This window comes from Schistocerca nitens, chromosome 1, assembly GCF_023898315.1.
Source record: "Schistocerca nitens isolate TAMUIC-IGC-003100 chromosome 1, iqSchNite1.1, whole genome shotgun sequence".
NCBI lineage: Eukaryota > Metazoa > Arthropoda > Insecta > Orthoptera > Acrididae > Schistocerca > Schistocerca nitens.
The window spans coordinates 264,435,173-264,674,697 of NC_064614.1; the positions used below are offsets into that span (position 1 = coordinate 264,435,173).

A 239,525-nucleotide genomic window follows, 5' to 3' on the forward strand; every position below is an offset into this window, starting at 1 on the left:
AGTTGCTCTGTCGTCTTGGAACTCAGCATCACCACAGAGGACAAACATAGCAACATGGGACGAACACGACCAGCCAAGATGTTCACATAACCCTTGGTAGTAATGCAACCTTGCAGAGTAACTGTGGGGCCCGAACCCTCGCCGTATTTCACTCTTTGGACCTAAACTAGGCCAGAAGTTGGAAATAAGCCCCAAAGACCAAGTTTTTATTTGGCTTCGACACCACAGTTTTCTCCTTGGGCCATTTGCATCACTGATGAGTGGTTTTGGTTCCAGTTCGCTCTACACTTCCCTCTTCGCAGAGCTCAGTTCGTGTTGTTTTGATGCTGGCGGAGTTCATGAGTGCGACAATCAGTTCTGCAATGACTTTTGCAGTTGTAGTCCTCTTATTTTTTGTCACAATCCTCTTGAGTGATAACACACACCTGCGCCCGCATTGTAACTTATCAAATGATGTTTTTCCTCCTCTGTATGTAGATAAACCTTCGATACTGGACCTCTTGGAACACCAAACACTTGGGCTGCCTTGGTTACGAGTATCAACAAATCACTTCGCTCTGATATGTCACTCACAGCTACACAGAACACTTGTGACAAAGACTGACTCTTGCAATATTGAGGACACTGCACAGATGTCTTTTGTATTTGAATACAACAGCGCACCTTACAGGCTCGGCTAGCATCTGCATTTAAGTTCAAGCCTGCGTTTCTCGAGCTGTTTTCACGATTTTGTCCAACCGCTGTACTGAAGAGTGTCCCGTTCACGAGTGGAACTGCACTGACAATGCAATTGTACTTCAACCTCCATTACGTAGATGGCTGTAAGTACCGAGTTCTTTCCTGTGGAGAAAAAATTATTGAGAAAGAGGTTTCCAAACAAAAACAACAACAATAACAACAACAAAAACTTATACAAGTCATGAACGTGGGGTAAACTCGTTTTCAGTAATTATTACCATTTATTGCCAGGTCTTCGTCGTTCACCAGCCATGGCTGGAAAGACTGCGTCAAAGTTACAATCAAGTGATTTACAATATAATGAATTACAGAATAACATCTAAACTTTATACAGGTAACGTATATAGACTGTCATGTTCACTGTGTCTGTTCGCTTTCTTCACAGTCAAAGAATTCTTGGACCGACTAAAGTGATTCAAATGGCTATAAGCACTATGGGACTTGACATCTGAGGTCATCAGTCCCCTAGACTTAGAGATACTTACACCTAACTAACCTAAGGACATCACACACGTCCATGCCCGAGGCAGGATTCGAACCTGCGACCTTAGCAGCTCTGCGGTTCCGGACTGAAGCGCCTAGAACCGACTAAAGTGGGCATTGTTTTAGGCCTTCAGCAATTTGTTTCTCGAAGCTGTCCAGCGGCTGGGTCTGCAATTCAACAGATAGCTTGTTGAACATCCTCACAGCGATCACCGGAAAACTGTCTCTTGAAACTTCCTGGCAGATTAAAACTGTGTGCCGGGCCGAGACTCGAACTCGGGACCTTTGCCTAAGTAAGGCTGTGAGGAGGGGGCGTGAGTTGTGCATAGGTAGCTCAGTTGCCGGCACGGTAGCTCAGCGTGTTCGGTCAGAGAGCTGGTTGTCCTCTGTAATAAAAAAACTGAGTAAAAGGATCAACAACGAACTATAACAGATGTCATGTGACGTCCGCAACGACCAAACACAACGATCAACAACGAACAAAACGCAAAAAAAAAAAAAAGAAGTTGGTGGAGTACTTGCCCGCAAAAGGCAAAGGTCCCGAGTTCGAGTCTCGGTCCGGCACACAGTTTTAATCTGCCAGGAAGTTTCATATCAGCGCACACTCCGCTGCAGAGTGAAAAATCTCATTCTGGAAACTGTCTCTTCTTTTGGACAGTCGGCAGGTTGGTAGACTTATGTCTTCTTTGCTGCGGGTATTATGTTTATGGATGTTATGCCTCTTGCTGTGGGTCTCCAGGTTTTCCCTTATGTGGATGAGAAATAATAGTACATAGTGGCTACATACAGTCAAATGTTCTGAATAACAGTGTGCAGTGTTCCTGGCTGCAGCTCGATGTAATAATTCTTATTGCCTTCTTTTGCCGTAGCAGCACATCCTTGCAGCCTGCCGAATGACCCCATAGCTGTATTCCATACAAAATGTGGCTATGGAACAAAGGGTAGTAGACAGTTATCAGACACTGGTCTGTAATGACTTTTTTTAATCTTCGTAGGAGGTATATTAGACGAGAGAGTTTCTTGCATACATCCACAGTGTGTCCTTTCGATGAGAGTTTGTGATCTATTGTGAAGCCTAACAGTTTCACAAATCCTATATGGTCGGAGTATGTGTTTTTTCTAAAGCTGCATACCATACATTGGGTTTTTTCTTCGTTTACTTTAATATTCTTGGCGATGAACCATTTTGTAGCGTTTTCGAACCGTACATCAGACTTCATGACTGCTTGGACAGAATTTTCCCCTTTGGCAATAAGAGTGGTGTCGTCCACAAATTGTAGTGTCTCACCAACTTCACTTAGATCACTTACAAAAATGAGGAAGAGGACTGGGGCTATGACCGAACCTTGTGGCACGCCGTGTTCTACCTTCTGGTCCTGCGATGTTGCTCCTTGGATTGAAATAATTTGCCTTCTTTTTAAGACTGAAGTGCAGCGAGTGCTGTACCTCCCACACCATAGCATTGTAGTTCTTTGAGCAAGATCTTGTGGGGGCTGCAGTCGAAAGCTTTGCTTACATCGCACAGTGTGAGCGCCACAAACTCTCTCTCCTCGAATGCCTGCATTACTTTTCTTAATAATTCTAATGTTGCAGTGGTACAGGACTTTCCCTTCCAGGACCCGAGTTTTACATCTTTGAAGAGATTGTTTTCTTCAAAATAAATTATGATCTGATCTTTCATGATGGATTCAATCACTTTTGCTAGTATAGGAATAATTGATATTGGCCTAAAACTTGACACATTATCTGGGTTTCTTTTTTTGTAAACTGGTACTGTCCTTGCAAGTTTCAAGAAATCTGGGAAAACTCCTGCAGATAGGCAGTTGTTTATACAGTTGTTTATAGCTGTTGCTAATGGCTGTGATATTTCTCCAATAATTTTCTTTAGGACAGTACAGGACATCCCATAGATATCTTGACTCTCCGAAGTTTTGTAAGATTTTACTATTTTTACTATGTCATTTACATGTAATTTTTCCACGTTTCAAATTTACTGTGAGTTTTATTTGGTAAGTAAACAGCAGCATCTATAACCGAGTCTGGGATTTCAGCAACAGTCTTTTCTATAACTTTGATAAAGTAGTCATTAAAGTCATCAGGACTGCAGACATTGGAAGAGGAAGTAAGCTTCTTCCTATGTTCATTTACTAGAGTCCAGGCTGCTTTGTCGGGTTATAGGCTTTATAGGCTTTTCTTAAGAATCTATCATTCCCCCTCCTTTTAGCTTCTTCTACTTTTTCTCTGTGAAGTCTCTTGGCCTCTAAGTAATTGCTGTGTAACAATTGTTTATTATTTGGATCTGTGGCTGCTTTTGCACAGTCATTCCACATTAGGACAATGTTTTTTAGATTGGCTAGCTCAGGTGTGTACCATGTTTTTGCATTTACTATTTTATGTTTTCCTTGTGCTTCACCTGTGTGGCTTTTCTTTGGTATCAGTGGGAACATTTCATCAGATTTGCTTTTTAGTGTCTGGAAAAGATCACTTAATGCGTCATTGGGTTTTGCTTCTGTAATTAATTGCTGCCAGTTTATACAGTACAGTGAGGCATTGAAAGTGTCTAGTTTTTCTTTTGGCACTACTCTTCTGTGAAACACATAATTTCATTGCCATATATCTGTCTGTTGTTTACCCAGCGTCTTCGTTTGTAGTTTCATGACTAATGCACTGTGGTCTGCTATCATTGCATCAACTACATTTATTTTGTAACTTCAGGTGTCTAAATTTGTAATTACTTGCATATTTGCCCGGCAGAGTACTCCTCGGCCATTGTCAAGTGGCGGAAGCATAAGGACTCGATGAAGCTTGCGCTTTTACCGTTTGTCTTAGTAACAGGAAAAATTAGTTGGCTCCTAACGAGGCACAATATTGCTTCGGTCTTCAGGGCTCCAACAAAAATTCGGCAACTCGTGAGGCCTGTGAAAGACTGTGTGGGCCGCAGAACCTCAGGAGGATGTAAAATACAGTGAGGATGTGAACAGTTTTATGTCGGGCAGACTGTGCGTACTACTGAACAGCTCACTGGACAATACGAGACATGTTTTAGCCTTTGGTATCCTGAAAAATCAGTGCTACAGCGTTCTATGAGACATCTGTCATTACATGGACTATTAGTTTCTGGAGTGGCGTAACAAAAGAAGCGATTGAGATAAAAATTTCTGACAACACCTACAATAAAGACCGTGACCGGCAGCTAAACAGCACGTGGGACCGGGCCATCGGAAGGTTGAAGAGGGCGCCGCGGGCGCGCAACAACAACATTATCTTCTGTGGCGCTGGTGCGAGCACCAGTGACGTCACAGAAGGCAGCGCGGCTATATAATCACGGTAGGAGCAAGGGTGGTAACATTAAGAGTGCAACGGGAATTCCAGTGTTAAATGTAGAGGAGAGAGCAGATAGGTGGAAACAATATATTGAAAGCCCCCTATGAAGGGGAAGATTTGTCCTATGTGATAGAAGAAGAAACAGAAGTCGATTTAGAAGAGATAGGGGATCCAGTATTAGACTCAGAATATAAAAGAGCTTTATAGGACTTAAGATCAAATAAGGCAGAAGGGATAGATAACATTCCATCAGAATTTCTAAAATCATTGGCGGAAGTGGCAACAAAACGACTATTCACGTTGGTGTGTAGAATGTATGAGTCTGACGACATCCCTTTGAAATATTACTGTATCTCATTGCTACCTATCAGATAAACACTAGTCCTAATTGTCCAATTGTAAAGTGACCTGTTTCCAAATTACATACAAAAATAACCACTATTTTAGAATACATATAATTCGAAAACGATGCTTTGCTGAAACCATATGTGTAAAAGCCACCGAGTGTAATTTGAATGTGCCAAAAGCATTTAACATTGTTTTTATGTGAGAAACACAATATAAATGTGAAATTAATACTGTAACTAATCGAAAGAAATAGAGTACATGGTCAGGATGTACCAGTAAACCTATCATTATAAAATTACTACAGCAAGTTAAATAGAACGTATAAATAAAGCTCGTTAATTGAATCTCCGATATATGTTAGCACTAAAATTCAGGCACTAGTTGATTTGTTATAAACAAATTTAGAAATGTAATTGTTACCTGTAACACAATTGGTCAGAAAATGTTATATTAACTCGTAACTAAGTTGAAAATAGGTTCACCTTGTTCAGCACTGAGATTGTAAATTTTTAGCAGTGTGTATCTCATATTCGGTTTAACTTTTAATTGTGATTTTACATAAAATTGTAATTTTCATTGTTTGTAATTGTTAACAAAAGTATAAATAGAGGTCACGCAGGCGCCTTGAGGCACTCGGATTTTGGCTAGGGCTGCGAGCAAATGTATTGTAGGCTCACTCGTTTGTTGACTGTTGTGAACTCTGTGTCGTTTGATGTCAACTTCGGGTACATATGATGTAACCGGTACAGTTCACCAGGCTCGGACACCAGAGTCCTGGAAATATATTGGTATTAAAACTGCACTGTACTTTGGAATTTATTTGGGAGTCTTCTGCAATCCTTTTCATAGGCTGCACAGCGACGAGACATGAATCCAGGAATTTTACAAAACTCCGAGAACTAAAGAACTCTCGATGTTGGTAGAATTGACGTGAAAACAACAGCGCATCCACTGGGCATTTCACTCAAAACATTTGCAACGCGGAGGTGGGAAAATATAAACATCTCACCATCTGACTTTCCGAAAAATATCATCCACACAATTCCGAAGACTGCAAGAGCTGACAAGTGCGAGAATTATCGCACAATCAGTTAACATCTCATGCACCCAAGCTGCTGACAAGAATAATATACAGAAGACTGGAAAAGAAAATTGAGGATATGCTGGATGACCTTCAGTCTGGCAAAGGCACCAGAGAGGCAATTCTGACTTTGCGGTTGATAATGGAAACAAGACTAAAGAAAAATCAAGATATATTCATAGGATTTGTCGACCTCGAAAAAACATTCAACAATGTAAAATGGTGCAAAATGTCTGAAATTCTGAGAAAAATAGGGATAAGGTATTGCGAGAGACGGGTACTATACAATATGTACAAGAGCCAAGAGGGAATAGTAAGAGTGGACGAGTAAGAACGTAGTGCTCGGATTCAAAAGGTGTAAGGCAGAGATGTAGTCCTTCGCCCCTACTGTTCAATCTGTACATCGAAGAAGCACTGATGGAAATAAAAGAAAGGTTCTGAAGTGGAATTAAAATTCAAGCTTAAAGGATATCAGTGATCCGATTCGCTGATGACATTGCTATCCTGAGTGAAAGTGAAGAAGAATTACACAATCTGCTGCATGGAATGAACAATCTAATGAGTACAGAATATGGATAAAGGTTCAATCGAAGGAAGATGCAAGTGGTGAGAAGAAGTAGACTCGAGAACGTCGAGAAACTTAACATCAGGATTGATGGCCACGAAACAGATGAAGTTAAGGAATTCTGCTACCTAGGCAGCAAAATAACCAATGACGGGCGGAGCAAGGAGGACGCCAAAAGCAGACTAGCAATGCAAAAAGGGCATTACTGGCCAACAGAAGATTACCAAACATAGGCCTTAATTTGAGGAAGAAATTTCTGAGAACGTTCGCCAGGAGTACAGCATTGTATGGTAGTGAAACATGAACTGCGGGAAAACCGGAACAGAAGAGAATCGAAGCACTTGAGATATGGTGCTAACGGCGAATGTTGAAAATTAGGTAGACTGATAAGGTAAGAAATGAGGTGGTTCTGTGAAGAATCTGAGAGGAAAGGAATATGTGGGAAACATGACAAGGAGAAGGGACAGGATGATAGGACATCGGTTGAGACATCAGGGAATGACTTCCATGGTACTACAGGAACCTGTAGAGGGCAAAAACTGTAGAGGAAAGCAGAGATTGGAATACATCCAGCAAATAGTTGAGAAGGTAGGTTCCAAGTGCTACTCGGAGACGAAGAGGTTGGCACAGGAGAGGAATTCGTGGCGGGCCGCATTGAACCAGTCAGAAGACTGATGACCCCCCCCCCCACCCCTCCCCCTCCCCCCCTAACAAAATAAAAGTAAGCAGCCACCAACCACTTGACGCGGCCGGAAAAGCTCGTGAGAACTTTATCACTATAGAGCGAAGAAACGATTAGAGAATCTTCTGCTTTACTTATTAACTTTACGCACTATTGTTACAACCTAAGCAAGATCTAGCTCAGTCTTCAACAGCCATCCAAGGATTCTTCCGCCAATTCCTCGTTTTCCTCATTTGCTGCTTCGAAGTCTCGGTCTGCTTTACTGTCATCCATTCACGTATTGTTTTCTTCAAGAAAATCTTCGTCTTCACTAAATTCTCTATTGTCCACGGGTAGTGTCAAAATCAAACTCAGTCCATCCATACTGTGGAGCAGAAGACGAGATTAGCACTGAAGAGCGCCGATGTGACATAAGCTAACATTTATAATTGTGAATGCTTGATATTTCACCCAAGATACCACACTAAGACAAATTCTAAGCGATAAAACATATATGTCGAATATTAGAAAGCAGGCCCGCCGTTATTAATATTTGTAATATTTACTACAAGGGCACCAGTGTCTGCAAACCACTGGGGTCAGGCAGTAGATAATTCAGCCATTAATTAAATTTCACTGTGCAGCGGATTGTACGCTGATTTGAAACTTCCTAGCAGATTAAAACTGTGTGCCGGACCGAGACTCGAATTCGGGACCTTTGCCTTTCGCGGGCAAGTACTCTACCAACTGAGCTACCCAACCACGACTCACGAGCCGTCCCCACAGCTTCAATTCTGCCAGTACCTCGTCTTCTGGCTGCAAAGTAAAAATTTCATTCTGGAAACATCTCCTAGGCTGTGGCTAATCCATGTCTCCGTAATATCCTTTCTTCCGGGAGTGCTAGTTTTCAAGGTTCGCAGGAAAGCTTCTGTGAAGTTTGGAAGGTAGGAGACGAGGTACTGGCAGAATTGAAGCTGTGGGGAGGGGTCGTGAGTCGTGTTTGGGTAACTCACTTGGTAGAGCACTTGCACCCGAAAGGCAAAGGTCCCGATTTCGAGTCTCGGTCTGGCACACAGTTTTAATCTGTCAGGAAGTTTCAATTCAGTCATTGTTAACTACACTGTTTGCCATGAAGGTGTTCGCTCATGGGTCCACGATGGCGGGAACAAGGATGAGATACCAACTGCGGTCTGAAATTTTACTTGGGCTTGTACTCTAGTATTAACAAAATGAGTCTATCCAGATTCGAAATCTGGACCTCCCGCGTGTAATCGCTAGACACGTGTGATCGTTTCCTTATACCACCCTAAGTCAAAGTCATCACCTTATCCACTTCGAGCTCATTATTGAAAACTATTCAATTTACTATTTGCTCCACGATCATGTAAAAATGTCGGAAACTTCCTAGTTAACAAAGCGAAAAGAAATACAAATAATTATTAATAGAGCCCAATAATGGAGTGTGGCATCATCTCTGTATTAATTTGTACCGTTGTTCACTTTACATCCCTGATAATTTTTTTCGTGTTTTAGGGAACTGTCATGTATAAATGAGCTTCAAATTTTTGATTACTTCACAAATGAGTTAATGTGTCCAATAGATGACGTTAAACAAAAAAGTTTAGAAAATGTTTCAAGCAATGTTTAAAGTTTGTTGAAAGTTACTAAGTGCAATCAAAATCAAACAATGAATGAGAGTAGTCTGGCTAATATGCATTCCGTTTCAACCTAAACTGTTATTTGACGCATCATAATGTTTATAGCGTCATATATCCTGAACCATTTATCACACAGTGACATAATGCAGGTACATTTAGTAGAATATGTGGACACTGTCAGCGGAATGTGTTGCCAATGAAGTTACAAGTAAAGTAGTAGTATATTAAATCTTCATACCTGATGCAAGAGTTATAGTGCATGAACAGCACAAAGGTAGTAAGCGATAAACTTTTCCCTCTCGTCATTCTGCGGGAGGTGTCAGGGAGAAAAAGTTTGAAATTATTTGTAAAGTTTGCTGGAAGTCGCCAATTGTTATCATTCGTAAATGCTGAATGAATGTAGTCTGGATGCTTGCACGCTGTGGTTAAGCTGTCGAGATATATACACAGTTTATACCTGTAATACTTGTCTTAGTGGGTACTATTATATCTCTTAATGACTATATCAGTGGTTCCCAACCTTTCTCAAACCATTACCCCTGAGTGCAATCAGACATTGACTACAACACCTGCTCTCCCTCTCCCTCCTCTTCTCCCCCCCCCCCTCGTCCCTTTGCCGTCCGCACACCCACATTACCACCAACTTTACCACGTAAATAAACTGTAGAATGAAAGTCTTTCATTGGAAATCTTTTGTTCTTAAAATGATGAAAGATGAACGATATTTAGTTTTGTCTGTGTGTGTGTGTATTTGTGCGGTGTGTGTGTGTGTGTGTGTGTTTTAGAGCTACCCACATCTAACTATCCACAGTGAAGGTAGACATACTTCTCCTACATTTCTCCTCTCTATTTCTGCACTTGTTTGAGCTGCACACTGCAATCCCATTTTAAAATCAACTAAATTAAAATGTGTGCACTATACTTACTATTCGTAAATCACTTGATTGCTGCTCTCATTACTTCTGACCTGGCAAAAATTGAAAGACTTCAGGCTATTTATGTTTTCTTTCTGACTACAGCCACTAATAGTAATAGTAATAATAATAATAATAATAATGTGTACAGCACTACAGTAGCCCTTATGTAGTGACTGCTGTGCTGTGCTGTCAATTAATTCATTTATCTGTTTCGAAGCGAGTAATGAAGCAACTTCTGGACTACTGCAGGTACTGTATACAACTTGGAGAACACATTTTCTCGAGATATTTAGGATTTGTTACGTATATGTCTCACTTTTATCATCAGCGATGTACAGGACAAAGCACAACATATGTGTGTAGTGGGTGGACTATGTGAGGAATGTGTAACCTCCTCCACATTAATGCTACTAATTGAGAAAAATATTAATAATAACATACATATTCAGTATTAGGGTCTTACAAAACTGTGATAATAGTAGTGATCTTTCGAAAATAATTTAGTGTTAAACAGAATAGAATCGTTTAGTTTTTACTTCTCGGAAAATTTCGTTTTATCCCCCACTGGGTAGTTACCCTCAGGTTGGCAAACCACTCGACTAGATTACGACAGCATTTTGAATTTTTAAATTCGCTCAAAAGTCATACGAAATATTCAAAATCAAATTTCTGTCGCACCTGGAAATGGCAACTTGCAACTGTAGTAGCGTGCCATGAACCGAGTCAGCAACTTAGTATTACAGATATTTGTGAGTGAAACAGTAAATATTAAGTAAAGCTCCACATCTGCTATCTGCTTTCTGCGATCAACTAAAATTGTTTTCTATACGTATAACCTAGTCTATAATGTATCAGCACCATTTTTAATCGGATGTCACGCAATGCAAGTCGATCACTAAGCTGTACTTAGAAAAACTAGTGGTGCACGCTCACCCAGTAACCTCACTGCACTCACGACACTTAAATAGTAGTGGTTGTGGGATACGAGCAGTGGCGCCAGTGTTGTGATGGCGGTGACCTCGGTAACTAATTGTGTCTCACAGCATGGGTTCTATTTAAAAACTGACGCTACGTCAGTGCTCCCGCCCACTAGAGATATCTGTGGTGCGTTCCGTGAACTAACGCGGTACCCCGTCTGCGCGTAATCAACTGCAACGGTCGGTTGAAGGAAGGCTGCATTGAACGGCACTGCCTTCCGCATGCGCACATCGGCTGGCCGCTCCTGTGCCATCTTCTGACAGTCAGCTGTTAGGCGCGCATGCTCGCAGCACTTCGTGTGCTGCGATGGAACAACAGTCCCTTGTTTGACAGATCAGCTGACTGGTGGGGTCAACGGACAGCTACGGCCTTGACTCTGATCTGACCGCTTCGAGGGGTAAGTAAGATGCAACTGTTGTGCTACATCTTGTTGTAGTTGCTATTGGGAGAAGAGGATGTGGCGTACTGCGCCGCTATTTTCGAAGTGACGCGAACTGGACGGCAGCCAGGTTATTGTTTCTTTCTGCGTGATTTGTTGTTGCGCCAAAGTACTTCTGCTTTTCGTGTAGCTGTTAACTTATCACGCGTAGGGTTAGAGCCTGAAGTGGCGCGGGATACAGGCTGTGAATGAAGAAGCTGACCTGAATGATCTTGCTGCTATAAAACGACGTATACTACGGCACTGTATTGTATAGTTTCGTTCAGTTGTGAGTCATTGACGAAGTGATGGGTTGTGTGGTGAACAACTGGATAGTAGATTGGAAGTGTGTTACTGTCGTTAACAATGCGCACCAGTGAACTAGACTTCGGTCTGCCTTGCTGGAAGCATTTTTGTTATTCAGAATGAATTTGTACACTTCAGCGGAGTGAGGGCTCGTTTGAAACTTCCTGACAGATTAAAACTGTTTGCCGGACGAGGACTCTAACATGGAACTTTTGTCTTCCTTGGACAAATGCTTTGCCGACTGAGCTATCCATATTATTGTCAGACTAATCTTTGATTTCATCGTACTCAAATAATTTGTATGGAAACTACACATATTTCACAGTTCTTTTTCTTGTTTTATTTGCCAATATCAGACGTTTGTTCTTCGCGAACTTGACAAGGCATCGGTTTAACAAACGTATAAACATGATAGTGATGCCTTATTTGTTGCTTACGTTCGTCTATAATGGGGACGGTGACTGATGGAGGTGTAGAAACCCCTTGAATGAGAATAGATCCTAACAGGAATAGCTGTATCACAGCAGGAGGCGAGGGGTGGACAGGATTGTGTGCTGGTCTTTTTGAAGAACTTGCTGCGTATTGTTACTTAATGTATAAAGCTGTTCGTAGCACAGCACAGGACTGAAACAGGAAACTCTGGGTCCGCAAAATTCAGAACTCACCTTAGGATTAGCTAAGGTGATAGGATTTTTTTCGTCCAGTTAAGTCAGTTAGGTAAGCACTATGTTACTTCGTTATTCGCTTTCGTTGCGTGAGGCAGGTGGAAATGGAAATTTCCCACGTATTTGTACGGAGAGTTGTAATGCTTTGGCAGACCTTTTGCAACTCCTTGCCTTCTTTATCAAATTACGTGTCTTGCAATTTGCCAAAGTGGCAACATTGAGCTTTAAACATTGATCTGTAATACCATGTATACAATGGCCTATGTCAAATGAGGATGTAGACCTTACTTTAAGTTACTGTTAAGGTAGATGTAAAAGATTTGAAGGCAAATGAAAAGAGGGCAATTTAAATTCTTGAGCTCTGTCGCAGTGTATGAGGGTAATGCACAGTCCCCTGAAATTTGGTGATACCATCAACTGGCCAGTGTTTTGTATGTTGAGATTGTGTTATCTTAAGGTAAACACTTGAACAAGCCGCAACTCCTGACAGCTGAGTGGAAACGGAAGACCAAGCTGAACAACATCTCTTTACTCAAAGCACTGGATAAGCGTTTATTCACCACTTAAGGACTAGAGAATATCGAGCAACAAATGGGACCATTCGAAATTTCCTTGCTGCATCCCTTATCAGGCTCTGAGGATTATGGGACTTAACATCTGAGGTCATCAGTCCCCTAGAACTTAGAACTACTTAAACCTAACTAACCTAAGGACATCACACACATCCATGCCCGAGGCGGGATTCGAACCTGCGACCGTAGCGGTCGCGCGGTTCCAGACTGCAGCGCCTAGAACCGCTCGGCCCTTATCAGGCTGCAAAAGTTAAAGATTTATCACGGATGACACCTAGAAATCGTAGTCTCTTCCATCATAGATATCCCGATTTCCTGTATACCCATCTTCAGTAACCCAGAAGTTCATAATTTTTTACCAACGGATCCAATTCTGCGTAAGTAAAATTTTGGTCATACGGGCGAGACTGTGGCATCAAAATTCGCCGAGGCAGGCAGCAGATAAGATGCCAAAAGCCTCAGTGACATTGTGATAAACTGGCTCTTACGAAGGTGTGATACGCTATCAGACAGCTATTGGATGAGTGGCAAACACCACCATGTTGCTGGAACCACACCGAAACGGTAAGAGAGTTACTTGTTCTAAATGCGTCAGGGCATAGCAGAAACGTTGTAGCTGTAACCGAGATTCGAGTATTGATATGCAAGATGAAGATGACATCATACGTTTACTAAATAGCAGCACTTTCCATTATAAGTGAATAGGTAACGTATAGTTTGACATTTGTGAAATTCCGAGGATTTTTCTGCAAGTAAGATCCATTTTTTCGCAAATGACGACAATTCTGTTGTTTGCTTGACGTTTAACAGCTGAATGATTCACTTGCAACCGGTGATCTCTATACTAAGCAGAGACAACTGTTCGCAGTACTATTATGAACGTAGGCTTTAAAACGGCTGCGTCCTCTCTAAATCTCGTCGAATGTGATATTTGGGCTCTGACCTGTTTGCTGCGCACAAAAACAAACTCTAGTTTGTTCCTATTTGTGGACAAAATTTCCGATATTGTTAAAGAATACAGGTACTTTGTGATTATTTTGGTATAAGGGATCGGTTGTCTCTGATGGCTCGTAACAGATAGCTACATCTCGTTTGATTTCTTACCCCTCACATCTTCGTCTCTGTACCGCATTGAAAATATCGACACAACAGTGCAAATGTCGACGATATGCCCCGCGTGTCTACTTCCATTCACTCGCGGTATCTTCTGCTGATAATTGTAACGCCCACTTCACTCTTCGCCCTCAGACTTGATTCAGTACTGCAATTTCCTCACTCTGGTTAATTTATCCTGTAATTTTATTTTACGTTAACAATGACACACATCTGTATGGACAGGTTTTCTGATGAAAAGTTGTACGAAGTCCACTTCGTGTGTTGATTCACGGTATGCAGAACAGACAAAAACGCAATGCCGAGTTGTTCCCGTGGTGACGGCACCCAAATCTCAGTACTTGAGCGTTGAGAGTTGTTGCATTGATCAATGTTCTGTGCTGTACATTTTACTGATTGCGTATTACATTGTTGTGGAAGTATTTTTACAGAAACAAAGATATTTGTGGTAACAAACTAAATTACTCATAATTACTTTACTACTCTACAGCGAACCTTTGGAACATCACTTGTCTCAGACACAAAAAAAAAAAAAAAAAAAATCTCTGGACGAACTACGAAATTCCCCCCAGGGGGTCCACAACTCTTTTGTGGATACGTGCGTAGCGAGCACGGGACCCCTAGCTAATGTGGCCCTCCTTCCTTTCCGGGCTGCATACCTTCCTTTTCCGCATCCTTCCATCTTCGCCCCTCCTCCCCTCACCTCTGGCTCTATCCTTCCCTTTCTCCCCCTCTGGGAGTATGGTTTGTGCCTACGTTCGGAGACGGACGCTCGTAAATGTACCGCATTCTTCGCCTTCTCTGCTTGTATGTCTCCATCCTTCCTTTGTCCTTCTCTTTTCCTTACCTCTTCTCTTTACCCTTTTCTCCACTGCGGCGTTTGAGACCTCTCCTCTTTCCTTTCTCTTTCTTTGTTTTTCCCTTTCTCTTTCTTCCTCCCTGTGTGTGTCTGAAGGCCGACCCACGCATTTTTGTGCGTAGCCGGTGACGGGGTAACGCGTAATTCCCCGCCCCGGGTAGACAGGTAGGACACGTACGTACCCCCTGGTAACGGCCAGGCCCAGGGAGGGGTGATTACCCAAGCTGATACCTTCCGAAAGTGCCGATTGGTCCCTCCGTCCGTTTGTCGGGAGGTGTGACCTGAGGTGTGAACAATCACCTAAGGCGGGAGTGCCCTCAGAGAGGGCCCCCACAAGGGAGGAGCGCGCCATCGGAAACGCCGGTAATCATGGGGGATTCTTCCGCAATGGTTTCCTCATCTTCCACTATGTCTGCTCACAAGCGTAAGTTCACTGAGTCTCAGCCACAGACAGTTCTTCCATCGTTGCCACAGTTCCTTGTTGTTTCTCGGTCTGACGAAGGTCACGACTTCTCCACGGTCAACCCTTTCATTATTCAGAAAGGTGTCAACGCAATTGCAGGTCCTGTAAAGTCTTGTTCCAGATTACAGAATGGCACCTTGTTGTTAGAAACAGTCAGTGCCCTCCAGGCACAAAAATTGCTGCTTACTTCACTGCTCCACACCTTCCCTGTCCGGGTTGAAGCGCACCACACTTTAAATTCCTCGCGTGGAGTCGTTTGTACACGCTCCCTCGATGGATTGTCTGATGAAGAAATTCAGCACTACCTGTCTGACAAGGGCGTAACGGCTGTTCATAGAGTTATGAAAAGGGTTGACATGAACATCATTCCAACCTGCACTGTCTTCTTGACATTTGAATAAGTTCAACTCCCATCGAAAATCAAAGCCGGCTATGGGATAATTTCCGTTCGCCCATACGTCCCAAACCCTATGTGTTGCTATCGGTGTCAGCGGTTCAATCACACCAGCCAGTCCTGTTCCAATCCGGCCAAATGTGTTACGTGTGGCAAGGATGCCCATGAGGGTGCTTGTCCACCTCCATCCCCTCGCTGCATCAACTGTATGGGTGACCACGCTGCTTCCTCTCGTGATTGCCCCATTTTTAAGGACGAAAAGCTCATCCAGGAAATCAGGGTGAAGGAAAAGGTGTCGACCTTTGCTGCTCGAAAATTATTCGCCAGTCGACAGCCCACCGTGCCTCAGACAGGAAAATACAGCACTGTCCTTGCTTCTCCTTGGCCAACCAAGGAGGCGGCCACGCAGACTTGCGACCTCACCTTTAGTGCCACGGTCGTCAGATCGGCCAGCGCAAAGATCGCCCGTTCAACCTCACCACTTTCGCCTGCCCACTCTATGGCTCACCCTTCATCGGGTTCTGCTAAATCTCGAGCCCAAAAGTCAGACACCAAGACTTCGAGAAAAGAGCATACTCGTGAAGATTTTTTACGTACCCCAACTTCACAACCATCGGTTCCTCCTTCTTCTAAACATCATATTTCCAAGAAGGCTACAAAGAAACCCAGTTCATCTCCTTCTCCGCCAAGGCGTGTCCCATCTACAGCACCACCTGGCGGAAATCGCCCTCGGCCGTCTTCTGTGTCGCCGAGGCGCACTGCTGGTGGCCGATCATCCGGCCGATCGCTGGTGGCAGGAGCTGCTCCTGAACAACCTATGGATCAGGATCTTCTGCCTTCGGCTGAATGCCATTATATGCTGACGGTCGCAAGCTCTGAGCAGTCGTTGAGTTGACAGCAACTTTGGTCACATTCCTCCATTTTCTGTTCACCCTATGTCCATTATCCACTGGAATATCCGCGGCATTCGAGCCAATAGGGATGAATTGTCGATCCTCTTACGATCCTACTCGCCGGTCATCTTCTGTCTTCAGGAAACAAAGCTGCGTTCCCATGACCGCTTTGTTCTCCCTCATTTTCAGTCCGTCCGATATGATCTCCCCTCTGTTGAAGACACTCCAGCCCATGGAGGACTCATGATTCTTCTCCATGATACTCTCCATTATCACCCAATCCACTTAAACACTTCCTTCCAAGCTGTCGCCGTCCGTCTTGACCTTCTGGATACACGGTCTCTCTTTGTACTGTATACATTCCATCGTCCACACCAATGGCACGAGCTGATCTCCTTCATCTTCTTGGTCAGCTTCCACCCCCCTATTTGCTGGTTGGGGACTTCAATGCCCACCACCCGCTTTGGGGATCTCCACATCCTTGTCCACGTGGCTCACTATTGCTAGACGTCTTCCACCAAGCGCATCTAGTTTGCCTCAACACTGGGGTCCCCACATTTTTGTCTGCCTCCACGACAAATTTATCTCATTTGGACCTTGCGGTCGGTACTGTTCCGCTAGCTCGGCGCTTCGAATGGTTCGCCCTTGATGATACACACTCGAGTGACCACTTTCCATGTGTCCTTCGACTGCAGCCTCAACTGCCATATATGGGCCCGCGACGCTGGAAGTTTGCCCAAGCCGATTGGACAATTTTTTCGTCTCTAGCGACATTCGATGACCGTCACTTTCCCAGCGTCGACGATGAGGTCACACATATTACCGACGTTATTCTTACAGCTGCGGAACGTTCAGTACCAAGGACCTCCGAATTGCCCCGGCGCCCCCCAGTTCCTTGGTGGAACGAGGCATGCCGTGACGCAATACGTGAGCGGCGACGTGCTCTTCGCGTTTTCCGCCACCATCCTACTTTGGCCAACTGTTTCCGCTATAAGCAGTTCCGTGCGCGATGCCGTCGTGTCATCCGCGATAGCAAGAAGGCAAGCTGGACATTCTTTATTAGCTCATTTAACACCTTCACTCTCTCCTCGTAAGTTTGGAGTCGGCTTCGACGGTTCTCAGGCGCGCCTAGTTTCTCCCCGGTCTCTGGGCTCACTGTCGCGCATGATACATTAGTGGACCCCGTCGCAATTTCTAACTCATTGGGTCAGCACTTTGCTGAGATTTCGAGCTCTTCAAATTACCCGCCAGCGTTTCTCCCGAAGAAACGTGCAGCGAAAGTGCGACATCTTGCTTTCTCCTCTCAAAATCGCGAAAGCTACAATACTGTTTTCTCTATGCGGGAACTCCAACATGCACTCTCTTCTTCTCGCTCCTCCACCCCAGGACCGGATGGTATCCACGTCAGAATGTTGCTGCATTTATCAACCCATAGTCTGCGTTACCTCCTTCGCCTTTATAATCGAATTTGGACCGACAGTACTTTTCCCAGACGATGGCGGGAAGCTATCGTCGTTCCTGTTCCGAAAACTGGAAAGGACAAACATCTCCCCTCTAGCTATCACCCCATTTCTCTCACGAGTAGTGTCTGTAAGGTTTTGGAGCGTATGGTGAATTACCGTTTAGCTTGGTGGCTGGAATCCCGCAGTCTTTTAACACCTGCCCAATGCGGATTCCGAAAGCATCGTTCTGCAGTTGACCATCTTGTTGCTCTCTCCACTTATATCATGAACAATTTTCTCCGGAAACGCCAAACGGTAGCAATATTTTTTGATCTGGAGAGAGCATACGATACCTGTTGGAAGACAGGCATCCTCCGCACACTGTTCTCTTGGGGCTTTCGAGGCCGGCTGCCCCTTTCGCGAATTTATGGCAGAGCGCACATTTAGGGTGCGGGTGAACACTACTCTCTCCCGTACCTTCTCCCAAGAAAACGGGGTACCCCAGGGCTCCGTGCTGAGTGTTGTACTGTTTGCCATTGCCATAAATCCAATTATGGATTGTCTCCTTCCTGATGTCTCGGGCTCCCTCTTTGTGGACGATTTTGCGATCTACTACAGCTCTCAACGGACCAGCCTTCTTGAACGACGTCTTCAAGGATGTCTCGATCGCCTCGACTCTTGGAGCATCGAAACCGGCTTCCGTTTTTCTCCCAGTAAGACCGTTTGTGTTAATTTTTGGCGACGTAAGGAGTTTCTTCCACTCTCCTTACATCTAGGACCTGTCAACCTTCCGTTTTCAGATGTCGCAAAATTCTTGGGTCTTATGTTTGACAGAAAACTGTGCTGGTCTTCCCACGTTTCCTATCTTTCGGCTCGCTGTCTGCGATCCCTCAACACCCTCCGTGTCCTGAATGGTACCTCCTGCGGAGCGGACCGAGTGGTCCTTCTCCGCCGCTATCGCGCCTTAGTGCGCTCGAAATTGGACTATGGAAGCATAGTCTACTCCTCTGCTCGGCCGTCTATTCTTCGGCGTCTCGACTCTATCCACCACCGTGGATTACGTTTAGTGTCTGGAGCTTTTTAAACCAGCCCTGTGGAAAGCCTTTATGCTGAGACTGCTGAACCTCCGCTGTCCAATCGGCGAGCAGTCCTTCTGAGTCGTTATGCTAGCCATCTGTCTTCCATGCCTGCTAATCCGGCCCTTGACATTTTTTTCGACGCCTCCTTGGATGTAGGGTATGCAGGCCACCCTTCCTCCCTACTACCACCGGGAGTCCGCTTCCGTCAACTGCTCCATTCTCTTTCCTTCCGCTTTCCTAAAACCTTCTTGACAACTTGGGGTACAGCACCGCCTTGGCTCCGTCCCCGGATCTGCCTGCTCCGTGACCTTTGTCGATTTCCCAAGGATGGTACCCCTGCACTTGTTTATCGTCGGGCATTTGCTGCTCTATGTGCACAAATGACGGAAGCCACATTTATTTACAAATGGTTCAAATGGCTCTGAGCACTATGGGACTTAACATCTGTGGTCATCAGTCCCCTAGAACTTAGAACTACTTAAACCTAACTAACCTAAGGACATCACACACATCCATGCCCGAGGCAGGATTCGAACCTGCGACTGTAGCAGTCGCCCGGTTCCGGACTGAGCGCCTAGAACCGCTAGATTTATTTACACCGATGGCTCGAAAACATCGTTAGGTGTAGGGAGTGCCTATATTGTTGGCGACACCCAAAATCACTTTCAGCTTCCCGACCAGTGTTCGGTTTATACTGCGGAGCTTTACGCTGTTCTCCAGGCTGTCCACTACATCCGCCGCCATCAGCGGATACAGTACGTTATCTGCTCGGATTCTCTCAGCTCTCTCCTCAGTCTCCAAGCTCTTTACCCTGTGCACCCTCTGGTCCACCGGATTCAGGACGGTCTGCGCTTGCTCCACCTGGGGGGCGTCTCGGTGGCGTTCCTCTGGCTCCCGGGACACGTTGGTATCTGTGGAAATGAGGCGGCCGATATAGCAGCCAAGGCTGCCGTCTCTCTTCTTCGGCCAGCTATTCAATCGATTCCCTTCGCCGATCTACGGAGCGTTTTATGTCGTCGTGTTGGTTTTTTATAGCACGCACATTGGTCGACACTTCCCCATAATAAATTGCGGGACGTGAAAGCTCTTCCTTGTGCTTGGATCTCTTCCTTCCAAACGCGTCGTCGGGAGGAGGTAATTTTAACTAGACTCCGGATAGGGCACTGTCTTTTTAGCCATCGACACCTTTTAAGCGGCGATCCTCCCCCACTCTGTCCCCACTGCTCTCAGCTGTGGACGGTAAGACACCTTTTAATTTAGTGCCCCTATTTTACTCCGTTACGCGCCCGTTTACAGCTGTCGCCTGATATATCGTCCATTTTAGCAGATGACACGCGCTCGGCCGATCGCGTTCTCGAGTTTATTAGTGCCAGTGAAATGACGTCAGTCATTTGAAGCTTTTTTTGGGGACAACCAACCCCTTTCTGTAGTGGATTTTTAAGCCTTCCTTCTGCTTTTAGTTTCTCCAATTTTATGACTTTCGTTCCCATTGCTGCTGGGTTCCATTTTCGGTTTTTTACTGTTTCCTAAGTCACGGACCGGGCGCTAATGACCATAGCAGTTTTGCGCCCTAAAACCAAAACAAAAAAAAAAAAAAAAAAGAACTACGAAATTTTGCCGGTTAACTCCAGGTTCACGTTGCCTATATGCCAAATGTGGCGAAGTGTTACACATTTTAATAGAGCAGGCGTGAAGTTCATGATGAAACGAGTGGAAGTTTTATGTATAGAGATTGAAGGCGCAAGTGAAAATTTTACCAAGGCGGGTTCGATGATCGACCTTGGTATAAATCTGCACTCGCCGCTTCAGTCTACATACATAAATCATGTCTCTATGAGACCAGTTAAGTCTCTGAACTGGTGTCATTTCATCTGAGTGTAAATTTATCCGTAATCAGCTGAGTAACTTCACGAATATTTTCCAGAAATGGAAAGGACGGTTCTTCTTGAAACTATAAATTTAGACTGGATTGTCGCAAAAGTTAGGTGCCAAAAAATATGAGCTAAGTTTCACGAACGAAACAGACTTGTTACGAGAGACGTTCTTGTGCATCATGAAAACCAGAAACGATGAGAATCGAAGTGTTTGAAATTTAGTTTTATAGAAGAGTTTTGAAAATGAAGTAGACGTCAGGTACGAGGAGGTATTCATCTCCATACATACTCTGCAAGTCACCGTATGGTGTATGGCGAAGGTTGCCTTTTACCGCTACTGCTCTTTTAATTTGCTGTTTCTTTCGCAAATGGAGCGAGGGAAAGACGACTGTCTATATGCATCAGTACTAGCTCTAATTTCTCTCGTTTTCGCGGTCCTTTGCGAGAAATGAATTTGGGCGGCAGTAGAATCTTTGTGCGGTCAGCTAAAAATGCCATTTCTCTAAATTTTCTCAATAGTATTTCACAGAAAAAGCGTTTTCTTCTCTCCAGCGATTCCCTTTTAGGTTCACGAAGCATCTCCGTAACACTTGTGTGTTGATCGAATCTGCCGGTAACAAATCAGCACGCCTCTGAACTGCTTCGATGTCTTTAATCGGACCCGGTTGGGATCCCAAACACTCGAAGAGTACTCAGGAATGGGTCATAGTTTAACAGGTTCAGAATAAGGAAGTACTGAGTGACAGGACAGGACAGCTAACGTAGCGACAACGAATCAGAACACGGGTTAGTTCACCCTCTCAGTCCTGTGTGCAGTTGTCATATCGCTCTGCTTGTGGACAACTGTTTCGTACAACAATTGTGATTTCTTTTTTCCTTTTTTGTGCGGTATGTTTCTTACGGGGTGTGTGAAGCTGAGAAGTCCTTACGAGAGTTATAAAATAGCTATGAACCTGCAAATTCAACTCAGAATAGCACATATAATAAGTTATTACGTCTCTGAAATACATAGAAAAAGTACTGCACGTTAAAGGGAACGTACTCAGTAAGGAACTGCCCAACTGCTGCTGCCAGAGCCATATTTTGCTTGCGCGTCACAGCAAACCGCAACATTCCCTCTTTCCGTGCGCAACTGTCAATCGCTTTGTTATTCTCATCCGGGTGTAGTGTTTCGTGAGAGGTCTCCTTTATAGATGAGCTAAAGTTCTCACAAGAAACCTAAGAAGACCATTCGCCTTCCCTTCTACCATTCTTGCTTGCTCGTTCTGTTTCATATCAATTTGCAACGTTACGCTTATATATAAAGCTGTGACATACGTCACGTGAGGCTATCGACCGTTCTAATAAATGTGCCTAGATCTGTAATTAAGCTGGCTACATCGCATAAAAAGTCTTACAGCGGATGAAGAACAATTTTATTGATCACAAAGTATGCGTGACTTTGTACTTGGATTGGTTGGCTGATTTGGGGGAATGAACCGATCGGTTAGGTCATCGGTCCCATCGGGTTAGGAAAGCATAGGGAAGGAAGTCGGATGTGCCCTTTCAAAGGAACCATCCCGACATTTGCCTGAAGCGATTTAGGAAAATCACGAAGAACCTAAATCAGGATGGCCGGACTCGGCTTTGAACAGTCGTCCTCCCAAATGCGAGTCCAGTGTGCTAACCACTGCGCCACCTCGCTCGGTGTTGGATTTCTGAAGGTACCAATAATTCCGAAACGCCTCATGGATACTCAGAGACCGTGCGACTGCTACGGTCGCAGGTTCGAATCCTGCCTCGGGCATGGATGTTTGTGATGTCCTTAGGTTAGTTAGGTTTAAGTAGTTCTAAGTTCTAGGGGACTAATGACCACAGCAGTTGAGTCCAAGAGTGCTCAGAGCCATTTGAGCCCATTTGATACTCAGAGTTCAAAATCAATCATACTTTGTGATCCTAAAAGTAATTCTTCGTGACTTTTTATGCGATCCAACCAGCTTAACTACAGATCTACCCATAGTTACGCCTAGATATTTAATCCATCTGACTGTGTCAAGCAGCATACCACGAATACTGTATTCGAACATTGCAGAATGCTTTTTTTAGTCATCTGGATTAACACTTTTTTTTTCTACGTCTAGAGCAAGCTGCCATTTATGCACCAGGTATAAATTCTGTCAGTCATTCTGCATCCTTGTGCAGTTACCTAGTGTCAGAGCATTCATGTATATAGAGAATAAGGGAGGTCGTATCACAGTTCCCTGGGCCACTTCAGACGATACCGTCTGCTCGATCAATAAGGAAAGAGGTATGTGGAAAACATTGAGTAGGGGAAGTGACAGGATGATAAGACATATGTTAAGACATCAGGGAATAGCCCCTATGGTACTAGAAGGTGAAAACTGTAGAGGAATACAGATGTTGCAATATATGCAACAAATAATTGAGGACGTTGCTTACAAATGATAATCTGAGATGAAAAAATTTGCTCAGAAAAGGAAGTCGTGGTGGATCGCATGAAACGAGTCGGGAGACCGGTGACCAAAAATGCATACCACGCTACATGGTACTCGTCGTCTATTCTAAACAGCTCAGAGTGTTCACTATAACGTTTAATGCCATTATTAGCGTGTTCTTGAGGCAAAAACTCGTTAAATGGTAGGGCTTCTCTTTGCTCTTAGAAATCTGTTTTTATTTTGTTGTTGTTGTTGTTGTTGTTCTTGTTGTGGTCTTCAGTCCTGAGACTGGTTTGATGCAGCTCTCATGCTACCCTATCCTGTGCAAGCTTCTTCATCTCCCAGTACCTACTGCAGCCTACATCCTTCTGAATCTGCTTAGTGTATTCATCTCTTGGTCTCCCTCTACGATTTTTACTCTCCACGCCGCCCTCCAATGCTAAATTTGTGATCCCTTGATGCCTCACAACATGTCCTACTAACCGGTCCCTTCTTTTTGTCAAGTTGTGCCACATACTCCTCTTCTCCCCAATTCTATTCAATACTTCATCATTAGTTATGTGGTCTACCCATCTAATATTCAGCATTCTTCTGTAGCACCACATTTCGAAAGCTTCTATTCTCTTCCTGTCCAAACTATTTATCGTCCATGTTTCACTTCCATACATGGCTACACTCCATACAAATACTTTCAGAAACGACTTCCTGACACTTAAATCTATACTCGATGTTAACAAATTTCTCTTCTTCAGAAACGCTTTCCTTGCCATTGCCAGTCTACATTTTATATCTTCTCTACTTCGACCATCATCAGTTATTTTGCTCCTCAAATAGCAAAACTCCTTTACTACTTTAAGTGTCTCATTTCCTAATCTAATTCCCTCAGCATCACCCGACTTAATTCGACTACATTCCATTATCCTCGTTTTGCTTTTGTTGATGTTCATCTTATATCCTCCTTTCAAGACTCTGTCCATTCCATTCAATTGCTCTTCCAAGTCCTTTGCTGTCTCTGATAGAATTACAATGTCATCGGCGAACCTCAAAGTTTGTATTTCTTCTCCATAGATTTTAATACCTACTCCTAATTTTTCTTTTGTTTCCATCACTGCTTGCTCAATATACAGATTGAATAACATCGGGGATAGGCTACAACCCTGTCTCACTCCCTTCCCAACCACTGCTTCCCTTTCATGCCCCTCGACTCTTATAACTGCCATCTGCTTCCTGTACAAATTGTAAAAAGCGTTTTGCTCCCAGTATTTTACCTCTGCCACCTTCAGAATTTGAAAGAGAGTATTTCATTCAACATCGTCAAAAGCTTTCTCTAAGTCTACAAATGCTAGAAACGTAGGTTTGCCTTTCCTTAATCTTTCTTCTAAGATTAGTCGTAGGGTCAGTATTGCCTCACGTGTTCCAACATTTCTACGGAATCCAAACTGATCTTCCCCGAGGTCCGCTTCTACCAGTTTTTCCATTCGTCTGTAAGTAATTCGTGTTAGTATTTTGCAGCTGTGACGTATTAAACTGATGGTTCGGTAATTTTCACATCTGTCAACACCTGCTTTCTTTGGGATTGGAATTATTATATTCTTCTTGAAGTCTGAGGGTATTTCGCCTGTCTCATATTTTTTTATATTATTGGGTGTAAATTAGAAATAAAGGACGATTCAAAATTCCCATTACAGACTTGCAGGAGTAGTAGTTTTGGTAAGTAGCCCATGTCCGGAAATTTAGCATTTGGACACAAAATAAGTTTGGCGATCGGATCACTTTCGGGTCTCCCTCTTCATGGTACGCACATAAGCTGAGAGGAGGGTGCCGTCTCAGCCCTGTTGTAATTGTGACGCCACAACACCGTTCAGCTACGACAGCGGCTGCGAGAAATTGGTACGTTCGAGACTAGGAGAGTTGGCTGTGTTGCTCCATGCACGCGCCGGAGCGTCGATTATAGAGGACGTTCTTCGTCACGTAGAAGAGGACCCGAGGATGAGTTCTCGAAACATTGCCCTTGCCATGTGCTCCGCGGCACACAGGTCAGAGCTCATTGTCTGCGCTGTGTGTGGTCCATGAAGCAGGAGATTTGAAGGTGATCCGATACTCAGATTGTTTTACGGGGTGACATTTATTGAACTATATGAAATAAAATCGTCATAACTTCTGAACGTTTGGGTTAGGACGTTCAAACTGCACGGTTAGCCGCGGGGCATGATGGGAATTAGTATGCGCATGCATGCGACGAAGCTCACTTTCATTCGGATGGGCTCGTCAGTAAGCAAAATGGGTGCATTTGGTCGGCCGAGATTCCGCATTTCGCGATCGAGAAGTCTCTTTGCCCTCAAAGGATGACTGTGTGGTGTGCAATGTGCAGTCACGGAATAAGCGTGCGATATTCCTTGATGACACGATGACTACCGAACGGTACGTGAAGGTTTTGAAAGTCGATTTCATTCCTATTACCCAAAGTGACCCTGATTTCGACAAAAAGACGGAGCTCAACCCCATCGAAGCAGGAGTGTGATGTCCTGGAGGAGCACAATGGGGACACCATTCTGGCTCTGGAGTACCCAGAGGCCGCTGGCATGGGGCTCTATTGGCCGCCACATTCTCCGGATCTGAACACATGCGACTCCTTTTTGTGGGGCTAGATTAAAGACAAGGTGTACAGCAATAACCCCAAAAGCATTGCTGAGCTGATACCAGCAACTCAGGAGGTCATTGACAGCATCGATGTTCCGACACTTCAGCAAGTCACGCAGAATTTCGCTATTCGTCTGCGCCATATCATCGCTAACGATGGCAGGCATATCGAACATGTCATACCCTAAATCCGAATATCTGTAGTGACATTTACATGTTGAATAAAGTGTTTGTATGCCGTAGTTTGTAACTACTTTTCGTTTTCCTCATACAAATGGTACATTCCCGGACATGGATTCCCGATCAAAAAGTTATCTACTAATTCCCCTCTACAATCCCCAGAAGCCTGTAATAGGAATTTTGAATCAACTTGTAAAGAACACTTTTGTTTACGGAGACTGATAAGATGGCAGTCCATTTTACTATTGTGCGTGTGGTGAGCTACGCCTGCTACAGTGCAGTCCATTTTATCATCTTCTTCCGCCACAGTACAAAGTTCGCACTTGACTGGTTTTGGATCCCGCATGGCCTATTTCAACTCATCATTTGGGCCTAAAAGATCTCAGTGGGGTCACATTCGAATCGTGGAGAGTTAAACAGACAACGGAGGAACAGCTGTGCCCACAACAATGGGAAAAAGGTTAAAAAATGTTTCAAATGGCTCTGAGCACTATGGGGCCTAACATCGGAGGTCATCAGTCCCCTAGAACTACTTAAACCTAACTAACCTAAGGACATCATAAAGGCGGAAAAAGGTCACTTCCATGTTAGTAGACTTAAGCATTAACACTGCGAGTAGAGCTACAGTCAGTCGTAAGTCCTGCCCAACATTTGCTAAGGGATACAGCACTCCTGCTGCCCTCTTTACGCAGAGATCAGCGTCTTCCTGTAATTGAAAGTATAGCCCCTTAAACAATCAAAGGCAGTTTTCCGCTCCGATTAATAAAGAATGCGAGTAGTCCACGATCAGGAAGGGAGATACGGGCAGTCTAGACTTCAGCCTCGCTGACTGTTGACTATTTGGTGCGGCCGTGGACGAGCAGTGGGAGCCAGACGAGCCAATATTTGAACAGCAGGCGTCATGCTCGTGTTGGCGCATCTGACACCGCGACACACATCTCCCCTCTCGCTCACTAGCACAGCCCCCTCGGCATGACGTTAGCACTCGAGTGTTCATTAAACACAGCAATGAGTCCTCGTTACTCTCGAAAATTTGACGGTGTATCATACAACTCTAAGCGAGGCCGTGATTACAGTTGACACACATTAGTAAGCAGGGTTGTAGTAAGATGACGTAAAATTTTCGATTGGACCATAGTTATGTTTATTATTTATTGGTTGCTGCTTTTAACCCCCCCGGGTAGCCGTGCGTGTTAATGCGCCGTTTTCGGCATGGGAAGTGCGCCGGCTACGGATCGAGTCCGCCCGGCGTATTAATGGCGAGGGTCTGTTTGCTGGCCAGTTGGGATGTGGTTTTCAGGCGGTTTCCCACATCCCATGAGGTGAATGCCGGGCTGGTACCGAAGTCCCGCCTCAGTTAACAGATCTGAAAACATTTACAAAACTTACTCAGATGGCGACAGGAAGGGCATCTGGCAACTCCTTAAAGCAGCAGTTGTCAAACTTTTTAGCTCAAGTGCCAATACCGACATTGTTTGGGAGCACCTCGAGCTGCAGATGCACCCATCTTTTCATTAATTAGGTTATTATGACCTGCCAATAGACTTCTTGTAGAAATGGCGCGAGTAGTTGGTCGCCAGTACCCAAATCGGTGCCGTTCGGAACGCTTTATGTCGACTGTTTTATGTTTCAGATTGGTGCAATTCTCAGTGTTGTGTTGTCTGTGTGACCGAATGATTAATCGATTAATAAATATATTGTGCAATAAGAGACAAGATCACAAGTGTTTACTTAATTTAATTTCATATTCCCTGCTGCAACTGTGTACCGCATCTGAAGATGACTGTCTCTGGATTCATGTGAAATTTTTGCCTTAGTAGCTGATCATTAAGAGATACACGCCTATGAGTTGTCAGCGCTGGAAGACACACCCCCAATCCCACAAGGTTAAATCCATCTGACCCTGCACCTAGCTTCGACCCTTAGGTGATGCGCAAATTTTCGCTCGCCTCCAACTCCTTCAGTATATTTCTGATTAGATGCGTGAGTTAGGTACAGCCAACAGTCGCAAACTAGGTTTATTCTTGAACGGTTTCAGTTATACATGAGTTATCCTTCTTCCAAAGCCAGTAAACATCAACACCTGTTACAAATGGAGAGGTATGTTCGAAACCTGTAGAAAATAAACACGCATTCGTCGAATAAAAGTATTGGGCAGTTGATTACAATGGTTAGCTAGTTTTAGAACATTAAAATCCTGCAATATCGGGAATAATAATTTTAAATTGCTGCTTTATTTATCCCTCTCCCCCTTTCTGTAACCGGCCAGTTTTACATAGCTCATAGCGGAATTCACCAACGTTAATTAGAATTAAGCACATGTTAAAATATTACTTTCTGTATAACTATTTTTGTTTATCATTGAGCAAGAAAACTACTCTAAAGAGGCTCTCAACCTTAGTTGACATTTTTGAGTCGGCCGTTAAGCGCTAAACCCATGTTGTTACGAAATACGACTGAGAACCGCTCATTGCACAAATAATTGATTTGAGGCGCAGTTTGACAACCACTGCCTTAAATTAACCATACCACATCCTTTTATAGCCATGCCGACCCTACGCCGATGCGGAATAACGTCAAAGGAAAAGGAAGCAGCTTGGTTTCTGTTTTTACGTCTAATATGGACTCTAGAAGCTAATGCAGGCAATATTTCACAAGGATTTTTTTTTTTAAAGACCAACTCTTACCGATATTTGTATGAAAGTGATGTGAACAACAAGGGAAGAAAGTTACAGGAGAAAAAATAACAATAAGGCCGGTACAGAGTGTGTGTTATATTTTACATAATTACGCAGATTTAAATAAGTCATTGATGCTAAAAGTTAATGAATAGCCTTTATTAATGAGAGCGGAAATCTGAATATTAATTTTGAGTGTTTAGAGAACGACCTAGAAATGTTTATGATAATGAGTATTTTTCCTTATTTTTGTGAGTCGATACATAAAGGCCTTAATACCCAAAAAATTATCAGTAAGGTGGCGGTTTCCATTAAAGCTAAGTCTCCATGTGATAAAAGACTGCCTTCACGAGCAGCGTTACACCTCCAAGGTGAGGGTTGCGGTAAAAGTTCCCCAGAACCTGGCAACCTAAGGTCGCGGCCTTGTCATTGCTACAGAGACCCAGTCATGTTGGTCATGAAGAAAAGCGACGACACTCTTTTTCAGGAGCAGAGCCTCTGAACAGGGTCCGAGAAGAACACGCAGCATAACTTTTTAGCTTGTTTTCTAGGGAATACCAGGCGCATCCGCTGCTGGTTTTATCAGCCTTCAAACCGCATAAAGCTGCAGTTTAGACGTCATATCTCGAGAAGTTTGCTTGGACGCTTAAGGAAGGCTACTGATTTTCGACAAGCGTTGACGACCATCTTGTTGCTCACTAACGGCGATACCCAACGCCGATAAAACAACGATGGTAATTCGAAAATACGATCGTCACCAAGGCGCAAGGTCATTTAACTTGCCGTTCAGGTAACACTAAATGATCTACTGCCATTTTATTGTTATCTGTCGACATTTCTCTCGCTCGCCTGTGTCTTGCTTTACGTCCTGTGATTTGTATTCTCCAGTCAACCGATATATTACCGCCAGATTTATTCTTTGGTATGTTCAACAACTTAAAATACTCTTTGCTACTTACGTCAGCGAGATTACAATTTTCAAACATGGGTCTATTTTGTACATGTATATTTGAGTCCGAATATGACCCTTATTTGTGTAGGGTTGTAAGCTCCTTCCAGCTTGCCCTTTTTTTTCTAATAGCAAGTCTAATCACGTCAGTCGTGATTTAGCAAAAGTCTACGGCTAATTTCGCCTAAAAGAAGGAAATGAATGCCTACGGCTAAGTGACGGTGAGGAAAGGTGCTATCGGACAGTTATCAGTTTATTTTGTAAATAAAACTCCTTGACCGCTCAGTATGTTTCTTTATTTTAGCGCATTACTATGTTGCGGTTAGTGCCATCATCAGATCAAAATTTAAAACTTGTAAAACAAGTCTGTCATTATGAAAAGCATGAACCTTGTTTTACAAGTTCTGATTTGACGACGTAATAAATAAATATATTAAATCGTCTACAGGGTCTTATTCACAAAATATTTATAGTGATTGCGGACTAGTGTGCTAAATTTATTCCCTTCATTAAAAATTTCCCAGTTCAGCGCGACCAGAAAGTATAATGGAAAGAATACCAGCGTTTAGCAACCACAGCAAACCGCATTTTTTATCATAAATGGACTATAAATATGTACTGAATAATGAAAACAAACTACCAATAGCAATGAAAAACAAATTCGCATGACAAGTCATTATTCTCTCGTACTATTATCTGCACATAATAAAAGGGCAGTCCATCAGTCGCAGTCCACGACTCCCAGGGTCGTGTAGATAAAATATTTTTCTCTGTAACTTATAAAATAGTAAGTGAAAAGAATATTTATTTAGGTACGTAAATGCAAAAAACGGTACTCTTTCCGGAAAGAAAACAGTTCATCTAGCTGATCCATTAAATTTCGGGCGTGCAGCCGCATAAATTCGACTTTTAATATTTCGGCTGAATACGGTCTAGCCATCTTTCAGGGTGAGCCGAGGTGACTAGCGCTCCATTGACGCGGCTGCACGCCGGAAATTTTTGCATTACTCTTTGCGCCGCCAAAATATGAAGTTCATCTAGTTATTTTCCAGAAACTTCAACGTTGAGTTATAATTTTTTCAATAGAACATAATTTTTCTATAATGTTACTGATATATTTCAATCAACTGTGTACAAATGTTTGAATCAAATTTCTATCAGTTTTAGTTATGGAGCCAGAAACTTTCGAAGTTTCCCGGGGTGGATGCGAAATGCTGTACATAGTCGGTTGCGTACAGCTGGACGTTCTGGAGGAGGACTGTCTACGTAAGTGAACTGTGCTACTGAGAGCCCACTCCTCTGAATGCGCAACTGAGTACGGCTTCCAAATGACCTGCGGACGAGATGTGAAGTCGCTATTGGCTCGGAGCGACCAGCTTTCTCGACGCAGTATTCGAAGTCATCTGGGGTTGGGGGGGGGGGGGGGGTTCGGTGATAAATAGGATTCCTTAGATATCCCCGCAAAAATAAATCTACCGTGGATAAACCGGGCGACCGTGCTGATATTCAGCATATTTTACTTTTTGTTCATTACGACAAAAATGTTGTAATAGTGTAACGTCCCCTTAGAAAAATTAATGAATTACTGTGCTGATAAACCTCTTACATTATTTGATTTTCAAACAGCTGAGCAGAACTGAACGTACTCAGACATTCCGCTCTTTACCTATTCTGATCAACACTAAACTGACACACAATATTTTTAGCGCAAGGCAATCTGACTTTCAATAATCCCTAAAAAAGAATGGCCCTGACTAACATTAACCTATACCTTTCACAAATCACTTACCTCACCAAAAACCTTCGTTACTCGAACTACTGCAATACAGCGAGCGCCACTACTGCCAGCTAAATAAAAGATCCAAACTACTGAAGGCACTAACTACTGATAGGCATAGTTGGCAAATGAAAGATTTTGATAGAGAACAAACAATGTATTTACCTTAATAGTGTTCAAAAGTCATAATATATACAATCAGTTCATGACATCCAGTCTTACAAATTTACTGTCTCTGTCCAGATCATCCGCTCTCAAAACTCCGCCACCTCACTCCCCACATCCACCACTGCTGGCGGCTCACCTCCAACTGCGCAACGCTACGCGCTGTTAGCATCCAGCTGCCCAACACTAAAATAGCAAACAACAATGCAAACCAGCCACAGACTGCACACAGCGCAGCCAGTGATTTTCAAACAGAGCGCTACGTGGCGTTACCAATATAAAAACCTAAACAGCCTACTTACAAAAGGTCTTACATACACAGTGCGACATGTAGAAATGACCTAACTAGTGGAACAGTAGCAGCTACAGCAGAAAAAAAACGGAGTTTCCATTCATGCTGGGAACGTAGAACGACAAAAACAAATTACAGGCAAGTAGATTAAAACTAGGGGGACGGGCAGCACTGAAGAAGAGGTCAGAGAGGATGAGGAAGACGAACGTAATAAAACACAAGTAACTAAAATAGGTGGAAAGAAGTAGCGTCACTGGTTGAGAAATGAAAAGAGTCAGTCTTTACTGTTTGACAGACACGAACAGACCATGTACGCTAATTTTGTAGTGTGACGTTATGAGGTTGATAAAAGGAAGTGCTAGAATTTTTTCTTATATGAAGCAGGGCACTGTATTGTTCGCACAGCAGAGTAGCTTGTTCCACAGGCGGACAGCAGCAAAGTAGCGGAGCTACTATTGTGACTACGACGTAACCAACCAAACTGGGAGCGTGAAACAGTGTTCTGAAACAGACGATGTCGTAGACGGAACGTACACAATCACTCACGGTTTATTCTAACCGTCAATCACTCGCATAGTGTTGGATGCATCGCAGTAGTGGAGATTCGATAGAGTGAATGAGTGCAAAAGTTCTCGTTTCGCATTCTTTGAAAATGTGTTCCGAAACTGTTGGAGGACATACACACTTTCGAAAGTCTTCCTGCACGTAGCGTCAGTATTTTCTATTTAGCTGAGGTGCTCGTCCGACGTTACACCCAGATTATTAACTGTTCTCTGTAATGTTTTCACGAAGAGTAGCAAGAAATTACTCACGAAACCGGAACCAATCAGTTTCTGATGGGATATTAAAGTTACCTGGGACTTTTCGCATTTAGTTCCCAGGTTTTGTGACCGTCTGGGCACTGAAAACAGACTGTCAATCGTCTGGGCGATGGCAGAGTAGATGTTTTCAGGTCTTGGGCACTTAAATAAAATTGAAAGTCGTCGGCATAGAGAAAATATAGGACAGAACTTGTGATGCGACTGACACGCGAGAACGATAGAACTGGTCCCCGTGGTAATCCCGAGGGAACGTGCTTCCAGAATGACTTTTGATTGCCACACACAACAGGCTGCTGTAAGTTATTCAAGTTCTGTTGGCTATAATAGAGCTTCACGTTCTCTTCTCGCTGAAGATTCAGATTTTTTGTAACATTTTTCTCGAATAAATACCTGATATTTAGGACATTGCTGATTTTATCGTCACGTATTGTTTAGTGTAAACTACGACCTCTTAAACAGACCATCTCTTCATCTGCTGTGACCCTACGGTCGAAACACAATCACTACGTGTTCAGGCGTTCAGGTGCTTACACAAATGACCCACATGAATCTTCCTCCCTTGAACTTGGGCTGTAATGGTACGAGGGCGTGCTGACAAGTAATGCCATCGAATGTTTTATGTGAAAACTCTTAAAGCTTTTTCAATACAACAAATTTTATTAACATTTTGCATCTTCTTTATGTCTATATTTATTTCTCAACGTAGTCACCCTGGCGAACGAACACATTTCTCCCGAGAGACCAGCTTCTTGATACCATCACTGTAGAATCTTTGGCTCTGTTAACGGAGCCAAAACCTTACCTCTGCTTCCACAGCTTCATCACTATCAAAGCTACGTCCTTGAAGTTGTTGTTTAAGTGAAACCAAGGCGTCAGATTGTTGTTGATGTCGCAGCATACTCGTGTGGGGTCAGCATTGTCGAATTCTTCGAATTCGTGCTTTCAGTTTTCTCACACACTGATGTAGTTACGTTGCACACCGTCATGTTACATGCTACAATTCGGAGCCCTCTGACGGCGGTAGTTGCAACTTGCGTCAGCGAAGCGGGAAAGTCGACCGAGTGATATTCATGACATGTAGTACCTCAGCCGATATTGAGAACAGAAAAAAAAATTCGGAGGTATTACTTTTCAGATCGCCCTCGTAGTTAGAATCTTGTTCTTGCTGTGACGAGTTGTGCGTTTAAGAACCAGTCGCGCTAAGCACCGTCAGGTCGACAGCACCCGTCCCTACACCCTCTCTTCGCCCCCCCCCCCAGCACCACCACCCCCACCACCCACGCCGCCCTCGACAACGACAAAAAACAGGCCACCGCTCTGCGCCCTAATCCCTGACTTCACCAACGCCCGAAGAACCAGCACGCATTCATGAGCAGCCGCCAACGTTACACAGGTATGTTGCATCTGAATATTGCACGTACGGCCAAACCGTGTTCTTCACAACCTGGGGGTGGTTACCCCCTTAAGGGTAATAATAAATTTTTCAAATGGTTTCCACTGAGTTTCGGGCACGAAACTAAATTATTTTTAAAAGAACTTTGCTATTATATCTATTCAGTAAGATTTTTTTTGAATCACTAGTGTTCTTCTGGTCCGACGCTGCTCGCCACGAATTCCTCTCCTGTGCCAGTCTTTACATCTCAGAGTAGCACTTAGGACTTACGTTCTCAATTATTTGCTGAATGTATTCCAATCTCCTTCTTCCTCTACAAAGTTTACCGTCTACAGCTCCCTCTAGTACCATAGAAGTCATCTCCTGATGTATTAAAAGATGTCCTACCATCCTGTCCCTTCCTCTTCCCAATCTTTTCCATATATTCCTTTCCTCGCCGATTCTGTAGAGAACCTCCTCATTCCCTATCATATTTGCCCACCTAATTTTCAGCATTCTCTGTAGCATCACAACTTAAATGCTTAGATTCTTTTCTGTTGTGGTGTTCCCACAGCCCATGTTTCAATATCATACAATGATGTGCCCCAAACGTACGTTCTCAGAAATTTCTTCTTCAAAGTAAGGCCGATATTTGATATTAGTAGAGTTCTCTTGGCCAGGAATGTCCTTTTTGCCAGTGCTAGTCTGCTTTTTATGTTCTCCTTGCTCCGCTCTTTGTGGTTTTTTTTTTTTTGCTGAATAGGTAGCAGAATTTCTTAACTTCGTCTATTTCGTAATCCCCAACTCTGATGTGAATTTCTCGCTGTTCTCTTTACCGCTGCTTCCCACCACTTTCGTCTTTCTTTGATTTCCTCTCAATCGATATTCCGTACACATCAGACTGTTCATTCCAATCATCACATTCTGTAATACTTCTTCACTTTCACTGCGGATAGCAATGTCATCAGCGAATCTTATCATTGATATCTTTTGGTTTTGAAGTTACCAGTAACTGCAGCTACCGGAATTAATACATGATTCAGGTTCGCGCTGGATAGAGCTGTACACATAGCCCTCCCAGTGCACACGCACTTTCTGCTTTGTAAAACTGGGATAAATACGTATCACGTATTCTTAAATATCCCATGGAAATGCCTTCTCCTGCTTCTAGGTAGTTCCTGCAGTGAACCAGAAATTACTTTATACTTCATTATTCACATCGCAACGTACAAACGAAATTTATAGTACAACACAACAGTAGCTTTGTAGCCGGCCGGTGTAGCCGAGCGGTTCTAGGCGCTTCGGTCTGGAACCGCACGACCGCTGCGGTCGCAGGTTCGAATCCTGCCACGGGCATGGGTGTTTGTGATGTCCTTAGGGTAGTTAGGTTTAAGTAGTTCTAAGTTCTAGGGGACTGATGACCACAGCACTTAAGTCCTATAGTGCCCAGAACCATTTGAAGTAGCTTTGTATTGGCTACTACATTGCTGTAGGTCTTACACAGTATTATTATTATTCTTTCCTTTCTCAGACGTTATGTCTGGTTAAAAATGGAAAGTGACGCGGACCTTGATCAGGCGTGACTTCCTTTTAACTGTACGGTATATGTTACATTGCATTTAGGAACTTTCGGGTAATTGAACAAGTATCAATAATTACAGATTTCTGTAGTTGTATATATAAGTTTGGATGTAGCTGTATTGCGTTGATGTACTGGTGGATATTGTGTGGTATGACGCCTGTAGTTAACAGTATAATTGGTATAATGTCAACTTTATCCTGATGCCACATGTCCTTGACTTCCTCAGCCAGTTGGATGTATTTTCAATTTTTTTCTCCTGTTTTCCTCTGTATATTTGTTGTATTGGGTATCGATATTTCGATTAGTTGTGTTAATTTCTTCTTTTTATTGGTGAGTATGATGTCAGGTTTGTTATGTGGTGTTGTTTTATCTGTTATAATGGTTCTGTTCCAGTATAATTTGTATTCATCACTCTCCAGTACATTTTGTGGTGCATACTTGTATGTGGGAACGTGTTGTTTTAGTAGTTTATGTTGTATGGCAAGTTGTTGATGTATTATTTTTGCTACATTGTCATGTCTTCTGGTGTATTCTGTATTTGCTAGTATTGTACATCCGCTTGTGATGTGATCTACTGTTTCTATTTGTTGTTTGCAAAGTCTGCATTTATCTGTTGTGGTATTGGAATATTATTATTATTATTATTATTAGTGGCAGTGATCAAACACGAAGCTTTGGCAGCATGAGGTCTGCCAGTTCAGAAGTATAGCGCATGCATTTTTAACTCGGTTGAAGCAAGTGTCGCTACGGAGAGAAGTGGTACAGAAGGAACATGTTCTGTAGGAAGGTCTACACTCAGTGTGGACAGTTAGCTTTCTCTACTGAGAAGGAATTGTCGATAACACTCGCGATACACTGAGAATTGATTCATCATTCTGTTAATAAAGGTTGTTAGAAAGAAGCAGTACCAATAGTCTCATCCAGTCACTTCGTAATGTTTTAACAAAACGTCTACAAACACTTACCTTTCGTCATTTCAAAAATAAGTTTTGGAAGAAAACGATTTTTCGTTCTGTTGTTTAGTTAGGCGCTAACGTTGATGACGGTGAGGACATGGAGGAGAAGAGGGGTACCAGCTAATAAGTCAGCATTCAGGGGTAATGGTCTCAGAAACATTGGGAATCACTGGTGTAGTCCATACTGCTGAGCTTCTGGCTTTCTTAGCTGTAGTTCAAATAGTCCCGACGTAGATAAATGTTACCAAAGGCCGACACCGTTACAATGCTTCCTCGCTGCTAGATTTCACGTGTTGTCGAAGAGGGGGAAGCAGTGATGAATACTGCAAGCAAGTGCCCAGCTTACTGCTTTTTTGAGACCCATGATGAAGTAAAATAGTCCTTCCAACTTCTTATTAATGTTTATCAGTTGGCTAGCGCACAAGAATTCAGGTCTGCGTACTATACAAACAGCTAATAATTAGATTGCCCAGTAATACTTTGACACATATTTGCTTCATCGTTGGATACTTTTATGCCGGCCGCTGTGGCTGAGCGGTTCTAGGCGCTTCAGTCTGGAACCGCGCGACCGCTACGGTCGCAGGTTACAATCCTGCCGCGGGCATGGATGTGTGTGATGTCCTTAGGTTAGTTAGGTTTAAGTAATTCCAAGTTCTAGGGGGCTGATGACCTCAGATGTTAAATCCCATAATGCTTAGAGCCATTTGAACCATTTTTCATACTTCTATTTTGCAGTTTTATTTGGCTGTTTTGTCCTGCTTATAAAGCACATCACTTTTCTGTTGCAAAAATAGCATTAGCTTGGACGCAACAACGTGTTCAGCGTACCGGCCAATGGTTACTTTACTCTGCGGAAACACCAAATGTGACTGCGAGTTGTTAATAATGCACCCCCCTCCTCCCTCCACACACACACACACACACACACACACACACACACACACATGCGCGCATGTGTGTGTTTTAAGGTCTGAAGCGGATTTGCTAGCGCAGTTAAATACGGCACTTGAAAAACAGCTGTTACAGTTTCTTATTCACTCAGCACAATCACGATTTCTTTTCATTTAGACGAGCTGTAAACAGTTTCACTCTAATAGTTCTACTTACCCTTCACTGTATAAAAAGCCGCTCCGTCTATCTTAGCCAAAATTTTTTAAAAACAAGATGAAACCTGACGGGCCAAGCAAGTTTCAAAACTGGTCGCGTTTACATGGGAGAGAAAATGGATTGGAATTGCGAAACGCAACTAGAAGCGGATTTCCAGAATCGGTTTTCAAATGTTTACATGACCACCCAGCAGCAGTACTAGGAAATCGGTTTACGAAATCCGGTTTTGGGAGCCCCATGTAAACGCGGTTACAAGAGCATCAAAGATCATAAATTAAAATAATTTACTGTCTTATTAGAATACCGTCAAATCCGCTGTTTCTCATGTATGGGAGTCATTCACGTTTTAACAAGAAACCACTAGATTGCAGCATTGAGATGTAACGTTACTATTGTTTTAAAAATTATTTCTTATTGCGGAAACAACACCAGCTCAGAAATTGGCCGAGTAGTTTGTTTACTGCGAGCGTTTAAGCTAGAGGTAGTATGCCTGGTCCCTAACGCCCTCTATGGTCGTTCCACCATTATTGGTGGGTGGTATACGGTAAGGATTTAAAAACATCTTCATTATGTTCTCATGAAATTTCTGCCTTAAGTTTTTGCTAAGTAGTATATCTCACCATTCTCTAATTCGGCTTTATAAAATTTGTAAAGTTAATTCCCTGCTTTATAAATTACCGTTTCTGTGGAAACGGTGGGCGTTCAGGAAATTTACTAACAGAAATACAAAATGAAGGCACTGGGCAAAAACGGTTCAGTAACCCTGGTCTAATCTAACAACGCCGTGGAAAAAAGCTCGTCAATGATGCCTGGAATTGCTCCGCACAGCTATTGTCAGTCAACTGCAGAAAATGTTGTATGCAGTTGTTGATTGCAGAAATCCGCCGGGGTCGTGCTTAATGAAATAGATTAATTTTGTGACGGTCAACGAAAATTGGTTGTTTCAAAAAGCAACTGCGTGTGACTTTCAATGATACAGAAGCATCTTTTGGCTACATTCCATTGATGAACTCGGGAAAAACAGCCCAAAACATGGGTCACGTTTTATTGTACGACCAGGATCTCTCGAGTGCTCGAGGACTCTTTAAGACGTGTCCTAATACGAGGTGCGGCTAGAAAAAAACCGGACTGATGCTGGAAAAAACATTTATTTACAATTTCATGTTATCTCCTTCAATGTACTCTCCTCCTCGGTCTCTACACCGCTCCATACGAATTTTCCACTGTTCATAGCAATGCTGCAGATCATTTTCGGTAAGTCCATACATTACTTCCGTCGCTTTTTCTTTTACTGCTTCAACAGTCTCAAATCTAGTTCCTTTCAAAGCTGACTTGACTTTAGGGAAAAGAAAAAAGTCACAGGGGGCCAAATCAGGTGAGTAGGGTGGATGATCTAAGATGGGAATGTCGTGTTTTGCCAAAAACGTCTTCACTGACAACGCACTGTGAGCTGGGGCATTGTCTTGGTGAAGGACCCATGACTTTTTTCTTCACAAATCGTTCCGTTTTCTCCGTACTCGCTCACGTAGGGTAGCCAGTACGCTAATGTAGTAATGCTGATTCACTGTTTGTCCCTCTGGTACCCAATCAATGTGCATAATCCCTTTGATGTCAAAAAAAAACAATCATCATTGCCTTGAATTTCGATTTTGACATTCGTGCTTTTTTTGTCGTGGAGAACCAGGAGTTTTCCAATGCATCGATTGGCGTTTAGTTTCGGGATCGTAAGTAAAAAACCACGATTCATCGCAAGTAATAACATTTTGTAAGAAGGTGGGATCATTTTCAATGTTTTCCAGGATGTCAGAACAAATCATTCTTCGGCGTTCCTTCTGTTCAATTGTGAGACACTTTGGAACCATTTTTGAACACACTTTGTTCATGTTGAAACTTTCATGAAGAATCTGCCTAACACTTTCCTTGTCAACTCCTGTTAGACACTGCTCTGATTGTTAAACGGCGATCTTGTCGAACAAGTTTACCGATTTTTTCAATGTTTGCATCAGTTTTTGCTGACAATGGTCTGCCAGTGCGAGTGTCATCACTGGTGTCTTCGCGGCCATCTTTAAATCGTTTAAACCACTAAAACACTTGTGTTCGCGATAAACAATCATCGCCGTACACTTGTTGTAACATTACAAACGTTTCACTTGCAGATTTTCCTAGTTTGAAACAAAATTTGATGTTAACACGCTGTTCTTTCTGTACACTCAACATTTTCCGACGCACAGACAAAACGTCAACTACTTAAAACAGACGCCACGGGCAGACTGAGTGCAGGAGGCAGATGAAACTCGAGCAGTAGGCGGAGCGAGAGTCACGTGACAGGCCACGCGACTTTCAGCCTTATTGCATTCGTTTTATTGTTTCACCAGTACTAGTCCGGTTTTTTTCTAGCCACACCTCGTATACTGGAGCCGAAACGGCATCGTCGAATGCTAAACACAAAATCAGCGCCACCATTGTGAAATGTATATAAATAATGGTATATACAAGAATCATCTTGTCAACAGCACTACTGTTCAAAGCAAACAGATCTAAAGATAGTCATTATAGACCGAAACCGGTAATCTGATGACAAAAAATTTGTGACCATAGACATGAAGTAAGGAAATTTATGCTGTATTTGGGTCACTTATCAATTCGCGACCATGTCGCAGCTTGTGAAAGATTCACAAGCTATTGTCAAGGCCGAGACTATAGATGTCCGCTAAATGTCTTTGCTTCCTACAAGTGTACACTGACATACGGCGGTGTGTAGTTTGGCTCCACCCGTATTTCTCATACAAGTTGCTTCACATACGCCCGTGACCCAACGGTCCTGTGGCCGGTTTGGTTACTGATCGCAGAAAAAATAGGCATGCGGAAGTTTTTGCCGTTCACAACATGTTTTAGCAAACTAAAACGAACCAAATAAAGATGCCTACGTTCCATTCGTTATATTAGCTGAGGAGGCATTTCGACTTAAAGCTCACGGGAGCGTGCGAGGGCGACATTACAAAACTCTTTCGACGTTATCACTAAAATATTTAGACTTACCAGTAGGAGGTTTCAGACTTTTCCAGAACACGCCGACTGCATGATTTTTGCCATTTGTTTACTGTGCAATTTTATTAAAAATAATTATAACTACATAACGTAGCAACTGCATTTTTGGACGGGGGTTAAACGTTAGAAAATCTGTATTTGCTAGGAGAGAGCCCAGTGGCAGTTCCGTTTCATGTAAGAGAGGGTATTTACTGAATGATTAAATTTCGATGCTGTGTCTACCTCGTTAACGGGATACTTAGTTATAAGGAAATATAAGTTTAAAATACAATGTGTGCAACAGAGGTGCAAACTTTAAAAAAATGGTTTATAATCGATGTTCATAAGGTGTTGTTAATACCCATGTAATAATAACCAATAAACATCAATTTCGTTCTGTTTGTTTCCACTTCAGTTTTACTACAGATAGGTACAGTAGAAGATGAATGGGCAGCTTTGAGAGATGAAATAGTGAAGGCAGCAGAGACTCAAATAGGTGAAAAGACAGGACCTAGTATAAATCCTTGGATAACACAGGAGATAATGAATTTAACTGATGAGAGGAGAAAATCTAAAAATGCAATAAATGAAGCCGGCGAAAGTGAATATAAACAATTAAAAATTGAGACTGACAGAAAGCGCAAAATGGCTAAACAGGAATGGCTAGAGGACAAATGTTAGGATTTCGAAGCGCATTTCAATAGGGAAATGAGAGATATCCCCTGAAGTAAAATTCAAGAGGCCTTTGGAGAAACAGCAACAGCTGTATGAATATCAAGTCCCAAGCAAAGAATGGAAAGCTGAAAACTAAAGGTGTATGTAGAGGGTCCATACAGGGGAGATGTACTTTAGGTCAATATTATAGAAATGGAAGAAGATATAGATGTAGATAATATGGGAGATATGATACCGCGAGAAGATTTTTATAGAGCACTTAGTCTAAAGAAACTCAAGCAGTAAACGAAGTTGTGTCGGAACTACTGATAGCCGTGGGAGAGCCATCCGTGCTATTCCATCTGAGTGCAAGATGTACTGTATGAGATAGGTGAAACAGTCTGACTTCAAGAAAACTATAATTATTCTAATTCCAAAGAAATCAGGTGCTGACAGGTGTGAATATTACAGAATTAAAAGTTTAATAAGTCGTGGTTGCAAAATACTGACACGAATTCTTTGTAGAAGAATGTAAAAACTGGCAGAAGTCGACCTCGGGAAAGATGAGTTTCGATTGCGGACACGCGAGGCAATAATGACCATACGACTTCTCTTAGAAGGTATGTTAAGGGAAGGCTAACCTACGTTTATGATATTTGTAGTTTGAGTAAGCTTTTGATGATGATGACTGGGATACTGTCTTTGAAATTCTGAAAGTATCAGGCGTAAAATACAGGAAGCGAAAGGCTATTTATGAGTTATACAGAAACCATACGGCCTTTATGAGTGTCCAGATGCATGAAAGGGAAACAGCGGTTGAGAAAGGAGTGAGAAGGGGTTTTGATCTATCGCTGATGTCATTCAATCTGTGCAATGAGCAAGCAGCAAAGGAAATCAAGAAAAATTTGAAATACTAATTGAAGTACAGGGAGAAGAAATAAAAACTTTCAGGTTTGTCAGATGACTCTGTACTTCTGTCAGAGACAACAAAGAATTTAGAAGAGCAGATAAACAGCATGGACTGTCTTGAAAGGAGGATATAAGATGAACATCAACAAAGGCAAGACAAGTATATAATGGAACGTAGCGGAACTAAATCAGGTGATGCTGACGGAGTTACATTACGAAATGAAACACTTAAAGCAGTAGATGCATTTTTCTGTTTGGGCAGCAAGATAACTGATGATGGCTGAAGTAGAGAGGATTTAAAATGTAGACTGGCAGTGGCAACAAAAACATTCCTGAAGAAAAGGAGTTTGTTAACATCAAATTTAGATTTAAATATTAGCAAGTCTTTTCTGATGGTATTTGAATGGTGTGTAACCATGTATGGAAATGAAACATGGTCGGTAAATTGAAATATGATGCTACAGGAGAATGCTGAAGATTAAGTGGTAGATCACGTAAGTAATGAACAGGTACTGAAAAGAACTGGGGAGAAAAGATATTTGTGGTACAGCCTGGCTAGAAGAGGGGTAGGTTGATAGGACACATTCGGAGAAATCAAGAGATCACCAGTTTAGTATTGTAGGGGAGTGTGGTGGGTAAAAATCGTTGAGGGAAACAAAGAGATGAATACAGTAAGCAGATTCAGAAGGGTGTAGGTTGCAGTAGTTACTTGGAGATGAAGAGGCATGGACAGGATAGAGCTGCCTCGAGAGCTGCATCAAACCAGTCTTAGGACTGAAGACCACAAGAGCAACAAAATTCTTGAAGCCTTCATTGATGTATTTTTGAATTGCAAAGTTCATGCAACACGGGATACTGCGCACTAAGGTATTCGTCACTCATGTTTCTGATTGTAAATGGACTGCAAAATGAAACACAGAAACCTCCAACTCTCCAGAGTTGCTGTAACCCGACGACCTCGCTACGGTGGCAACGACAGCACTGTTGCACCGGCAGGGTCGCACGCCTGTGGAGTACAAACGCACCCAGTCAGGTTCTCTGGAGGATAATTTTAACTCTGTCGGAAGCCGCACGGACAGGCCACTGCACTGTCACGTTACGAGCGGATGTGAATCTACCGTAATGGTACGATGGACGGTAAACATCTCACGCCAGTGTCTCATCACTGTGAAGGAATGTCGAAGGCACTAATGCGGTTACACAAAGAAGGAAAGCAGCATCCTGTCGACGGCGTGGTGACTAGAGGTGGAGTAGCAGATGACAGGGACAATCAAGGGGACGGAAATGAGTCAAGCTGCGTTTAGAGGAAGCTTGGTGTCATTTGTCTGAAGTGATAAGGGAAGATGACAGAAAACCTAAATTCAGATATCCGGACGGGGAGTTAAACTGTGGAATTTGACACTAGCGCCTTCATCTTGTTCTGTTTAACATCATGGTTCGGTCTGATGATTCCGAACAGCGTAGATGCAAGAGTTACTAGTATCAGAAACAATTTTGCAAGAGAACAAAAGATTCATGGGTTGCTTCACTGAATGAGCTGTTCCCTATAGTTCATCCACGGTATATGAAGCTGTTCGGTTTCTCAGAATAGAAGTATCACCCCCTAAGTCCACCCTCTTTGTTCATCTCGTTTCCCAGCTCTGTTGTTGCGCGTTATTGACTAAAAGGCAAGATTGAGGACTAGTTCGTTGACTAGCATCGTTCTGTATGGCAAAACGTGGAGTCTATGCGGTAAAACCAACCAGTATAAGTCGGCCGCTGTGGCCGAGCGGTTCTAGGCGCTTTAGTCCGGAACCTCGCTGCTGCTTTCGTCGCAGGTTCGAATCCTGCCTCGGGCATGGATGTGTGTGATGTCCTTAGGTTAGTTAGGTTTAAGTAGTTCTAAGTTCTAGGGGACTGATGACCTCAGAAGTTAAGTCCCATGGTGCTCACAAGGGAACCTCCCCATCGCACCCCCCTCAGATTTAGTTATAAATTGGCACAGTGGATAGGCCTTGAAAAACTGAACACAGATCAATCGAGAAAACAGGAAGAAGTTGTGTGGAACTATGAAAAAAGTAAGCAAAATATACGAACTGAGTAGTCCATGTGCAAGATAGGCAACATCAAGGACAGTGGGAGCTCAGGAGCGCCGTGGTCCCGTGGTTAGCGTGAGCAGCTGCGAAACCGGAGGTCTTTGGTTCAAGTCTTCCCTCGACTGAAAATTTTAATTTTTTGTTTTCAGACAATTATTATCTGTCCATCTATCCGTCCGATGCGATCACTTTTTTGGGAGTGATAATCACATCCACAAGAAAACCTAAATCGGGAAAGGTAGAAGAATCTTTTTACCCATTCGCCAAGTGTACAAGTTAGCTGGGTCGACAGCATATTCCTTTCACGTGACGGACATGTCGTCACCAGTGTCGTACAGAATATATCAGACGTGTTTCCCTGTGGAGGAATCGGTTGACCTATGACCTTGCGATCAAATGTTTTCGGTTCCCATTGTCGAGGCACGTCCTTTCGTCTACTAATCGCACGGTTTTGCGGTGCGGTCGCAAAATACAGACACTAAACTTATTACAGTGAACAGAGACGTCAATGACCGAACGGACAGATCATAACTTTGCGAAAATAAAGAAAGTAAAAATTTCACTCGAGGGAAGGCTTGAACCAAGGACCTCTCGTTCCGCAGCTGCTCACGCTAACCACGGGACCACGGCACTCCTGAGCTCACATTATCCTTGATGTTGCATATGTTACGCATGGACTACTCAGTTTGTATATTTTGCGTATTTTTTTCATAGTTCCACACAACTTCTTCCTGTTTTCTCGATTGATCTGTGTTCAGTTTTTCAAGGCCTATCCACTGTGCCAACTTCTAATTAAATCTGAGGGGGGTGCGATGGGGAGGTTCCCTTGTCAGAGCCATTTGAACCAACCATTTGATTGTCATGAAGAAGGAAATGCATGACAATTACGTCGTGTGGGCTGCATGAAATCGGGCGAAATCTCTCACAGGCACTCATATTTGGCATGACACACCGTTTTCCAGGCTTCTTTACGAGCCCACTGAGCGATCAGAATTGAAAAGAGCAACGTGATGCGATCGGTGGTCATACTAGACTGTCGAACACATCTATGCGAAGCTTCATCGGATTTTCACTGTGGTTTCCACTCCGCGATCGATCGGACCGTACTTTCTGAGTAGCCCTCGTACAAACGGCACCCTACGCGTGGGGCGGTAATCTCTAGTCCGGCTGCTTCTGGTCTCTGTCCAATAATGCACGATGACACAGAATGTTGGAGGGAGTGCTTTACTTGTTTTCAGTTGCCAAGTGCAGGTGTGAGGATGTTCGATGTTCTTTATGCACAATAGAGTGATTCTCCCATCTGATGGTCAGACGTGGTTGAAAGCAACCTTGACTATTATGCCTACCTTCACGTTACCAAGCAGACAAAGGTCGAGCCACCGTCACATCTGAATGTCCCACAAATCTGGATATAGCACTATTCGATCAGCCGGATAAATGGAGAACGCAAATGAGGCTCCCTTTCAAACTGTCAGGTACCAATAACGCTGTCTCAGACGCTTATGCACCATCTTTGTGATCACTCAACAACAGACGCTGTTCACGCCCCTTATATACGCTACCAGGCCCGACAACAACACTAAACACGAACAAAATTAACGCGCTGTGGTTGCCTTACTACACGTCACAGAGAACTGCAACTCTAATAATACTCAACGATGGTTTGTGCTTGTACATAGTTGCAACGACATCCGACCACGTCTTCAGTGTGCTTCAGCACTTACAAAAATAAAATAACTAAGATTAGAATAAGTAATTCACATTGACATAAACATGAATACTAAAAAGTCAATAATAATAAAATTCTTAAACTTTTGAATATTCCAGCACAGACTCACGAATTAAAATATTTCTTTGTAGTTTAAGTTTGTGTATTTATAGCTCAGATAAAAAAGAAACTTAGTGTCTACAATGACGCCGAATTAAGCACAGCTGTATCGATTGTAATCACATTTTGTTCCTCGATAAGAGGGTCATTTTCGATATTGTTGTAAAGGTAATTAATTGCATTCTTGAGGTAATGATTCAAGTTACATCTGCAAAGCACTACTGTCTTTTTGTAAACGAAATACTAAGAGCCGGTCGTTACAGTGTGTCATCTTATGGACTCGAATTCTCACCATTATGATCAGCATCTCACGTAATTGCATTCTTACGGTCCTATCGGCATTTAGTTTCTCGTCAAGCAATTGCCCCTTTATTACCTTAACTCTAGATTTATTTATTATAATTTCGTGTACTCTAATTTTTCTACGTATATATGAATAGTTTACGAACAATAATGACAAAAGATTCTCCAGTCATAACCCATTATCATAATTATTTTTAATTCAAGAATAAGTTACATATCTGAAAACATTTCGTTGGAAACAAAACTTCCGCTGCGCTGGTCACACCTAGATGGCGTTGTGTGTGTCTTCTAAACTGCTCTGAGCTGGAAAACGCGATTCACCACACAGGTACTAAATACATGGAAAAAAACTGTAATGTTAAATACGCAATCCTACACCGTTCCGTCACTCCAAGATAGTAATTGATGTCAAGGATACAAGAACATTGTTAACTTCGCACGAGAATCCTATGACGGTATTTGTGAAACAGTAGCAGTAACTGAACTTTAAGAATGAAAACAAAATTATTAGGACATCAGTTAAAGTAAAACCTCACACCTCTACCTTAAACTCAACTAACTACCCATAAGCTGAAAACACAGTAATCTTACTGTCGTATCCTTACAAAATCTAAAGAGCTGTATGTAATATTGTAAGTTACGTCATAGCATTGTTTAAGCTGGTTCACGGGTATGTGTTGCAGACAAACAGCTTAATTCCAAAACTGCTGAAAGTACTATCTAGATTTTACTCCTTTTTTAAAAAAAAAAATCAAGAGTGGGCCATATCACCAGTGTCATTCCTTTTCATAATAGAACCTCTTTGGTTGTCATCTACCGCTTCCTCACAGCAGACCGGTACGTCGACGATATTCTATGTCCCGTTTTATTGCTCTTCGCGGCAAGTTATCCTGAACTTAACATTCCAGCAATATAATACGCGCCCGTACACGGCGAGAATATCTACGGCTTGTCTTTCCTAGCCAGCAAGGTCATCGGATTTCTCCCCAGTTGAGACCGGTCGGAGCAATGTGCGCAGGGCCCTTAAACCAGTTCGGGATTTTGATGCAGTGTGCCCGATTTCGCGACATACAAACGCAAAATTCTACATTTTTTGTGTGCCATGGTTCTTTAGCTTCCGACGAGCAGGTTCTTTGTCCTTGAATGAAGAACTCGCATTTTATTAAGTGTAGCATGTAAAACAGTTCATTATCCCTTCCCATAACAATGAGGATACGGAGAAAATTTAAACAAACATAAGCCCCATCGCCAGATAGTCACTTATATTACTAAATGGGGTCACCCGGGCACGGTCCTAGTTACACGTTGCCAATGGGTCCCAGGTACAACAAAGTACAGGGTGTACATAAGTGCGGGAACACTTTAAATTATTTATTGCAGAAGCAGTAAACATTGTACAGATGTCATACATACTGCATTTTGAAGAGAAACTCTTAGTTTTTTTTTACAAACATTCGATATGCGAACCATGAGTGACCCGGCAGACGTCAATACGGTAATCGAATACGCTACACATTCACTCCACTCACACTGGGAGCCGGCCGAAGTGGCCGTGCGGTTAAAGGCGCTGCAGTCTGGAACCGCAAGACCGCTCCGGTCGCAGGTTCGAATCCTGCCTCGGGCATGGATGTTTGTGATGTTCTTAGGTTAGTTAGGTTTAACTAGTTCTAAGTTCTAGGGGACTAATGACCTCAGCAGTTGAGTCCCATAGTGCTCAGAGCCATTTGAACCATCACACTGGGACGTCAGCTTCTCTTTGCCGTCGTAACGAATTTGTTGCGCCATGGGTAAATGGTCTCCCTTGTTGGTGGCTTCTTACCGTACTTGGTTCTAAACATCCGTTGAACAGCTGTAGCACACTTGTTTTTGTCGAACTCCAACACAAAGACAGCTCGCTCCGCACCTCAACTCGCTATTTTGCGACTACCGCTGACTACCGGCAAATTACCATACTACACTGTGGCGGTATACATGAAAAACAAACAAAAAAACGTTCAGGGTTTCTCTTCAAAACGACATATGTATGATATCTGTACAATGTTTGGTTCTTGTGCAATAAATAATTGAAAGATTTCCCGGACTTTATGTACACCCTGTATAGTTTTCAGTACTGAATGCGTTTATTGACAGAATATAAACATTTTAAATGCTGTCATAACTTACTCATTAAGGATTATAATCTTATGGTAAAGTTTTAACACAATAAGTCAAGTCTGCTGCCGAGCTGTTCTAGGCGCTTCAGTCCGGAACCGTACTGCTGCTATGGTCGCAGGTTCGAATCCTGCCTCGGGCGTGGATGTGTGTGATGTCCTTAGGTTAGTTAGATTTAAGTAGTTCTAAGTCTAGGAGGCTGATGACCTCAGATGTTAAGTCCCATAGTGCTTAGAGCCAAGTCTAGTATTGCTGGTACAAACTCTGTATAATTTTCTGTACAGAATGCGTCTTGAGACAGTGCAACTCACGGCACGCAAGTTACCAGACTGTATTCATCCGAAGTTTGAAAATGAGAGCACTCTGCGACTTCCACTACGCTTTATACGTAATTTCAAACCTTTACGGAACTTTTTCTCGCTAGGAAAGAAATTTATCACTTACTACATGTTCGCTGTTTATGCAGTAAAACTGCAGCATCAACTACTACTAACAGCTCGGTTCGCAAGACATTTTGCAGGCGATATCCAGGTATACCACTGAATGAATGTACCTGAAAGGTTATATCGTTGTACTACACATAGTTCGGGAGGTACGACGTTTTATATCTAGAAGTGCGGTTCTTTAAGGAGTCGGGGATGATGGGTTTACTGGTTACAGTCTAAGTAATGTAAAGAAAATATTAAATGTAGTCACTATAAGGATACCATTAGAATTTATTCTAAAACATTTTCTGCAATAAAAAGTGTGAAACCTGTCCTTTGATTTTACAATACCCTGTACAGAAGACAAGTTAGTGTCAAACGGTAGTGTTTCTTACTACAGACACGTGTCGCTAATTACGGCAACCGGCAGCTCGTTTCAGCAGCAGTAATAATATTACGCCCTTATCACTTAGGATGAGTGCAGACGCTCATGACAACAGGCCGTGACAGTTGATCCCAGCATTAAGTAGGGCGTCTCGCTGCTCTGCATGTACTGCGTGTCCTTGTGTGATTCTACAAGCAGACGTGAATAAGAGCAGACGGCCAAGAGCGCGTACTTCAGGAGTATTCCGGCCACAGAAACCTGTCAAGCGCGGCAGACAGCTGTGTGGAAGGAGAATCCTGTGCACAGAGTCTCTAGGTGATAAACTGCTGGCCGTTAAAGCTGCCGCACCAGGGAGCACAGCACATACCGAAATTTTACTTATGGTGCGTATACAGGACAGTGTCCCCATAAAAGAATATCCCAGTTTCAATGGTATAACAGTTACAGTTAGACTATTTACAACAAATCACACATCAGATTCAAAGTAAACCAACCTAGTTTTTCTCACTGCTGTTCAATACGTGCATCTTTAGTTACACGGCACACATCCAACCTGAACTACAACACCTTTTCTAAATTTCTTTTTGGTCTCCTTTATTGCTTGGTGAACACATACATTGAATAATAAAGATAGTCTGCAGCCCGTCTCACCCCCATCTCGACCACTGCTTCCCATTCATGTCCTTCGAATCTCATGATAGCAGTCTTGTTTTAGTAGTCTGGAGTACTGAAAGTAATAACCTATTCAGTTCTGTGTCTCCACTCTGGCAAATCATTAGGTAGTAGTGGAACGTACACACGATCTTTTATAAAGCCCCAAAGGAAAAATTCGCGTGGCATGTGGACAGGTGAACGTGGAGGCTAGCGGAAAAGAGCTGTGTCGTATTGACCATTAAGAGCAACCCAGTGGACAGGGGCTTCCACGTTCGACCGCTCTCTTATAAAGAGCTGCCAATGTGGAGAGCTCGATCTTGTTGCCAAATAAAGTATTCAGGTACACCTTCTAACTGGGGAAAGATCCAGTCTTCCAACATATCCGGATAAGCGATCCGTGTTACGGTAACTTCACCTAAAAAAAAAAAAAAAATAATAGATACACGAGTTACGAAGGAATTATCCGAATAGGGCGGAAATCGGAAGATGTGGTGTACATGCACAGACAACAAGTGATTACAATTTCAGAAAACTCGGATGAGTTAAGACAAAGAGTTCCACAAACTGAGCAAGTCAATAATGCTTTTACCCAATTCTGGTCCTTATTCATGCAGTTATTCGGCTTGTCATTGGCTGACAGAATTGTTGGACGCCCTCCTGAGGGATGTCGTGCCTAATTCTGTCCAATCGATGCGTTAGAACGTCAAAATCCCGAGATGGTTGGAGCGTCCTACCCATAATGCTCCAAACTTTCTCAACTGGGGAGAGATCTTCACTTGTCATCGGAGCTCAGCCAGATGCGGAATTCGTCACTGAAGACAATTCTACGCCATTCAGTGAGATTCCAGGCCGAAGACACTTCTGAGGAAGCCCACCACAGCGGTGGGATTCCAACCTGACTGTCGTTCGCCATATAACCCGACAACCAGGAGTCCTGGTCTGGGGTGCCATTTCTTTTTGCCTTTGGTTTCATCCGCTTTGCGCTTCTAGCACAGTGGTATGTAGACAATATTGTACCCTCCGTTCTGTTGCTCTTTGTGGTAAGGCATTCTGGGCTTACATCTTAGCAAGATAATTCCCGCCCACACATGGTGATAGTTTCTACTGCTTGTCTTTGTGGTTGCCAAACCCTACCTTGGCCAACAAGGTCGCCCAGTCGCACCCCAATTTAGAAAATTTGGACCATTATAGGCAGGGTCCTCCAACGAGCCCAGGATTTTGACTGTCTAACGCGACAGTTAGACATAATTCGACGAGATGTCCCTCAGGAGGGCATCCAACAACGCTGTCAATCAATGCCAAGCCGAAATAACTGCTTGCTGCATGATGCCATCGCCAAACCTTGAAGCTTTTATTTTCTCTCTCTGAACTATAAGGCTTTTCTAAATGTTCTTCTGCTGTCCTTTATTGCTTGCTCAATGTAGACATTGAATAACGTGAGGGGTAGTCTACAACCCCGCTTCACTCCCATCTCAACCACTGCTACCCTTTCATGTTCTTAGACTCCCATAACAGCAGTCTTGTTTTTAATACATACTGTAAGAACCTTTCGCTCCCTGTATTTGAACCCTGCTACCTACAAAATTTCAGAGGGTCTTGTCCACCAACATTGTCAAAAGCTTTCTCTGAATCTGCACGTGGTATAAGCATAGGTTTGCCTTTCTTCAGCCTATCGTCCAGGATAAGTCGTAGGGTATTGCCTCTCGTCTTCCTACATTTGTTTGGAACCCAAATTGATTTTCCCTGAGGTCGGCTTCTACCGGTACTTCCATTCTTCTGTAAATAATTCGTGCCATTATTTTATAACCATGATTCAATAAACTAATGGTTCGATACTACGCCCAGCTGTGAGTACCTGCCATTTTTGGAAGTGAAATTATTACAGTCTTCCTGAATTCTCAAGGTAGGTTCCCTGTCTCTTACATCTTGGACACCTGGTGAAATAGTTTAGCAATGCCTGGGTCTTCCAAGGATCTCAATAATTCTGAGGGAATCTCCAAAGGTTCAAATGGTTCAAATGGCTCTGAGCACTATGGGACTTAACAGCTGAGGTCATCAGTCCCCTAGAACTTGGAACTACGTAAACCTAACTAACCTAAGGACATCACACACATCCATGCCATATTTCCGCAACGTGCATTTGTCTTCCATAAAATGACCAACAAGGAGAAAAAACCGGATAGTATCCGATTACAAGTTTAGTGGTGAACATATGGGCACGTCACATCGTATAAGTGTTTACAAAACAAAATCAAAGTAATGAAAAACGTAGATTTCTTGGACGTGTACTGGAGGAGTTCGGAGCATCTGTAAAGGAAATCGGATACAAGACGTTAGTTCGACCAACTCGGGAGTACTGTTCCAGCGTTTAGTCGCTTGCTTAGTAGGGATCACAAAATAGGTATGCGTTGCTATGGTAGTAACTGGTTGGTGAGCCATAAGAAAGCGTAACTGAAATTCTCGGGTAACTTAAATAGAGATCCTTGGAAGAAAGACAGCGCGAAACCCTGTCTTATAAATTTGGAGAACCAGTATTCGATACCGACTGTGAGAACATAATGTTGCCAGCATCGTGTATTTCGTGTAGGAATCGTGAAATTGTCAGATTATCGCGCAAGCAGAGGCCTTTATGCAGTCATTCTCCTGTCGCTTAATATTACGAAAAATCGGTAATATTGGTACGAAGTACCCTCTTCCACAGCCGCTTGCGGAGTATACGCCCTATATGTAAGCAGTTATTGATCTTCCACAACCAGTTACACACTGTAAACAATGATCTCCACAACGGATACGTCACATACTATTGTTTGTCTATTTTCCAAGGGAACACCACCAAAGTCAATGTGACAGGCAGTTGTTTGCTACATACACAGAGCACAGGAACGTGCCTCACACGCATTGCTATTTCAATCCTCGTACCCCCGAAATATTCAGAATATTGTTTTGAATCCGAATCTCTAGAGCAGGTTTGAGACATCCTATGTTCATAAGAATAAATGTGTGTGAAATCTTATAGGACTTAACTACTAAGGTCATCAGTCCCTAAGTTTACACACTACTTAACCTAAATTATCCTAAGGACAAACACACACACACCCATGCCCGAGGGAGGACTCGAACCTCCGCCGGGACCAGCCGCACAGTCCATGACCAGAGCCCCCTAGACCGCTCAGCTAATCCCGCGCGGCTTCATAAGAATATAGGATCCTCTTTTTATCATAGAGATCATCTCCCGAAGGTTGTTAAAAATACTTAGAAACGTCCGCTCATGCCTACAACAGGTAGGCTGGAAATACTCAGTTGGCGTACGTAACGGATCATTCGACCGTGTGCAGACAGACACCTAAAACGTCTCAGTAATGCCACTTCGCCACGAGTGTCCTGAAACGCTAAGCGCCCCACGGCTTTTATCGGCGCAGGCCAGCGTGCGCGACACAGCATTTGTAAATGACGAGATGCAAAGCGAGAGTTCATGAATAAACACAAGCGTGTCCTCAGCTGAGACAGTGACCTCTGTGCAAGTATTGTCCGCCCACGGCGTAACACCAGTCAGTTATGCTAACGGACTGAAATGATGGATTCGTTCCTAAATAAAGACTAGACATTGCTCTGGGTCTACTTTCTTTCCGGGCGACGGCCGTCACAGTCTACCTTTATTTACTGTCGAGTCGTTATTATGGCCACATCCTAAGTGGACGTGTGGAGTAACTGTCTCACGAGAAATGTCACGTGACTTACATAGAAGTATACTGCATGAGAAAAAAGGTGCAGCACCAAGAAGACGTGGTCGGATTTCAACGCAACTTCGTACACGTACACACCATCGGAGGGTATGTGAGTGATTAGTCACAATTCTCTGTTACAAGTAGACTGGCTACTAGAGTTCATTCGTTTTGTTCGTGTTTAATGTTACCAGGCCTTGTAGGGCATATAAGGGTGAGTGGACGGCGTCAATCTTGAGTAATCACTGTTAAGAACATGGCTATGCCGAGTCGCACATGAGACAGCGTTATGAACACATGACAGAATTTGAAAAAGGCCTCAATCCTGGTCTGCATTTGGCCAGCTGGTCGAATCGTTCAATGTAGAGATTGATGGGGGCATTCGGATATGAGAGTGGCCCAATGTTGGACTACATGAGAACATGGGGGAAGGCATACCGGTCTCGCCGTCAAAGTTACGGTCACCACATTTGGCCACCAGAAGACAGGGTCGCCATATTTTGAACCAAGCACATTGTAACCCGTTCACATCTGCAAGTAATGGGCACCACCAACATTCTGTCTTACCCTGCACAATTGGCAGAGATTGGCAGCAGCCAGATAAGGGAATTATTGTCCAATGCATAGGCTGCCGTTAACACCTCAACATAAACAGCTGCCTTTGGAGTGGTGCTGGGACTGGGAAGCATGGAATGCTATGAATGGCGTCGCATTGTGTTCAGCGATGAATTGTGGTTCTGCATTACCCAGGATGAGAACCGTCGGTGAGTATAGTGGCAACCTCGGGAGAGAGGTCATTCTTCCAGCATTCTGGAGAAGTGCAGCGGTAGTATTCACGGCGGCATGATATGCGGAATCATGGCTAGTAGTGACTGAGGGAACTCTGATGGCCCGATGGTATGCTATGGACCTCCTGCGTCCTACTGTGTCACTTCCCATGCGATAATACCGTGGTGTCGCCTTTCAAAAGGACAGAGCTTGTCCACACATGGCACATGCCCCTGTGAACTGTCTCTTGCTGTTGAGTGATTCCCATGGCCAGCAAGATCCAAAACCTGTCCCCAATAAAGCATATGCGGGATCAATTTGGATGTCAATTCCGTTGCAGTGCCAGTATGTGGGACATAAAGGACTGGTTAAAGTAACTGTGGGTCTGCTTGCCTCAGGAGGGAGAACAACGGCTTTATGAAACTCTTCTCAAAGTAATCAGTGCATGCACAGAGGACAGAGGGCTGCAACGTCATAATGATAAACGGGCTCATACGGTCAGCTTCTTTATTTATTTGACTCGATTTTGTAATCGTTGCAATAACATCACATGCCCTCTCAACCCGTGAAGTTTCATTTTGCCCCTTCCTCCCCTTCGGAGTGCTTCCCTTATTTTGTCTGGCAGTGTAACTGAAACTACTGCTGACAAATTGCTTAAAAGTCTACTTACGGTGTTTAACATGACAACGGGTCCTTTCAGTTCCTCAGCCGACATAAAAATGCGGCATCGACAACACTCAAAGAGTATGTTTTTAGCGTTATATTTTACAGAGGGGCGTTTTATACCAGGAGAGAGAGAGAGAGTTACAGTCGTGTGATCGCAGTATTTGCATGCAGTAAGCGCCCTTTCATTATTAATAAAAAAAAACTGTACACACTGTGTATTAAAATTGTTTGAAATAACAGTATTAATACGACCAATTACACTCGTTATTGCTGCATAAAATATACCGTGCTTTTGTTAAAATGCTTCTACGTTAGTAGTGCAAGTGGTCGTTCATGTTTATTAGTGTGGATGGTAGCCTAATTAAAAATAGAATAACGTCTTTTTTTTCTACTGTGGTGTCTGAAGAGTGCATGATGCCTGGCACTCGCTCGACACGTGCTCCCACAGTTGAAGATCGCATCTCTTGTCTGTGAGACGATGTGATTTCAACACGGCCGTACGCCAGTCCACGTAAAATATTAATGTTCGTGACCACATAAACGACAGATACGCTCATCGATGGGATGGATCTCGCTGCTATGGACTTCTTTTCCGATGGGATGACAAAATTTATTTGTGTATGAAACTGTAGTAAAATGAAGGTGAAACTGATTGGTAAAGTCCTAGCTACTTAATATTCAGACGTCAACGGAGACATTTGAGATTGTGCGGCAAAATTTTATGCTAATTAGTAATACGCGCAGTGAATCGGCGGTGCCATGTGATCACCGTACATGGTTCAAATTATTACAAAACGCCCACAATTTTCAAACTATCTCACGACAGTTTAGATTTCCATCTACATCTACCTTCCGCAATCCATCTTACGATGTGTGGCTGGGTAACTCCTGAAAACATCTTTTCACCCCTTTCCTATTCCATTCACGAATGGCGCGTGGGAAGAACGAGTGTCGGGAAAGCTTCTTATCACTCAGACTTCTCTCACTTTTGTCGTTGTCATTTTCTTGCGAGAGGTACTTGGGGGGAAGTAATATATTTCCCAAGTAATATTGGAACATACTCTCGAAATTCCAACAATAAATTGCTCCGTGATGGAAAAACGTCCCTAACGCCCTCAAGCCTAATAAACGATACGGTGACGAAACGCACCGCTCTTCGTACTACTACTTGGCAAAGGTTCAAACTAATGCACAATACTAAAGTCGTTCGAACGACTTTTATGCAAGCCACGTCTTTCGTGGCTGTATTTCATTTCTTTAAGATTCTTCCAATGTATCTCAGGCTGGTATCTGCTTTCCCAATAATTTGTTTCATGTGTTTCATTACACTTACGGTCGCTCCGTATGGTTAGTCCTATGTATTTTATACTAATTACTGTTTCCAGTGATTCATTACCAAAAGTGTAATCGAACAGTAATGGATCTTTTTGTCTTTGTGCACAATACGTGATATTTATTTATTTATTTACGTGCAGTGTCAACTGTCAGTTCCTGCCCTAATCTTCTATCCTCTGCAGATTTTCTTGTATTTTGTTACTGTCTTCAAGGGGGTTGCTACTTCCTATACATCTCACAATGGACCGTTAATAACCTCACGGGGCGTCCAACGTTTTCCACTAGATGTCCTATATGAACTATAACTATAACGGACAGTCAAATGAAATTGAGACATATGGGGAAAAAAGTAAGTGTACTGTTTATTATTTCAAAATTAGTCGCCTTAGCTCTTAATACATTGCCTGTGGAATTACGATGAAACCCAGTCGTGCACCTCTTCGTCAGAAACAAATCGACGGCGACGAGAGTCTTTCTTCAGGACTCCAAAAGATGGAAATCGCATGAGAGAGACCATTAGACTGTATGTGTGAGGGCTTCCCAGCGGAACTTCTGCAGCCTTGTCGAAACAACATTGGCAACGTGTGGGCCCGCCACATGTTTAGAGTACGCTGCACAAGTTTCGCTTGAAAACCCTCACACGTCCTCCATGCAGTCCCGATCTCTGCAAACGCAAACATTTTCCCACGAAGGCACTGACCGTCGTGGCTGATAATGAGATAAATGTATTAACAGATATGACGGTTATTTTTGAGATAATGAACAGTTTGCTTAATGTATTCCCTAACTGTATCGCTTTCATTTCATTGTCCTCTTATATGAGCGTCCCTATAACACTCCCTTGGGGCACTCCCGAAATTGTCTCTACATTTGTCAACTCTGTTCCGTTAAGAGCGTCGTTTTGGGATCTATCTGCAGGCAAGTCCTGTATCGAACCACAAATGTGGTCCGATACTCGGTAGGCTCGTATTTCGTTGACTTAACTATAGTGCGTAACTGTGGCAAACGCAATGCAGAAGTGAAAGGTCATGGCATCAATCTGGGCGCCGTTGTCTACGGCCTTCTGGGTATCATTGTTTCGCGAGATCTCTGTTTGCAGAATCCATTTTGATTTTTATAGACGGGATTTTCGTCCTCCAAAACGTCATACTGCCTGAGGATGAAACATGTTCCATAATTCTACAACACAGCGTTGTAGGCTTACTATGCGCGTCTGTCCGATGATCCTTCTTGAAAATGGAAATGACCTGCGCTACTTTTTCGATCGTTAGGCACCCTTCGTTGTCCCAGTGACCTATGTCTTTTCGCATAATCTCTGTCATCATTTGTATCTCATACGCCTTCAGCAGTTTTAGTTGCATTTCTATTCCGGAACCGCTTATCTCGATATCTGGCATTTCAGCGTTCGTGCTGATCGGCCAGTCGGAGCAACTGATAGTGTCGCAGCTGTAGCTGCGTCGCTTCCTGCGTCACGTGACACGGCTTTCTCTGCCTGGGCCGCCTCCTCTGTATGCCGGGCCTGTACCGCTGCACTGCCGACGGCTCTGCGCACTCATGGCAGACGCATTGTTCTTGCGTCACCGATACACACATCTGCTGACTCATGCCCCTGTGTTGTGCTCCGTGTGCTTAGATTTTGTACTGTACACCTCTTGGAGTAGAATAAGATCAGCCATTATCATTATCATCATTATCATCATCATTATTATCATTATCATCATCATTATCATCATTATCATCATTATCATCATTATCATCATCATCATCATCCCCCATCATCATCATCATCATCCAGCCAGCCAGCCGCAACCACTTGATCTCCACAGCTGGACAAAGGTCTCCTATACTTTTCCACGTATTATGGTCACAGCCCTGCGCATCCACACAGTCCTTGGATGCTTTCAACTGATGTGGAACTCACTCAGTACTACCTACCTTTCTAACGTCTTGCTCCAAATTGTTTGAAAAAGTAATTTTCTCGAGAGTAGTCTGATATTTAAGTAGAAAAAATTAGCTTAGCATATCGTAGTTTGCGTTCCAAAAGGATTGTTTGGCAGACAACATTATTTGTACATAGTCTCACCAAATATTACAGATCTTAAAGAATTACAAATCGCCAGTTGGTATTTTTTATGACTTTTGCAAGCCATTTGATTGCCTAGGTCATGTTACTCTCTTAGAAAAACTTAAGTTTTATAGAGCTGATGGTGTTATAAACAACTAGTTTGAATCATACTTAACGGTAAATGATGACCGCCAAAAGTGTTGCAGGATAAAGATTTATTAAAATTCTTGACCACGGTTTCGGCATATTGTTTTATGAATCTCCATTGCAGGATGTGATTTTAGTGTATTTTACTTCTGGTGAAGGTATATTTAGAATTTACCGTGAAGAATTTCAACAGTTGCTGTTTCAGCCATGTTTAAAATCTTGAATCCCTCTTAACACACAGAATGCCAAAAGTTATGCTAAAAAATTCGAACTATGTTGGAAGGATAAAAAAAATTTAGCGACTGGGGCAAATCACGGAATCCCGCATGGTTCAGTTTTGGGTCCACTCCTTATATATTTGAGAAACCTTCCACTTAATATTAATCAAGCGGCATTGATACTCTTCGCAGACGGTACTGCAAGGGGGCAATTAGTATGTTTCAGTTCTCCTCCTGCTTGAACAAGTCCATGACTGCCCTGATGCACATCCTCATCCGACAGGAATCGCCGACCCATCGAGGCCTTTTTTACAGCACCGAAGGCGTGATAATCGCATTTGAAGAGATCGGGATTGGAGGACGGGTGCTCGAGTGTGTCCCACTTTGCTTAAGTTCTGCGTCACATTTGCAACATGGGGAGGTTCGTTACCATGAAGCACCAGCATCCCTTGTCGCAACTTCCCCGTACGTTTCACCTTAATTGCGCTCCCCAATTTCTCCAGCGTTGCTCAGTACCGTTCTCTAGTGACGGAGATAACGGGTTCCTTGAATGGATGAGGCTGGGCTCCTAGATCAGTCGGCGTCTTGTGTGGAACCGCGACTAGTACGGAACTTGGCACACCGTTCCATGATGGTCGTTTTCGAGCCGCCCAACATACATACATTCTTCATTCTCCGATGGACATCTACCAGTGTTTTTCCTACAGCAGCCGAGAAAAGAATAACAGCAGACCGGTCCTGTTTGGACACATTTAGTAATAACGTCGCCATGGTTCGCGTTTCTGCACTTACGCACGCATGTTGGAAAGAGAAGAATGTGACGCAGATTCCTTACTTACGTTTCGGTGCTTATATACCCGCATCGGAATTGCGCTACGTTGAATATAAGCTGTAGCATCGTCTCCAGAAGAAAACTTTTTGATCGCTCGTTATAGTTGTATTATCAGTCGCATTACAGAGAACGCTACATAAAAGAATATTAAAGATGTTTTTTTCAGTGAAATGCTTTTCTGAAAATACTCATCCTTAATTCTGAGAAGCGTCCCTATGCTCAGTTCCGTGTACAGAAAAATTGTCATGTCAACGAGTGATGTACCACATGAACAGGAGTCAGTAACAGGGTAGAATGTTCCTAATTTTTCGGTGTACGTACTGATGAAACCTTCAGCTGGAAGAAACATATTAATGAGCTGTTCAGGCAGTTAAGTTTACCTACTTTTGCCCTTCGTATAATTGGTAGTCACGGAAACAAAAGAATCCACCTCCTAACATAATTTGCACATTTTCACTAGATGATATGTTATGGAATAATTTCCTGGGGTAGCTCCTCACTCTGGGGTAACAGTGGTTGAATGCATAGTACGTTTATGCTCCATGGAGTGAAGTACACTTCCTATGATCTTTGTTCTGTTGCACTTAAAGATGCGAAAGAATCACGCCTTGTAAGAAAACAAAGTGCAACGCGAGATACTGAAGCAAGGGGGAAAAATATTATCTTTTGATACGGGTGATGAGAGCGTTTTCTTAACAAATGGTGTACACTGACAAAACACATTTATCTGTAACGTAGGAGAAGACATATTACTTCTTACCGTAAAGAAGACACGTCAAGTTACAGACAGGCATAATTAAGACAGTTGCAGAAAGCTGTGGCCGAAAGCTTTATGCAAGTGCCTTTTAATTGCGCCTGTCCGTAACTTGACGTGTCTCCTTTATTGTATGTAGCAATCTGTCTTTTCCTATATTGTTGACATTCCTTGATCTTCTTATCAAAAGTAAAGTCGTACGTTTGAAGGTTTGGGACCCAAAGGGCAGGTTCAGTTAGCTAACTGGATAGGTTTTCCCTATCCTTAAGACCCGCAGGTACCATTATTCCGCTAAGTGTGACACTATGTGCTAAGTGTATCTCCTAAGTGTGTGTGTTTTTGTATGTATATATATATATATATATATATATATATGTGTGTGTGTGTGTGTGTGTGTGTGTGTGTGTGTGTGTGTGTGTGTGTGTGTGTGTGTGTTGGAGATGATGATAGAAGGGAGAGGATGAGAGGATGAAACCTGGTGCCGGCACATAGCCCCCTCCTCTCGAAGAGCACGAAAGTGGCTGCCGGGCTTAACGTCCCCATTCGAAGGATGTTGTATGTCCTCACTTCATGAGGCACTGCGGAGAGGCTTGGAATTTAATCCAGAACATTGGCGCAAAGACTAGTGATCAGATTCTTCAGCCCCCTCCCCCCTGACCCCTCTGCCATGAAGGCAAAGGGAAAACTGTCAACAGCTCCCGGATTGACACCCATCCAAATACTTAGCAACTTCGGGACCTGACGACAATCAGTCTCGGCACAGTCGTTGACGTCTCGTTATTTACTTTGGGCGAACGAAGTGCCTTCTGGCCTTTTCTTGCAAGGGACTATACTGGAATGGTATTAAGGAAGATGTTTCTAAAATTGTGCTTTTGGATTACATCTTCGGATCAAAGTGGAATGTGCACTGCTGGAAAATCAGAGAAGAATAATTTAGAAGCTCCTTAAAATGTTTTATGTTGTGCGACAGCAGAAAGTAAAAAATTAAGCGAAAGAATGAGTGAAGAAAGAAATATTTGGCAAGTAGCAAAAGACGGGACGCAAGAGTGGGTTATTTACAACGGTCTATGGCATCAAAGAAAACGTGTCTTTGCGCTGAAAGAGACATTTGTGGGACATAATCGTAGAATCATGTGGTCGAGAGCCTTGGTTATATAGCTTTAAAAAGAGCTTAAGAGAGGAAGATATGTAAAGTGGCATCACACCAGGCCAAATATTGACAATTTGAAAAAAAAAAAAGACTTATGTACCGTACTTGCAATGTGTGATGAAGGTGTAGCTGCAGCATATGATGACACAACTACAGTGGAATAAACAACTCGAGCATTAGCAGCGGTATCAAGTTGCGAGTAAATCTCGGGATTATACTCGGAAAGATACGGTAGGAGACCGCAGTAGTGACAGCCTTCCTCCAAATGTGTTACATTGTAACTCAACTGTTTGCCAGGTTCCTTCAAAGCGTCTCCAACCTAAAGGTTACCATGTGTGCAAGACAGTCTCTGAAGGCCATTTTATCAGGCAAACGTGTTTAACAAAATCTCTGCTAAGTCTTTACAAGGCTTCAAGTCAGATAGCGTAACTCGTTGTCTGCAGCCCAACGGAGAGTAAAAACTGATGTCTAAACGCACCTTTGTTCACACATTCCAAAGGCAATTTGACGTTCACGAACCAACTTTTTGCAAAGCTTCATTACTTGCATAGTCCTCTTCCGTAGAACGATTCCGATAAATGCAGCATACTGTACTCTCACCATTAAATACTATGAATTTTGAATGAAGCGCAATTTATACCGTACTGCAAAACAACCACAGTAACAGGATTATTTTTTCAAAAAGTTATTTGAAAGCCAGAAGATGATAAACTACAGAACACATCGAGCGAATCACCGACTGCACTACATTACACACACTGATGTACATCTGCACATTAGGCCTTCATATTTTCGTTTCCGACAATTTTGTTCCAGTAAAACATTTAAAACAGCTTCAGTCCTATATTTCAACAAGTTGTCGGGAGTCGCAAATATTCGGTATCGGGGATTTCCACAGCCCGATTCGCTTCTCCGTAGGATTTTTTTGAAAAGAACCGAGGATTCTATAGTCGTCTATACTATAGCGATAATAACAATCGAATGGAAACAATCCATTCAGTAAGTAACAGGCTTACGTATCGGTTAGATTAATTGTTATACAATCATTTCTTTCGAGTGAAACTAGTTTTTGGGAGTAACCGAATGAACACAGTCTACACATTTTGTTGTAGTTCCATAGTTACATAGTTATTGTTGAGTCCACACTGTTGTTGCCTGCAGCAGGGATGTCCAACTCGCTGCCCGCGGGCCACATGCGTCCAAAAGCAAGTATCAATGTTGCCCAAGAAATGAGCATCTATCACACGAGAGCTAATTAAAAAAAAATAGGAATCCCATAAAATGCCGTTTATGTAAAATTATAATAAACGGAATATTTTCAGTTTCAGACTTCAGATTCGGTGACTTATGTTCACTGTACTTTCTTTCCTTCTTTCTTTCATCATCATCATCTTCTTCTTCTTCGTTTTTTTTTCAGTGGTTATCGCTAGCGTTAAGTATATTCAGTGCGGACCAAAAATACTATTTTTCTTCCTGTGGCCCAGCTAAGGTAAAAGGCCGGACACCCCTCACCTCCAGTAACTGTTATTGTCTTTCCGCTATTTGGTCGTTACTGAGTGCCAATAAGCAGCTTTCAGTGCGGTTTTTCGTCCATATTTACGACTAGCTGTTTACTTAATTGCGTAGTAATGGACGAAATCGTATGACTGGAAAGAAAGGATCCTCAAGACCGATTCTATGAGATATAGAGTATCTGCAAGTGTGATTCAGATTCTGAGACTACATGAATTAAAGACATTCAAAGAAAATTAATATTTCTAGCAAAAAAATTACTTGTGACAAGTGACAGCAGATGTTCAAAAACAGTCACCAAACAATAAAACAAATTGTATATTATACGCTTTCTGTTCACGTTACCTGAGCATTTACCGAGAGTGAGTTACGACAGTGCGTGCAAACCAGCAAGAAGAGAGAGACAGAGCTTCAATAAATTTAAATAAAAAAGTAATTGTTCATTTATATAAATGTAGCAGTTATGTGAACGAAACATCCATATTTAATGCCATAAGTACGAAAAAATCGTATTTAAGTTAATAAATATATGAATGTTGAAAACACTTCAACTTTAGAAATACACTTTTTATTCACCTCTCCTTGAGAAAGGTGCGTCATTTGTCGCTAAAAAAGTAGTCAGCCTTAGTCATGGTAAGTACAGTCATGGAGGACATATTGAGCAGCACTCCTTACCAGTTGGCTACAGCGTTTTCACCGCAGAGTTGGCGGCCATATCTCGTGCTCTTGAGTACATCTGCTCATGCCCTGGCGAGTCATTTCTCCTGTGTACTGACTCATTGAGCAGCCTACAAGCTATCGACCACTGCTACCCTCGCCACACTCTGGTAGCGTCCATTCAGGAGTCCCTCTATGCCCTGGAACAGTCCCGCCGTTCCGTGGTGTTTGTGTGGACCCCAGGACACGACGGAATCCCCGGCAACGAACTTGCCGACAGGCTGGCGAAACAGGCTACGCGGAAACCGCTTCTGGATATAGGCATCTCCGAAGCTGACCTGCGTTCTGTCTTGCACCGCAGGGTTTTCGGCTTTGGGAGACGGAATGACATAAAGGCACGCACAACAAACTGCGTGTCATTAAGGAGACTATGAATGTGTGGAAGTCTTCCATGCAGGCCTCTCGCAGGGAATCAGTTGTCCTCTGCCGGCTCCGCGTTGGCCATACGTGGCTAACGCATAGTTACCTACTCCGTCGCGAGGATCCACCTCAGTGTCGCTGTGGCTCCCAAATGACATTTGTCCACCTCTTGTTGGACTGCCCACTTTTAACGGCTCTGCCTTCGGTGTTGGGCGACAATGCCTCCACAGCAGCTTTAGTTTTACGTTTTATCCGTGAGAGTGGGTTTTACACTTTTATGTAGCTTTTAGCGCATGTCCTTTGTCCCTCTGTGTTCTCCACCCTAGTGCTTTTAGGGTGGAGGTTTTAATGTATTGCAGAGTGGCTGGCTTTCCCTTTTTCATTCTCGTGGTTGGCCAGCCACTGTAATCTGCTTTCATGTTTAATCTCTTCTGTTTCTAGCGTATCTCTGTTGTTTTCTTGTCCTCTTTTGTTCCTTTCAGTGTTCGTTACCTTCCCTTCGTTCTTGTGGCTTTTCCTTTCTTTCCGTTTTGTATTATGTCTCGTCCGTTTTATTTTCACACTTGTGGCATTGTTTTATTAGGAACAAGGGACCGATGACCTCGTAGTTTGGTCCCTTCTCCGGCCTTTAAACCAACCAACCTACAGGAAAAAGCTCAGATAGTATGTTAGTGAAATCACTCAGACCAGAGACTGTGTGAAAACATTCGTATAACTGACATAATTATCAGATGTGTCATTCAGTTTTCTCATATTAAGCGAAACCGTTCAAACCCGTGAAGTGAGTTAAAACACTCATATAGCTGGCGTGGCAGCTGAGACTTTCGTTCATTTATTTTATTCGACTGAAAAAACCGACTGAATGGAAAAAAAATCACTGGCTTGTCAGTTTGTTAAGACCAGCTGGTTGTCCCTTCAGGGTGGTATCTTGATCACTTGAGTAGAGAATGAAAGATGGAAATGCGGACAATGTGCCTCCTAAGAGTCGTTAGGTTGTCTTCTCGTTACAAACAAAATGTTTTTAAGCAATGGAATAACATGCACATTCGATATATCAGCCCGAAATTAGTCTACTGAAATATTCGGTTTAACGATATACACTCCTGGAAATGGAAAAAAGAACACATTGACACCGATGTGTCAGACCCACCATACTTGCTCCGGACACTGCGAGAGGGCTGTACAAGCAATGATCACACGCACGGCACAGCGGACACACCAGGAACCGCGGTGTTGGCCGTCGAATGGCGCTAGCTGCGCAGCATTTGTGCACCGCCGCCGTCAGTGTCAGCCAGTTTGCCGTGGCATACGGAGCTCCATCGCAGTCTTTAACACTGGTAGCATGCCGCGACAGCGTGGACGTGAACCGTATGTGCAGTTGACGGACTTTGAGCGAGGGCGTATAGTGGGCATGCGGGAGGCCGGGTGGACGTACCGCCGAATTGCTCAACACGTGCGGCGTGAGGTCTCCACAGTACATCGATGTTGTCGCCAATGGTCGGCGGAAGGTGCACGTGCCCGTCGACCTGGGACCGGACCGCAGCGACGCACGGATGCACGCCAAGACCGTAGGATCCTACGCTGTGCCGTAGGAGACCGCACCGCCACTTCCCAGCAAATTAGGGACACTGTTGCTCCTGGGGTATCGGCGAGGACCATTCGCAACCGTCTCCATGAAGCTGGGCTACGGTCCCGCACACCGTTAGGCCGTCTTCCGCTCACGCCCCAACATCGTGCAGCCCGCCTCCAGTGGTGTCGCGACAGGCGTGAATGGAGGGACGAATGGAGACGTGTCGTCTTCAGCGATGAGAGTCGCTTCTGCGTTGGTGCCAATGATGGTCGTATGCGAGTTTGGCGCCGTGCAGGTGAGCGCCACAATCAGGACTGCATACGACCGAGGCACACAGGGCCAACACCCGGCATCATGGTGTGGGGAGCGATCTCCTACACTGGCCGTGCACCACTGGTGATCGTCGAGGGGACACTGAATAGTGCACGGTACATCCAAACCGTCATCGAACCCATCGTTCTACCAGTCCTAGACCGGCAAGGGAACTTGCTGTTCCAACAGGACAATGCACGTCCGCATGTATCCCGTGCCACCCAACGTGCTCTAGAAGGTGTAAGTCAACTACCCTGGCCAGCAAGATCTCCGCATCTGTCCCCCATTGAGCATGTTTGGGACTGGATGAAGCGTCGTCTCACGCGGTCTGCACGTCCAGCACGAACGCTGGTCCAACTGAGGCGCCAGGTGGAAATGGCATGGCAAGCCGTTCCACAGGACTACATCCAGCATCTCTACGATCGTCTCCATGGGAGAATAGCAGCCTGCATTGCTGCGAAAGGTGGATATACACTGTACTAGTGCCGACATTGTGCATGCTCTGTTGCCTGTGTCTATGTGCCTGTGGTTCTGTCAGTGTGATCATGTGATTTATCTGACCCCAGGAATGTGTCAATAAAGTTTCCCCTTCCTGGGACAATGAATTCACGGTGTTCTTATTTCAATTTCCAGGAGTGTATATTAACAGGGACGTAAAACGGGACAGTAAAATACGAAGATGGCTCAAATGATTCAAATAGCTCTCAGTACTATGCGACTTAACTTCTGAGGTCATCAGTCGCCTAGAACTTAGAACTAATTAAACCTAACTAACCTAATGAAATCACACACATCCATGCCCGAGGCAAGATTCGAACCTGCGACCGTAGCGGCCGCTCGGCTCCGGACTGTAGCGCCTAGAACCTCACAGCCACTACGGTCGGCAAATACGAAGAATAAACAGTAAGTCCAACAAGTGACTGAGCAGCGCTGCTGCTTGGCGTTAGAAGGCAGACCGCGTGTTGCAAATTGAGTCACGAGCAAGGGCAAGTCGGGTAAGAGCGAAATGACGAGTTATAAAAGACCCTGGAACTGATTCTTTCTTTTTTTGTCCAAAGCATAGTAAAAAAAAAAAACATTAGATATTATCGAGGATACGAAGACTGAAACACTAAGCCGCTCTGTTGAAACGTCCTGAGAAAGGCATTGTACAGGGTTGTTGTATTGGCACAGTGGCTACACGGCTTGCCGTAGATAAGCCGATAACGTCAACAGACATCGAAACATTTTTAAAAAATTATTCGTCACGCCTTTCTTTCCTCCTCTCAAGGCGCCCATTACGCCCGCTACCGCCATGTCACGTTTTCGACAAAAGGCGTATTGTTATGTCCCGGCGTCTGGAAACGATGATCTTGGAAACAGAGAAGCTAGTCGTCTGTTCGCGTGTTGCTATCGCGAACATGTGTGAAAAGTAGTTGAAGGATGGTTAAACCAGCAATAGACGACATGGTTTTGGACGTCCAAGCCCCATCACACAGTGGAAGCCGTAGGCTTGCCTTCCTGTGAAGCAAGGTAGTCGGCGATCTGTGGCACATTGTGCAAGCATAACTGTTTCGGAGCACGGGCCTCAGGGCACACTGTTGAACATGGAGCTCCACGGAAGATAACCGTTACGTGATCCCATGTGGACCTAACGACATACTCAGTCACAACTGCAGTGTGTGCGAGATCATAGAAGAGACTGGCCCGTGGCTCAAAGGAACATGTCGCCTGGCAGGATTAGTCACCTTCCTTGTTAAGCCAGATCGGTGGTTGTGTCCGGATACAGTAAAAGCTGCAAATTCAACCTTTATGTATTGCCATTAGGCGTGTAGTAAAGGAAATAATGCGCAACCTATGGCTGCTTCAGTATCTGTGCTGTGGCCCATGTGCTTGTGACGCCTTTGTTTACTAAGAGTTAAAGGGTGTTGGGTGTACGCATAAACTGTTTGCTGTAGCTCTGCATACTGATTCTGCGAGGAGTCTGAGCCGCCTTGATCCCCGTCACTTGAGTCGGGACATGTCCTCTTATCACAAGGCCGTGACTTCCTAACTGCGCGCACTTTGTGCAACCAGCGGAACGTAGCGCCAGTGTCTCAGCTGGAGGCAACAGACACAATCGTTCCCCATCAAGCCACATTGCTGATTTTCGTGGCTCCACACTCTCAATCGCTTGTTATGGCCCTGGTACCAAGCGATGAATGTCTTTATAGGTGCTTGTTAACGTTAACCATTGACCTATCTGATTATCCGGTAATTTACCCCTATGCGGCCCCATTCTCTCTAGAAGTTCAAGGGCATTGGTATTCGCTCTTCGGACCCACTTCCACACATCCCTCACTGTTCTAATGCCAGTCGGTACGATTTCCTCATTCCTTTCGACTTTCGGTTTGACTATATCAATTGGCGAAGGCATTTTCCTTCCATACATCACCTCATATAACAAAAATGGTTCAAATGGCTCTGAGCACTATCGGAATTAACTGCTGTGGTCATCAGTCCCCTAGAACTTAGAACTACTTAAACCTAACTAACCTAAGGACAGCACACACATCCATGCCCGAGGCAGGATAGGAACCGTAGCGGTCGCGCGGCTCCAGACTGTAGCGCCTAGAACCGCTCGGCCACTCCGGCCGGCCCTCATATAACAAAAGACCAGTGCTATCATGTATATTCGTATTATGTGCTACTACCACATATGACAAGTAAATATCCCAGTCATTATGGTGACTATTGTCGTAATAGGTCATCGTGTTATCTACACTCCTGGAAATGGAAAAAAGAACACATTGACACCGGTGTGTCAGACCCACCATACTTGCTCCGGACACTGCGAGAGGGCTGTACAAGCAATGACCACACGCACGGCACAGCGGACACACCAGGAACCGCGGTGTTGGCCGTCGAATGGCGCTAGCTGCGCAGCATTTGTGCACCGCCGCCGTCAGTGTCAGCCAGTTTGCCGTGGCATACGGAGCTCCATCGCAGTCTTTAACACTGGTAGCATGTCGCGACAGCGTGGACGTGAACCGTATGTGCAGTTGACGGACTTTGAGCGAGGGCGTATAGTGGGCATGCGGGAGGCCGGGTGGACGTACCGCCGAATTGCTCAACACGTGGGGCGTGAGGTCTCCACAGTACATCGATGTTGTCGCCAATGGTCGGCGGAAGGTGCACGTGCCCGTCGACCTGGGACCGGACCGCAGCGACGCACGGATGCACGCCAAGACCGTAGGATCCTATGCAGTGCCGTAGGGGACCGCACCGCCACTTCCCAGCAAATTAGGGACACTGTTGCTCCTGGGGTATCGGTGAGGACCATTCGCAACCGTCTCCATGAAGCTGGGCTACGGTCCCGCACACCGTTAGGCCGTCTTCCGCTCACGCCCCAACATCGTGCAGCCCGCCTCCAGTGGTGTCGCGACAGGCGTGAATGGAGGGACGAATGGAGACGTGTCGTCTTCAGCCATGAGAGTCGCTTCTGCCTTGGTGCCAATGATGGTCGTATGCGTGTTTGGCGCCGTGCAGGTGAGCGCCACAATCAGGACTGCATACGACCGAGGCACACAGGGCCAACACCCGGCATCATGGTGTGGGGAGCGATCTCCTACACTGGCCGTACACCACTGGTGATCGTCGAGGGGACACTGAATAGTGCACGGTACATCCAAACCGTCATCGAACCCATCGTTCTACCATTCCTAGACCGGCAAGGGAACTTGCTGTTCCAACAGGACAATGCACGTCCGCATGTATCCCGTGCCACCCAACGTGCTCTAGAAGGTGTAAGTCAACTACCCTGGCCAGCAAGATCTCCGGATCTGTCCCCCATTGAGCATGTTTGGGACTGGATGAAGCGTCGTCTCACGCGGTCTGCACGTCCAGCACGAACGCTGGTCCAACTGAGGCGCCAGGTGGAAATGGCATGGCATGCCGTTCCACAGGACTACATCCAGCATCTCTACGATCGTCTCCATGGGAGAATAGCAGCCTGCATTGCTGCGAAAGGTGGATATACACTGTACTAGTGCCGACATTGTGCATGCTCTGTTGCCTATGTCTATGTGCCTGTGGTTCTGTCAGTGTGATCATGTGATGTATCTGACCCCAGGAATGTGTCAATAAAGTTTCCCCTTCCTGGGACAATGAATTCACGGTGTTCTTATTTCAATTTCCAGGAGTGTATGAATGCGTTCTGTCATCCTGTTAGCTTATGGATGTAAAGTCCTAACTCTTAATTTATAAATATTAACAAGTGACACAACTGTTTCATAAGCTCTGACACGAATTGGTACCTAGGCCCGTGACCATCATCTAAGGGTCATCAATCTTACACAGCCAATTAGATACCATCGCATATGCTTTTGTGTACACCTGTTGATTTGGAATGCTGATCATCACAAAATGACTTGAGAAATGATCGCTGTTAGAACACAGTGGTTTTCCGCTGGTGTCTGGTTATACAGCCCTAAAATATACAGGTTGCAGTGAGTTGACACTTCTTGACGTGGGATGTGGCCAGTTACAGTGAGTTGATACTTCCTTATTGTACAACAACTTTTGACGGTTTCGATAATCTATTTTCAAAAAAGAGACACTTAAGTTTTTCGAAAAGCTTTTGAAGTATTTAAATGTCTACTTATAAAACAGACAATAATGTATTGTCTTTGCAAATGAATATTCGCCGTGCGAGAGAGTTCTTTCAGGAATGATCCAAGGCACTAGGCACTATTTCCTGTGTTCTCGCTAAACATTATTTTATGTTGATGGCCACCAGATCTAAGAACATGAACTCTTAATATTTTGAGCGTGAATTGAGACTTGTAGCCAGGACTAAACCATCAATTTTTTATTTTTGCTAATGCTTAATTTAACTTCACTATCATCGTACATTGTATGAGCAGGAACGAACACTTTCTCTTTAAAATGATAATGCACTTGTCTTGATCTCCAGAATAACTTTATCATCTAAATGGTTCAAATGGCTCTGCGCACTATGGGACTTAACATCTATGGTCATCAGTCCCCTATAACCTAGAACTACTTAAACCTAACTAACCTAAGGACATCACGCAACACCCAGTCATCACGAGGCAGAGAAAATCCCTGACCCCGCCGGGAATACTTTATCATCTCATTAGGCGCTTCAGTAGAATCCCACCATCAGATCTGTAGCATGAAAAATGCAAGACTTCAAAAGGAATAGATTCCACAACGAAGTGAAGTTGATAAATGTATCTATTAAAACCAGTACAAAACCTCTGGTGCTTTCTGCTCCATTCCATACGTGTCCAAGCTAAGACAGGCAGTTCGGCATGATACAAGGCAAATGATTTCGCTAGTAGTTTATCTTCAGTAATGCCTGTGATGTCTGGCATAATTGTAGCGGCAACGCTTATTGAAAAAGTACGCATTATCTTTGTACAAGCCCTACTGCCACATGCTGGGTGTTGTGTGCTGTCCTTAGGTTAGTTAGGTTTAAGTAGTTCTAAGTTCTAGGGGACTGATGACCATAGATGTTAAGTCCCATAGTGCTCAGAGCCATTTGAACCATTTGAATCTACTACCACATGCTCGTCGTGTCTTCCGGGCAACGCATGGCAAACAATGGGTGTGCGGTATATAGCAGACGGAAGGGGGCGAGAGGCGAGTTCCCGGCGCCTTAAAACTGGAACATATCAGGTAAGTGCACAAACCGCTACAGAAAGTTCTGGTCCTCCAGGTTGCGATTAAGGCGTTAGGCTAGTAATCCATCACTTGGAAGACGATAAATCCCCACAAAAAATCTGAGTACTAAGACACGGAAACAGGACGGATTTCTTGATAAACAAGCCAGGCAAAAGAAAAGGAAACAGTTTGATACATTTCGCTAAAACGAGGTCTCTACAAATGACTGGATTTAAAGAATTTTGTACGATTTTTTTATTATTTATCCATTCCCCACTGTAACATTCTGTTGCCTGCGAAGCTAACAAATAACTGAAATTTGCTTGGATAATAAAAATGTGTATATTAATTATTTATACCTGGTTCTAGCAAACATGTCGAGAAAAAAATGATAACACTTAAGAAACTCAATATTACAATAAAGAAATCGAAAAGGAAAAAAACTTCTGCCACTAAATAATTACTGTACACTCCTTAACCAATTATCTAACTGCTAATACTACTGTTCCTACTCTAGATTTTATGGGTAAAGTCGGTAACTTCTGCTTTTATTAATTTATTACGTTACGTCTAAAGTGTAGAAGGTTGTTTTCGCTACTGTCTATCTGCCATCAAACTACCCCGATCGACAGCCACACATAATTTTACATAACATTTTCGGAAAACAGCAATATTATTGTGGTAAAATTATGTAAAAGCAGTCTTGATCTCAGCCGATGCTATACTTCTGACCGGTTTCGGCCTTTTAATTACGGGCCATCACCAGAGTTGGCACCGTCTGGATGATGGCGCTAGATTCCTTCAGCATAGGGCAGGACATCAACAGCGTTTCTACTGGAACAGTCGACTCCACGACAAACTGTAACGTCTTAGCGTCCACATTTTCGTAATCAGCTGCACCAGCGCGGCAAGAAGTATTTCAAAACCGTTTTATTTAGTGGTCTACGTTACTCCTCTACATCTGCGGAGAAAGTTGTGTCGCTGGTATGGTAGCGTGGTAACGTGTGGTTGAATACAAGTCGTCCTTGTTCTTCCTGGCTACTGCGGCTGCAGGATCCTCTTACATGCGCTACGTCGATTCGTTTCTCAGTCTGCTTCGGGATCCATCATAACATACTTTACCTACATACTGGCATTTTACCCACAGCTTCGCTCGCATACATGAACAGCACATAAATTGCAAACAATCCTCCTCCACTCTCTCTCTGACCTTCTCCTCCTCTACCTTTCCTCTGACCTTTTACTGTGATTTTATTATTTCCCCATGTCTTTGCATCTCCCCCTCCCCTTCCCCCTCCCCTTCCTCCTCTCCTTCCCCATCTATCTCTTCTTCCACCCTCCCTCTACCTTTTCCTTCCCATTCTTCCTCCTCTTCCTCTCTCTGTCCATCTCCTCTTCCACGTTGTCCCTCTCCTCCTTCCCTCTCTTCCTTTTCCACCTACTCATTAACTCCATCTTCCACCTGCCTCCTACCCCTCCTCCCTCTCCCTCCTCCCTCCTCCCTCTCCGTCTCTCCGCCTCCGTCTCTCCGCCTCCGCCTCTCCGCCTCCGCCTCTCCGCCTCCGCCTCTCTCTGCTCAGCTATGTCAACTCACACATACCCCTGGAACACATTCCGTTACTGCCTGCGTAACATATGTCACATTGGACAAACCAGATGCCAGGGCATACCAACGCTTTTCATACCATTCCACCTCCATGGCAGTTGCGTGGCTCTTATTCTGGAAGTACTTCTTCTCACGTAATAAGGAGTATGTGTACCAAATTGTGTTATGCAAGCCCATGACTGGACAATCGGCTTGGCTGGAAGGTAGAATGCAGCACTTCTATCTGCGACAGCCCTAGTATGAGAAGGGGTGGCGAGTCCCTCGCTGTGTCTGCCTTTTACCTCTGGGAAGGAATCCCGGTATTCATTCTGACTGCAGTTTGAGTTTGCCTGCACCCATCCTGGAGGGACTGACACAAGGGAAAATCCCCAACACCACCTAGGCTGAAATTCAGTACTTTACTCATTAGACTGCCATGTCAATCACCTGAAACTTGCACCGCTAATATTGCGGAAATGGAAAGTACTACTGATATGCGGTTTTCACAGAACGCATAGGTAGGCAGGGGTTCGTATTGTTAGTCAATGAACAGATTGTAAAAATACTTGTAAAGTGTGTTTTTTGGGCAAACATGCACGTTTTAAATGGAATAATGCCTATTGGCATTAACAGTCTAAAAGTAAATTAGAATGCCAGTGGCGTTTGTTACAGGATTCTAGTGTGAGTCGTTAACGAGTTATCGTATTGTGCAAAGTGCCCATACCGACACTTGTTTGCGCCATTCGACCAGCCTAGTTGCTAGGTGTAATGTTATGATGACTTAGTGTTCTTGTATGTTCCTTTTTTTCCATTTTGTTCGTTATTGATCGTTGTGTTTGGTCGTTGCGGACGTAGCAAGACATCCTGTTTAAGTTCGGTGGTTGATCCTTCCACTCAGTTTTTTTTATTACACAGGCCAACCGGCTCTCTGACCGAACACGCTGAGCTACCATGCCGGCCTCCTTGAGTGCACTGCGACTTGCTAGTCAGTTAGTGTGTGACAGTCTAAGCAACAGGGCGTGAGTGGATAATGGAATTTATCAACATAGAAAAAGCCGACATGCTCAAGTGTATGGAGGGTGTAGGAAGAAAGCAGTTGGTTTTTGCACGGTGTATTTGGCATGATCGCCCAATAGACGTAAACCATTTCGGCAACTATTTGTGAACCACTTCAAACAGTTTCGTGAAAGTGGTGGTGTTGCATCTAGAGAACGTAACGGAAGGAAAACAATGACGACAGAGGAGGTGGAAATTAATGTTCTTGCTGCTGTTGCAGTTGATCCGCGTGTTAGCTCCTGCACAGTCTCACGAGGAAGTGGCACACCTCTCTCCATTAAGAGTTGCATGGAACGTCTGCACATGGGCATTAAGGCGGTATATTCCAAATGTATCATGTGTCTTGTTTAGTGATAAAGCCACGTTTACGAATCATAGCCAGGTAAATCACCGAAGTATGCACTATTGGTCTGCTGACAATCCCCTTTTTCTTCAGGTGGAACATCAGCATACATGGAGTGCAAACGTGTTATGTGAGATAGTGAACCATCAGCTCACAGGTCCGTTTTTCATGGACGGAACACTGAACGCGCACAACTACCAGAGCTTTCTAACAGACCACCTTCCACGAATGCTAGTAGACCTTCCTCTGAAGGCTAGGAGAAACCTGTGCTACCAACAAGATGGCTGTCCCGCCTGTAGCGCACGATGTACTACAGCGTGTCTTCACGAATCGTTTCCAAATCATAGGATTGGACGCAGAGGACCTTTCCTCTGGCCGGCCTGTTCCGCGGATTTGACGACTGTAGACTTTTTACTGTGGGGATAGCTGGAAGACGTTGTCTACAAAGATATACCAACCATACTCGATGCATCCTGCTCGGACACATCCGCAGAAATGCTAGCACGTGTGCAGCAGTCGTTCCATACCAGACTCGAAGCTTGTATTGCCGTCGCCGGAGGTCATTTTGAATGAAACCTGTGACAGTCACTTTTCCCGTTACTGCTCAGAATCCACCGAACTTGTGTATGCACTTGTACTGCTCTAGGCGCTACAGTCTGGAACCGCGCGGCGGCTACGGTCGCAGGTTCGAATCCTGCCTCGGGCACGGATGTGTGTGATGTCGTTAGGTTAGTTAGGTTTAGGTAGTCCTGAGTTCTATGGGACTGATGACCTCAGATGTTACGTCCCATAGTGCTCAGAGCCATTTGAACCATTTTGTACTGTTCTACACCACACTGTACAAGTACTCATCAGTCATTCATGCGACTCAAATACACACTTCATAACAGCTCAGAGAGAGGCATCGGCACACGACTTGCTCTATAATACTGCCCCAGTAGCGGTAGCGATCTTGCGCCTGCTTCCCCTACGCTCATTCCCTGAGTGTGGGAACACATGTATTCACTGATGGAAAAAAATTGCAACACCAAAAAATAATGTAAAGAAACTTTTTCTAGGTAACTTAGGTAAGTGACTAATATTGGACGGTCACGGCTTAATGTAAGCGTGAGATAAGCCATTGCCAACGTGAAATGCTGGTACATTAATAACCGCTGTAATCGCCAGAATGGTGAATACAAGCATGCAAACATGCTTGTATTATTTTGTACAGGATCCGGACGTCAATTTTTGCGATGGAGTTCCATGTCTGCTGTATTTGGTCGGTCAATAGAGGGACGGTTAATACTGTTTATGGATGACGCTGGGTTATCGTCCGATGATGTCCCAAATGTGCTCGATTGGAGACAGATCTGGTGATCGTGTAGGCTAAAGCAACATGTCGACACTCGGAAGACATGTCGACACTCCTTCAGCCGGCCGGAGTGGCCGAGCGGTTCTAGGCTCTACAGTCTGGAACCGCGCGACCGCTACGGTCGCAGTTTCGAATCCTGCCTCGGGCATGGATGTGTGTGATGTCCTTAGGTTAGTTAGGTTTAAGTAGTTCTAAGTTCTAGGGGACTGATGACCTCAGATGTTGAGTCCCATAGTGCTCAGCTCAATTTGAACCACTTGAACCAACACTCCTTCGAATGCTGTTCATGAATGTCAGCACAACAGCTCGAGTTACCAGATTGAAGTATAAATTTGCGGTCATGATGAGTGGGATAACCACGGGAGTGGCTTGCTGTCACACGATATCGCACAACAGATCTTGACTCCAGGTATGGGTCCAATGTGTCTAGCACAACCAACACACAGCCATCCTTGGCACAGAGGCAGAAGCAGCTTGTATCAGAAAACACAACAGACCTCCACCCTGCCCTCCAGTGAGCTCTCGCTTGAAACTACGAAGTCGCAAGTGGCGGTGGGTTGGGGTTATTGGAATGCACACTACAGGACATCTGGCTCGAAGCTGTCCTTGAAGTAACCTATTTGTAACAGCGTGTGTCACTGTGGCGTCAACTGGTGCTCAGTTTGGTGCTGCAGATGCGGTACGATGCGCCAGAGCCATACACTGAACACGACGGTCTTCCCTCTCGGTATTGCCATGTGGTCGTCCGGAGCCCAGTCTTCTTGCGATCCCACCTTCGCATGACCATTGCTGACAGCAGTCATGTGCAGTGACTAAATTCTTGCCATGTCTTTATGTAATAACGCAGAAGGAACATCCAGCTTCTCGTATTCCTATTTCATGTCCACATAGTTGATAATGGCATCCTCGTCACTTTAAAGGCATTCTTGACCGACATCAACTCACCACGTCCAATCTCAAAGATAACTAACGCTCACAACCGTTACAGCGTGTATTTAAAGCAAACCTGATTTGCGTCCTCATGTGGCACTATCACCACTCTTATGATACTGGCTCGAAATCTGAATGGACGAAATCTTTCAGATGCAGAAATTTTTAGCAACTTTCGTTTATGTCGCACAACTGCTTCTTTGTGCTGAGATCTTTTTTCCGTCTGTGCATAGGTACATCTGCAGCTTTCGTATCAGTCAATCAGCATTCACTGATGTTTTTGATGACATATCATAAAAATAATAAATAATTTCTGGTAAGACTACAGAGGTCCCTCAAGTCCTAATATTATCGGACGAAATAAACGCATGAAAAAATAATTTTTGAGTGCTTCTGTCGTCATGAAGACGTACCACTGATTAAGAAAATCGTCCCGTACACTGAATCGAATCTCCTATAAGAGCTGTGTGAAAAATATTGGAAACAGTCAGTGTGAACATCTGTAGAAATCGTCGCCTTCACCCTAGAATAGCGTGCCCGAAAACTGTGCGAAACTTCAGCCTAGCTATTTTTTTCTGCCTCACACATCTGTCGACAGTTACGAACCTGTGTACATCACTATCAGTAGCACTTCTGTGAACGAAGCAAGCAGATGAGCTATCATCGGTTTCGTCGAATGTTTAGTCATCCTAAGGGGTTCAGGAAAAACACCTGATACTGCACTGCAGCTACCCAGCGCAGATAGGTTCTACAACGGACCTTCAAACGTAAACAGACACCACTCCCTGTAATCATATAGTCCCCGGAATGATTATTTCTTTCTTCCTTTGGTAATCGTTTTCCATTTATGCCTTGCGGCATCAAGCGTGTCTTCTTGGACCGTACTTGAAGCTTAGGTATCAAGGATCACTGTCGTAATTTGGTTAGCTTAGCAGAAACGGCAGGGTGCGGATTGGGAAGTGGTTTAGAGCTGAATCCAATGAGAATTGCAAAAGAAACCCGTCAAATAACATTTAACACTTTTTCAGATCCGCTGTGCGACATGGAAAGTCAGAAAATATTCTATTAGAAACAAAACAAACACAGCCTTTAATAAATGCAATCCTCACTCAATTAAAAGGTAAGACCTTTACATCTGCAATAAACTCTATTAAGAAATATCCAGAATTAATATTCTAACGGAAAAAAACCGCAACACCGAAAAGTTGGTGAGCGTGTTTCTACATCTACAAGATGATGTCTCTTCAAATTTCACGCCAGTCACATAAGGGTGGCGCTGGTAGCACCACTATGAGGATGCAAATCAGGTTTGCTTTAAATACACGTTTTAAGGGTCGTCGGCGTTAATTACCTTACAGACTGGACGTGGTGAGCTGATATTAGTTAAGAATGTCTTTAAGGCAACAAATACAGCATTATCAACACTTCACTGATCTGGAACGAAATCATGTAATAGGGCTACGTGAAGCTGGATGTTCCCTCTGCGATACTGCAGAAAGATTTGGCAGGAATGTAGGCAATGTTCATGATTGCTGGCAGCAGTGGTTACGAGTGTGTGTACGGTTGCAAGAAGATCGAGCTTCAAACGGCTACGTGGCACCGCTGAGAGGGAAGACCATCGCGTTCGGCAGATGATCATGATGATGATATGTTGATGATGATATGTTGGTGATGATATGTTGATGATGATATGTTGATGATGATGATGAGTTGATGATGATGAGAACAGAAACACCCAGTCCCCGGGGGCGTATGACTCTAGTGCATTGTACTGTATCCGCAGCACTAATCTCAGCAGCAATTGGCAGAAGGAAATGTTAAAAACCGATTGTTTCAAGTACAGCTCCAAGCCAGACGCCCTATAGAGTGCATTTCACTGACCCCACACCACCGTCATTTGTGACTTGAGTGGTGTCAAGCGAGAGCTCATTTGAGGGCAGGGTGGAAGTCTGTGGTGTTTTCTGATGAAAGTTGGTTCTGCCTCAATGCCAGTGATGGACATGTGTTGGTTAGGAGAAGGCCAGTTCAGGACCCTCAACCAAACTCCCTGCGTGCTAAATGCTGCGTGCTAAACGCACACGATTTACACCCGGATTTATAGTCTGGGGTGCTATTTCCTATTAGAGCAAGTGCACTCTCGTGGTTATCCCGCACATCGTGACTGCAAATTTGTACGTCAGTTTGGTGATCCGACCTGATGTGCTGCCATTCATGAACAGCGTTCCAAGGGGTGTTTCCCAAAAGGCTAAGGCTCGTCCACTTGTTGTAACCCAATATGCTCTTACGCGTGTCGACATGTTGCCTTGGCCTACTCTATCACAGATTTGTCTCCAATCGAGCACATGTGGGACATCATCGGACGACAACTCCAGTGTCATCGACAATTTGCATTAACCATTCCTGCATTAAGCGACCAAATGCAACAGGAATGGAACTACATCCAACAGACTGACAGCCGGTACCTGTGCAACACAATGCAAGCACGCTTGCATGCTTGCATTCAACATTACATCGATTATTAATGTTCCAGCCTTTCACATTTGCACTGGCTTATCTCGCGCTGTGATCTTGCAATGTCAGTCACTTCAATATGTTATCTAGACAAATGTACGAGTGTTCACGTAATTTCATCACTCTCCGTTAATTATTTTATGGTGTTGCTATTGTTTTATTACGGGATACAGGCATTTCTAGCTCATACTGACATTCACGGACTCCCAAAGCTTTATGTAGAAATTTCAAATTGCAAAATTCTACAGAGAAATTAAGAGATAAGTTTTGGATATGTGAGTGATAGTAAAGTCGACCACCTAGCAAAGAGGAGCATTACTGACAGATAAATCCGTCTAACATCAATCGCTCATATTGACTTCAATCCTACGATCAAGAGAACTGCTTACCATGCACGTAACCGTGAATGGCATGTATCTCAGCAACATAACGGCAAACATCTAGGGGCCATGCAACCGGACACGGTCGAAGGACCGTAGATAAAGTATGTACAAATCTGTAAACGTCATGTGACATCTACCATTCGTATGAGGCTGGAGCGTGAATGTTACCCGCACATTTACATCGAATAAAAGGTCTAGTTTCTGCATCCTGAGATCAAGATCAAACTGACATAGCTGATCTGAATCATCTTACTTGTGTGCAGTAACGAAGAGAACATAGCAAGTAGCATAACCAGATTTCCCAGAAACTTCTGATTGGAAGAGGAGCCAAATAAGCGAATACTTTTCTCGGCTTATCCGTAGATACTCGACCATTCCTGAGAAAACGACCGTCACTCTTTTCCGAAGTACTTCAGATACCTTTTACTGCGTGATGAGTTCGGACCACGTGGTAACATTGTGACTAGCGGCGTGGCCTCTCACTTTTTGCGTCCCGTGTTCGAAACACGATTACTGTATCACGTTCCGCGCGGCTCCCCCCCCCCCCCACCCCCCCCCCCCGCCCCAGGGAGGTTCGAGTCCTCCCACGGGCGCGTGTGTGTGTGTGGTGTGTGTGTGTGTGTGTGTGCGTGTGTGTTGTCCTTAGCGTAAGTTAGTCTAAGTTAGGTTAAGTAGTACATAAGCTTAGCGACCGCTGACCTCAGCAGTTTGGTCCGATAAGATCTTACCACAAATTTCCAAATTTGCAGAGACTGGTTTGATGCAGCTCTCCATGCTGCTCTATGCTGTGCAAGCCTCGTCATCTCTGAATAACAACTGCAACCCAATCCTTATGAATCTGCTTATGTTTTCATCTCTTGGTCGCCCTCTATGATTTTTACACCTCCACGCTTCCCTTCAATACTACATTGATGATTCCTTGATGTCTCAGAACGTGTCCTGCCAACCGATCCCTTCTTCTAGTCAAGTCGTGCCACAAATTCCCCTTCTCCCCAGTTCTATTCAGTACCTCCTCATTAGTTCCGTCATCTACCCATCAAATCTTCAGCATTCTTCTGTAGCATCACATTTCGAAAACTTCTGTTCTCTTCTTGTCTAAACTGGTTATCGCCCATGTTTCACTTTCCAAATTAATATGGTGCACAACTGTTCTTATTTTACTCCTTAATTTGTCTATAACTTTATGCAACTTCCTGTACTGGTTGGAACTGTAATGTTAGTACATGTTACCACTGCATGTGAGACTTGTACCACACCCATTTTTGGTTATCTATTTCATACTGGTACCATTGTTATCTATACACATGGCCTGAAGATGGCGTAGTAAATCGGCGAAACTGGTAGTCAAGCAAAGTAAGTTTGGAAACTGGACGGCTGAAAGGTGTTTAATTTGACATCCCGTATCGAACAGCCAAGTCTCGCAACCATCTATGTAAAGATGGACATACAGAGACCTAACACTAATGGCTGCCTTAGGATACTGAGCGCTTAACACCTTTGGTTGTCTCAGAAATGTACGTAAGCCGTCAGCTAAGACCATTTTCCGTTCCTGGCCGCCCTAGTAATAACGACTGATGGTGTGCGTGAAGCGACAGCCTTAATGTGAAGTGACGCTGAGCGATTCGCCTCTTGCGACAGGAGCGACCGTCGTGACCGCCGTTGCATCAGCAGGAAACGCTGAAAGGCCGCCTTCTGCCAATTGAATTCCGCCAGAGGTTGAATGGAGGCGGCGGAGCTGCGGCTGTTCGTAGCCGCGCGCCAGTCCACCGCATTCGCCGCCGCCGGCATCCGGGACCGCACAGTGGATTCGGTCAGCTCGACCAACCTCTGATCACTCGGCCAATTTTGGTCTGCGTGGAGGGCAGCGACCCATTGTGGTGACCGCAGCGTCCAGTGAAAGATCTGTAGTTAATATACAGGCTTGTTTGGACCTGGACTTGAGTTTAAACACGAGTAGCAGATGTTTCGAGCAAGCTAGATGCTTGTGTGTTAGGTACACCGGTTGTGATCTGTTTATGTTTAGCACGTTCTCCCTGGCATCTCGTGTCCTTACCTTTGCTATTCGTACACCGTCCAGCTGCCAGTGTAAAGCGCACATTACGCCGCAACAGACATTTTTATTGAAACGCTGAGATCTGAACTGTGAGAGAGGCACGCAGGTAAGGACTCGGGTATCATCACTTACCACTGCAGTACTACATGTAAAAAGTTCCTATGCTGTTCTTGTCTAAACTCTTTATCGTCCATCTTTCACTTCCATAAATAGCTACGCTCCATACAAATACACTGCTGGCCACCGTAAATGCAACACCAAGAAAGACAAGAGGTAGCACAACAAAATTTATTTTGTAGATAACACGTTGACCAAGTATCAAATGATTACGTTTACAGACGTCTGTGACATGTGGTTCCTGCCAGAATCAGTAGCCAGAGTAGCCGCCATTGTTGGAGATCACCGCTGCCACACGTCTCGGCATTGAGTCAAAGAGACGTTGGATGTGTTCCTGGGGTACAGCAGCCCAAGCAGCTTCCACACGTTGCCAAAGATCATCTGGTGTGGCAGCTGGGGATGTAATCTGGGTCACTCGTTGAGCAACCATGGACCACATGTTTTCTATCAGCGAAAGATCCGGAGAGCGAGCCGGCCAGGGAAGCAATTCAATCTGGTTATTGACGAAGAACCTTTGGACAATGCGTGCCACGTGTGGCCGCGCATTATCCTGTTGAAATATGGCTGTGGCCGAGCCCTGACGGTAAGGAAGGACAACTGGTTCCAGCACCTCGGATATGTAGCGCCGGCTATTTAAAGTACCGGCAATGCGTACTAGAGGCGTGCGAGAGTAATATCCAATACCGCCCCATACCATAATACCTGGTACAAGACCAGTGTGTCGGTGCATAATGCAGCTGTCCAGCATCCTCTCTTCACGGTGTCTCCACACTAGAAACCGACCATCGTGGTGCTGCAGACAGAAGCGTGCCTCGTCAGTAAAGACAACGTCATTCCATTCTGCCGTCCACATCCGTCTGTCATCACACCATTGGCGACGGAGACGTCTGTGGTTCTGCGTCAATGGTAGACGAAGCAATGGACGTCTTGCGGACAGACCACTCTGCTGTAAACGGAGTCGAATGGTACGCGCAGACACTGGATGATGCGTTACAGACGCAATGTGCTGTGCTCTGGTTCGGGATGTCACTGAGCGATCCGTCACTGCCATGCGCACAATTTGCCTGTCAGCACGTGCAGTGGTGCACCGAGGTGAATGCGATCGACCACGTCGGTCCGTCGTACCCTCCTGCATCCAACGGTCACATATCCGCATTACAGTTGTTTGGTTTCGTCCAACACGACTAGCGATTTCTCTGTATGATAATCCACAATCTCGGTAAGCCACTATCCTTCCTCTGTCGAACTCGGATACTTGATCAAAAGATGTTCGCTGTTGTCTACGAGGCATAACTGATCGTCTTGTGAAACAACCACAAGGTAAACACACGTGCCGAACTTACACTCGTCGAAATCGCCAAGCCTTAAATGGCGCTATGAGGTGGCGCCACAGGCGCGCGTGATGTGCGTCTGCGCTGAAATTCTAATCAGTTGCATATCTCATCGCTGCAAACCCATGGTGTAAATTTCACTTGATTCGGATGCTTCCTTCAGGGTGTTGCATTTACGGTGGCCAGCAGTGTACTTAAAAAAGACTTTCTCACGTTTAAATCTATATACGCCTTTAACAAATTTCTCGTCTTCAGAAACGCTTTTCTTGCCATTGCCAGTCTACATTTTATATCTTCTGTACTTCGGCAGCCGGCCAGTATGGCCGAGCGGTTCTAGGCGCTTCAGTCTGGAGCCGCGCGACCGCATCGGTCGCAGGTTTGAACCCTGCCTCGGGCATGGATGTGTGTGATCTCCTTAGGTTAGTTAGGTTTAAGTAGTTCTAAGTTCTAGGGGACTGATGACCTCAGATGTTAAGTCCCATAGTGCTCAGAGCCATTTGAACCATTTTTGTACTTCGGCTATCATCAGTTATTTTGCTGCCCAAACAGCAAAACTCATCTACTACTTTAAGTATCTCGTTTTCTATTATACTTCCCCCAGCAACTCCTGATTTTAATTCGACCACATTCCAATATGTTTTGCTTTTGTTAACGTTAATCTTACATTTTCATTTCAAGTCACTGTCCATTCCATTCAAGTGCTCTTCCAAGTTCTTTTCTGTTTCTGACAGAATTCCAATGTCATCGGCAAACCTCGAAGTTTTTATTTCTTCTCCTTGAACTTTCATTCCTACTCGAAATTTTTCTTTCGTTTCCTGTACTGTTTGTTCAATGTACAGATAGGCTACAACCCTGTCTCACTCCCTTCTCAACCACTGATTCCCTTTCATGCCGCTCAACTCTTATAATTGCCATCTGATTCCTGTACAAGCTAAAAATAGCCTTTCGCTCTGTATTTTCCCCCTGCTACCTTCGGAATTTCAAAGAGAGTACTCCAGTCAACATTGTCAAAAGCTTTTTCTAAGTTCCATAATCGCAGGTTTGCTTTTGCTTATACTTTCTTCTAAGATGAGTCGTAGGATCAATATTGCTTCGTGTGTTCCCACATTTCTCCGGAATCCAAACTGATCTTCCCCGAGGTTGGCTTTTGCCAGTTTTTACGTTCTTCCACAAAGGATTCGTGTTCGTATCTTGCAACTATGACTTGTTAAACTGATAGTTCGGAAATATTCACACCTATCAGAACAGTTATGAGCGAATATTAGAGATAAGGCTAGGATCACACTCAGAGTTGTTGTTTCTAATGTCTAGTGAAAAACAACCCCTCCCTTTATAACTTAATACGTCTATGCCTATGTTTTCGGCTCAAGCAGAAAGATTCCGTACATGGTTTGGAGGATCGATGTTGTTTAATAGAAAACGTCGTGAGTACTCGGCTTTTGACTGTGCGGCTGGTCCCGGCGGAGGTTCGAGTCCTCCCTCGGGCATGGGTGTGTGTATTTGTCCTTAGGATAATTTAGGTTAAGTAGTGTATAAGCTTAGGGACTGATGACCTTGGCAGTTACGTCCCATAAGATCTCTCACACATTTGAACATTTTTTTTTTTACTCGGCTTTCGGATTCTAATAAATAAATAAATGTCGTGTAGTGCCACGGCCTGGTGCGTCTTTCAATTGGACGCCACTCCGACGACTTGAGTTTCCTAATGAACGGGCACTTGGGAAATGTAAGATCTAACGTTCCGTTGACGACGAGATCAGAGACAGTGCACTATCATGGATTTGGAAAGAACAGTGAAGCATCCCATACCGCTATCTCGCAGCAGAGATAGCAGACTCGAGATCTCTGTGCTAGGACAACGGCAGCACTTGAAGGCGTCGCGTTGGTGAACATTTTAGAAATTATGTGTTTTGTTTGGCGCGGCAAGATACAACTAGAACAACAAAAAAAGTAAAAGAGAGATAATGGCGGAACTAAAGCTGTGAGAGGTGGTCGTAAGTCGTGCCAAAGGTCACATGTTAGATTACCAGTCCAGGACACTGGTTTGGTCTGTCAGGAAGTTTCAACTATCGTGGCACTTTGAAAATTCAATACTTAACGGAATAATGTAGATAGAAAGATAAAAATTGACACACATGCATGAAATTGCATCGGATTTTATTCAAACCAAAGAAAGCGTACAAAATGAGCGACAGATGGCGCTTCATATGATACAAATGCAATAATTGGCATAATAATTGATTTTTAGTAAAGGCGTTGTTCTTTAACAAATGCTCAACATGACGGTTGTCATTCATCAAAAATACCATTAGTCGAGCGAAAGTGTTGTGAACAGCACTGTGCAACATAATTATGAGCAGGTATGGTGCGAAACTACCGTCTGATGTTTTTTATCAACCCTAATCTGGTCGGACGATCGCGATAGACTTGAGACTTCAGGTAACCCACAATGAATAGCCACATGGGTTGAGATCTGAGAACCTGGGATGCCAAGAATGACGAAGTGTCGGCTCAGCACGCGATCCTCACAAGATGGTGTGCGCAAGAGATCTTGCACTCATTTAGCAACATAGGGTGGAACGCCATCTTGCATGAAAGCAGGTGCTTTATCAGCCAGGCTAGGGATGACGCGGTTCTGTAACATATCGGCTTATCTCGCACCCGTCACGTTTCTCACGCGGCTGGACTGACGTGTTGCTGTTCATCGCCATCTGTTGGCCGGTTTTTGCACCCTTTTTTGTTTCAATAAAACTCCATGTCATTTCAGGATTGTGTGTCAAATTTTACCGCTGTTACCTATATTATTTGGTGAATTAGTGCATTTTCAAATATTAACGAACTTTTGCCTCATTCTGTGTAACAGGCGCCAACCAATTCACTTGCAAGTTACGCGCCACGGTCAGTGCAGAGGCCGAACAGTTAGGTTGAATGGATTACAATGCACTACTAAGATTGCAACTATTGGAACAATATAGAGTATTACTGAATTCAGGAAAGTGTAATTTGGTTTGTGAAATGTTAACAGTACTTGTTACTTTGAAAGTGAGAAAGCATTACATTTGAAGACCAAGAATGATTAGTAACTTTGTGCGTGATTCTTGTAGGTGTACGCATTACCACACTACATTATTTTGCTATTTATTATTTCGTCTGACGAAATATGCGTAGTAAAAAATAAGTAGCATCCCTATAAACTTCAGCATTAATTATCTCCGAAAGACAAAGACTTTACCTGTTACTTGGTAAAATGGCTCTAAGCACTATGGGACTTAACATCTGAGGTAATCAGTCCCCTAAACTTAGAACTACTTAAACCTAACTAACCTAAGGACATCACACACATCCATGCCCGAGGCAGCATTCGAACCTGCGAACGTAGCGGTCGCACGGTTACAAATTGAAGCGCCTAGAACCGCTCGGTCACACTGACCGGCTGTTTCTTAGTAGTTTCATCGAAGTCGCCCCTGCGGGTTCGGGGATTAGAATAGGCCCGCGGTATTCCTGCCTGTCGTAAGAGGCGACTAAAAGGAGTTTCAACCGTTTCGGCCTTCCATGTGATGGTCCCCCTTGGGGTTTGACCTCCATTTTTCAAAATTCTACAGAAGTACGAGCCTTTTGGGGAAGGACGCCTTACGTGGTGTACCACTGGTCCTCAGTGCACTAAGACCTTGGCACTCAGCATTGTACCGGCGTTGTAACCATACCCATTATTCCTCAAATTGGGCCTAAACGCCTGATGGGTTGTACAAGTTACGCCCATAGTGCGTCCCCATCTGCACCTATGATCATGATGGACTTTCCATGGCACCAGAAATCCAGCACGGTAGCCAGCCCGTTGTGGTGGGGTCGTCATGTACCCTCTAGGTTGTAGCCCCCTGACAACACAGGGATCGTACTGCCGATACCTGAGCTGCACCCTCCCCACGTCGGCCAAGGAGTAGATGCCCGTCTCCTTGGGGCATCAGGACTCCCGGCAACGGTCATCCTGCCAGGTGGCCCTTGCTGAGGCTGGGTGGCGCCCGTGGGGAGAGCCCCTGGTCGGAGTGGGTGGTATCGGGGCGGACGTTTCGCAGATGAAACGTCAACACGTATCAGGTCGCTCTGCGGCCGAGTCTTTCAAAAGGAAAGGTACTGTTTCTAGTTCTGGTTCTCCTGCCCTTTCCCCCTTGGCCACTCCCTGGGAGGAGGGACAGGCCCGCCGGCTTGGGGCGAAGTACTTCCCCCGCTATTTGGTCTGTTCTCGAACCGATGGGGGGACGTTCGCCACCTCCAAGCCCATGTTCTTCGTTCAGCACATTGAGGACATCTTCGGGGAAATCGAGGCTCTCAGTAAGATGCGTTCGGGGTCCGTTCTTATAAAGACCACCTCCGCCACACAGTCGGCGGCGCTCCAGGCGTGCGACCGCCTAGGGGACATCCCAGTGTCCATTGTCCCGCATCTGGCACTAAATAGGACGCAGGGGGTTATTTTTCATCGGGACCTCCTGCTGCAATCTGATGAGGAGCTCAGGGCCAACCTGGAGCGCCGAGGCGTGCATTTCGTCCGGCGAGTCCAGCGCTGCCCCAAAGACCGTCGCATCGACACCGGGGCCTTTATCCTCGCCTTCGAGGGGGACGTTCTCCCGGAGAAGGTAAAGGTGATGTGCTACCGGTGCGACGTGCGACCTTACGTCCCGCCTCCTATGCGCTGTTTTCGGTGTTTGCGCTTTGGGCACATGTCGTCACAGTGTGAGGCTGAGCCCCTTTGTGGCGATTGTGGACGTCCTCTTCGTGAGGAGCATACATGCACCCCACCACCTCGGTGCGTTAATTGTCCTGGCATCCACTCACCTCGATCCTCAGACTGCCCCGCATATCAGAAGGAGAAGAAGATACAAGAACTCAAAACTTTGGATCGTCTCTCTTATTCTGAGGCCAGGAAGAACGCCTCCATCCCGTGCCGTTGACCACTTCGTTTGCCTCAGTTGTGTCCACTCCTTCCGCGGTATCCTCACCCCTATCCTGTCCCCCCTCCGCCTCCTCCCCCCATCCGGGGTCTCTGCCTCCGCCTCCCAAATCCCTCCCTTCCAAATCCTCCTCTCCCGTGGCCCCCGCCCCCTCTGCCCCAGGGGCCACCCTTCCTCCTCCTCCTCCCCCCCCCCCCGCCGCCTGAGAAGCAATCCTCTTCTCAGGCGTCCATCGGGGAAACGTTCCGGACCCCAGCTTCCTAGGTCCAGCGTTCCAAAACGGACCCCGCGCGTGAGGACCTTCTTCGGGTCCAGCCCACCATCCCTGCGCCTTCTCGGACTTCCAAGAAGGCCTCCAAGAAGAAGTCTCTATCCCCCTCTCCACCCCGGCGCGTTTCGTCTGACGCTCCATCCGTGAGTCGCTGCTCCCGGCCGTCCTCAGTTTCGCCGGGACACTCTGCTGCCGGGCGCTCAGCTGGCCTCTCGTCGGCGAATGATGCTGCCCCTCCTACACAACCAGGGACAGCGGCCGCAGCTGGCGACGACTCGATGGAACAGGATCCGCCTCTCGCCGGTTGTAGCGTTGTTCCCTCGAAACCTGGCCCTCCGCGGCCGTCGAGGTGACCAGCTCTTCCCCCGTCTCGTTCCCCCTCTTTTTTGACTAGCGATGGCCTTGTTACATTGGAACATAAGAGGTATTCGATCTAATCGGGAGGAATTACAACTGCTCCTCCGCCTGCACTGTCCGCTCGTCCTTGGTCTCCAGGAAACCAATTTGCCCCCGACTGACAGTATTGCCTTTACCCACTATACCTCGGAGCGGTATGACCTCACCCCTGTGGACGGTATCCCAGCTCATGGCGGGGTCATGTTGCTCGTTCGGGACGATGTCTATTACCATCCCATCCCATTGACCACCCCACTCCAAGCAATAGCTGTCTGTATTACTCTTTCTGCTTTTACTTTTCAGTTTGTACCATCTACACTCCATCGTCATCTGCTGTTAGTTGGGCTGACATGATGCACCTGATCGTTCAGCTTTCCCCGCCGTTTTTATTGTTTGGCGACTTCAATGCCCATCATCCACTTTGGGGCTCTCCTGCATCCTGTCAAAGAGGCTCACTCTTGGGGGATGTCTTCAACCATCTCAATCTTGTCTGCCTCAATACTGGCGCCCCGACTTTCCTCTCGGACTCTACTCATACCTACTCTCACGTGGACCTCTCGATCTGTTCTACCACTCTTGCCCGTCGGTTCGAGTGGTATGTCCTTTCTGACACCTATTCGAGCGACCACTTCCCCTGTGTCGTTCGTCTCCTGCACCACACCCCATCCCCACGTCCTTCGAGCTGGAACATACCGAAAGCTGACTGGGGACTTTACTCCTCCCTGGCGACCTTTCCGGACCACGATTTTCTCAGTTGTGACAGTCAGGTCGAATACCTCACGGCTGTTATCATCAATGCTGCCGAACGTTCCATTCCTCGTACTACCTCTTCTTCACGTCGCATTTCCGTCCCCTGGTGGAACGAGGCTTGTAGAGACGCTATCCGTGCTCGACGACGTGCTTTACGCACCTTTCGCCGCCATCCTACGTTGGCGAATTGTATTGGATACAAACGACTCCGAGCGCAATGCCGTAGAGTCATCAAAGACAGCAAAAAAGCTTGTTGGGCCTCTTTCACCAGCTCCTTTAAAAGTTTTACTCCCTCTTCTGTCGTATGGGGTGGCCTGCGCCGGCTGTCGGGCATTAAGGCCCACTCCTCGGTACCTGGCCTGACCTCGGGTAATTAGGTCCTCGTTGATCCTGTGGCTGTCTCCAACGCCTTTCGGCCGGGTTTTTCGAGGAGGTTTCAAGCTCCGCCCATTACCACCCTGCCTTCCTTCCCAGGAAAGAGGCAGAAGAGGCTCGGCGACCTTCCTTCCACTCGCTGAATCTGGAAACTTATAATGCCCCCTTTACTATGCGGGAACTCGAACGTGCACTTGCACTGTCCCGGTCCTCTGCTCTGGGGCCAGATGCCATTCACGTTCAGATGCTGGCACACCTTTCTCTGGCGGGCAAAAGCTTCCTTCGTCGTACCTACAATCGCGTCTGGACCGAAGGTCAGGTCCCCATGCGTTGGCGTGACGCCGTCGTTGTTCCTATACCCAAACCTGGGAAGGATAGACACCTTCCTTCTAGTTACCGCCCCATTTCTCTTACAAGCTGTGTCTGTAAGGTGATGGAGCGCATGGTTAATGCTCGGTTAGTTTGGATTCTTGAATCTCGACGGCTACTTACCAATGTCCAATGCGGTTTTCGTCGCCGCCGCTCCGCTGTTGACCACCTTGTGACCTTGTCGACATTCATCATGAACAACTTTTTGCGAAGGCGCCAAACGGTAGCGGTGTTCTTCGATTTGGAGAAGGCTTATGATACCTGTTGGAGAGGAGGTATCCTCCGCACTATGCACAGGTGGGGCCTACGCGGTCGCCTGCCCCTTTTTATTGATTCCTTTTTAACGGATCGAAAGTTTAGGGTATGTGTGGGTTCCGTATTGTCCGACGTCTTCCTCCAGGAGAACGGAGTGCCTCAGGGCTCCGTCTTGAGCGTAGCCCTTTTTGCCATCGCGATCAATCCAATTATGGATTGCATTCCACCTAATGTCTCAGGCTCTCTCTTTGTCGATGACTTCGCGATCTACTGCAGTGCCCAGACAACATGCCTCCTGGAGCGCTGCCTTCAGCGTTGTCTAGACAGCCTATACTCATGGAGCGTGGCAAATGGCTTCCGGTTCTCTGAAGAGAAGACTGTTTGTATCAACTTTTGGCGATATAAAGCGTTCCTTCCGCCATCCTTACATCTCGGTCCCGTTGTTCTCCCATTCGTGGAAACAACTAAGTTTCTAGGGCTCACATTGGACAGGAAACTTTGTTGGTCTCTGCACGTCTCTTATTTGGCGGCCCGTTGTACACGTTCCCTTAATGTCCTCAGAGTTCTTAGTGGTTCATCTTGGGGAGCGGATCGCACTGTCCTGCTTCGCTTGTATCGGTCCATACTCCGATCGAAGCTGGATTATGGGAGCTTCGTCTACTCGTCTGCTCGGCCACCTCTTACGCCGTCTCAACTCCATCCACCATCGGGGGTTACGTCTTGCGACCGAAGCCTTCTACACTAGTCCTGTCGAGAGTCTTTATGCTGAAGCTGCCCAATTACCATTGACCTACCGGCGCGACGTACTGCTGTGTCGGTATGCCTGCCGGCTGTTGTCTATGCCCGACCACCCCTCTTACGAGTCCTTCTTCGCCGATTCTCTCGACCGTCAGTACGGGTTGTATGTGTCTGCCCTGCTGCCCCCCGGAGTCCGCTTCCGTCGCCTGCTTCGACAATTGGATTTTGCCCTCCCTACCACCTTCAGAGAGGGTGAGAGCCCGACACCACCTTGGCTCCAGGCTCCGGTTCATGTTTATCTCGACCTCAGCTCACTCCCGAAGGAGGGTACTCCGGCTGCAGTGTATTGCTCACGGTTTGTCGAACTTCGTGCTCGACTTGCCGGTCACACCTTTATTTACACCGATGGCTCCAAAACTGACGATGGTGTCGGCTGTGCGTTTGTCGTCGGGGCCGCCACCTTTAAATACCGGCTCCTCGACCAATGTTCGAGCTTTACGGCCGGGCTTTTTGCTCTCCATCAGGCCGTTCAGTATGCCCGCCGCCACCGCCATTCATCGTATGTACTCTGCTCTGACTCACTCAGTGCTCTTCAGAGCCTTGGAGCTCCCGATCCGGTCCATCCCTTGGCTCAACGGATACAGCAGTCCCTCCATTCTTTCGCTGATAATGGTTCTCCTGTCAGCTTTCTGTGGGTTCCCGGACATGTAGGAGTGCATGGGAATGAGGCTGCGGATGCTGCAGCCAAGGCTGCAGTCCTCCTGCCTCAGCCAGCCTCCCATTGTGTCCCGTCATCTGACGTTCGTGGGGATGTTTGTAAGAGGCTTGTGTCGTTGTGGTGGGATGCTTGGTCATCCCTCCAAGGAAACAAGCTCCGGGCAGTAAAACCGCTCCCAACTGCTTGGACAACCTCCTCCCGACCATCTCGGCGAGAGGAAGTCCTTCTGACCAGGTTGCAGATTGGGCATTGCCGGTTTAGCCACCGCTACCTGCTCTCCGGTGACCCAGCCCCGCAGTGCCCTTGTGGTCAGGCATTAACAGTGCGCCATGTTTTATTGTCGTGTCCCCGCTTTAGTCAATCTCGTGTTGTCCTGTCCCTGCCATCTACTTTACCGGACATTTTAGCTGATGACGCTCGAGCAGCTGCTCGTGTTCTGCGTTTTATAACTTTGACTGGCTTGTCCAAAGACATCTAACCTTTTTACTTATTTTATCTACATCTTTGTTAGGTCTTTCTGATGTCCCCCCCCTCCCCTTGAGTTTTACTAGATTCCCTGTGCTCTAACAACAGTGACTGGGCGCTAATGACCTCAGTAGTTGAGCGCCCTTAAACCCCACAAAAAAAAATCATCGAAGTCTCACAGCAGAGATAGCAGACTCGAGGTCTTTGTGCTGGGACAACGGCAGCACTTGAAGGCGCCGCGCTGGTGAACATTTTAGAAATTATATGTTTTGCTTTGGCGCGGCAAGACACAACTAGGACGCTTACACGTGCTGCTACTCCAGTACAAGTGAAGACACTTACGTGCCATCTGTGGCAACACAGAGGACTCTCACTCGCACTGATGACTGACTGACGCCATATACGAGGGTAATCCCAAAAGTAGGGTCTCCTATTTTTTTCATAAGTACATAGACCTGTTTATTTCTACAGTGGTTTACATCAGTTCACAGCTTGAACATTTAGCTAATTTTCGATATAATCACCATTTCTGTCGATGCATTTTTGTACACGCTGTGGCAGTTTTTGTATGCCCATGTCATACCAGCTAGCCGCCATGCTGTTCAGAAAGTTATGTACTTCTTCTTTCACCTCGTCGTCGAAGCTGAATCGCTTTCCGGCCAAATGTTCTTTTAACCTATGGAACAGGCGATAGTCACTGGGCGCCAAATCAGGGCTATAGGGTGAGTGGGTGATTACGTTCCACTAAAACTGTTGCAGGAGAGCAACGGTTTGCCGAGTGATGTGTGGGCGAGCGTTGTCATGGAGAATGTGTACGCCCTTGCTCAACATTCCTCTTCTCCGGTTCTGAATTGCCCGTTTGAGTTTTTTCCGAGTCTCACAGTACCTGTCAGCGTTAATTGTGATCCCAGAGATTCAGCTCCGACGACGAAGTGAAAGAAGAGGCGTGGCGGCGAGCTGGTATGACATGGGCATACAAAAACGGCCACAGCGTCTACAAAAATGCATCGACAGAAATGGTGATTATGTCGAAAAATAGCTAAATGTTCAAGCTGTAAACTGATATAAAACATTTTAGAAATAAATAGGTATATTACTTATAAAAAAATAGGAGACCTTACTTTTGGGATTACCCTCGTACAGTCCCGATTGTAATTTGTGTGTGTGTGTGTGTGTGTGTGTGTGTGTGTGTGTGTGTGTGTGTGTGTGTGTGTGTGTGTTGCGAGGGTCGCCGCAACTCGCATTCCGGAAGGCAACGGTTCAAATCCCCGTTCGGTCACCGACATTTAGGTTTCCCGTGATTTCCCTTCATCGCTTTTGTAAATTCCATATGCATCATTTGAAAACAACAGGTTCGACTTCCTTCACCGTTCGTGCTTGTGCCCCATCTTCATTGTCCACGCTAAACCTGTATTTCCGTTGTTACTGCAGACACCTGTTATCATCGTATGTAAGCAAACGCTTCCACTAGAATGGCAAAACAGTTTTTCCGTAAGTTTCGAATGTAATTTGAGTCTCTAATAAAATTATACAAACCCAAAGAGGGCACTCTTGTGTTCCATCGTCAACACTTGTGAATTTTATATCTTTAGCTGGTGGTGGCATAGCTTGATTTCTACAGCGTTAGTACAGAACCCTGTCGCTGAGTCTTTATCTACCATGATCTGCATACACTGAGGTAACTCACCAGAACGGGTAATTTTCTACGTATGTAAATGGCAAGTCAGATACATCTACATCTGCGTGACTACTCTGCAATTCGCGCTTAAGTGACTGGCAGGGATTTCAACGTGCCATTTTCGCCTTATTTCTCTACCGTTTCGCTCTCGAACAGTGCGCAGATAAAACAAAACACTTAAATTTCTCCGTGCGAGCACTGATTCCTCTTATTTTATAAGGATGAGCATTTCTCCCTATATAGGTGGACGTCAACACAATAGTCTCTCATTCGAAGGAGACAGTTGGCAACTGAAATTTCGAGAAAAGATCTCGCCGCAACAAAAAACTTCTATGTTTTAATGACTGACACCGCAACTCGCCTATCTCTTCCGTGATTCTCTCTCCCCTATTGCACAATGATACAACAGGATTTGCCCGTCTTTGAACTTGTCCACCTTCAATCGTATCTGTTAAGGATCCCATACCGCGCAACAATAATCCAGAAGAGGACGTACAAGAGTAGTATAGGCAGTCTATTCAGTGTATCAATTGATTGTCGGAAATAATGTGTCGCTCTCATTCTGAACCATGCGAGGCTAGAGGTTTTTGTTACATTTTGCTACAGAAATACTCCCACAAAAGCGGTCCTCCACTTGGGAACGTTAACTGTCTCTTAAATGGTACTTTCCTGTCATCACGAGAGCAATTTGCCGACCTATGTACCGAGTGAGTCTTTCCCAGGTTCTGGCACTGTAGCCTAAACTGGACACAACTTACTAGCTACCAAAGTGGGAATCAGTCCAATGCCAATTTAGAGACTGCCTCCATTACACTGGATTATTAAATTTCTGCACCATATGTTATTGGTTTCCCAAACCTCATGGGCTTCCTTCTTGCTTAGCGGCTAAGCGCCAGAGGTTAGATTTAATTTTGCGTATGCTGTCACCAAAGATCAAATGTCATGGGGACTGAACATTTACTTTTCACCCTTTAATAACTGAACAATTCTACTCATACATAAAAAAGTAGATATTTCAAAGATATCCGTTTACAGCCTTCAAAGCTATCACTATTTGCATACCTGATCGTCGGTGGCATATTTTCAGGAATCTGGTCGGTTGAATGCTTATCTCGCAGTACGGATTAAGCCCAGTCAGCTAGTATGAGCCCTTTGCTCACTGCACCTGTCATGTGAAAATATCCCGTCTTAAAAGTAAAGCTGATCTCAGCCCGAAACTTCGTTCTGAATACCACACAGAGCACTGGATAAAATATTCTCGGTAAAGTTCGGTAAAATACCGGGTTTTCGATGACTACCTCCATTATCGTCTTCATCGGCTGTGCCTGACCGTCGTGAAAGCGTCTGGATGTCTGTTACATTTACCTCAAAGCTCCACAGGGCTGGATGTGCCCGTCTCACTTCTGATGCGAATTTGGATGTTTGGGATGGCGGTTTTGAGATCAAAATATATGATTTGAAGGATTATCTTCTCGTTATCTGTCGATAATGTTCTGGCGTCCTAGACAGAGCTAGCAATTCGGTAGGCCTGGTTTACGGTTTGGAAAAGTGACGGCCAGACAGGTTTGGATGGGGAGCCTACTTATCACCATAGTTCGACCTTGAACGGGAAGAGGACGAGGCACCTCAGCTTGCGCTGGATGGCTGCTGCTCGGTTCCCCCACTCTTGTAGAGAGAGGGATTGAAATCTTCAGTTGACCTCCTAGTGCAGTTCTTTGATCTCTTGCAACTCCAAAACTGGAGAAGCTCCCAGTTTTATACACCGATGACATTATATGATTGCCTGGATGACGCCACAGAGATGGCCGCGTCTGCGCCCATAGATTATGTCTGAGCTTGCAGCGCCGTCACTCGTGTCAAGTAGTAAACTACGGGAAACTTTCCTTTTTGGCTTTCTTTATCAAGTGCACTCTTCCAAGCCTTGCTAAGGGCATAGACGGTGTCTCTGCCGAGGTTTTTATCGCACAACATATTTTCTACTGCTTCTCTAATCACCGCATCCCAGTAGTTGGAAGCATGAACTGGAATTATCGTATGTTCAAAAATAATCTTATGCTTATTTAACTGACTGCCCTCAGTCACCGCTGATTTTTCAAAATTCCTCTACTTCACTTGATTTTGAGGCTCCTCACAGCAGTCTGCAACAGTTCTATAGACTGGTCTTATAAATCCCTGGCGCTCTCAGGCCAAGATTAACAAGTCGCAACTTTTCCTTAATGTTCCTGGAGGGCGCAACATCGGTCTGATTCCTTGCCTGTTAGGCTCCTACCTATTTTATTATCTGTTGCACCTCAGAATGGAAGCTGCGCTGTGTGCTGAGGCTTGTGGCTTTGTTGAACGGCATCGGACCTAGGTTTTCTCGACAGCGTTGGTCTAATAACGTGGACAGAATATCCGTGCCTTCTAGGCACCGTCATCACATTATCCATCTCGGAGCCGAGGTGCTCCTTGTCCGAAATAGTCCCGGCTCTGTGGATTTGGGTGTTCAGCATAGCTCTCCGTTGAACTGGATGGTGAACGCTCCGCCAGTTGAGATGCAGCTCTGTGTGGGTCAGTTTGCTCACAGTTTAAATGTGTGCATCTTGGTATTAAACAAATGCCCCTCTGATTTCAGATCTCTGAAGAGCACATATTCACAGATGTTCTTCCCCATATACCCCAGTGGGAGCTTGTATAAGGGGCAGTCAAATGAGAATGAGACAAAAATGGTTCAAATGGCTCTAAGCGCTATGGGACTTAAGATGTGAGGTCATCAGTCCTCTAGACTTAGAACTACTTAAACCTAACGAACCTAAGGACATCACACACATCCATGCCCGAGGCAGGATTCGAACCTGCGACCGTAGCAGCAGCGCGATTTCGGACAGAAGCGCCTAGAAACGCTCGGCCACAGCGGCCGGCAGAACGAGACAGATGGGGGGGAAAATTAAGTAAACTGTTTATTATTTCAAAAATAATCGCCATAACTATTAAAACATTTATCCCACTGTGACACAAGTCGGATTCTACCCAGGTGTGGACGTCTTCTTCCGAACCAGATCGACAATCACGAATGTCTTTCTTCACCGCTGCAAAAATATGGAAATCGCATAGGGAGAGACAGGGACGTGTTGAGGAGAATGTGTAAGGGCTTCCCGGTCCGTCCACATGTTGCCAAAGTTGTTTTTGACTATGCTACAGAAGTTTCGCTGGGAAGCCTATACACATTCTCATACAGGCCCGACGTCTCCCTATGTAATTCCCATATTTTGGATAGCTGAAGAAAGATATTCGTGCCGTCAGTTTGCTTCGAATGAACAAGTGCACGCCTGGGTACAATCATGTTCCCGTATGCATCGGTAAACATTTTTCCCTGAACGCATTGACCGTCTTGTCTCACAGTGGGATAAATTTATTATTTCGAAAGTAATCGTCATAACTGTTAATAAAAAATTTAATAAAGTTTAATAAAATAAAAAGTATCCATCTGTCTCATTTTCGTTCGCTCGCCCCTTATACTTACTGGGTCCTAACTGTCCAAATTCTCGCAGCACATCACTGGGTTCAAACCGATAACGAATGCAGCTTTGAGTGGAAACACAGTTGTCGGTAAAGCAATCGTCTTGTGCACTGTAAGGTTATTGACTGAGATAGGAGCGGATAACTACTGATATTATTTCTTGACGAAATACATTTAATAATATTTCCTTATTAACACTTCGATCTTTTTTGATATTAAGAAAATCACAAGATGTTACTTGCCTGCACCAATGTCACTACTCGTTTCTATTTTCTTTTGCGGTTTTAACAACCCAGCGAGGCTGCTGGTGAACTGCTCCTGTTGTGCGTGTACACTGACGAGCCAAAACACTGTGACCAACTGCTTAAATAACTTGTTGGTTCATCTCTGGAACTTAATACAGCACCGATTCTGCATATCATAGATTCTACAATTTGTTGGTTGGTTTGTGGAGGTGTCTGGCATCAGATGTCTACACACAAGTCACGTAATTCCTGTAAATAACGGACCATTGATTTGGGTACGTGGTGATGGCGCCCAATAGCGACCCAGAAGAGTTCCATCCGCTTCACATCAGGCGAATCTGGTGGCCAAGATATCAAAGTGATTTCACTATCATGCTCTTCCAACCATTGCAGCACGATTCTAGCTTCGAAAGACGGACATATGCTGCTGACGGACATATGCTGCTGAAAGATGACATCAAGCATGAAGGGAATCAGGTGGTCCGCAGCTGAACTGATGTCTTCGATTACTACCACAGGTCCCTTGCAATCGCAGTAGAATGTCTCCCACAGCATAATACTGCTCCCACCAGCCTGCATCCATGGCGTGGTGCACGTTTGGAGCCACCGTTCGCCTTGATGACGTCGTTTGTGGAGACGACCATCGACTTGATGTAGCAAGAAACATGATGCTTCCCAAGAGCCGACCATCGACTTGATGTAGCAAGAAACATGATGCTTTCCAAGAGCCGACACGTTTCCAATGATCCACGGTCGAATCCCGATGGTGGCGTGCCCACTGCAATCGTAATTGTCGACGTCGTTGGGTCAATATGTGAACGCATGGGGATGGTCTGCTGTGAAGTTCCATGTTCGACAATGTAAGATGAGCGGTGTTCTCCGAAACACTTGCGCGTCCAACAACACTTTGCTCTTTCGGCAGAGACACCACAGATCACCATCTATCCTGCTTTACAGAACAGACAAGCCTCCATACCTCACGTTCTGTGAAGAGTCCTGAACGTCTAACCACTTGGCGCCTAATGGTAGCTTCACTGTCCTTTTATACACTACTGGCCATTAAAACTGCTACACCACGAAGATGACGTGCTACAGATACGAAATTTAACTGACAGGAAGAAGATGCTGTGATATGCAAATGATTAGCTTTTCAGAGCATTCACACAAGGTTGGCGCCGGTGGCGACACCTACAACGTGCTGACATGAGGAAAGTTTCCAACCGGTTGCTCATAAACAAACAGCAGTTCACCGGCGTTGCCTGGTAAAACGTTGTTGTGATGCCTCGTATAAGTAGCTGAAAAGCGCACCATCACGTTTCCGACTTTGATAAAGGTCGGATTGTAGCCTATCGCGATTGCGGTTTATCGTATCGCGACATTCCTGCTCGCGTTGGTCGAAATCCAATGACTGTGAGCAGAATGTGGATTCGGTGGGTTCAGGAGGGTAATACGGATGGCCGTGCTGTATCCGAACGGCCTCGTATCACTAGCAGTCGAGAAAACAGGCATCTTATCCACATGGCTGTAACGGATCGTGCAGCCACGTATCGATCCCTGAGTCAACAGATGGGGACGTTTGCACGACAACAACCATCTGCACGAACAGTTCGACGACGTTTGCAGCAGCAGGGAATATCAGCTCGGAGACCATGGCTGCGGTTACCTTGACGCTGCATCACAGACAGGAGCGCCTGCGATGGTGTACTCAACGACGAAGCTGGGTGCAAGAATGGCAAAAGTCATTTTTTCGGATGAATCCAGGTTCTGTTTACAGCATCATGATGGTCGCAACCGTGTTTGGCGGCATCGCGGTGAACGCACATTGGAAGCGTGTATTCGTCATCGCCATACTGGCGTAGCACCCGGCGTGATGGTATGGGGTGCCATTGGTTACACGTCTCGGTCACCTCTTGTTCGCATTGACGGCAATTTGAACAGTGGACGTTACATTTCAGATGTGTTACGACCCGTTTCTCTATCCTTCATTCGATCCCTGCGAAACCCTACATTTCATCAGGATAATGCACGACCGATGATGCAGGTCCTGTACGGGCCTTTCTGGATACAGAAAATGTTCGACTGCTGCCCTGGCCAGCACATTCTCCAGATCTCTCACCAGTTGAAAACGTCTGGTCAATGGTGGCCGAGCAAATGGCTCGTCACAGTACGCCAGCCACTACTCTTGATGAACTGTGGTATCGTGTTGAAGGTGCAAGGGCAGCTGTACCTGTACACGCCATCCAAGCTCTGTTTGACTCAATGCCCAGGCGTATCAAGGGCGTTATTACGGCCAGAGGTGGTTGTTCTGGGTACTGATTTCTCAGGATCTATGCACCCAAATTACGCGAAAATGTAATCACATGTCAGTTCTAGTGTAATATATTTGTCCCATGAACACCCGTTTATCATCTGCATTTCTTCTTGGTGTTGCAATTTCAATGGCCAGTAGTGTATCTTTGCGTAGACTCTCAAGACAGCAGCAAGTGAACATTCGTCCAGCTCCACCGTTTTGGAGATACTCATTCATAGGCTTTGCGTAATAGTAATCTGCACTTTGTCAAAGTCGCTTATTTTCAATGGACTTTTACCATTTGCAGCCCACATCTTCATCAGAGTGATCACACATCCGTCTCTGCTCCGCTTATATGTTTTTCTTGCTGTATAGCTTGCCCGCAACGCCACCAGGTGGCATCCAACGTCGCGATGAGCAGTGGTCATAATGTTTTGGCTGTTCAGTATACGTCCGCAAGCAGTATATTGGGGTAGGTGGCAAGAAGGGACATTTCCCCCCCCTTCTCCCCCCCCCCCCCCCCATGCCTGGAATCTGGAGTAAAGAGTTTTTATTCATTAGAGAATTCTCATACATTCCTAGAAGTGATTCCCCCACGAATCTATTGAGCATTACGTGGCTGATCTCAGTAAGACAATGTTATGGCTTTAGCAATTGTTGTATAACTTTTCATTCCATGGCAGTTTGTCGTGCACGTCGCCCCCCCCCCCACCCCCCACCCCGCCTCGCCTCCTAGATCAGTTTCTGCAGAAGAGGCATGTTATTGCGAGCAATTAGTGAATTTAAACCCAGTGAACCCAAATTTAACGTGTATGACAGTTAAAACTATAATTACTGAAAAAATGCTAAATAAGATAATAGTTTGCGCTGGTTGGGGGTTGGGTTGTTTTGGGGAAGGAGACCAGACAGCGAGGTCATCGGTCTCATCGGATTAGGGAAGGACGGGGAAGGAAGTCGGCCGTGCCCTTTGAAAAGAATCATCCCGGCATTTGCCTGGAGCGATTTAGGGAAATCACGGAAAACCTAAATCAGGATGGCCGGACGCGGGATTGAACCGTCGTCCTCCCGAGTTTGCGCTGGTAGAAATCTTATTATCGTGGTGATAATTTTTACTCTGCATATGGTACCACAGTAGCTATGCCAGCCGAACTGAAATAATCTAAATATGGATTTTTTTTTAATTTAAAGAATATTCAAACTTAATACCTGTCTTTTGCTTGAATTCATTTTTCTCACTTGTATTTCATACAAGTAATATTAACGTATGAACTGTCATTAAGCAATTTTTCTTTTAAATCTCAACTGTGTCGAGCACGCCAGCTTTCAATGCATTTTACCGCACATACATTCTAATTAAAATGACTTTTCAAAAATGGTTCAAATGGCTCTGAGCACTATGGGACTTAACTTCTGAGGTCATCAGTCCCCTAGAACTTAGAACTACTTAAACGTAACTAACCTAAGGACATCACAGACATCCATGCCCGAGGCAGGATTCGAACCTGTGACCGCAGCGGTCGCGCGGTTCCAGACTGTAGCGCCTAGAACTGCCTGGCCACTCCGGCCGGCAAAATTACTTTTAGGTACTACTCTACTACTATGTAGCCCTCCACGTTCATTTAAAATAACATACAAAAATGTATTCACTACACTCATGGAGTAACGTATTGAGCTTATGAAGTCTACTTCCCCAGTTCCCTCTGCCTTTGTCTCGTCATTTCCCAAGAAATGAATAATAAAAAAGTACTTTTTAGTCAAAGGCACCTTTTTTGCCTACCAAACAAAACGAATACTTCTCATCCAATCAGGGTGCGATATGTTTGCGCCAACACTTCCCGTTATTTCTAGTCATACAAATTACAATTACAAATGCAGATGCTCAGTAGTTAGCCACACAAAACACAGAACAGAAAAAGCACTGTTGGTCGCCTGTACTTCACTGCAATATAGCATTAGGGCCCACTTACCAACAAAGACGTCTGGCCAGGATCGTACACGCTCAGCTTCTACCAGTTCGTTCAGTTTGGAAAAAAGAACAGTGCTTGTCGCTTGTCTCTCTTTCCAATAATGATCAGTATTTTTGCATGACCTTTTATCAGAATTTTAACGACGAGTAATAATTATTTTTCAGTGACATTTAGGTTCTCCGTTTTTTGAGTTCCCTACCATGTGTCTCGTCCTGCAGTTTCATTGCTGCTGGTGGGTGCCTCAGCTTATTCAGACGTCTGCTTTTGTTTTGGACAGCTCATGATCAAACAACCATGTGACATAATAAAATAAAAATCATTGTAAATATAAAAAAGGATTTCATCACATTACCACTTTTCATAACTTTAGTTTCGATGCCGGGTAACCACGGGTGCATACAGAAAGAAAGCGGGTTACCTGCGCAAGAGGGGCCAGTCGCAGTCGGCTTGAGCCAGCGCGTAAAGTATCACCTTGTTATCTGCGGCAGCCGGGTGGTGGCCCCGAGCCAGCCGGCGAGCTGGAATGAGCGAGACATTCTTCGCACTCTTTCGGCGTAACCCCTGCAGCCTTACTCAAACGATTTTGCATAAAATAATACATAAAAAAATAAAATCTTGATTTTCAAATTATTTATAGTTTTGTGTCAGCCTCATGGTGAAGTGCATTTATCGCGAATCTCTTGCTCAACGTCAAGAGCCGAGCGACTGGAAAAAACGCAGGTGACGCCTGTATATAAGAAGGGTAGGAGGAGGATCCTCGAAATTACAGACCAATATCCTTAACATAGGTTTATTGCAGGATTCTCGAACATATTCTCAGTTCGAATATAATGAATTTCCTTGAGGCAGAGAAGTTGCTGTCCATTATCAGCACGGCTTTAGAAAGCATCTCTCCTACGAAACGTAACTCGCCCTTTTTTCACGTGATATCTTGCGAACCATATTCCTTGACTTCCGGAAAGCGTTTGACCCGGTGCCCCACTGCAGACTCATAACTAAGGTATGAGCATATGGGATTGGTTCCCAAATATGTGAGTGGCTCGAAGACTTCTTGAGTAATAGAACCCAGTACGTTGTCCTCGATGGTGAGTGTTCATCGGAGGTGAGGGTATCATCTGGAGTGCCCCAGGGAAGTGTTGTAGGTCCGCTGTTGTTTTCTGTCTACATAAATGATCTTTTGGATAGGGTGGAAAGCAATGTGCGGCTGTTTGCTGGTGATGCTGTGGTGTACGGGAAGGTGTCGTCGTTGAGTGACTGTAGGAGGATACAAGATGACTTGGACAGGATTTGTCATTGGTGTAAAGAATGGCAGCTAACTCTAAATATAGATAAATGTAAATTAATGCAGATGAATAGGAAAAAGAATCCCGTAATGTTTGAATACTCCATTAGTAGTGTAGCGCTTGACACAGTCACGTCGATTAAATATTTGGGCGTAACATTGCAGAGCGATATGAAGTGGGACAAGCACGTAATGGCAGTTGTGGGAAGGCGGATAGACGTCTTCGGTTCATTGTTAGAATTTTGGGAAGATGTGGTTCATATGTAAAGGAGACCGCTTATAAAACACTAATACGAACTATTCTTGAGTACTGATCGAGTGTTTGGGATCCCTATCAGGTCGGATTGAGGGGGGACATAGAAGCAGTTCAGAGGCGCGCTGCTAGATTTGTTACTGGTAGGTTTGATCATCGCGCGAGAGTTACGGAAATGCTTCAGGAACTCGGATGGGAGTCTCTGGAGGAAAGGAGGCGTTCTTTCGTGAATCGCTACTGAGGAAATTTAGAGAACCAGCATTTGAGGTTGACTGCAGTACAGTCTTACTGCCGCTAACTTACATTTCGCGGAAAGACCACAAAGATAAGAGAGATTAGGGCTCGTACAGAGGCATATAGGCAGTCATTTATCCCTCGTTCTGTTTGGGAGTGGAACAGGGAGAGAAGATGCTAGTCGTGGTACGAGGTACCCTCCGCCACGCACCGTATGGTGGATTGCGGAGTATGTACAGGGTGTTTCAAAAATGACCGGTATATTTGAAACGGCAATAAAAACTAAACGAGCAGCGATAGAAATACACCGTTTGTTGCAATATGCTTGGGACAACAGTACATTTTCAGGCGGACAAACTTTCGAAATTACAGTAGTTACAATTTTCAACAACAGATGGCGCTGCAAGTGATGTGAAAGATACAGAAGACAACGCAGTCTGTGGGTGCGCCATTCTGTACGTCGTCTTTCTGCTGTAACCGTGTGCTGTTCACAACGTGCAAGTGTGCTGTAGACAACATGGTTTATTCCTTAGAACAGAGGATTTTTCTGGTGTTGGAATTTCACCGCCTAGAACACAGCGTTGTTGCAACAAGACGAAGTTTTCAACGGAGGTTTAATGTAACCAAAGGACCGAAAAGCGATACAATAAAGGATCTGTTTGAAAAATTTCAACAGACTGGGAACGTGACGGATGAACGTGCTGGAAAGGTAGGGCGACCGCGTACGGCAACCACAGAGGGCAACGCGCAGCTAGTGCAGCAGGTGATCCAACAGCGGCCTCGGGTTTCCGTTCGCCGTGTTGCAGCTGCGGTCCAAATGACGCCAACGTCCACGTATCGTCTCATGCGCCAGAGTTTACACCTCTATCCATACAAAATTCAAACGCGGCAACATCTCAGCGCCGCTACCATTGCTGCACGAGAGACATTCGCTAACGATATAGTGCACAGGATTGATGACGGCGATATGCATGTGGGCAGCATTTGGTTTACTGACGAAGCTTATTTTTACCTGGACGGCTTCGTCAATAAACAGAACTGGCGCATATGGGGAACCGAAAAGCCCCATGTTGCAGTCCCATCGTCCCTGCATCCTCAAAAAGTACTGGTCTGGGCAGCCATTTCTTCCAAAGGAATCATTGGCCCATTTTTCAGATCCGAAACGATTACTGCATCACGCTATCTGGACATTCTTCGTGAATTTGTGGCGGTACAAACTGCCTTAGACGACACTGCGAACACCTCGTGGTTTATGCAAGATGGTGCCCGGCCACATCGCACGGCCGACGTCTTTAATTTCCTGAATGAATATTTCGATGATCGTGTGATTGCTTTGGGCTATCCGAAACATACAGGAGGCGGCGTGGATTGGCCTCCCTATTCGCCAGACATGAACCCCTGTGACTTCTTTCTGTGGGGACACTTGAAAGACCAGGTGTACCGCCAGAATCCAGAAACAATTGAACAGCTGAAGCAGTACATCTCATCTGCATGTGAAGCCATTCCGCCAGACACGTTGTCAAAGGTTTCGGGTAATTTCATTCAGAGACTACGCCATATTATTGCTACGCATGGTGGATATGTGGAAAATATCGTACTATAGAGTTTCCCAGACCGCAGCGCCATCTGTTGTTGAAAATTGTAACTACTGTAATTTCGAAAGTTTGTCTGCCTGAAAATGTAGTGTTGTCCCAAGCATATTGCAACAAAAGGTGTATTTCTATCGCTGCTCGTTTAGTATTTATTGCCGTTTCAAATATACCGGTCATTTTTGAAACACCCTGTATGTGACACACATTTCGATAATGGTCATACTTAACGTGATATTTGCATTTAAGCATGGGGCTGCGTGAAATTTGATAAGTTTGCAGTGAAAATAGTTGTCGCTATGATTTTGCGTCGTTTCGTGCTTATACTCCACACGTTGCTGCGAATTACATTTAGCTGGGATATTGAATTTTTGTTAAGGCTCGGGAGAAAGCTTCTATCTGTCTCCAATTATGAGAGAATGCAGTTTATGTAGAACATTCACTTTCGACTGCATATGCACGAGAATGAAATATTTATAACATTCCTCATGTAAATTAAGCAGTTCAAGATATCTATATGAGATTTTGGTAAGTGATAGCGCGCAGAGGGAGAATATTTTGCCATACCGTTATCTATGCTGATACAGCAGAAGCTATGATTTTTAATCCAGTACTTCATTTTTTTAAAATAATCCTCGACAGCTATTGAAAAGAGACTTTGCTGGTATGAAAATAAATATGAAATACCTTCTCTTATGTTACTGCAAACTGAAACAATGACGTTTTCCATAAGATGTTGCCTTCTATGGTCGCCAGTTGCTTGTTTAATATGTCGTTGTTTCAGAATTACGTCACAATAGCATGAGAAAAATCGGGCCATTAGCGCCTGCGAGTATGTTGAGCGAATTGAATTGGAAGGTGAGGAATTTCTGAGCTCTTTTGCGACTGGAGATGAAACGTGGTAAGTCATTATACGCCTGAGACAGAAAAATACAGTAGCGTCAGACCAATTCGCAATCTGCCAAAAAAATTAAAAACGGCAATTACGGGCAAAAAAAGTCATAGTCTCAGTGGTTCGGGACCGATAAGGCATCATTATGGTCGAATTTCTGCCTCAGGGGAGACCATCCATAGGTAATGATATTGTGAGACCCTAAAAAACTCAAAAGGAGCATTCAGAACAAAAGCAGGGATTACTGAAGAGGGGTGCGTGCCTGTAGCAAGACAACGGCCGTCCTCACACAGTCCTAGCCACCAAGCCGCTCTTGGACTCATTTGGTTGGGATGTCTTGAACCCGCTCCCCCATATTTCTGATCTCTGATCTGGCGCTTTCGCGATATATTTTCACCTCCTTGAAGGCATACACGAATGGAACTAAATTTTCAGATTTTCATCCGACGAGCAGATCAGAAAGAGCTTCTGGAGTGAGTGAAGGAACTGCCGAGTGTTCTCCCAGGAGGACATAAAGAATCTTATTCCACTTCTTCCACGACTCGCGACATGGATTTAACGGGGTGGTGACTACGTGGAAAAACAGTCAACTACACTTACTTTCTGAACATGCTTGTTACATGCGAATCTCATCGCCGCCCAGCCCAGAATAACACAGTTCTCCGATCGCTGACCACTCGCATAAGGCATCTAAGTGATGCTGAAAGCGTATCATTTGAGCTTAAAAGGCCAATGACTACAATACAAGATTGCTATTCACAACCATGGCAGCCAATGAAGAACGCAACATAGGCAAACATAATGAACTGCAGCCAACAGATTGCTCACCTTTTGCGAAAATTTGAAAATTTGTGACAAGTTCCTATGAGGCCAAAGTGCTGAAGTCATCGGTCCTTAGGCTTACACACTACTTAATCCAACTTAACGTAACTTACGCTAGGGACCACACACACACTCACACACACACACACACACACACACACACACACACACACACACAAATGCCCGAGGGAGTACTCGAACCTCCGACGGGAGAAACAGCGCGAACCGTAGCAAGGCGCCCAAGACCACGCGGCACACATTATGTGAAGCGTGTCAGTGACGGAACGGGTAAACGTCATCGTTGGGTTGGTATGCAGACGCTCTTCTACAGCAACAATAAGCTGTAGTGCGTGTCAGCCTCCACCAAGGACAAAATATGCAGTAGGACCTCGCTAATCCGTCTGCTACGGGACAGGAAGTATGGTCGGAACGTAGAAAGGTCGGATTTTCAGAGGAACCCTTTCAATGGCCCATGAAATGACATAATCGTATGGCATTGTTGGACGGGATGTCCCAGTCGGGTTCGGCCGCCAAGTGCAAGTCTATTTCCGTCGGCGCCATATTGGGCGACTTGCGGCCGATGATGAGGATGAAATAATGATGATGATGAGCGAAGAAAAGGAATCGGACCAGGGTCCAGTGCGTGGGAGGCAAGCACGTTACCACCCAGCTAAGCAGGCGGGCTATTGGCCCATAACATCGCAGTATAGTACAACTTTAATTTTGAACGACAAATACAATCTGAAATATTGTTCCATATCAAAACAGCAATAAAACGAAAATAAAACCCCAGATCTTACGAGATCTGGGGTAAAACGGTAACACACTGATAGATCTTACACCAAAAAGTAATGCACAGTAGTGCCTGTACTATAAAATGCCTGTATCGCTCTGTAAGACGTTACTGTTAGTGAAAGCTTAACATCTGTGCATAGCTTATTACAGTACTGCACTGAACACAACTGATTTGCATTTAACTGTTTAAAACCTGAGAAATCACACGGTAAAAAATACTCTTTTCTTAAGTAAGACGAAAAAAGTCTGTAATGTTCTTTTGCTTAGCAGAAGACAGCCTGGTTTTTGTCGCGATGTTCCGCCATTTCCTAATCCATAAAGTGTCTATTGGAGTGGACGTAGAGTATTGTTCGATATACTGAAGAGCTACTTGTATATCAAAGGCACTTCCAATGTCTGTGTGTGATACTCGAGTCGTAGGTTCATTGGCTTAGATGTAGTCATCGTCTTCCTCGTTCCCATCTGTTCTTTGAATCACATTTGACGACGTTCTACTGTGTGCTCCACACACTGTGGAAGTTTGCAGGGCAGATTGTGAATGTGGGAAAGTACATATCGGCGAAACCAGCAGACCAGTAGCGACACGCATGCGGGAGCGTGAACGCTACATTAGACTTGGACAGCATAAGAATTCTGCGGTGGCCGAACACGAGAAGGTCTGCAGCAAGAGAATAAAATTGAACGCAACTTGCTCACTTGTCAGGCAGCCAGGGACGGTGTAGGACAAAATCAGGGTGCCCACTCACAACTTGAATAGAGAGGATCCACTACCCTGGCTGCAAGCCATCAGACCCCGACAGGCCGCACAAATAAACTTGACACGCGAGCGGCGAGTGAACGCCCTATTCGCCGGTGACTCGTACTTTGAGGCAACAGATAACAGCAGAGCCCCTCTTCTTGCACCACAGGGAATCAATCTAATGGAGTTCAACAATCCTTCCACCGTATAACACTACCGTCTGCTACTGCTATATCATAACCTCGAAACTGGAGGCAGTTTGCAAAACAGAATTATATTGTTAGATTAATTATGGTATAAAGCAACAGAGCAGTGTTACCCTCTGAGAGGAATTTTTTTATGTTGACCGTATTGTACCTAATGAAAGTGGCTTATCGGAAGTGAAAGTCAAAATTACGTAAACATTTAAACAGTAACAAATAATATTTTATTTAGCTATACTTTTTAGAGAGTAAAGAAAACTGTCGCCAGCCTAATTAGGCAAGAGAATGATTAACATTCTTGTTTAAGAAATTAGGTGTGAGTAACTTTGACGGATAACACAACCTATAATTTACCACACGCGAGTGCAATGAACTCTGACACCTGTCTATGTTAACGTTAAGGTTGGAACTAACAACTAGAGCAGCACAAACTATTTGCAAAAATATAACAGATACCGAAACACACTATTGCTTTCAAGGCTTATTCAAACTGAATGGTCTTTGTAACATTACTATTAATATTCACTGCAAAATTATAAGCTGGTAACAGGTTGAGTCTCTCAGTTAAATGCTTTACTATTTAAAATGAAAGTTAATTGGAATTCACTAACAGGTTGCTTCTCACTGTCTTTTGAATAAAGATATTATTATTTTCATAAATAGTGGTTAAGGATAACCTGTGGATCTTATTACACTAATAATATGCACTTTCAATACCCGAAAGAAATAAGTGCTTAGCAAGCCAATGTAACTTTCCACAAATGCAATTCAAGACTTTTGCTGCAGTGAGACACTATGTTGACAAATTTACAACAAACTGAATCACCTTTTAACATTTACTACAGACAGCACTATAATCATTAACTATGCAAAACTTTATAAGCCTCAGTTTTATGAACTTTTAATCTTTAAAATAAACAGCCACAGTCTTCTACTTGCAAGTAAATGATTAAATAGATGACTTTGAAACTCCACAAAACTATTAATTGTACTATTTCCATTCACAAAGCTACATTTACTACCTCCCACAATTTCATGAAATCCACAGTAAACCTGAATACTCTCTTATTACCAAAGATCAAACAACATCATTTAATGTTTTGAGGCTTTCATTTTTTCCACAAACTAGGACACTCGGTAATCATAGTTCAAATGGAGAGGAACCTGAGAGGTGTTGTAATAGGGAAAATATCAAGGTAGGTACATGAATTCAGTTATAAGTTACCTTATATTTGTGCCCACTAAAACATCCACTAAGCTGATCCTTCACTGTACATTATTATAGCATTCCGATACAGTGATTGCGCAATGTGGTGGCAATTGCATGTTGGTAGGCGGATTTTCAGACAGAATTGCTGGACTCTGGCCCTTCTTGGTGGCAATGATGAATACCAATTCCAGAATCGTTCCAGCTATTTATCCATCCATCCGAGGCATTGGAAAGTAGCAGAAAGAACCTCTCTCGGAACCAGCACAATATGCAACTTTTACACGGCAGTGCACAGTTTGGTAGCTCGTCCCCGACTGACCCTTGGTTCCACCTTTTCTACCTAGGCCAACCACAATTTGCGCGTGCTACACAGTTCCGTTCCCGAGGGGAACCACTACACCTTTTACATACAAACTAACTAAGAACCCTAAGTGAGGATCAGCAGTTTACATAACAGCAAACAGTCATTTTAAACAAAACAGAACATTTGCACATATTGACATTTCTACAAAAAAATTATTCACACAGAAATTACTATTATACACTCCTGGAAATTGAAATAAGAACACCGTGAATTCATTGTCCCAGGAAGGGGAAACTTTATTGACACATTCCTGGGGTCAGATACATCACATGATCACACTGACAGAACCACAGGCACATAGACACAGGCAACAGAGCATGCACAATGTCGGCACTAGTACAGTGTATATCCACCTTTCGCAGCAATGCAGGCTGCTATTCTCCCATGGAGACGATCGTAGAGATGCTGGATGTAGTCCTGTGGAACGGCTTGCCATGCCATTTCCACCTGGCGCCTCAGTTGGACCAGCGTTCGTGCTGGACGTGCAGACCTCGACGATCACCAGTGGTGTACGGCCAGTGTAGGAGATCGCTCCCCACACCATGATGCCGGGTGTTGGCCCTGTGTGCCTCGGTCGTATGCAGTCCTGATTGTGGCGCACACCTGCACGGCGCCAAACACGCATACGACCATCATTGGCACCAAGGCAGAAGCGACTCTCATCGCTGAAGACGACACGTCTCCATTCGTCCCTCCATTCACGCCTGTCGCGACACCACTGGAGGCGGGCTGCACGGTGTTGGGGCGTGAGCGGAAGACGGCCTAACGGTGTGCGGGACCGTAGCCCAGCTTCATGGAGACGGTTGCGAATGATCCTCGCCGATACCCCAGGAGCAACAGTGTCCCTAATTTGCTGGGAAGTGGCGGTGCGGTCCCCTACGGCACTGCGTAGGATCCTACGGTCTTGGCGTGCATCCGTGCGTCGCTGCGGTCCGGTCCCAGGTCGACGGGCACGTGCACCTTCCGCCGACCACTGGCGACAACATCGATGTACTGTGGAGACCTCACGCCCCACGTGTTGAGCAATTCGGCGGTACGTCCACCCGGCCTCCCGCATGCCCACTATACGCCTTCGCTCAAAGTCCGTCAACTGCACATACGGTTCACGTCCACGCTGTCGCGGCATGCTACCCGTGTTAAAGACTGCGATGGAGCTCCGTATGGCACGGCAAACTGGCTGACACTGACGGCGGCGGTGCACAAATGCTGCGCAGCTAGCGCCATTCGACGGCCAACACCGCGGTTCCTGGTGTGTCCGCTGTGCCGTGCGTGTGATCATTGCTTGTACAGCCCTCTCGCAGTGTCCGGAGCAAGTGTGGTGGGTCTGACACACCGGTGTCAATGTGTTCTTTTTTCCATTTCCATGAGTGTATATAGTAAGTCTTGTTCCCTCCAAATGGGACAAACAATTTAAATGACAAATATGCTACACTGTATAGAATCAAGCCACGACATCAAAGTTTTAAACAAAGAAAGGAGTATACAATTTTGTGTTGTTGATTCAATCCAACGACATTTACAGATGCTCAATGATGTAACATTAAATGAAACAAAAGCAAAATAAATCCGTACAGCATTAGAGCTATGGTGTTACAACCGCAAGAGACTAATAACATTAACGGATTTTAAAATTGTGAAGGAGTGTCACGTTCTGTAGACGAGTCATGACGAAATATAATGGCCGCTGGACAACAAAGTACACCCTGTGAAACGTCCCCTTTGGAAAATTGTGAATAACTGTGCTAGTAGACTTCTATGTTATTTGATTTTCAAACAGCTGAGCAAAACTGAACGTACTAAGACATTTCTCTCTTTACTTACTCTAGTCATCACTAAACTGACACGATATTTTTTAGCGCAACGCAGTCTTTCAATAATCCCTACAAAAGAATGGCCCTAATTAACATTAGCCTATACCTTTCATGAATCACGTACCTCACAAAAGTCTTCGTTATTCGAACTACTGCAATACAGCGAGCGCCAATACCGCCAGCTACATAAGATTCCAACTACTGAAGGCACTAACTGTTAACTACTGATAGGCATAGTTAGCAAATGAAGGATTTCGATAGAAAACAAACAATGTATTTACCTTAATAGTGTTCAAAAGTCATATATATATCTCAATTCATGACATCCATCTTTACAAATTTCCTTTTTCTGGCGGACACACGTCCAGTTAGTCCGCTTATAGCAACCTCTCAAACTCTGGCATCTCTCTCTGCACATCCACCACTGCTGGCGGCTCACCTCAAAGGCTCAAACTGCCCAACGCTACGTGCTGTCCAAATCCAACTGTCCAACACTACACTAGCGCATATTCCAACAATGAGTCCAACCAGCCACAGAATGCACACAGCACAGTCAGCGATTTTCATACAGAGCGCTACATTGCGCTACCAACTTAAATACCTAAACAGCGTACTTACACTTGCTCTTTCCAATGCCAATGCAGAGAGAGAGAGAGAGAGAGAGAGAGAGAGAGAGAGAGAGAGAGAGAGAGATAAAATTAATTATGAAAATATGATTACAGATTCACATTGCTGGCGAGATGACAAGTTGAATGATACCGAGAAAGAAACTTATCAGGTGACTAATTAACAATTTGTACAATTAAATGGTTCATTCTGAGAATCAAAGCTAATTTTCTCCAACCAACAAGCACATCGATGTCACGCCTGCAAGGTGGACGATTGGCAAACATTCTGGTGTTCGCCGTTTAATACTAACAGAGAAAGCCGGCTTTGCTCGGGTGTCACTTATACAGGGTGTTACAAAAAGGTACGGCCAAACTTTCAGGAAACATTCCTCACACACAAAGAAAGAAAATATGTTATGTGGACATGTGTCCGGAAACGCTTACTTTCCACGTTAGAGCTCATTTTATTACTTCTCTTCAAATCACGTTAATCATGGAATGGAAACACACAGCAACAGAACACACCAGCGTGACTTCAAGCACTTTGTTACAGGAAATGTTCAAAATGTCCTCCGTTAGCGAGGATACATGCATCCACCCTCCGTCGCACGGAATCCCTGATGCGCTGATGCAGCCCTGGAGAATGGCGTATTGTATCACAGTCGTCCACAATACGAGCACGAAGAGTCTCTACATTTGGTACCGGGACTGCGTAGACAAGAGCTTTCAAATGCCCCCATAAATGAAAGTCAAGAGCGTTGAGGTCAGGAGAGCGTTGGAAGCCATGGAATTGGTCCGCCTCTACCAATCCATCGGTCGCCGAATCTGTTGTTGAGAAGCGTACGAACACTTCGACTGAAATGTGCAGGAGCTCCATCGTGCATGAAACACATGTTGTGTCGTACTCGTAAAGGCACATTTTCTAGCAGCACAAGTAGAGTATCCCGTATGAAATCATGATAACGTTCTCCATTGAGCGTAGGTGGAAGAACATGGGGCCCCATCAAGACATCATTAACAATGCCTTCCCAAACGTTCACAGAAAATCTGTGTTGATGAAGTGATTGCACAATTGCGTGCGGATTCTCGTCAGCCCACACATGTTGATCGTGAAAATTTACAATTTGATGACGTTGGAATGAAGCCTCATCCGTAAAGAGAACATTTGCACTGAAATGAGGACTGACATATTGTTGGATGAACCATTCGCAGAAGTGTACCCGTGGAGGCCAATCAGCTGCTGATAGTACCTGCACACGCTGTAAATGGTACGGAAACAACTGGTTCTCCCGTAGCACTCTCCATACAGTGACGTGGTCAACGTTACCTTGTACAGCAGCATTCTCTGACGCTGACATTAGGGTTATCGTCAACTGCGCGAAGAATTGCCTCGTCCATTGCAGGTGTCCTCGTCGTTCTAGGTCTTCCCCAGTCGCGAGTCATAGGCTGGAATGTTCCGTGCTCCCTAAGACTAAAATGAGCTCTAACATGGAAATTAAGCGTTTCCGGACACATGTCCACATAACCTTTTCTTTATTTGTGTGTGAGGAATGTTTCCTGAAAGTTTGGCCGTACCTTTTTGTAACACCCTGTATATAGAGGTATATGACCACGCCCGTAACACGCAGCGCCTGGCCTTGCGCTTAGTGTTTATGACGTGATATCTCCTGAATTGTATATCGTACAGTGATATAATTTTGTAGGTACATTCAGCGATACATGCGGATACTGCCTGAAAAATGTGTTGTGAACAGAGTTCGTAACAACGAAATAATAAATGTAAACGTCATGAACGATGCGGCAGTTTTTCTCGCATGACTTCTTATCCTCTGAAGTATATTTCTTACAATATATATTACTTACAATGTAGGTACATACATATGCAATATGTACAATATATATTACTTACAATGTAGGTACATTCAATATGTTGATACTGTCTACGAAATTTATTGCGAATAGAGTACGTAGCAAAGAAATAAAAAATTAAAACAACATGCATGATGCGGCAGTTTTTCACGCATTACATTGTTTATGACGTCATATCTCCTGAACTGCGTGTCTTACAATCATACAATTTTGCATTTACATTCAGTGCTATATGTGCATACTGTCAGCAAAATGTATCGTGAATAGAGTTGGTAGCAAAGAAGTAATCAATTATAACGTCATGCCTCATGCGGTACTTTACTGCATTGTTGTTGTTGTTGTCTTCAGTCCTGAGACTGGTTTGATGCAGCACTCCATGCTCCTCTATCCTGTGCAAGCTTCTTCATCTCCCAGTACTTACTGCAACCTACATCCTCCTGAATCTGCTTAGTGTATTCATCTCTTGGTCTCCCTCTACGATTTTTACCCTCCACGCTGCCCTCCAATGTGATCCCTTGATGCCTCACAACATGTCCTACCAACCGGTCCCTTCTTCTTGTCAAGTTGTGCCACAAACACCTCTTCTCCCCAATTCTATTCAATACCACCTCATTAGTTATGTCATCTACCCATCTAATTTTCAGCATTCTTCTGTAGCACCACATTTCGAAAGCTTCTATTCTTTTCGTTTCTAAACTATTTATCGTCCATGTTTCACTTCCATACATGGCTACACTCCATACAAATACTTTCAGAAACGACTTCCTAACACTTAAATCTATACTCGATGTTAACAAATTTCTCTTCTTCAGAAACGCTTTCCTTGCCATTGCCAGTCTACATTTTATATCTTCTCTACTTCGACCATCATCAGTTATTTTGATCCCCAAATAGCAAAACTCCTTCTCTACTGTAAGTGTCTCATTTCCTAATCTAAATCCCTCAGCATCACCCGACTTAATTCGACTACATTCCATTATCCTCGTTTTGCTTGATGTTCATCTTATATCCTCCTTTCAAGACACTGTCCATTCCGTTCAACAGCTCTTCCAAGTCCTTTGGTGTCTCTGACAGAATTACAATGTCATCGGCGAACCTCAAAGTTTGTATTTCTTCTCCATGGATTTTAATACATACTCCTAATTTTTCTTTTGTTTCCATCACTGCTTGCTCAATATACAGATTGAATAACATCGGGGACAGGCTACAACCCTGTCTCACTTCCTTCCCAACCACTGCTTCCCTTTCATGTCCCTCGACTTTTATAACTGCCATCTGGTTTCTGTACAAATTGTAAATAGCTTTTCGCTCCCTGTATTTTACCCCTGCCACCTTCAGAATTTGAAAGAGAGTATTCCAGTTAACATTGTCAAAAGCTTTCTCTAAGTCTACAAACGCTAGAAATTTAGGTTTGCCTTTCCTTAATCTATTTTCTAAGGTAAGTCTTAGGGTCAGTATTGCCTCACGTGTTCCAACATTTCTGCGGAATCCAAACTGCTCTTCGCCGAGGTCGGCTTCTACCTGTTTTACCATTCGTCTGTGAAGAATTTGCGTTAGTATTTTGCAGCTGTGACTTATTAAACTGATAGTTTGGTAATTTTCACATCTGTCAACACCTGCTTTCTTTGGGATTGGAATTATTATATTCTTCTTGGAGTCTGAGGGTATTTCGCCTGTCTCATACAGCTTGCTCACCAGATGGTAGAGTTTTGTCAGGACTGGCTCTCCCAAGGCCGTCACTAGTTTTTGCTGCATGAACAGTGGAAAAGCAGAAAACGATAAACTGTTTTCCTTTCATCATTCTGTAGGGGTTGTCAGTGAGGAAAAAGTTTCTTAAATGCTTGAAATCAAGTGTAAAGTTTGTTGCAAGTCGCTAAGTGCTTTTATCCTGAAATATTGGATTGAAAGAAGTCCGGGAATTCACGCATCGCGTGCTACGTTGCTACCCCAACCCCAGCCCTTTGATAAGTAGGTGGTTCTTAACGACACAGCAATTGTTGCGTGACCGTAAGGTATATGTGTACCAAATTTGGTTGAAATCGGTCCAATGGTTTAGGAGCAGATGTAGAAAACAAAAGCACACACGCGCGCAAGCGGCACTCTTTAATAATACGTATGGATTACAATACCTCAAGATAATGGGGATATAAAATGTAGACTGGCAAGGAAAGCGTTTCTGAAGAAGACAAATTTGTTAACATCGAGTACTGATTTAAGTGTCAGGAAGTAGTTTCTGAAAGTATTTGTAAGGAGTGTAGCCATGTATGGAAGTGAAACGTGGACGATAAATAGTTCAGACAAAAAGTCGCCTCCACTTAGCTCAAATCTGTCTTTCCATCGCTCAGGAAGCAGTCTCGTTTAACATCCTGTTGTTATCGAGTGTCACAATTACCGACCGGCAGCTTACAGTAACTCCGGTGATTGCTCACACACCGGTATGCGAAATGCCACGCGCGCGTCCAGTTCAAGGAGTCCGTCAGTAGTCGTGTAGTAAGCTGTAACGCGCCTCCCTTGTTTCTGCTTTCGCATCTAAACTCCTGTGGTTTGCTATTACTACGTCTGACGTAACACTCTCGTAATCACTCATACTCTCTCTCTCTCTCTCTCTCTCTCTCTCTCTCTCTCTCTCTCTCTGGCGATTAGTTCTTTATTTTATTGTGTCACGAAACTTCTGATGTGTTTGACTTGTATAGTAACTGGCTTGCAGCAGGATGGGAGCTGACCATTTACGCTATTATTTGCGATTGAACCATATTAACCCTTATAACAGGGCTACTTCAATTTATGTCCTCTTTTGGTTATTTTCAAGCTAACCTCTCAAAATGCCTTCCGCTGACTGCAGCTTTCCCCCGTCCTCTTTTTATTAATTCTATTAACCTGCTAATGGAAGAAGAATCCGTCTCACTGTACCCATTATTAGGGTTTTTTCCCATTCCATTCACCTATCGAGCGCGGGACGAATGATTATTCAAACGCCTCACGACCCCTACGGAAGTGATAGGTAGGGCCGGCCGGAGTGGCCGAGCGGTTCTAGGCGCTTCAGTTTGGAACCGCGCGAGCGCTACGGGACTGTTGACCTCAGATGTGAAGTCCCATAGTGCTCAGAGCCATTTGAACCATTTTTTTGATAGGTAGGGCGTTGCAGTGTATTCCTAGATACATCATCCAAAGCCGTAGTGACTGTATACCACTGTGATCGAAATGCAGTGGCTGGAGAACTCTGTGTGAAAGGAGGCCTTCCCGCGGCCTCGTCGTGTCTGCGCGGCAGCTACACAGCTCTCGTGTACAGGGAGAGGCGTAGCTGGTGGCCACGGGTGGCGAGCAGCCAAACAGGTTCGGACGGCTGCCTGACCTCACCTCGGCTCAGTCCGTCAACAAACACATCTCAGTCGCAGCACGGCTGGTACGCCACGCTGAGCAATTGCTCCAGAACGAACGGCGCTCGCCCTGTGCTCTTCTGACCTCATGTTACCCGGTAATGAGGAGGCAGACGGTGAACGGTATGCCTTCTGGAGTGTTCCTCTTGTCTCTTGTAAATCCATCAGTGGCTTCGCTAGCAGCGAACTAGACCATCGACGTTCTTCAGAGGTGAAGAGGCAGAAGACCGAAAACCGTTCGGCATTTCTCGCCTTCCGCTACTGAAAGTAAGTAGATGAACCTGAAATAGTTCTCTCTGTCTACTCTTAATTACGAGAGTTACGGTACGCGGAAACACTGGGGATAAACAAATGAATATATTTCTGGATTATTGCCCCTCCATATTACTTTAACTTACGTATTACCGTCAAACTGTGAAATCAGCCATTTTATGGAATAACCAAGCATTATAGAGTACTAAAAAGCATTAGACGGGGTATGAGATCATCTTATTTAATACTTCACTTAGGCATTTTAATAGAGTGTTGACTACGTTTAGCCGGCCGTTGTGACCGAGCGGTTCTAGGCGCTTCAGTCTGGAACCGCACTGTTGCTACGGTCGCAGATTCGAATCCTGCCTCGGGCATGGATGTGTGTGCTGTCCTTAAGTTAGTTAGGTTTAAGTAGTTCTAAGTCTAGGGGACTGATGACCTCAGATGTTAAGTCCCATAGTGCTTAGAGCCATTTGAACCTCTTTTTTTTTTGGGGGGGGGGGGGGGGGAAAGATAATTTAAATATTTTGACAGATACGAGATCCACAGGCATCATCGTTGTAGCGATGTTCAAACTAGAAATTTATATATTTATTGAAAGTTAAATTAAAATACGAAAAATATTGCGATTGTCTGAAAATTGCCTTATTCTGAAGTAGATGCACTTTATACCTTTTTTAAAAATCACTAAAATGTAATAAACAAATAATTTTTAGCACTTATAACAGAGTTATTATAAACAATAACTGTGTCTAAAATTTCAGATTTTATGTGTATCGAAATTGTACTATATTTGTTGAAACAAGGAGAACTGAAATGAGATTTTAGTAATCTTTGAGAACATGTCTCTCTGGAGTACAGCGGTTTATTTATTACTTAAAAATGAATATGAAATCACAACCGCAATAAATAATATTCATTTGTAAATGAGATTTTAATTGTAAATAACTTTTGTTTTTACTCACAAACACCTCAGGAAGCTTTGGCATTTATTTTGCTCATGCACTTCATAAATCTTTGTTAAAAAAAAAAAAGTGGTTCAAATAGCTCCTAGCACTATGGGACTTAACTTTTGAGGGGGGTTCCCAGTGCGAGTACCTCATTGGGACCCCTTGCGCTCCCCTGCTCCAGGCGGTTCCCCCGTTCTCAAATGAACGAAATGTTGCCTACACCTCTTCCTTAGATGACATTCGCAACTGCAGTTAGTGATGACACAAGCGACTAGTCTTACCAACAGATTATTGGGCAGTCGATCGTTTCTTTTTTTAGTCGGTTCCTTCATCCGAATGAAAAAGATCAGAAGAAACTTTTTCTGCGGCCACATAATTTATATGAAGTTTTCACTCAGTCTTTGGGTTTGAGTGGTTTCACTCAATGTGTGAGAATCGATTAATCGACACAAGTCTCTAAGGCTGTGTTCACAGTGCCACCTACCCGGCCGACTCAGTTGCCGGAGGTCGCCCAATAACATCGACGGACAGCTTCGTCACATTATGTCCGATCGTCGTCTATTTTTGGCGGGATGAAGGAGGTTAGGTTAGAATATGTTCTATTTATGAAGTAGGTTACATTTTAACCTCCTTAGGTAGGGTGGATACCACGAAGCCTCTGTGCTTGGGAGACGGGTACTGCGTGCGCTTTTTGCTTTTTAAAAGACGCCAAATGCGTGTGATTAAGCTAGATCTACGTCGAAGAGAACGTGACGAGTAACGTACACTGTCATGTTATCAATATAACCAGACAAGTTTTACGAATATATGACATGAAGGTGGAAAAATTGTTACACACTCGAAATGATTCGTGGTAAAACTGAATAGCAAGATTAGAAACACTATGATTCGCTATATTTGTTTGAAATTGTGCATCCATACGTCACTTAACCTTCAATGACTGTCATTCAGCGTAGGTGTAAAAGAATTAAGCATAAAGTTTAGAATAAGATACTCTGAACACACAAACCACTGAAAAGTAGAAACACACACACATTTGCAAACCACTTTATACTCGAGAATCACAACCAAGCTGGCAAATAAAAAAACAAAAAAACAAACAAAAAAAGCAAGAAGTAACGATAATTTCTAGTCAGCTAATGCCCACCTACCAGAGCTCAAAAAAGATCCTCTGCAGTATAAACATAAGATACGCCAGCCTCCTCACTTGAACAAATTATTATTCTTAATGTTTTGTTGTGGTCTTCAGTCCTGAGACTGGTTTGATGCAGCTCTCCATGCTACTCTACCCTGTGCAAGCCTATTCATCTCCGACTAACTATTGCAACCTACATTCTTCTTAATCTGCTTACTGTATTCATCTGTTGGTCTCCGTCTACGATTTTTATCCCCCACGGGTCCCTCCAGTATTAAACAGGTGATCCCTTGATGCCTCAGACTGTGTACTACCAATCGATCCCTTCTTCTAGTCAAGTTCTGCCATAAATTTCTCTTCTCCCCAATTCTGTTCAGTACCTCTTAATTAGTTACATGATCTACCCATCTAATCTTCAGCATTCTTCTATAGCACCACATCTCCAAAGCTTCTATTCTCTTCTTGTCTAAAATGTTTATCGTACACGGCTACACTCCGTGCTAATACTTTCAGAAAGGACTTCCTGACTCTTAAATCTATACTGGATGTTAACAAACTTCTCTTCTTAAGAAACGCTTTCCTTGCAGTCCCCAATCTACATTTTACATCCTCTCTCATTCGACCATCATTAGTTATTTTGCTACCCAAATAGCTCATCTACTACTTTGTGTCTCATTTTCTAATCTAATTCCCTCAGCATCACCCGATTTAATTCGACTACATCCCTTTATCCTAGATTTGCTTTTGTTGATGTTCATCTTATACCCTGCTTTCAGGACACCGTTCATTCCGTTCAGTTGTTCTTCCAAGTCCTATGCTGCCTCTGACAGAATTACATCAGCAAACCTCAAAGTTTTTATTTCTTCTCCCTGGATTTTAATTCCTACTCCAAATTTTTCTTTTGTTTCCTTTACTGCCTGCTCAATATACAGATTGAATAACGTCGAGGATAGGCTACAACCTGTCTCACTCCCTTCTCAACCAATGCTTCCCTTTTGTGTCCCGTAACTCTTGTAACTGCCATCTGGTTTCTGTACAAATTATAAATAGCGTTTCGCTCACTGTATTTTACGTCTCCCACCTTCAGAATTTGAGAAAGACTATTCCAGTCAACACTGTCAAAAACTTTCTACAAGTGCTATAAACGTAGGTTTGCCAATCCTTAACCTATCTTGTATGAGAAGTCGTAGTGTCAGAATTTCCTCGAGTTTTCCTACATTTCTCCGGGATCCAAACTGATTTTCCGCAAGATCGGCTTCTACAAGTTTTTCCATTCGTCTGTAAAGAATTCGTGTTAGTATTTTGAAACGTAACGTATCAAATTGAAGCTTCGGTAATTTTCACACCTGTCAGCACTTGCTCTCTCTGGAATTGGAAGTACTATAATATATTCTAAGAACTATATGCCGAGTACGACATTTTTCATCCTTAGAATGCCACTAAACCACACTGTCTTGGGCTCAAGTGACCAGCTACTCACAGGCTATACGTAGTGTGCGAGGAAGTCGGTCGATTTGACCGAAGAAAACAGATTGATCTGAATTTCAACGATTGTCATCGGGCGACGAGATCGGCTACAGTGAGGCAGGCGCACTGCTTCGAATAGATCGTCGTCGGTATCCACCGGTGCCACTGCGACCGTAGCCTAACGGTTACTCAGTCAGTCTTCGTGTTCGAGTGCTTTCACTTAACACTCCGGGGGCGGGTGACGCCCTTGGGGCAGGGCACGTGGCGCCGCCGCCGACAGCCTCCGAGAGCCAGGGATACAGCCGGTGCCAGGAGGTGGCCGGGTCGCCTGCCGCCGGCGCAGTGCAGTGTTGTGCGGGGATCCATGCCACCTCCTCGCGTCGGCTGCATCCTGGCCGCCGCAACGGCAGCAGGAGGCTGACGTGGAGCGCGCGTAACGGACGATTGATTCACCACATCTTTTTTTCTGTAACTAACTGAATAAAAAACGTTTCAAAAGAGTGGTTTCAGTTGAAAGCATGAGTAAAATACATGCATGGTTCAACAGTCAGAAAAACTGCAGATCGGTTTCACTTGAAAAGAATAAATGGAAAAAACTGTGTTGGTTCATTTCTTTCGGTTGCTCCCCACAGATTGCTTTCATTCGAAAGAAATGAACATCCAACCGCTACGTAAAACTGCAACCGACGGAATCAATTATCAAATATTATTGTTGAGGGTATTTTTGTTCTGTCGTTGCAACTACAAAAATGCGTAATTTTTTTTTTTTTCACCGGGCGCGTTTCGCTTTATTGAGGTAGTCATCAGTGGTCTGTAAATTAAGTTTACATTTTGATTTGGTTTTAGATCGAAAAACAGTTCCTTAAGAATAAGTTGATTTGTACTTACGGTGATTTTCGGTCGATTTCTCGCTTATATCGGGAAATGCCGTCTGCTAGCACATCGTTGTTTTTCTGCCTTAGACACTGATAATTTGTCTATTTTTTAGTTATTTGCAGCGCTAATGCATTTCTTATGTTTTTCACAACACACTTTTATGCACACTACTGTATTGTTTGTTTTTGTACTTCTAAGTATTTGTTATGGTTTATCAAATATTAGTTTGGTCAGATAGACTGGTTTCACTGAAAAGCTACAAAGGAATGAATCGACTATTTTCCAACAACAGACAAAATCGATTGTTTTCATTCAGTTGTCCCCATCACTTACTTGAACGTCCTAATATTCAAAGTTTACGAGCTTTCATGCTCTAGTACATTACTTGGAATTACTAAAAGACTAACAAAGCTCTAGGATGTAATCATATTTTAACACCGATCGCTACACGTTATCACATATCTTACTTTAAAAGGACAACAAAGTCCTACAAAACAATTTTCTTTCGAAAGCTATTGCTACAGTTCGTTCATAACATTTCTTACCCGTAAGAATTAAGTTTATCAGAGTAAGAAGAGGGTCAACAAATCTTTAAGTGCATTGGTGGCATCGTATTGTTCCAGGCTAATGCTTTAGTTTTAGTGGCTTTACCTCGAAAGAATCACAGCTGAAGTTTCTGAATCATGTTAGGGAAGCACGCTGTAGCCTAAGAAGTTGTAAACGCTCTCAGCGTTTCCTGTTCATAACCAAAACTCAGGTATCACTGAGCTACGCGCGTTTCCTTTTCCGAATAAAACTGTTCGCATGTGTTTAACCTACTGTAGTATCCGCTTGTGGTTTCCAAGGCCCGAGGCTTATCAGACAGAATTTTGTGGCTTCCGCTGCAAGGCGTGACCCCGTTGTACCTTATGTATTTCCTCCACCGACAGTTGCCTTCACACTCCTCTGTTCATTTTTCCACTGTTCTCATTGATTTTTTTTTTCTTCAAGTAAGTCATCAGAATATCTTAGGTCAGTTGAGAATGCGCGCCAATCATTAGAAGCAGTTCAGTTTATAATTTAGTTAGCTCTAGGCAGGTGGACGTGTGTACTGCGGAGGGAACGACAGAAGACGAATTTTAATTTTTCCTCGTTTTTTTTCCCCCCCCCCCCCTCATTTCTTTGATTTTCCTGCCGGAGGCCGCGGGGCACTGCCGCGACCGTTCCGCTTCATCACGCCCCTGGATGCGACATAAAAATTTCCAGATCCTGGGTACAAGCTTCTTAATTCTAACGTCGTACAACTGCACCGGCTTTTCTGTCACGTAATCGTACCCTCTTTAGCATCGGTATCTTAGGCTAAGGCTACACGTGAGCTTCTTAACGTAACTTTTGTGCCATAAATAACGCTAGAAATACCCACGAAGTGTTGCATAAGACGTGGCTACACAGTACGGAAATTAACGGCAGGCGCGTTGTCAAGATCGTACAGCAGACGGATGGGGTCGTGGTCATTTTCTTGAGACAGAAGGCGCAAATGGTAGCGGCTACACGTACATCAAATAACGCAATGTTGCGGCCAGCGGCTACCGCTGGCCTATTTTTCAGACCTTGCTGGTGACCAGAATTGTTGAGGGTTGCTCTACATTCAACCTTATTACGGGGGGGGGGGGGGGGGGGGTGCCCGACACTCACAGTGGGTTTTATTGACGGTGAAGTGCTTATAATGAGGATTGAAAAGCTCAAATACGAGGGTTGCCCAAAAAGTAATGCACTGCTTTTTTTTTTTTTTTCTCAGCCGAAAGCAATGCTACGAATGCGAAACATTACGTACGCGCTATTTGAAAATGTAAGCGTCAGCGGCCGGGAGTTCCCAGGCGGGAAGTGTAAGACTTATTGAGTGCGACGCCACACTGGGCGACTTGGATGAAATGATGATGACAACACAACACCCAGTCCCTGAGGGGAGAAAATCTCCCACCCCAGCCGGGAATCGAACCCGGGCCCCCGTGCGCGACATTCCAACGCTCTGACCGTTCAGCTATTGGGGCAGACTACTATTTCAAGTCTACTGAGTGAGCGCGCCAAGTTTCAGTCGCTTCCGACAGATAACGTAGCTGGAGAGCAGTTTCAAAATGGCGTCTGTAGGTGATGCATGTTACAAGCAACGTGCCGTCGTTGAATTTCTCACTGCAGAGAAAGAAACAATGGGGAATATTCACAAAAGGTTGTGCATAGTCTGCGATCGGGGAGACCATCCACGGCTGTCACACCTGGAATACAATATAAGAACGATGAGGTGGTGATCCACACAGTGAAGCACTGGCTTCGCCACCAGCACAAGGATTGGTACCGACAGCGCTTACACGCCCTTGTTTCGCACTGGAGGAAGGCCATAGAACGCGATGCAGATTACGTGGAAAAATGGGGTGTGTAGATAAAGCATCATTCTTTTGTGTGTGTAGTTCTCAATTATGTTCAATAAAGAATTGTTGAAGAAAAAAAATGCTGTGCATTACTTTCTGGGCAAACCTCGTATTTATTACATGAATGCGTAGTGTCTGTCCTTTCGGACAAGTCCAAAGGCACAGTCACTAAACATTCATATAATTGATTCTCCTCGATGGGCAACGAATCCATCTCCACCAGTGCGGATGCTTAATTACGTCCGACCTCTTGCGGGAATCCCCAGGTAGCGACCATAGAGGGCATGGACAGGGACTGCTGATAGGTGGCGCTGGATGGGAATGTGGGTTTGTGAATGGCGTGCCGAGATAGTTCGCGCAGTTGCGAGAAACGCTGTGTCCGGGTGACGCAACTGTCAATACTCCGTTCATCATAAGAATAAACCTCATGTAAACGTTACATCATGTATTCTTCAAAGTCTGCTGGAACCTCATTGGATTTAGTTTCATGAGGAGCGAAAGCCAAGCGCTCTCTCTCTCTCACACTCTACTATAACACAGCTCTACAAAATAAATTTTTTTTTTCGTTGCCAGGGAAGTTTGAACGAAAATGGGATATTGTTATGATACTCATTCCGAGTATATTTGTACTTTTTCCAAATTGGCTCTGGTTTTTGAGATATAGGTTATTTGTGGAAATGAGAGTTTCATGTGGATAATATCGACTGCAGGGTCCATATATGGTGTAATGTATTTGCTACCTGTTTTTTAATTAGTGATATTGTACTATCTTTATTAAACAATTGTGCTCAGGGAGTGCATCTGTGTGGTTGAGGATTACATCATGCAAACATCACACTGTCAGCATGTGTTCAGTCCTGTTGTGCGGTGCGTGTGTTGAAGATATTGAGGGTTGTGCAGATTTGAATTCGGCGGTACTCGACATTCATTTGTTGGCCGAGGTAATCCCCGCAACAGCCGATAGGTAGCGTTCAGTGTAAACAAGAAAACTGGCGATGGTCGAAAGTCACACACATGTGCAGTGCAGCTTCAAGGAGATAGAACCTTTTCATCGTGACGTAGCAAATAAGAGGTGAGTATTCATTCACACAAAACAATTAATGATGTTTGTTGGATGTGATTGACATGCAAATACAAGAAAGTTCTGCATAATATGTAGTATTTGTGCAATTTTGTTTTAGGAAAACATGAGTTCTTCACGCCGTCTTTGCGTGAACCATCCAGATGAGTTCTGCTACATTTGTGGTGAATACGTTCTTCAAAAGAACAGGAAGAATATCACTCCTTTTGTGAAGGAAGCGTATCTGGCATATTTCAGAATTAAACTTGGAGATCAAGACAAGGCGTGGGCACCCCATAAAGTTTGTAAATGCTGTGTGGAGTGCTTACGGCAGTGGACAAAACGAAAAAGGAAAAGCTTAAACTTCGGAGTGCCTATGGTATGGCGAGAGCAGAAGAACCATACAGATGATTGCTATTTTTGCATTGTTAATGTGAAAGGTTTTAATAGGTTCAAAAAACGAAAGTGGGAATATCCCGATTTGGAGTCAGCAAGAAGACCGGTGGTGCACAGCAACGATGTTCCTGTACCAACCTTCACAACATTACCCACGCTAACATCATCAGATGACGATGTGCACGGCGAGGAATGTACAAGTAGTGGTTCGGAATACGAAGGACGTGAGACACAACCCCAGCAGTTCGACCAGAAGGAGCTCAGTGACTTGATACGAGAACTCAATCTTTCAAAGCAAGCATCAGAACTCTTAGCATCCAGGCTTAAGGAAAAGAACTGTCTTCATCCAAGTGTTAAAATAACAGCTTACCGGACGAGAGAAGAAAACCTTCTTCCATACTTCAACCAAGAAGAGGTTATAGTGTATTGCAGCAATATACCTGGACTTTTACTTGAATTGGGGCTGCCAGAATATAGACCAGAGGACTGGCGTCTCTTCATAGACAGTTCCACTAGAAGTTTAAAATGTGTTCTCCTACACAATGGCAATCGTTACGCATCTATTCCAATTGCCCACTCAACAAAACTTTGTGAAGCATATGCTAACATCAAGATGGTTCTGCAGAAAATTCAGTATATGCAGCACCAGTGGTTGATTTGTGTTGATTTGAAAATGGTGAACTTCTTGCTTGGACAACAAAGTGGATACACAAAGCACCCATGTTTTATCTGCATGTGGGATAGTAGGGCAAAGCACGAACATTGGAAGCAGAAAACATGGCCTCCAAGGGAACATATGGCTGTTGGTGAAGCAAACATCATTAATGAACCTCTGGTTAGTAGGGACAAGATTGTTCTTCCACCATTACATATTAAGTTAGGACTAATGAAGCAATTCACCAAAGCTTTAGACAGAAATGGTAATTGCTTCACATACATCTGCAATACGTTCCCTGGACTCAGTAGTGAAAAACTTAAGGCAGGAATATTTGATGGTCCTCAAATTCGCAGGCTCATCAACGATACCAATTTTACAAGTGTCATGACTGTCACTGAAGCATCGGCCTGGAACAGTTTTGTCGCTGTTGTAAAATGTTTTTTGGGCAATCATAAAGCTCCCAATTACGAGGAACTGGTCAAAAACATGCTCACTAACTTTCAAAACTTAGGAGCTAACATGAGCATAAAATTGCACTTCCTTCACAGCCACTTGGATCGATTTCCTCGTAATCTAGGTGATTTCAGTGAGGAACAAGGAGAGCGGTTCCATCAAGATATGAAAGGAATAGAGGAAAGATATAAAGGAAGATGGGACAGGCATATGATGGCAGATTATTGCTGGAATCTGCAACGTGACTGTTCTGAAGAGACCTATAAAAGGAAAGCGTGCAGAAAGCGGTTCGTCATGGACGGAAAATGATATACTTATAGAGAAACTTTTCAATTATGTTTTATACGTGGACAAATGCCTATCAGGTTTTCATAGAAGCTATTTATAAAGATTATTTTCTTTTTTCATTGTAGTTTGTAGCGCTCGAGTTCAGTATTAGCAATTTTTTCTAATTTTTTGAATAAATCATGCATTATCTCAAAAACTAGAGCCAAACTGCATAAATGGTTGCTATATTCGTCCTCAGCACCACTAACCCATCCTAAAGCCACTCAAATATCCTTGGCAAGAAAATGAGTGTTGACCAGTGTAATAAATTACGACACTGAGGATACGTTTTATGCTGTGCGTTACCCGTACCTGGAGTCAGCGAGGATATGGGGCAATAACTTTACCGGCGCTTTTAATTTGGATAGCGCTGGCCAGGCAAGTGATCCAGCTGACCTGCAGTGATGTGAACAGTTGGGGCAAAGACGTAAAAAGAGACGAGCAGAGAACAACATAGTTGTGAACGTCATTTAATTTTTAAACAGAAGGAGATTTTATATGGCATAACTCAGGCGATACGCTTCTTAGGTGACCTGACTGAAAACATAACGTGCCCTCGATCCTAACTTACATAGTTCTGCAATTAAAAACAAGAGTGATGAAAATTCCTCACTTTAAAAAAGGGTAATTTTTCTGCATGAGCTATGCGTGGCGTATTACCGCATAGCAGATTTCCCATGTATTTAAAGCCACTGAAGGTATTACAGTCAGTGTCTGGTAATCTCTGAACTCTTTTCATATCGATCTCTGCGGAATACATTTCAGTACTGCTACGTTGATAACGAGACGAGCAGCAACAGAATCCCAAGCCAGCAAAAAGTCTACATTTCCTCCTCCTCTTCCTCTTTTATGACGTGCTGTCCTGGATTTCGCCGTCGTTCGGCGTTGACATGTGACAAAAGTTCGTGAATTAGTTCCAGAACGTTTGGCAGCTTAAATGTCTCGTTATTTCTTGCGACAAATCCCGTAACTTGGCTGTAGATCAGTTCTATTGGATTCAGATAGCAGTGGTAAGGTACAACTGTAAAAATGCAGCATTTGTACAGTGCGCTTGTCGCTGTGAAAATCGTTTTCCATGTTTCTACGACGCTTATCACTCTGGCTGGTGTGAGACCACATCTGTCCTACAAATCAATGTGCACATTCAAATAGAGTATTTGACTTTTTCTCCAAAAAATGATTTTGTGATGTTTTCTTAACTTCAGCCACCTTTAACCATCTTTTATAAAGTATCGATACTTAATAATTTATATTTGCAATGAAAACTAGAAATATGCGTGCGATATGTAATTAGAAACTACAAGACATGTGTTTTTCTTGAAAAACGATGGTTAAGTATGATTTAATTAACATATATTTGATGAATTTCGTATTTAAATGATCGAAGTATTCAAACCGAAAAAATTATAGATCAGAACCAGATTCGTACTGCCGCTTCCCCATTTATTATACAGTGTATCTCGAAAAAATGTGAGAGCTAATTTTTCTCGGTAAGGTTGTGAAAAACATTAAGAACAACTTGTTTCTCGCCATTAACGGTATTCCGCGCGCATGTTTAACTACGAAGCTCGAAGCAGTGTCATCCATTTTCACAGTACGTATTAACAGCAAGACAATCAGAGCACTAGTAGCATTTACGGAGGCTGTGACTGTACACAATTTTTGAAATAAACATTACGTAGCTGAAGCGTGATTAAGAAAAACGTTGACGGCTGTTAATACGTCAAAATGTCTTAAAGTTTCATTTACAGTGACATGGGAATAAGATATCTAATAAGTTGGATCTACTTACAAAAGCGGAACAACGCCACTTTACGAGAGTCGCAGCTGCTGACCAATCATCGCGCTTGTGCTTGTTTACATCAGGTATATTCTTATGATGAGCGAAGTACAGTAAGCAGATCATCCTGCTTTCGAATCCCGATCCGGTACACATTTTCACTCGTCGCAGCTGATTCCACGTAAAGTTTCGATGCCGCTAACATCAATGATCCCTTTCCTTTCTCGTCCCTCCACATATATAAACATTTGTATGTAAACTTATGTTCGCAACACTGATTATAAAAATCGTTATAAGAAACAAGTTCCATGGACGAGTGTATGCGAAGCAATTTCCGGACACCGACTGTAAAATAAGGAAACCGGAGAAAGAAGTAAAATAGGTCACCTTTTGTAGTATTACTTAGTTCTTGAAATGGTGCGGCAATAATAACTTCATAAGCACACTGATGCTATCTCAGTTCCACTAGATACTAGAGTGGCTATATGAAGTACGTTTGACTAGTAATTAGGTGTATAACTAAAACAGTATTAACAGTCTTAAGACTTTTAGCTACATCTCATTTTGTGTGGAAAGTAGTTTAGTTCCAGCAGCTATAAGCACTCATTTCGCCAGGGAAGTAGTCCGTGACTTGAAGTAAAAGATGCCGCAATATTTTGTCTTACTTAGAGACCCCTAGTTCCACACAAGGTGATACACTTTCTAAAGAACAGAATAGCGTGTCTTTAGACTCAAATCCATCCATTTTTCTGACGAAATTGAGTAAGAAGCAATATGTTTTGATTATGGAATTTGCAAATTCAGCATGAACATAAAGAGGACAGTGAGAAATGCGCCACTTACTGGCTACTATTACAGATGCACTTTCCACAAAGCTTCAGGTTCTACTGAGTTGATAACTGAAGAGTTTTTTCGAGTGTTAGAATTGTTTTTAATACGGCCGCATTACTTTTTGACAAAGTGCAAAAGCTTCAAAGACATACAAATTTGTTTGGGGTCCTTTTTGAAGTGGTTATGGTAAAGATAAATTGAAGATGGCTGCGTAGATTTTCTGATCAATGTAACTTGCAAACGTTCCGGCATCACTGTACGCGAAACAGTACATTTTGTAATTAAGAAAAGTCACTGCCACTGAGCGATGGGTGAATTATTTCAGACTTTCGTGTTCATTATGATCTTCCCAATGCCAGGCCGTTCTACATTACTAGACGTATTCACCACCTTATCTGTTTCTTCTGATATCGTCGTCTGATAACCAATAACGAAATAATCACTTTTGATGCCACCCTCAGTTCTGTGATCGCACTTCTCAGTTCTCGATAGGCATACTTCGTTCCAGTCGGTGGCAATGGACCGTGCCACAAAGGAAACTGCGATGGCAACACATCGTGTACCTAGTGCGCTCCCAATCCTGCGTCATCTACGCATAAAACGTTGCGTTATTTAACACGTGGTACAGCCATGGGTCTGCGGTAAGGAAACGTTGCCGTAAATTCCGTGAAACTGTTGCGTTCAAAATCGCCCGTGTTGCCTTAGCCTTAGAAAGTCCCCCTCCCCTCCAAATGTTGCGTGGGCGTTTGTGAAACAAAATTTGGTGCAGTATTTGGACTGTACGGAAAATGGTCGAAAACTCCTTTTCCAGAGGGCTGAAGCAGTTGGTTTGCTATACGCAGCGTGAAAGTCTAAAACAATTTTTCAAGGGTCTTGCAGCAGACGACGCTGTCGGTGACGTGCACGCGCTACAGTAGAACCACGCGTTGTTTTCAGCATCCACGACGACTGGTGTTAGTTATCGTAGGACATGACTGCTTTTGAAAACTTCCTTTGGTGAGTATTTGAGGCACCATTCTATTGACTTTGATCTGATTTCAATTGTGTGGTGAATTTTAAAACGAGTTTCCTGTAACTCTAAGGCGTGCAAAAACGGATCACACCACGAACTTTGCAATTACCTAAATTTCGGAATAGATAAGGCATTTTAGCAAAACTTCACCTCGGCTGGCGCTAAATTACAGAAAACAACTTTTGCTTAGTTTTTGTTTGTCCTGCCTTTCTTTTCTACGTAAGTCATAAACAGATCGGTCATTTAAATGTACACTAGAAGTTTCGTATTGACTACTTTTGTCTCCCGTAAGACTGGTGCATAACGTTTCTCTGGTCAACAAGAAAATTTCTCACAAACAAACAAAAGCCTCTAAGGATGGCTCAAATGGCTCTGAGCACTATGGGACTTAACATCTATGGTCATCAGTCCCCTAGAACTTACAACTACTTAAACCTAACTAACCTAAGGACAGCACACAACACCCAGTCATCACGAGGCAGAGAAAATCCGTGACCCCGCCGGGAATCGAACCCGGCCTCTAAGGAGACCTGTATTGTCACTCAATGGCAAAACAGTATCTCCGAGGTAACGATGCAGTGGAGATTTTCCCGTACGACCATTTCACAAGTGTACACCGTGAATATCAGGAATTCGGTAAAACATCAGATCTTAGACATCACTGCGGCCGAAAATAGATCCTAGAAGAACGGGACGCCATGTCACGGACTGCGCGGCCCCTCCCGCCGAAGGTTCGAGTCCTCCCTCGGGCACGGGTGTGTGTGTGTGTGTGTGTGTGTGTGTGTGTGTGTGTGTGTGTGTGTGTGTGTGTGTGTGTTGTTCTTAGCTTAAGTTAGTTTAAGATAGTTTAAGTGGTGTGTAACTATAGGGACCGAAAACCTCAGCAGTTTGGTCCCCTAGGAATTCACACACGTTTCAACGTTTTTTTGAATAAGACCAAATTGTCCAGGACCCTTATATAACCATTCAGAGACGTCTGGAAGCTGTTTTGAACCGCAACGGTTTTGCTAGACCATGTTAACCATGGCAATAAGTTGTGCTTTTGGTGTTGCCAATTTTTCCCATGTCCTGTATAATGAAATTCGTATTCGCCAGAACTAGGTAAAAGGCTGCTGCTGATAAATGTTCAGTAACTGATATGTTGGTAATTTTGTCTCGTCACATCTTTCTTATATTTGTCCCGAACTGCCTTTTATTCTCATCTCTCTCTCATTGTAATAGGAGATGTAAACTATCCTCTCTGTAATAGCGAGGACCTATTATCAGGAATCATCGGCATTCTTCAAGAAGCAAAATAACGGTTCCACCAAATTACGTCATTTTTTCAGAGCCAACGTCTTATTGTCTATTAAGCGTTAATAAAATATTCTCCAGATCCCCATTTGTCTTGTTATACGGTTACCAGAACTGAGGCGCTGGAGTACTTTTAGTTAACGATTGGGTGTTCCATAATTCTTAATCAGTGGCAATTGTCCTATCCAATGATTGTCACGTCTGTCATGTGTGTTCTACCACAAGTGGAGACCGACGAAATTACTAACAAGGTACGTTTGTCTTAAGAACTGGAATAGCACTTCAGAATTAGAAGCCTGGTAATATATGACGACTTTGGTCGCTTGGTAGTTTTCTGTTAAGGTGAAATACTAGGCCGAGTTGTACTGGTAGTTGACTGCGAGCAACATCGCTCGCCGATACGTAATATAACCGGGTGAGCGCTCGGGCCGACAGGATCACCACATCGAACTAATAGCGCTGTGGCTGCCGCTCGCTGACCAGTATCAACAAGTAGTGTTCCAGAGCGAGGTCACGGTCAGCGCCAGGACTCCATTACCTGCCACCGCAAAGTAAAAGGTATTACGTTGAGCAGCAAGCTCGCGGATCGGCGCAGTGACACTGGCATCACACAGAGTTCCTCATACTGAAATACACATAGCTTAGAGAAATATATAAAAAATAGGCTTATTTGAAATATAAAACACGCAGAGACTCATAGATCTCGTAATGAGACAAAATCACTGGTGAATCGTTTGAAGAAGAAACACTGGCAAATATTTTTTTCAAATGTTGGAAATGTCTTCCATGGGCAGCAGAAACAAATTTTGAGAATGATACAACAGACGAAAGAAATAAATGAAATTGTGGAAGTGAACGATATAAATAGAAATCGTAGGTTATGTGGTTAATGGAGCTGTTTAAAGAAAAAATATCAGTTGTTTAAAGGTATAAAAACTACCAAAAACGGGAAGATATCAAGAGATCAACATAAAAGTAAACGGTGATGTAACAGTTTCGCATACAGAGATAGAAAACGCTGTAAGTCTGCTAAAAAAAAAATGTGAAATCTTCAGGGAAAAAAGTAATTCCCAATGAATTACTGAAGTATCGAGGATATTCACTAACTATATAGTTAGCCAAACTGGGTAACCATGTTATAACCCTTAATAAAATTCAAAGTTTATGGAGAACTAGTATCACTGTTCTCAAGTACAGAAACGAGACAATAAAGACCCGTCCAATCACAGAGGGATAAATCTATTCAGTTCAGTTCTTAAACTCGTAACAAAAATAATAGGGAAAAAACTGAAAAGCTTTAAATCCTTGCAGATGATCCGGCAGGTCATGCACAGATACAGTATTCATTCTTAGACAGTCTGTTGAGTCCAACAGATCAGCTTATTTTTGTTTTATTGACTGAGAGAAGGTTTGCAATATGATTCAGTTAACAGTTGTGGAAAACCTGCTCTACAGTCGGTGAATTCCTTCAATCTTAAGAAAAACGGTTGAAGATATTTATTCCAACAACTACAGCCAGATGAAAATTGGTTCCAGGCTAACTAGCTGTATGGCAGTTCCAGTACTAGACAAGGTGACTCTTTGAACCCATTGCTATTTAATATAGTCGTGGGCGAGGTGATGAGAAATATGTTGGTCGTAGTGATTATAGAATGGGGGACGAAGAAATAGAAATGATTGGTCACGGTGAAGCAGCAGTTCTGCAGGCAAATAGTGAAGATAACCCGCAGAAACTTTTACATATACGTAACGTGGTAGCCAGAAATCTAAACCTGGTCATATCCACTCAAAGAAACGAATGTATGACCACATCTATGGATCGAATTAGATGCAAACTGAACTGGTAAAAGTAATATAGGCATCCAAGGAAAAGATGGAGTGACAACCTCAAGTAGACTGGAGAGAAAACGCTTTAGCCTAGGAACGAAGATACAAGGAGGAGGAGGAAAAAGAAATACCCTGTGTTTGTAGTCGCGTAGTAATATGCGCTGAGCATATTTGTTGCAATGTATTTCACATAACAAACTGAATAAAAAAAATTCAGAAGATTAGGATTAAATCTGGGTAATTTTCTGTGCTCTCTTGCTAAGAATAAAGCAAAAAATACTTTCATTTTGTCGCGAGATAAGATCTAAACCGAAAAGGCGACTGGCGGAGATGAAGGAGCCAGTCGGATGGCGACATGTGGTGGACAGTGCTGGTAGCCGTCTTTGGGATTATCTTCCATCCGAACTTCCAGAAGGCCCTTCCGAGGAACGAGTAATTTCTTATCACCTTGCTACTGAAGGATTGCTCGCATGTGAACGTGAATAAAGTATTTGTTACTTGGACGAAAATTTGGAGACACTCTGCCCGTCCCTGCTCTTCGTTGATCACGTTTCATATCCCAGTTGTTCTTCCAGCGTTGGAAGGCAGCCTCTGACGAATGCTGGGCCCATCCCAAAGCGAGCTGTTGGGAGTTCCGTAGTGTTCTCGGTGAGAAATTCTCGTGTTTGGAAACAAATCATACAGCACAAAAACAAGATGAGCAAACCTACAAGCTAAGACGTTTCCAGTAAAAATGTTTATTATTTTCCATGCAATCACAAACGTATTTTCAGACTGCTGATTTGGGTCGTCTCGAATGAACGTCTCAGTCGGTCGAAGTCGGTAACCTGTGATAGTCTAGGGGAAAAAATTAAGTATTTTAGAAATCACGGTCATCTACAGACGTTATCTAAAAATTGTCGTACTTGTTACGTCGTTTCTGCACAAAAGTGTGTCGCTCACCGCTATAGCTTCTTGTGCGCTTCACATACTAAGCCTTTGTCTACTAAGATACCAATCTCTGGGCCTTGACAGATTTCTTCGACCTAGTGGATTTCTTTGTCACAATTCATTCTGTCGTAATTTTCCCTCCATTTTGTGGTTTTGTTATCAATTTTGTCTCTTGCGCTAAATAGTTTACGTCCTCCCTAATTTCGTTGTTTATTAATCTGTCTGCTCTGGTAGAAGCTTTCACAGCCCTAAGAAGACTCACCTCAGCTCCCAGACTCTTACCTACTGTTTGCTAATGAGCTACGACTCACTTCGTAGTGTGCGGTCGGGCTTTGCTTCTCAAAACTTCATTCCCGTGGCTTTAGGATTCACTAACTCAACCTGTAAAAACTGAACACTCATAGGATCACTTTGTTGTCTGTGTCTGTCTGTGTACCTATCTATCTATCTATCTATCTGTTAAGGCCCCATTTTTTTTCCAGGAACAGATAGAGGTACCAAGTTGAAATTTATGTCCAATGCTAAGGTCAACGGTCCCTCGGCGGCGCAAAAAAATTTAAGCTTCTGTGTCAATACAGTATTTATGTCACATATTCTGACACTCGCAAACCCACTCATCAATGTAGAGTAGGCCTAAAATCATGAAATTTGGAAAGCAGCAACGTTTAACAGTGCACGTAAAGGAAACAAATCCGGAAAGTGTTAATTTGTTAATAAATAACACGAAAAATCTTTTTGTCATATTTCATCCCACTTCAAACTTAAGACGTTCTCGAAAGTCTTGGAATTCCCGGTACCGATGACGGGCCATTATCAATATAGATAACAGACAGGAATCGTAGACTTTCTCGATTTCCGGGATAGATAATCTATGTACATAAATAAGTTTGTACGGAACGCTCACAGTGCGAGTCCTACTGACACTTTGCCAATTTCCTTTTTGAAATGTCTGTCCATTGTACCGCACATATTTCCAAAATTTGTATTTTTTTGTCATGAGGACGGCATGCTACAAACGTCAAATTCGTATAAAGTTTACTAGCATTTCAGCGCAACCGCACAAAGTAGCAGGACTTAGACCACATACATTCTATACGTAAAGGGAGATTATGCAAAGTAGCTCTCATTCAGAAGTTATATCTGAATGCTAATTGTTTCTGATACGATCATGTTGTGAAACGGCTTTTTTCGCTCAGAGGTCCAACAGGAACCTCGTCACAAGACGACTAACGAACGTCCTACACAAAAGACAGAAGGGCCGAGAAATGACGTGACTCCGAACAGCGAAAAGACTCAAGCTGTAATGTTTATACACAGGAAAGGAAAGGGGCTACCACGTCGTCGCCCACACCTCACCCTTTGTCTCCACAGACGCAACATTGTGCGACGGCCTGATGTAAAATACCTCGGAGTGACTTAGATCAGCGCCTCTTATGGCAAAGGCACACGGAAGTCCTGAGGGTAAAAGCAAGTCAAACGCTCCACGCACTCTACGCCTTACTAAGGAGAGAAAGCAGCATAACAGCGAGCATTGCGGCAAGAGTGTACTGCAGTGTAGTACGCCCCATCCTGGTATTTGCCTGCCGTGTATGGGGCTACGCTGCAAAAAACTCACGTTAAAATACTATACGCAATCAAAAACAGAGCTCTGAAACGAACCTCTAGGCGCTCAGTCCGGAACCGCGCGACTGCTACGGTCGCAGTTTCGAATCCTGCCTCGGGCATGGATGTGTGTGATGTCCTTAGGTTAGTTAGGTTTAAGTAGTTCTAAGTTCTAGGGGACTGATGACCACAGATGTTAAGTCCCATAGTGCTCAGAGCCATCTGAAACGAACCATACGAGGTCTGTTCAAAAAAATTCCGGAATATTCGTAGTTTCGCGCCAATGGTGTGATGGAGAGAAATGCGGTTGGCGTTCCTGCACACGTCTGTCTTTGGTGTGTAACTGTCGGAAGTTCCATTGTTGTATGTCTGTTACTTATTGTTCAGTTTTACATTGAGTAGAACGTCTCCCACAGTTTGCCAATTTCGAGGTGGCAGAATAAGAGGAGCAATACATCTGCGTTAAAGTTTGCCTGAAACTCAAGAAAACCTTTAGAGACACACCAAATAATGCAGGAAGCCTGTAGTGATGAGTGCTTAAGCCGCATTCGGCGTTACACATGGTTCACACTGTTGAAAAATGGCAGGACGGAAGTTAAAGATGACTCTCGTTCAGGACGCCCATCGACGCTCGTTTCAGGAATGTCAAGGGAACTGTGCGTGCCAATCGAAGACTGACTGACCGAGAGATTGCAGAAGAATGTAACATTTCAATTGGAACGTGTCATGACCGAGGATCTTGGAATGCTTCGTGTTGCCGGCAAGTTCATCCCACGACTCATGAGTCAAGACCAGCAAGACCTTCGCCTCACAACCTCTGAAGAGCCCTTGGATCGCACAAATAAAAATGAGATACTCCTTAAGGGAATCGTAACTGGTGTAGAGATGTGGGTCTACAGTTGTAAGTTGAGTCCAAGATCCAATCTTCACATAACGTCGGGAAACATTCACCAAGACCAAAAAAAAGCTCGTCAGGTCAGATCAAATGTCAAAACCATGCTGACAGTTTTCTTTGACTTTGAAGGATTAGTTCATCATGAATTCGTGCCACAGGGACAAACTGTTAATCGATGGTACTACCGGGACGTGTTGCGACGCCTTCGAGAAAATGTGAGAAGGAAACGGCCTGAAATGTGGTGAGACAATTCATGGCTCTTGCATCACGATAACTCACCCGCACATTCATCCCTTTTGGTGCGCGACTGTCGCACAAGAAACATCACTGTGCTGCCTCATCCTCCGTTATCTCCAGACCTGGGCGCTGCGAACTTTCTTTTTATTTCCAAAGTTGAAAACCCACCTGAAAGGCAGAAATTTTGCAACAATAGACGAGATAAAACAAAATTCGCTGTCTGTGTTTTCTGCGACCCAGCAAGAGGCGTACCAAGACTGCTTTCGGAAGTGGAACGGCGTTGGGAGCGGTATACCTGTTCTGCAGTAGAGTATCTGGAAAGAGACGATGCACAATAAGTAAAAGGTGAGCGCAGAAAAATTTTGTGGACAAAGTTCCGGAATTTTTTGAACAGACCTTGTACATGTAGACAACCGTTTTCCCACAGCAGTCCCGAACACTGCTATCAACATTGACGCTAAAAGTGAGGATTCAATTCCTCGCCGAAGCAATCTAACAAAGAGGCAGGTACTCACCAAAAGAGTTAATAATCTCCCTAGGGAACTGCAACCCAAGAGATTTCCGAATAACAACCCTCAGATCGTTAACTGACAATTAGTCACATTGCGGCGGCGCGGTTCTTTCCGTCCCTTTACGACGAACCTTCACCTACCTGTGAACATTGTCTCAGCAGATCATCAGTAGGGAATCCGAGCGAAACCTACTGTATCTCGACGTGAACCAGGTTGCAATTAAAGTCACTAAATCTACGTTTCGGGAGAAAGTTTTCACACGAAATGAAAGGATGGAAATTTTGTCCTTAATTAATACAGGGTGTTTCAAAAATGACCGGTATATTTGAAACGGCAATAAAACCTAAACGAGCAGCGATAGAAATACTCCGTTTGTTGCAATATGCTTGGGACAACAGTACATTTTCAGGCGGACAAACTTTCGAAATTACAGTAGTTACAATTTTCAACAACAGATGGCGCTGCAAGTGATGTGAAAGATATAGAAGACAACGCAGTCTGTGGGTGCGCCATTCTGTACGTCGTCTTTCTGCTGTAAGCGTGTGCTGTTCACAACGTGCAAGTGTGCTGTAGACAACATGGTTTATTCCTTAGAACAGAGGATTTTTCTGGTGTTGGAATTCCACCGCCTAGAACACAGTGTTGTTGCAACAAGACGAAGTTTTCAACGGAGGTTTAATGTAACCAAAGGACCGAAAAGCGATACAATAAAGGATCTGTTTGAAAAAGTTCAACGGACTGGGAACGTGACGGATGAACGTGCTGGAAAGGTAGGGCGACCGCGTACGGCAACCACAGAGGGCAACGCGCAGTTAGTGCAGCAGGTGATCCAACAGCGGCCTCGAGTTTCCGTTCGCCGTGTTGCAGCTGCGGTCCAAATGACGCCAACGTCCACGTATCGTCTCATGCGCCAGAGTTTACACCTCTATCCATACAAAATTCAAACGCGGCAACCCCTCAGCGCCGCTACCATTGCTGCACGAGAGACATTCGCTAACGATATAGTGCACAGGATTGATGACGGCGATATGCATGTGGGCAGCATTTGGTTTACTGACGAAGCTTATTTTTACCTGGACGGCTTCGTCAATAAACAGAACTGGCGCATATGGGGAACCGAAAAGCCCCATGTTGCAGTCCCATCGTCCCTGCATCCTCAAAAAGTACTGGTCTGGGCCGCCATTTCTTCCAAAGGAATCATTGGCCCATTTTTCAGATCCGAAACGATTACTGCATCACGCTATCTGGACATTCTTCGTGAATTTGTGGCGGTACAAACTGCCTTAGACGACACTGCGAACACCTCGTGGTTTATGCAAGATGGTGCCCGGCCACATCGCACGGCCGACGTCTTTAATTTCCTGAATGAATATTTCGATGATCGTGTGATTGCTTTGGGCTACCCGAAACATACAGGAGGCGGCGTGGATTGTGTGGTGTCACCGCCAGACACCACACTTGCTAGGTGGTAGCTTAAATCGGCCGCGGTCCATTAGTACATGTCGGACCCGCGTGTCGCCACTGTCAGGATCGCAGACCGAGCGCCACCACAAGGCAGGTCTCGAGATACGGACTAGCACTCTCCCCAGTTGTACGACGACGTTGCTAGCGACTACACTGACGAAGCCTTTCTCTCATTTGCCGAGAGACAGTTAGAATAGCCTTCAGCTAAGTTAATGGCTACGACCTAGCAAGGCGCCATTAACCATTTGTAACGTTGCATGTACCTCAAGATAGAGTCTCACTTCTATCATCCAGAATGCTGTATACCAAAGGACAATATAAAAGTTAAGTGTTCTAGTAGCTACGTTCTTTTCTTTATCACATTCATTACGAATCCTGTTCCAGACTTAACGCCAGACGGCGTGAGTTGACGCGTGCCCTTTCGGCTACTTCACTGTGGACTGGCTGCCTTAACAGTCCACTACAGATTGGCCTCCCTATTCGCCAGACATGAACCCCTGTGACTTCTTTCTGTGGGGACACTTGAAAGACCAGGTGTACCGCCAGAATCCAGAAACAATTGAACAGCTGAAGCAGTACATCTCATCTGCATGTGAAGCCATTCCGCCAGACACGTTGTCAAAGGTTTCCGATAATTTCATTCAGAGACTACGCCATATTATTGCTACGCGTGGTGGATATGTGGAAAATATCGTACTATAGACTTTCCCGGACCGCAGCGCCATCTGTTGTTGAAAATTGTAACTACCGGAATTTCGAAAGTTTGTCTGCCTGAAAATGTACTGTTGTCCCAAGCATATTGCAACAAACGGTGTATTTCTATCGCTGCTCGTTTAGTTTTTATTGCCGTTTCAAATATACCGGTCATTTTTGAAACACCCTGTATATTCTGAAACTTACGTGAACAAGTATCACTGCCAAGCCCGTGCTAATCTTAAGGCAGTCACTCACTATCCCTTTCACTCACGTTAGCAAGTTTATGGAGTTGCATTTCCCGAAAACGTAATAGCTACAAAACCACGTATTGTTTTTGGTTGAGAATGCTCGCCAAATATTAAGTCTGTCGGTACCTAATGCAGTCACAGCTTTTAGCCACCGACCTGCTCAATACGCCACGCGTAATTTGTCTTTTCTCGTCATAAAATTCACTTAAAAATTCCGAAATTTCTACACACCCATTGGAATAATTATGCCGTCACTTTACAACGCTTTTGATGTATGAAACACTGCTAGATCCGGCAACTTCTCGTTTCCATCTGAACTACTGCTGCGCACGTCCAAACTGTTTCATTAAGTCTTCTCTACCAGCAGAGAAAGGCGCGCGAAGAATATTGCTTTACCATTGGTCAGTTTACTCAACAGCCAATAGCAAAACAACATTCTCCCGCGTCAATCCGCGCTTTTCATCAATAACCAATCGCAAAATAGTAAACCTAACGACTGCACTTTTTACCGACTTAATTATGTAATATGCTGAAGTTTTGTTTATGCACAAAGTTATTTACTATTGTTATTTATATCTGAATTAACTTTCCCTTTACCATAAACTTACTTTACAAATCTAGTGTACAAAAATCCCCTTTGTCTACGTCCATACTTCTTCGAAATGTTCCCGCACTAAATCCCACAACATAACTCGTTAAAGTATTATCTTCATATTAACCTTAAACCAAACTCACGCATCATTCATACTGCTAAAATACATTTATAACATTTTACCTACACAACAAGACATAATAACACTTTATGAAAATAGAACAGTTTATGAAAAACGTTCTATCACTTTAGTGCACTCTAGTGGGCACAATCGAAACTAAATCAGTCCATTATCCAATATTGTCCTCTATCGGCTGATACACAAACTACGTGCGCGTCCAGTCTCGCATCACCGTCTGTCACTATCCAGCTCTGAGACACATCTCCCACTTAACCGCCTCCAAGGCAGGATCGGTATACTGCGCCACGCCTCAACATGAGAAAATCCACACCCAAACACCTAATCGTAAGATTAGAGCCAGGTAATTCAATCTGATAAACAACAGGACCACAACGAAACGCCAGGAACATTACCACTACCACTAAAAGGCAGAAGTAAATTTCTTAAAGACAAAAAACCTTGACAAAATCAGCATTATAAGCAAGGCTGACAGTATGAGAGAGCATTTAGCAGCAGCAGATTCGTGGCCTATAGAGACTGCGTTTCGCCGTCACTGTTCAGCGAAGATATTATTGCACTTGGCCGCTATCGGAAACACGCGGCGACGTTACAGTTAACAAGTGCAGTGGTGACTAAACGCATCATGCCATCACTGCTTTCAAGTCAGCTGTGCATACACTGCCAGCCTCGATTACACGCTCACTCGCGATAAGGCGACCGGAGCGCCCTCACTTTCTGGTTGTCCACTAATATATGGCGCTGCTGCTCGCGTTAGTTTGGGATCGCCCTACCCAGTGTCATAGCGGAGCGACACAACTAACGCCCGAGACGACAGAGACTGTTCGCTCGGCTATTCACTATCGCACAGTCACTTCATACAAGGGCGCCCGTACTATAATTTGTAAGGGGTGGGACTGGGGGGCGGACCTGGGGTATCGAGTGTTTTTAATGTTTTGGAAGACGAATGGCGGCTTCTTAAACAGGTTTTAGTTCAAAGTCTGTTAAAACCTGTGTGATACAGACTTTTAAATAATTTTCTTTAAAGAAAAATTCCTGGCTACACCATAGTCTTTCCTTTCCCTGAGAGCGAGGGGGTTCCCGCCGCCGCCATTCCTTGCCCCCCAGGTACGGGCGCCCTTGACATCACGTCCCTTTGAGTCAGAAATCTGGCTTGTTCGTAACGCGATAATCCTCCACACGGAGAGTGCGACGATGAGTGGAGCACCACGGATTGTCACGACAGCAGTCATCGTTGTGGTTTCCATTGACGCGGCACCAGAAGTGCTGCCCCCAACTGGCAACGCCTGGTCTGCCCAGACGAATCCCTGTTCTGCATACAGAGCTACGATCGACGTATCCGAAGAGAACAGACATTGCCAGATTTCATTCAGCATCTTCCTTATCACCTGATAAGGGGGTCCGCCCCCGGTAGCTGAGTGCTCAGCGCGACAGAATCTCAATCCTAAGGATCCGGGTTCGATTCCCGACTGGGTCGGAGATTTTCTCCGCTCAGGGACCGGGTGTTGTCCTAATCATCATCATTTCATCCCCATCGAAGTGGCGTCAAATCGGTAGACTTACAGCCGGCGAACAGTCTACCCGACGGGAGGCCCGAGTCACACGACATTTACATTTTACCTGATAAGGGAAACCACTGAGCACACAACACGATTACCTCTGGTTCGCATAGCCGATATTTTGAACATTAGTCGTTACGTTTCTGACGTAGTAAGGCCCTCGTGCTTGCTGGTTATCTTAGAGGCCTCCGTGATTATATCTTTCAGCAAGATAACGCAAGACAGCTTTTTTGTTCGTGCTGCCTTGGCCTACCGCGATACAGAGGGTTATCGACTGTTGGCCTCGCCAACGAGTTCTCCAGAAGTCTCTCACAATGAAAATATTTGTGAATGAAAAACAATTTCGGACACAGTTTTGTAACGGATGAGGGCGTATGAGACTGTACAGTTGCAATGCCCTGATTGTTTTCTTTTTAGGGTTCTGTGCCTCACTTGGTATAAATAGAATCCATACAGGATCGTTTTGTTGTCTGACCGACTGTTAAAAACCTATTATCTTATGAACAGGTAGACTAAAAAGTTCATATTTATGCCACTTATTAAGGTCTATGGTCCCTTGGTGGTGTAAAATTTCTAAGTTTCTAAATCAATGCAATCAAAAGACACGGCCATTTATGGTACGTATTTTGATACGCGGAAACTTAGAATCATGATATTCGGTGCGAAGCAAAATTTATTAGTACAAGTAAAAAATATGAAACTTGTTAAACAGTAATTATATCACATAAAAATATCTTTTTGCCATTTGAACAGACATTGGATTCATCATGCGTCAAAAAGCGTAGTACACGAGCGTTACTGCATGCAGCCATAAAATGTATGTTGTAGTCATGTTTTAGTGAGTAAATAAAGTTTTAATGATTCTCCTCTCTACACAGATAAACTGAAGTCCCCTGCTCTCTTCTTTTTGTCTGTCCGGGGTAGTCTGGGGAACTACTGTAGAGATTTTGATACGGTCTTGGAATTCCCCCGCCGGTATATACATCGAAAACAGGCAAAAATGGTTGAGATTCTCGATTCCCAGATGGATAAACTATATACAAGAAGAATCGCGTGAAACTTCAAGCGCAAATATTGTGGAAATGGTAAGTTCTATTAACGTGCGGTTTTCACAGAGTGGATTGGTAGTCAGCCGATAAACAGGTTGCACAAAAAGCATACTTTCTAAATATTATTACAAAGATACTCAATGTACATCACCGTCTCGGCAATTATTTGTTAACCTCTTCAACCATTTACGTGAAAAGGATAGTGTAACATCCAGATAACGTAACAGAAGGAAACGAGTGACGACAAGAGGGGGGAAATTAATGTTCTTGCTAATGTTGCACTTGATCCGCACGTTAGCTCCCGCGAAATCGCTAGTGTCCTACGCATTCTCCCGACATAAATTTCATCCTTAACAAGAGCTACATGGAAACGATTATGAGATTCATGTTAACTTCTGTACATAAGCATTACGACAGGATACTCCAGATGCGTCACGTTTCTTGTTTAGTGACGAAGCCATATTTACTGACCATGGCCAGGTAAACCGCCGAAACATGCACTATTGGTCTGTTGATAGTCCCCGTTAGCTTTGTCAGCAGGAACGTTAGCGTCCATGGAGCGTAAACGTGTGATGTGGGATAGTGCACCATCAGCTCATACGCCGGTTCTTCATAAATGGACCTCTGAACGCGCACAAGTACTGCAGCCTTCCACTAGTGATATAAGACGTTCCTCTTTAGACTAGGAGGAACCTGTGGTACCAACATGATGGCTGCCCAGCGCACAGTGCACGAAGTACTTCAGCATATCTTCACGAACTGTTTCCAAATCGTTGTATTGGACACAGATTTGACGCCTGTAGACTTGTGTGGGAAAAGCTGAAAGTCGCTGTGCATAAAGACATACCAACCGCACCCGACGTTACGCAACGACGTATCACTGCAGCCTGCTCGAACATCCCCGTTGAAATGCTAGCACTTATGCAGCGGTCGTACTATACCAGTCCGGAACCGTGTATTGCCGTTGCTGGTGGTCATTTTGAACACAACCTGTGATGCTCAGTTGTCTCGTCACTGGTCAGAACCCACATTAGTAGTGTGTTCTTTGGTGTGTGCTGCTACAGGTATTGCACAAATGTCGATGTGGAAACTTCTCAGAATACTGTATGTCGTAAACGATTCGCACTAGATTTCTCCAACAAACACAACAGACATTCTAATTTATCGCATCGGCCGCTGTGACCGAGCGGTTATGGGCGCTTCAGCCCGGAACCGCGCTGCTGCTACGGTCTCACATACGAATCCTGCCTCGGGCATGGATGTGTGTGATGTCCTTAGGTTGGTTAGGTTTAAGTAGTTCTAATTCTAGGGGACTGATGACCTCAGATGTAAAGTCCTATAGTGCTTAGAGCCATTTTTTTCTAATTTACCCTACTTTTAGTTTGTTAATGTCAACAGGCATTGTTTCATTGTGTATGTTCGTACAAAAAATACACTTTTTAAGTATTATTACAAAAACCATACCTCAATAGCACTTTCCGTTTCCGTAATATTTACGGTGCAAGTTTTACGTACATTCTGAATTTTGTACGGAACCCTCAGTGCACAAGTCCTACCCGCAATAGGCCAGTTTTATTTGTAAATTGACCGCTGTCTTGTTTATAAATGAAGTAAAGCTCTGAACAGTAGTGACACCATTATTATTAACAAATAACTCTTCAGTGATACTGTTTTGGCTGCTCACCAGTTTCTGTTCAAATGTTCAAATGTGTGTGAAATCTTATGGGACTTAACTGCTAAGGTCATCAGTCCCTAAGCTTACACACTACTTAACCTAGATTATCCTAAGGACAAACACACACACCCATGCTCGAGGGAGGACTCGAACCTCCGCCGGGACCAGCCGCACAATCCATGACTGCAGCGCATCGGACCGCTCGGCTAATTCCGCGCGGCCCAGTTTCTATGTTATTGTCCCTAAACAATGTATTTACGACGACAGTAGCTTCTTCCTTCCATAGGAACACTTTGAATTGTCGATAACATAAAAAATGTTATTAATCTTATTTGTCTGCTGCATAATTCGTTGTAATTTGTTTCAGATTTGTACTGCCCCTGAACTGCTTAATGGATTGGAGACACAATGCCAAAGATAAACTACAAACTACTGCCTGTGAAGGCGCATTACTTCTTCTTCATGGCCTGTAAGTATGGACGACTGCTAACAATGACCTTCGTCAGATCTTCAGAGGTGTGTGTGATTTTTTTTTTTATTTAAAATCATGGCGCTAAGCCTTTCTGGTAAAATAGAATATTATTTCATAAACTTTGGACCGATCAGATATTTTCAAACTACTATAGGGGGTCCCAGGAGCATAAAATGAACTCTTCCATGTCGTAAAGAAAAGATTATTAATTAATTAACTTGCTTAACTTTGACACAGATAAGACAGGTACTGGACTTAAACTCTCTTTTGATTCTTTTTCCTAGATGCATACATTCTAAAATTTTTTACCTGTCAAGATACAAATCTGTAAAAAAACTTGACTATAGATAAATGTTTTCTTGGTGGCTGCTGCAAGGAGAGAACGGGTTAGGTACAGGACGAGGTTTCCGGTTCTCAGATGACGCTGCTATCGCATGGACGGATTTATAACGACAGTAGGTCGGTGGTCATAATGCTCTGGCTGATCAGTGATCTCCGTCATCTGCTGATACTCGTATCAGAGTTTTCATTTTCCTCCTGTATTTCCTTCGTTACATCATAGTTTAGGTGTGGAGATTCCTTCGATGTCCTAAGAGACCAATCCTGGCATTACACATGCTACCTCATAGATTAGACATGTTGAGAGTGCAGGGTGTAGCTGGGCCTGGTGAAGTTTTCATCTCTGACGATTCCTATTTTCCAGTTTTTAGTGTACCTGATCAAAATGTGAAACAGAAGCTATAGCAGTAGTCCGCCAGCTAGCACGATCTTTTTCTGTGGCGCACCAATTACTCGTGTTAGTGTTTAGACTGTTTAGGTTCTGTTTAAACTGAAGGGGGAGAAAGGAAAGGAACTGATGATATCAGGTGCTTCGGGACTTGGTACGAATTCGGCGACGACGAGTGAAATTGTGTGCCAGACTGGGACTCGGACCCGGGATCTCCTGCTTACCAGGCAGTTGCGTTAACCGCTGCGCCATCCGGATACAGTGTGTATCACAAATGCACGAACTGTCTCGCCACGCTACCCGGCCGGCCCACATTCAGACTTAGCGCCATCTATCCGCAGTTGCGGTCCGGCACACATTTTCGCTCTTTGCCGCCGATTCCGCATAAAGCCCCGACGCAGCTGATATCGTCAGTTCCTTCCCTTCCCTTCCCTTCCCTTCCCTTCCCTTCCGTTCCGTTCCGTTCCCTTCCCTTCCCTACCCTTTTTTCCGGCACCCTTCAATTTACACTACTGGCCATTAAAATTGCTACACCAAGAAGAAATGCAGTTGATAAACGGGTATTCATTGGACAAATATATTATACTAGAACTGACGTGTGATTACATTTTCATGCAATTTGGGTGCATAGATCCTGAGAAATCAGTACCAAGAACAACCACCTCTGGCCGTAATAACGGCCTTGATACGCCTGGGCTTTGAGTCAAACAGAGCTTGGATGGCGTGTACAGGTACATCTGTCCATACAGCTTCGACACGATACCACAGTTCATTAAGAGTAGTGACTGGCGTATTGTGATGAGCCAGTTGCTCGGTCACCATTGACCAGACGTTTTCAATTGGTGAGAGATCTGGAGATTGTGCTGGCCGGGGCAGCAGTCGAACATTTTCTGTATCCAGAAAGGCCCGTACAGGACCTGCAACATGCGGTCGTGCATTATCCTGCTGAAATGTAGGGTTTCGCAGGGATCGAATGAAAGGTAGAGCCACGGGTCGTAACACATCTGAAATGTAACGTCCACTGTTCAAAGCGCCGTCAGTGCGAACAAGAGGTGACCGAGACGTGTAACCAATGGCACCTCCATACCATCACGCCGGGTGATGCGCCAGTATGGCGATGGCGAATACACGCTTCCAATGTGCGTTCACCGCGATGTCGCCAAACACGGATGCGCCTATCATGATGCTGTAAACAGAACCTGGATTCATCCGGAAAAATCACTTTTTGCCATTCGTGCACCTAGGTTCGTCGTTGAGTACACCATCTCAGGCGCTCCTGTCTGTGATGCAGCGCCAAGGGTAACCGCAGCCATGGTCTCAAAGCTGATAGTCCATGCTGCTGCAAACGTTGTCGAACTGTTCGTGCAGATGGTTGTTGTCTTGCAAACGTCCCCATCTGTTGACTCATGGATCGAGACGTGGCTGCACGATCCGTTACAGCCATGCGGATAAGATGCCTGTCATCTCGACTGCTAGGCATACGAGGCCGTTGGGATCCAGCACGGCGTTCCGTATTATCCTCCTGAACCCACCGATTCCATATTCTGCTAACAGTCATTGGATCTCGACCAACGCGAGCAGCAATGTCGCGATATGATAAACCGCAATCGCGATATGCTACAATCCGATCTTTATCAAAGTCGGAAACGTGATGGTACGCATTTCTCCTCCTTACACGAGGCATCATAAGAACGTTTAACCAGGCAACGCCGGTCAACTGCTGTTTGTGTATGAGAAATCGGTTGGAAACTTACTTTCCTCACGGCAGCACGTTATAGGTGGCGCCACCGGCGCCAACCTTGTGTGAATGCTCTGAAAAGCTAATCATTTGCGTATCACAGCATCTTCTTCCTGTCGGTTAAATTTCGCGTCTGTAGCTCGTCATCTTCGTGGTGTAGCAATTTTAATGGCAAGTAGTGTACATAACATCACAGCTTCGGATTCGGCGTGGTGTCTGTTGTTTCGGACTTACCCTAAAGAACAGACAGCACGCAGTCACATAATCTGTAGGTTCTTCTTGAATTGATCCTTGTAGTGCTTCAGAGTAGCACCACGGGGCCTTCTGCCTGTGCTCGCTCCACTATACAAAATCTGTCGAGGAAGCTCGTCGTTTCTCATCCGCCGGAGACGCCCAATTCATCTGCGTAGTTGACGAATGACTATGGGCGCTGTACTGAGCATCTTCACCTTCTCAGGACCAGTTGTGTTGGAAATGAAGTCATCCTATTTGATTAACGTTTATAAGCCTCTGTTCTGGTTTCTTAAGATCGCAGCGATACAGCGTCCAAGGTACCTCATAGAGCGGGGTAGAAACAACTCCTCGATGCGTCACCAGCTTGGCACATAGTGTCGGATCTTTACTCAGGAAGTCCCGATCTGTGAGACGTCCGAAAGCAACATGGGTAGCAGTGTTCTGTTCAACACGGTCTTTCCCGATGAGCGGGTAGTTGATAATACACTTCGTATACCGTGAAAGTGATCTACGTGTTCCAAAGGTGTGCTGGAGATAGAGATATTGAAAGGCAATTCCAGGAGATAGCTGTAGAAGTATCTTCGTTTTTTTATTTTTTTGACTGTTCATGGTTAAGCCAAACCGTTCATATTCACCACTGAAACAAATCTGTTGCGGCTACGCCAGTGTGCGAGCTGGAGAAGCGCTGTCCCCAGCAAATTGCAGTTCAGTATCTCGGTGGGACGGACGCTTCTCGAAAGGAGCCTGGACTCCTTTAAATTAGTCCTCTGTCAAACCTGTCTTTAAGGTCAGTGAACTCGCATTGTTCAGAGATAATAAAGCAGGGCTGAGAGGTACAGGGCAAACAATGTTGGCGCGAGGACACATCCTAGTTCGACTCCATTACTACTGTAATAGGGAATTCGTCAGATATTCTATATTCGGAGGTAAAACGCCAATACATTCACTACGGTCTTACAGCCTGGAAGTTTTAAGTGAAGTAGACGTTAGCTCTGATAGGCTACATGGTGTGACATAGTGAAATGTTTACATCTATGTTATACTTAGGGTGAACAGGGTAAATCTCATTAGTTTTTCAAACCTAATTATTTAGAGCTGAACAACAAAGCACCTTCTCAGACATTTCAACACAGTTTGCATTTGTGAGCCAAAATAGCGGAATCAGAGATAGTGGAAGTATACCAGTATTCATCAAGAATGTTTCCTTCTCAATTCTGTGACTTTTCCGGCTGGAGGCGTGAGGATTTCACCACTAGTTTGCCACGTGTTGCACTCTAGCGTGTGACGAAACTGATTTAAGGTAATACAATTAAATAAATAAGTAGTTTCGAATAGTAGATACATTGAATAAAAAAATCATCGACAAGTGGTGGCGTTAACAATACAACGGTTTAAATCGATATTTCGGTACCTTGCAACAAGTTCTCTTTAATACGTCGGTATATATCGTCCCATATTTCCGTTACAATTTTGTGTGGACTGTACAAATCTAATACGAACCTGAATTGGTGAGATGATGATGATGATGATGATGATGATGATGATGAGATTCACGATTATGTTGTTTCATATTTTTATCTTTCTGCGCGAATTTGACATACTGCTTGTATTTTAAAGTGAGCGGGGGAGGGGGGGGGGAGGCTACTTGTTAGATGTAGAGGTTGACCTCCCGCAACAGGACTAGCCCCCGCCGGGCTCCACTTGCCTCTGATCGGCGTGTATCTTAGTATGTTAATATGATTGTTTTTTCGTTATTTCGTCTTGCTTGGTACAAAAGGTCAAATTGGCTGGTCACCGCTTCTCCTTAAGGAATCCTGTGGTGCGGCATTGTCTTAACATCACCATCATCAGATATTGTCCTTGTCTCACCAATGGCAATACTCTTAAAGTTTTGAGAAACCGATTTGTTGAAGCTGTCGATTCAATAAACAGGGACATGTTGATTCGTGTGCGGAATGAAATGGACTACAGTTTCGATATTTCTCGAGCAACACATGGTGCTCAAAAATGGTTCAAATGGCTCTGAGCACTATGGGACTCAACTGCTGTGGTCATCAGTCCCCTAGAACTTAGAACTACTTAAACCTAACTAACCTAAGGACATCACACACAGCCATGCCCGAGGCAGGATTCGAACCTGCGACCGTAGCAGTCGCACGGTTCCGGACTGCGCGCCTAGAACCGCGAGACCACCGCGGCCGGCACATGGTGCTCATGTACAGTATATGATAGTATTGTGTCTGTGAAAACATATATCTTACAACATTCCTCTGTCTAGTGATTAGCGCAGAGAGTTTATATATTTCACAATTTTTCTGTTGTAAACAACTGAAATCTTTTCTTTCTTTTTGAATCTCCCTGTATGAAGGAAGGAAGGAAGACACTCATGCTACTGAATCTTGAGTACTGCTTGAATGGTACTCCAGCAGGCCGAAATAAAGGATGATATCAAAGACGTGCTGCTAGACTTGATACGCCAAGTCTGATCAACACGCGAGTGTTACGGAAATGCTCCGTGAACTCAGATGGGAATCCCTGGGTGGAAGAAGACGGTCTTTTCGCGATACGCTATTGAGAAAGTGTGGAGAACCCGCATTTGCGACAGACGGCAGAACTATGCTACTGTCACCAACGTAAATATCGTGTAAGGATCACGGAAACAAGAGAAATCAGTGCGCGTACGGAAGCATGTGGACGCTCACTTTCCCGTCGTTCCCTGTGCGAATGGGTGACACACGGCCACCTACTGCGCCGTGCTGACCCACCTCAGTGTAGGTGCGGCGATCGGCTGACAGTGGCCCATATCTTGGTGAGCTGCCCTTTTCTGGCTGCCCTGCGACTGACTCATCAGTTACCGGATTCGTTGCAATCAATTTTAGCTGACAAGGCCTCATCGGCTAATTTATTTTTACGTTTAATATGTGACGGTGGGTTTTATCATTCTATATAAGTTTTAGCGCATGTCCTTTTTCCCTTTGTGTTCTCCATTCCAATCCTTTCAGGGTGGATGTTTTAATGTGTCGCGGAGAGGCTGGCTTTGCCGGCCAGAGTGGCCGAGCGGTTCTAGGCGCTACAGTCTGGAACAGCGCGACCACTACGGTCGCAGGTTCGAATCCTGCCTCGGGCATGGATGTGTGTGTTGTCCTTAGGTTAGTTAGGATTAAGTAGTTCGGCTGGCTTTTCCTTTTTATTCTCGTCGTCGGCCAGCAACGGTCATCTGCTCTCTTGTTTTACCCCTTCTACCTGTTTCTTGCTTCTCTCTGTGGTTTTCTTTTCCAGTTTTGTCCATAGGAGTGTTGGTTGTCCTTCTGTCATTCTTTTGGTTCTTCTTTCCTCCTGTCATTGTGCTGTACTTCTCCTTTCTTTTCTTCTTTCCCTTCTGTAATTATTTTATGGGGAACAAGGGACCGATGACCTCGCAGTTTGGTCCCTTCCCCCCTCCCTCCCCCCCCCCACCCGCTACTCTTTTAAACCAACCAACCAACCTACCTACCTACCTCTGCGAGTGGAACAGGAAAAGGAAGGCCTAACGGTGGTACAAGGTACCCTCCGTCTTGCGTCATATGGTGCCTCGCGAAATACACTAAAAAAAGGAGAAACGACGCACAACGAACGAATTATCCGATGGGGATGGAAATTTATAGGTGTGATGTACATGTACAAATAAACAAATGATTACAATTTCAGAACAATTACATTATTCATTCAAGAGAAAGAGCTTCACAAATTGAGCAAGTCAGTAACGCGTCGGTCTGCCCCTGGGCCATAACCTAGCAATTATTCGCCTTGGCATAGATTGATAGTTTTTGGATGTTCTCCTTAGGGATATCGTGCCAAATTCTGCCCAACTGGCACATTAGGTCGTCAAACCCCGAACTGGTTGGCAGGCCCTGCCCATAAAGCTCCAAACGTTCTCAATCGGGGGAGAGATCCGGCGATTTTGCTGGCCAAGGAAGGGTTTGGCAAGCACAAAGACAAGCAGTAGAAACTGTCGCCTTGTGGGCAGTCATTACCTTGCTGAGATGTAAGTCCAGGCTTGCTTGCCTTGAAGGGCAACAAGACGGGGTGTAAAATGTCATCGACATAAGGGTGCCATGGATCGCAAACAAATGGGTTCTACTATGAAAACGAATGGCACCCCAGACCGTTGTCGGGCCAATGGTGGGCGACAGTGAGGTTGGTATCCCACCTCCATCCAGGGCGTCTCTAGACACGTCTTCGGCCTGGAACATCATTGAACAGAATAAAATTGTCTTCAGTGATGATTGCAACTTGGAAATGGGCACCGATGACCAACCCAGACGTGTCTGAAGACGGCCTGGAAGCGGTGGGATACCATCCTGACAGTCGCCAGCCATATGACCCGACGATCAGGTTCAAATGGTTCAAATGGCTCTGAGCACTATGGGACTTAACTTCTGAGGTCATCAGTCCCCTAGAACTTAGAACCACTTAAACCTACGGACATCACACACATCCATACCCGAAGCAGGATTCGAACCTGCGACCGTAGCGGTCGCGCGGTTCCAGACTGTAGTGCCTAGAACCGCTCGACCACTTCGGCCGGCCCGACGATCAGGAGTGGTGGTCTGGGGCGCCATTTCTTTTCATGGCAGGACCCCGTTAGTTGTGATCCGCGACACCCTCACAGCACAGCGGTACGTCGAAGATAATCTTCGCCCCGTCTTGGTGGTCTTCATGGCAATCAAACCTCGGTTTATATTTCAGCACGAGAATGCCCGCCCGCACACGGTGAGAGTTTCTACTGCTTGTCTTCATGCTCGCCAAACCCTTTCTTGGCCAGCAAGATCGCAGGATCGCTTCCCCCGATTGAGAACGTTTCGATCATCGTGGGCGGGGTCCTCCAACCAGGTTGGAATTTTGACGATCTACAGCACCAGTTGGTCAGAATTTGCCACTATATCCCTCGGGAAAACATCGAACTACTCTGTCATTCAATGGCAAGCCGAATGACTACTTGCATAAGGGTTAGAGGTGGACCAACGCGTTCTTGATTTGCTCAATTTGTGAAGATCTTTCTCTTGAATAAATCATCCAGTTTTTTTCTGAAATTGTAATCATTTGTTTGCCTGTACATGTGCATCACATCTACCGATTTCCGTACCGTTCGGATAAGTCGTTTGTAGTGGTCCTTTTTTCCTTAGTCTGTGTACTGTCGCGTGATCTCCACCGCACACAGTTTTTACTTTATATGCAGTTTATCTGGCATAATATTTTAATTAATTTTATATTGTTTATTGTGGCGAGCTCGACAGATAAAATTTGATCCTCACTATTCGTTTCAGCAGTTGATAATATTAGACCTATTATGTGTTGATACGCACAACACTAACAGATTTTCTGCTGTGGACGCACGATCTTTAATTTGCAAACTATTTTTTATATAACACTGATCTGGCTTGTTAGATATGGAACATGGTATCATTACTGTAACTGAAATAAAAAATGCCCTTCGCTACTTTCATCTCTCGAATGCACTGAAAATTACTCTTATACCCGTACGGAAGTTAAAGTATGTTATGTTCGCTAAATGTAAAAGCTGCAGCGGATATATATATATATATATATATATATATATATATATATATATATATATATATAATATGAGAGAGACACTATTAACTGCCACGACTAACATGGGAGCATGAAACTAAAAAAAATAGAAATCTGACTTTTGTTATTAGCCAGAACATATTTTGCACAGCAGTCTTTGATCACACACAAGTACAATTTTATCACTCATGAATTATTTACGTAACTGATAACATAATATCAGCTGCCCATGTCCACCTGAAAATGACATAATAAAATCCAAATTGCCCTCTGAAGTTTCCAGGAAGTTGAAAGAGAGAATTTTAATGTCCCGTTACCTGCTAGCTATATTGCGGGCAAACTGCTTTCATTCAATTTAATTTGAATTTGCCGCGAAAGCGGTTCCGGCGATCGCTGCACGGCTCTGCGTCATGAAAAATTCCTAATACGCTGAAAACGGCCAAGAATGTGGAATGAAATCTTGGGCAAGCTAGCAGTAAATTATTACAGGTAATAATTTTAAAAATTTCTATATTAAAAAAATCATCATAAATTAGAAGTACACATCTTTTACAAATATCAGCCTCCAATGGCGTCTTTCTCGATCAAAGGACAAACGAAGGCTACCTAAGCATTCAAGCGAGCGTCACAGGCTGTTACAACCTTAACGGGTAATGTTTTAACCTCCACTATTTACAGACAATTTAATATGCATTGTTGTAATTATTTTTGTCATTGTCTGCTTCGATACATACATTCGCCGACCACAGACGTCATTTGCGAAATATAGATACATAAATATTGCACAAACATAAAAATGAAAAATTGTTATTTCCTTTTATACATAATCAACAACAATTCATACAGTAATGAAATAATAATACAGATAAATGTTTATTTTTATATATTATAAAGATTTTGTAAATATCTTGCCAGGACCCGTCACAGTATGTTGATATATGAAAGGACGAGGTAGGTGAGGCAATGATTCAGTGAAGATGAAGGTTGTATGAGGGTCTGTAAGGAAAGGATATAGAGATGAGTGGGTTGCAGGGTAACTGACAAGTCAATGTCTTGGAGAGCAGGCTATGGGAATGTCCGGTTAAACTAGCGTGGATAGGCGGTTGAACATGAAGAGTGTCTGGTTTTGTGAATAGCTGGCTGTTACGTTGAGGACACTTTGACGACTATGTGAACCAGCCTATGTGCAAGTCTTGCTTTCTGAGATTGTCTTTCACTGATACCCATATGGTCTCAAGGTGCTAGAGGTTCGAGAAACATCAAATCTAAAGCTTCTTCGCTTTGAATTACACTGCTTGTGCTTGTTTCGCGAGGCTGTTCCGAGGTTTCGGCTTCGCTGCTCGCCCGGGTGGCCTCGGCCGCTGCTGGTGGGTGCAGCGAACTTGAGACTGGCACCGTGCCCACCACGTGTCAACAGTGTGAGAGCAGTGCGCGCCAAATGTTTTCTGTCGTAACGTTCCAAAGTGTGCTTTGCTGCGCACAAATCCTCGTAAATCCGTATAACATCTCCCAATTCGAGACTTTTAATTTCAACTTTGGTACTGAGGCAGATGACGCAGTGCTTATCACATTCTCCTCCCATGTTGGAGGAGCGGGGTTCAGCACCCCACCCAGCCATTCGGATGTATACTTCCCTAAATCACTTACGGATAACGGCAGGATGCTTCCACTCAAAAGGCTATCAGCCATTTCCTGTCCCATTCTTGCCTCTGTACGGCTTGCTTTCGATCTCTAATGACCTCGTTGTCCACAGCGCTTTCATCCTACTCGTTCTGGCTTTCTATTTCGGGGGGAAAGGTATTCTTATACCCTCAAGCACAATTTAAGCTTCGCTTTTCTGTGGTTTCCTTAAATTTCTTCAGGCTATTCCAGAGGGTTCTATCAAAGATGTTGCTGGTGATTTCTTTCCATCTGCTTATAGTAGCTTAATCAGCAACTCGTTAGTTCGCGACGTAGGAAGCTGAGCCATACAATAGATGGGAAAAATCGAACGGTTAATACCGATACCAGTATTTTAGTTCTGAATAACTGTAACATTTTGGGCATTTGTTTGGTCTCGGTTATAACAAGTTTTCTTAATTTTTTACTAATAACCGGCTTTTCCATAGCAGCAACGCTAAATTTTTGGTTTTTAAATAAAACTTTTACTAGTACTGTTTATTCAGAAAACTTACATTGCTTTGAAATGTTGGAGTATTATAGAAATTGGGGAAAACGACCAGCACTATTTTAATAACAACGCCTGCATTCAAAAACTAGCAATAAACATAGCTTCAATTTTATTGAGAACTATAAACTCGGGATGACTGAACCGTTAACTTTGTATTGCTTCAGGGTGAAAAACTGATACAATCCAAAAGTGAAGATACAGGGAAGCCATCAACTGACGACCTTTCACTCTCGCCATTGCTGCGCACGTCTCCTTCACCTTAGAAATATTTACTGAAGACAATGAGACCGATTTATCCCGCAGCCTCAAGCCCGTATCTCCGTGATCTTCTACGCCTCCACTTTGATTAGAATTTTTCAATCTTCGTTCTAAGTCAATTTATATTAATTTATATTATATTAATATAAATAATTTTATATAATTATCTATAATTAGATTATTTAACCAACAAATATTTAAGTTAATTTAATATAAACTTAATTTTATATTAATAACATATTACATTAATTTACATAATTGTATAAAATATATTTATTATATTATTTAATCTTTCTTTATTATTAGTGAAAAGAAAGATTAAATAAGAAAGAATATAATACATTTATTGGTATACATGTTCCATATTAATCTTTATTTATATATAATAGAGAAGTTGTTGTGGTCATACGTGGGTGTGTTTCTTTTTTTTTTTTTTTTTTTGTTAGTGTTTGTGATTTTTTTCTTTTTCTTTCTTTAAATATTTGAATCTTTTATATTTTCTTAATTTTATAAATTTTCAAACTTCTTATTTTGTTTTCAAAAGTTTTATTCTTGCTTGTTTATTCACTTTTTCTTTGTATTATATGTAAGTTTTGTTAAACTAAATGTTCTTTTTGCAGTAATTTGATTTAATTATCAAGTGATTTTGGATTTAGCAATTGATTTAGTATCGGCATAATTCGTGCCAGCAGCCGCGGTTATACGATTGATACAAGTGAATATTATTGGTTAAAACAGTTGTTTATATTTTTAGGGTTAAAATATAAATTTGTAAGGTGAAATGTTAAAATTTATTTGTAGCTCTTTTATGAATCTGTGAAATTTAAATAATAAACTAGGATTAGATACCCTATTATTTTAAATGTTAATTATATTTACCAGGGTACTATTACTTAAGGTCTTTAAACCCAAAGAATTTGGCGGTATCTCGTTCCATTCAGAGAAGAAATAGCAACAAAAAACCGAAAATCGGTTAGTTCAAAAAGCGGTTATTTTGAGCGGTTTTAAAACTCGGGTTAAACCAGTCACGAAAAGAACCGGTGCAACTGAAAACCAATTGGTTCAGCGATACCGCCACCCCTAAGCGAGATCCGAATCGAATCTGCGCGGCACGCTGGTACACAGCCCAGTCTGAGATCAGTCTGAGAGTGGTTTTCTCGCAGTTTTCCACGCTCGTTTAGGCGCATGCTGGGCTGGTCCTCAATCTCGGTGTTGAAGCACTTGTATGGAGTGACTCATCTGCGGAGGAGCTTGCTGGGTAAGCTGCTATTTGCAGGTAAATTACAGCCTTTTTCGGGTGATCATCACAGCCTTGACCGATTTGGAAAAAAATTCACCAGGCTGTATTTTAAAATTCTACTTTATTCAACACTATTATAGTCTGATTAAAATTACGTGATAGTTGACACTTCACGTGTTGGAGCTGGTGTCTTTCAGTCAGAGCGCTCAACGATACGTCCGAACCGTTCACCGTTGTCAAACAGTCGCAACAACCAATTCCTTGTCCGGCTTTCTTTATTGTTGTGCTTGGATCGTGACAGTCTCTCTCTCTCTCTCTCTCTCTCTCTCTCTCTCACACGTCAATGAAATACGTAAATTTCGTACAGAGAACTAACCGAACACTATTGGATGCTTCTGCGCAAGACGCGATTCAGCGTGTCACACAGTCTTCATGATGACAGCGATCGGCTAATGTTAGATGAGTTTCGCATGACACTGCGTGAAGCCAATTTTTGAGGACTGCAACTCATCGGTGCGATTGGGTTACCACAGTCGTAAATATAACTACTTACTCAGTATTGTAGCGTAGCGCAATGTTTAGCATCTAAACCTAACGTGTAGTAGATTGTGAGTCCGAATCTTTTAAAATGTAACGATTTTGTTTAAACTTTCTTATTTGCTCTTATTTTTCTTCCTATTCGATTTTCGTTTGGAATCTGCCTGCGTCGCCCATAATCGGCAGCCAAGTGTCAGTGACTACTGCTCATCGGATGATAACGCCACAGGATAGGTTCAGGTAGGCCTATGCAATGATAACGAGAAATTACAGCTCGCTTTTCGAGCTGAAACTGATTTTTTTTTCTGTCTTAAGTACGCTCGCAGAGGTTGGCTTTAATCGCCGTGAACGCAGCGATCGTCATTTTAGTTCTGCCGCAGGTTGTTCACCGCCGTTTTCTCGGATACACTGCACATCGCTAGGTTGTGGTTAGTATAGGACAAAAGTTTAAATTCTTTAAATTCACAGGTACAGAACGGTTAGTATCTGCAGTTCGGTCACTGGTGACTTAAAATCAGCTGTCGACAGAGTATCTTTCATTTCCGGTATACTTCGCGCCGGCTGCTTCCAACATTTCTCCGGGTTACACATTAACAGCATTTGTGAAGTGACCGGCCGTGTTCGTGTATCATCTACAACCGAGAGGTAATCGGCAGCCGATGTCGCAACACTACAGCAGCAAGTGACAGGCCCCAACTACAAAGTAATTTTGACCGGCAAGGGGAGAAGAGGCGGTGGCTTAAAGTTCCTGATCACCAGACTTTGCTTCAATGTCTTGATGTAAATACTAAACGGCTCCGCAGTGTCTCATGAAGTGAAGACATATGACACTGTTGTTTCTCCGTTCGTCGGATGGGGACGTTAAACTTGGTTACCCCCTTCGTGCTATTCGCGAGGAGTAGGCTGGCTATGTCACCACCACCACCACCATATGCATCTATAACAAATATGAATAGTGCAAGCAAGTCGATAAACTATGTGAACTAAAATATAAAGTGCACGGAATAATAGTGGTTGGAAGAAGTATAATGTTAACACACTGCTGAAACACCTCACACAATCAGTAACAAGAAGACAAACGTGATACATACCTACAAAACACACATACACGCACCTGTCCTACGTCTAAACCTTCATCTGTTTTCTGCAAACCAGTGTGAAGTGCACTGCAAAGGGCACGTCCCGTTGTACCAGTTATTAGGATATCTTCCCGCTCCATTCACATATGAATGCTGTAATTAATCTAATCTCGTCCTCATGATTCCTGTGTGAGTGATGCAAAGTGGATTGTAGTAAGAGGGGCGTTCAATAAGTAACGCAACACACTTTTTTTCCGAAAGCACGTTAGTTTTATTCGGGATTCCAATACACCTGTTATTCCCCAATCTTTCGGCTACAAAACCCTATTTTTAAACATTATCTCGGTTCAATGCAACGGCCTTCGCCACATTACTAGGACGACCTCTATGCCTGCATGGTACCAATCTACTACTCCTCGTCAGATTCGTCTTGCTACATCAATAACATCCCCATCATGCATGCACTGCTTCCCGTGGAGTGCATCCTTCAGTGGACCAAACAGATGCCGGCCAGTGTGGCCGTGCGGTTCTAGGCGCTACAGTCTGGAACCGCGTGACCACTACGGTCGCAGGTTCGAATCCTGCCTCGGGCATGGATGTGTGTGATGTCCTTAGCTTAGTTAGATTTAAGTAGTTCTAAGTTCTAGGGGACTGATGACCACAGATGTTAAGACCCATAGTGCTCAGAGCCTTTTGAATCATTTTTGTGAACCAAACAGATGGATGTCAGAGATACGAGATCTGGTGTGTACGCTGGATGAGGAACAGTCCAACGGAGTTTAGTGATCTCTAAAGCACGGGGACTTGTGTGAGGCCTTGTACTGTCATGGAGAAGAAGTAGTTCGTTTGTAATTTTTGTGGGATGCTGAAGGCATGAGGGAGGATATCAAACAGAATAACACATCCAGAGTCCCAGAAGACTGTCGCCATGATTTTACCAGCTAAGGATGCGGCTTTGAACTTTTTCTTCGGAGAAGAGGTGGCGTGGCACCACTCCACGGACTAGCAGTTTCTCTCTGGTTCGAATCAATGAACCCATATTTCATCGTCCGTGAGGATGTTCGACATAAAATTGCGACAGTCAATCTTGTAACGTGCAAGCAATTCTGTGCAGATCGTTCTATGGTGCTCTTTAAAGTCTTCTGCTAGGCGGCGAGGAATCGATTGGGCATCCACATTTGAGTACTCCAACTGATGGACGAATGTGTCAGTGCTACCACCAGAGATGTCCAGTTGAGCAGTGAGGTGTCTGCTTGTGATCTTCGATCACCTTGAATGAGTGTGTCTGCATGTCCCAACATTGTATGAGTCACAGCCTTGTGTGGCTGGCCATCACGCAAAAGTTCGGACAGGTTTGCGGACGTTGTTGTGTTGATGACAGACTCCTTGTCCAACCCACCATGGTTTTGCCACCCCTTCCCCCCCCCCCCCCCAATCCCGTCTGCTCCAGGGGGCTCGACCATCTTTGATGGATTCGTGCTTGGCTACCACAGAGCCGCAGCCTTAGCAGCATCTTTCCCCTTCCATGCTGCAGGTGTATCTGCTTGCCATTCTTTTTCCCCTTCCTGGAGGAACATTCCTGAGGTGTTTTTCGGAATGTGTTCTGCATTTTCAGTGGATGACATCAGAACAGTGTAACCATTGTTTTTTTGTTCCTATTTTCTTTCAGGCCAGAACCAGGGAGGGGTGATTGGCTGAACTGTTACCTTCCCAAATTGCTTATTGGTCCCACTGTCAGGTGTTCGGGAAGTGTGACTTGAGGTGTGAACAGTCACCTAAGACAGGTAAGCCAACCTCTCAGGGTGGGGGTGGGGTGGGGAGGGGAGGAGAGGGGGGTTGGGAGGGGAGGGGGCGCCCAGTTGGAAGGAGCACGCCATCACAGACGCTGGCAGTCACGAGTGATTTTCTCGCAATGAGCCAATCATAGTCTTCGCAATCCACGTCTACCAAACGTAAACGGAATGAAGCTCACAATTCAAAGACGCTCCCTGCTGCACCACAGTTCAAAATGGTTCAAATGGCTCTGAGCACTATGGGACTTAACTTCTGAAATCATCAGTCCCCTAGAACTTAGAACTACTTAAACGTAACTAACCTAAGGACATCACATTCATCCATGCCCGAGGCAGGATTCGAACCTGCGACCATAGCGGTCGCTCGGTTCCAGACTGTAGCGCCTAGAACCGCTCGGCCACTCCGGCCGGCCCACCACAGTTCGTCATGATTTCACGTACTGAAGACAGTCAGTCCCTCGCTACGGTAAATCCGTTTATTATTCAGAAAGGTACAGATGCAACTTTCCCAGTGGGTGTGAACCCTTCACCACCTTGGCTTCGTGAAGCAGCCCATGCTAACCTTGATCTTCATTTGCTTCCTAAGGACACTACTCCAGCCTCACTCTATACCTTCAGTTTCACGACCTTTGCATGGAACTTTGCGATATTACCTCTGTATGCACTGATGGCTCTCGGACTGACGGTGGGGTCGGGTGTGCCTTTGTCAATGGCACCCGAGTCTTCCAATATTGGCTTCTGGCACACTGCTCAGTATTTACAGCCAAGCTCTTTGCCCTCTATCAGGCCACAGAGGAAATCTGGTGACACAGACTTTTCAATTGTGTCCTCTGCTGGGATTCACTCAGCACCCTTCAACGTCTGTGTGTGCTGTACATCACCCATCCTTTAGTGCAGCAGGTCCAGGAAAACTGTCACTTGCTCACTCTTGGTGGAGCCACTGTGATGTTTATGTGGGTTCCTTGTCATGTCGATCCACCATGCAGTCCTCATACCTTACCCTGCTAGTTCCTGTATTCCCTCTAGTAATCTCTGTGTTGCTGTCTGTCAGGAGGTGGTGTCCATTTGGCATAGCCAATGGTCCTCCCTTCACGTGAATAAGCTCCGGCTTATTAAGCCTCTCTGAGGCTTGGACAACCTCCTCTCGGCCCTCCTGCTGGGAGGAGGTCATTTTAATTAAGCTGGTATTGGGCACTGTCTTTTTAGCCACTGTCATTTGATAGTGGCGCTACCCCACCACCTTGTACACATTGCTCCCAAGGTTTAACTGTCTGTCACTTCCTGATGGAATGCCCATTTTTTAACCATTTATGTTCCTGCTTGGGTTTGCCGTCTGATTTATCAGCCATTTTAGTAAATGATGTGTGGGCTGTTGACCACATTTTACTTTTTATACATCAAAGCAATATGGTGAAGGCTATTTAATTTTTAGTTTTTCGACCTCTGTTTCTGTAAGGTCTTTTTTAGCCCTTTCTCCACATGCCTGTTTTTAGCCATCTTCTCTTACGTCAATTGAGACTGATGTGTAGTCATTTTAACTCCTCTCTGTCTTCATGATCTATAGTTCTGTCTTGGGCACGTATGACCCCAGTTGTATTTTGTGTCCTAAAGAAAAACAAAGCAAACAAACAAAATAGACTACATAAAGAGCAGTGTGAGAATGTTCGCCATATGGTCCGTCGTGTGAAGTTTGTCATTGGACACAATTACAAACTGATGTGAAGCCAAAGAGTCATGAAGTTTCTCTTTAGAACTTTAAACATTCCGGTTGTAGTAATATGTAAATGAAAACAGTTGGGGCCTACAGATATGGAAAAATAACTTGCAGTTAGCTACATTTCTGTAGCACACTGTTATGTATAACCAGTGTCCTAGGCTGATGAACTGCATCTTTGACATGATTGAAATGCTGTTCAAGCAGAAGTTTTCAAGCGCTCAAACTAAATCAGTTACCACACATGTAATCGCACTATTCAGTGTGGAACAATTTACCAACAGTCTTGAAGAAGCGCATAATTGATTTCAATAATTATCAGTTAACATTAATGAACACATTATTTTTTAGTCCCACTCGAGCAACTAGACATAAAAAGAAGTATAGTTCCCCCCCCCCCCCCCCCCCCACAGGCTACCAGTTCTTAAATACATCTGTCGAACAGGAGGAGTTGTCTGGGGGAAATGATTTTAGGTTGAATTTTAAAAACTTGCTTTGCCACCTGTCAGACATTTTTTGTTATGGTACCATGGTACCAGTGTTGGGTAAATTATCAAAGATTTTTGTTGCTGTTGGTTGAACACCTTTCTGAGACACGGACAGATTTTGTAATGGATCATTTATGCCTCTAGTGTCGTAAATATGGACATAACTGATCTTTTCAAATTGTGGGGGATGATTTATGACAAATTTAATTAGTGAGTGTATGTATTGTGACAGTGCAGTTAAAATGTCTGACTCTTTGAAGAGGAACCTACATGACTGTGGATTAAAACCACAAATTATACATATCTTGTACAATTACTGGTCATCCTGTCTCCTGTTTGACAATATTAATAATTTCTGTCAGAATGCAAATATTCAAGAAATTTTAATGTCTTTTCTTAAAATATTACAGTAATTTTTTGTGGAATCCAACTGATGTCAGATCTTGACTTATACTGACCTTTAATATAACTTTCCCTTTTCCTCTTACATGAGATTTTAATTCCCTACATGACTCATTTCATACAGACATCATTTAGTATGAGGTCTGCAATTCTGAATAACTTTGACATATCATTACATGCCATCCTGTGTATGACTGCTCTGTGTCAGACTCCTTTGTATGTCTTACATTTTCCAGCACTGATAATATCTTTACTGTAGCTGAAAACTAGATCTTCAATAAAGTATGGATTGAATCATGACTGACTGCTGGCTTCATACCTTTTTGAGTTACATCAGTCACCGTGATTCCAATGGAATACAATCTGATTAATCCCTTAGTTATCCATGGGTTACTTGTTTTTTACTAGATTTTATGGACAACAGTTTAGGAAAGCAACTTTCAATTGTTGACATGATTTTGCTAAGGAATAAACTGAATTTGTATAAAACTTTCTCTTAAAATATTGTATTTTTTCTCATTAATAAACTTCACTGTTTTGCAAGAACTTGCATCTGGGTTGTCGCATGCTATACTGTTTATTTCCATTAATTGTGCATGGTACACATTTATTGCTTCAGCCTGCATACTGTCATTAAAAATGTTATCTGCCAGAGTCTTGCTATCTTGCTGATAAGAGCTGGAAAATTGGCTACTGAAATTAGATTGAAATACCTAAATAAAGATTTCACTTCATTTTTCCTGTCCATATCTTTTAAAATAATCTACACTGAAAGCTCGGCAAACTACAGATTCTTCTTGTCTAACAGGTAGTTCGGTAAAGCATCTTAATTTCTCATTAATAGCTGAAAGTTTCCTAGAGGGGAACTGTAGACTGTTATAATTACCAGAGAAGTTATCTGCAATAACAACTTGCTTCTAAGTTCTGATCTGCAAGAAAACTTTTTGACATAAAAGTTTTTTGAGAATCATATCATGTCATGATATAAAAAACTGTTTTGACTTAGTGCCCAACTTTTACATAATTTTCAACTTTTTTTTCCATGTTAACTCTACACAAAAATACTGCTAATCTGCAATCCCTGATTTTTAACCTCTCTGTCTCTGTGGTTACATGATGTTCAAAGAGGTACAGAACATCCATCTCTTAAGAATTTCACACATCTTCTACGCATACAAGAAGCTCGTCTATCTTATTTTTCAACCCTCTAATGTTCTGATGAAGCAAATTAATTTTGTCTTCCTTGAAACTGTTACATATATTTTGGTCCCACTCTGTTTTAATTTCTTTAAAGACTGTCTGTCTATAAGCTAATTGTGATCTAAAAAATGTGCCTACATGTCTCCAGTCATCACAGGGATTTTGTCTTGTGCACCTGTGTTGTCCTTCCAATTCCTGCAACATGCTCAGCTCTGTCCTTCCCCCTCCTAGTCAGGTGCAGGCCATGACTAGTTCACACAATTTTTGTCGTGAACCTACGCTGTTAATTTCAGTTCAAAACTTGTCATAATTGTGTTGACATATAATTCATATGCCCAGTAATATTTTTAACCTGCTTATTTTGTCTCAGTAAATAAGTAATGTTAGTATGTGAGGATGAAGAAAATTCAATCATGTCATGGCTTTCACTTCCCTGACCTGGACTTTTTGTTCAATAATTTGAAAAGATCCTGATTTTATTTAAAAATAATGTAGGAATGCTACCAATGTTGCTAAGCTGAAGAAATTACTAAAATATTAGTGTTTTTTTTTTTTTTCTTCTTTGAAGGCGGAGTCATCTGATGTACCCCCCTGAGATACTGTCCTGATAAGATCGTATATGTATTATTTTTAATATGTATCTAAATACAAAGTGGCTTGAGTTGCAAAGTGTTTCTGGGGAACACACAATATAGCTGATCAAATTGACGAGCTCCTGCAAAGTGCACTTAAAGATTCATTGCAGTATATTGTGTACATTACTTTTAATGCATTTGCCATTTAATAATGCATGTGAACAATTTTTATAACTTACATTGCAGCCCTGGGACCCATACTGCACCAGCTGAATGTATTTGGCAAGCAGCTGGGTGTCTCAGAAGTCGTCATTGGAGGGATTAACGCAATCTTGCCCATCTTGTTCCTGCTTGCGAAACCTGTGTTTGGCTTTGTGGCAGACTACTTTAGAAGCCAGAGGAAGCTGGTCTTCATGCTGCTCGTCTGCTCCATGAATGTGTCTCTTGTGTCGCTGTACTTTGTACCTCAGCCCAAGGTGCCCTTCCTTGCTGAATATAGACTGAATGCTATTAACACCAGCTTGATTGATGAATGCACGAAGCTGGTAAGTTCACAGATACATACTTAATTTCTTTCCTTAAGCCTAGTTAGGCCATTATCTAACAGCAAAATAAACTCATTTTTGAATAGTAAGCTACTTTCTTTCTCTTTTGAAATGTAAAGACAGTAATGTAAAAGTGTTGTGACATTATAAAAAGGACTTCTACATTTTTTCAGTGGTTTAAGTGAATTTCAGTTTTTATAAAATTACTATAATAATATTTACACCTGATTTTGTGGAGCTAAGCAAGATTTTCTGAGGAGATTGTAATTCTGGCAGAGATGGAAAAGGACTTGGAAGAACATTTGAACAGAATGGATAATGATTGTAAGATGAACATCAACAAAATTAAAATAAGAGTAATTGAATGGAGTGTAATTAAATCCAGAAATGCCAAAGCAATTACAGCAGGAAATGAAACCCTAAAAGTGACTGATGAGTTTTGCTATTTGGGAACCAAAATAATTTATGATGGCTGAAGAAGAGTGTATATGAAATACAGATTACATTTTTAGCAAGAAAAATATTTCTGAAAAAGAGGTATTTGTTAATATTTAATATGAATTTAAGTGTGTGGAAGATTTTCTGAAAATATTTGTTTACAGTGTACCCTTGTATCGAAGTGAAATGTTAGTTATAAGCAGTTTCGACAAGAAGAGAACAGAAGCTCTTGAAATGTGGTGCTCCCAAAGAATGATGAAGATTAGATGTCTGGATTGATTAACAAATGCCGGCGGTTCTGAATGGATTTGGGAGTGGGGAGGGGGGTTACAATTCGACCAAAAGAAGGGACTGGTTGAGCAGACATTCCCTGAGATATCAAGAGATTGTCGAAAGTTGAATGAGGGGTAAGAAGTCTAGAGTGAGACCTTCTGTAAGAAGGTTCAAATGGGTGTACACTGTGGTAGTTAAGCACATATGAAAAGGATTTTACGGGATATATAGCATGAAGAGCTGCATGAAACCAGTCTTCAGACTCACCACCACCACCACCACCACCACCACCACCACCACAACAACAACAACAACAACAACAACAACAACAACAACAACAAGTGGCGAATGCTTATTCTGTACCTGTTGGCAGCATAAAAAACAACACATCTACTAAGCATACAGATAAACATGAGAGGACTAACATGCTTAACCTTGTGCACATATTCACACAGTTTTTTGATTCTTGGCTCCCTAGACATCAAACAGCGGAAGCTGGAGTACTTAATGTTCTTCTATTCATTTCTAGTAAAATTCAATTAAAAGTAAACTGGAAACAATGAAGTAACACACATTTGGTAAGGACTGGTCAAAGAACTGATTGTCACCTTGTCTCTTCCTCCTGACACTGACCTGGGATTGTGTAAGGGGACAATCCCTTCAAGTAAGAATTTTCAAATGGAAGTTAGCTCATAACATTACCAAGAAATATTTCTATCAAACTACAAGGAGACAGAAAAGGCTGTCCAGTATTTATACATAAGAGGCAAAATTCCAGTGCTGATGAAACTGACATATAAAAGTGTGATCTGTCAAAGTATCACTACCTTGCCTGTTCAGCAGTTGTTGCCTTTACTCCTAAATTACATTGCCTGGCAAAAAAAAAAAAAAAAAGTGAATCATCCAGAAGACATGGCTGGATGTCACTGTAGCCTCATACACATACACACCATCAGCAGGTGGGACAGGTAGAATGGCCACCAGTGTGTGTTGTTGTTTGTATTTAGTGTTGTTAATGGGCTTGTAAGATATACGAGCTGGTATCCAAAATTTTCAGGACTGGTGCTGCATCTGTTGAAAACCTTATCTTTGGACTAATGGTCACCATAACCCTCCACGTATGCACTGGTCCAACGCTTATGCCACTGGTCAAACGTTTTCTGGAAGTCCTGCTCTTTGAGGGTGTTTGTCACCGCCAGCGATACTTCTTGAATCCTCTCTAGAGTATCAAACTGATGGCCTTTTAATTTGATTTTTCAGTTTCAGGAACAGCACAAAGTCACAAGGTGCCAAATCTGGGTGGGGTACAACCGCGATGTTATTTTTTGCCAAAAGTGTCATGGTGAGCAACATTTGTGACAGGGTGCGTTGTTGTGAGGCAGCAGCCAGTTCCCTTGATGCCAAAGTTCGGGCCATCATCGCCGCACGTTTTCATGGAGCTGTCGCAAAACGTCACAGTAGTACGCAGAATTCACTGTTTGGTTGGGACGAATTCTTTGTGCACAAAGAAAATGATGACCATGCTCTTCTCTTTGCTCTTCACCTGTCTCACTTTTTTGGGTCTTGGAGAGCCACTCAAACACATGTGTATGGCTCATGTTCTGTCCCCCAAACATTTGTTGAATCATTGCAAGGGCCTGCGTAGCACTTTTCCCAAAATTCACAAAGAATTTGATACACACGTGCTGTTCTGTTTGTGAATCCATCGTAAAATCGCAGCACGCGAAACACAGTATTATGGAAATCACTGTGGACATGCAACACGTCCTCCCAGCTGAATACCAGCCGGCCGAAGTGGCCGTGCGGTTAAAGGCGCTGCAGTCTGGAACCGCAAGACCGCTACAGTCGCAGGTTCGAATCCTGCCTCGGGCATGGATGTTGGTGATGTCCTTAGGTTAGTTAGGTTTAACTAGTTCTAAGTTCTAGGGGACTAATGACCTCAGCAGTTGAGTCCCATAGTGCTCAGAGCCATTTTTGAACCAGCTGAATACCACTCCGCACACTGACTCATCAGATATGCAGCTCTCGCCACTTAATGGTGCAAAGATCTACTAGTCCTACTTTCCAGATGGCAGCACCAGTGCCAGAAATTTTGGATTCCACCTTGTAAAAGTGCTGTGACCAGCATCAGATGTTGAATGATTACTGTGAAGGGCACAGATGTGCCACATACTTGTGTGAGATAGCATTATCAGCACATGGCATCTTGAAAGGGGCTTCTTTGTGGGTCTACATCTGGCTAGCTGATTGATTCGTACAATATCTAGATCTGTGGGGTATTCAGATGTGACAGTGGTCTGATGTTGGACCCCCATGGGAAGGTGAGGACAGGCATACTCAATGTCTAGCTTCCAGTAATCCACATCTGACCATCCACATCTCCCATCAAGGGAGGGTTGACTTACTGTGCACCAAGCATATTGTAACCTCTTCACATTAGTGCATTCCATCTGAGAACAAATAATGGGCTCCCAACACGATTCTGTGTCATCCTGCACCATATCAGAGACTAGCAGTATCCAGACTAAAGTGTTACCATCCCATGTGTAAGCTGACGTTAACACCATGACACAAATGATTGCATTTGGAGTGGTGCCATTACTGGTAAGCATGGACTGCTGGTGAATGGCATTATATTGTGTTCAGTGATCAGTCTCTGATATGCACTGCTGTAGATGACCATTTTTGGTGAGTGTGGCACTGTCCTGGGAAGAAGTCCTAATGTTTTGGAGAGCCACTGCAGTGTTACTCCTGGTTTCATAATGTGAGGAGCCTTTGTGTATGACTTCACAGCCAAGAGAGAGACCCGGTTAAAAGTTTATGCCCACTTGTGATGCTGAATCTGGCCGGAAGAGTCTCACATGCTGCCTCAGTTTCTATATTGGTGGACTTGAGTTTCTTGTAAAGTGTGACAAATGCACCACCCCCATTTCACATCGGTCTATCTTTTTGATATATATTTATATTATCCCAAAAATCTCATTGCTGCAATTTAAGATTTGAGCTCCACAGCTGTCTCTGGTTGCTTCAGACTCTGGGATTCCATTGTGAATGCTTTGGCAGTTGATCACTGGGCTTTTAATTGTTTCATATGAGAAGGATTGGGAGGATTTATTTGGGTCTTTTATAGTTATCATGTCTGGGCTGGATGGAAAATCACCAAATCAAAAGAAAACAACTCTTGTGTGCATTCCATAGAAGCTCGACCACCTTGGTGGCAGCCTACTGTATGCACTGTTCCTTTGACCCAATTAGATGGAGCCTACTGTTCTCAAGTCCAAAAAGTCGTAGCTTAGCTTGTCACAGAACTTCCAAAATCCCTTGTTTGAGTCTTCTACTTGGCTCAGAACCATAGAGTCCTGTCAGCTCTGAGGATAATATTGATGACTGTGAGCTTTGTTGAAATTTCATGAGCAAAGTTGTTCTTCTCAACTGTCTCTGACAGTCACTAGAATGAACAAAGTTTGACATCAGAGGCAACAGGCATCGTTTGCTTCAATGTGTGCCATAATCTACTGTTGTTTGTACCTTGTTCCCTCAGCAACAGCCAGAACAGCCTCTTCAGCATATTGAATGAGGCCACCAGATACACAAATGGAGAGTGAAATTGATTTCCCCTGTTCCTTGCTGCCGTTTCCTTAAGGGGTACCATTATTCAAAACACTTGAACTGCCAATGATTGACATGTCTAACCTACTGCACTTGCTAGCCCATACATGAGACACAGCAGCCTTCACAAGGGGTAAAGTTTCTCTCACTGAGTCAGTTTGTTTCAAACATATTGGTTTGGGGGGTTGATGTAGTAACCTGATTTCTCCCTCATCCCTAACTCTACTGTACATGGCCACTAGACCTTCCACTGACATGCCACTCAGTCAACTGGACTAATGTTGAAAGATTCTATACTTCATGTAGAGGAGACAATATCCATGAGAGAGGAAAGTACCTTGGTACCTTTGGTTCACAACTGTCAGAAATTCACCCAACATATCCATTTGAAGCAGCTTTCCATTGCTTGATAGCAATCAGAGATTTTCTGCTGCTTAGGAACAGCAACTAACTCATCCCATGCCTGAGTACAGCATTCATGGTTAGTCCAATATTTATCTGAACACCAAACAAGTTACTTTCATGACTTCAATTTTCTTGTGTCTGCCACTTCAGGTTTTTCACTATTTCTGTGTCACTCTCCCTTTGACCGAACAAAGCTGTCACCATTCAGCATTCCCATATTTGTGTACAATGAGTATCACTATTAGTCTTATTTGGTACTCAATCCATACAATTTATAAATATTCTAGAATGGGTTGCATGGGACATATGTAACAATATTCTTTGTAGACTAATTGCATTTGCATTTTTTCTTCCAACTAAAGTGTACTGCCTACTATAACTGAGCCCACATGGCCATTCTTTTTCATAACCACACAAATTGCTACTCACAGTTATTTGTATAAGCTGGCTGATTCCAATTGGGGCTCATTGGTGTTGTAGTCATAGGCTTGATGTTTTTGCATTTTGTGTAGTATGCAATTTTACATTCATGAACATTTAAAGCAGGTTGTCACTCTTTACACCACTTTGAAATCTTACCAAGATCTGACTGAATATTTGTGGAATAATTTAATGTGATAGACAAAAAATCTACTCACCAAGCAGTGGTAGAACACACGTATAAAAGACAGTTGTAATTAGGCAAGCTTTCAGAGCCAGTGGTTCCGAAAGCTATGTGTGTGTTCTGCCTGCTTGGTGAGTAGATCTATTATCTATCCAATTAATTATTTTGTCAATAATTGATTGAATATTTGTAGAGCTTTTTTCAGGTAGCACTTCATTACAGATAACTGCACAAAGTCTGAGATTATTAATGTACGATATTGTCTGCCAGGTCATTAATAGCAAGAGTATCAACACATGTCCCTGGGGCACATCTGAAGTTACCTACAACTGTCAATAATTCACCATCCAAGATAATATGCTGTAGCCTTCCTACCAGGAAATCCTTAGTCCATTCACAAATTTTGTCTTATACCCCATGTAATCAAACTTTTGTTAATAAGCATTGTGTGCCACTGAAATAGTTGATTTTTGAAAGTCATTAAATACTTGCACCTACATGACTACCTTGATCTGTGGCACCCAATATGTCATGTGAGAAAAGCATGAAATGTGTTTCCCATAATCCCTGCTGGGTGACATGGAGGAGGTCATTCTGTTCAAGGTAACACATCACATTTGAGATGAAAATGTTCTAAGATTCTGCAACAAGTGGATGTCACTGACACTGAACAGTAATTTTATGGGTCACTTCTGTACAAATTTTCTTGTATACAAGAGCGACCTGTGCTTTTTTATAGGTACTGAGCACAGATTTTTGATCAAGGTATCTATTGTATGGGGGCACATCCAAAAAGTAAGTTTCCCAATGTTGTTTCCTTTAAAGTACACATTTAGCTGAGGAAATTCTGGATGCACAACAGATCTAAGGTGTGAAAATCAAATGCCAGCTGGACAAGTCCCCCCTGATGCCAGTACTTCAGCAGCAGTGCACCAAAGTGGCATCTCTTATTCATTCTCCTGTCACCTGTGAGGTTTGGTCACTGATAAGGTTCCTTAACACACAAAATATAGTGTCCATCAAAATTCATCAGCAGCTCTGTTAGGTCTATGGGCAGAACATCATGAGGAAACAGATGGTGTGTTGCTGCTGTAGGTTTTTTTCTGAAGGTTGTTAAAGTGTCCTTTGTGAAGAGTGCCATGGGCAACCACCCCTCATCATTGATCACCTGGTCGAGTTGGTGCAGCAGCACGTCCTGGAGAAACATAGCTTCATGATTACTGAACTTGGCAGCCATTTTCAACAGCGGTTGTGATCCTTGTTGCCTGAAACTGTCACTAAGCCCCTGCTGTTCAGAAATTGTGTGCCAGGTGGCTGCAAAAAATCCTGACACCAAAGCACAAAAGGAAAAGCTTTGGAGCAGCACTGACATTTCTGCAGGAGTATCACGATGATGGTGATGAGTTCCTTGAGGGGATCGTCATGGACCATGAGACATGAATTTCTCACTTGACCCAGAAACCAAGCAGCAGTCAGTACATTGGAGTCGCAATTTATCTTCAGTTAAGATGAAATGTAAACAGACTGTGTAAGTGCAGAAAGTGATGTGCATGGTGTTCTGTGACAGGAAGACATTCTGCTCATTGACTTCCTGCCCAGAGGTGAAACAGTGAATGCTGACCATTACTGCGAAACAAAGTGGAAACTGTGATGTGCCATTCAGAAAAAGAGGTGTGGAATGCTTACTGGAGGTGTTGTGCTGCTCCATGAAAATGCTTATCCTGATACAGTTCAGTGCACAGCACCTGTTTTACAGAAGTTTGCCTGGGAGCTGTTTGATCATCCAGCACACAATCCTGATATTACTCCCAGTGATTTCCATCTTTTCTTGAACATCAAGAAACTTCTGTTCTCTGGCCAGTGTTTTGATAATGACAAAGAGCTGAAGATGACTGTCACACAGACTGGTTCCATTTACAGCCTGCAGACTTCTATGACACAGGAATACAAAAGTTGATCCCACGATATGACAAGTGTCTCAATTCTTTTGGTTACTGTCAAAAAACAGCTCAAACATTGATGTACCTGTTGCCAATAAAGCTTTTCATGCAATATGTTGTCTTTGTTTTTAAAAAATAGGGAAACTTATTTTCTGGATCCGCGTTGTATATTATGGTTGGAATGACACTGGACACTGGACACTTGGGCCCTGCTCAATTTCAGCAGTTTTTCACCACTACTGGCTTTAATATCTATACCACTCATTTTTTCAGTTGTGTGACAATTACACTCAGGCAGTACTCTTGGAGCCTCCTTTGTAAAGCAACATCAGGAAACAGAGTTCAGCATTTCTGCTTTTACTTTGCTACCTTTTTTGTCCATGAGTGTCCAATTGCCAACTATGGTGCTACTGATTAATTATAGTTTTTTAGACATTTCTAAAAATCTTACCCTTGTATCTGCTTTTCCTCCAAAATAGTTTTATATGCTCACTCCAGCTTTGTCGCTGCAAATTATATTGTTTTGATTGACTCACCATAACATCTTTCTGTGCTTCACTGAGTGTACTGTTATTTGTTAGGTAGCGAGATGGAATTTCTTTTTCTTTGTTTATGAGCATTGTTAACTATTAGTATACTGAAAAAAAAGTGAATCATTGGCCTTTTGTTTTAGAAATCAGTGGAAAATTGTCCCTTGTGACTAAATAATACAAGATAGCATGAAATTAATTGGAGTTTTTTCAATAGGTTAGACATTGCAGGATGACCAAACGATCTGCATTCTTTCAAAATTCAAGCAACCAACCTTGAACATGACAAGAGCTGACCATAATGGTCTTCACGAGCTCTGTAACAATCCTCTTATCATAGTTCTGCCAGAAGACAATGGAAATGAGGCTTTTATTATGGAACAAGCTAGTTATGACGTGAAGATCCAGTTGATGCTGGAGGAGGAAACATATCATAAACTACCAAGAACCCAAAATCCTGAATAATGAGGAAGATGTCAGGGCTTCTCAAGAAGATAATGTTATTAAAAACCTCCTCCCTCAGGCACCTTGATGAGTTACTTTGTATGGCTACCAAAAGTTCATAAGAAGAGCACACACGTATGTCCCATCATGAATGCCATTGGGTCACCAGCTTACAGGCCCACAAAACATCTTGTCAGCCCCCATACTTTGCTCATTGGTCATTGTGGGCACCATATCAAGAATACGGCTGACACCATCATCTTGGAGGAGGAGATATGATGGTATGCTTTGATTTGGTGTTATTATTTATGCACATTCCCATTAAAGATTTTATAGATCTACTCTCCCAATTATTTGACAACACTGTTATGGATTTATTTACTCAGAGAAATCACTCTGGACATGGCTCCTACAAGGCCTAGTTGCTTTTATCATTTATATGGTCTCATGAACATAAAAAACTGGAAGAATTCATGGACCACATCAGCAGCATTTATGATAACATCAAGTTCATGGTAGATGTAAGAGACAAATGGTGCCTTGACTTATTTTTGACACTCTCATCTACCATAAAGAAAATGGGTGTCTTAGAAACATTGTTTGCTGGAAACCAACCCACATGGACCATTATATGCATGCTACCAGCTATCGTCACCCTTTGCAGAAAGGTTCTGCTCCGAAGACCTGGTTGCATCACGCAGAAGCCATGTCAGATGCTTACAACCTTCTGAAGGAATTGAGCCACTTATGAAAAGTATTCGAGGAAAACTGCTACAACAACTGCCAGATTTTGCAAGTCATCTTGCTGAAGAAATGTTCATAGTAAGCCCCCAAAGGAGGACACAAAGAAGCTTACATTTTTGCCATTCTGTGGCTTAATAACATGAAAGATTTGTTGACTCCTAAGGAGGCACAAAATTGGTTTGGTCTTCAGGGCCCTAGCAAAAATTTGACAACTAATGAGGGCTGTGAAAGATGATGTAGGTCTCAGAAAGCCAGGAACACACAAAATATCATGTGGGTGTGGACAATTTTATGTCAGACTGACTCTGTGTACTATTGAACAGTGCTTTGTAGGCCATAAGAGATGTTTTTGACTGCAGTATCCTGAGAAATCAGCAGTAGCAGAACATTCTCTTGAAAACAGGTACCATATTGCATACACAGACATCTGGGTCAACATTATAGAAGAAGCAATCGCGATAAAAATTTCTGACAATGCCCTCAATAAAGACAGTGGCCTGCAGCTAAGCACAGCTTGAAATCCAGCCATCAAAAGGTTGAAGAGGGTTTTATAAGCATGCAACAAAAACATTATCATGTATGGCACTAGAGTGAGCACCAGTGATGTCACTGAAGGCAGTGTGGCTATATGAGGACAGCAGCAGTAATCATTTGACACCACTTGAAAATGGCCAAGTAGCACTCAGTCAAAAGCTCATGGATTTTAAACCACTTGACATAGCAGGAAGCTTCGGAAAATTTTATCTAAATATTACAATTTTGTGCCATAAATTCAGTCGGTGGTCACCATGACCTAGGAGTAGTGTCTTTCACAAGTAGTTAAAATGTCATGTGTCCCAGGTCCAATTCCATTGCTTAGATTATAAATAAAAATCATCAGCAATGGTAACCAAAGGCTTATGGTATAAGGAGACACTCACTGGCAACAGCTTTGCCGAAGAGGGTGGAGTGTGAACTGAGGTTGTGGGCACAGTTTTGCCCATGAGTGGGAAACTGCTCCTAAAAGGCAAAAGATTGAGCAAAGATAAACAACATAAGGATGAAGAAGGCAATGGAAATCATTGCTTTAAATGCACGTGGTTTATATCCACAGGAAATGTGTGCTGTTACTGAAAAATTGTCATGATAGTTTCTCCATTGACAAAAGAATCTGGATTAGTCCCCAATTTGGACCTCTTGGAGGGGATGGTGAAGGCAGTGGTGACCATAAGATGATGATTGACAACCAGCAGAAATGTAATATTCAGTGAGATGATGCCTCCAATGTCAGAAGTCTGAATGTAGTTGGGAACTATAAAATCTGAAAAGAGAAATGCAATAGCTCAGTCTAGATACAGTGTGGGTCAGTAAACTGAAATGCAAAGAAATTAAGAATTTCTAGTCATATGAATATAGGATAATATCACCAGCAGTAGAAAATGGTGGATTGGGTATTGCATTGTATGGCTAGTGACTGTGACCCATCCACCACTCATATAGCTGTTTATTGCATGTGGCTCCCTTCCTCACTAGCTTACTATATGGGCCCTGGGAATCACAGGTAAACTATCTGCCATGCACATAAACATGTTGGATTGATCCCTCAGAATCTCCAGCAGTTGTCACGTTTGCTGGTGACATGAACCTTTCAACAGGTAGTGCTGCCAGTTCTGGCACTACATTGCTACTGCCAGTCACAAGCCTCCTAACATTGCTCCTTGTATCTATTCACAACACAGCTACAAAGGTCACTTTGTGGCTGATCTAAAGCAGTCCACATCAAGAGTCACTCTGTGGCCAAGAGCTGTCTGTTTGTGATTCCTCAATAAGGAGCTCGCTTCACTGAGTGCAGCAGTCCACATTGGGAGCTACTCTGTGAGCAAGTGCCAACCATCCACAGACCCTCATTATGGAGGCCCATTTGCTGAGCACACCAGTTGCTCCAGTATCAATGCTGATTACATCCCATGGTCCCTCCAGTCAGAGTCCATGCTGTCTGTCTGTCAACTGCTGGACACTCACCTGGTGCCTCCTCTGCATCACTTTGCAGGACATCACTTCTGACAATGAAACCAAGCTATTACCTCATGGGACACCACTTACTACGAACTTTGCCCAAAACCAAAGAATGAGGAGCACGTCACAGGATGTGTGTCAAAGTATTGGGCCATCTCAGAGTGCCACCTCTGCATTGCTTTATGAGACATCACTTCTGTCATTATCTCAAAGCTCTCTGATCTGTGGGACATCGTCCTACCACCGATTGTGGCCAACTATAACTATTACCAGACATATCAGTGTGCATATAAATGGGGGATCTAGTGTTTAAGTCAGGAGTTAGAAAGTACTGTACAAGACTTTGTATCAGCTAAGGCAGAAGGCATAGATAACATCCCTGAATATTCAAGTTGGTTTGTAGGATCTAGGAGTCTGCAGACGTACCATCAGACTGTTGGAAAAATTTCATCCACATAATCTTGAAGATAATAAGTGCAGGCAGACATGAGAACTACCTCATATTCAGTTTAATAACTCATGTGCTGAAGTTGCTGACAAGAATAATATGCATCTGTTAGATGACAATTAGTTTGGCTTTAGGAAAGGTAATGACACCAGATAAGTTGTGCTGAATAATGGAAGCAAGTCTTCAGAAAAATCAAGGCACTTTCATACAATTTGTTGACCTGGAAAAAGTGGTGGACATTGTAAAATGTTGCCATATATTTGAAATTCTCAGGAAAATAAGTGTAAGCTATAGGGAAAGACAAGGTAATACCACATGCACAAGCACCAAGAAGGATGCAGTCTTTCACCCCTATGGTTCAATCTATGCATTGAAGAGACAATGATGAAAACTCAGGGTGACAGGATATGAATGATAAGATTTGCTGATGACATTGATACACTCAGTGAAAGTGAAGGATAATTACAGGACATCTCGAATGGAATGAACAAAAAAATTAGTACAGAATATGGATTGAGAGTAAACCAAAGAAAGAGTATAGTAATGGGGAGTATCAGAAATGAGATTAACTACAAACTTGACATCAAAATTGAGGACCATCAAATTGAGGAATTCTGCTGCCTCGAAAGCAAAATAAAACATGACAGATGAAGCAAGGTGGACATAAAAACAGGTTAGCACAGCCAATGACAGCATTGCTGGCCAAAATAAGTTTACTAGTATCAAACACTTGACTTCACTGGAGGAAGAAATTTCTGGGAATATACTTTTTTAGTGTTGTGTGGAAGTGAATCGTGAACTGTGGGAAAACCAGAAAAGAATCAAAGCATTTCTTGACAAGCAGGAGGGAGAGGATAATATGAAAATTTCTGTTATATTTGAGAAATATGTAGAGAGTACAAAAATGCAAGGGAAGACATTGACCTGAATTTATCTTACAAACCACACACAAGATTGATAATCCAAAAAAATTAAGTCAGTTTGTTACCTAATAACCAAATGTCCAGATACAATAGACTTTCATTTGCCTTAGTGTTAAATGCTACTTCCCGTTACATGATACACCTTAAGATCAGTACATCCATCCTTATCCTTCAAGAAAAACCAAATCCCCTGCCTTCTTAACTCACAGTTAACCTTTTTTATCAATGTGTGATTGACTGTTGTTAATTTTGTGATACAACTGTAAATGAAACTTTCTTTTCAGAGCGTACATAATGAGACAAAATGTGGTGATACGCAAATTGTGCTGTGTGACTGGACTTGTGATGATTCTTTTAATGGAACTGGTCTTCCTGCTGTTATGTATACAGACAGTATAACATCTTCTCATGGAAGCCTTCATTTGTGTCTGACTGGAAACAATGCAACATTTTATCCATTTCTCATGGACCCGAGAACAAGCTGTGATTTTAGATGTGCTATGGATAAGAACAGCAGCAATGACTGTCTGTATGGTACAGCAGCATTCTGGATATTTGTGGTTCTCATGTCCTTGGGAACAATTGGTTTCAATGTTTCAAATAGTGTAAGTGATGCCATCTGCTTTGATGTTCTAGGTAAGATATTTTCTTGTATATCAAATCTTCCATTTTAGGTTTACAGTCTATAGATATTTAACAGTGAAATACTATGGAACAATCAGTTTTTAATGATTTATTTATTTATTTGTCCATGTAAATCTCTTTTACAGTACATATATTGTACTAAGGATATTGGACAGAAAACCTTTTTAGCTACCTTTTTTTTTTTTTATGTCAAACATACATTATTTGAATTTTTATAACAAATTGGATCTATACAGTTAATAATTAGAATTTTTTTAAAATACTGTATATTTCTAACTTATTTCTACAATTAAAGATACAAATACATTTTTTCCTTGCATAAGATACTGTGAGATTAAATAGTAGCAGTTTTTCAGAAGGTAGGCTGTCACAGACTTTTAAAGCTAATGTAGTTCAGGGAGGGATTTTATATGTCTTGGTAATATGTTGTAAAGTTTTGTTCCTGTATGATATACACCTTTTTGGCATAATGTGGTGTAAATGATAATTAATTGAAATCCTCAGCTGTCGACAGGTGTTGTTGACATACCTCGATGGGGACAGCTGAAAATTTGTGCCCCAACCGGGACTTGAACCCAGGATCTCCTGCTTACATGGCAGATGCTCTACCCATCTGAACCACCAAGGAGAGACAGATAAATAGCGCGACTGCAGGGACTTATCCCTCGCACGCTTCCCGTGTGACCCACATTCCCAACTGTCCACAATCTACATATGTAATGTTCCTAATAGATACTTTGCCCATCCACTCATTATTCGCAACCACTTAGTGTGTCCTCGGTGGCTCGGATGGATAGAGCATCTGCCTTGTGAACAGGAAATCCCGGGTTCGAGTCCCGGTCGGGGCACACATTTTCAGCTGTCCCCGTCAATGTATGTCAACAACACTTGGCGGCAGCTGAGGGTTTCAGTTAATTATCATTTATTCTAGAGAAGCTGCATGGTCATCAATTGTATCTGTTCTTTTGAGAACAGTTACTATCTTCATTGTAGTTAAGTGGCTACCCGGCCATTGACCTTCGTCTGTGCGAATGCGCACAGGTTGCCCGAACTCTTACGGGAATCGTCACCTTAGTGGGCATGAGTAATGAGTAGATAGGCAAAGTATCTATTAGGAACATTATGTATGTAAATTGTGGACAGTTGGGAATGTGGGTCTCATGGGAAGCTTGCAAGGGGTAAGTTCCTGCATTCGAGCCATTCATCTGTGTCCTTGGTGGCTCAGATGGATAGAGCGTCTGTCATGTAAGGATGAGATTCCAGGTCCCAGTCAGGGCACACATTTTCTGCTGTGATTATTTTTCTATTTTCTTTATTATTGTTCAATGTTTGACTTTTAATTCCCACCATCATGTTTGCTCTTCAATTCGTCTAATCCCATATGTCGTAGAGATTAAGTATCAGATTCATAATTAGGAGTTTGTTGCAGCTGGCTGCATTATGTTACAATAATTTTCCCAGAAAAATGTGTATTGTTATTTTACAGGTAATTTCTATGCTTTTCCAATCAAAACTGATGATATGTTTACTTATTTATTTGTTTTTCACAAATGTTCTGAAATAAACATGTGAAAAATGCAACCATAAATAAAATCACTTTACCAAAATAGTTACTGACAGTGGTAAAATGAGGGCATATGTGTGCGCAACCCCCCCTCCTCCCCCCCCCCCCCCCACACACACACAAACAAACACAGTTTTAAAAATTCTCGTAGAGCAGAAGAGAAGAACTGAGAAAGGAGACAAATAAATATGTTGTAAAGTAACTGATTCAGTGATTCATTCATTCAAATTCTGTAGATCCCATCACAAAGGAGAGCCCAAGGGGGTGTGGTATAAATCAAAACAACATACAACAAATGAAGTGAAACTTCCTGGCAGATTAAAACTGTGTGCCGGACCGAGACTCGAACTCGAGACCTTTGCCTTTCGCGGGCAAGTGCTCTACCAATTGAGCTACTCAAGACGACTCGCACCCCATCCTCACAGCTTTACTTCTACCATTACCTTGTCTCCTACCTTTCAAACTTCACAGAAGTTTGCAAGGTGCCACATCTAGTGTATGTGTTTTGAAATGACCATCACTAGACTAAGTAGTTTCTGTGCATATTTCCTCAGTTTTTTCACAAGGAAGGGTCCTAGTGATTATTTTGATGTTATTAATGATATTCTCCATAGGGAAAGTTTTGGAGATGATAGCAAAATAACTTCCTTATGATGGACAGATTGTTCTTTTGAGGTTAGTTGTCATTAATTAGGTTTGCCACTGTTTTTGACATGTCAGGAATTGGCTCATTGATTTGCTTTTTGCATATATCAAACCATTTTTTTTTTTCTTTCACTCAGTGCAGCAGTTGAACTCATTCCACGTGCTCCTGTGGGTGATGTTGCCAATCTCACCCCAGTCTTCTCAGTGCATGCTGCCACTTTGTTGACAGAAAATGTCCAAAAGTTGCTCATTTGTTCTTGCAATTCTCTCTTTGTTTCATGAAATCAGTCATGAAGAAAATATATTCCATTCCATTGCAGATGCCTGGGTGAGGATGAGTAGACACTTACATTGCAGGAACTTCAATGTTGCCTCCTTCATCCCGGCACTGTGACAGAAAGGTAATGGAGGACAGTAAACAGGCTTTCTTCTTCCACTGTTGGTCAAGGTGTTAGTCAATCTTGAAATTTTGCCCCAAAAGAGGCATAATACAAAATTTTAAAACTTTTTTGGACCCTTATTGACATTTGTTTGAAGATTTATGTGATGTTTCACCACGATGAGAGGTTGGCATTGTCAAAGCTTCACTCTCTGATGGTGGTGGGGGAGGAAGTCAAGACTACAGCAGAGGATTATATGTACCTGTCATGTTGATGTTTGACGGCTTTTCCCTGGTCATTACTGGTGTGGTTCTCCACTGAACATCATCAACAATCATTTGCTGCAGCATGGGGATCCAGGATTCCTTCACCTTGATATATTTTATTTATTTATTTATTTTTGTGTTCCATAGCTTCTTGGTGCGAGTGTATTGCTAGGATGTAGAACATGTCAGATTATTACAGTAATAACTGTACCTAAGTGGTCATGAGGCTTACAAACTGAATCGTATATAAACAGATACATGAGGTTCAAGTGTTTAAACAACAAAACAGATTATAGTTGTAATAATGATTACATAAGCAATTTATAAGTGTTACATTCTAATATATATAAAAAGCATTCTGTTATTAATTGATATGCTAGTGCTACATAATCAGTTCTTATAGGAATGCTTAAAATTAAATACATTGTACTAATTGTTACTCACTGTCAAAAAATTCCTGTAAAGAATAGAAAAAACTATTCAAAAGATAGTTTCTTGGTTCTTTTTTAATTTACTCATATCCCCAATGACTGATTTAACATGAAACGGAAGTTTACTGTATACTTTTATGATTGAATAATGTACTACTTTCTGTACCATGCTGAGATTTTTTGTATCTTTGTGAAGATCATGTTTACTTCTTGTATCATTATCATGATATTCACTGTTTGTTTTGTAAATTGTATGATTATTGTTTACAAAGCACATTAGTGAAAAAATGTATTGAGATGGCATGGTGAGGATCCTGAGCTGTTTGAGTAAGTTTCTGCAAGAGCATCTGGGGTGCACTCTAGCCATAATTCTGATGACTCTTTCCTGTGCATTAAAGACTTTGTTTGCTCATGACTCGTTACCCCAAAATATGATGCCATATCTCATAAGTGAATGGAAATATCCTAGGTATTTCAAAGTCACAAACACATGAAACTGAGAGAATGACAAATGCTGCTGAGTTCAGTATTTTACATAGGTGAACTGACCAGTTTAAATTGTTCTTTATGTGTAATCCCAGGAATTTGGAAGACACTACTCTCAATATTTCTTTGTCACCACTTTTTATTTCAATATTTTCCTATTTTTTATTTGCTGTTTGAAACTGAATGAATTGAGTCTTGTTCACATTAAGTGACAGACCATTTGAAGTGAATCAATCTAGAGCTTCTTTGAATACAGTGGTCACAGTGTTCCCTTGACTGCAATTGGTTGTTTTGTCACTCATAATCACTGTGTCATCAGCAAACAGGGTGAAGTGTGCTTTTTATGTCATACAGCATGGCAGATCATTGATAAAGATGAGGAAGAGTAAGGAACACAGCACTGAGCCTTGTGTCACTCCACATTTTACTGTGCCCCAGTCAGAGCAGGCAGGTGCCATTGCAAAATTAATTAAAACTGCCTTCTGCTGTCTAGATATGACTGGAGCCACATCCTTACTTTACCATTTAATCCATAGTGCTCAGTCTTTGTAAGCAGAATTTTGTGATCTACACAGTTGAATGCTTTAGACAGATCACAGAAGATTCCAACTAGTGACATTTTATTGTTTATAGATTCAAGGAGTTGGGTGAAAAACGAGAAAATTGCGTGTTCAGTTGAAGTACTCTTTTGGAATCCAGACCGATTTTTATTTAGGATTTTATTTTTATTAAGGTGATCCATGATTCTCTTGAATGTTAGTTTCTCTAGGGTTTTAGAGAGACTTGTTAACAATGAAATTGGCTGGTAGTTGGAAACATCAGCTTCATCACCTTTCTTGAACGGTGGTTTCACAATTGTGCATTTGAGTCTCTTAGGGACAGTAACTTGATTTTCCTCTTCCTTTTTGAAGCTGTTGTCATGTTTGTGGACTTGTGGCTCCCCTGGACAAGTATAAGTTCTCACCGTGGAAAAGAGCTATCATGCCCACTTGTGCAGAGAAGCCATAGAAATTGACAAATAACAGTAACTTCATCAAGAAAGTTGGACGTCTCAAGGTGTAATGACAAGGAAAATACCATAAGATGCTGGCACAACCGGTAAATATAATCTGCAGGTGTGAGCTTGATTCCAGTCTGCCACCAGCAGTGGAGGGTGAAGCTTTGACAATGCCAGGCACTTGGGCTGGTGAAACATCAGAAAAATTGTCAAATTTCAGTCAGTGTGCCCAAGGCAGAAGGCAATTTTTCTAATTACATTACTGGCAGAGTTGCACTCAAAAAAATCTGCTTACAGCTTCTAAGTGCATACGTTGACACACCTGCTGCCAGGCAGCAAAAAAATCTGAAAACAAAGCTAACATCAATGCAGTTTGGCAAACTTTATAGCACATTGCAATGCAGAAACTCAAAACATAGGTGTAAATAAAAAGAAACAGACATGTGATCATGGATCAAGAGTAGTTGCTTGAGAGTGAGTTAATGTGGGAGGGAAGGGAAGAGGAGGGGAGTGGTACGGAGGGACAGCATGGAGAAGATTAGTGAAGATGCAGTGGACGTAAAGCAAGGAAACTAGAGAGTGTAAGGAAAAGAAGATAGTGTAAGACTGCTCATCCTTTGGCTCAGTTTAGATTCTTACTACTGTCCCATGTCCAGTTTTTGTATCCCTCTCCTGTTTGGTTTTAAGAAACCAAACAAAAACCACATTTGGTGACACTGCTCTGGCTGGCTGCTTGACTTTGGACACACAATGACTGATGGGCTAACTTCAGTGCCAATTAACTTGGAGCCAGCATAACATTTTTTTCCCTTAACTGTTATATCTCTGTGCAACCTACCCATAAAAGCTTTGCAGACTACTTCTGACCCACTACATAAAGGCAGCTAAACTCAGACTAACAAGGGAAGTCTGGGAGATGTCCCCCTCCGATTTTCGTGAAACTTTACATGTAAGTAGAACATGAAAAAGTATTAGACACGTGTGGGTTTTTTTTTAAAGAAAAAGCTTCTAATATGCTGATTTAGAGAGTAAAATGCACCCCTAAAGTTGACCCTGCAAAATGCATTTTTACAGATTTATTCACTTTAAATCAATATTTTTGAATCAAATCAAATCAAAATTGTTTATAATAATAAACTGCATTATACAATAGTGAAATTGACCACAGGGGCTACTTTCCTTATCTTTCAAGGGGTAAAATCATATTTTATGAAGTACACTTTTGTAACAAAAATTCATAAACTAACTCTAGAAACTAAAAAAAATATTTTTACAAACTAAATGATTGAATAAAGTTGACATGTTTTTGAATCTTCCTTAGAAGTGCCCCTGTGTGAGGTAAAATACCCCTAACACCACTGAACAATTTTCAGTGTCCCAGCTAGCAGTTTTCTATGATATTTCGTGTAATAGTATTTTTACAAATACAGATATTTATGTATCTTTGATTTTGACTTGGTAAGAGGCATGTGTGGATTGTGGCATTCATTCTGCAAACATTTATAAAGCATGTGTTGCCACTTCAGTGTTTATTATTAAGATCAAGCACTGTCAATGCAGCCTCAGTAGGCCAGGATTGAAAATGAATTTGTAAGGTTCGAAACTACTCGCATTATATAAATACTGCAACTGCTGACAGAATCATTAACAAATGCTTTAAGGAATTTTATCAGTTTATCACAATTTAAAAATTAAGTTAATTTTTATTTCTGATTCGTATCTGATATGAGTTAAATTTTTGTTATTCAGGTAGTGGTTGTGAAATGAAATATGGAAGGCAAAGAGTTTGGGGCACTATTGGATTTGGTGTGACAGCTCTGATATCTGGCTATGCTGTTGACTGGTGGTCAGGAGACAGTGGACTGAAAGATTACACACCAGCATTCATTCTTGTATTAACATTTGCTGTCATTGACCTATACTTCTGTACAAAACTGCAGGTAAACAGCTTTTGATGATAAAGAATTCATGAATCATGGGCCAACTTGAATGCTCATTACAACCACCATAATATTTGAACGATGACCATTTGCTCTATTACAGCTTCCAGTGATTCCACGATCAGAGAGTATTTTTAAAGATCTTAAGGGGCTGCTAAGATTGAAACACATTTTAGTATTTCTAATGTTTGCAACATTAGCTGGAATTGTAGACAGTTTCATCATATACTTCCTATTTTGGTGAGTTGTGGTAATACAAAGACACAGTGTAAAATGTTTTAAATGTAATAAATACATCTTAACAGTAATAAGCCTGCATCTTTGTGTTTAAAACTGTCATATTTTAGACTCTAGTTTCCACAAACATATGAGTTTTGAGAGATCTCAGTTCATAGTACACCTGAATATCATCTTGAAGATTCCTTTCAACATACTATTGTTCTACTACTGCAGTGAAAGAAAGGTAGAATTCCATCCTGGAGATGGTGAACTTTTTGTTGGTGTCTTTTTGTACTTGCATAAAGCTAAATGTATATGCAAGGAGTTTCAAAAGGATCATGATGATGTATTTGATGTCATGAATTGTGCTGTCAGTGTGAAATGAGTTACAAAAGGATCATGATGTATTTGATGTCATGAATTGTGCTGTCAGTGTGAAATGAGTTAATGTTGCCATGTTTCCAGTGATCACTGAATACGTGAAACTGATGCATACTTCAGTATCCTACACATTATATGTGGTTTCTTGCTGTGTTAAGAGATGATTCTCAAGTTGTGATGCAGAACACTTTATTAACTCCACAAATTCACAATGACATATTCCCAAAAACAACTGCTGAAAAATCATGCTTGATCACTTTAAACAACAAATTCAAAGTTCACTGGTGTGATACCAGTTCTGTGGGTAGTTTCATCCCATATGGCAGTAGAGTGGCATTCACGAGGGACAACGCCACTTAGAGTAAGGTGGCAGCACTACGAAGGAGTGAAGCAGAATGAAGCATCCAGGTGTGTCTTGGTGAGTTCCATTAGAGGGACTATGACATTAGCTGGCTCCTGGCCTGAAACTGTGAGAACAACTGGACTCCTGCTGGATGCTGTGCTTGGCATTATGTACTTAGTGGGTGGAAGTAGGTTTGTGACTATGTGATGAGCAGACTGTGCTTGTTCTTTGATAGCAGCACCACCAGGTTCCTGGTGTGTGTGCTGATCCAAAGTGTAGCTGGTGCTCCCAGGTGCAGCCAAAACAGACAGAGTATAAACATACTGTTTGTATACAGCACTGTGTTGTGACGTGATGCCTGTCTTGTATGGACACACAATGTCCCATAGAGAAACATTTGCAAGCAATGTGTAGACACCTACGCAGTATGGAGATATTGGACTGGCAGTGGACATACACAGCCTACGGCTTATATATAACATTCCTTCCCCATCAAGGAGGAGGTGGTGAAATCATCTTGAAGGAGGCCAGCCAGCCATGGTTGCTGCATTGTGGTGAATGCGTGAAGTGGAAGAGTAGCATAAAGTATGGTGGATGAGAGGGAACATGGCAGTCAAGCATGATGAACTGGTTGCAGACCCTTTGAGCTGCAGCATGTGGCCTCAAACAGAAGATCACATAAACAACATTAATACTTGCTTGTGGTCATCCTACCAGTCACAGAGAATTACAACACTAAGCATTAAAATGTACATTAAAATGAAAACAAGTCAGTGTAAAAATGTAAGTAAATTATATCTAAAAACAAAGATGATGTGACTTACCAAATGAAAGTGCTGGCAGGTCGACAGACACACAAACAAACACAAACATACACACAAAATTCAAGCTTTCGCAACAAACTGTTGCCTCATCAGGAAAGAGGGAAGGAGAGGGAAAGACGAAAGGATGTGGGTTTTAAGGGAGAGGGTAAGGAGTCATTCCAATCCCGGGAGCGGAAAGACTTACCTTAGGGGGAAAAAAAGGACGGGTATACACTCGCGCACACACACACATATCCATCCACACATATACAGACACAAGCAGACATATTTAAAGACAAAGAGTTGGGGCAGAGATGTCAGTCGAGGCAGAAGTGCAGAGGCAAAGATGTTGTTGAATGACAGGTGAGGTATGAGTGGCGGCAACTTGAAATTAGCGGAGATTGAGGCCTGGTGGATGACGGGAAGAGAGGATATATTGAAGAGCAAGTTCCCATCTCCGGAGTTCGGATAGGTTGGTGTTAGTGGGAAGTATCCAGATAACCCGGATTGTGTAACACTGTGCCAAGATGTGCTGGCCGTGCACCAAGGCATGTTTAGCCACAGGGTGATCCTCATTACCAACAAACACTGTCTGCCTGTGTCCATTCATGCGAATGGACAGTTTGTTGCTGGTCATTCCCACATAGAATGCATCACAGTGTAGGCAGGTCAGTTGGTAGATCACGTGGGTGCTTTCACACGTGGCTCTGCCTTTGATCGTGTACACCTTCCGGGTTACAGGACTGGAGTAGGTGGTGGTGGGAGGGTGCATGGGACAGGTTTTACACCGGGGGCGGTTACAAGGGTAGGAGCCAGAGGGTAGGGAAGGTGGTTTGGGGATTTCATAGGGATGAACTAAGAGGTTACGAAGGTTAGGTGGACGGTGGAAAGACACTCTTGGTGGAGTGGGGAGGATTTCATGAAGGATGGATCTCATTTCAGGGCAGGATTTGAGGAAGTCGTATCCCTGCTGGAGAGCCACATTCAGAATCTGATTCAGTCCCAGAAAGTATCCTGTCACAAGTGGGGCACTTTTGTGGTTCTTCTGTGGGGGATTCTGGGTTCGAGGGATGAGGAAGTGGCTCTGGTTATTTGCTTCTGTACCAGGTCAGGAGGGTAGTTGCGAGATGCGAAAGCTGTTGTCAGGTTGTTGGTGTAATGTTTCAGGGATTCCGGACTGGAGCAGATTCGTTTGCCACGAAGACGTAGGCTGTAGGGAAGGGACCGTTTGATGTCGAATGGGTGGCAGCTGTCATAATGGAGGTACTGTTGCTTGTTGGTGGGTTTGATGTGGACGGACGTGTGAAGCTGGCCATTGGACAGGTGGAGGTCGACGTCAAGGAAAGTGGCATGGGATTTGGAGTAGGACCAGGTGAATCTGATGGCACCAAAGGAGTTGAGGTTGGAGAGGAAATTCTGAAGTTCTTCTTCACTGTGAGTCCAGATCATGAAGATGTCATCAATAAATCTGTACCAAACTTTGGGTTGGCAGGCCTGGGTAACCAAGAAGGCTTCCTCTAAGCGACCCATGAATAGGTTGGCATACGAGGGGGCCATCCTGGTACCCATGGCTGTTCCCTTTAATTGTTGGTATGTCTGGCCTTCAAAAGTGAAGAAGTTGTGGATCAGGATGAAGCTGGCTAAGGTGATGAGGAAAGAGGTTTTAGGTAGGGTGGCAGGTGATCGGCGTGAAAGGAAGTGCTCCATCGCAGCGAGGCCCTGGACGTGCGGAATATTTGTGTATAAGGAAGTGGCATCAATGATTACAAGGATGGTTTCTGGGGGTAACAGATTGGGTAAGGATTCCAGGCGTTCGAGAAAGTGGTAGGTGTCTTTGATGAAGGATGGGAGACTGCATGTAATGGGTTGAAGGTGTTGATCTACGTAGGCAGAGATACGTTCTGTGGGGGCTTGGTAACCAGCTACAATCGGTCGGCCGGGATGATTGGGTTTGTGGATTTTGGGAAGAAGGTAGAAGGTAGGGGTGCGGGGTGTCGGTGGGGTCAGGAGGTTGATGGAGTCAGGTGAAAGGTTTTGCAGGGGGCCTAAGGTTCTGAGGATTCCTTGAAGCTCCGCCTGGACATCGGGAATGGGGTTACCTTGGCAAACTTTGTATCTGGTGTTGTCTGAAAGCTGATGCAGTCCCTCAGCCACATACTCCCGATGAGCAAGTACCACGGTCGTGGAACCCTTGTCCGCCGGAAGAATGACGATGGATCGGTCAGCCTTCAGATCACAGATAGCCTGGGCTTCAGCAGTGGTGATGTTGGGAGTAGGATTAAGGTTTTTTAAGAAGGATTGAGATGCAAGGCTGGAAGTCAGAAATTCCTGGAAGGTTTGGAGAGGGTGATTTTGAGGAAGAGGAGGTGGGTCCTGCTGCAACGGAGGACGGAACTGTTCCAGGCAGGGTTCAATTTGGATGGTGTCTTGGGGAGTTGGATCATTAGGAGTAGGATTAGGATCATTTTTCTTCGTGGCAAAGTGATATTTCCAGCAGAGAGTACGAGTGTAGGACAGTAAATCTTTGACGAGGGCTGTTTGGTTGAATCTGGGAGTGGGGCTGAAGGTGAGGCCTTTGGATAGGACAGAGGTTTCGGATTGGGAGAGAGGTTTGGAGGAAAGGTTAACTACTGAATTAGGGTGTTGTGGTTCCAGGTTGTGTTGATTGGAATTTTGAGGTTTTGGAGGGAGTGGAGCTGGAAGTTGGAGATTGAGTAGATGGGAGAGACTGGGTTGGTGTGCAATGAGAGGAGGTTGAGGCTTGCTGGAAAGGTTGTGAAGGGTGAGTGAGTTGCCTTTCCAGAGGTGGAAAACCAGGAGATTGGATAGTTTTTTGAGGTGGAGGGTGGCATGCTGTTCTAATTTACAGTTGGCCTGTAGGAGGATGCTCTGAACAGCCGGTGTGGATGTGGGAGAGGAAAGATTAAGGACTTTTATTAAGGATAGGAGTTGACGGGTATGTTCATTGGCTGAGTTGATGTGTAGGTGAAGGATTAGGTGGGTGAGGGCAATGGATTGTTCAGTTTGGAACTGGTATAGGGACTGATGAAAAGAAGGGTTGTAGGCAGAGATGGGAACTTTAAGTGTGAGGCCTTTGGGGGTAATGCCAAATGTCAGACAAGCCTGAGAAAATAGAATATGGGAGCGTAATCTGGCTAGGGCAAAGGCATGTTTGCAGAGGGAATGTAAATAAAACTTAATGGGGTCGTTGTGGGGGTGTTGTGAGGGTGACATGGTATTAGAAGGTGGAAAGTGTAACATGAGGCTGAAATGAAAATGAAAATATATGGGGAGAGATAAAGTTGGACTGGAAAGTAACTGGAGATCTGGTGTGAAAAAAGGTGAGAAGGTGTTGGTTACAGCTGGGCTATGTTGGACTTGGGTTGGTAGACAATGATGTGCACAAAGGTTAGGTGGTTGTGTTGCCGCCAAAACACGTTAAAGGACGGAGAAATTTGGGAAAATTTCGAAAAAACTGTGTGTAATATATTAAAAGGAGTGGTTTTGTGGTGGCAGATTATGAAAATGAGGCTAACACCGTCCGGGTTATCTGGATACTTCCCACCAACACCAACCTATCCGAACTCCGGAGATGGGAACTTGCTCTTCAATATATCCTCTCTTCCCGTTACCCACCAGGCCTCAATCTCCGCTAATTTCAAGTTGCCGCCACTCATACCTCACCTGTCATTCAGTCCTGTAACCCGGAAGGTGTACACAATCAAAGGCAGAGCCACATGTGAAAGCACCCACGTGATTTACCAACTGACCTGCCTACACTGTGATGCATTCTATGTGGGAATGACCAGCAACAAACCGTCCATTCGCATGAATGGACACAGGCAGACAGTGTTTGTTGGTAATGAGGATCACCCTGTGGCTAAACATGCCTTGGTGCACGGCCAGCACATCTTGGCACAGTGTTACACCGTCCGGGTTATCTGGATACTTCCCACTAACACCAACCTATCCAAACTCCGGAGATGGGAACTTGCTCTTCAATATATCCTCTCTTCCCGTTACCCACCAGGCCTCAATCTCCGCTAATTTCAACATCATCTTTGCCTCTTCACTTCCGCCTCGACTGACATCTCTGCCCAAACTCTTTGTCTTTAAATATGTCTGCTTGTGTCTGTATATGTGTGGATGGATATGTGTGTGTGCGCGAGTGTATACCTGTCCTTTTTTCCCCCTAAGGTAAGTCTGAATTTCGTGTGTGTGTTTGTGTTTGTTTGTGTGTCTATCGACCTGCCAGCGCTTTCGTTCGGTAAGTCACATCATCTTTGTTTTTAGATATATTTTTCCCATGTGGAATGTTTCCCTCTATTATATTGATATAAGTAAATTGTTAATTATTTCAAAGGTAACTGCTATAACTGTTCATACATTTACTCCACTGAGAGACAAGATAGTCAATGCCTTGATGGAAAAATGTGTGGTTGCCTATGGAAGCATGATTGTACCCAGGCATGCAGCTCTTCATCTGAAGCAGACAGACAGTCAAAGATGTCTTTCTTCAGGGCTCTAAAGTAATGGAAATCACATGGGGAGAGATTGGGACTGTGTGGAGGATGTATAAGGGCTTTCCAGCAAAACTTCTGCAGAGTAATCGAACCAACCTTGGCAACACGTGAGGGGGTATTATCCTAAAGCAGAATGATGCTGTCGGTCAACATTCCTGAGTGTTTGGACTTGATGTTGCATTTCAATTTTTACAAAGTGTCCACATACCACTGTGGGTTAATTGTAGCTCTGTTAGAGAAAGTCAATGAGTAGTGGGCCCTTGCAGTGAAAGAAAAATATCATGACTTTCCTGGAGCTGCCATGCACAGCTTTGCATTTTTTCAGCTGGGGTGAATCCATGTGGTTCCATTGTTGGCTCCGATAATTGCTCTGTGACTCAAAATGACATCATGTTTCATATTCCATGACAATACATGATATTCATCATTGTGATGCTGTTCCAGGTGATGCCATGATGTCGACATTCTCTTCAACTTCTGCTCTTCTGTCAAGCTGTTGGAAATCCATTGTACATATATTTTGTAGAACTTAGATGCTCTGTCATGATGGCATGACTGATGACCAACATGAGTTGATAGTCTTCCATCATCTTCTGTTTGCAGCCTCTACCACAGCAATGACATAAGGGAATAATGACCTGATAAGTCTGCCCTAGCTAACTGTTATCTTTCAGTAACACCTGACCACCTCACAATTGTTTATTCCTTGAAAAAATATGTACATGTGATATAATGTGTTTGACACACATAGCAGACATTTGGGCATGTATTTCAATTTCTAACACTCCTTCTGCTGTGAAAACTGCACTACACCTTGCTGTTCCTTTTTTTCTCACTGACCTCACATTGAGCATGCCAAACAGACAAATGACACAGTGGTCACACTCCTCATTTTTAATACTCATTAGGGGGCTCTTCTATACATATACCTTCCTGCAGTATTAATGTCCAAGACATGCTCAGTATATAGTATGCCATGTTTTCATTTGATTGCCCCCTGATGCATACCTGTCAGTGGTGGATTCTTCACTTTTTTGTCAGACATTGTAGTTTACAATCAAAGATGTAAATGAAAATAATTATTGAGAGAACAATCATTTACAATGTTGAACTTTTCAGCTGTCTCCAGTAATATCCAAAGAGGAGCAATAGTTTGAAAGTTCAACTTTAATCATTTCTTCAAAAGGAACACTGTGTTGTCGATACAATAGCTAGGTTATATGAGCAAGGAGAAAATTTCCCAGACAGGTGGCAAAAGACTGTTTTAAGAAAACTGTATATACTTTTCTAAAAATGGTTCATTTGTGTGGCCATATTGTTCATATTTTCTTTACAGTTTTCTAGTAAATGGATTGCATCCTTTAAGTGCACTTCTAGGTCTGCAAAACACACAGTAATGACTACCATAAGTTCCTTCCTGTTTCCCAGTAGAGGGCACTTCTATACACACACCAATCTGTGTTACCAATGTCTATACTATGCTTGTTATATACAGGGTGTTACAAAAAGGTATGGCCAAACTTTCAGGAAACATTCCTCACACACAAAGAAAGAAAATATGTTATGTGGACATGTGTCCTGAAACGCTTACTTTCCATGTTATAGCTCATTTTATTACTTCTGTTCAAATCACATTAATCATGGAATGGAAACACACAGCAACAGAATGTACCAGCCTGACTTCAAACACTTTGTTACAGGTTTTTTAAAACTGTATTTTACAATATTTTAAACCAATTCTGCAGATACATGTATCTACATTGATAGGTCCAAGCAGGGTAAAAATAGGCTATTCTGCTGTCAAGATAAGCTTACCAAATGAATTCAATGTGTACTCGTATTATATGATATACAGATAATATAGAGGCTTGGAGCAGATGAGATCCCTCTGAGCTGCAAAGTTCCTTGTCTGTTCTGACTCCCTGCTTGTACCCAATAGAGAAAACACCCCAGGACATCCAGGACACCCTCTTTTGCATACGGCATCTAGAGAATGAGAGGACATTCTGCCATGTTACGGTTTAGAGGAATGAGTTGGTGGATGCAGCAGCCAAGGTGTGCAATCAACAGTGGCTCCCTCTGTATGCTGTGATATTGTGGCCGAGGCAAAAGCTCATGTGTTGTTGGGAGGAAAAGACGCTGGAAGTTAAAGGTAACAAATTGCACTTGATGAAGTCAACCACTCAATAGTAGTGGAGCTCTTCCCAATCACAGAACTGCAATGGAGTGGTATTAACACACTTTCATATCAAACACATTCTTCTGATGAGTGGGTTTGTTCTCTAGAAATATGACTCGGCAGTGTACAGTGCTTGTGACTTGGCACCAGCTGTGTGTCCCACATTAGTTAATTTTATTTTAGTTGCTAACAGGAGGCAGTCCTCCAGTCTCCTATGGACCTGGATTCTATATTAGGTGACAACTAATAGATGGTAGACTGAAATATAACCTCTTGACAATATATTAACTCTAATCTTCCTTGATAAAATCTTCTCGGGTTGACAGCCAAGTCAATGTGTTGTTTTCCAGCAACGTTTCAGCAAGTTTCTTACTTGCCATCTTCAGGCGAAGTGTCGAGTTGATGTCTCGTCCAGATCTTTATAGCTGCTGGACCACAGGCTTCTCTGCATCCTCGGTGCCAGTTGGGCAACTCAGGCGTGAGCGGAATTGGTGTGGTGGTGGTGGTGGTGGTGGTGGTGGTGGTGGTGGTGGTGGTGGTGGTGGTGGTGGTGGTGGAGGAGGAGGAGGAGGAGGAATAGAGCTGCGGGCGTCAGGTCCTGGCATCTCGTCTCGGTGCGGCCTGTTTATTCCATCCGCCGCCACCACCTGCCTTCATTGGTGCGCTCTCATCTCATTCGCGATAATGTTGTGTTCCACGCGCTTCTGAGTTGGAAGCCACTATCCCGCAGTGCGTGGAACACAACATTATCACGAATGAGACGAGCGCACCGATGGAGGCAGGTCGGTGGTGGCAGATGGAATAAACAGGCCACACCGAGACAAGATGCCAGGACCCGATGCCCGTGGCTCCCTTCCCCCACCACGCACCACCGCACCGATTCCGCTCACGCCTGATTGGCCCAACTGGTGCCGAGGATGCAGAGAAGCCCGTGGTCCAGCAGCTATAACGATCCGGATGAGACATGAACCTGACACTTCACCTGAAGATGGCAAGTAAGAAACTTGCTGAAACGTTACTGGCAACAACACATTGACTCGGCCGTCAATCCGAGAAGATTTTATTGAGATTCGCTGAGAAAGCCTGCATTCTCATCTAATCTTCCTTTTCTGAAATATAAGATTTTTCCAATGCATATAATTTAAATATAGTATGTTGCCATTTCCATGCAACTAGTCATTGGAACTGTAGTAATATTGTCAATCAAAGAAAAAGTAAAAAATTTAAAATGATAATTAAACTTCAGTATGTAGTTGAAATTCAGCCATATTAGAATGATTGTGTGAATGTACTATAAAATATGATGGTAACTGGACTGAAGATAGGTTCAATTGAATTTCCTCCATGCTCTTCACATAAAATGTGACTGGAGTTAAATTTATGATGCCGCTTAGCAAGCTGTCCTAGCAGTGATCTGAGAAGAGAATGTTATTGCTTATATTGCAACTCCATTGAATTTGGACACTGGTACTGATCATTTTGGGCATCTGCAGTAATTGTGGAAATAGTTAATTAGTAATCATCATCTTATGTTTATATCAATTTAGTATTTCACGTGGACTTTGTACTTTCTGTTCTTGAAATGCCACATGTATGCATTTGTTTACACTCTTTGTGTATTATATGTGATTTACTTTCAGTATATTAAACTTGTACATTTTCAAATATCCACCTCCTTTTAAGGTACTTAGAAGACCTAGCAATGATGGGAGGTGGCATGAGTAACATGAAACTGCTTGAGGGTCTCACAATAGCAGCTGAGACATTGGTCGGTGAAGTGATATTCTTTTCCATATCAGGTAACTGTCATTTCAGGTAACTGTTGTCACAATAATGATAGATGTCATTCCTGGAATGAGCATTTTTCTGTCATGAAACAGAAATTATATGTAAAACACTCTTTAACTCACTGGATGGTGTGCACAGTTATTACAGTAACATATGATTTTATCATTCTCATTTGCTATGTGTGGAAATGTATTTGAAATTTCTTCTTCATAAAGTTTCGGACTTGAATATCTTCAAGGGACAGTTACAGGACACAAGAACTGTAAGAAACAAACTACCTGGAACTATTAATCACCTATTAGGATATTTTTTACATCTATACTATGCTCCACGGGTCATTTTATGGAGTGTGGTAGAGGGTTCTTTGGGTACAAATGTTTCTGTCCCCCCCTTTCTTGTTCCTGTTGTAAATGGTGCATGAGAAGAATAATTTTTTGGATCAGCATCATCCAAACATGGAGAAACTAAAAAATTTTGGAAAACTCTGTGTGAGCTTGAACCTCTTTATTTTACCTTCATAGTCTTTTTATGACACATAGATAGGAGGAAGCAATGTATTGGTTGACTGTTCTAGGAATGTACAATCATGCAATATTAACAGTATGGTGACTGCATGTTGTATTGAACCTGAGATGAGATGCACTGCTCTTCTTCGAACCTTCTGTATTTGCTCTACAGATCCTATCTGGCAGGAGTCCCAGACTGATAAGGAACTTGCAGATATTGGGTGAGCTACTTCACAGGTAGACTACATGTCCTGAAGCTTGTTCCACTGAATCTCATTCGGACATCTGCCATTGCCAGAGTTAGTTTTATGCAATCCTTTCACTTTAAATCACTCCTTATACACATTCCCATATATTTAATTGATGTGACTATTTCCAGTGATTGTTCAACAATTGTGTAATTGTACATAGATAGTTCTTTCTGCTCATTTAGGCACAGTGTGTCACAGTGTTTATTATGAGGGTCAGCTGTCAATCCCTGCACAAAGAGTCAATACTCTGGAGCTCTTCCTATATTGTCCTTTGTATACTGCAGCAGGTCGGGGGTGCAATGACAGCTACAGGGGGATGGAAGAGCCCTTCTTTAGTTGTCAGGATACCGGGCTCTCCCAAGTGGGGCATTGTGAGTTCTTTTGATGGATTTGGAGACAGGAAGGACACATTGTAGTAAGCTGCAGATTCATAATCAGTGAACATAAACAGTTCTTTATTACCATATTTGCAGGAATATAGGACACTTTTTTTCCTGAAATATTGCTTTGAAAAAACATGGTGTAGCCTAAAACAAAGATTTTTTGTGCTCAGATCATAAATTATCAATTCCAAAATGACATGTACATGTGTGTTGTGGGTTGAAATTAAATACCATCACAAGCTACTGCTTTACAGTAATTCCAACTGTGAAGCTTCCTCCCTAAGGGAGGTTTCTCAAATTAAAAACCACATACAGTGGCAATTTTCAGTAGAAAAGGAGAGAAGTAAAAATGCTGTAGGTGCATTGGTGGAATACAGGGCTGTGTAGTGCTGGAGTGGGAACAGGAAAGGGGATAGGTATGTGAAGGACAATGACTAACGAAGGTTGAGGCCAGGAGGGCTAAAAGAATGTAGGATATATTGCAGGGAGGGTTACCACCTGTGCAGTTGACAAAAGCTCATGGTGTTAGGAAGGATCCAGGTGGCACAGACTGTGAAGCAGCCATTTAAATGAAGAACATTGTGTTGGGCAGCATGCTCAGTGACCATGTGGTCCAACTGTTTCTTGGCCATAGTTTGTTGGTGGCCACTCATGTGGACACAGCCTGTTGGTTGTCATGCCAAAGTAGAATGCAGCACAGTGGTTGTAGCTTAGCTTTTAGATCACATGACTAGTTTCATAGGTAGCCCTGCCTTTGATGGGACAGGCAATGCTTGTGACCAGGCTGGAATAGCTGGTGGTAGGACGTCGTATGGGACAGGTCTTACATCTAGGTCTGCTACAGGTATGTGAGCTATGAGGCAAGGGGTTGCGAGCAATGGTTGTGTAGGGGTGGACAAGGATATTGTGTAGATTTGTTGGGTGGTGGGACACCACTGTAGCAGCTGTGGGAAGGATAGTGGATAGGAATGTCCTACATTGTTGAAAGCCTTTTCTAAATCAATAAAGGCTATAAACTGTGGTCCATTAGTTCTGAGCATTTTTTTCACACAGTATTATTGCTGTTCTATCTTGCCTGACTCTAAATTGATCTTCAGCAAGGTTGTGATTAATTTTATATGATATTCTGTTGCTTATGGTCTTCCTAAGTATCTTGGAGGTATTGCTTATGAGCTTAGGGTCTGATAGTCTTTGCCCTAGTCTGATGTTGTTTTCTTTGGTACTGACACAAGGACTGATCTTTGGAGATCTTCAGGGCTTTCTCTTTTTTCATACCTCTCTCTGATGAACTCATACAGAAAACTTTTTGTTTTGTCATCTGGTGCTTGGAGCATTGTAACCAGGAGATTTTTTTGGATTTAGTTTCCCTCCACTTTATTGAATTCTTCTCTGAGTATTTTTGGTCCAAGTTCATCCTGTGATACATCTTTGCCATTTCCATTAACTCATTCTTCATCCTAGGTCTGCCACACAACTTCCCTGTGTATTACTTCTGGTCTTCTGCTAAACCATTATTGTCTATTGCCAACTATAAAAGATTCTTCAGTCACTTCTTAACCACAAGTATTTTCCCTGAGGGCTGGAAACAGGGACTGGTTAAGCCACTACCAAAAGAGATGTTGCCACAGTACCCCCTGATTACTGACCTATTTATATTCTTCCTGCACTGTTCAAGGCCTTAGAATATATAATCCATATACCAGCTAACAAACTACCTAACCACAAACAACATACTAGATGAATACGAATCAGGTTTCTGTAAACACTGCAGCACATCATCTGCCTTAATAATAGTAACAGATGACCTAAAGCTGGTCGTGGATGCACAAGAGGCAACTATCATGTATGTCTTAGACTTCATCAAAGCCTTTGACTCTGTTGACTTTGACATTTTACTTGCCTAACTTATAAACCTAAATTTCTCGCCAAGTGCAGTGTGATGGTCCCACTCAGACCTGACATCTCACTACCAATGCATCATGTCTGGCATCATGAAGTCATAATGGAGCCAAATAGTATCACGTGTCCCCTTGGGTTTGGTATTAGGTCCTATACTCTTTTCACTGTATGTCGATGATGTGCCATCAGTTTTGTCTTGTTGCAAATACTACATGCACGCTGATCATTCCAATTGTATCTAAGTGCAAAACAAATAAACATTAAGACAGCTATCTATAACCTCAGTGCTGACCAGTGTGCACTCTCAAAATGGGTGCAACATAAATGGTTAAAGCTCAATCCGTCCAAAACCCAAGTGGTACTGATTGATCATTCAAGGCTCATTAGCTTGAAATACTGTAAATCCCAACCATATTTAACCCTAAATGGTACAAATATCAACTCCTCTCCTTCAGCAAACAGTCTAGGAGTAATAATAGATGGAAATCTAAATTGGACTCACCATGTAATTGCAATGTCCAAGAAGGCATTAGCGTTTCCCATGACCTACACAAATATAAAAGCTCCTCCCTCTTGACCTGAAAAAGAAAGTTATACAAACACCTCCAATTATTGATTACAGTGATCTTTTCCTGCAAGGCTCACAGCACCTGTAACTGATTATGAATGTGTGTGTGTTCATTATGTTTGTGATGTTCATTACTTTGACTAAATTTCACCATCATATGCACAGCTATCCTGGCTGTTCACAACTAATACAGATATTCCCATGCCCTCTGACTACTCTACTGTCTTAACATACACTGTGTAATCTCCTCAACCTTAACACTCTTCTGAATGACACACCAGAGCAAAATCTTTTCTGTTTTACACCATCATTCAGCCACTTTCTCAAAGTCCTTCTCAGTAGCAGGAATCCAACTCTGGAATAACTCCCCCCCCCCCCCCCCCCTGCTTTACATAAGAGAACTGAACAACATCTCCAGCTTCAGCAGACAATTAAGCAACAATAATGACTACCAATGCTCGTGTACACACTCATTACCATTGCATATCCTTCTTTCCAACCATATCTTCCTCATTTCCCAGTATCAGCTTTAAACGACGACTCTAGGAATGTACTACATATCACTTGCATAGAGATCAATAAGATAAGATTAGAATAACTACTGCCTGCACAGAGGCATTCAGTCAATCATTCTTCCCATGCTCCATATGTAAATGGAACGGGAAGAAACCCTAATAACTGGCACAATGAGACATATCCTCTACCAGCACCTCTTGGTGGTTTGCAGAGTATTGTCACATCGAGTCTTATTATGAACTTGGTTGGTTGGTTGTTGTTGTTGTTGTTGCATTATCAGTTTGGTATCGGCATGTATCCTCTGGCACCGTATACTTGTATCTCATCCTCTTCTCCTGTTGGAACAGTGAATTGGTAATTGTCATTTCCTTCTTTTTGGCAAAAATCAACCAGCCACTGTTGTGTTATTTCTTTTCCCCAGCCCAAAATTTCCAGCAATATTTTTGTCTGGATTCTTTGCAATTACTGCATTTCAGTATCCAATGAGAATAACCTTCTCCTTTTCATTTACAAGGTCAAAACTGCATCTGCTTGTTCATTTATTTCTTCAGTTTCTTCATTTGAGTGTCCCACAGTTGGCATGATGTAAACCTGAATAACAATTAAATCAAATGAATATGCCTGAAGTTTTACCAAGCAAGCTTTTTCTGTCACTATTCTGCAAATAATTTTTTACTCATTTCCCAAACTCTTTAGTAAGAATTATTCCTACTCTTAGCTGCTTGTAAACCTTTCAGAATGTGAGATTGTGGTCCAAGAAACACTTATGTTCCTGATGTTTCATATAGGACTGCGCTGCACATTCTCAGATCCAATTATATCCGCAACTAAAGAGAGGTGTCATTAAAATTCTTGTCAATAGAGTCAAATGGATAGGCACATTGGAACACCTAGATGCTGAAATAAAACATCTGAAGCAAGCCTTCAAGAAAAATGGATACTCAGAGAAAGAGGCAAAGAAAATTTTGAGACCAAGGAACAGAAGACTGAACAACAAGGATGAACCATGACGATGGAAGAACACAGTTTCCTTCCATTTTATTAAAAAAGTAATGGATCAGATTGGTAAGATTTTACAGAAACATGACATCAGACTGGTCTTTAGACCAACAAAGAAAAAAAGTCAAGTACTCCAATTTGTGAAGGATAAACGCCCTCCTCTTTCAACATGTGGTGTATACAAAATTCTGTGTACTTGTAATAAATTTTGTATTGGAACTACCAAGAGCCAGCTAAGAAAAATAGAGAAATCAGCTGTAGCAGAGCATGCTCTTCAGTCAGGAAACCATGAAGTTAAGTTTTCTGAAATAGAAATTTTATGTACAACATTAAATTATTATCCACTACTGTGTAGAGAAGCCATTGAAATTTATAAGCATCAGGATAATTTTAATAGGAAAGATAAAGCAATGAAACTTAGAGATGTAGGGACAGTAGTCTGAAGAATCACTTGACAATTTGATCTTTGACAAGACGACAATCGATAGTTAAGTTTTATCTTTGGCAAGGATTGTCTCTGCTCTTAATTTGTTACTTTGACCACACCCCCTTATCTACAGTACATATGTTGCCCTCAGTCGGCAAGACTCAGTGGAAGAGTGCCTCTGTGGATGTCCAGCGCAGTCACAGGTGAAACATCAGGGACAGAAGAGTTTCTTGGACCACAACCTCACATTCTGAAATGTTTACCAGCAGCTATGTCATCTGGTTATGAAAGCCTTCTTTCTGTTCCTACTCTTGTTACTCTGTTTCAGTCTCCAGAGAAAATTACACTATATTATCTTTCCAGATACCTCCTTTTGCAAGTCATTTAATTTCAGTCATACCTATCAAATCAACTTGTAAGTTCTTCTTTTCCATTTTAGCACTTTATAGTTTTCCACAATAACATAATGACCTCGTATTCCATGTATAGCCCCTTTCTTGGGGTTGTCCAATTGCCAGGAAATCTGATGGTGGAAGTATTTTGCTTCCAGAATATTTTTTTCCAGGGAAAACGCTCATCTTTGCTCCATTAGTTTGCTAGGGAATCTAATGAGATGGTTTCTCATTGCCTTCCTCACTACAGGGATATGACCAAATCACCATTTGGCAGCTGCTTATTTCTGTTGCCACAATAAGTCATCATGTCATTACCATCATTGCCTTCATCCTGTACTGAAGTAACTGCTTCCATAGTTCAGGTGAATGCTTGTTTAAAAAGAGTATCATTCACCTTGACACAGCACTGCCATTGGGCATTGTGATATTTCTTGAGGTGATCTTTTCCAAGAATTACCTGTCACATTCTGTTGCTGCTGCTGAATTGTCAACAAAGCTCATTCATTACAATTCTCCACTTACTTTGCAGCTAACCACATTATCATATGACTATTCCAATATGCACAACTTGTGGCTGGTAGCATACAAATGCTACTATCTGCAGTTAATAGGGCCAATACTCTTCCCTTTATGAAATTCAGACATAACATGTTGGGCCTGTGGGGGGATTTCTACCCTAAAAAACTCGGATGAGGATTTCACACATTTTCTGTTGCAGTAGTAATTATTTCCTATGAGAAGTGCATGCTTGACCTATTACAACAGTATTAACATCTGTATAGAACTTACTAAGAAGGGTCCTACATTTCTCCATCTGATAGCAGCCTTCAAGAAATCTGCAATTAAGATCATAACAGAATCATTTGAGCCTAGGATATGAGCCTTCCACTTGACCACAGAAGGTGAATGAGAATTCTGGTAAATAGTAGCTCACCTTTAAAAGATATATAGAACCCCTGTGTGACCCATTCTTGAATACTGTTCATGTGTTTGGAATCCTCACAAGCTCATATTAAATGAAGGCATCAAAGCAATTCAGAGGCATGATGCTAGATTTGTTACCAGTAGTTTCAATCAACAAGCAAATATTGTGCAAACGCTCCATGAAATCGAGTGGGAATCCCTAGAGGGAAGGTGATGATCTTTTCATGAAACTCTATTGAGAATATTTAGAGAATGAGCATTTGCAACTGACTTCTGAATAATTTTACTGACACCAATGTACACCTCATGTAAGGACCATGAAGACAAGATAAAAGAAATTCGGGCTCATATAGAAGCAAGGTACCATCAGCCATGCATTGTTTGGTGGCTTGTGGGGTAAGTATATAGATGGATGTAGATTCCCATATGATTTCCCACCTGTCAATGGATAATGTAACCACAGTAAAAGAGACTGTGATTTTCATTTATAGTGTACTGGAGAGATCATCAAGCCGATAATAAACGATATTCGCATAAATTAACTATAAGAAGTATAGCATTGTTTTACAGTTTTAATCTCTGTAAACTAGGCATTTTTTCATACCACACCAGTGTGAAATGGTACATTTTAATAGAGCTATCAATAATTTATGATTAATCCAAAGGATACAAATTGTTCATGCTCACATATTAAAGATACCATACCAGTAAGCTCCTGGACCTATTAATTATTTTATCCAAATTATATTGAAGAATAAAGCAATAGTTTTGTATAAAGATGAAACTATGGTATTGCCTTGACTGTATTTATACTCTTTTTCTCTTACAAAAGTTAGAATTACGTTTTGAGACTGTATCCTGAAGGAATTTAGTTTTTTCTTCTCTCTCTCTCTCTCTCTCTCTCTCTCTCTCTCTCTCTCTCTCTCTCTCTCTACTGCTACGGTTCCAGGTTTGAATCCTGCCTCTGGCATGGATGTGTGTGTTGTCCTTAGGTTAGTTAGGTTTAAGTAGTTCCTAGTTCTAGGGGACTAATGACCTCAGAAGTTGGGTCCCATAGTGCTCAGAGCCATTTGAACCATTTGTGTGATATGGAGGGCTTAGTCTGAAATAATGGTTGCTTTATTTATTTGTTTCAGGTAAAATCTTGAAGCTTATAGGATATGGACATTCACTGACACTTTGCTTCTTGGCATATGCCCTTCGATTATCTCTTATATCACTGATTCCCTCACCATGGTGGGTGTTGCCAATTGAACTATTCATGCAAGGTCCTACATATGCAATGTGCTATACAACAATAGTTGCTTATGCCAGTGCTGTCTCACCGCCAGGAGCATCTGCTACAATGCAGGGAATTGTAGCTGGCATGGATGATGGTTTTGGTTTGTACTTACAGTCTTTTATTCTTAATGATAAAATGTTATCTGTTTCATTTCGTAACACATTTGCCTCTACCATTAATAGTTGCAAATTTTTCTGGCAAGAAAGCAGTGAGTTGTATTACAGTTGACTATATATCATGTTATTCATAAACTATGGTTCTATCTCTAGAAGGGAGGAAACTCACTTTCTAATGCAATAACTTAATAGAGAAAGTTTGACAGTAGATTTAAAAATCAATTACAATAAGACTGAAGTAATTTATGATCAACAAATTGAGAAAAAATAGTGCAAATAAATAATGAAGTCATAAAATCAGGTGATGTCTGACAGTTTTGGACAATGAGTGGGTGAACAATAAAAGGTATAAAGAGAAGAGTAAAAATGACCTGGAGTGCTTTTGGTAAATTAAACTGATGTTTTGAAACAAAGCTTTATGTTCTTCAAGAGAGCAGTTAGCAAGCAGTCAGTATGTAGTACCTGTTTTGATACATGGCAATGAGACATGTAACCTTACTGCAAAAACTATTCAAACACTGAGGGTTGCTAAATGAGCAATAGAGGGATACGTGTTGGAAATTGCTATGAGAGACATGGGAGGGGAGCAGGAGGGGGAGGGTGGTGACTATGGATCACAGAGGAGACTGGACTGGAAGACATAATTACATCTGTAATGAAGGTGAAACAGAGATGTGGGAGGGGCATGTAGCCAGGTTAATGGATGGCAGATGGATCAAGAAAATTCTTTCGTGGATTTCAAGAAATAAGAAAAGTTAAGAGTATGTGTCCTCGGAGTCTTTCGCGACAGCACACATGAGTAAAACGTTCTCGATTTTCCAGCTGCGTCAATTCGAATAAACTGCTCAAGCTTTTGATGGCCATCTCTGCCATCATTGTTCAGTGAACTCCTGATGACAATGGCGGAGATGGCCATCGAAAGCTCGAGCAGTTTATTCGAATTGACGCAGCTGGGAAACCGAGAACATTTTATTCAAAGTTAAGAGTAATCACTGATTTGGAGAATGCAGTGACTAAAAAACTTTTTCCTTCATTTATTATATGAGACAACAGACATTAATTTTATATTTACAATTACTGGTTTCAGCTGTTGTTCACAGCCTTCTTCAAATTAGTATTGCAGCATGAGGAATGTCATAGTACACACACACACACACACACACACACACACACACACACACACACACACACACACACACACACACTCACTTTGAGATCGTTGTTGGTATAATAAAAGGAGGGAAAAAAAATATGAGAAATTTAGTTGAAGACCTTAACAAGTGGAAAAATATAGGGTACGCCTTTGCCAGCAGTCAATGTCAAATGGCAGGTGCTGATGGTCACGATCAGGGCTGGTTTAAGGCCCAAGTGACACAAGCCACCACTCAGGGTGCCACACTGAGAGAGGAACTGTGGGCACCCAAGTGCAAGATTTCTATACAGTACAGTGCATATCACAATTAATAGTGAAAACTGACATGGCTGAAAGTGTATAAAGTGGAGGAAAACAGAGGACACTGAATGATAAGTCGCTTGTGTGTGAAAATGTTCTTGGATTGGTTCTGGTCATGACAACATTCATAACTTGGTTAAATGACAGTTCAGAAACTGTGATGCTGACTGATGACACAAGTATAGTTACTGTGGAATCAAAACTCATGCTTACCATACGAAGTTAAATGAAACATCATGTCTAAAATTCTGTGAGGGCAGCTGAATAAAAATTTAATAAACACACAGGTGAATTATACAAGAAATTCTGTATTGATCTCTCATTGCATTGATCTAAAGATAAAGGTCTGGCTAATGTTGACCCCACAGTATCTTTCATAGGCTACAAGAGATGGAAGTTTGAAGCTGTTAATTATTACTGCATGGATGGTATGGAAGGTTATTTCAGCCAAATCTGTCAAGGAGTTGGGTTGAAAACTTTTGTAGTACCTGGCATTATCATGTTGCAAGAAGTTTGTCCTTTTGTCCTCTCTAGCCTGATTCTGGGAATTTGGGATTTCATCCAGGTCAGTGTCATGTTGTAGTGTTCTCAATTGACAGTTGCTTTAGGGCCCAAAACATCAAACAGAACCACACCCTGGCTATCCTAGAAGACAGTGCGCATTAGTTGGCCTGAAGATGGCTGTTTTTGAACTTTTTCTTTGTTGAAGAATTCGTATCATGTCAGTCCGTGGTCTGTCTTTGGGATTTGGCTCATAGTGGAGGAACCACATCTCATCTCCAGTGACGGTGGTGTTTAGAAAATTGTCACCTTCAGCCTTGTATTGGTCCAGCAGGTCCTGACAAATTTCCATTTGATGATCATAAAAAAAAAGTGATTATGAGCAAATTTAGTATGAAAGTGTTCCTCCCCCCCCCCCCCCCCCAAATAATTGGTACCACAGCAATGAATTTATTTTAAAAAAAAGATGACATTTCTCACTTTTGCTGTGTTTATTTTACTTGTTCACAACTAGTTTCAGCCAGCTTGACATTTACAAAGGCTGTCAAACCAACAAGACAGCATTTTTGAACTGAAATGAATAGAAAACACAAATTTAAAGACGCTAATATTTCAATATGTAAGGCATAGTTTCCTCTTGCAGGACCACAAAATCACTTGAGACTGGCCTAGGTGACTGACACTTGATATGAACAAATGAAATTAATATGAAAAAGTGGAAAATGCCACCTTCTTCTAGTAAAAAAGTATTAAGATCTGTTAGAGTGTCCCTTTCTCAGTAGATCTTAGGAGGAGAAAGTGATATTTAGAAAGTTAGGTAGATCCTCTCCAAAAGTAAATCTAACAGGAGGGTATGGGGCAAGGCTCACTGATTTGGCTCGGACTATGTGAATAAAAGCAGGTTCCTAGAATACTTTGCCTGATTGAGCTATAGAAAAGGTAAAATGCTCTCTAAAGTTTTATGCATAGAGTGTGAGGAAATTTCAGCAGTAAGTTTCAGAAGGCAGAAGGTATTGATGGCAGCCAAGTGGTTAAAAGTGTGAACTCACAATTTTGCAGCTAGGGTTTGATTCCCAATGTCAGTTGCCATTCTGGGATGCTCCCCTGTTGCTGCTATCTGTCACAGGACAATGAAACCAACAGGACAATAGTGGTAAGATTCAAACATTAGCACTATCCCCCTCCCAGGCAGCTCGCTGCTCTTTGGCAGGTTTGTGCTTGGCTATCATGGAGTCCCAGCTTTTGCAGTATCTTTTCCCTTCCATGCTGCATGTCTATCCTCTTGCTGTTCTTTTCCCTGTTCCTTAGGGAACATGTGTGGGCTGGTTTTTGGAAATGTATTCTGCATTTTCAGTAGTCAATATCAATAATATCCACTGTCTCTTTTTTCCTTCCTTCATTCACCTTCTCCTATCCTTCCTCTGCTTCAGCATTTGAGATTCCTCTTTTTCTTCATCCCTGTGCACTCCTGAAGGCCAGCCCACATGTCTGATGTGTAACAAGTGACTGGGTAATGCGTAATTCCCAGCCCTGTGTCGACAGGTAGGGTTCGCATGTACCCCCTGGTACAGGCCAGGCCCAGGGAGGGAGGGGTGGGGGTGATTGCCTTAGCTGATGCCTTCCCAAATTGCCAACTGGTCCCTCTGTCAGGTGTTCAGGAGGTGTGACCTGAGGTGTGAGCAGTCACCTAAGGTGGTTGCACCCCATTCAGAAGAGGGCCTTCAGTTGGAAGGAGCACGCCATCAGAGACTCTGGCTCACTGTGAGAAAAACCCCCGTGATTGCCAATCATCTTAACAGTCAATGGCTATGAAACATAAATGGAATGAGGCTAAAGATTCAAAGACTCTCCCCGCTGCAACAAGGTTCCTCGTGGTTTCACGTACTGAAGACTGTCAGTCCTTGGCCACGGTAAATCTGTTAATTATTCAGGAAGGTTTTGATGCAATTGCTGGTCCTGGGAAATCCTGCTCTCCTGCAATGGCACTTTGCTTTTGGAGACTACTTCTGATTCTCAAGCACAAAAACTGTTTGCAGCTTTGCTCTTCCGTGGCTATCCTGTTCGTCTTGAGGCCCATCTAACACTAAATTTTTCCCATGGTGGTATTTACACTAAACTGCTCGATAGTCTGACCAAGACAAAAAAATGGTTCAAATGGCTCTGAGCACTATGGGACTAACGCCTATGGTCATCAGTCCCCTAGAACTTAGAACTACTTAAACCTAACTAACCTAAGGACGTCACACAACACCCAGCCATCACGAGGCAGAGAAAATCCCTGACCCCGCCGGGAATCGAACCCGGGAACCCGGGCGTGGGAAGCGAGAACGCTACCGCACGACCACGAGATGCGGGCAAGACCAAGACAGAAATCCAGACATACCTCTCTGATTAGGGTGTAATTGCCATTCATCAGGTGATGAAGAAAGTAGATGCCTCCTTATTTCCCACACGCACTCTCTTTCTCGCTTCTGATAGTGGTTCTTCCATCGAAGATAAAAGCAAGTTACGAAATTATCACAATCAGACCTTATATTCCAAACTTGATGCACTGCTACCAGTGTAATCATTACAAGCACACTAGTGTGTCCTGTTGACACCCAGCCAAATGTGTAACCTGTTGTATGGATGGCCTTGAGGGTGATTGTCCGGCCCCTTCTGACCACTGCATCAACTGCAATGGCAACCATCACCTCCTCCAGCAACTGTTCCATCCATCTCAATGAGCAGGCTGTCCAGGACATACCAATGAAGAAAATGTGCCTTACCCAGTCATTGCAAGTTGTTGGCTAGTCAGAAACCCTGCTTTCTACCATCTGTCCCCTACAGCACTGTTCTTGCTACATCCCAGTCCTCAAAGAACGTGGCCATGCAGACATGTGACCCCAAATTTAGCACCGTGGTTGTGAAATCACCCCTAATCATGGTAGCATCCCCGTCACTCCTCCAGCTGTGCAACACGCCACCAATCTTTCACCTCAGGGGGCGAAGTCACCAGCTACGCAACCAGCAGACCAGAAGGGAAAGAAGGCATACTCCCATGAAGACTTCCTACATCCCTCCAGCCAACCTACATCTATGTCTTCTGCTGCTAATCAAAAAGGCTTGAAGAAGTCAAACAAAGGCAAATGGTCTTCTCCTTCAATGACTCGAAGATCCTCTTTAATGGTGTTGCCACATGATACCCTTGCCCGGCTGGCCTCTGTGTCACTGGTGCATGCCACCAACCGTTTTTCTGCCCTGGTCCCTACAGGCCAATGGCAGAAGAATGCTAACACTTCTGTAAACCTCATGTAGCAGGATTCTCCTGCCTCTGTGCCCTGTAGCAACAAGTCTCAAAGGTTGGCACTCAGCAGCCAACGTGACACCCCTTCATTTTTTTGTCATCGTGACTCTTCTTCAATAGAACATTTGCAGCCTTCGATCCAACAAAGAGGATTTATGGCTGCTCTTGGAATCACAGTGTTCACTTGTTCTCTGTCTTCAGGAAACAAAATTGCATTCTCATGACTGCTTGGACTCTCACATTTCTTCCCGGTCCATTTTGACCTTCCTTAGAGGTCGGCATTCCGTTTCAAGGGGGAGTAGTTTTTGTAATGGCAACCGGAACAGTCGCAGGATTGAATTGATGGAAATGCGGTGGGATGCACGGAGCAGCCCGCGAACAACAACACAATGGGAGGAACGACACGACCAACGAAGGCCCTTATGACAACAACAAGAACAGACAACATTGTCAAGAAAACCAAACAAGACAACCACATCCACTCGTAAAGAAAACATGAAAGTAAATACACTGTCTGATGCGAGGCGATATGTCCTGAGATGTATGCAAGGTTAGACTGGCAGGCTGAGCGACAGACAGGTGCTTAAGTACTCTATCGGGGATGCCACTATTGGCCGCTGCAACCACGTGTTCCACTGTGGTGCCCTCACTCTAAATGTGGGCCAGGAGGCGTGCACCGCCACAGCTTACGGCACGATGGTGCAGAGACCTCTAAGGGTCTTCGACATACATGACGTCTAGCGGGGATTCAAATTCCGTGGCATGCGGTACAGAGTAGTCTTGCTTGTACGGGATGACATTCATAGTCAACCCATCTCCCTGACTACCCTCCTTCAAGCTGTTTCAGTTGACCTTTTCCCTTTGTACCATTTACATCATACAATGTCACCAGGGCAGACTTCCTCCAGCTTATTGGGCAGCTATCTCACCCCTTTCTGCCGCTCGGTGACTTTAATGTTCACCATCCCCTCTCATGTTCTCTGAGAACCTGCCAGGGAGGTGACCTCTTGACTGACCTTCTTAATCAACTTAACCTCTTCTGCCTTAAGACAGGAATACCCTCATTCCTTTCAGACTCCACACACACCTATTCCCATTTGGACCTATTCTTCTGCACTGTCCAGTTTGCCCATTATCTTGAGTGCTCCATTTTCTCTGACATGTACGTGAACAACCATTTCCTGTGTGCTATCCATTTACTGACTCCTACCCCACCTCCATGCACACCCAAAAGGCAGCTTACTAAGACCGACTGACAGCCTTACTCCTCCCTGGCTACCTTCGACAAACAGCATTGCCCCAGTTGTGCTGACCAGATGGAATATCTTACAAATGTTATCCTTACCACTGCAGAATGTTACATTCATTGCACTTCCTCTTTATCAAGCTGTGTCCCGATTATGTGGTTGAATGACCCATGCCATGATGCAATTTTCGTAGAGATGTGCTCTCCACGTTTTTAACTGTCATCCTACAATGGAAAGGTGCCTTCATTATAAACAGATGCATGCACAGTGTCGTCACATTCTTCGGGATAGCAAAAAAGCTAGCTGGATTTCATCCACTAGTTCTTTTAACAGTTCCATTTCCTCTTCCGTTGTAAGGGCCAACCTCTGATGGTTCTCTGGGACCAAGATCCATTCCCCTATTTCTGGCCTGACACTAGCAGATAATGTCATCATGGACAATACTGCTATCTCAAACACCTTGGGCTGCCATTTTGTGGAGATTTTGAGTTCCTCACACTATCACCCTGCCTTCCTCCACCAGAAACAAGCAGGGGTGTCTTGCATAATACCCTTCTCTTCTCCAAATCGTGAGTGCTACAACTCTGCCTTTACTATGAGGGAGCTAGATCATGCTCTCACTTCACCCTAACCATCTGCCCCGGGGCCAGACGCTGTTAAAATTAAGATGTTGGGGCACCTTTCACTTGTGGGCAAGCACTTTCTCCTTCACAAGCACAACTGTATCTGGGCAGAAGGCACGTTTCCTAGATGCTGGTGTGAAGCCATTGTCATACCCATACCTAAGCCCAGTAAGAACAAACACCTTCCTTCTAGCTACCACCCCCTTTTTTTCACCATCTGTGTTTGCAAGGTGGTGGAATGTATGATTCATGCCCAGCTGGTATGGTGGCTTGAGTCTCGCAGTTTACTAACCATTGCACAGTGTGGATTTTGAGTGCACCATTCTGCAGTTGACCATCTCGTCACTTTGTCCACCCATGTCAGAAATCCCAGACTGCGGTAGAGTTTTCTGATTTGGAGAAAGCCTATGACATCTGCTGGAGGACTGATATCCTTTGTAATCTCTACACATAGGGCTTCCATGGCTGCCTACCCAATTTCCTTCAGGAATTTTTAAAAGACAGAGTTTTCAAGGTACGTGTGGATTCTACCTTGTCAGACACATCTATCCAGGAAATCGGTGTGCCTCTTGTTGCCAGGTCCTGAGCATCATCCTCTTTGGTGTCGCCATTAATCCTATGATGGTTCGTCTCCCACCTGTCATCTCTGGCTACCTTTTCATTGACAGTTTTGCCACATATTGCAGTTCTCCACGGACTTGTCTCATTGGGCAGAGCAATGTCTTGATAGTCTTTACTTGTGGATTATTGACAAATTTCATTTTTCTGCTGACAAAACCATTTGTATGAATTTCTGGTGGCAGAAATGGTTTCTTCCACTGTCTTTACATCTTAGGCCTGTTGCTCTTCTGTTCATTGAAACTATGAAATTCCTGGGGCTCACACTCAACAGGAAACTCTCCCAGTCCTCCTAAATGTCTTTCCTCCCACATGTCTTACTTGGCAGCCCTCTGTATGTGGTGCCTCAATGTTCTATGTGTCCTCAGTAGCACTTTCTAGGAGAAGATCGAACCACCCTCTTCTGTTTGTACTAGTCTTTTGCCCATTCAAAACTAGACTATGGGGTTTCATTTATCCATCTGGACATCCATCCCTCTTACTCCATCTCGATACTCTCCACCATCATGTCATCCGTTCAGCCACTGGCACCTTTTAGATTAGCCTGGTTGAGTGTCTTTATGCAGAAGCTGCTAACTACTGCTGTCCCACCACAGTGACTTTCTTCTCAGCAGATATGCATACCGTTTGTCTGCCATGTGTGGCCACCAATCCTATGCCACCTCCTTTGATGACTCCTTTGATCACCAGTATGAGGCACATCCCTCTTCTGTTATCTTTTGGAGTTCACTTTGACCCTTGCCCCAGCAGCTTAACTTCACACTACCTGTAACTTTCCTGGTGGGTGTGAACCATTCACCACCTTGGCTTCATGTGACGGCCAGTGTTCACCTTGGCCTTCATTCACTTCCTAAGAACACTACTCCAGCCTCACTCTATCGCCTTAAGTTTCATGACCTTCACACGAACTTTACGATAGTACCTTTGTGTACACTGATGGCTCTTGGTCTGACCTTTGTCAGGTGTGCCTTCCATATTGGCACCGATGTTTTTCGTTATTGGCTTCCAGAACACTGCTCAATATTTACAGCAGAGCTCTTTGCTCTGTATCAGACCATGCAGACCAGCAACACAGGCTTTTCAATTGCATCATCTGCTCAGACTCTCTTAGCTCCCTTCAAAGCCTCTGTGTGCTGCATACCGTCCATCCCTTAGTGCAATAGGTCCAGGGAAGCAGCCACTGGCTCACTCTTGATGGAGCCACTGTGATGATTGTGGGTTCCTTGTCATGTTGGTCTGACAGGAAACAAGGCCACTGATGCTGCTGCCAAGGCTGCACTCCTTGTACCTCAGCCTGCCAGTTCTTACATTATCTCCAATAATCTCTGTGTTGCCATCTGTCAGCAGGTGGTGTCACTTTGGCCTCTGGCCGTGAGGAGATCATTTTAACTAGGTTGCAGATTGGGCACTGTGTTTTCTGCTATCACCATTTAAGTAGTGCTCCCCCACCACTTTGTGCACATTGCACCCAACTTTTGACTGTCCACTATTTCCTGATATGCAGTGCCCTTTTTTTTAACCACTTACATTCCTGTTTTTGTTTGCCGTCTGAGTTATTGGCCCTTTTAGTGAACGGCACACTGGCTGTCAGTCTTCTTTTCCTTCAATTGTGATTGACATGTAATCATTTTTAACTCCTCTCTTTGCCTTATTGTTCTACAGTTTTGTCATGGACGTGTATGACCCTAGTGAAACCAACAAAACAAACATTAGCATTACACTAATGTAAAGGGGCTTTGACATTCAAAGTAAATACAAAACGGTAGGAGGCATTAGTTACTGAATGACCCTTGCACAAATTTATTCATAGAAAAGGTAAGCTGCCAGTAGGAAATAAATGGCAACTATTCTATGCAAATTAAAAAGAGTAAGCCTTTATAAAAGAAGTAGATTTACCACAAATATAACTGGATTAAATGGTAGTGGCGTGACTGCATATAGTATTTGGCAGTGTAGTGATAGTTTATTGTTGATACAATGTGCACATTAAGTTGTTAAGAGATTGTTCTGTTTAGTTAGTGTATACTTTAACTTGTTTGCATCAATAAAGATTATCCTCCTTACTAGTACCTACAGAACATAATTAATTAATTAAATAATTAATACTACATAGTACCATTTGAAATGATCATGTATTCCCTTTTACTAAATAATATTGATCTTGATGCAAGGATCAACACTTATGAGCTTCATAAGTTGATTATTTAGTTTCCAGCTGCCACCTATATGCCCCATCAGAGCAGAAAGTCACACAATTAGCTTTTTCTGTGTTTTTTCATAGTTTAATACTTAAATTCTGCACATGTTTTTATGTTTAAGAGGTGTAATCTTGCATTTTAGTAACTATAAAGTGTAAATTCATATAGCTGGTAGCACAGTTGTCATTCCTTTTGAATGACTAGCTACACATCTCATTAAGGTGTCAGCCTCTATTGTTTACACATGAGGAGGGTAGCAAGCTATATATTTAGTGTTCTGTTTGTGCCTTTACAAAATGGTTCAAATGCCTCTGAGCACTTTGGGATTTAACATCTGAGGTCATCAGTCCCCTAGAACTCGGAACTACTTAAACCTAACTAACCTAAGGACATCACACACATCCATGCCTGAGGCAGGATTCAAACCTGCGATCATAGCGGTAGCGCGCTTCCAGACTGAAGTGCCTGGAACTGCTCGGCCACGCCGGCCAGCCTGTGCTTTTACAGTTAATTCTTAAGTTAGTAGTATTAGGATGGATAGAGTGTGTGTGTGTGTGTGTGGTGTGTGTGTGTGTGTGTGTGTGTGTGTGTGTGTGTGGATGTCACAGGAACCGGCTGCGGTTCATGAACAGCTGAAGACACTTTTGTCTATGACCAGTCATCTTCAGGCTGCTGCCTCAGGGTGTACTGGTAGTGGAGACTCTTGCTCTCCTGCCAAGGCAATTTACAGTGTACACAATGCAATGAGTCAGTTCTCATGACAGAGCAAGTGGCAAATAGCAATTCATTTCTGTCACTTGATGTGGAGAGTTAGTGTGGAGGCTGGCCATCTGTCCTCGCCCATGCACCTTGTGACTGAAAAGGTGATCGGCCTTTCAGTAGAATCCAAGCAGGCACATGGGCTTTGATACCTCTAGAGAGCTGCAATTTGAGACTTGTTATGGAGCCCCTTAGGAAAAAGCATCCATGGCCAAAAAGAAATCCAGTGTGCATCCAGTATGTCTGTTGATGGGCCTCATCTAAGATGGGGGGGGGTCTCAACCAAAGGCTCTGTTGATTCTGTAAGTGTCTTGGTTACACATTTCTGGACTTGCTTTATGGGATGAAGAATTGTAGGACTCCCCTTTGTAGATCAGGAGTGCACTAGACAAAGAAAGCAGTTACTGAGGTAGCAGAGTACATGCGCAGTGCATGTGGTTTTTTTAGGCTAGGTAGTGGTTTGAGGTCCTCTGATGAACATTTACCAGTGAAAATACAAAGAGCGAAATCAGACCATGTATGAAGTAGACACCTAGACTGCCAAATTTTTAACAGTAAATTGTTGAATATTTGTAACACAGTTCCTTAATTTACTGCCCTCCAATGTCGTTGTCACACTCAATTATTCTTGGAGCTGAGAGCTGGCTGGAACCTGAAATAGAAAATTCTGAAATATTTGTATATTGGAAAGACAGATTAGATGCCATAGGAGTTTTGTCATGAGAGTTTTAGAATTAGTGAAAGTAAGTCTACATCAGTAGTGTAGAAATATCCAGAACATGAGAAATTAGTTGGAATTGACTTGAACCTACCAGATATAGACTGGGATGCCTATGGATTCATTGCAGGTGATACAGACTGGCAGTCCTGTGAAGTATTTTTTGAAAATGTTTCCAGAAAACTGTCTTGAGCAGCAAGTTTGACTGCTCACACATTACGGAAATGTAGCTTCAAACAGGCCTGATCTTGTTGGTGGTGTTGGTATAGAAACAGTGATAAGTGATAAGTGATAAAAGATACTAAATCCATCAAGAAGCCTAGGAGAGTATTTTTGCTAGAACAAGCAGATAAGCAGTTGTTAGCATTCCACTTATAAAATGAATTCACATCTTTTAGTTTCAGTATGATGGTGATAGAGAAATTAGAGGCAAAGTTTAAACAGATTGTAAATCTTGCCCTGGAGAAGTGTGTACCAAGTAAATAGATTTGGAACAGAAAAGATGCACTATGGTTTAATAACAAAACTGCTGAGGAAACAGACTGTTGCACTCTCATTTCTAAAAAAGGGCAGACAGATGATGAGAGGCAAGTACCTGCCAGGTTAGCTGAGAGCGCTAATGCACTGCTTCCTGGACTCGGGTAGGTGCGTTGGTCCCAGATTGAATCCGCCGGCGACTTAATGATGAGGGCCAGTGTGCCAGCCAGCCTGGATGTCATTTTTAGGCGGTTTTCCACACACCACTAGATGAATTCTGGGCTGGTTCCCACGTTCCACCTCAGTTACATACCTCACAGACATTTGAAACATGTTCACACTATTTCGTGAGTTACACTAGACACAGACAGCTGGGGGTACACGGATTCCATCCTGGGGGTACGGGATGGCAGCAGGAAGGGCATCTGGCCATCCCTTCAAATTAACCTTGCCAAATCCGTTGTAACCACACTGATCCGAAGAAGAAGAAGAAGAAGAAGAAGAAGAAGAAGAAGAAGAGGAGGCAAGTGTCAGTAGAAATTTGTGCATCTGTAAAAATATTGATGTGCGAAACATACGAGGGCAGTTCAATAAGTAATGCAACACATTTTTTTTCTGAAACAGGGGTTGTTTTATTCAGCATTGAAATACACCAGGTTATTCCCCAATCTTTTAGCTACACAACACTATTTTTCAACGTAATCTCCATTCAATGCTACGGCCTTACGCCACCTTGAAATGAGGGCCTGTATGCCTGCACGGTACCATTCCACTGGTCGATGTCGGAGCCAACGTCGTACTGCATCAATAACTACTTCATCATCCGCGTAGTGCGTCCCACGGATTGCGTCCTGCATTGGGCCAAACATATGGAAATCCGATGGTGCGAGATCGGGGCTGTAGGGTGCATGAGGAAGAACAGTCCACTGAAGTTTTGTGAGCTCCTCTCGGGTGCGAAGACTTGTGTAAGGTCTTGCGTTGTCATGAAGAAGGAGAAGTTCGTTCTGATTTTTGTGCCTACAAACACGCTGAAGTCGTTTCTTCAGTTTCTGAAGAGTAGCACAATACACTTCAGAGTTGATCGTTTGACCATGGGGAAGGACATCGAACAGAATAACCCCTTCAGCGTCCCAGAAGACTGTAACCATGACTTTACTGGCTGAGGGTATGGCTTTAAACTTTTTCTTGGTAGGGGAGAGGGTGTGGCGCCACTCCATTGATTGCCGTTTTGTTTCAGGTTCGAAGTGATGAACCCATGTTTCATCACCTGTAACAATCTTTGACAAGAAATTGTCACCCTCAGCCACATGACAAGCAAGCAATTCCGCACAGATGGTTCTCCTTTGCTCTTTATGGTGTTCGGTTAGACAACGAGGGACCCAGCGGGAACAAACCTTTGAATATCCCAACTGGTGAACAATTGTGACAGCACTACCAACAGAGATGTCAAGTTGAGCACTGAGTTGTTTGATGGTGATCCGTCGATCATCTCGAACGAGTGTGTTCGCACGCTCCATCATTGCAGGAGTCACAGCTGTGCACGGCCGGCCCGCACGCGGGAGATCAGACAGTCTTGCTTGACCTTGCGGCGATGATGACACACGCTTTGCCCAACGACTCCCCGTGCTTTTGTCCACTGCCAGATCACCGTAGACATTCTGCAAGCGCCTATATTCATTCTGAGATGCCCTGGTTTTCCGCCAAAAGAAACTCGATCACTGCCCGTTGTTTGCAACGCAAATCCGTTACAGATGCCATTTTAACAGCTCCGTACAGGGCTGCCACCTGTCGGAAGTCAATGAAACTATACGAGACGAAGCGGGAATGTTTGAAAATATTCCACAAGAAATTTCCGGTTTTTTCAACCAAAATTGGCCGAGAAAAAAAATGTGTTGCATTACTTACTGAACTGCCCTCGTATAACAACTCACTGCCATGCCTTAACAAAAGATATTGCTGAGAGCCTGAGAAAATTCTGGCCTATATAATATTGCTAGCTAGATCAAAGGTTTGTATCCAGTCACTTGCTGATCTTTCTGGCATGGTAGTAGAGTACAGCAAAAGAAAAGACGAAGTTTAAATCTTGCATTTAAGAAAATCATTCATGCAGGAAGATCATACAGACATACAGTCATACGACCATCAGGCTAACTACTATAAGTTGTAATTGGCATCCCTGGCACAGAGAGTTAACTGAAAGAGTTGAAAACAAAGAAGTTGCTAGGTCCAGATGGAATCCCAATCTCTACAGAGAGTATTTATCCCTTACATATATATTAATATATTGCATATATCACAAATATCTTATCCAGATCAAAGTCCCAAATGACTGGAAAAAAGTGCAGTTAGCTCCTGTATGTTAGAAGGCTATAGGAACGGACCTGCAAAATTACAGAGTTGCAGCCTTAACATTAGTTTGCTATAGAATTTTTGAGCATATGCTGTCCGACTGCAAAGTGTTAACAATAGTACAAACAGACAAAATAGGTTCCCAGATAGGTGAGTGCCATGAAGGCTTCTTAAGTAATAGAATCCAATAGATTGTCCTCAATGGCGAGTGTTCATCAGAGGTAAGGGTATCATGAGATGTGCCCCCAGGGAAGTGTGATAGGAATGCTGTTATTCTCTGTATACATAAATTATGACAGACAGGGTCAGCAGCAATCTGTGGCTTTTTACTGATGCTGTGGTGTACAGAAAGATGACTTACACAAAGTTTGTAGTTGTTCTGGTAGATGACAGCTGGTTCTAAATGTAGATAAATGTAAGATAATACCAACAAGTAGGAAAAACAATCTCGTAATGTGATGACATATGGCTGGGCAATATTCAGTGAAGTGGCAAGGCACATTTTACACTAAATGGTGCAGGGAATACACTGGACTGCTAAATTAGGAGTACTGCATGCATTGTGCATGAAGAGCCATTACACTCACCATTTGTGACTGTGTGTTCTGGATTATCAAGCACCTACATGTTCAATCTATTCTTCTGTGAGGAACCTATGTTCAGGAGGTCTGTCAGGTGTACCATGACATCTACATATTATCGAGTCCTTCTTGTAGGGCACGTGATTCCTGCTATCGAAGAGTCCACCTGTGTGGGAAACCCCTGTTTTCATGTAATATGGGACACCACGACATGTTTCTTGCCCAGTGAAAGATCTGGAGGTAACATGTTTGTGGAAAGCTGCATTAAGCAGAAGTTTTCCAGATGCATGGCCTGCAAGATCACTTTACCTGAATCCCTGTGACATTTGTCTTTGTGGATAACTAAAAGAATGTGTTTACCAGGGACATGTTTTGTCTCTATCTGATCTGCAAGCCAATATACAGGAACACATTGCTCAGATTCTGTCCCCCTGTGGGTCCAGGGGTTAGAATAGGCCCGAGGTATTCCTGCCTGTCGTGAGAGGCGATTAAAAGGAGTCTCACACTTTTTGGCCCTATGACGTCAGGTCCCATTCTATGGTTCTACCTGCCACTTTCAAAATTCTACAGAAGTGTGGTCCATATAGGGAAGGACACCTCACATAGTGCACAAGTTATCCATAGTGCCCTTGTATTCGATCTCCTGAATCTCTTGTCATGGCTTTGCATCTCCACCTGCGTTTCAACTATTTGGGCGAGGACACTTCCCGGGGTATGTCATCTTCTTTGTTGTCTCCTGTCCTCTTTCACCCCGATGACAATATTGGATTTCTCTGCGAGCAATATCCAGTACAGTAGCCAGTCTGTTGTGGTGGGGCTGTCGTGTACCCATGTTTGGCAACCCCCTGACAACACAGGGATCGCACTGCTGATGCCTGAGCTGTAAACTCCCCACATATTCCAAGGAGTAGATGCCTGTCTTCCTGAGGTGTCAGGACTGCTGGCAATGACCATCATGCCAGTTGGCCTTTGCTGTGGCTAGGTGGTGCCCGTGGGGAGAGCCCCAGATTGGAGTGGGTGGCATCAGGGCGGATGACCCGCAATGAAGCGGACTAAGTCATCTCTAGCTGGTGACCATCTGGCACCAGCAGTCTCTACAAAGGTCAAGATGAAATTCAATGCTGACAGGTATGACCTTAAATTGTTTCCCTCCCTCGCTATACCGTGGCAGCTACAGAATGGAGAGAGCAATATTCGCCTCGGTTTTTAGTCTGAAGCAGAACTGATGGGGACTCCTTTCTACCTTAGAAGCCTCAGTTTTTCATTGAACGCCTTAAAGACAAGTTTGGAGAAGTGACAGCACTGTCCAAAATGCGAAACGGCACAGTTTTGATTCAGACAGCATCCCTAGCCCAATCCTGAGCATTACTCGCCTGTGACAAGCTGGGTGATATTCCTGTTTTGTCACTCCCCATAAAAGCCTCAACATGGTTCAGGGGATTATTTTCCATTGTGACCACCTCTTACAGTCTGACGATGAGCTCTGTGTCAATTTAGAATGGCGGGGTGTTCATTCCATTTGGCACATTTACAGGGGACCCAAAGACAACAGGGTTGCTACCAGTGCCTTCATCTTGGTCTGTAAGGGTGATTTATTGCCTGAAAAGGTAAGGTGATGGTTTACTGCTGTGACGTTAAACCATACGCCTCTCCCCCTATGCAGTGCTTTAAGTGCTGGAAGTTCGGGCACATGTCTTACCGCTGCACTTCCAGTGTCACATGTCGAGACTGTGGACGTCCACTGCACCCAGATAATCCAGGTGTGTCACCTCCCACTTGCATCAACTGCGGAGAGCACCACACCCCCTGCTCGCAAGACTGTCCAGTACTACAAAAGGAGTGGAAAATCATAGAGTACAAGACCGTGGACTGGTTGACTCACACGGAGGCTAAACGTAAGTTTGAAAGATTACACCCCATTTGGTTGATGTTGACATATGCAGTAGCTATGTCACCATTGCTGTCCCAAGTGCCAGTGGTTCCTCACTCTGTGCCATGAACAGTGGCCCCTCCGGGTGGTAGGGGGCATATCTTCCTCCGTTCCTCCCAAAGCACCTACTTTGGGAGCAAGGCCTCCCCAAATGCAGGGGACATTGGTCCCCTTCCCCCTGCCAGAGAAGCAACAGCCTCCTCCAGCTCCTCTCGTGTGGAAGGGATCCCTTGGGGCCCTCTCTCCCGAGGTCAACACTAATGCCATTGCAGACACCTGCCAGTGGCTCAAGGAGCCAAAAGCTGCTGGATGAAGAGCTTCACGGTCTTCCTCCATACCTGAAGCTGGTACCCTCTGGTGGCTCCAACACCACCACTCCCTAACAATTCTGCATCTGAGGATGCGGTGGAGATCTTAGTGTCCCCTCTGGACCTGGATCTCACTGATGCCTCATCCACCATAGAAGTGGCTACAAATACTCAATTGGTGGCAGCAGGTGACCCTGAGGCATAACCTGCCTCCTTGCACGCTTCATGCCTTCGCAGCCTCATGATAATGTCATCCTTCAGTGGAATTGTTGTGACTTTTTCCGCCACCTGGCTGAGCTACGGCAACTCTTAAGCTTTACATGTGCTTTCTCCTCTGCCCTTCAGGAAATCTGGTTCCCGGAAATGTAGGCCCCTGCCCTTCGCGGCTATAGGGGATATTACAAGAACCATAGTGGCTATAATAGAGTGTTGCGTGGAGTTTGTGTCTATGTCCTGAACTCATTATGCAGTAAACCTGTGCCCCTTCAAACCCCTCTGGAATCTGTAGCTGTCAGGATAAGGATGACACAGGAAATAACTGTCTGCAACATATATCTTCCTCAAGATGGTGCTGTACCCCTGAATGCATTAGCTGTGCTGATTGAGCAACTCCCTAAATTTTTCCTACTTTTTGGAGATTTTTAACGCTCATAACCTCTTGGGGAGTGGCACTGTGCTTACTGGCTGAGGCAGATATGTTGAAAATTTACTGTCAAAACTTGTCCTCTGCCTCTTAAATACAAGCGCCCCCCCCCCCCCACACACACACATTTCAGCGTGGCACATGGCACATATTCGGCCATTGATCTCTCAGTTTGCAGTCCTGACCTCCCATCTATCCACTCGAGGGCACATGATGACCTGTGTGGTAGTGATCACTTCCCCATCTTCCTGTCACTGCCCCGGCGTCAGGCCCACAGACGCCTGCCCAGATGGGCTTTAAAAAAGGCAGACTGGGAAGGCCTTAGCCTCTGCTGTCACCGTTGAATCTCCTCCACATGCTAACATCAATGTGGTGTTTGAGTAGGTAGCTACAACAATCATTTCTGCAGCAGAAAATGCTATCCCTCGTTCTTTAGGGTGCCCTCGGTGAAAGACGGTCCCTTGGTGGTCACTGGAAGTCGGTGAGGCAATTACGGAGTGTCGGCAAGCTCTACAGTGGCATAAGCAGCACCCTTCCCTGGAGCACCTCATAGCTTTTGAATGGCTCCTTGCCTGCGTTCACCAGCTTATCAAACAACAGAAACAGGAGTGTTGGGAGAGATACATCTCAACCATTGGGTGCTATACGTCACCTTCCCAAGTCTGGGCAAAGATAAAATGAGTTTTTGGGTACCAGACCCCAACAGATGTTCCCGGTGTTAACATAGATGGCATGTTATCTACCGACACAAACATGATTGCCGAGCACTTTGCTGACCACTATACTCGCGCCTCTGCTTCGGAGAACTACCCCCCAGCCTTTTGCACTCTCAAATGGTGAATGGAATGGAAAGTCCTTCCGTTCACTACACACCACAGTGAACCCTATAACACCCCATTTACAGAGTGGGAGTTCCTCAGTGCCCTTGCAAATTGCCCTGACACAGCTCCTGAGCCAGATCCGATCCACAGTCAGATGATTAAACATCTCTCGTCTGACTACAAGCGACATCTCCTCATGATCTTCAACTGGATCTGGTGCAATGGCGTCTTTCCATCACACTGGCAGGAGAGCGCCATCATTCCAGTGCTCAAACCCGGCAAAAACCCACTTGATGTGGATAGCTATCAGCCCTCAGCCTCACCAACATTCTCTGTAAGCTGCTGGAACGTATGGTGCATCAGCAGTTGGATTTAGTCCTGTAGTCATGTGGCCTACTGGCTCTGTGCCAAGATGGTTTCCACCTGGGTTGCTCTACCACTGATGATCTTGTGTCCCTCGAGTCTGCCATCTGAACAGCCTTTTCCAGACGCCAACACCTTGTTGCCGTCTTTTTTTGATCTATGAAAAGAAAGTGTATGACACCACCTGGTGACATCATATCCTTGTCACATTATATGAGTGGGGTCTCCGAAGCCCATTCCTGAGTTTTATCCAGAATTTATTGTCTCCTTGTACTTTCCATGTCCAAGTTGGTGCCTTCCATAGTTCCCCCCGTATTCAGGAGAATTGGGTCCCACAGGGCTCTGTATTGAATGTATCTCTATTTTTAATGTCTGTTAAGTCTAGCAGCAGCTGTAGGGCCACAGTCTCACCCTCTCTATACGCAGACGACTTCTGCATTTCGTACTGCTCCACCAGTACTGGTGTTGCTGAGCGGTGCCTACAAGAAGCCATTTACAAGGTGCAGTCATGGGCTCTGGCCCATGGTTTCCAGTTTACGACCGCAAGGTCGTGTGTTATACACTTCTGTTGATGTCGTACCATTCGTCCAGAACCAGAACTTTACCTTAATGACAATCCACTCATGGTAGTGGATACATATCGATTCTTACGACTGGTTTTTGACGCCCAATTGACTTGGATTCCTCACCTTCGTCAGCTTAAGCAGAAGTGCTGGCAGCACCTCAATGCCCTCCGCTGCCTGAGCAACGCCAACTAGGATGCAGATTGCTCTACGCTGCTTCAGATCTACAGAGCTCTTGTTCAATCCCCCCTCGACTAGGGGAGTGGTTTATGGTTCGGCGTCACCCTCATCGTTGCATTTACTTGACTCAGTGCACTACTGTGGCGTTCGCCTAGTGACAGGAGCTTTTAGGACGAGTCCTGTGACAAGCGTCCTGGTAGAGGCCAGAAACCCTCCATTGCAGGTTAGGCATGCACAGCTGCTGGCCAGTTACGTTGCACATGTTCATAGTTCGCCTGCACATCCGAATTACCGTCTCCTTTTTCCACCCACAGCAATTCATCTCCCGCATCGGTGGCCCAGGTCAGGACTTCCAATTGCGGTTTGTGTCCGATTCCTTCTTTCTGAACTGGAGTCCTTGCTTTTACCACCTATACTTGAGGTCCATTCATGTACACCTCCATGATGTACAAATAGGCCATGGCTTTGCCTGGACCTTTCACATGGCTTTAAGGAGTCAGTTAACCCTGCGGCTCTCTGCTGCCACTTCTTCTTGGTTCTAGACATGTAGCAAGGCTATGAAGTTGTTTACACCAATGGCTCGATGGCTGATGATCACGTCGGCTTTGCGTATGTCAATGGAGGACATATTGAACAGCATTCCTTGCCCAATGGCTGCAGTGTGTTCACTGCCAAGCTTGTGGCTATATCTCGTGCTCTTGAGCACATCCGTTCATGCCCTGGGGAGTTGTTTCTTGTGTGTACTGACTCCTTGAGCAGTGTACAAGCTATTGACAAGTGCTACCCTTGTCATCCTTTGGTAACGACCATCCAGGAGTTCATCTATATCCTGCAATGGTCCAGTCGTTTAGTGGTGTTTGTCTGGACCCCATGTCACATTGGAATCCCAGGCAATGAACTTGCCAACAGGCTGACCAAACAGGCTATACAGAAACTGCTTATGGAGATCGGCTTCTCTGCAACTGACCTGCATTCAGTGCTATGCCGCAAGGTTTTGTGGCTTTGGGAAACAGAATGGCATAACCTCAGTATGCACAAGAAAATGCATGCCATTAAGGAGACTACGAATGTGTGGAAGACCTCCACGCGGACCTCTTGCAGGGACTCTGTAGTTCTCTGTCAGCTCCACATTGGCCATATTTGGGTGACATGTGTCTACCTACTGTGCCATGGTGACCCACCTCAGTGTTGATGTGGCGCCCGGCTGACAGTGGCCCATATCTTTGTGAGCTGTCCTCCTTTGGGTGCCCTGCAACGGACTCTTCAGTTACTGGACTCGTTGCCGGAGAGAGAGAGGGAGAGGGGGAGAGAGAGAGAGAGAGAGAGAGAGAGAGAGAGAGAGAGAGAGAGATTCATTGATTTTCCACTTTGTACATGATATAGTATGACTGACAGAAAGTGAAGTTTAACTGAAAAAATTAATAGGTAAGAGGGGACAAAATATGTCTTAAAATCAAACTAGAAATCAGATGCTAACAGTCTGCAGCCACTGGAAAATCCACACAATATGTGCAACCCCCTTCATCTCTGAATAACTGCTCTATGTGAACCTGCTTTCTCTTTTCATGCCAATACTCACTCCACAGTTTTCACCTCCTACACTTACCTCCATTATCATATTGTCTTCCCTGATACTTCAAAGTGTGTCCTATCAACTCATCCCTCCTTTTAATAAAGTTGTGCCATGAATTCATTTTTTTCACAATTCAGTTCATTACCTCCTCATTTAGTATTCAGTTGAGGCACCTAATTTGTAGAAATTCATCATCTCTGAATCAAATTTGATTCAGTGAAAGAGCTTTAATGGGTATTTCACATTTAAACTACAGGAGAAGTACTCTAATGTTGCCAATTACAGTGTGTACAATCATGTTTCCCTTACACAATGGGAGCAGGACCAATTTGTGCTCCTATACTTCTTAACCTCCTTCAGTCATAGAGGGCAGCTTAGATGTAGGTATTATCAATAAGGAAACTGTGGCTAATTGTGTCTGGTGACCAAACTGTTATGTTTGGGCAGTCTTTTTAACTCAATAAATTTCTTCTTTATTTCTCAGGATATGCAGTTGGCAGTATGATAGGTGGTTTGTTATATCGATGGGTTGGTGGAACTAAAGCATTTAAATGGTTTGGGACCACAGCAGCAGTATGTGGCCTAGCTCATTATATAATGTACCAAATGTTTCTGAAGAAGACTATGGTCCCCGCAGGTGAGACATCTGCATCCCTCATTTCCACACAACTTATAATTATAATACTGTTCTTTTATTATGACAATGGTTATATCAAAAATCATATTGTTTCCTTAGGTACATCACAACAGTATAAATCTCCAGATGATGCAGTTCAGGTGACAGATGTAGCTGCTGCTGATGATGAGAAATGATCAGTCAGAAAATTTGAATTTCTTAAATTCAAGAAATCAGTCTGTCTGTTCCTTGAAAATGTCACAACAGTGCCTGATATGTAAATAATGCAAATGATGTACAAAACATTTTGTATGTTGTTGTATCTATCAGAGTTTATATTTTCTATGTATATGTGTATTTGTAATAAATGTTTTGATCACATTGTACTGTCACTGTTACAAATAAATGGTTCCCAAAGTTGCAGGAGTGCATATCAGTCAAATAATTTGGAGATAGGAGTAAACACAATATATCATTATGTATGTAATTTGTGGTTGTAAGGCACTTTATCCATTTAAGAAATAAGCCTCAGATGGTAGGTGCAGTGTTTCTCCATATGCCATTTTTGCTGTCAGTGTTCCAATGTATGGCTTACGTGCTGTGTGGAGGTCCAACTCTTTCAGTGACACATAATTGCAGCTTTTAATGTTCTATGTCAGTGCTCTATAGTCAGACTTCCTGCCAGATGGTAGCTGGTTGTATGGTGGTGTTGGAAACCACATAACTTTGACCGCTCAAGAAACAACATTGACTTGAATTGCTGTCCCTGATCCATTGTAAAGTGAGTGAGACAGCCAAAACGGGATATTCTGGTCATTCATTAACCAGGTTTTTGCTGTTGTCTCTCTGAGGAGTCACCAATTGGAATTGCCTCTGTCCATTAAGTGTGTCTATTGACCAAGTAAATGTACAGCAACATCCTTCTGCTGGTGGTAGAAGACCCAAAACATCTGTATGGGTGTAGGAGAAATGCCCTGTTGTCTCTGGGAATTCTCCCACTGGCTTCTGTACATGTTTGCCCACTTTGTACAGGTGACATGCTATGCATATTCTCTACCATTTACAACAGTCTTTCTTTGTACCAGGCCCACAAACATCTCCATCAACCAAATTCTTGCTTTTGACCTATGATGGGTGAGGTTATGGGTACTATCAAAAACTATTTTGCCTAATATTTCAGGCTTGAAAGATCTGTGGGTTGGCCTGGAAACATCACACTAAATAAGGTCTTCAGCATGTAATAATTGTACTTCCTTACATTGCAGAGTTGTTGAATTGTTTTGTACATATTCTTGCAGTTGCCTAGTTACAGCTTGCACTGAACTCAGTTACCAGCAATTAACAGTACACGATATGGTCCCAATTCCTTAAAATAACAATAATAATAATAATAAAAGGCCCGGGAAAAGAATAGGCCTCCGGTATGTTCTGCCAGTCGTAAAAGGCGACGAAAAGAACAAACCACTAATAGGGCTAACCCCCCTTTTAGTGTGATTAGTTGGTTCAGGACAGAACTAAATAAGCCTCGGACAAGCGCCGTCATGGTCGGGGACGACGCTTGAACCCTATGCCCGCCCACAATGGTAACGACACTGCTAGCCAACTGGAAAATGATTTAAATCCAAATAGAGGTGTTTTGCAGGATATGCTTCCTGCAACCACCCTAGAAGGAAAACAAAGACAGAGGATGAGATGGTCAGTTGAAGTTAATCGACACCTCATGTTCTGTTATTACCAAGCAACAAACCTAGGAACCAACACAACTGGATACAGATCACAAGTATACACCACATTTATTACCAGATACCCAGAATTAAAATTTTTAACAGAACAACGACTAGCTGATCAGATCCGTGTAATAATAAAAAATAACAGGATACCCCAGTCAGGATTAGAAAACATCAAACAACAAGTACAACAAATACTGGAACAAAATAATGTGCAATCAGAAGAAGAAGAAAATACAGTAATGGACTCAAACATCCCAGAGCAAACAAACAAAGAACAACACGCATCAATTAAACAATCAGAGGAAAACGAAATCTTAAGACAGCCACCAGAACAAGCACAAACAGAACACGAAGTGACACACATGTTAGATATAGAAGAAAAATTTCAGCTGACATATATAGAACACAAAGACACAAATACAGACATTAGACCATTCTTTCATAGACCGCCAAATAACCCACAAGTCGAAACAACAATAAAAACTATCAACACAATCATACACAACAAAATAAATGAAAACACAACTATGGAAGAGTTACAACTACTGGTTTATATAGGAGCACTCACTACACTAAATATACACACTACGCAGAGATCAGAACCAACCAACACACAGAAGAAACCCACAAAACCAGCATGGCAACACAGGCTACAGATCAAAATAGAAAAACTGAGAAAAGACATCGGACAGCTAACATAATTTATAAGAAATGAAATGTCAGAAAAAAACGAAAAAGGTTAGGTAAAATCTCACAACAAGAAGCGATAGAGCAATTAGATGAAAAGAAGCAGAAATTACAAGCATTGGCCAAACGACTTAGAAGATACAAAAAAAGTGAAAATAGAAGGAAACAAAACCAAACATTCAACACAAACCAAAAGAAATTTTACCAGACAATAGATAACACACACATTAAAATAGACAATCCACGAAACATAACAGACATGGAACACTTCTGCAGCAACATATGGTCAAACCCGGTACAACATAACAGGCATGCACGGTGGATACAAGCAGAAACAGACACATACAAGATGATACCACAAATGCCTGAAGTGATAATTTTGCAACATGAAGTCACCCAAGCAATTAATTCTACTCACAATTGGAAAGCTCCTGGAAAAGATAAAATAGCAAATTTCTGGCTAAAGTAGTTCACCTCAACACATTCACATCTAACTAAATTATTTAACAGTTACATTGCAGACCCATACACATTCCCTGATACACTTACACAAGGAATAACTTATCTGAAACCTAAAGATCAAGCAGACACAGCAAACCCAGCTAAATATCGCCCCATAACATGCCTACCAACAATATACAAAATATTAACTTCAGTCATTACACAGAAATTAATGGCACATACAACAAAGAACAAAATTATAAATGAAGAACAAAAAGGCTGTTGCAAAGGAGCACGAGGATGTAAAGAGCAACTGATAATAGATGCAGAGGTGACATATCAAGCTAAAACTAAACAAAGGTCGCTACACTACGCATACATTGATTACCAAAAAGCTTTTGATAGTGTACCCCACTCATGGTTACTACAAATATTGGAAATATACAAAGTAGATCCTAAATTGATACAGTTCCTAAACATAGTAATGAAAAATTGGAAAACCACACTTAATATCCAAACAAATTCAAATAATATCACATCACAGCCAATACAGATTAAGCGTGGAATATACCAAGGAGACTCATTAAGTCCTTTCTGGTTCTGCCTTGCTCTGAACCCACTATCCAACATGCTAAATAATACAAATTATGGATACAATATTACTGGAACATACCCACACAAAATCACACATTTGCTATACATGGATGATCTAAAACTGCTGGCAGCAACAAAACAACCAATTACTAAAGATAACAGAAGTATTCAGAAATGATGTAAATATGACTTTTGGAACAGACAAATGTAAGAAAAATTGCATAGTCAAGGGAAAACACACTAAACAAGAACATTACATATTGGATAACATCAGCAACTGCATAGAAGCAATGGAAAAAACAGATGCCTATAAATATCTAAGATACAGACAAAAAATAGGAATAGACAATACAAATGTTAAAGAAGAACTAAAAAAAATATAGACAAAGACTAACAAAAATACTGAAAACAGAATTGACAGCAAGAAACAAGACAAAAGCTATAAATACTTATGCTATACCAATATTGACCTACTCATTTGGAGTAGTGAAATGGAGTAACACAGACCTAGAAGCACTCAATACACTTACACGATCACAATGCCACAAATATAGAATACATCACATACATTCAGCAACAGAAAGATTCACATTGAGCAGAAAGGAAGGAGGAAGGGGATTTATCGATATAAAAAACCTACATTATGGTCAGGTAGACAATTTAAGAAAAATTCTTTATAGAACGAGCAGAAACTAGCAAAATGCACAAAGCAATCACTCGTGTAAATACATCGGCTACACCACTACAATTTCATAACCACCTCTACAACCCTTTAGATCACATAACATCAACAGATACGAAGAAAGTAAATTGGAAAAAGAAAACACTTCATGGCAGGCACCCGTATCATCTAACACAGCCACACATCGATCAAGACGCGTCCAACACATGGCTAAGAAAAGGCAATATATACAGTGAGCCAGAAGGATTCATGATTGTAATACAGGATCAAACAATAAACACCAGATATTACAGCAAGAATATTATTAAAGATCCCAATACCACAACAGATAAATGCAGACTTTGCAAACAACAAATAGAAACAGTAGATCACATCACAAGCGGATGTACAATGCTAGCAAATACAGAATACCCCAGAAGACATGACAATGTAGCAAAAATAATACATCAACAGCTTGCCTTACAACATAAACTTATAAAATAACACGTTCCCACATACAAGTATGGACCACCAAATGTACTGGAGAATGATGAATACAAATTATACTGGAACAGAACCATTATAACAGATAAAACAACACCACATAACAAACCTGACATCATACTCACCAATAAAAAGAAGAAATTAACACAACTAATCGAAATATTCATACCCAATACAACAAATATACAAAAGAAAACAGGAGAAAAAATTGAAAAATACATCCAACTGGCTGAGGAAGTCAAGGACATGTGGCATCAGGATAAAGTTGACATTATACCAATTATACTATCAACTACAGGAGTCATACCACACAATATCCACCAGTACATCAATACAATACAGCTACATCCAAACTTATATATACAACTACAGAAATCCGTAATTATTGATACATGTTCAATTACCCGAAAGTTCCTAAATGCAATATGACATATACCGTACAGTTAAAAGGAAGTGACGCTTGATCAAGGTCCGCGTCACTTTCCATTTTTGACCAGACATAACTTCTGAGAAAAGAAAGAAATAATAATGTCTTCTATCACATTTGCTCCCTGTTTCATGTGCCTTATGTCTGCTGTAAACTGGCCAGTATATTCTTGCTGGTGAAATTAGGGTGAACAGCCATCCTTGAGCTTGCATAAAGCAAATGTGATTGGTCTGTGATACATATGGATTAAGAATGGTCTGGCCTCCATGTGAGGGCACTAGTGCTATATAGCTTTATATATTGCTAACAGCTCTGTTCTATGTGACCCACTTAGTCTGAGGCTCTGTAAGCTTACAGGAGGGGGGGGGGGGGAGGAGGAGGATGAAGAGCTTCCAACTTTTTCAGCATAATGGTGGAGAACTGTGCAACAGCCTGCAGGCTAATGTCTACCACTATAGCTAAGGGAGCATCTTGAACTGGGTGGGACAACAGAACTGTTTCCTGTGTGTTTGTTACCTATTTGAAGGTGTGGTGCATATCTAGTGTCCATGGCAGCGGACGTTGGCCCATCATGTCCTTACCCGATAGTGCTGTTGCCAACAGTGCCTGAACATCTGCTGCTCTTGATAGATGTCATCAGTCAAAGTTAATGATTCCCATGAATCTTTTTCATTGCTGGAAATTCATTGGGCATTGAATGCGCTTAATGATCTTGGTCTCCTCTTTTAACAGACAAACACCGGCTGCCAAAACAGTATGCGCAAGGAATATCACCTGCTTCTGGTGCAGAACACATTTTGCTGCACACTGCTCTGAGGTGTTCTTCACGCAATGCAGTCACTTGAGAAAATAACAGGATATCATCCAGATAAATGAAACAGAAACTCATCCACAAAGTGCAGCTATTTCTGGGTGTTATTCTTTAAACTGAATGGCATACATGAATATTAAAAAATATCAAATTGTGTTATTACTATGGTCTTGGGTATGTATTATTCTGCAATCAGTACCTGATTGTAAGCCTTTTTACAATCAGCCAAACTGAATATTGTAGCTCCAGCTAGCACGTCTGTGAAATTGCTTACATCAGGGACTGGATAGCAGTACTGGATGGTACGTGTGTTAAATGTATGGTAATCTCCACAGGACTTCCAGATGCCATCTTTCTTCCTAACCACATACAATAGTACGCCCAAGGGCTGTGCAATCTGTGTATAATGCCAGCTTGTAGCATTGCTTCAAGCTCTGTTTTGGCTGCTGCAAAACAGTTGGGTGTTAATTTTCTCTGCTATCGAGATAGTGCACCATATTAAAATGACACCTAGCCAACCACTGTGGCATGCTGTACTTTACCTATTTGTGTGGGCACACATGCCTATGGGGCAAGGGGAGGGGGGAATCATGCACCTGCCCCTCCCCTCACACCAGATTTCAGATAAAGGAAAAAATGTAGTGTAGTCAGGTGTTTTGTCCTTCAACAAAATGATTTAAAAGTTGGTATTATGCAGGTTTTTAAAAGGGTTGGAACTGGACCTTTTTTATATGAGGGTGAGTCAAATGAAAACCTTAAACGTTTTTTAAATATTATTTACGGTGCAGAAGTGGTACAAAGCTGTATCACTTTCCAACATAATCTCCCCAAGCTCAATGAAAGTCCTCCAGCGCTTACAAACTGCATAAATTCCTTTAGAAAAAAATTCTTTTGGTAGTCCGCGCAACCATTCATGCACTGCGTGGTGTACCTCTTCATCAGAACAGAACTTCTTTCCTCCCAGTGTGTCTTTGAGTGGTCCAAACATTTGGAAATCACTTAGGGCAAGGTCTGGTGAGTATGGTGGATGAGGAAGACACTTAACATGCAGGTCTGTGATTGTTACAACTGTTGTATAGGCAGTGTGGGGTCTTACATTGTCATGTTGCAAAAGAACACCTGCTGACAGCCATCCACATCACTTTGATTTGATTGCAGGCCGCTGATGATTTTTTAGAAGATCTGGGTATGATGCACTGGAGACAGTAGTCCCTCTAGGCATATAATGCTCCAAAATGATGCCTTTTTCGTCCCAAAAGAGTGTCAGCATAACCTTCCCTGCTGATGGTTCTTTTTGTAACTTCTTTGGTTTTGGTGATGAGGAATGGCACCATTCCTTGCTCACTCTCTTCATTTCCAGTTGGTGGAAGTGAACCCAGGTTTCGTCCCCAGTAATGATTCTTGCAAGGAAGCCATCACCTTCTCATTCAATGCACCAAAGTAGTTCTTCACAAGCATCAACACGTCGTTCTCTCATTTCAAGAGTCAGCTGCTGTGGCACCCATCTTGCAGACACTTTGTGCATGATGTGCTCCAGTTTCACAATGTGGTGTGCTGACCCATGACTAATCTGTAAACATGCTATACGTCGGCGGTTTTTCTTCACTATGGCTTCAACTGCTGCAATGTTCTGTGGATGAGGAGCATCTTCCACTTAAGTCACACCATTTGTGAACTTCCTACTCCATTCGTAGATTCCTGCTGTTACAAACATGCATCACCATAGTGAACCCTCATTCGTTGATGAATTTCAATAGCTTTCACACCTTCACTACGCAAAAACTGAATAACAGAACGCTGTTCTTCCCTGGTGCAAGTCGCAAGTGGGGCAGCCACCTTTATACTGACACTGTGATGGTATTTGTGCATCTGCACTATACTGCCACCTACAGGCCATTCTGCACGCTGTTTGTAGCACGTTTACCAACTTACAGGATAACGGCACAAAATTTCGATTTGTTATTACAAATTTAAGGTTTTCATTTGGGTATTTACTGGTCACCCGCATGAACCATAGACCTTGCCATTGGTGGGGAGGCTTGCAATGCCTCAGCGATACAGATAGCCATACCGTAGGTGCAACCACAATGGAGGAGTATCTGTTGAGAAGCCAGACAAACATCTGGTTCCTGAAGAGGGACAACAGCCTTTTCAGTAGTTGCAGGGGCAACAGTCCGGATGATTGACTGATATGGGCTTGTAACATCAACCAAAATGGCCTTGCTGTGCTAGTACTGCAAACAGCTAAAAGAAAGGGGAAACTACAGCTGTCATTTTTCTGGATGGCATGCAGCTTTACTGTATGGTTAAATGATGACAGCATCCTCTTGGGTAAAATGTTCTGGAGATAAAACAGTCCCCCATTTGGATCTCTGGGCAGGGACTACTCAGGAGGATGTCATTATTATGAGAAACAAAACTGGCGTTCTACGGATCAGAGCGTGAAATGTGAGATCCCTTAATCATGCAGGTAGGTTAGAAAACTTAAAAATGGAAATAGATAGGTTAAAGTTAGATATAATGGGAATTAGTGGAGTTCAGTGGCAGGAGGAACAGGACTTATGGTCTGGTGAATATAGGGTTTTGAATACAAAATCAAGTAGGGGTAATACAGAAGTAGGTTTAATAATGAACAAAAAGAATAGGAACACAGATAAGCTACTATGAATAGCATAGTGAAAGCATTATTGGAGCAAAGATAGACACAAAGCCCATGCCTACCATAGTAGTAAAAGTTTATACGGCAACTAGTTCCAAAGACAGTGTAGAGATTGAAGAGATGTATGATGATATAAAAGAAATTATTCAGATAGTTAAGGGAGATCAAAATTTAATAGTCATGGGGGACAGGAATTCAATAGTAGGGAAAGGAAGAGAAGGCAAAGTAGTACGTGAATATGGAATGGGGGTAAGGACTGAAATAGCATAACTTAATTATAGCTGACACTGGGTTTAAGAATAATGAAAGAAGACTGTACATGTGGAAGAGACCTGGAGACACCAGAAGGTTTCAGATAGACTATATAATGGTAAGACAGAGATTCCGGAACCAAGTTTTAAATTGTAAGATTTTTACAGGGGCAGATGTGGACTCTGACCACAATTTATTGGTTATGAACTGCAGATTAAAACAGAAGAAACTGCAAGAAGATAGGAATTTAAGGAGATGGGACCTGGATAAACTGAAAGAACCAGAGGCTGTAGACAGTTTCATAGAGAGCATTAGGGAATGATTGACAAGAACAGGGGAAAGGCATACAGTAGGGGAAGAATGGCTAGCTCTGAGAGATGAAATAGTGAAGGCAGCAGAGGATCAACTAGGAAAAAGGACAATGGCTAGAAGTAGTCCTTGTATGACACAAGAGATATTGAAATTAATTGATGAAAGGAGAAAATATAAAAATGCATTAAATGAAGGAGGTGAAGAGGAATACAAACATCTCAAAAATGAGGTTGACAGGAAGTGCAAAATGGCTAAGCAGGAATGGCTAGAGGACAAATATAAAGATGTAAAAGCATATATTGCTAGGGTAAGACTGATGCTGCCTACTTGAAAATTAGAAAAATTTGGAGAAAAGAGGACCACATGTATGAATGTCAAGAGCTCAGGGGGAAAAACCAGTCCTAAGCAAAGACTGGAAAGCAGACAGTTGGAACGGGTATATAGAGGGTTTATACAAGGGCAATGTACTTGAGCGCAATGTTATGGAAATGGAAGAGAGTGTAAATGAAGATGAGATGGGAGATAGAATACTGCATGAAGAATCTGACAGAGCACTAAAAGACCTAGGTCGAAACAAGGCCCCGGGAGTAGACAACACTCCGTTAGAGCTATTGATAGCCTTGGGAGAGCCAACCACAACAAAACTGTTCCATCTGGGGAGCAAAATGTGTGACAGGCAAAATACCCTCAGACTTCAAGAACAAAATAGTAATTCCAATTCCAAAGAAAGCAGGTGCTGACAGGTGTGAGACTTACCAAACTATCAGTTTAATAAGTCAGATGTTTCTAGCATTTGTAGACTTAGAGAAAGAATTTGACAATGTTGATTGGAATACTCTCAAATTCTAAAGGTGGCAAGGTTAAAATACAGGGAGCAAAAAGCTATTTATAATTTGTACAGAAACCAGATGGCAGTTATAAGGGTTGAAGGGCACAAAGGGGAAGCAGTGGTTGGGAAGGGACTGAGACAGGGTTGTAGCCTATCCCAGACATTATTCAATTTGTGCATTGAGCAAGCACTAATAAAAACCAAAGAAAAAGTCTGTAGTAGACATTAAAATTCAAGAAGAAATAAAAAAACCTTGATCTACTGATGACATTACAGTTCTGTCAGAGACAGCAAAGGACTTGGAAGAGCCATTGAATGGAATAGACAGTATTTTGAAAGGAGGATACAAGATGAACATCAACAAAAGCAAATTGAGTGTAATGGAATGTAGTCAAATTAAATTGGGCTATGCTGAGGTAATTACAGCAGGAAATGAAACACTTAAAGTAGTAGATTAGTTCTGCTATTTGTGCAGCAACATAACTGATGACTGTAGAGAGGATATAGAATGTAGACTGGCAATAGCAAGAAAAATGTTTCTGAAGAACAGAAATTTGTTAACATCAAGTTTAGATTTAAGTTTTAGGAAGTATTTTCTGAAGGTATTTGTATGGAGTGTAGCCATTTATGGAAGTGAAGTGTGGACTATAAACTGTTTAGGCAAGAAGAGAATAGTAGCTTTTGAAAAATGGTGCTACAGACAAATGCTGAAGGTTAGATGGGAACATCATGTAACTAATGAGGTGCTGAATAGAATTGGGGAGAAGACGAATTTGTGGCACAACTTGACTAGAAGGAATTGGTTGATAGGACACATTCTGAGGCATCAAGGGATCACCAGTTTAGTATTGTAGGGAAGTGTGGAGGTGCCACTGCCTATTTGGCTATCAGCTTCCTGTCTGGTCTCCTGTACAATCAAGCCATGGCACTGCATCATGATTTATCTCCAGCCTTTGTAGATTAATTAAGTTCTCTCCAAAGACCAGTTCAACCATGTCTGTAAGCATGAACTTCCATGGAACTTTCTACTGAAACCCAAGACAGCTAGCAATTGCCAGACATTGTTACAGGTGAATTGTTGGCTGCCATAAGATGGATGGTCATGGCTGCTGTTGCATCCTTGTCCTGCCCGATTGGTGTGCTTACGCCACAATCCAATCTGACTCGTCTGAATATGTTCCGAATGTTAAGAATGAAATTTGATGGCAGGTGCCCAATAACCTCCAAGAAGAATCCTATAGGGTATTATCTTAGTGTTCAGAGTCCAGCTGAAGACAGCTTTAGAACTTCCAACTAAGTGTGTTTCATTGTCACTATCTAAGAATCAATAAAATTTACAGCAAGCGAGTGGAGGGTGCAAAATGAAAACAGTGCTTTGTTAGGATAGTGATAAACACCAAGTGATATTTAAGAGTCAAGCTTAGATCCTACAGTTCACTAAAATGTATAACTCTTAGGACATTGTAAAAATAGGTTTTTTTTAACAAACATTCACATATTGTACAGATGTTTACGGCATATCCTGCAGTCCTAAATAAAATTAATCCAGAGCTTGTTCAACCACTAGCTGTATTAGTCAACAAATTTTCACCCATTGTTCTCCCAGAATTCCTGAAACCTTTACTTACAGAACCAGCCTGTAAAAAATGTGATTCATGTGAATTGTCCAGCTTCAGAGTAATTTCAATAATCCCCATTTAGTTAGTTTTGTGGTCTGTAATGAAATCTCAGGAATTTTACTTTGAAGACAAACTCTTCCAAGATACTCAGCATGGTTTCTGAGAAGGTAAATAAGTAGTTACTGTGTCACTGAACTAAATTACAAAGACAAGGCAGGTGTTTGCAGATAGTAGCACTGACACCCTGGGACCTCAGCAAAGCATTTTGCAGCAT

At 43.3% G+C, this 239,525-nt stretch overlaps 1 protein-coding gene across 3 annotated transcripts; it reads left to right on the plus strand.

Moving 5' to 3' along the window:
- Positions 1-10,919: 10,919 nt before the first annotated feature.
- Positions 10,920-228,097, plus strand: LOC126247730 (major facilitator superfamily domain-containing protein 6). 3 transcript variants are annotated; one of them, XM_049948505.1, is made up of 10 exons: positions 10,920-11,150; positions 147,331-147,432; positions 167,411-167,709; positions 180,347-180,698; positions 187,226-187,416; positions 187,520-187,656; positions 197,548-197,663; positions 205,657-205,902; positions 227,594-227,746; positions 227,846-228,096. In XM_049948505.1, the coding sequence occupies exons 2-10, from the start codon at positions 147,372-147,374 to the stop codon at positions 227,920-227,922; spliced, it is 1,632 nt and encodes a 543-aa protein (XP_049804462.1). In that variant the 5' UTR covers positions 10,920-11,150; positions 147,331-147,371; the 3' UTR covers positions 227,923-228,096. The 3 variants fall into 3 exon arrangements, with proteins under 3 accessions (XP_049804462.1, XP_049804464.1, XP_049804463.1); XM_049948507.1 differs by lacking the exon at positions 10,920-11,150 and adding an exon at positions 13,253-13,278 and having other exon boundaries at positions 227,846-228,097; XM_049948506.1 differs by lacking the exon at positions 10,920-11,150 and adding an exon at positions 118,647-118,910 and having other exon boundaries at positions 227,846-228,097.
- Positions 228,098-239,525: the final 11,428 nt, after the last annotated feature.

Bases quoted from the DNA above. Each gene is read 5' to 3' on its own strand.
- LOC126247730 (XM_049948505.1), top strand. From the start codon at position 147,372: ATGCCAAAGATAAACTACAAACTACTGCCTGTGAAGGCGCATTACTTC. The intron at 167,710-180,346 runs GTAAGTTCACAG...CTTTCTTTTCAG, and splicing joins TTGATGAATGCACGAAGCTG to AGCGTACATAATGAGACAAA. The intron at 187,417-187,519 runs GTAAACAGCTTT...GCTCTATTACAG, and splicing joins ACTTCTGTACAAAACTGCAG to CTTCCAGTGATTCCACGATC.